Source organism: Sphaeramia orbicularis, chromosome 6, assembly GCF_902148855.1.
Source record: "Sphaeramia orbicularis chromosome 6, fSphaOr1.1, whole genome shotgun sequence".
NCBI classification, from domain to species: domain Eukaryota; kingdom Metazoa; phylum Chordata; class Actinopteri; order Kurtiformes; family Apogonidae; genus Sphaeramia; species Sphaeramia orbicularis.
The window spans coordinates 47,273,197-47,531,593 of NC_043962.1; the positions used below are offsets into that span (position 1 = coordinate 47,273,197).

The window sequence follows — 258,397 nt, forward strand, 5'->3', positions numbered from 1 at the left end:
CCTTGCTCTGCAGTGTTATTATTTATTTTGAAATATTCATTAATAAGGTCTTGTAATTGGACACAGAAGTTATTATCATTGAGGATACTTGTGTTCATCCTCCATCCTTTGAACCTTTCCTGATGTGACCCCAGCTGTAAGACCAAATCTATGGGAGCATGATCGGTTATTGCTATTGTACCAATATTACAACTATCAACACTTTCAATGATCGAGTGTGAAATCAGAAAATAGTCTATACGACTGTAAACAGAGTGTCTACTTGAGAAGAAGGTATAATCCCGAGCAGATGGATTCAACAGCCTCCACACGTCTAGAAGACCATTGTCATTACATAGTACTTTGATAGCATCCTGGGCTTTGCTGGCCTTAGGGACCGATTTCCCTGACTTATCCAAAAATACATCCAGTACCTGATTAAAGTCTCCAGCCAAAATGATAGGGTAGTCACCAAAATCTAAAAAGATTCTCTTTAACTGTAGAAAAAAGTCAGGGTCTTCTGCATTAGGTGCGTATATTTCCAATAATCATGGTTTGTCCATTTAAATTTACTAAAAGAATAATTATACGCCCCTCTTCATCTTTAAATTCCTTCTCCACTTGAATTCTAAGATGTTTAGAAAATATAATAGACACTCCCCTCTTCTTTTGTATAAAAGTATTGTGATGGGCTTGGCCGATCCACCTATCTTTGATTCTTACAGTATCCTTCTCTAATAGATGTGTTTCCTGAAGCATGATCACATCTGATTTCTTTTGTTTTAAATACTGAAGTACTTTTCGTCTTTTAGTGTAGGAGCCAAGGCCATTAACGTTCCAGGAAGATATTTTAACTATGGTGTCCATAACACAGTAGTAGTTAAGACTAACAGGATTAAGTCCGTTTAACTCTTGCTGTAATAAAGCAGTAGTGCCCACCAAAAAGTAAAAGACATGACTGGCTAGAAAACCCCACAAGAACAACAACTACAAAACTATGAACCCTTTTCATAAAGAACAAAACCTTAGTCCTAATGACAAGCATAGAGGTCTTCCAAGTGAGACGTCGCGACCAATAATCAATTTATCAAATAGAATATAAAAGCTTTCCACCAAAGGATATTGAACAGAATAGTATGGTAAATAAGTGACAGAGCTGGGCTTCTAAACATTACAAATAGAAGAAGTGATAATCAAAACTGATGGGATATTAAGAAGAAAATAACATATATAAGTCACCCATAATATCAAACAGTCTGAAAACAGATCAGATTAAATGTCCTTAATAGTGAACTTAATAGTTCACATATTGATCTTATTACCGTAGTTCGGTGTAGATTGTCCGTTCATTCGCCTTCCTTCTGGCCTTGGTAGTTGTCCACCCTCCTCTTTGCCGCAGCGGCATCCTCAAACCGGAGCCGTTCACGGCCGACCGTGACCCAGAACACTGCTGGATACTGCAGAGTGTACTTCAGTCCTTTTGCCCTGCACATACGTGGACCTCGGTGAATTTATTCCTCTTGTCCTGTACCTCCTTGGTGAAGTCCGGAAAAAAGTCCACTTTGTTCCCGTTCCAGTTAAACGTTCCCAGGTCTCTAGCTCTGAGTCGGATTTTCTCCCGGTCCGAGAAGCGCAGGAATCTTACCAGGATGTGTCGGGGTCCAAACGGAATAAGTTGTCGGTTTCCTTTAGTGCAGTCGGGATTCTGTGGGCTCTCTCAATGACAATTTGGTTTATATCCTCATCGTTTGGAAGTAAACTCCGTAGTATGTCCTTCACACACTCCGTCACGCTTTTCTCTTTGTCTATGCGTTCCGGTACGCCTTGATCCTCAGGATTTGTTCCTTCTGCTGTAGTTTTCTTATATGGTATCCGAGCTTCAAGTTGAGCGACTTTATTCTTCAGCTCTGATGTGACTTGGGAGAGCTGCACAGTCCCACTTCCAGTTGTGACTACTCGGTTTTCAGTTTCACCAATCCTGTTGCCAAGATTGGCAACATCAGTTTTTAATGAGTCCAGATTCTTTTAATTGTAGTCACATCTGTTCCGACCACTTGTATTTATCCTGTAGTTCACGCTTCATGTTGCGAATTTCGTTTATGACAGACGAGTCTGTTTCACCAGGTTTCGCCATGCGGTGCTAGCTTGAACAGCGTTAGCCTCGTTATCACGAGCTGCGACGACAACATCTTGGTCGATTTAGGGCTCGAGGTGCTCTTTAAACCCGTGGAGTTTTTTGCCTCTGTTCATTTTTACTAATTAAGCAGCGCAGATATAACAAAAGTTAAGACCCTTGGCGGAAATTAAACAGTTTCATTGGCCAACAACGTCTCTGCCTCTTCAGCACGCATCCATTCCTCGCCGCATCGCCACCGGAAGTCATACATGCTTTCTTGAAAAATGTTTATACCACCTGATATTATCAAACTCATTCAATACAACTGGGTCACATGACGCGTGCCCGTTTCTGTTCCTCAGCATATTGTCAATATGGACTTTAACAGAATAGTTGTTATACAGCATGACTCTCTACAGTCTGTGTAATGTCTTTAATGTTCGTGTGAGAGAACGTTCCTGCTGATCGTACAATAAAGTGCAGAGAAAGTCAGCAGGTGAGGCAGGCAGTACTCTGCCTCACCTCAAGGGGGGCGGACGTGAACTGACAGGTGCTTTGTAGCTGCATTGGCTTCAACAGAAGCAATTAAAAGTCGGCGCCATGCTAAAGCTAGTAGGTCAAGAACAGCGTTTTTTATGCTCTGCCTTCTCAAGGACGTCTTTCTTCTTTGACCATAAGCTCTGTTGAGGCGAAGAGACTCTTAGAACTAAGAGTAAAATTAAGGGAAAACTTTTACAACCAAGTCCTAGAGCTTTTCGTGGAGAAGGATCGGCGCATGGACTTCATCTATAAGTAAAGGTAAGGCCACAATGGTTTAAGTTTGTTTTTTTTTAAAAATAAGATGGGATTAAGTAGAAACAATTCAAGTATTTACTAACTACATTTTGGCCTAAAAATAATTTTTTGTTATCATTCTGATAGACAACCTGAAGGTGAGTCCTGCTCGGTCTGCAGGCAGATGGAGAAGTGGCGTTTAAAAAACTGTCCAGTGTAATTATATAGACAGAGCAGTAACCTGGAAACACCAGAATTCCAATGTAGAAAAAAGTGTCCATAGTACAATGACCTGCAGGTGTGTGTGTGGGTGGGTGGCGGGGGTGTGTAAGCGAGAGACCCTCTCCCCCCATAATGTCAAAACGCGGAGTTCAACTTGTTTTGCTAACGCTAACAAGTCGTCATGACGTCCTTTGAGTCGCTATTGCCTTCTGACAAGGATCATATATTCCAAAATTCAATCCACTTTGTTGTCCATAGGTTTGAACAGACTGGGCCAATGATCAGACTCAGTGGATCTGAAGTGTCATTTACACACATCTTCTTCTACTTAATGGAGTCACCTGGTAAGGGACTAGATCACTTTTGCTATAGATAGGATGAATTGAATTTAACATCATTTCAGTACCTGACATTAAATAGATGAATGAATGTTTATTAATGTTGTTGTTGGTGTCACATCAGCCTCCAGACGTTAGTCTGGTTTTGTCTGTTTTGTTTGTCATTTCCTGTCTATTTTGTTAAGTCCTCCTCATGTGTCATGTCTGGTGTCTTTGCTTCCTGTTCCCCCATTACTCCCACCTGTGTGATTACCTTTCCCTGCCCTGATTGGCTACACCTGTGTCTCGTTTTCTCCTCCCCCTCTTGTGTATTTAAGCCCTGTGTTTTCCCTTTGTCCCTGTGCCAGTTTTGTATTCCTGTTTGTCTGTTTTTTTTGACCAGTATTGCCTTTTTGCCTCCTGCCTTTTGCCCAAAACCCTTGTCTGTTCCTCTGCCTCCAACTGATTCCTCGTGTGTTTTACCTTCTGTCTGATTACTGGTACGTGAGCCTGCCTGTTCCTTATGTCCTGTTGACTGTCCGTTGCTTTCCTTCCTTTCCCCGCCCTGATTTACTACACCTGTGTCTCGTTTTCTCCTCCCCTCTTGTGTATTTAAGCCCTGTGTTTCCCTTTGTCCTGTGCCAGTAGTTAATAATGCTATAATAATGCTTTATTTGTAGTATTTAATTACAACACAGGACAGGGGGGCATGTTCAGACCCCACATGGTCGGACCCGACCCGGATGCCCAAAGTATTCTGTACGGACCTGAAGCAAGAGAGAGCAGATATGATTGTGTGTAACACAAAACTATTGCGTTAACGCAAAGTTTTGTATTCCTTCCATGTCCCTTCCCGGGCTCCATATTATTTAGATGAAATGAGCAGTTAAAATATTTGGTCTACCTTTCCTTACTGAAGGTGAGTCCAACTCTGTCTGCAGCAGATGGAAAAGTGCCCGTTAAAACTGTCCAGTGTAATATATACACAGAGCGGGAAACTGGAAACACAAGAATTCCAATGGAGAAAAAAGTGTCCATAAATGCAATGACGTGCAGCCCTGTGTATGTTTTGGGAGGGGGGGCTCAAGAACCCACCCCCCCCAATAATGTCTGGTTTATCTTCCGAGAAGATTCTTTGTGAATGTACTATTCAAGTAATGTGTTGCAAGCGAAAGTTTAATCTGATCTGGTGATCATTTCAAGTCATTTGACATTGACCACAGTGAGTTTTTCAAAGTGCGGCAATTAAACACGGTTTTACTGATAATTAGAATTTGAAAGGGTCATACTAAAGTGGGAATTTTACCACGGTTTTATCATTTTACCGATAATGTCAGGTGTGTCATAACATTTTTCCAATTCATCACTCTGATCAGAGCAATTCACTTTCACTGTTAAAAATCACCACACGTAATAAGTTATGTGCAGTCTTGTTGATTGAGGCAGGAAACATCTTCTGAACTCTAGGATCCTTAGCATGCATTGTGATAACTGATATGAGTGTGGAACTGAAAACATTTTGCTACTTGCAAACCTCAGTCACCATAGTCCGATGGACATGTGATCTGTGACGGATTGTCAGTGTCAGTGTTGGTGAAGCAGGCTAGTATTATGATAATCTAGACATTCATATGTATCTATAAGTACTTAACCATTTAATAGCTTTTATAGAAATTCGTCTTAAATGTCCATTATTGTTAGTGACGGCTTTCTTGTGCCTACTGCAGTAAGAGTGATCATGTTATCAAATTTTAACAGTATTCTGAATAAAGTATCTTCATTAGAGGCATAACACTACATTCTTCATATCTGTTTTACTATTTGCATATTCTGGGATAGTTGTTAGTAGTTATTGTGGGATTGTACATCTAATGAGTTGTCAATACATGCTCTTAATTTGTCACTGTTAGAACTATGAAATGGCTGTGTATATGTGTGATTATATAATTGACAGTAACTTTCTTCCCTTGTTATCAAGGATGGCGGCCGTACGAGTCAAATACAGAGATGGTCATAAGTACATTTGTTATGAGGGGCAACTGACTTTCAAATGCTTTTGAAGTGTGGTGAGTGAAAAATGTCATTATACACAGATATGAGATGCTTTTTCCTGCATACATGTTTATCATGGGTTTCATATGTTTGTATTTTTTTTTTTTTTAATGGGGTCATTTCAAATTTACATGGTTGCAATACAACTTGTGCTGATGTTCTACATGGAGATTATAGATAAAGTTTGCTTCTAACTCCTGTCCAGTTGGGCTTTCAAATGGAAAGAATGATGGATATCTGTCATCTACCACCCACCAATTACATGCAATTTATAATTCAAGTTTAAATTTATTTAATTTAAACTGTGTTTAAATTGTGCTTTCGAAGTTAGCCCCCATGGTATCCTCTGAATGTGCCGCTGGTTAATGCTGAAATTTTGGCCGATTTCCAAACAATTTGATTTGTTGAAAACATCACACATGTAGGTATGATACTGGATGCTTTGGCATTTTAAAAAAATTTTGGTTTTGCTACCCAAATCCAAATTCTGCGTAATGTTTCCAACAGACAGTCTCCTGACAGAACCGTAAATGATGCCGGACTTCTGTGGTGCTTATGGCTGTTCTAACGAGTGGAACATAAACACAAGATCTGGTGGAATCACCTTTCACAGGTAAGGTGTACGTGAGGAATAAATTTGAGTGAGAAGGTTGGTAGTGACATAAATCAAGACAGGACTGATAGAAAACCTCTGCTCCGCGTCTGGGCTCTACCAGCTCAATTTACGTCATCTCTTAATTTGTCACTGTTAGAACTATGAAATTTACCTTATCTCTGTAGCGCCGCATCATGTAATAACAGTGCAGTATGTAATAATCTTTCTCCCCATTTTGTAGTAAAATCCTTGGAACTGGTTGGAACTCAAACACAACAGTATTAGTGTAGACAGCTGGTACAGGGACTTTCTGGACCTCCTTCTATGGAACAAGCTTCACTTTTTTCTAACTCTCCCAGAAAATATAAACACCAGGGCCATGGGCCGCTGTCAAATCTTGTTTGCTTAAAAAATGTATGTTAATTTGATGGTCCTGTTCTTTTTTGTGTAACAAATTGTATTAATATAATGCTCTGTAACCCCCATCCCAGCCTTGTCTGTATGTGTATTATTTCTGTCTGTCAGAAATTATTATTATTAAAAAAAAAAAAAAAAACCGGATTTTGTAATAAACTTTGCCGCGTTTTGTAATAACTTCAGAAATGTAAGTGCACCCATAAGTTCTTGTCAGTAATACTTAATTAGTGCAGCTTTTGTTTCTAGTTTACATTCCCCATTATAATGAATACACAGTTACATTTGATTTAGGTTTGACGAATGGAACATTTGAGAAGGTTTTTTTTTTTTTTTTTTAATGAATTGTATTTAAGCTGGAATGGCTAATGTTGTTCTGCTAGTATGATGGTTTTTCCAATTAAGGCATTAATTCCCTCTGCCAAGGAGGTTATGTTTTTGCCGCCGTTGGTTGGTTTGTCTGTCTGTTCGTGTGCAAGATAACTCAACAAGTTATGGACAGATTTGGATGAAAATTTCAGGAACAAGGAACAAATGATTAAATTTTGGTGGTGATCGGGGGGGCACTGATCTGCCTTGGCAGAGGTTTGTGCTCTCCAAGTGCTTTTTTAGTTTTGATGGTTTTTCGATGGTTAATTACATAATGCGCCAGTTTATTACGTTTTCTTTTTTTTAAAAAAAAAAAAGTGCTACACTCGCATTTTGCAATAACTGTTATTAAGTTATTACAAAAAGCAGCAAATTTTACTACAAAATATGTTCAAGAATTTTATTACAAAATGCTGTGATATTACATAATGTAATAACTTTTCACCTCATTATTACATATTGCACTGTTATTACATAATGTGGAGCTACAATCCCACAGCTGCTTACAAGTGAGACAAAACTGAGGTTAAAATGCAATGTTATTTATCTATAAACTGCCTCTTGGTTTAAAAAAAACAAAAAACAGACCTTAGATTGCAGTCATTGATCTGTTGAATACAGCATTTAATAGATGACAATTAATGATAGATATTAGATGTATTAAATATGAAGGCCTATGGATTATAGACTAACCCTTTATGTGAATGGTGAATATTCTCTTTTTTGTAGACAATTTTTTTTTACATCTCTGGATACTTTTCTCACATTTCTAAGGTTTTCCAAAGACAGTTGTTTGAAAAGATAGGTAGAAAGGTATAAGTGCCATTTGGCTAAATGACCGATGTCTATGATTCATATATCTTTGTAAGTACTGTATTTGATAACTACTTAAAGGTGCCATATGTAGGATTGTGACCAAAACTGGTACTGCAATCACATTCAAAGTACTGTAGAGCGTGGTATCCTCTCTGCCTCCCCCCATGCTAGGGGTTGCCAAATCCAGCATGAGCTACTAGCGTTTCCACTAATCCTTGCCACCACACCATAAATTTCATACAAAAAAAAATCATCACCAGCCTTAGTCTACATAAGTATAGACCTGATCAAAATCTTAGACCAGTTGAAAAATAGCTAGAATTTACCTTTTGCACATTTGGATCTTAATGAGGTTTTAAGTAGAGCTACAATATACAAAAGCAAGAAGGGGGAGTGAGACAAAAAGCACTTTGAAAAAGTAATTTATTGAAAACAACAAGTAAACTGAAATAGGCTGTTTATCAGCTGATCAAAAGTTTAAGACCGCAGGCTATAAAAGCCAAAATCTGCTCAAAATTCTCATTTTCTGTCAGGCATTGACACGGTCATGCCCTCCTGATGGCTAAAGCTAAGAAGCTTTCTCTTCTTGAACGTGGTTAGATCGTCGAGCTGCATAAGCAAGGCCTCTCGCAGCGTGCCATTGCTGCTGAGGTTGGACGCAGTAAGACAGTCATTCTAAATTTTTTGACAGATCCTGAGCATTATGGAACAAAAAAGTCAAGTGGTAGACCCAAAAAAATTACACCTGCGCTGAGCCGGAGGATCCGATTGACTGTCCGTCAAGACACAGGGTGGTCCTCGACCCAAATTAAGGCCCTTACTGGTGCCGACTGCAGCGCAATAACCATCAGACGGCATCTGCGGGAAAAGGGTTTCAAAAACAAAAAATGAATTCAAAGACCTCGTCTCCTACAACGCCACAAAACTGCCCGTTTAGACTTTGCCAGGGAGCATCAAACATGGGACATTGAAAGGTGGAAAAAAAGTTTTATTCTCTGATGAGAAGAAATTTAACCTTGACGGTCCAGATGGCTTCCAACGTTACTGGCATGACAAGGAGATCCCACCTGAGATGTTTTCTACCCGGCACAGTGGAGGGGGTCCATCATGATCTGGGATGCTTTGTCATTCAGTGGAACACTGGAGCTTCAGGTAGTGCAGGGTCGTCAAACGGCGGCTGGTTACGTGCAGATGTTGCAGCGGGCATCCCTCATGACTGAGGGCCCTCGTCTGTGTGGTAACAGCTGGGTTTTTCAACAGGACAACGCTGCAGTTCACAATGCTCGCTTGACGAAGGACTTCTTCAGGGAGAATAACATCACTCTTTTGGACCATCCTGCATGTTCCCCTGATTTAAATCCCATAGAGAACATTTGGGGATGGATGGCAAGGGAAGTTTATAAAAATGGCCATCAGTTCCAGGCAGTTGATGCCCTTCGTGAAGCCATCTTCACCACTTGGAGTAATGTTCCCACCAGCCTCCTGGAAACACTCGCATCAAGCATGCCCAAACGAATTTTTGAAGTGATTAACAAGAACGGTGGAGCTACTCATTACTGAGTCCTACTGAGAAATTTTTTTGTTCTGGTTTGGAGAGTTTTTTTTGTAATTTTTTGAGCGATGGTCTTAAACTTTGATCAGCTGATAAACAGCCCATTTCAGTTTACTTGTGTTTCAATAAACTACTTTTTCAAAGTGCTTTTTGTCTCACTCCCCCTTCTTGCTTTTGTATATTGTAGCTCTACTTAAAACCTCAATAAGATTCCAATGTGCAAAAGGTAAATCTAGCTATTTTTCAACTGGTCTTAAGATTTTGATTAGGTCTGTATAAATATATAGGCCAGACAAACATCCTGCCCACTCAATGAAAGTTTGCGAAGATTCAGGAGATAGGGAAAAGGTAAATGAGCTTAGGTTTCACTTTTACTTCCGCGAAGTACAAGCGGCACGGACCCCCCCCCCCCCCCCCCCCCCCCCCTTTTTTTTGGGATTACACACCGCTACATGAAGAGTCACTTCCACAGAAAACGCTGAACTACAAGGAGCTACCATGGCAAGCGACAAGTCCTACACCGGTACCGGTCTCTTCACACAGTCCTGACCGGCAGTCTCTTCACCAGGGCCAGGAGAAGAGACTGCAACCCGGCCCCAGGAGACACAACCACCAGTCTGGGACCGGGTGAAGAGACCACGGCCCCGGCTCTCAGTGGTTCTTACCGGGTGTTCAGACTAGCCAGCATTGGTCTTCAAATTCTTCTCCGCTTTCATCTGTCTCCATGTTTCAAAAGCATCTCCTATACATGTCCTTGTTTTGTTTCTCACTTTGTCATGACTTATTTGGGAATAATAAGAGGCCTTTTAGGTTTATTAACATCAGACATTTATGATCAGAAATTATCCAGCTGCAGCTCAGTGGGAACTGGCAACCTGGATGCTGAAAGACTACTGACTCTGTGTTTGGAAGACAGATGATGGGTGGAGCATCAGACCAAAACACACAATGACAATATAAATATCATTTCGGGGCTGACACTTAGCTTTTCAAATGCAAATACTGTGGGCTGGACTACTACTGTCAGTAATATCAGTATTTGAAACGAACAAGATTCCTATGCCTGGTGACAGTCAAGGCCATTTTATAATTACTTAGAATATAATTCCTACATACTCCACCTTTAATGCCACAAGTTTCTAACCTTTTTTCTGTCTACATGTTTAGGAATAAAGTCCAGTACACTTCTGGATGCTTCATACTTTTCTTAAATTTTGTATTATGTTTTTTTAATTTTAGCAGCACCATCAAGGACCACAAAAGCCTAGAGGAAGCTGAAGAGAGCCTGCCGGTGGATTTACCCCAGCATTTCCATGAGGCTGACCCTTAGACTAAATTTGGAATTATGTACATGTAATAATTGTCAAACACATGAGAGCATCAAGGCCCTGGTCAGATTCAAACCTCCATCACAGTTGCTTTCTGCCACTCATTTTAGACCCACTCAAATCCACACCATCCATTTAAACCCACTGTATTTGTTGAATATATGTCTTTGACATGAAGACACTCATGCCCCAGGTGCCCGCAGTGGGACTGAGGGATGAGATAAAGCATGTGAGCCGGAAGTGAGGAGTTATAAAGGTCACTCAATATTTTCCTCCCTTTTTCCATTAGCACCACAGTTCTGCTTTTGGTGATTCTCCCACTGCTCTTAAGGGCCAGACTTATTGAAGCTCTGGTTAGAGTGGAGAGTCTGGAGCAGGAGAAGAACAGCATGATGAGTGTGGATGCTCCTCTGGAGGATCTGAGGGAGAGAACCTCATATATGAAGAGCTGAAGGACAGACTGGAATGCTCCTCAGGTCAAATGGAAATACTGATTTGAATGTTTCATATAGGTGCTTAATGTTTACACTCAGACTCCTCCTTCCTTATTATTTAAAGGGGTTTTACTAATTAGTTTATGCTAACTTCATTTCAGATCTTTGGTTACACCTCTTGGCGTAAAACCACCACAAGTGCAGCAGAGAGTTCACCCTCACACTACACCTTCATGGTCTGAAGGCACAGTCCTCTCCATCTTCCTCTGCTCCATCCCCAAACATTACTACAGTATTGTTCGTGTTGCCTACTTGTTAAATACATGAACTACTTTAGTCCTATAGATTAGGTTTTGTTACAGACAGTAAAAATTAAAGCTCATATCAAATCATCACATCACATTATGCATTCTGATGCATTTTGAGGTTTCATATATTCCATTATTTATTTATTTTTTATAAAGGTTATGAAAGCAGAAGAGCAGGGGATTGGCCAGGTCCAATTAGGACAAACTCCCAATGTGTCAGTGGTGACGCGTGTTATCCAGGAAGAGATTGACACAGAGGATGTGTTTTTGCTCAGGGAACATATTGAAGCAACACGATTTGGCATTGATAACCACCATTCACACCTACTGAGCTTAGTATCTATGTTTCTCAAAATTAGGCTGCACCACTTTGACTATAACAATGACTTCAGGAATCATCTTATTGAACGACTTCAATGATGAATTGAAGGAAGTTACATCAAATTACACATTTAAAGGTCAATCAAAACAAAAATGTTAAGAAAATATGACAAAAGTATTAGTTAAAATATGTTACAGTATGATCAATTTGACGTATAACACTGGCATGAAATGGACAGTTTATTTTTGATGAGTCGCATTTTTTTTTTTTTTTTTTTTTGTGCAGGCTTTGTCAGAATTTATTTTGATATGTATAAGGCAGAGGCGATTTCCCATAGACTGTAAGGGAAGCTTGGCTTCCCCTAAAATTACGAAAATTAAATGGTTAAATATCTACGGTTGTGTTGACATTTCATTGACTACAAATGTGTCAGAACACGTTCATCTCAAAGACGAGTTTGTTCAGAATCAGATTTATCACAAATCATCAGACTCGATGTTCACTTCTCATACATTTCTGTTGCACTGTTTTCTCATGCGATTTCTGGTCAATGCATTTGCCCGTAGATGCTCGGTGTCCGTGCACTTCAATGGGACTTCATGGAACAGTTTTTGTCATTGCCTCAAAACTGGATGGTAATTGGATAAATGCCACGATGTTGTTCCACCCCTGGATGCTCGGCATCTCTGGGGGTGAATGGAGCTGTGGGCGGAGCTCAGCTGGGCTGGACGCCGGGCTTCCACGTGCTGATTGGAGGATCAGTCGAAAAAAGGCTGAATCCTGTTGATTGAGAGCTATTTTGAGATCTACTCTTTCACTTGACAGAGTTCAGTTTAATATCGTCACGCATTCTGCTGTGAATGGAGAGAAACCACTACGAAATTACTTGTTCATTTCTTGCACTGTAAATACACTCATTGTACTTCTTTGTTTTAATTTAACATAATTTCAATGTTTTCTTGTTTAGTTGGTACGATAAGGTCACTGACCATTTTCTTGAAAAGGAATGGAGGGCCGAATTTATGTTTAAATAACTTGACTTTTTTATTTATTTATTTATTTTTTTTTATGTAAGCCAACAATGAGCTTCCCCTTTCTGAAAGATGAGCAGCCGCCACTGGTGTAAGGGTTGTTAGGCTTATAGGAGCTGACATGGGAATGTATGGTCAGTAAAATATAGGGTAAGGGGGAGGGAGTAAATAAGTTGAACTTCATCGTGCTCCTTTTCTAATATATATTTTTTTAATATTGATTTTTCTTGTACTGGTTTTAAATGTTGATATTTGAAATAAACAATCAAAGCTGTGCAGAAGGGTTCTCTGTTTTCAGGGGTTTTAGTTTCCATAGGCCTGATTAATGAAAGGCAGCTCTTGTAAATATTCTTGTAAATTTGTAAATATTTTTCTAGGGGGATTCTTTATGTTCTTGCACTTATCTCAAATATTTCAGTTATAATAATAATAATGATCTATATTTATTCTTTACAGTTCAGTCATATATTAACAAAGAAGAAGATGAAAAACAAGTCAACATATATGATTAGGATCATAAACAAGGACATATTTTACATTCATGTAAATCAAAGTTATGCTTTTCCATACATATGGTCAAATATATCTCCAGCTCCGTGCATTATGCTTTCAATTGTTCTCTCTCACATATCTGTTGTGTTTGTTACTGTCAAACCCCGTTTTTGCATTGCACTTTGGAGGCAAAGTAGAACATACAGTCTTCAAACTGTAAAGGTAGCAGCTTGGTATAGTACGAACATGATAAATACAACAAAGCACAAACAGAACCATTATAGACATGCTCAGAAACTGCCTAAACCTTTCATTTTTCACTGTTTGGCATTCCTAAATACAACATAATCAACCTATTAAACAAATGGCAATGTAACCGACAGTGGACATGATTCTTCAGTCCTGTCTCTACACAGATACAAGTCAGTGATGATGTGGGTTTTAAAGTGAGTAACAGGAGACAGTTTCTATCTCTGGAGCAAGACATGCAGCAGTGATGCATAAGTTTTCAGTAAAAGTTAACTCCGCATCACTTATCTAAATTTTCCATTTAAAAAGTTTTATTTAGCAGATAACATGACAAAACATCAGTGGTCAGGAAAGACTTACCTTAAATATGACTGGTGGTTAAGTCATAAACAATGAAAGGATACAGACTTAAAAACAAATACAGTTAACAGTCATTTTTCTGTTGTTAGCTCAGTATTAACTGATCAAGAGCAAACTGACATCATAAATCATCCATATAGAAATGGGGCATTTCACTCACTGCACTGAATTTATTTGAAAAGACCAATCTTCTGGTAAGGCTGGCGTAGTTGCTTTTATATTCATGGGAACGAGACTGTTAACTATCATAAGGTACTGCTTTGTACGGCCATGTGCACACACCAGCAGCAGAGAGACACATAGGACTTGAACTGTTTTACAATCAAGCTAAGAAAGGCACTACTGTCAGGCAAAATAAAATGATAGTAGGCACTTAAATGTCTCGGCTCAGTTCTTTTCAATGAGTGCCTATTTTAGGGGGGCCTGTCCCTTAATAGGCCAAAAAAGCTCACATTTACATTCATTAATTTTGGAGAAAACTTGATCATTGTTCATCCTTAATCATTAATATTATACATCATAGGTTTAGGATGATATTAGATTCTCATCTGCTGAAATGGCTGATAGTAGTGAGATTGGATCAGTGGAACTTGTACATAGATCATGCTTGGATTATCATAGATTCTTGTTATATATACTGTTATGAAAAATCTTTGCCTTTTCTAAGAAATTTAAAAACTAGATTAAATTCAATAGCCTAACAGTTCTTTGTCAAGAATGGATGTCAGCTGCTTCCTGGGGTGGAGCCCCCCAAAGGTCAGATCCTAGAATCGCCCCTGGCACAAACACTATGAACTACTTATGGTGTGTACTTTTGGAGTAATCATACTCCAAAATCCCTTCCAGGCTATGAACCAACAGGATCCTGAGGTGAGCAGGAATGCAGACCTCAGTGTGTCTGACAATATTGAACCAGAAAAATACATCTATTTGGTTATCCCTTCATTTTTAATCACTATTTTTCTTTCTCTACAGGAAGGAAAATATCACCTGAAAAAGGGGCATTTACTCTGCGCTGAGTTCCTGACTGGAGAGGCTGATGATGAAGAGGAAGATGATGAAGAGCATAGGGATGTGGAGGATGAAGAAGATTAATAAAGGACATTCTGTGGACATTTAAGAGACATATACCTGAATGTGGAAATTTGTATATTACCTTGTTACATTAGTTTTTTAATGTATCTCAATTTGGAAAGAATAAATAAAATTGTCTAACAAGAACTGTAGTAGAAAAGATTTAATCTGATGCAATCATTATTTTATTCTTTTGTTTGTGTGTTTTTATTGTACATTTCACAATTTAAACATATACACATGAATATGTACATGAACACAACTGTTATCATAAGACTTAAACTATAACCCATGATACTGTGTTTTTAAACTGTCTCATAATACCAATTTACAGAGTGAATGTTTATTCAGACATAGAAGAGTAAAATGACAGTCAATTCAACAGTAAATGATACAGATTAAAATAAGAAATGGGGTGAACTAGTTGAACCAGTTGATGTTTCTATGTGGGGCCTCTTTAAAATCTGTGTAATCATGTGTTAATAATAAAGTTGGTAATTATTCAATTTCCATGTTATGAAATATTTAAAACAATATATGCAGAATATGGCATTAGGTTTTTTGCCTCCATGAGATGTCCTTAGAATATTTTTTTAGATTTACGATGATCTTGCTATCACAATATCAATATTTTTTCTATGCATTTGTCTTATCTACAAAAATGTCAAGTAAGTGACTCAGCTGAACTGAAACTTAACCTTACTTTAATCCCAGTTCTAATCGTCAGTTTATACTTTAGGCCTTAGTAGACATGAAACTAACTCATCTAAAGTCATCCCCACGAAACCTGCTTTCATTTAGGTTCTATGATGTGATGACGTGCCAGCACATGCTTTCATCATTCTCACCTCAACACACAGCTTCAGCAGTTTCCACTGTACTGTACAATCAGCGCCCCCTTATGTCAATGTGGGGAAGTGAATACATTTCCCAGAAACACTTTCAATGTGAGGCAGGACTGTAGGATTTCTGCTCATTTTGTGCTTTTTAGCGGCCTATGCTGATTTTTGTGTTTTAAGCAGCATGATATGACTCTGTGAGGTTTGTCTAATTAATTGAAATATATAAATATCACACAAAATAAAACTTATTGTATGTCTTAAGGTTTGTCTCATTGACAAAATAAATAAAGGAGCTGTAGATACAGTCACATATAGAGATGTCTAATGAAATAATTGGTGCATTTTATTTAATTAGACTGGGGTCAGAAAGCTTTACGATATAAAGAGACATTTTTGACTTGAAACAGAAGGAAGAAATTTGTCTGGAGCCGTGAAAGAACATATTTAAACCCATCTATGAGGTGGCTGCCATGTGGTAGACTGTGATTAATTTGTTGTTTAACTTTGCATTTACTTAACAATAATGCAATGTTTGGTGCATTTATGAAATTATGCAACTACATTAAAGAAAACATGCAAGAACTTTGCTATTGTTATTTGGGTGCACCATTTCCAAAACAAAATTACAGTGTGTAATGGAGAAAAAGCCCAATTTTCAATAATAATAGTAATAATGGATTGGAGTTTATGTTTATAGGCTTATTTTGAAACAGACAAACTACGAACACATGGAAAATAAGTATTGACGTCTTTTTGAATAAGTCTTGTTGAATTTTTCAAAAAAAAAAACAAAAAAAAAGGAATAGAGTGTGACAAACTTTAGTTGATATAATGACAAAAACTATTTTGTCATTTTATCAACCAAAGTACATGTAAATTTTTGAAGATGGACAATGTTAGACTAGATTTAGGTCTTCAGCAATGTTAAAAATATTGAGTCAGTCAATTCATCTCAAAATGTTCCATATATATATATATATATATACATATATATATATATATATATATATATATATATATATATATATATATATATATATATATATATATATATACACATACACACACATATATATACATATATATATGCGCGCATACACACATATACTACCACACATACACACAAATATTGCCTCTTATACACACATATATCACATATCATGCATATAAATATATATGAAATGTGTAAAGTCATTAGTGTGTGTATGTGCGTGTTTAGTGTGCGTGTGTGCTTTCACTGGTGTGTGTGCGCCCTTTCACATGTATGTGTGTGCGATTACAGGAGTGTATATGTGTGAGGTTTCTCAGTTGTGTATGTGAGAGGTGTGTAAAGTAGTATGCGTGCATTCGCCCGTGGGTATGTGCGTGTACTTTCAGTAGTGTGTGTGCGTTTAGTGACATGTGAGTGTGCTTTCACTGGTGTGTGTGTGTGTGTGTGTGTGCAATCTCAGGAGTGTATATCTGTGAGGTTTCTCATTTGTGTCTGTAAGAGGCGTTTATAGTAGTATGTGCACATGCATTTGTGAATTTTGTCCTACACGGCCCCTCATAGTTCACACACTCTGGAACACACGATATTGAGAAAAAACAAACTAACATTTATAAGTAAATGTAAGAATAGAATTCACTTAACTCATCATACAACAAAGCTACAATAATAGAACAGACTTTCTTCTAGAGTGTGTTACCATTCTGTGAGCAGAGCCACGACACAGCCTTCAGAGGCAAAAGCTCCCAGTTGTCCTTAGCATCCACCTGAAAACCATGAAGCCAGATCAGAGCCAGGATGGTGGCCCACATTTCATTGCTCACCTGATTAAACAGAAGAAAGACTAAATATACATTATGGGAAACATTACTTTGGACCACAAAACCCTACAATGGGAGAGGCCATCCCAACATCATTCAGTACAAATAAAATATTGTTGTATTAAAATCTGAGTTTCCTGGCATCATATTTAAGTTTATGTTACTATCGTGCCTGAAATGGGGTAAAAGACTAATTTCAATGATGAATAAAATTAATTTTTCCAATAAGTACCTCATGAATCCTGTATATTTGGTATTAGTACTTCATATATTATTAGCTCAAACACAGTGAACTACTTTTACTGTGTAGTTTTGGAGTAATTATGCGTCCAGATATACTAAATTCACAAGTTACTCATTGAAAATATTTATTTTATTCATCATTGAATTTAGTTTTTAACACTTTTTCAGATAAGAACACACTTTTGTGGCCTGAAAGGAGTATGATTTCAAAGAATGATCACTCCAAAACTACACAGTAAAAGTAGTTCATAGTGTTTTGTGCTAATAGTATATGAAGAACTAATACCCAAAACACCAGATTCGTGAAATACTTGTGAAGGAACAAGATTTTATTTCATGTTAAAAATAACCTTAAAACCATTTTAGTCAACTTACTTCACCGTAATTATCAGATGAATAGCGCACATGTAAAATACTGGGGGCTGGCTGGACCACAATGATAAAAGCACCTGAACGCAACACAGTGTAATTTCGAATTCACCAGTGAAAGGATCATCTTCCTGACTGCAGGTGACGGCAGAGTAAGTTTATGTGCTTGCAATTGAACGTGAACCTGGTTTCAGACCTTATAAGTGAATTGTAATTTGGCGCTGTTTGTATTTTTGTTCAGTGCATCAAGTTAACTTTTGCTTTTAAACGGGTCCATCTTGACCTTTAACCTCCATCATTTGGTTCTGTCACCACACATATCGAAGTTTGTGCTAACTACAGCTAAGTTGTATGTTCTCTAAAACACCTCATTATTAAAGTATTTATAAATAATCGTGATGATCTAAGGTAAGTGGCATTAGTTTGTTAGATGGGGAGGTTTCTTTTTCTTTAGTTAGCTTCACCCTCTGGAGTAACAGTATGTAGTTAGCTTTAGCTGTATCACATTTATTGCTCCTGCTAACAGCTAACGGCCAGGTGCTTCAACCAGTCATGCAGATATGCTCAGTGTCATGATGTGGATGATGTCCAAACTGATTTCTCCATTGTGGAGAACAGTTGAGGTGGATGGAGACGACATTTACCCCAAAGGAACAGGTAAATGCATCATTACTACCTGACAATGCTCGCTTAGTACCATAGTATGAAACATTTGCTAAATAAATACTTTGAGAGAAAAACACAAATGAATTTGATGCCATATGCTTTATCTACATTTCCTTCTTTGGTGAGGCATGGGGGAAATTCGCCACCTGCAAGGGAGTATTGTGACTCAGGTGTACTTTGACCATGGCATATTAGATGATACAATCTACTTCACCAATGAAGACGTGTTGGGAGGAGTCCCACTGAAGGAAGGAGATGTGGTCAACTGCACTGCAGTTTGTGATCGAGCTCAAGGAGGGTGGAAGGCGTTACGGGTGAGAAAATTAAGCACTGGGCCTTATTTACATCTCAACTTTCTCTCACTTCTTTTTTGAAACAGTGGACTCAGTGGAGCTGCCACATCAGATTGAACAGATGCTTATAACTTCAGAAAACTTCAAATGATATGCATAAACCTGATGAGTGCCACCTGTGCCATCTGCTGTGTCCAACAGAATGTCAGCTTTCAGAGTTTTCTCACCCAAAATTGCTTTAAAGTAATGAAATATGCAATCATTCTTTAAAAAAAACAAAACAACTTATCAGAATGTCAGCAGACTAATTAACCTAAATGCAATTGCTACAGCCTGGACCATGCTTAAACTGTGTTGATACCTGGAAAAAAACATTTCAAAAGGCAAAAAAACATAAAATCTCAAACCTCAATAGCATTTAACAACTAATCTGTTAGTATGAGTGGTTTTGTATGAGGCACAGTACTACATATACTGCATGATGAGTGAATCAGATGAATAAGACATGCATGTTCACTTTATTTTGTCGTATAATTCTTTATATTAGGTCGAGAAAAGTGCAGACGCTTGGGAGAATGGAGGAAAATCCTCAACAGAAGCGGACTCATTGCAGCTTCGGCCTCTAATTGGCACAATTACAGCATTTGATAGAGATGGAGGCTACATTAACAGCAACACCTATTTCTCATGCCACAGTCTTTTGGAAGGTATCAGTAGTCACTGCATTTAACATACTAAAAATATGTGCCACTCACCTTCATGAGATTTTCCGTAAATATAATCAGTTTATTATATTGACAGTGGTCATTGAGTTCCAAAACCCAAGAGCAGTTTTGAGTGATTTATCAGCCACCTATATTTTCACATTTAATGTTTTGTCAAGTTTCATGCTGAGAATAGATTGGGAAACTTTCACCACCAAAATTTTGTAGTTTCTTTAAAGGGCTGGCCTTTGGCTTGTTTTGTGTATTTTCTCCTTTAACTCTTAGGTTATGAGCCAATGAAAGGAGACTGGGTCCAGGCAGAATATTTTATCAATCCATGCAACTATGCCACCCAAGCTAAATCTGTGGCTCCCTTACGCTATTGTCGCTTAGACCAGGTAATTCAAATTATTAAGCACTCAAGAAATATTTTAGCTTTGTGCAAGTTAATATCTCCTGCTCTAGCTGATCAATACCGTGAATGTGTTTGTACATCTAATGACCTGTTTCATTTTTCGCTCCTTGTTTTGAATGACCATCTCTCTCTAGGTGCATGTGACAAGTTTGAATGGTAACATGGGAGTGGTGGATGACAGTGTTTTCTTCAGCCTGGACTCTGTCCTTCTGCCTGCTAACTATCAACCTTTGCAAGGCCACTTGGTTAATGTGGTAATGGTAGAGAGTAGTCAGTCTTTTTACAGCTGGCGGGCTCTGTGCATGGCGCCCTGCCATCAGAGGTATTTCACACAGTTTTTGGTCTGTTTTCGATGTGTGTGACTCACAGGCAAGTGACACAATGGTTTGTGATATTATTCTTGATACAGTGTGAACTTTGCTGATAAGCCTCATCCAGAAGCTGAACTCAAGTGCATTTTGGAAAACAAAGGAGGGCTGGATGTAACCGACTATGGCTGTTTTGGGGACTTAATGATTGGGGAGAAAAGAGAGCTGGTGCTCTGGATTCAGTGAGTAACCACAAACAAAATGCTTACATTTTAATCGTATAAGTAAAATGAAGTATTGTTTTTTTGTCTACACACAAATTTCAATAACGTATATGGTCTCTATAAATAATTGTCACTAAAGAGACAGAATATACTGTCTGATTCTCATCCTTTTTTTGAAATAGAAACAAAGGTTTAAAGACCCACACGCTGAAGTGCTGTGAATTTGCTGGCTGGGACTTGAAGGAACAATTCACCGTGGTTAATGTCAAAGGGTCAAAACCACTGTCGCTAAATCAAGAGGTTTTGCAGGAAAACTGCTCAGTGTCTGAGGCTGCTATTGGGTCATGTGCAAAAGAAGAAGATGATGAAATGCTGAAGGAGGCTACCCACTTCCATGGTGTAAGAAGAGAAGAAAGCAAGTTGGATATTCCTCCAGGAGAGAGATTGTCCGTTGCTGTTGCCTGCCAATCAAAGTAAGTTGTTCTGTGCATTCATACAGTGGCAGTAGTTGAATGAAATGTTTTGTATTTACCTAGCACTGAAATAAAACAAGCTGTTTATTGCTGTGGTAAGAAGAATCTCTCTAATGTTATTAGTAGGGTGTCTTAACAGCTCTTTTTGATGGAAAATTGCTCAGGTGCCTAGGAAGTTGCTCTGAGCTGCTGCTGTTGCACTTTTCCTCGTTCACCATTGGGAGGCGCCTTGAGGTCACAGTAAGAAGCAAAGTGGAGGAGCTGCTGAAGCCCTCTTTTCCTTATAGTCCACTTGATGCCCAACCATTCCCACCAGTGTCTGCTTATGATCACGTAATCACTGTCCCTGCACCAAGAGATGCACCAAGGTATCACAATAAATACAGTTACCTCACAAAGAGTACTGATCTTGTGAAGATCTTCATGTTGTTTTTGCCTGTATACCTATATTTTGTTTGTCTTATGTTCATCACATACCCTGTATGCTTTTGTAATATTTGTTTAGGTTTAATTTGATTTTATTCACATAGTGAACTAGTGCTTATCTTCTAATAATCAGTTTCCACAACAAATATCTGATGTACAAAGCTATTATTATTATTGGTTCTAGTCGGGCACTAATGTATTATTGATGTTGTTGTAAAGCTTGCACTGTAGAAGATTTGTTTCAGTATCATAGTTTAATTCATTTGGTTTTACCACTGGAAAAAATTTGGGTCACTTCGTGTTACTTGGTCTTGAGATCTGCTTTCCTATATAGGCTTACTAAGCGGAAGCTGCCAAACTTTCTCCCGAACTACCCTGTGCCACAGGGTCTTAGAAACTGTGTAGAAATGCATAGAGATGTGCTGGTGGTTCAGCCCTGTCTAGGAGAGGTAAGAGTATTTGATTCTGTAAAGTAATTTAATGAAAGCTGCAAAAATAAGATTGATTTGAGCTTCTTGTACAATATGGCTTCATAAAAGCCAGCAAATTAAAAAATATTTTAATAAATGAGTCAGTTTTTACTCTTAAACTTCTGCTATATTCTTTCATGATTAACAAATAAATTTTAATGTAGCTTTCGTCAAAACAGAAATAAACCTTTGGGCCTCTTTATTTCTTTAGCAAGATGATATGAAATGTAAAGAAGAGAAAACATCCTTTATTTTGCAGTTATAGTGTCACATACTTGACTCCAGGGAATGCTATTTATGTTTTCAGTCCTTCATTTTTTTCCTGTCGTCGGGAGAAAAATTGGTTTTGCCTACAGGGCCTGGTGTAATGTTACACTTTTCTTCTTTTTACGGGCTCTTGATTAGGTGCTGTCGCCGTCTAACTTGCATTCGCGTTTTTCCACCCTTCTGTGGCTTGAGGAGTTGCATGCAGAGCAGGAGGTGAAAGAATTCACAATCTATGGAGCCAGTCTCAGAAAAGGAGCCACCTACCTGCACTTAGAGGTTCTAGGTTTGGCTGAACACAGACCCAGTCTTTATATAGGTGAGGAAATCTGAGTTTTTTTTACTGTCTCACCGGCCGATAGGCCATGAGCTGTTGTGAGGGTACTGTGTCTGACGTCATCTTCGTTAGCAATTTCTTCAGACATCTTCTCCAACGAAACCACTGGTTGGATTCATTTCAAATTTTATATGTGGCTTCCTTGGAATAATGTCTACAAAGTTTGTTTACAGTTTTGAGAAATTTTGATTTTTGAATTTCTCACTAGTTCTTAAAATATTTTAAAAAAGTCTTTTACTTATAATGGTCCATATTTTAATGGCTTAAAACATGGAGGTGGTTAGAGATATCAGTTTAGTTACTATTGAGCACTGATAGGAAGTCATATATGGACTTTCATTAAATTTGTTGAGTTCTCCTCCAGTGAAACTACCACCCACTTCTATTGGGAGATTGATCTCCTGCATCAAGACCACAAGACTCTAACATAGCGACAGAACCTAACAGCCTCACACATTCAGATTATTGATTTTTGATGGAACCTGCCGGTGAGCTACAGGACCACTGGTCCTATTTTTCTTAAACATTATGAGTTTGTGTGATGAACTTTTCTTTTCCATTTTCCCAGGTGACAGAGTAGTGTTAAAGAAACCACAGAGTGATGGTGTGGTAGTGAAGTACATTAGTTATGTCACAGAGGTACCAAAATTTCATAATCCAAAGCATCATGTGCAAGACTAAAAGAAAAATTTAAAAACATGTAATATTGATCAATAATGAATAGTCATTATATTGTGAATCCTTCCTTCTGTTTTCAGATCAATAATGAGGATGTGAGTCTTAAAGTACACTCAGAATTCCAGCGCAGCTACCTTGGAGAGCCACTAGATGTTGAGTTTTCTTACAACAGGTGAGGAAAAGGGCATCTTAATACATCCTCGATTCATGACATTTTAATCATTTGCATTTTAGCCGTGACATGAGAATATTACTGATTGTGTCATCAGATTGACCGCACGGCACTGTCACTTTGCGCTTGAACAGGCTAAGCAGTTTAGAGACGGTAAGTGAATGTTTTATTGAGATCATATTAAGTCCTCTCCCCAAACATTCATTCACTTTAATAGGAAGCCAACAGACTGTAATGGAGCTGACAATGAAAAGAGTGAAATGTTGAAATTCTTGACGGAGCCAGTTTATTAATTGGACACAAATGAACATTTTCTCCAAATGGGCTCCTGGGGGTGCCATTCTCTATCTAATCTCAATTTTTATTAATTTTTTTTTTCACTCTGATAAATTGAAATAGCATCTCTTTCTGCTTTGATTAATAATCATGCACTTTGAATAATTTTGGAAACTGTAAAGCCATGTTAACATGTTTAAAGTGTCCTGGTCTGTGAGACAAACATAATTCCTCTTTATTGTGTCACTCTGAAATTAAAAGATTTAGAGATGCAATGTAATATATCTTAGATAATTTGCTGAGATGAATTAGTGCTGCTTGGGTAATGTTTTTAAGATGCATGATAATACCTTGCATATATTCTGTACAATAGGTTTACACACACACATATGTATATATATGTGTATATATATATGTACAGTACAGGCCAAAAGTTTGGACACACCTTCTCATTCTTCGCATTTTCTTTATTTTCATGACTATTTACATTGTAGATTCTCACTGAAGGCATCAAAACTATGAATGAACACATGTGGAATTATGTACTTAACAAAAAAGTGTGAAATAACTGAAAACATCTCTTATATTCTAGTTTCTTCAAAGTAGCCACCCTTTGCTCTGATGACTGCCTTGCACACCCTTGGCATTCTCTTAATGAGCATCAAGAGGTAGTCACCTGAAATGGTTTTCACTTCATAGCTGTGCCTTGTCAGGGTTACTTAGTGGAATTTCTTGCCTTATTGATGGGGTTGGGACCATCAGTTGTGTTGTGCAGAAGTCAGGTTGATGCACAGCTGACAGCCCTATTGGACAACTGTTAGAATACATATTATGGCGAGAACCAATCAGCTAAGTAAAGACAAACGAGTGGCCATCATTACTTTAAGAAATGAAGGTCAGTCAGTCTAGAAAATTTCAAAAACTTTGAATGTGTCCCCAAGTGCAGTCGCAAAAACCATCAAGCGCTCCAACGAAACTGGCTTACATGAGGACCGCCCCAGGAAAGGAAGACCAAGAGTCACCTCTGATGCTGAAGATAAGTTCATCTGAGTCACCAGCCTCAGAAATCGCAAATTAACAGCAGCTCAGATTAGAGACCAGATGAATACCACACAGAGCTCGAGCAGCAGACACATCTCTACAACAACTGTTAAGAGGAGACTGCGTGAATCAGGCCTTCATGGTCAAATAGCTGCTAGGAAACCACTGCTCAGGAGAGGCAACAAACAGAAGAGATTTATTTGGGCCAAGAAACCCAAGGAATGGACATTAGACCAGTGGAAATCTGTGCTTTGGTCTGATGAGTCCAAATTTGAGATCTTTGGATCCAACCGCCGTGTCTTTGTGCGACGCAGAAAAGGTGAACGGATGGATGCTACATGCCTGGTTCCCACCGTGAAGCATGGAGGGGGAGGTGTGATGGTGTGGGGGTGCTTTGCTGGTGACGCTGTTGGGGATTTATTCAAGATTGAAGGCAACCTGAATCAGCATGGCTACCACAGCATCCTGAAGTGACATGCCATTCCATCCGGTTTGCGTTTAGTTGGACCATCATTTATGTTTCAACAGGACAATGACCCCAAACACACCTCCAGGCTGTGTGAGGGATATTTGACCAAGAAGGAGAGTGATGGAGTGCTGCGCCAGATGACCTGGCCTCCAGTCACCAGACCTGAACCCAGTCGAGATGGTTTGGGGTGAGCTGGACCGCAGAGTGAAGGCAAAAGGGCCAACAAGTGCTAAGCATCTCTGGGAACTTCTTCAAGACTGTTAGGAAACCATTTCAGGTGACTACCTCTTGAAGCTCATCAAGAGAATGCCAAGAGTGTGCAAAACAGTCATCAGAGCTAAGGGTGGCTACTTTGAAGAAACTAGAATATAAGAGATGTTTTCAGTTATTTCACACTTTTTTGTTAAGTACATAATTCCACATGTGTTCATTCATAGTTTTGATGCCTTCAGTGAGAATCTACAATGTAAATAGTCATGAAAATAAAGAAAATGCAAAGAATGAGAAGGTGTGTCCAAACTTTTGGCCTGTACTGTATACATATATATATATATATATATATATATATATACAGTCGTCCTCAAAATTATTCATACCCCTGCCATTTTTTATAACTTTTTGTTTTTGTGATGAAATGAATGAGTTTTGTCAAGTTTGTTTGTGACTTATATGTGATACACAAGTGAGGAAATAAGAACAAATGATACTTGGAGAAATACTTTATTTCAGGAGTATTTTATTTGAGGATTTCTAAAGAACGCCATGTTCAAAATTATTCATACCCTAGGTTTATTAAGTCCAAAGTCTTTTCTTAATAGTCAATAGAGTAGCCTTTTTTCTTGATAATGGTTCCTGTAAGTGTCCATAAGTTCTCTTCTGTCTCCTGTGGGGTTTTGGTCCACTCTTCCTGGACCAAAGCCTCCAGCTGGGTCCGGTTGGATGGTCTCCTACCCATCACTCTGGTCTTTAGCTCCCTCCACAGATCCTCTAAATGATTTAGGTTAGGACTTTGACTGGGTCATGTCCTTGAACCACTACTGCACTACCTTGGTGGTATGCTTGGGGTCAGTGTCCTGCTTGGGACATCCAATCAGGACCAGTCTAGAGTTTCTCAGCACTTTCACACTGTCATCCAGGACGTTGATATAATTATGTTAAATTCATGATGCATTGTAACTTCATGAGGTTTCCAGTGCCACTAGCAGAGAAGCATCCTAGCATTATAGGTTATAACCATAGTATTATGTTGCCACCAAAATAACCGAGGTATGAAGGTATCACAGACAACCATCCAGCCAGTATTGCACAAAGGAGTTCTCCATGGATGCAGACACAGGAAGATGGCATGACTCAGGATGAAACATCAGGAGGCTCATCTGGCATTTCCTAGAGCTCTTCTTAACCAAGATCCAAGCTTTTGGTCATCAATCCAGTGATTTGATGAAACAAAGATGGAGATGTTTGGCCACATGGATGTTGACTGCATCTGAAGGAAGCAAGGAGAAGAACGCAAGCTGAACACAGCCCCAACCATCAAGCATGGTGGTGGCAACATAATGCTATGGGGTTGCTTTTCTGCTAGTGGCACCGAGAACCTCATCAAGATACAGGGCATCATGAAAAAGGAGGATTATATCAACATCCTGGATGACAATGTGGAAGTGTCTGCTGAGAAACTCTAGATTGGTCCTGACTGGACGTCCCAGCAGGGCACTGACCCTAAGCATACCATCAGGGTAGTGCAGTAGTGGTTCAAGGACATGACCCAGTCAAAGCTCTGACCTAAATCATACAGAGAATCTGTGGAGGGAGCCAAAGGCTAGCGTGATGGGTAGGAAACCATCCAACCGGACCCTGCTAGAGGCTTTGGTCCAGGAAGAGTGGACCAAAACCCCACAGGAGACAGAAGAGAACTTATGGACACTTACAGGAACCATTATCAAGAAAAAAGGCTACTCTATTGACTATTAAGAAAAGACTTTGGACTTAATAAACCTAGGGTATGAATAATTTTGAACATGGCGTTTTTTAGAAATCCTCTATTAAAATACTCCTGAAATAAAGTATTTCTCCAAGTATCATTTGTTCTTATTTCCTCACTTGTGTATCACATATAAGTCACAAACAAACTTGACAAAACTCATTCATTTCATCACAAAAACAAAAAGTTACAAAAAATGGCAGGGGTATGAATAAGTTTGAGGACGACTGTGTGTGTGTGTGTATATATATATATATATATATATATATATATATATATATATATATATATATATATATATATATATATATACACAAACTATAAACAAAAAGTTAGGATATTTTTAATTCTGGGGCTATTTTTCCAGTTGGGATTCTTGCACAGCACTTTTTTTTCTTTTTTGTGTGTGACTTGAATTGAAACACGTTTTTTTAATGACCAGACATAGTTTTATTTACAAATGGCAAAAATGACAAAAAAAAAAAGAAATATCCTTAACTTTTTGTTTGTAGTGTATTTATGTATTTATAAATCTTACACTGGAAAGTGCAGCGTGCCCTGGGGCGGTTTGCAGCCGAGTGTGAAGCGAGCGGGATGAGGATCAGCACCTCCAAATCCGAGGCCATGGTTCTCGACCGGAAAAAGGTGCTTTGCCCTCTCCGGATCGGTGGGGAGTCTTTGCCCCAAGTGGAGGAGTTTAAGTATCTTGGGGTCTTGTTCACGAGTGAGGGAAAGATGGAGCGTGAGATTGACAGACGGATCGGTGCAGCGTCTGCAGTGATGCAGTCATCGTACCGGTCGGTTGTGGTGAAGAAGGAGATGAGCCGAGAGGCAAAGCTCTCGATTTACCGGTCAGTCTATGTTCCTACCCTCACCTATGGTCATGAGCTTTGGGTCATGACCGAAAGGACAAGATCCTGGATACAAGCGGTCGAAATGAGTTTCCTCCGCAGGGTGGCTGGGCGCACCCTTAGGGATAGGGTGAGGAGCTCAGCCACCAGGGAGGAGCTCGGAGTAGAGTCGCTGCTCCTCTGCGTCGAGAGGGGCCAGCTGAGGTGGCTCAGGCATCTGTTTCGAATGCCTCCTGGACGCCTCCCTGGGGAGGTGTTCTGGGCATGTCCCACCGGGAGGAGACCTCGGGGAAGACCCAGGACACGTTGGAGAGACTATGTCTCTCGGCTGGCCTGGGAGCGCCTCGGGGTCCCCCCGGAAGAGCTGGAGGAGGTGTCTGGGGAGAGGGAAGTCTGGGCATCCCTGCTTAGACTGTTACCCCCGCGACCCGGCCCCGGATAAGCGGTGGATAATGGATGGATGGATGGACACTGGAAAGTCAGGAAACTGAATGTATTAAGTACACACAGTGTTTTGAAGTGGAACTCGAGACTTGGAGATGAACATTCCTTTTGAACAAAACCCATTTCTCAATGTGAAAAGCATAGAATTTCATATTTTAGAAAATGCAACCATCTAGTACTTCTGACGTATTCTTCTTTTTTAGTGACCCAAATTTGATAGTTTCACTACTTTTATTGTAGAGGTATTTTGTAGATATGTCATTTTCATTCTGTTTTTGCAGTTCTCTTTCCATCAAGAGTTATTGTTCAGGCCCCGCAGTGGACAGGAGAGTGGATAGATGAATCAGAACCAAACAAAAAGACTGAGGCGAACGAGGTGAAATAACAAAAGAAAAATGGGCAAGGGTGGTATTACATGTAATGTTTCATTTTGTGTGATTGCATTTTAATTCCAGGCTCCAGCCGTGGAAAGTGGAAACATGTCGAACATTTCAATTGACATGAAGTCCAAGTCCACACAGACTAAAGGTATTCATGTATTTTGATATTTGATACAAACAGGAATGACCATATTATTTAACATTAAACAAATCAGTGATAAATATGTAATTACTCATAGATGGGAGAATGCCGTCCAAACCGCTGCCCAGCAAAGGACACTTCTTTAACCCCTATCTCAACCCCTCTCAGAAAGAGGCAGTGAAAAGAATCTTAGTGGGAGAGTGTCGGCCCACCCCTTATGTATTGTTTGGACCCCCAGGCACTGGAAAGACCATCACCCTTATTGAGGCCATACTACAGGTGTACATACACACAAAACGCTACAGTAATGAAGGTCTCAAGCAACCTATGTAGAAGAAACCCCTAAAATAATACAGCTCTCATTCCTAGATTTTTGTCTTTTTTGTGTCATGTACTGATGTAATGTGTTTAACTGTTCAAAGTGGCATTAATTATGAATATTATTTTAACCCATAAAAACCCATGCATCCTCTGGCAACCAAAAGAATCAACTGATGTAAATTGTTTGATACCTGTTGATCCACTAATCCTATAAATACATGTAAATAATTGGTGTAAAATGCAGCTTTTCATCTTCTCATAGTCATCAGATATGAGCCATTTTGACATTCAGTGGCTCCGTAGTTACCATGGAAACAGTCATCTTCTATAACATTGATTCACCAGTAAAACCCATGGAGTTTAATAAATGACAGTAAATGGAAACACCTGTTTTTTTACATTCAGTTATTGATAGATTTTTGAAAGTCCCTTTTTCTTCAGTTTTCTCTCTTTTTTTATGTAATAACCCTTAACTTTTAACTAATTCTGAGCTTTTTATGAAAATCTACATGATCAATGAATTAAATATAGGACAATTCATGATTTTCACTGAAAAAAACACAAAATACAGAGGATAATATTGTAATAAATGACAAATCACTGAAGAAAGTTAAATATAGAGGAAAAATTCATTTGGGAACTGACACAAAAGTAGCACTGGGTCTTTATGGGTTAATGTTTCTGTGGAAATTTTTTCACATTTTATAGTACTCTTTTACTAGCTGATCCATTTGATACTGTAGTGTGGAAAAGGAAAATTAATGACTGAAAGCAATTGGTATGCAAATGTGTTGATGCTGAAACCTCTTCTACCTTTCTGCCAGTCAAGTTTCTTGGGCGAATAACTACATGAAATTTGTGCCCCTCCCAGGTGTACCATTTTCTGCCCAGTAGTCGGATACTTGTTTGCACTCCATCCAACAGCGCTGCTGACCTCATCTGCATCCGTCTACATCACAGTGGTTTCTTGGGTGCAGCAAGTTTGGCTCGTGTCAATGCATCCTGTAGGCATGAAGAGGTATTACAAAGTATCAGGGGAAGGAAATTCACTGTGTATTTTATTTCCATCTCCTATAATATGATCAAAGGGATAATATGCATGCTTCTGTGTATAGTAAGGTCTGTACAGCTGCTAGTAGCACAAAGCTGGGAGTCTCCGTCACTGATTCTTTTAAATAATAGATAATGTTGTGGTAATATGCAGCGTGCATCTACAGAACATTTAATGTCATGCCTTGATTTCAAAGAGTACATTCACGCTATCAGCATACTGTTCATTTCCTGTTATAGCTCAGATCTATGTATTTTTGACTTAAGTTATTTTTAAAGGTGGCTATAATAGATTCTGTTGTGAATAGATTAGTCTTGAATGGAGTTGAATGCATAAAAGCAGTGGTGTCTGCATGATAGATTTCATTGTTACATTAATGTGTGTTGTATTTCTCTGCTGCAGCTTTTTAAGGTTGAGGTTATTTGAAGCACATTGTGGTATTTGAATTTCTTCAGTGCACAGTTGTGTTTAATGTCAATCTAGAGTGACCAAAAAGCTGCATGAATTCTCATCTATTTAGTGAGATTGCAGATCCTGAAATGGTTCCAAATTTGCTCTTGTTCAGTGTGACCTTAGTCTAAAAAGTCAGATAAGAATTCATGGGACTCCTACATCTCTTTAAATGGAAATTCAGGACAGCTTTGGACTGGAAGTAGTTACTCACATGCTATGAAGTAGGTCTAATGTAGTAAGTATATACAATATGCGTAAATTAATGCAGCAATAAAATTAATCAAAGCATCATACACCGATCAACCATAACATTATGACCACTGACAGGCAAAGTGTTATTAATTTTGAATATGTCATTACAATGAGACCTGTCCTGTGGGTGGGATATATTGGACAGTAAATTAACATTTTGAGTTGACGTATTAGAAACTACAAAATGGGCAAGAGTAGGGATCTGAACAACTTTAACAAAGAAGAAATTATGATGGCCAAATCACTGGGTCAGAGCATCTCCAGAGCTTGATGGGCATTCCCAGTATGAAGTGGTTAGTATCTATCAAAAGTGGCCTAAAGAACAAGAACTGGATCTCAACCAATTGAGCATTCACAAGAGCAGAACAGTATTATCACCTGTCTAATATTGTGTACATCCCCCTTTGTCCACAAAAACATGCATTCCACAGACCTGCAGCTGTGGAGATACTCTGACCCAGTCATCACTGTTACAAGATGGTCCATGGCAAAGTCACTCAGTTCCTTTCATTCCTCATTTTGCTTCTTCCAACACAACAGCTTTAATGACTAAATGTTCATTTGCCACCTAGTCTACCCACCCAGTGAAAGGTGCCATTGTATTAATACCACTTCTCCAATCAGTGGTTGGAATGTTATGGCTGATTGGTGTATATAGTAGTAAAACTATTGAGTGGTGTAGTGGTTAGCACTTCTACCTCACAACTGGGTCATTCGATTGCCTGTCGGTCTGGAGCCTCTTTGTGAGGCTTGGGTTTCCTGAAGGTCTTCTGGTCGATTTATGAACAGCAAAATAAAAAAAAAATCTGATCTGAGTCCGAATTGAACACTAAGGATGACAATATGAACATGGTATAAGTTGGAAATGGTGCAGATGAGAATTGAAAAGCGCAGATTCCATACAGTGGGTGCTCTTGATGATCTACTGAACTCAACAAATGTGTCATATATGAGAGAAAAGCTCAGATTGGGATGCATTTGCTTGGACTGACTATAGCTTATGGGTAACAGGCCTGATGTGATCTGTGATTCACTGACTGATTTTTGCCCTGCCTCCCAAAGGTGAAGCAAGGGGTTTTGTTTTTGGTTCGGTTTCTTTGTTAACTATCTAGCAGCAAAACTGTTGGTTGAAATCATACCAAATTTGGTTTATAGATTGCCAGTGACCTAGAATAGATGTGATTACATTTTGGGGAAAATAGGTAAAAGTTCAAATTTTTGATGAATTTTTTTGCATCTTTTTTTCTCCCATTTACTTATAATGGGCAAAATTTCACATGTCTGTAGCAGCAAAACTATTGGTTGAATTCATACCAAACTGGATTTATAGATTGCTAGTGACTTTGGATAGATGTGATTACATTTTGGAGAAAATAGGTAAAAGTTCAAATTTTTTATGAATTTTTTTTTAATTTTTTTTTTTTCTCCCATTTATTTATGATGTGCGAAATTTCACATATTTGTAGCAGCAAAACTATTTGTTGAATTCATACCAAATTGGATTTATAGATTGCCAGTGACCCAGAATAGATGTGATTACATTTTGGGAAAAGTAGCTAAAAGTTCAAATTTTTTATGAATTTTTCTACATCTTTTTTTTCTCCCATTTACTTATAATGGGTGAAATTTCACATATTTATAAAAAAACATCAGTTTTGTTTCAATTTACTTCAAACTTGGCACATGTATAGAGGCAATTGATATGCTGACATCACCACACGCATAGACATGATGACATCAGCTGGATCGATGCCAAAATAATCTACAATACATGTGAGGGGTGGGGTTTGTTGTGCCTGGCACCACTTGTTTTTTCTGTCTTTCTTAGTCCATCCCAGAAGTGTTGAGACCCTACTCGAGTGCAGGAGAAGATGTTCGTCATGCTGCGTTTCACAGGATTGTAGTCAGCACCTGTGCCAGTGCTAGCATGTTCAACAAAATAGGACTACAGTAAGGCTTAGCTGCAGGCTGAATAGAGCCCTGCATTTTAAATAAACTTTTCCTAATACTTGAGGCTGAGTTTGCTAACTGTGAACTGATTCTTTCTCAGAGTGGGCCATTTTTCCCATCTTTTCCTGGATGAAGCTGGGCAGGCCACAGAACCGGAGTCCCTGATCCCGATAAGTCTTATGTCAGAGAAAGATGGACAGGTCAGGGCCAGTATCACGTTCTGTTGAGTGCTTTAGAGGTAGTTATGTCTGTTATAGTGATTAATAATTACTTGGTGAAATTTGTTTTATTAATGATATTTAACCCCGGCTACTTAGATTGTGTTGGCTGGAGATCCCTGTCAGTTGGGTCCAGTAGTGAAATCAAAGCTGGCAGCTGCCTTTGGTCTGGGTGTTTCCCTGTTGGAGAGGCTGATGGCCAACCCACTGTACTCTAGACACGACTGGGGATACAACCCTAAACTGGTGAGTGTAAAGCATACAACATCAGTTTTTAGGTACTACCGAGATACATTTACACATCAATATAGGTTTTGAATTTGGTAAAAATAAGTGCTTTATTGTATTGATAGGGATACTGTTCATGCAAATAAATTTTTAAGCACAATTTTTATGAGTAACTACATGGGCTGTTTGCAGAATGATCACAAAGCTGTTCTTTTGTGTCCGTAGGTGACCAAACTGTTATACAACTACCGTTCTCACGAAGCCTTGATTGCGCTGTCGTCCAAGCTCTTCTACCATGGTGAACTGTGTGTGAAAGCACCCAGGGCTGTTGTGGACTCCCTGTGTCAATGGAAAACCCTGCCTAAAAAAGGCTTCCCACTTCTTTTTCATGGAGTCAGGGTGAGGAGTCATAAAACTAACAAAGATTTCATTTGATTGTCAGATTTTAGTCAATATTTTTTGTTAAGTCTTTGAAGTCCCATAATTTACCTTTAGAAATATTTTTGGGACTACTGTGATAATTGTCATAATTTTGACGTAATTGTGAAAACTTTCGGGTTTTCTTGTGTGTAAATGTGAAGCAAAAATCTGTTTGATTTACAAATTGAATAAAGTAATAAGCTGCATAGAAATCCATAACAACAAAACTCAGATGTTCTCAAGAGCAAGTAACATGTAGATTAAGAACATCTGATGTTGAAAGACAATTTATAAAAACTAAATGAGTAGCAAACGATCATGCTGAAAAGCTGTTGAATGTATATTGAAAGTCACAAGTAGCCTAATAATTATTTCCGAAGATATAGAGCGAGGCCTCTAGAATCTAGCATTCTAATGCCGCATTTCCACTATGTGGTACTGGCTCGACTCGACTCGACTCAGCCTTTTTGCGTGTCCATTACAAAAAAGGACCTGGAATCTGGCACCTGGTACTAGTTTTTTGGTATCACCTCCGCCAAGGTTCCAAGACTGGGGAACAGATATTAAAACGTGACGTTTAAACACTGCAGCCCACTGACTGGTCAGAGAGTTGTCTCTGTGGCCCGCCATTCTACACAAAAAAGATGCAGAAGTTTACTGTAAATATAGCGGTAGGTTAAAACACATGATGACAGCCCACAAAACTACACCATGGTTGGTCGAGGAGATTCAATCTTTGGTGGCCGACGTAAAAATTCAGCATGAGCTTGATGTGACAACACACAAGTGAGTTTATCAGCAACTTTCTCAACAGACGACATGGAAGTAACGCGCCAAATCGCTATGACGTCCAGGTACTCTAAAGTCAGTAGAATCGTGTAATGGAAACGGTCTCCAGGAATAGGACCTAGTGTCAAGTCGAGCTGGTTCCATGTAGTGGAAACGCAGCATAATAATGTTTAAGCAAAACAATGTACAAGAAACCAACAGTTGAGCTCTTGTTGGGTTTTTTGCAAATCTGTGGTCATTGTTTTGCCAATATTACATCAAGTTACAAGTATATTCAGCACAAATGTTCTCATATTTGCTCGTCCCTAGGGCACAGAAATGAGGGAAGGAAACAACCCATCATGGTTCAACCCAGTGGAAGCAGTGCAGGTCATGCTCTACTGCTGCCAGCTGGCAAAGAAGCTTTACAACCCTGTGGATACCTCTGACATTGGCATTATTACCCCCTACAGGAAACAAGTAAGACTGCATGGTTTATTTGTGAAATGTTTTTTGTGCTTTTCTTAATGGACTTTTGATATACAGTGCTGAGAATCTTCATGCAGTAAATTACCTTGTTTGTTGCATATAAACAAAGACATGACACAGGCATGTGTCTCTCAAAAATGACAATGTATATTTCCAGACTTAGACAGTAGAACCCGACCGATTAATCGGCCGGCCAATTAATCGGTCCAATTATAGCATTTCACCAATTAATCAACATCGGCCAATATGTAGCTGATGTTGCCGATATATGAACTTTTTTTGCTGTGCGAAGATTCTGTCGCTCGCTCCTCTTGTGTGTGTGTTTGTGTGCTGTCTGGAGAATACTTGCTGCCCCCCCCCCCAGTGAAACTCACAGATCGCTACCGCACTCTGACGAGGATGGACCACTTAACCCCCCACCCCCACCCCCCACCCCCAGTCCTATGAAGTACTCACTCCCCCCACACACACCCCCATATCTGTGCACTTCCTGTCTACCTCACAGTTTCATTCTGCCAGCAGGCCTGGGTGTTTATAGTGTAGGGGAGACTGGGGACAGTTGTAACACGGGTCAGTTGTAACACTTGCAATTGCTCCAATCAGGAGAAACTTAGGACTCACCTAATTCACTCTGCACATGCTCAGTTTAGTCCTTAGTCCACATGGGAAGTTGTAGTACCATGATGCAGACACATCAAAATTTGTGAGTGAAAACATAATTGTGTGGTAAGAAATATTTTTTGCTCTAATTATTTTTTTGATTGCATAGTTTGCATTTGAAAGTTGTGTAAATTATATTTGAGATAAACAAAGATTTATGCAACTGTTTCTCCACCTGTCCACAATTATCTAATATAAGATGATTATATCCTGTGTAGATCAGTGTTCTTATTTCATATATTGGCCAATATATTGGTTATCGGCCAATATCGGATATCTGCCGATATATTGGATATCAGCTTTTTTTAGCCCCCAATATCTGCATCGGCCCCAAAAATCCCAAATCGGTCGGGCACTATTAGACAGCCACTGTAAAAGGTATGGTAATGATTCAGTTTTTTTTTTTTTTCAAATATCAAAAAAACAAAAACAAGAAAAAAAAGTTTTAAAATGGTAAATAAAAAAAAATGTTGAAGTCCCATGTCAGTTCCTTGAAGTAACTTAACAACTCTTACACATATTAAAATAAATTTGAACCAATCCCACAGAACGCAAAAATATTATACTTATCAAAAATAAACTCTGTGCATTTTATAGCCGTATTATGCATATAGATAGACTTCACTTTAAACATAAGCAGGCAAAAGAAATTCCAGATCCAAAAGGACACTCCAAAATATGGAAATAAATCAGCCAAAAAAGAAAACAAGTATCACACAAATGTACAACAATTTCCCTGTGACTTTTCAACAACACTCAATGCCTGAAAAGGAATAGGAAGAAGTAAAGCCCACATTGTCCCACCCCAATTCCACATGACCTGTCTAATTGGCCAATGTATACAGTCCATAACAAAGAAAAAAGTCAGTCACTAAATTACAAAAAAGATAACAAATGATTATGTACCATCAACAACCATTACTGTTGTAATATTCAATCCCAAAGGAGCAACAATGCTTTGTAAAGTGTGTTATTCATGCCACAACTAAACATGGGCCATGGATATTTTGAATTAACCTCCTAAGACCCATCTCTGTTTTTTGTCAATGTTTGTGGACAAGAATTCCCCAGCTTTATCTTAAAAATAAAGATAAAAAAGCCACTGTAAAGGACATTCAGAGAAAAAAAAAAAGAAAATGTATCTGAAAAAATGCATCAGTGTTTTCAGTCTAGACAATTTTTTCATAAAAAATCTGAACCTTGTATTCTCTTGGGTCTCAGGAGGATAATAAAATGGTCTCTTGTTCTTAAAAATAATTTTGTTTACTGAACTACTGTTCTGTTTAAGACAATATTTTCCCTTGTTCTGGGTAGTAGAGGTGATTATACTCTGATAATTCCTGGTTGCTCTGTGTCATTTAATGTGGAAATAAGATGGGGATGCATAGGTTAGATGCATAATTGGGCTCACTGGACAATTACAACCAATTTAGTTAATGCTCATAACATTCTAGATTAATGCAAAAGCACTGCGCAAGAGTTATTTTCTGGATGTGCAGCTTATGTTTTTAGCCAGTGAACCATATTTAGGACAGCAGAATTTATGTACAGCAGATTAAAAACCTGTGAATATCATTATTACAAAGTTTATCATTGTTTAGCTCTGTCTGTCATAATCCACTTTAAGTAACTATGATACTGTTCACTCCTGAATGAAGTAGACATTTACATTTGCTGTATAAAGACAGGATATTAAGCAGCAGCCACTTCTAAGCTGTGATAATAATTTTTACTTTACCATAACACTCCATAAATGTTACTCCAAAGTCAGTTTATAGTTGATGTAAGGAACTTGCTGTAAGTACCTGTTGACAGTTTGATTTTATAATTTACTTTGTAACACAAGTGATGGTAAAATGCCTGGTGTCATTCTTAAGTTTGGAACTCTTCTGTATGAGTTGTGCATGTATGTTGCATTCATTGTGATAAATTCAAAGGGGTTGGACCAGAATCTTGGCTTTAAAATGACTTTTATAGTAAGTATAAATTAACTCTTTAAGTGCCAGACAGTTAAGGGGCTAATATGCCTTAAAAGTGCCACAGAATTTGGCCGTTTTTCAGTATTTCGCATCGTTTTTATAATATTTGAAGAATCCTGCAGGAAACCGCTCGGTAACATCCGACCGATTGCTGATTAGATCCAAAACGCACCGGACGCAGCCGATTCATTATTGATCGTAATTTGCATAATTTATAATAATAATAATAATAATAATAATAATCTTTATTTATATAGCACTTTTCATACATTAAAAACTGTAGCACAAAGTGCTTTACATATCAGTTTAAAAATCAGTACCGCCCCCCACCCACTCACCCGCGCACACACACATATACATGCAAACCCACATATACATGCAAACCCACAAGCTCACACATACTTAAGAAGACTGACTGAGCACGGGTAGACCAGAACAAAAATGTACAAGTAAAAGTAAAACATCAATTTAGGAGGCGCTGTCTCAGGGAGCCATCCGCACCAGGAGGCAGCCGCCGACCCCGGCAACCAGGCACCAGCAACACAGCCCCGCATCCCAACTAGTGGGAGAGGGCCAACTGGGACCCCCACCCACCAAAAAGGAGCGGACCCCAGTGAGAGAAGGTGCCACAGCCCCCGGAGTCCACAGCCGCCCCCCGGCATGGAGGGCTCCCTCTGATGAAACACCGGAGAATAAGAAACATTAAAAAGATATAAAAATATTATTCGGTCTCGTGACCTCAAATTCCCGTCTGCTTGGTCTCAAAAGGGGGACACAGAAAGAACGTCATCGAAATGTGAGAAAGAAATGGGGGTGGATGGTTTGTTTGTACACAAATGTGGCGTGTTCTCCAAAGCCGATCTGATCGGCCCGTGGCACTTTACAGGTTGTTTTCGTAAAGCCGATTTAATCGGCCCATGGCACTGAAAGTGTTAATCTTTACCGGACTTTATTTTCCCATTTTCCAGTGTGAGAAGATTCGTTTGCTGCTGGGTAAGGTGGGCCTCTCTGACATTAAAGTGGGCTCTGTGGAAGAGTTCCAAGGACAGGAGTTCCTGGTCATTATCTTGTCTACAGTAAGTGAAAACAGAATACAGGTAATGTAAGCCGCAAACATCAGAATGCACTTTGAAATAAATGCTGTCTGATGTTTGTTCCTTCTTGAATAATTTACAAACTTGCCTGTTATGGGTCAAACCAGACTTACTTTTGTATTCATTAAAAATAGTTCATATTTAGGCTAAGAGTACAGCACATATACATATAAAGCCGTAACAGTATGGAGCAAACTCCCCACTGAACTGAAGGAACCACAAATTTGATAGATTTTGCCACCAAGACAAAAACATGGGTTTTAAGAAACCAAGACTGCCAGCGTTGACTCTTCCCTTCAGTTGCATTCTACACCCTGACTTCTTTTTAAGTGTGTTGTTTTTCTTTTTAATTCTCTTGTATGGTTTCCCTTTTTAATTTCCTTCTTGCCTGCCACGGGGACTACAGATGGAAATTAGTGAGAATGTTATAATCTGGTCCAGAGCATCTCTGCTCTGTTTTCTGTACATGGTTCCTGCCACATAAGCTAAACTTAAAGGTGTGGGAGACTTTCGTCACCAATTTTTCATCAAATCTGTAAAACCCCAGACTTATCCAAGGTATCATGAGTCCGCAAGTCTTTCTGTGATTACTCACCTGAATCTCTTTTCTCACGGTGAACAATTTTGTAGTGTACTCTACCTTAAACAAACCATGTGTTTACAAACAGAGCCGGGAGTTAACTCGGGCATCTTCAGAATTTTGTCACGACGGGCATTGTGGGAAACGGAGGTTCGCACAGCCGCCTGGCAGCGGAAACGGCTGGAGGGAAGCAGCGCTCCCGCCGTTTCCACGGCATGTTTGTTGCAGCTGCCGCTGCCAGGCGGAGCTCCGCTTCCCTCCAGCAGTTTCCACGTCATGTTTATTGCAGTCATATGATATCATACGGTTGCACAGCTGCTGCCAGGCGGCTGCGTGAACCTCCGTTTCCCACAGTGCACGTCGCGACAGAATTCCGAAGATGCCCGAGTTGCCTACCGGCTCTGTTTGTAAACACATGGTTTGTTTTTGGTGGATGGCACTTCAAATTGGTCACCGTGAGGGAAGAGATTCAGGTGAGTAATCACAGAGAGACTTATGGATTTGTGATACTTAGGCTATGACTGCGACTTTACAGATTTGATGAGAAATTGGTGACGAAAGTCTCCCACAGCTTTAACTCCATTCAAGAATGCTGACAAGAGTCTGCAAATGTTTTATTTTTTTTTTATATTATCTAATCTTGATCAATGTGGTTTTTAACCCTCAGCCAAGGGGTATTGTGATCATTTTGTCTGTCTGTCTGTCCGCCCGCTTACCTGTTCAACAACATCATCTCATTATCTGAAGAATGCATTGAGATATCTGCACCAAATTTATACTGTAGTTGCATCTTAGCATAGAGCAGAAGCCTATTGAAAATGGGTGACCTTGACCTACTTTTTCAAGGTCAAATGGCCTTGTGCCTTTTTACAGTTATAATATGTGAGTACATTCAAATATAAGTAAGTAAGTAAGTAAATTTTATTTATAGAGCACTTTTCACAGACAGAGTCACAAAGTGCTTTATCAATTCAAATCAGAATCAAATTAAGTTTACAGAGACCCAACAGAATCCTTCAGGAGCAAACACTTGTGATTGGTGACAGTGGCAAGGAAAAACTTCCCTTTAGCGGGCAGAAACCTCGAGCAGACCCAGACTCCTGAAGGATGGCTGTCTGCCTTGACCAGTTGGGGTTAAAGAGAGAGAGAGAGAGAGAGAGTAAAGGAGGAGAAAAGAGAGAGCGATAGAGATATAGAGAGACTGGGGGGGGGGGGGGGGGGGTGACACATGGAGTACGTTATGATGAATACATAGAATGTAATCAGTTTGTGGTGGCCCTGGGTCAGGTGGGAGACTAAAAAGCCTAATAAAAAAAATATAAATAAAAAATATAAATAAGTATGTTATAAATATTACACAAAGACAATCTAATCTAAATTATAGGACAGTCACTTTCAACAGAATCTTACACTATATTTGGCCAAGGGGTATTAAAAGTGCACAGCATCTTCTGTTTAATTTTTGTTCTTGTTTTTTTTTTTTTTTTTCACTCCTCATGCATTACATTTAGAATGACGCAATATGTCTAAGTTCTCATCTCAGCTGTAGTGAGTCAGTGTAAAGTGACACAATATATGGTAATATTGTTTCTTTTACCTGAATCCGAAAAACTAAAGTGTTAAGATAGCGCTCAATAATACTGCTTATGCTGATTGTTCTTGTACATTATAGGTGCGTTCAAATGAATCGGTGGATAATAATGACTTGCAAAGTGTTCTCGGCTTTCTGGCCAATCCCAAGCGCTTCAACGTGGCAATCACTCGTCCCAAAGCCCTGCTTTTAATAGTTGGAAACCCCCACATTCTCATCAAGGTAAGCAACGACACAAAGCAAAGAAACGCAAAAATGCAGCATATTTTCAAAAAAGCTATGTATGTTTATACTAGTGTGACACATTGAATTAACTGCATGTCTTTCCCTTCTAGGACGCATGTTTCAGGGCACTACTGCAGTATTGTTTCATCAATGGGGGATATCTGGGCTGTGACCCCCCTCCCTCCCTCAGAGACTCTCAAAGGCATGTTTAATAGACATCATGTCATGTTTAAGGAAATTACTGTTCATCCAAATCCAAAAGTAGTATTGTATTTGTCTCACCAGTGTGAAATCATGTAATCTTTATCAATTGTACTAAAAACAGTGAAAGAACAAAATGCAGTATATGTACAGTATGTGAATAGTCATGGTTGTTGGAAACATCCTGTTCAATACAATTTAAAATTATGTTTAGTGTGTTTTTTTTTTTTTTTTTTATCTGACTGGATAGAATCCCCTCAAAATGTGTTCCCCTGAATGTACTTGTTTTTATTTATTTTTATTTTTTTTTGTTTCTTACAATTTTTGTTTAAAGTAGGTCTTGCTATTAACGTCTCTGTAATTTTACAGAATCGCAGAAGAACAGAAGTGCTAAGGAACGAAGACGTGCATAAGTGGACATCGGCGTGACGCACAGTGTACCTCAACTTCGCCAAACTATATTATAATTTAGTATTTTCATATTTCTTCACATGTTTTTTGTGGGGGGTTTATGATGTGAGCTGTAGTCAGTCACTGTTAATTGAAGTGATTTGAAAAGATAAATTTGTTTCTGTGAGTTCTATATGTAGGCCCCATTCAGGAGTAGAAATAAAGTCAACACTTGGTACTGCATGAATATTTTTGTCCTGTGTTTATTAAGTGTGTGTGCTTGATCGTACAGAAGATTTCCGTTTAAACTGTCACAGAGCCTGGGTAGATTATTAGAAATTGCGTCATAGCAGTTCTAGTTCCAAGGCTGCACAATAATGTGTGTTGTATTAATGTAGTTTTAGAATGCAAAACTAACCTACGCTTTACGGACAAGATGAGCGGTAATAAATGAGCCTTATATTTAGGTTCCTGTTGAGAACTCAAAATCAAAAGGGAACAGTTTAACTCTTCCGGTACATGCAGTGTGTTACCCTGGTTAAGTGTACTTGGTTGGCCTGCAGTTGTCTGCACACCTCGGCGTGGCAGCGTCTCCCCATAAGGCCCGGAGACTGGATGTGACAATTGAGTGCTACTGACAGTCTGCACAGGGACTGTCAGTCCTTCTGGAGCCCAGCAGGATGGAGGTGGGGGGTGTGGGAGGGGGGGTGTTATAGGGAGAAAAGAGCAAAAGCAAATGGGGCTCAAGTCTCTTAAGTCAATGAGTGTCTCATATGCAGGGAGGAGACAGCCTTTATCTGAGTGCACTGTGCTACAAGGGAGCCCATCTCAGTCAGCCCCCCCCCCCCCCCCCCCCACATACACACCCCTGTCTTTGATGTAAGTCTCAGGTGTTTTTTTTCACTCTACTAATGGAGACTACTGTAAGGCAAACATTGTCTCAAAAAGACTTTATAGACGATATTCCTCTGCTTTTAAGCCCCATCTATAGCATTTAAAATTCATTTGTCCCTTGCTGAAGAATACATCAGTTGACATGTTTTAGAGGTAGTCTGTTGGTTTGTACTCAGTGACTACAAATACCTATGCAAGATTTGGTGTTTTACATTTACGTAGAAGATTTTATCTGTAAACCAGACACTGCCTGAAATTGAACTGTACCATAAATAATGAAAATATGTTTTACTCAGTTTTGGTTCTTACTTTACCCATATTTTGTATTACTAATTACCATGAAGATGTATTTCTTGGTCAGGTCTAGTGCAAGAGATGATTTGTTGTAAATATGTCTGCTCTGACAGCAGTTAAGCTGAAGGCCTGTGTCTTGTTTACTTTGTTTTGCTGCACTAATGGCATTTCGTGTTTTAAAAGGTCTTAAAATTAAATGTGTACAAATATGTACAGATACCCTGCATACTGATGACTAGTTCTTTCACCTATGCAGCAGTTCATAGATTTTTCTCCATTAGCATTACACGTTTCTGTCCAGTGGAAAGTAAATTAGGGTGTCGTCAAGCATGGGTTCCAAATGTTGATAAAATACTCTGACCGCATTAATCATAAAAATGCAGCTGTAAAGCTCAGCTACATGGTGTAAAACTGACACTTATATAAATATTTGGCAAAAAAAATGACATGGAAAAATACTGATTTGCATAGCCAGATGGCGTTTACTGGGATGATGTGCACTAGCAAAAATGCAAGTTGTAAAATCCAGTACCTGCTATCTTGAGGGGAAAAAAATGAAAACAGTTGTATCATGTAACATTAAGGATGCACAAATGTTTTAGCAGCCACATTGTGGTTGTTTTAGTAGCTCTCAGACAGGTGTCCATTCAGCTAATACCATCACATTCACATTAACTGAGGCAGGGCCATGCAACACATTGCCAAGACAGACACGCTGTCTACAGGGCAGCCATTAGGCCCAACAACAGACCCCTGCTGGGTTCCTGGCAGGGGGAGCATGTTAAATGTGTGGACCTATTGTTCTCCCAAATTGGTCTGTGACTCTAATTGCCCAGTTAGTCCCCTCTTAGGGTCTGCACTCGTCTACCCGAATGAGAACCCGCCTCCACTCATCAGATCAGGCTGTAAAAGTTGGCTTAGAAGGGGCTGGTGGGAGACGGGGGCTGCTCTAGAGTCGGGCCAATCAGAACGGGTTTCGCATTGGCATGTCTGAAAGCACAGCGGCCATGACAGGCCTGCTTGGATAGAGACCTGGGCCTGTATTCCTAAAGATTCTGAGAATCCTCTCACAGAGCTCCTAACTTAACCTAAAATTTCTTGCAAGGAGTCTTAGCTCAGGAGTGATTCCAGAACACTCTCAGAGAAATCTGAGCAAGGAATGGACAGACATTCCTATCTTAGTGAGGAGATGTGGTTGACCCTGTTGCTAGGTATGAGCCATCATTTCAAAAGCTGTGATTGGTTGATCCTAAAAGCTAGAAAAAAAATATACTTTTGGACAATAATGGACAAGAGATGGACCCTCAAATTGATAAACCTAATCATAGAATCTAATCTCATGAAGACTGTATAATTGTAAATAATATTTCACATAAAATAAAATATCTGTTAAATGAATAGTAAGCTATACTTTAAAATTATCTTACAAAATGTGTGAAAAAACTCAGGCCCACTGGCACAGTATTCACATAGTGATAGTTTGATTTGTTTGCTCATATTAATTGGCATGCTGGTAATTTTTGCACTTTCAACTTGCAACATTTCACCTCAATTTGGTATTAACGAGGGTAAACTGGCTCAGCTTTCATCAGTGTCTGTGATTGCTGACTGGCCTCAGGAGGCTGATGACCCTGCAGATGGAAGGTTGTGACAGACACAAGTCATCACTGCTGCATTGTTCCATTTTCCCTGTTGCCAAACCTCAGTGTTGAGATGACTTTGATTTCAGGTGGTATTGCATTGTGGCATTGGGTTGTAGAAGTAAGTGCATCTCTAATGAGATCGACCACAAGCATGATTCCTGCACGATCCACAATGTAAAAAAAATCTGTAATTTAACAGAATTTTCGCTGTTTATTTTACAGATTTTTCCTGTATTTTTAAGATACAGGAAAATATCAATGAAATGATAAAAATAGACTATGATTTTACTTGTCAAATGTAAAATAACACGAAAAAAGTAACTGTGAATAACCATAAAATTTCCATTTTTTTAAAGAAATTTTTTCTTTTTTCACAGAAAAATACAGTTAAAATACATTTTCAAATGTATCATAATTTCACAAATATTTCTTTTCTATTTATGAGATTAAACTGTTAAGTTAAAGTTTAATACTGTAAAAAAAAAAATGAAACAAGATAAAATTACTGACAATTAACCATAAAAGAAGTATTTGTTCTGTAAGTTTAACAAGACTTGTTTGTAAATTGACAAATATCTTGTGTAATTACGGGAGATTTCACAACAAAAATGTTGAATAAATGTATTTTTGTAAATGTATAACATGTATAAGCACTGATAAACTGTCCAAATACAGTTTTTATCAGTGGATTGCACAACTTAGTCTCATTGAAAATTATTTATATATATATATATATATATATATATATATATATATATATATATATATGTATGTAATTTGATTGTTTTAATACATGTAAATATTCTTTATTAAACATTAAATAGTTAAAAAAAATATGCAAAATCTCATGTAAAGTTAGGGCAAAAAACTGTATTTTAATAATGGAAAATTACTGTATTTTTATGAGATGGTTATTTCCCGTTATTTAACAGTATTTTTTCAGCACCCCAGGTGCCGGAATAATACCATTTTTTAACTTTTTTTTTTTTTTTTACAGTGCAATCTGTAGTGTTTAATTAATTCACTGTCATCCAGTGTTTGGAGATTATCCCTCCTGCCTCTTCCATCGGCCATTTTGTCCTCTGCTTAGGGAACTCCTAAGCCCTTTAAAAGTCTTCTTCCCTGCTCTTAACAGATCTCACCTTAGGAGCTCTCTTAAGGGCTAGGATTTTTTTAGGAATAGCTTTTATCTTTACTAGGATCTACTCTTAATTTTTAGGGGAAATTCTAAGAAAACATCATGATTCTAAGAATTTCCCTAGAATTTGGCCACCAGGAGCAACTCTTTACACTAAGAATCTTTAGGAATACAGGCCCTGATTCATGAGGGAAAGTCTCAAAAGGCCCATAGGGACAGGACCCAGATAAAGATCACAGGTCTGGAGGCAGACGACATCCAAACAAATATGCTGTAATGTGCTTCTATTGTTGGATGAAGAGGCCTACATATGAGACACAAACAGTAAAATTAACACTCGTGTCTGTAGCTCTTGGTCTGCATCTTTGGATAAGATCTCTCCAGGGTGGATATTTGCATGTTATGACTTAGTGCGTGTCTGCTTTACAAACAAAATTTGCCTGTGCTCCTGTCATTTGTCATATTGATGTTCTAATGACACAAATTGGTTTAAAAATATACATGTTGTTTTACATATTTGACAGTTTAAATGTTCTTGCTCTTCGTGCATGGCCTGTATCTGCAATACACAAAAGGCACGCTGATTTTCAGACTTAACATATGTGGAGTTTTGTAGTGAATGTGCCATTTAGCTCATAATGCTGAGTTTTCTTTACTGCTACTGCATCAAACGGATAAGTAAAAGGTTTTGCTTGACAGTATTTGGTCTGTATATCTGACTTTTGTGTCTGTTGTAGGCAGATCAAAGCCAGGTGAGGCAGAAGAGACGCTGCTTTGCTAATGAGAACTGGAGGCTCTGCCGATGAAACCCTCCAATTAGGAAGCGGGGACACATGAAAGAGACTAGCAATATGAAGGAGACTGCCAGTCTGTCTACAAACAAACAACAAAAATGAATTTCTAAGTGAACCATTAGAGACTACAGTTTGTGACCTTCAGCATATTTTGCCTCCCCTTCAGTTTTGGGACTTTATTTTATTTGTATCACTCTAGGCAGATTTAATGGGAGTGTACAAAGCAAAATATGCCATCGGCCTTTTCAGTTAACTAATTAACTGTACTACACAGATCAAAAGAGATCCAAGTTGTGTTCTTTACTATTAAATATAATACATGGAAAATTTAAGGCTTTTGCATGTTAAATGTAAGCGTTATTTTTTAACTCTTGCACTACGAGACCAGCTGAAGTAGATTAAACCTCATGTGAATGTGAAAGCTGGGCTATAATTGCGTATTGTCCCCCTCCTCACACACACCACCCATATGCTTAATGCCCCCTCTGTCTGCAGTCGTCACAAAACAAGTCGTTGTCTCCAAACACATCGTCTCTGCGTCTTTGATAGGTAGTTGATAACAGACTTACAGGCTGATGGGGCTGGCTGACCTAGCTGTATATAAACCCCCAGCAGCAGCAGCTAAGCCAGTCAAGGTCTGCACAGATTTCTGACAACAACCACCATCAGCATCTACCTCTTGGACATCTCTGGATTGTTAGTATGCCGTTGCTGTTCGCTGTAGCTCTCCTGGCCTTGGCTTGCCCCTTAATGGCATTTGATATGGGTCAGTCAACCCGCTGCGTAGCGATCCCTAACCAGATGAAGGTGTGCAAAGATGTTGGATATTCAGAGATGCGCCTGCCAAATTTTTTGGGTCACAGTAACCTGGAAGGCGAGGTGGTGCCACGCTCAGAGGACTGGAGGCCCCTGTTGCAGACCGGCTGCCATCCCCAGGCACAGGCTTTCCTCTGCTCCCTTATTGCTCCAGTCTGTCTTGACACGTATGTACATTTACTGGTAACTCTTTGACATTGCCCTGCACTTTCAGTGTATTTAATTTTCAGTGTATAACATTCAGTCTTCTCTCCCTTCAGTTTTATTCAGCCCTGCCGTAGCTTGTGTGTGGCGGTGCGAGACAGCTGTGCCCCGGTGCTTGCCTGCCAGGGACATCCTTGGCCTGAAGCACTTAACTGTGACCGCTTTTCTGCTGAGGACGACATGTGCCTGTCTCCCCATCCCAAATTCAGCCACTTTGCCAAAGGTATGCATGGACTGCATATTAATAACCTGAACAGTAATTTACTTGAACCTAATTGCTGTGTGACATGGCTGCCAAATATATCAGTGTGCTTTCTCTTTAGTCTGCTAGTATTTATTATGTAGGCACTACTGAAATACTAAATTGCTGCATTTTTCTTTTACAGACCTGCCTAAGCCTGTCTGCCAAAATTGTCCTTCTGTGGAAGAGACTCCTGCCATGAAAACAGTCTTAGATGCGTTTTGCCAGGACGACTTTGGTAAGTGTCAGGAGGCTGAAAAGTAGTGAATCTTTGTGTAAATATGTGCAAGTGAGTTTAAAGTTCACAGGCCAAAATCATTCATGTCTTCTTTTTCTCTCTCCACAGCTGTTACAGCTAAAATTCATAGGCGCCGCATTCTCAGAGGAGAGCCAGAATTTGGACTGGAGGGTCGGGTTGAGTTTATCCACCAGGGACCTTTGCTTCCTTATGACACTCAGCATCTTCTCCAGCAGTGGCTCCTCATCAACCTTCAGTGTGCCAGTACACTTGTGCATCCTGGACGGTCGCAGCTTTACGTGCTGACTGGCGCTGTGCAGCCCGACGGTACCCTGGGTCTCAATCGTGTCTTCCCTTGGCACAAAAGGGATACAAACATTGCAGTGGCCACACGCAAGTGGAAGTATCACAGATGTTAAATGGACAGATATTTATTGTAAAAATGAGCTTTAAATCTGTGTTTGAATGATAGAATGCAGCTTGTATGTGATTCTACATTTAAGACACAGGATTTAATGGAAAATCAAGCAGGATTTTGAGATGGAGAGGGTCTTGGGTTTGGGTATCAGCAAAAATTTGTAAAGTACTTTACACTGAAATAAATATGATACTAAAGAACTCTGATACCAAAACCCTGTGCTGTCTCAGCAGCTCGCTGTCCTGCTCTATCCCTGCTCTCACAGCACACAGTAATGGAATGCACTCAAACTTGTGTACAATATTAAAATAAGTAAATTTACTGTATATTATATTTTCTTTAAAGAATATCGATGTACTGTATTTATGACATCTTTATAAATGCGTGTATATGGAAAAAGCTGAATAAAATATGTTTTCTGGAAAATATATCTAATGTGTATTGGTTATTTAACTAACCTTTCTGTAGTACTACTAATTAGACTAATTTACATTTGTGTAGTATTGTGGTGTTTTCTTTCAAAAGATAGTTAGGGTTGTATTTTGTTCCATTAGACATGACTCATTTCACCACAAGGGGGCAGAGTAATGGAAAAGAACACTTTCATTGTTGAGAACCATTATCAAGCACTGAAGCCTTTTAAAATGTTCTAAAAACATTTTTTAAACTTCCCACAAACATAAAAACTTGAACAGACTTTTGCAAAGCCTTAACAAGCGCTCTGATCCTTAATAAGGAAAGTAGCCCGCCGTCAAACTCTTCCAAATGATTCATGACTGTAATAACAATGGACAGTCTTGTGGTATTGACCGTTCTAAGTAGAGCTAATGAGAAGATAAATTACTCACTTTACATCTGAATAGCCTTGTTTTCACCATCAGGCTTAACGGACCTAGGATGGGTTGTTAAACCATGGGTTGATTCAATACTTTTTTGTGTGAATATTCATTTTCTTGTTGTGTGTCGAACAGAGGATCATCTGTCTTGCGGTTTAAAATAAATGCTGTAATTTTCAATAGTTGATAGCTGCCCTAACAAGCACCATTTATCTCCCATGCATGAATATGTTTAATGGTGTATTGTTTTCCTTTGTGCATAGATGAGAAAAATGCAGAAAGTGAAGTCACCATTTATTGGCTCTGAACCACTTACAGTATAATTACATTGTATGAGTTGTTTCAAACTAAAGCTGTATTTGGACAGTTGGAGTATGTGTGTGCGTATGTGTGTGTTTCCGTTTCCGATGACAAATTACTTAACCTAATTTACATTGTTAAATACTTTTTTCTGCCTGGGTTAGTTTTGCCTGCTCTTCAATGAGCGGGAAAGTAAGTCAAGCATGCAACACGCAAAGGAGGGAATCATCGTTTTATCGTCTCTTCAAACCGATTTGTTTTCGTCAGCAAACGTCATTATTGAATAAATTAACCATCCAGGAATAACTCTAGAGAAAGAAGATCTGAGCTACTCATCTTGGACTCCATCACAAGACGGGAACCATGGAAAACGGTAAAATAACAAGACATAAAATCAAAGATAACATTGTGGGTGATTTGAGTGACTTTGATCTCATGTTTCTTTCTTTTTGTTCACAGCTTGGTTTGCTGTCATCGCACTGATGTACCTGAAGTATTCTGTGATGGCTGATGCTGCTCCAATCTGTTCTTACGGGCAGGCTACATGTCATGTTCCTTCCCTAGCAGATCTCTTTGACAGGGTCATACAGCAGTCTTCAAGAATGCATGGGATCTCTACTGATCTGCACTCTGAGTTTGTGAGTTCTCTTTTTTTTCTATGGTTGACATTCATCATCCATCATGTATCTTTTTCCTGTCATTTATCATCAGGCACTCTTCTTATCTTGATTCTTTTTAAAGCTATTATATGTATCTATACATATATGCAGGATCACTACCTTCCCAGCAAGAACTTTATAGGAAAGCAGAGATGTCATACATACGCAATTCTAACCCCAGACGACAAAGAGAAGGCACAGAGACTAGGGGTGAGTATCTGTGGATGTGTATTCATGATAAAAATTCACTGTGTCTTTCACAGAAGTTAGCCATACAATTTATTACCTCCGCCAAGGAATGGTAGAGGTTATGTTTTCATCGGGGTTTGTCTATTTGTTTGTTTGTTTATTTGTCTGTTAGCAAGATAACTCAAAAAGTTATGAATGGATTTAGATGGAACAAATGATTAAATTTTGGTGGTGATCGGGGGGGGGGGGGGGGGTGACGACACACTGATCTGCCTTGGCGAAGGTCTGCGCTCTCAGAGTCCTTTTCTACTTTATTATGTATCCTTCCCACAGCCATCAGACTTTAAAACAGTTCTCAGTAAATCCCCCCCTTGACACCATGTGCATGTGCAACCACAATGTAAATATGTAAATAATATTAAATTCTAATTCCATATTAATGTAAAGATTTCTATAAATACCAAATTTCTTATTTTTCTTTTTATATTTCATTTCTTCACTCATTTGTGGTTTTTCTACCTGTCTTTTTCTTTGCACTTGCTTGTTGTATGTTGCTGCTGTTAACTATTAAATTTCCCCACAGTGGGATTTATCTTATCTTATCTCATCTTATCTCATCTTATCTCATCTCATGGCTGCTGGTATGAAGTTGGATTTTACAGTATTTTAAAGCTTTTCTCATGTGCAGCGAGAACAGCTGACAGAGGTGATCCTGAGGCTCCTGATGGCTTGGGGTGACCCACTTTCACAACTCCACTGGAGCATGTCACAGGACCAGAATCAAGATTTCAACCAATATAGATCCAATAAAGCACTGGAGATTAGTGACATTGTACGAGAGCTGAAAGATGGAGTGATAAAAGTGGCCGAGAGGGTAAGAGCGGTTTTATGGTTTATGAGCTTGTGGGTGTATTGTGTCATCAGGTCTTATGGTATGCAGACTGGACAGAAATTAAAAATTTGAAAATAACTGACTTTTTTTTATTCTATTCTCATTGTCATTCAGAATATTTATTTGCAGAAAATGACAACTACTCAAAATAAAAAATGCCAAGAGTTTATTTTCACCATTTAAAAAAAAAAAAAAGTGGCAACAGTGCTGTGATGGCAAGGTGAGGCAGTGGGGGCAATGGCATCAACACTGATGGCATCATATTTAGATAAATTGTACTTCAAATCTCCGTTGGTTATTTTCATTTGTTTATTTACTTATTTATTTTTATTACCCCCCCCCCCCCCGTTTTCCTCCTTTTTTCTGTCTCTCTCCTTTTCCTTTCTCTTCTTCTCATTTAGTTTCAGTTACCTAATGGTTATCTTTGGTCATATCCCTGTTTTTGTTTGTTTTGAGAAACCCACATCACAACATTCACACTACATACACATCTTACACACTTCACCACACACAAAACATGTACACAGCCAAGACAGGACATTGATTCATGCTACCTAGTCAGTCAGGCATTTTTTTCTTTTGTACATTACATGCCATATATCTTAACCCCCAACCCCCTTCTTCCCCCACATTGTGAAGATTTTATGTACATTTAAATACTGTATATTATTGTACATAAGTTTCCTTGTCACTTGATGTCGCTTCAATAAAGGTTATGGGAAAAAATAAATACATTAAAAAAAATTTTAAATGCAGTGTTTTCATACCTAAAATACTGCAAACAAAACAAATCCATATTCATTTGTAAGCAACGCAATGCTAATTTGGCTGTTTGTTGGCTTTGTTTGACAGATTGTGATCACTCTTGTTCCTTTTGATCACATTTCGGAGATTTTCAGTGAAATGATCTCTTCATTTTTTTAATACTGTATTACAGATAAGCATGTCTGCCTCAATTATCTGCACATTTTTCACAAAATGAGCTGCACATTTGTTATTTATTTTATACACAGTGAAATGATGTTTCTGTTTTTCTCTGTCTTCCACAGATGAAGCGACTTGGATTGAATGGTAACTTTGTAAGCTACATCTCTCCAGAGAATGTGGATCCATTTTCTGCCATTTCCTTCTATAAACGAGGAGAACTCAACTCAGTGGACCACCAGGACCTGCTCTACTGCTTCCGCAGAGATTCCCACAAAGTCAAAACTTATCTCCGCATCCTGAAATGCAGCACATTCCCTACACTGGACTGTTAACAGTACCAGCAAAGTTAGTTGTATTAAAGTATGGCATCTTGAAAAAAATGTGGACGTTTTCTTGTAATTCTTACAATAGTATTGTTCAAAATAAGCTTGCTTTTGGACCTTACGCATAAAAAAAAAAAAATAAAAACAAGTTGAACCTGCATCAGCTTTTGGAGTCTTATTGCAGTGTGTTGTGTTGTTTCTACATTCATAGTAATGACTTAAACTGGCCAAAGAAAGGCCCACACAGTATTTTTCTGGATTTTTGTTTTTTTTATTTGTTTTTTGTGTGTTTGTTGATTTGTTTGTTATGTTTTGTTTGATTGCTGTTGTTCATTTTGTCATATCATTTACTGTGTATTAATTTTGTGTTGCCTTAAAGGATGAATGTATGTATTTATTTACTTTTCTGGTATGTCGATATGGGTATGTATGTGTACAGTATGTGAAGATGATAAGTGAGGTTAACCATTTACAAAAAAAATCCAAGGGATTTGATTTTTCATATATTATGCTGATTGGAAGCTAAAGGATAGACTGTTGTGTGGAGAAGGGGTGGGATTTAAATAAGTTCTACTTCCTCCCACTCCTTTTCATTTGTGCGAATGAAGTCATACTTTGTTTTCACTTAGCACCATTAAAAACGCACAGGTCAGAATTATATGTATATTTGGAGAGATATTAAATTAATTGGTTTGGGGTTACCTTCATATTAAAGAGGGAAGCATTGGTCATTAGAGAATGAATTGTGGACAAATTGTGATCAACTTAACACGTTTATTCAGTGCATTAAATACGGGTACTCAGAAATTGAAAGTGTCATCATTCAATATCGGATGTGTCCACCTCTGGCTTCCAAACAAGCAGTGCAGCGATGACGGTATGGAACTAAGTCTCGTGATCCTGTCCTGATGGATCCGATCACTCAGACGACTGATTGTACACTGATGACGGTGCAGACGGCAAACGACTTCACCACTGCTCAGCATGCCAATGACACATTCTCTCTGTTGTATAATAAGTTGTGGCATTTTGAGCTCGTAAAAACATTTCAATGTTTTCTTTGCTGCCTTTATATAGGCCATTGACCACACCTAAAGTTACCAGTCAAACGTGACTCTGTACAAGAGATTCGACTCAATGTCCGACATTGGGATTTGTGCAGACGCCGACGTCACACACGTCGGGAATGAAAAAACTACAGCTGTTTAATTCATCTTGTGAGCAACATGTACAAAATAAGCACCTAAGCAAATCATGTTCTGGAAATTTCACCACATATTTGGACCATGCATTTTTAATGGCGCTAAGTACATATGTTTTTTTCATGTTTTCTGTTTTAGCTGTTTTATTTCTAAGTACTAAGTAGGATTACTTTTGTTTTGTTGCATATTTGAAATAAACTGAACTGAACTGAACTGGATGAACTTTGATTATGAGATGCATTAATTGTGGCATCAGTTATGCTTCACAGTGCTTATGTAATGCTGCAATAATTGTCCAGAGAGAGATGAACCTGATGACTCCAGGCATTTTCCTCTCTTTATATAGATCAATAGATAGATGACTTATCTAGATAACTTATATATCCCTACCCCCTTCCCATTACACATAGCTCTAATGAATTTGTTTAAATAAAGAACAGAACAGCGCAAAACAATACAGCCATATATCTGTCTTTAAACACTGACATTACTGGATTAAACTGCTTTTCCTCATCCTTATATTTATTTTAAAAAGATGTTCCTTTAAAGGGATTTTTTTTTTTGACTTTGCTGTAATTCATCTGTTAAATTATTCCATAATTTAACCCCGTGCTTGAAACATACATCTTTTAAAGAGTTGTTCTGACACAATACATTTGTAAATTCATTTCCCTCTTAGATTATATCCCCCTTCTCTTTCTGAGAACAATTTCTGTATTTTATTTCGATTTGTATCTTGCTTTAAATATTAGTCATACTGTTTAAAAGTGAATCAAATCTAGAAATGTTAGAGTTTGTAATACAATTTTTTAAAATAAAATTCGTATGGTGTCTGTATCCTGCAATATTTACCAGTCTAATGGCCTTTTTCTGCATTTTATGCCCTTTTCCAAACTGATGGTTGTTTATAAAATGAGATTCTACTCACTGTATCAGTTAGGGTTAAAAAAAAAAAAAAACTTGTTCCAGCTGAATTATATTAACCACTGTAGTAATTATAATGGAATGCTCTTACCTGTCTGCTTAGTTAAATCAGGGTGGAGACTTTTTGGGGTGACAGACCTTTTATAGAATTTATTTGTGTAATAGTGGTGTTAATCTAGGGGGCATAGAAACACTAAATCTAAGCAATACAGAATTCAGGATCCATTGTAATACTTTATTTACAAGTGATAAAGAAAAAAATATATTTACAAAATATTCCAAAAGACTGTTGACTTACAAAATGACTTAAAAACTTCTAGTGTAAAGCTTACCAAAAGATAAAAACATAAAATATGATATAAAAAGGCAGTAAGTGAAGTGACTCATTTGCCCCTTAGCTGATTGCAATTATAAGGGAGTCTTTCCTGGAAAGACTTGTCAGTGTACTAACCATAAAATTGCTTACTGAAGCCAGTGAAATGCAATGACATGATTGACCAAGCAACCTATTAAACTATTACATTTATGATGCAACAAAACAGCTACGTGCACTGAAAGAGACATTACTATGGTCAGTGTTAGGCTTTACAGGCACACAGTTGTATTCATCCACGTTGGTGACAGCCTCTCAGTGCTACAGAGGTGTTTGTGGATGTAGGATGGTAACTGGTTTGCTTTGTGATGAAAGTTCTCATGTGTCCCTGTTGCTTTTCTCTGATGCTGATCTGGTAAATTTTGCATCAGTGTAATTCTGTGATGGTTCTTCCTCTTCCTGAGCAAGACCTCGGGCCATGAGCTCATCCATTGGAGAGCGACTGTTGTGAATCTCCTTTTCCTTACAGTTCCTCCATTTCATCCTCCGATTCTGGAACCAGATCTTCACCTATAGCAACAGGAGAGTGGAGAGGAATTTCACTCCAATATTCATCTGACTGATGCCACTACCTGTTTTTGCATTCATACTTTGAATCTACACAGTACAAACAGTTCACTGCTTGAGTCTGGTAGTGCTTTCGCCATTAAAGAAAAAAAAAAAAAAATCCCAACAATTTTGTACCATTATAGTGATGGGATATTCCATGAAAATCTTTTTTTCCCATTCACAGATTTACTTTTGTCTTTTTCTGCAACAAGTGGCTTAAAGTGGATAGAGATCAATGGATCAAACATTCATTGTCATTGTAATTGAAACACAGTTCTGTTGAAGCCAATTAGCTGAATTTATGCATATTTGATATTTTACACTTAATAAAAAACATTTTACAATAAATATTAAATGCTGTGCTAAATTAGAGCATAATTTGAAAGTAGGTTTGGGGGATTTTCCTAATTCCAGAAATATACAGGATGCAACAAGTCATTTTTATCTGTATAGGTTCAGAGATTAGTTGGTAAAATACCTGTGACTCCTTGAGGCTGAGATCAGCTGCCAGTTTGTTTCTGTCAGTCTTGCTGATGTACTTCTGTCTACGAAAAGTTCTCTCCAGTTCTTTTCGCTGTTCTTCAGAAAATACGGCTCTTCGTAGTATCCCTCTGCGTGATTTCGGGCTTACATCACCTGGCCACATTTGAAGATTTGCTCCCTCTAAAAGATAAATAAAATACATATTAGTCTCAGTTTATTGTCCATGCCTTTTAGCATCTACAATAGTGTATGTGTCATTTATCTTTATTTTCAGACTGTTGCTCTGTGGCTTGGTCCATCTATTTTTCATGATGTTATGATTTAAGGTGTATAATCCCTTTGTTTCCTCAATGACAACTCACACTTTACCAACCATATTACATTTTCCAGCTTTTACATCTGAGATTATGCGTTTTTTCACACTCACTTTATCACTGACTTTGATTTCTTTTCTTTGTCCAATTTAACAAACTTGGGGTGACTAAAGAGAATAGAAAGCCATTTCAACTGAGAAAAAAGAGGATTTGGTGAACTGTGAGGAGCAATCCCACGCTGCTTCACTCACAGGTGCACGCACAACAAAAGTCAAGTGGGACAATTTATCCAGCCCATTCAATGTTGCCTTTTTAATCTGTACGACAAATCTGCACATAGACCACCTCTAGGGAGCACATAACAGGTTTGGACATGCTTTTCACTTCCCTATTGCGACTCAATGGTTTTCACTTAAATAGCTGATTACCGGGTCATCCCTGGGCAACGTGTGCGTCTACCCGAGTGGGCAAGCTATAGAACCCTGAGGAACACAAACAATAATGCAGTTCAATGGAAATGCCATTAGTCGATGGCTCAGTGGCCCAACACTAAATCTTTTCACTTGCAGGTATGAAGCCAGTTTGTATGTGAAGATGAGCTCGAATAAGTCTATAAAAGTCACTTTCATTGAATGCTTTATGTCCTAGTCAAGAGGATTCCAGTGGGCAGGAATGAGAGTTGAGGGACAGGAGAAAGGAGGGGGGTCGGCAAACCAAGCTCTTTAGCCACACAATGGCCGGGGGATGTTCCTTGTCCAGCCCTCTTCTTCACAGAGATGGGTGAGGTTTTTGTGCTTAGTGGAGTTCATTGCTGCAGTGAAAAATTGCAGCGAGGTCGCGTGTGGATGGTGGAGTGAAAGTGCCAATTGGTCACGGCCAGGCATGGCATTGTTGTGTTGCCAGGCACTGTGGGAAAGTATCAACCTACTAAGAGGACTTTTGCGACCTGTAGGATGAGGGTTTTATAATTTGGGCAACTTTCCACCACTCTTGACAGGCATCATAGGAGTTATCACCTAACAACTTCCAGTGGCCGCAGGGCAATGCTGAAATAAGATAAGGGCTGATCTTAATTATCACAACAATATAATGGGCTTTTCTAGACAAGTACCATGTGATATGCATGGGAACATTTGTGTTGAATGAATAATTTCAGATCTGTATAAACTATTTAGAATTTTCCTGGATCAAATATGATGCAGCTTCCAAATTAAGCCAAAAAAAAAAAAAAACTGTTGGGACTCAGAACCAAACTTATTGTTCTTAATGTTCTTAATGTTGTGTGGAAGTGCTGAGCTTTTACACAATTGGTCTTACTCAGCATCAAGAATCCACACCTGGTAATTATAATCTTAATATGACAGAAGACAAGATGTTTATTAGCTCTGCATATTTGCACTACTAAAAGTGTGTATTTGTGAGTACAAAATAGGGGGCCCTGGGGGCTCTTAAAAGCCTTGAAACCCACCCCTCTTCCCTGTCCGAAACAGCCGTGAATGGTTATGAATAGAGCTGTGCAGAGTTGAGCGGAGAATTAGCTCTTTGGCATTGCATCAGTAATTAGCTGTGGAGAGCATGGGAGACCCTATTGCTAATGCTTAGAGAGTAGCTGAGGCATTGCTGATGAGGCATAAAACACTCACTGGAGAAGACAGGAGGGGGGCTGGACCCACCGCAGAAGGCCAGCAGATACTGTGGGCTTCGCAGGAAAACACTACTCAGCACACCTGCAAAGGGAGGAGGACAGTCAGATAGAATCATGTGGTGTCCAGGTGTGGCAGGTATGATCCATGAAGGACTATATCTGGATCTTATCTGAAGCCAAACACAGACCTACCTTCACATTTGTTCTAGAGTAGTTTCTTTTTCTGTTTATGTAATTACAGCAACACCAAGCTAAGAAATAAACCCCAAGTGGGTTTTTTTTTTGTTTGTTTTGTTTTCTAGATATTTTATCTGCTATAAAAAGAAAAACAGATTTAAATTTAGCTGTTAAAAGTAAATGCTACTGTAATAACTGCGCTGTAATAATAGAGATGCTACAATAGGTTTCTGGTTTGAAACTTTTAATACAAGTTGAATGCAATGTTTAATTTTCTATTTAAGAACCATTGCAGTCATTGTATACCATTATACATCACAAGATTAAATATTAAATGTTAATGAAGTATTAAATGTTAATTCAAACCTTTCCTTTAAGCTATAAATAAGATAATAAGACATAAAATTATTTTTTTCAGATCAATATCAAAATCATTTAAATATATTTATGTACAGGAAAAGCACTCAGAGAGCGCAGACCTCCGCCAAGATAGATCTGTCCCCCCCGATCACCACCAAAATTTAATCATTTCTTCCTTGTGCCAGTATCAACATTTCCTGAAAATGTCATGAAAATCCATCAGTAACTTTGTGAGTTATCCTGCTAACAAACAAACAAACAAACAAACAAACAAACACACAAACACACAAAGCAAAGCGATCACAGTACCTCCTGGCGGAGGTAATGTTTATATATATACAGTATACATATATATATATATATATATATATATATATATATATATATATATATATATATATATATATATATATATATATATATGTGTGTGTGTGTGTGTGTGTGTGTGTATATATATATATATATGTGTGTGTGTGTGTGTGTGTGTGTGTGTGTGTGTGTGTGTATGTATATACATATATATGTATGTGTGTGTGTGTGTGTGTGTATATATATATATTTAGTTAAAGTTATGTAGTTATGTACTTACAGTTATATTATATAGTTAAACTACCTGCTTAGGGACTGCTGATGAAAATGGCATAATTACAGCTGCAATTGTTGTAGATGTTCATTAATATACACTGTCCCAAATAAATACATAAATAAATAAATAAATAAATAAATAAATAAATAAATAAATAAATAAATAAATAAATATTTATCCCTGTACTGTAGAGTGTTACGTAGGGGAATGCACATGGAAATCACAATGGCTAAAAGTTGTTAAACTTCTGTGGTAGTTTGCAGGTAAATAGAAGGACTACTGTGACTAAATTTTTTGTCCTTCTGATGAAACATATCATTTATCAGCACATTCAGGATATGAGCAAATTAATCCACAAAAAGCAGCCAGGGTAAAAGGGTTAAGAGAATTATGAATTATGTTGCAAAACAAGAAAGTGGCATTTCATTTTACCCTAAGAGTAACTTTCTGGTTTCATAATTGAGATATAGTTGGCAAAATGTTTTGAAATAGTTGACAAACTGCATTTGAAATACTGCGTTTTCAAATGACTGAGAAAAAAAAAAAAAACCTACCTGAATGTGGCAGGACTTGTCCTCCCAGTGCCTTCACCTGCTGGGGACCATGGGCCTGGCTTTGGAAGACTCTGTGTTGAGGACTCCAGGTTCTCCTTGGACGTTCACATGCCACTCGTCTCAGACGTCCACTTGCCAGTCCATCTGGACGGGTTGGAGCCGTATGTGACTGCAGAAGATTGTCAATAAGAAAACTCTTCCCTGAGCTGCCAAAGCCGGGTAAAGCAGGAGGAGAACCAGCCATGTTCCTCTTCATGCAGCTCTGAACTGAGACCATCGTGCTCACACAGTGACCCGAACACTTGAGCTCCCTCTTCACCAGTCACAGCTCAGTGACACTAAATTCTCCTTTAATCCCTTCTTGAGTGACCAGGCCAACTTCATTAAACTCTGAGGAAAACAAAAATTCCCTGCTCTTCTTCTTTTGGGCCTGCACTTTGCTACAGGGCTGTTTCGTGATTGGCTGAGAAGCTCTAATGTGCTTCTCAATTCAGATAAGGCTGGGGTCCTTTCTGGAGTGGCAGAAGGTGGGTCTGGCTCATTCATTATGTCAACTAGCCTATTAAATGATAGACACCAGAGACAATGAACTGCTGGCCAAAGTTTAACATGCACCAAACAGTCTTCTGCAGTAGTAAATAGTTTTCTCTTTTCTCCAGCCTCCCTCAGAGTTCCATTGTGCTTCATAGAAAACCCTCAGGAGTTCATTTGCAATGTGCATTTTTCTTTTATTCTAAAAGCATTGGTTAGTAAGGGTAGTTTTGGTTGGAAAAAAATATTTTTAAAAAGTCATGATAAAGTCTCCTGAAAGAGTAATACAATAAAATACGTACAGGAACATTAAAGTATTTTTGATAAAATTGCTTTGCAATTTATAACAAACTCCCCATTTTTTTATTTAGAAGGTTTGTGAAAGGTTTGTAATTACTACCAAAACAAAAAAAAGTGAATTTGTTCGCACACTATCATTAAGATCATTAAAATATATAAAACAAAGATAGTCATTACTTAGCTGAGAGTTTTATTATAGTGAGTAGATCAAGTCTTTGTTTATCATCTATCACTATCTTTATTAATGTCACACTTACAAAATGTACAGACATAGATATGGACAAAATTCACTAAATATATGAAGAACAACCTCTCCATCGCAGTACTTTTTCAGCATTTTGTAACTACTGGTTTGGACAGCAGTAAGTTCAGTTATCTTTAAATTGACACTGAAGAGCATCTACAGAGGCTGCACACCCAAAAACTTCTATATAACTCCTAAATTGTCATGTATTCTGTGACATTCCTCAGTGCAGTGACATATTTGAGGTCTGCAACTGTAAATTAAAACCAGTCACATAAACCTATACATGCAATGATGTGGTAGTATAAACATGTCCAATGAGAGGCTTGTGTCACCTTTCACACCACAACTAATGATCCTCAGCATCATAATAGAAGACCAACAAGAGAGGTGACAGACCCAGAGTTTAGGCACAGTAAACAGGCATATCCAAAGTGGCTGGCGCTGTGTGGGGGGCGGCAGGGAGCTCCAGTCTGCGCGTGTAGATACCTCATGCTGAGCATGGAAATTGGCCCAGACAGCTTGGTCTATTGTGTGATGGCCAGGGAGCCAAAGGTTGCTTGTAATCAAATTTGAGGTTTTATTCCTTAGGCTGGTGGAGAAGGCATAGCGCTCTGTCACATGATGAGTGTTAGCAAGTCCGTGTGCACTGTCTACTTTTGTGTTGTGAACATATGTTAACATGTTTACATAGACCAGTGGTTGTGACAGTTCCCCAGACTTTATGTTTGGTGGAGAATTATTTGTTGTTGTGTTTTTTGGCCGAAACAAGAACAAACCCTAAACAGTTTTCAAGTCCATTATGAGCTGTATTTTATATAAAAGGGAATGAGATGAGGTTGTGAATGAGATATGTTTTATATGGTAACAGAAAAGCTGTATTTAAACATGTTTATAGTTGCATGTTCTGTAAAATCTGCCTCTCAGCACCAAAGAGGAACCTGTTACTAACAATTTTTTTTTAAGTATATTGAAACTAAATTCATTCCTTGACATTATATGTAAAGTCTTACAAGCCCATATTTCTCTGTGTTTGCTGACATTTTATGTGGGATCAGTCTCACTTGACTGTGAGCATTTTAAAAGGCATCGCTAAAAGTGTATCATCATTAAGATTCACCATTTCGTAATTAGCCAGATTCCAATAGAGCTCTCCAGGAGAGGGAGGTATAATTAGGCTATTCTTAAACGGTAGGTCTTAGAAACACCCTGAAGCAAGTTCATGTGAATTTATTTGATGTCCACCTCTTTTTGAAATGGAGGGAAAAAAACAGGGGTCCCTTCTTTCAAAATCCTCACAATGGCCCTGTTGAAAGCTAGCACTCTGTAGACCAGCTGAGATCCCTTTTCTTTCCTTTTTAACCCCACTAAAGCTCCTAAAAAGATACCGGCCCATTGCACACGCAATTGATATTCCACCACTCGAACTTAATATCATGAATGGAGGGCCAGGCTCTATGAATCAAGAAGACAATGCGCTTAGCTTAGCAGCAAACTGGCACTTTTTGTGCTGTGTCTGTGTCCCAGAGGAGGAAGTTTCTAATGTGAGACTCACAATTGTGTGTCTATATAGTTCTAATGAGCTTCTGTATGCTGAGTGAATGGCTATGGCCCATTCACTGTGAGGGCCCAATGAGCCAGCTCATTGCACACATTCACAATAGGCTCCAGAGGGAATGGGAGTGGCTGTGTGAAGGAGCCCCACAGCACGGACAGTCTATAAAAGATCAACATACATATAACCCTGGTACAAATGACACTATGTCTACATTAGGCTTTAGGTTTAGGCATTAGGTTAATACATTAGAGGAGATTTAGTTGGTAGTAGGTGTGGCATCTCAAATTTCTTACCTTTGAATTGTGTTTGCCCAGTTCCATAAATGTTAATATTTTGTTTATATCTCCTGGTGCCAGCTGTATTTTTATTTTATTTTTTTTACAATGTAATGTAAGGAGGGCTCAAGTGTGTGTTGAAACCAGGAACTGAATTATGCATGGTGATACTGCCTTTGCATCTCGCTTATTTCTGACAGTTAGGAAACAAATCTGAACATTTTCCATAGAGTTAATTCCGTCAAAGTGTAACTGATGTAACACAGGCTGTAGTCTGGGGGTCTGGGGCGTGTGTGAGTTTAGCAGTTAGAGAATACTTAATTATTCCTGCGTAGCACTGTTGGTAGTAGTTGTTTTTATTGTAAAAAGAGAGAAAGAATAAAAATGCAACAAATATGTGGAAATATACAGTAGTTATTAAGATGTGTATAGTCAGGTCACATTGAATGATATTAATGTGTGTACATTATATTTAGGTCAGTGTCTAAGATCTTGTGACAAAAGATGGAAAACAAGTGGTGTTTGGTGTTCTGATGGGTGTAGTGAAGAAGCTGTTTCAACAAGTGGTTTAGGTTGGCATGGACCTATAGCGCCTTCCAGAGGAACAAACCTGAAAGACGCTTGGTGTTAGTGGTGACTGTTATTTTAGCTGCTGGGTTAAAGGTTGGCTTTGCATGAAGTGAGTTGAATGCAGGATGGCCAAGATGATCTGCTCAAGGTTCCTCTTGAGAGATAGTGAAAGATGATGGGAGGATGGTCTCTATGACGGCTTTATAGATGTAAACATGTATTTTTTAGCTTATCAGTTACCTGAGAGTACAGTCTTTCTTGGGCCTTTTTGAGTATTTTGTTGCATTTGCTGTGTAAGTGCTAGTGATGATTGAGCCATCCTGCTAAGATCTACAGCACAGGTGTCAAACATGTGGCCCGGGGGCCAAATCCGGCCCGCCAAAGGATCCAGTCCGGCCCGCGGGATGAATTTGGGAAATGCAAAAATTACACTGAAGTTATTAATAATCAGTATAAAAAATCATTTTAATTCAGGTTTCACATACAGACACATAGAGTTCAATTAGATTTCAAGTGGGTCAGACCAGTAAAATATTATCATTTTAACCTATAAATAATGACAACCCCAAATGTTCTCTTGGGTTTTTTTGGTGTAAAAAAAGTAAAATTACATGAAAATGTTTACATTACCAAACTATACTTTTACAAAAAATGTGCATAACCTGAACAAATATGAACAAACGGAAATGTCTTGAGAAAAGTAGATGCAATTTTATCAATATTCTGCCTGTTACTAAATGTTTTGTGCGATCGTAATGCACATGTGTAAATGATAAACTGATAAACCAAGGCAGAATATTGCTAAAATTGCACTTGTCTTTCTTAAGACAATTCAAGTTGTTCGTGTTATTCAGATTTTTAAGGTACCTTTGTAAATGTAAACCTGATCACAATATAATTGTCACTGTTATTATTTTACTGGTCCGGCCCACTTGAGATCAAACTGGACTGAATGTGGCCCCTGAACTAAAATGAATTTGACACCCATAATCTACAGAGATCTAGAATAATAATAATGGATTAGATTTATATAGTGCTTTTCTATGAATGCATACTCAAAGTGCTTACAGAGGATCCATTATTCATTCGTTCTCACATTCTCCCTCTGGTGGTGGTAAACTACATCTGTAGCCACAGCTGCCCTGGGGCAGACTGACAGAGGGTGGCTGCCAATCCGCGCCTACGGCTCCTCTGACCACCACCAAACATTCATACACCAGTGTGAGTAGCAGCACTGGACACAACAGCACATGGACAGAGCGGGATTCGAACCACCAACCATTCGGCAGCACTGGACACAACAGCACATGGACAGAGCGGGATTCGAACCACCAACCATTCGGTTATTGGACGACCCGCTCTACCATCTGAGCCATGACATGTGTCCATTGTTTCTAAGTATTAAGTAAGAGGTTGTTGTTGCTGCCCAGTGTATAGTCTGGTTGACGTCTTGGCAGTTCTAAGTTTCGTATTTATTGGTTTTCTGGAAGTAAACCTAGTTTTTGTTTTTTATTTTTCACATCACATTGGAGATTTATGGGTGTAAATTGTTATATTTAACATACTGTAGCTCGAAGAAATTTAATTGGAAGCGCCATTTTTAATTTCCAACTCTAACCTCCATTGAAAACCTGTGGAATGTGATCAAGAGGTAGATGAATGGTTGTGGACCATCTAACAAAATCAAACTGCTTACATTTTTGTACCAGGAATGGGATAAATTACCCATCAGTAATGTGAAAGACTGATAGAGAACATGACATGTAGCATGACAGTTGTGATTAAAAATCAGGGTTATTCTGCCAAGTATTGATTTTTGATCTCCTCCTGTATTAAAGCATTAGTATTTACTGTTTTAAGAGGAATAGGAATGTCTTTGCATTGCATTATTCAAGGGCTTGTCTAGTTACATTTTCTGTCAATAAACAATCTAAATTATCAAATCTGTTTATATATATATTCTTTATATAACCATGTGAGATCCTCATTGATACTAGAGAGACATGACAGAGAAAACAGGATAGATGTAGTTACAACAAATCTAGACAAACAACTTTCATACAATACAAATGAATAAATCCAGTATCTTAATATATATATTATATGACAAAGATAATTAACAAATGAGTTCAAGAATGATTTCAGTGTAAATTGCGATGCATCCACATTGACCAAGAGTATTATTTTCCCAGACCTTTAAAACAGAATTAAACAGCCGTCACCACCATTTATAGGATGATCTAAGAATGTTGTTTTTGGGTTTTACACCTGGACGTGTTTGTAGAAAACCAAATTTGAGGTAGATCAAGAAAGGATTTATTCATAAATTCCAGCCAAAGTCAAAATCTGCAGACATACAAGAAAGGATGATTTCTACCGCTGCAAATAAAAGATAAAGCGCAGTGGTAAATGGTATCTGATGTCTTTAGGTACTTTGGAATTCGGACGATATATTTTCACTAGTTTCTTTGTTGTAGAATAATGTGACTGTTACTCAAACACATCTATAAATAGTAAAACCATGGGCCTCTTTGTTTGTCTGTGTTTCCATATATACCATCTGTGGTTGTACTTAGTTATGCTGCCTCTCTTAAAAAGCGTGGGGTGAATTTTACACATCTTTGTTTTGGTTTTTTTTAATCACAAGTGTTCTACTGTCGGGGGAATACTGAAGTATTTACCCCGACAGTGGTGTAGCTCAACACTCCTCCCATTCATTGCAACTCACTACTATGCCCACTAGATGGCAGTATGAGAATGTAAACTGTCTGTGGCTTATGCGATTTTAATGTACTGAATTTTTTTTATACTCTATTTAAATACATTAACATTTATGACTTTTTTAATACCTTTGACCTCTCTCAAAAAATACATATTAGACACTGAGTATTTTTTCCAAATTTTCATGAGGAGAAGCATTTAAGCCCCTTCAATCAAAATAAAGTTGAAACACTGCCTGTGTACAGGGACTACTCTAGAATCATAATTTTACTTGTTTTATTGTGAAAGCTTATCACTTATCAGTAAACTAATGACTTATATCTATGACTGATGCTATTCTTTTCATGATGTCTAAATGTAATATTAAACAGTGTGTGGATGTATATTTATCGTGTTATTCAACATGTAATCGATCATTGCAGCGTAAGGTTTAAATGCTCTTATTATGTTTCAAATTGTAAAGATGGCCAAGGTCAATTTAACATTGAATTATGCGTTAAATGAATCTCCAGGGACCCTATGGCAACAACAAGCTCACTTTATTCAAATCCTGGCACAGCAATTGAAAGTCATTCCATTTTGTCTATGGCATTAGTATGTCTATATAGTGCAGTTATGGCCAAAGTGAATAAGCCCCTGAGAGCTATTGTAATGCATCTCCCATCTGGTTCTTTTAGAGATGGACCAAAGGGCTTTCCACTGTTCCACTGTCCTTGCCCTGAGAGGCTCACTTTGTGTGTGGGTGCACTGCAGGAGTAGGGATGTGTATGGGCATTGTTTGCATTTATTACTTTTTATTCTTGGCTGCTTGAATGCTTTAATGACTCTTATTTTCCTGATGGCACTTTAGGAAATGACAACTTGTGGGCAATACAAAGTAATTACATTTCCTCTGTCTGGACCCAGAAGAAATCTCATATTATTAATAATGAATAGAGGGTTGGAGGCCCTCTCATAAAACAGATGTGACACTCTGTGGCATTGCATGGAGAGGCTTTGCTTGCCTTTGTTTTATTGACAACAGCCACCTATTAGCTGCACACTATGAATCCATGAACAAGCTATCTGAATTGGAGACAGATATTGCAAGGGCTTATTTGTCAAAACAGATCTGTTTGCATAAATCACAATTAAAACAAAACATGTCATTGGCATTAGTGAAAACTACTGAACGGGAGACAGAGTGATTTGACAAATATGTTGGTGTTAATCTGGGGTCCTTAGGAGGGAGCTGAGCACCACACAGGATTTGGATCTGTCCCCAGAATCCTATCTGCTGGCCTCCACTTGTCATCCTGCTTCAGCAGACCAGCACCGCCAACAAAAGACTCTCCCAGCAATTCATGGATTGGCTGGAGTTTGCTATGGACTTGGGATCGCCTCTGAATAAGCCTTTATGAAATACTGTCCATCTGGCAAGGAATTTATTAGGATTCGAGGAAAATATAACTATTTATCATCCTTGGGAGAAAAAAAAAAATCTGCGCTAGCATGGCATGGCCACAGATAAAACAGCTATGTTTCAAAGTGGTAATTGGTCCCATGGATGAAGAGGAGAATGAATAACCAACAATTCAAAGCACAGAGCATCTGTGCTTAAAACTTTTACATGTCTGAGTCACATAGGCAGTCAAGCACTCCATTTCCTGTTGTCTACCAAAGACACAAACACTAATTTTACAGGATGACTTCACTAATTTCAGAAATGGAAATGCACAGGTCACATCTCTGCAGAAGATGGCAAATTTAATCAGCCTCAAAAAGCATGGATATGCCTATTACTGTGCCTAATTCATGGCACGTTGGTTACCTTTAGTCTTTAAACTTTTCATTGTTGACCTCCATTCTTCACATGGGAGCTTGGAGACAGAGAGGTCAGATGGCAGAATATGTCTGCTTCTAAACAAATGAGCGGTTTTGCAGCACCTCTTATGAGCCACCTGACATCTCTTCTCAGGCACTTTCACACCAATTAAACTTAAATTCAACTGATTCAAGACTCAGGGTTGCTAAATGACCTTGACAACTTACAGTATGTGACCTCCTAGCATGTAAATGTGATCCAACCAAAGAGGTTTGAATGTTTAGGGACTCTCTGCCTGTCAGCTGAAGCTTTGATAGATGAGTGCTGGAACACAGGCAAACAACAAATCCAGATATCATATACTTTTGGACCATCTTACATATGTAGAGCTTAATGCTAAATATGTAGTTTGAGAAAGACAAAGCGTAAGGGAAAGCTCACCAGTTAATATTTATCATCTTTTGGTGTCTTAGACTTTAGTAACCAGTTAGTAGACAGATCAGAAGCTCTCTCTTTTGTTTCCTGGTCAATTCACTTTTTTAAGTTGATAAATTTTATCAGTTAATAAGATAGTAAGCCTGTTAAATATTGCAATGCCTGTTACAATTTTTTGTAATAATGCAGCTACAAAAAGATTGATTTAACAGTTCTGCATTTCAATACTCAGAGTAGCAATCTAGATCATATTAGAGAATAGTTTATTGTTTTTTTTTTTTTCAGGAATTTTATTAAAGTGGTTTCCTTCTCTTACGATGAAGTGTTTGAGCATTGTGAATTTTTTCAACAGCAATGATAACTGGCTGATTACTGAAACCAGCAGTAGGTCAGGAGATTCAGCTGTCAGCATACACAGAATGAATTTAAAGAAGGTTATATAAGGGCTGATTGTGTTCCAATCAAATCCTAAGAGACTGTACTGCTACATCAATCATGAAATTTTGTTGGAGCTCTAAGATATAACTACCTCTGTGGTTGTACAGAAGCAAATCATGCACCGTGTTGGAGCCACTTTAGAGGTTACGATCACATTGCGAGCCTTTGCGCTGAGTTCAGATGTTCACATATCTTATTAAATGGCAAATATCAGAAGAACAACCACATCAGTTAGCAGCATTCATTTATAAACTGATGTGCAAAAGAAGCCAGTAAATTCATGAGCAGATAACAATGAGGAGGAAAGTGAGACATTTCTTAACAGTGACACCCACCCATGGAGCTTTGGAACAAATGTCCACTACCGTGATGTAAAAGTTGCCCAATTTCTGATTTAAAGCATGTAATCACTGACCTGAGCCTGATTTAGAAGCAACTGTGGAAGTAGCCTCAATAAGACGTGAAAAAATATTTGTTCTGTTGATGAAAACTACAACTGGGTATTTTTACCTGCATCCTTTACTTACTTTGTAGAGTTGAAAACAAAAAAATCAACTATTCATGTATTTGTTTTTTCATCCAATCAGTTCCAGCAGTGAAACAACGACGGGGGGACTTGAGTGACATGACTTTAACTTAAGTCAGACTTAGGTTGCAATTGTAGGACTTGAGACTTTCTTGACAAACACTGATGGAAGCCTCCACTTAACATAGACTTGCTAATGAGTTGACAAGTCATCCTCAGAAACATAATGAGAGGCCACATTTGATCTTTGAAACATGACTGATTGATTGATTTCTAACTCAGTATGCGTCAAACTAGCAGATAAAGAATGAGAAATTCAGGAGTCCTGTTAGAAATACACTATCTATGCTATCATTAATACTAAAAGCCTCTTTATATCAGTATTTTGTGGCATTAAAACAACTTGAATGATGGATTACATTTTTGTGTTTTGATGTAATAGTAATGACAAAATGTATCCTTCTATTACCTGTAATTACATGAAGTAGAGTGCAAAGCCTTAAAATTAATACTGAAATACTAACCTCCTATAAAAGTTGTCAATTACATTCCACAATTTTGAGTAATGAAAATACTTTAACCCAGTGGTTCCCAACCTTTTCTGGCTTGTGACCCCATTTTAACATCATAAATTTCAGGCGACCCCAGACATTCAAAACAGACACATTTTATTTGGCTAAAATTAATTTGTTTTTGATCATATAATAGTTTGCTACACTATGTTGCAAATAAACACTAATTTTAGAGGACATTTAGACTATATAATGTACATTTTTTATTAGTAAGTTTCAATTTTTTATTTATTTATTCATTTATTTATTTTTAATAAATTATTAGAAATTTCAGGTGACCCCAGATATTCAAAATGGAGACATTTTATTTGGCTAAAATGAATTTGTTTTTGATCATGTAATAGTTTGCTGTACTATGTTGCAAATGAATGTTAATTTTAGGCAACATTTAGGCTATATAATGTAAATTTTTATTAGGAAGTTTTAATTTTTTAAATGTTTTCTTTATAAATTATTTGAAATTTCAGGCGACCCCAGACATTCAAAACAGACATTTGCTTTGGGCTAAAATTCATTTGTTTTTGATCGTGTAATAGTTTGCTATAATATGTTGCAAATAAACATTAATTTTAGGCAACATTTAGGCTATATAATGTACATTTTTATTAGTAAGTTTAAATTTTTTATCAATTACTAGAAATTTCAGGTGACCCCATTTGAATTCCAGGCGACCCCACGTTGGGTCCCGACCCCGAGGTTGAAAAGCACTGCTTTAACCTGCTATTCTGTTAATTTTAGTTTTAACCCATAAAGACCCAGTGTTACTTTTGTGTCAGTTCAGAAATTTTTTTTTTTTCTCTAACCTTCCTTAAGCAATTCATCACCATTTTGTAATACTGTCTTCTGTATTTTGTGGTGTTTTTTTTTTTTTTTCAGTGAAAATCTGGTATTTTCCTACATTTAAGTTACTGATCATGTAGATGTCCATAAAATCTCAGAGTACAGGTGATGGTTATCATATCAAAAACAGAGAAAATTTAAAAAAAAAAAAAAAAGTGTCCATCCATTGTCAATGATCCAACTCCATAGGTTTTACTGGTCAGTCAATGCTATAGAAGATGACGGTGTTTCCATGTTCACTACAGAGCCTCTGAACCTACAAATGGGTCATATCTGATGACCATGAAAAGATGACAACCTACATTTTACACCAATTATTTACATGTATTGATAGGTTTAGTGGATCAACAGATATTAAACATTTTACGTTAGTAGTTGGTTTTGGTCACCAGTGGCTGTTTGGGTCTTTATGGGTTAATGTAGCTAATGTTTGTCTGAAAACATTACTTCTATTTTCACTTTTGGAGTTGTTTATACCTATAGCTCTATACTCTCCCTTGCCATTGGTTTTTTTTTTTGGAAGGCCTTAACTGTGCATGTAGAACAGATCATCAAAAGTTGTTAAGACCTTACTTGTCACTTGCTTGACCTGAGCACTGACTGACTTGACTTGTCTCGTTTGGCTTTTAGCAGCATCTCGGCTTGACTTGCTTCATTTTCACCACAGGACTTGCTTCAGACTTAAAGGTTACGACTTGAATCTTACTTCACTTGTTGCTTGCACATGTGTGACTTATTCTCCCTACTGCTGTGAAATAATAACCTCCAAAGAGCAACTTGTGTTCTCTATTTTCACATGTCAGATTTAGAGTTGGCTTACATACTTTTTTTTGTATAATAATAAGTGTAATTCTACTTTTCTGGAGTGATATTTTGTTGTTGCAGGAGAAAACCAGTTACAGTGGCAATGACTTGCGCACCAGTTCAAGCCAAATGGAATGGATCAGCAGTATCTGATTAATTGGCTGCACCAGTGGTTTCCCTTTTAGTCATAACTCATGATGTCTGCACTCTGTTTTTATAAATTATTGTGGCTTCCAGCTTTGGCTAAATATAGCTTTAAATATAATTGGCTGGTGAAAAAAAAAATGTTTTTGTGGATACTGTTTCCCTCTAATTTTTGCAAAGGTTGAAGGATGCATAGTAATTTGGTAGTAATAAGGGATTATAGCTCTTATTTAGCAGTCATATTAAAAAAAATATTGTATCTTATAAATGAAAATGATAACGATAAACTTTATTTCGAACATAAGGAATAAAATACAAAGGTGAACAAAAGGCAAAGAGAAGCCACTCAATTAAACAGAACACTCCAGAATATCCTCATAAGACCCAGGAAGGTACAAGTTTTGGCTTTTTTCCATTAAATAATTGCAGTTTTTTGAAACAGCACAATGCAACAATGTTTTCAGATGAATTTTTACATTTTTTTTATGGACTGTCCTTTGCCTTGGATTGCTTTTTGTTTTGTTTTTTGGCATTAAAGCTGTGAAACTCTTATTCCCTACAGAGAACAAAAATGCATTGCTGGGTCTCAGGAGGATATGGAAGGTATGGAAGTAAATCTGTCTCACCAGATTTTGAATTATAAAATCCATTGAATTTCTTGCGCTGAGTTTTTTTGTACTGAAATTAAGTATCTGGATTTTTTTGTCTCTGAATTCAACTATGTTCATAGATTTTGAATTTAAAAAATTCAGACAGAAAATTCTGATGCAAAAAATTCTGAAGCAAAAAATTCAGACGCAAAAATTCCGGATAAGCTTATCTAGGATAAGCAATGATTCTATCTCAAGTCTAACCGACAGCCAGCCAATCGAGTTACGTTAGGTTGGTCATGTGACACTATTGCAGGAAGACGGTCAGCGCGGATGTGTGATCTGAATTTTTCGCATCTGAATTTTTTGCATCTGAATTTTTTGCATCTGATTTTTTTGCATCTAAATTTTTTGTATCTGAATTTTTTCTTTATTCTAAATTTATGAATATAGTTGAATTCCGAGACCAAAAAATTCAGATACTTAATTTCAGTGGAAAAAAAAATTCAGATACTTAATTTCAGTGGGAAAAAAAATCAGTTACTTAATTTCAGTGCAAAAACAAAAAAACAAAACAAACAAAAAAAACAAAAACAAAAATCAGAAACTTAATTTCACTACAAAAAAATTTTGATACTTAATTTCAGTGCAAAAAAATTCAGATACTTAATTTCAATGTAAAATAAATCTGATACTTAATTTCAGTGGGAAAAAAAATTCAGATACTTAATTTCAGTGCAAAAAAATTTAGATACTTAATTTCAGTGCAAAAAATTTTAGATACTTAATTTCACTGCAAAAATAATTCAGATACTTAATTTCAATAGGAAAAAAAATTCAGATACTTAATTTCACTGCAAAAAAATTCAGATACTTACTTTTCACTACAAAAAAATTTAGATACTTAATGTCAGTGGGAAAAAATTCAGATACTTAATTTCACTGCAAAAAAATGTAGATACTTAATTTCAGTGCAAAAAATCTAGATACTTAATTTCATTGCAAAAAAAAATTCAGATACTTAATTTCACTGCAAAAAAATCCAGATACTTTATTTTCACTGCAAAAAAAATTAGATACTTAATTTCAGTAGGAAAAAAATTCAGATACTTAATTTCACTGCAAAAAAAATTTAGATACTTAACTTCAGTGCAAAATAATTTAGATACTTAATTTCACTGCAAAAAAAAAAAAAAAAAAAATCAGATACTTAATTTCAGTAGGAAAAAAATTCAGATACTTAATTTCACTGCTAAAAAATTCAGATACTTAATTTTCACTGCAAAAAAATTTAGATACTTAATTTCACTGCAAAAAAAATTCAGATACTTAATTGCAGTAGGAAAAAAATTCAGATACTTAATTTCACTGCAAAAAAACAAAAACAAAAAACAAAAAATTTACTGCTTGAAATTCAATAGCTTTTATAATTCAAAATCTGATGAGACAGATTTACTTCCATAAAGGCAACACACAAAAAAAGACTCCTTCATTGTGGCTCCTCAACAACACTTTATGTCCGAAATGGAGTAGGAAAAAAGCCGAGTTTATATTATCCTACCCTAGTTTTACATGATTAATATATACAAGTCCATAAAAAAAGAACAAGTCAGAATACATTATTCAAGAATGCTGCATGCAATCGACTGCAAATGTACACTAGTCTCCATAAAGAACATTAAGACTACTTCACGGTACCACAACCATGTGCGTAAAAAGCCAATACGCTCCAGACACTTGTGGACTACTTGGCACAAGGCGTGGTTGCAATCCTCATTTTGGCTTCCTTCAGTTTCTCATTTGAAACCACAAGGGGGCTTCATTGTCCCTGTTTCTTCTTCTTCTTCCCTCCCTCCCTCTCTTTCTCTTGCTCCTTGACAGGTTTTCCTCCCCTCCTCTCTCTCTCTCTCTCTCTCTCTCTCTCTCTCTCTCTCTCTCTCTCTCTCTCTCTCCTCCGCTCCACGCCTCCTCCAGTGGCCGCAGCTCTCCTCCTCCTCCTCGCCGCTGTAGGAGCGTTTGTTGAGCTGTGGAGGCTTTGTACATCCTGTTTCCCCACCTGTGCCACGGACGGCGCTGATGGAGCACACCCTGCGATACATGGAATAATTGGTCTTGTATCAGCCTATTTTTTTTTTCTTGTCAACAGGATTTGCTTTTTTTTTTTTTTTTTTTTCTTCCTTTTTTTTTTTTTTTCTTTGGCATTATCTGGCATCTAAAGTTGTGATGATGCCTCCGCTCTGCGTTTGGGATTTGTATTAACCGTCCGTGCGAGGGTGATATCATTCGCATGTGATTGAAGAATACTGGCTCTTGGAAGTGGACAAAACATGGACTAATTTTTATACATTCACCATGGGATTATTACAGCTATTTCTGGTTCTCGGCATATTTTGCGCCTCCCCAGGTAGGACACAGGGTTGTTCACTGATAATCATCCCCTACAATATGTCCTAATATATTAAATCCATATTATTTACATGCTTTCCAAGATAATGGAGCGTCTTTGTAAACATAAGATCCACTCATTACACAGTTTTTCCATATACAGTAACCTCCCATCGCTTCCCCTGACACCAGTGGGGTTTTATAGCATCACAGGTGTCTCCTCCCTGTTAATAATGTTGACTATAATGTTTTTGTGTTTGCAAATTAGTTGTAGGTTTTGGGGTCGACCCTGCCCTGCGCATCAACGTGTTTGATGAACTAACACTTGGACAAAGCTTGGATGGAGTTACTCAAGTCCAGGGTTTCCACAGCGAGTCGAGAGCTTTCCATTTCCAAGGTACAGTATACATCACTCACGTATGTTCGTCCTTTAATGACAAGATAAAATCCAAAATGGGAAGCAGAGGTGTTCTGAGTACTTGTGTTGAAAATGTCAAACACAAACAACAGTGTATGGGTATCAGGATGCAGCACTAATCTTCAGATCAGCATGTCCACTGAGATGTCTGCTGCTGAAATGTGAGATTATCTGATAAAACGCAGCCCATATGCCTTCGATTCTGTCCATACCCCAACTAAGTAAGAGATACTGTTGCTTTTCAGTTTTCCTCTGTTTGGGGGCCTCACACTGCCACCTGCTTCAACAATAGTCTATGTTAGGAGCACATGAAAAAGTGGAGTGAGGAGGGGGAGGTAGAGAGATGGGCGGATCATGCAAAGAATCATAGAAAGACTCAACATAATCAGATTAGGCAGGGACAAAATCCCTCATTCATTGAGAAATACAATGTGAATCTGGAGGGTGAGTGTTCTGCGGATTGATGATCAGTTTCCATACTCCAAATGTGAACGAGTGCAAGGATAAGTCAGATGTTTATGTTGTCAGATTTAGAGTTAATATGTTTATAAAATGGCTCTATAGAAAATGAGATTGTCAAAGCTGCATTCGTGCTTGACTCTTATGAAGACGGTTGTTCCACTGTTACATCTTAGTCATTTGACGTCAGACGCTCATTAATATCCAGATAAGACCATTAACAGTCCCATCACAGGGATGGAGATGTCTATCATAACCCAGCCAAAAGTAGCAACAGAGGAAATTGCTTTTGGCTCCCGGATCGGTTGCAAAACCAAAGTCGTACCAGTGCTCATATCTTCACAGGAAGGATCTCAACACCTCTCACATAATTTACCAAAGTGACAGTGTTGTTTTGGGACAGAGAAACACCACAGTCATTTGTCGGCATTTCTCATCTCCCTCCTCTTTGCCGATATCGTCTAATCTCCCTGCACTGCTGCTGAAACAGCAGCACTTCTGCATGGAGCAGCAACTCCAGCATCTCTGTGAAGGCAGGGCATTTGATGTCCTCTGTGTAGACAACACTCAGAAGTGTTCTTCCCAGGCAGGTAGTGAGAGGGAGGGAGAGCGTCTAGATGGAAGAGAAAAAAATGACAGACAGAATGAGAGAAACAAAGACAGTTACAGAGAGACGCTCCCACAGCCTTTGTCATGAAATGATAAACGCGGCTGTTCAGTGACTGGCACCTCTCTTTCATTACTGGCTCTAATTCTTTGCATTACCTTTACTATGTACATTCATTTACCAGGGCGGAGAGGGCTGTGTGTTATTTATGGCAAAGCTTTCCTCCATCCTTCATTTGGGATGTCTCTGTTAAGTCAGTGATGTTGGATGAGGGGATGCAGGGAGAGGTGTACAAAGCACAATAGACCTGGGCTTCAGCTTATTTATGATCGGAAATAGACAAGGAGAGGCACGTACAGTAGAGATGGAGAAGGGAGAGAGAAAGGAGGCGAGATAGAATGAGGGAGAGAGAGAAAGCAGGAGCAGAACTGTCTGCCAGCTGTTTGATAGACTGTGCTGATTCCACATGTATGGATGCTTGGCTGGCTGGGACCAGCGGACAGGCCCACGGTGACATTCCGACGCTCATTAGATAGCAGGCAGAACATATCCATGGCTGTCCCCTCTGCTGCCTGCCTGCCTGCCCGAAGGGAAGGCTGTTATCTCTGAATGCTGGGTGGAAGCAGGAGGAAGACTAGCTGCTGAGAGAAGAGAAGGAGCAGTGTAATTCACAGCATATGAACAAGTCGATATACGTGCATGTGTGCAGATAAGACGCTGTTTGCTATGTCTTCGCATCCATATTGCATACGTATATTTATATGCAAGACTATGCTTTTTTGTCTCAGAGCAGAGTGGTGGGATTGCTCATTAGCGTCAGTCTGTTCATGCTTTTGAAGGTAGCTGTCAGTGCTACGTTGTAGGGCATTATAGAGGAGCTGGACCTTAGGGACAAACATAATAGAGAAGGAGAAAAGCCCCCAGGATGTGCTCCTCTTATGTCCTGGTGTCAGGTGATATACCAAGCTGTCGTCACGTTATTAACACCCCCACCAGAAGTTTTAATATCTAGACAACAAGATATATGTGTCTGACTCAATATCAAGGGGCCACACACGCAGAAGCATTCCCTCCCCCCAAACACACACACACACACACACACACACACACACACACACACACACACACACACACACACTGTTTCCCTCTCTAGATACAAGCGTATGGACTGAACTCATTCAAAGCACAAACAACACAGTTGCTAGTAGCATCCTCTCAGCTGCAGCACAAGACTCTGTAATTGTATCTGTGTGTGTTCGTGTTTGAATCCCATCTGTCTCAGGAGCATGTTCTTTCTCAGACTGTTTGAACACTGCCAGCAAGGTGTTCCTCTGTATGTTGTGGTGATTATGTTCCAGACTGCAGTGACACTCATGTGTAACAGGATGGAAGAATCTCATTTATTATACAGTGGTGCACTGTGGGTTTTCTTGTGCATGTGTGTGAAGGAGGAAGACAGGAAGAGGTACTGTGGATGAATGTGAATTTGTAATCTTGCATCATTTTGCGCGTTACAGATATACTAGAAGTCAGTGTGTAATTCCAATCTAGGGGCTACACTTGCCAGCTGTTAATAACTACACTGGAGAGCTGCACTATAGTGATGCAATGTGCAGCAGGGCAGCACAGTCATTGAATAGAAAGGCAGAGACTGAAACTTTGATAAAGGCAAGAAGCCATACTAAGGTTGGACAGAAAAATGAAAAAGTATCTGCACAAATCAATAAGGCAATTCACACTGAGAAAAGAATGTTAAGTTCATCAATCTTACCAAACCTCTGTTGTACGCTCTGTTTTTTCTGTTAAGTGCTTTCAGCATCAGTGCTTGCTGTGTTTAATATATTCTGCAACTAGTAGAATAGCAACTAAAGCAGAAAATTCCTACATGTAATGTGATAAAATTTGCAATTCAAGTGGTCTGAGGAAATAAAGATTCTACCCAAGTCTCTGGACTCTGTTTTTAGGATGTAGAAAATCTCCCCTATGACATTAGACCTTGGCTAACTGTAGGTGTTTTCAGACAGGTAGGGGGTTAAATACAGGATTGACTCTCCATGGATCAAAATGGAAGCTTGGAAAAGTGGGTTTGTCAAATTATCTTTTGTTTATATTAAGTCTTTTGATTTGGCCCGAGAGGAGGAATATGCAGAAGGTCTTTTATTATTCTTTCCCCATGATATTGGCTCCTGAAGCTGTAATTATGCCTTTTATCAAAGCCTTACACACACACACACACACACACACACACACACACACACATATATATATATATGTGTGTGTAATATATATATATATATATATATATATATATATATATATATATATATATATATATATATATATATATACACGTATTATATATATATATATTCAAACATTCATTTGGACTTGTGAAATTATGTTATGCTCTTCCCAAAAATATACTGGTTAAAAAATATATGCTTCAAAAATAAAGTATTCAGGTTGTATTTACAACAGATATCTTACAAAAATGACATTTTCACCAAATCTAGGAACAATACATTTGGGGAAGTATGACAAATACCTAGATAAACTTGTCTTACCTGGTTTAACTCACTTGAACAAATCTTGCTTTAATTAGGTCTTGATAATCCAGTCCAAATATATATTTAATCCCTTATCCTCCCACTTATATGTTTAGTGTTTTCTTACTTTGCCTAAATACTACTTCCATATTTCCCAAACTGTTGACTGACATTCCCAGCTCCCTATGGGCAGAATCTGTTTTGCTTCCTGCCTTTTCAGGCGAGCCTGATCCCACGTTCCAGGAGCGCTGGTGACCACGGAGGCAGAGATATTTCTATCCCCCAGGGCAGTTATACAGTTGGGTGGCTGGAAGGCTGTCATTAGCTTTGTGTATGTGTGAATGTCAGACAGGCGGTCACTGAGGAGGCGATTTGAGAATTGGGGAGAAATTGCTGTCCAAAGCAGTCCTGGAGGTGCCCTTGGCTCAGTTTAGTATTTGTTCCAGGAGAGCGGAGACACAGTGGGGGGAGACGGTCTGCCGAATGCAAATTGACTGAGCGCAGTGGAATATTCAGGAGCTGTAACGACCAGCTTTTGGGGGTTGGTGTGTGTGTGTGCCCTTATCTTTGTGTTTGCTCATGTTTCTGCATACCTCGATGGTCATCTCACTCTCTCTGCACTACCTCAGCGTTTGTTTGAGGCTGTAGGTTAGCCAAAGTGTCTCTGATACAGTGTCTGTGTGAAGTTTTGTTTGTCTACATCTGTTTGTGTGTGCGCATCTGTTCACAGATATATGTGTGTGTTGACAGTAATGAAGGGTTTGGAGTTAGCAGCCGGTGGGGAGTTTATCATTACTCTAATCCCTCTGGAGAGATATTCTTTTGCCTAACCCTCCCACACATATCATTGTCCACACTCAGACCGGCAGATAAAATGTGTTTTTTGAAATACGCTGTGTCATTTTTCAAATAGAAAACACTGTGCAATAACAAAATAGTAGGCATTTATTTGGTTTGCATGGTATTTTGTTCCGTCCTGTTCTTACCTTTCTCTGACACCTTTTAACTTCATGCATTCAGTAAATCTCATGGTTTGCTCACTCTTTACTTGTTGAGAGATCTTTTTCTTACAAAACGTTGGTGAAGAGCTGTTGCAAAATGTGGGAGGTGTTATTTTATTCTGGCAGTCCACTGGAGACCAAAGAATTAAAGTTCTCATTATTCACATACAAAAGTGGCTATGATCTTCTTATCTGATATGGGTAGAACTGTTTTTAGTCACAATTCCCTCAGGGAAATTGTTAAATTAGAAGGCAAACATTTCAGGAAGAGAAACAAGCTGTATGTTTCATGGTGTCAGACAGTCCAGAATATGGGATTTTTACTGGAAAAGAGGCTAATGCATCCGCCTCATTCCAGTATGAAAGCAGACTTTCTGTAAATACAGGTAAAAGTGAACAGTGTGTGAGAAGGGGATTGTGGCAAAGCAGGGTATATCTGGACTTTCAAGCTGTGCTGCAGAGCACATGGTCTAAATACTAAATGTGTGAGCAGGCGATTGGTGCAGTGTTGGAAATACACTTTCATGAGAATGTAGTGTCCAGTGTTTGGGTTCAGTGTTGTGTTGAAGTCAGACAAAATAAGACCACGTTAGAAAGTTTGAGAAGAGAAGCAAATCTGAGGGATGGAAATTTTGGTATTACCATTAAATCACACCTAGGAGATAAGATTATGCTGTAGCCCAAAGCTGCGTTTCCTAGGGATGCAATAGAGCCTGAGGCTTTTGGAGATCTCTGGTGAGTTGTTAAAACTCTTCTCAGAAACACAGTTTTCTTACAGTCTGGTTGTCCTCACAGGCTGTAAACATCTAGGAAAGATGACAAGAGCAGTATCACTGAGCTGAAAAATGTGCTGATTGGAATTTTATGCACCATATCATCATTTTCAAGCTATTTTGTGTCAGTATCTCACAGCAGAGTGGTCGTTAGGAGCAGGTGGCTGCCCCATTCAGGCTCCTGCCAATAGATAATCGACCAAAGGCCCCCTCAGCAGGGCCACATTGATTTGGCAGAAGGTAAAGCTCGCCTTCTCATCCCAGCATGGACTCATCTACTTCTCTTATAGGTTTGTTTTCAGGAATACAGAGATGTTTTTAAAGTATGAGATTTAAACTTCTTTTGAATGGCTGTTTAAGTGTATATTAACACAGGCATTTCTACTTCTTTTTGTCCAAGTGAGAAGATCCCTCCATCCTTCATCCTTAAAGTGTAGAGAATAGTGATGAGAGTGGTCCACTCATTGATCAAAGGCTCATGGCTGCCAAGCTGTAGAGCAGCTCAGTGGTAGAGGATTCTCGGTCTCCACCATCCCCCTGCCTCATCAACCTTCTCTCAGTGCGGACCCCGCCCTGACACCTGCTCCCACTGCGCTCATTTTGCTCATGATTGAGATGTCAGGGTAGTCTCTGCTAAACACACACACTGCCTTTGCAATAAGTCATAAGCATTGACAATTCTGTTGTCTTGAGCTGATTTTTGCTTTGATAGTGGAAAACAATTGCGTCACATGGGGTAGCAATTCTCCTTTATTCAATGAAAGAAAAGCCAGTTCCATTTAGACTGTCGTATTTTAGACATTTGGATCAAAACATGAAACAGATTATTATCAGTAATTTTCTAGATTATGTTCAACACTAGTTGCATGGATTTTGTTATTAAATGGGATCAGATTATTGCTAGGCAGAACTACTGTCCTGTAGTCATTGGACCATCTGTCCCACCTTAGCCAATGACACTGGCAATGCAAAATGTATGAACCCACGCCCTGCACATTTCCTCTGGAGACCTATAAATCTAGTGTGCATTTTTGTTTGGACAGGAATGACAAAAATATGTCCCTGATAGCCTTAAAAGCTCGCATCAGGAAAAAGGCTAAAGCTAACCTTTTATGTGCACATTGCACGCTATTCATTTTATCTCCCACCATTGCTCATGTAACCGATGAACACACTATATACACCAGCCTTCATCATGACATTTCTTGCTGTTTCAGATTGCATTGTGTTAATTGGCTACTCCCACCAGCTGGAAGTAATGTTAATACACTGAGGAAAACCTCCACGCTAGCTTCCTGGAGCGCTTAAGTGTGCCAGGGCATCTTACATGCATCCCATAGCTGGAAGTGAACTCTTTGATGTGATTGCTTCTGAGAAACGTCATCATTTATTGATGCTTCCATTAAAGTAGCATAGACGTCTGTGTAGAATTGGAGAGGAGGAACGGGGCACACTGGTGGGAACAGGAGCTTGCAAGCTAACTACACAGAAAATGCCCTACCATCTACACCAGCACCATTACCCTTTCTTTTACTTCTTTTCACAATCCTCAGCTTCATAAGTCTAAACCTTTGTTGAGCCAACAATCTAGCATGGTCCATTAATTAAACTGAATAATAGCTGATGCACACTGCCATGGATTTGATGTATTTGGTTACATTAAGCTATGATGTAGTACAGACAGTAAATGGACAACTGAAGTTTTGTGTTGTATGTCCTGGTGACACATTAAAAGAAGCTTCAATTTAATGCATCAGTTTGACAAACATCATCATTATTTTATGAAGTTTTGAGGCCATTGTTGTCATTGTTAATAAAAAAAAAAGTCAAACCAAACAGTAACCAAAGTAGTGGCCTATTGCATCTGTCTGTTTACAATCTAAAGTCCCACACCTAATACAATTGTGTGACTTTTATTTGTTTTATCTTCTGGTTGTGTTTAAATGCTATTCATCCTATCATTGTGTATCTGTTTTATTAGATTTAGTGTACATATATTTATTCTTATTTTTACAAGTTTTAGAATATCTTGTATTTTTATGTACAACTTTGTACAGCACTTTGCATTGTTTTAAATGTGCTGTATAAATAAGCTTAACCTTGACCTAATGGCTTACAATCTAAAATAGGAGGCAGACAACAGATGTATTTTAACAGCTTCAGCTTTTCGTTGAAATGGCTATTGTATGCTTTTCTTAACATTACATTTACTATAAGTTAATGTATTTAGTAGGTCTGCCGCTCATCTTTCATTTATGACATTAAACTCTGGAGAGTCCATGTGAATTCATAAAACATTTAAAGTATGGCTTGTGCAATCCCAACAGAACATCTGAATGTATATTTAAATGTCAGTATTTAATTTTATCACTCTATAATTGTCAAGTTAAAGGTTTTGAAATTGAAGAAGTAAATAAGAATTGTGATTCTGCACAAAGTGCTTGTAAATTTGCATAAATAGATTAAAAAAAAAAAAATGTTGTTGCATTGATGATTCCATGACAATTCGCTGCTCCGACTCATGTCCATATATATATTTTACTAATAACGTAAATGCATAGGTAGAGTTTATGAGGAATCTTGCATAGATAACATTATTAATGTCATTAATCTTATTTTTGTTTTCTAGGGTCCTCCAGGGAAGTGAAGGCTCCTACTGAAGTCTCAGCACAAATGGTCCAGAAGCTGAGAGGAAAGAATGAATTCACTGTGCTGGTGACGCTCAAACAGGATCACCTCAACTCTGGAGTCATTCTCTCCATTCACCATTCTGAGCAAAGGTAGGATCACTTTATGCCTCTCATCATAATATGTCTAAATTGTGTTCAAGTATTTCTATTTTAAGCTATAAATGAATATTTATGTGTAGATCTACAGTATAGAAAGTAGGTGGAACTTTGTATTTTTACTAATTTATAATGTAAATCATATATGAATGTTTGAATCAAAGCTTTTGAAAATAATGTCACTAAATAAATGTAGAAATAGAGCAAATAAAGAATATATATTTCTTCAGTCATATATGGCATATAATTTTACCAAAAAACAGTATTTTTAATCAAGTGTTGTCTTCAGTTTATGTTGCCAGAAAAAAATCAACCACAACAATGAAAAAAAAATCACAGTTAATTTCTTTGGCCCATATCGCACAGCTCTAGTAGAACTTAATATGAGGTGTATATGTTGGCATTGAGAGACAAAGCCTATAATAATATCAATAAGAGTACAGCACAGTAATATCACTAAACTGTGCAAATGATAATTAAAACCGTTTTCTAAATTTAGAGACCATTTTTTCTGTTTTGTGTCGTCACTGCCATCTGTAATGTTTTCAATGAAATCTGTATTTGTATTTAATGAGCATTTAGATGTTTTACACACCAGTCTAGTAAGCAAAGCAAATCACTCTGTATGCCAACATATTTTTCACAGTCCATCAGTGATCCAAACATTGAGTCTGCAATCGTGGATCGAAAACTGATGAGACTCTAGCTGCAGTTAGCATGCTAATGTTTTCCATTAGTTTGTGGTAGCTGAGCCATTGGATGATCAGAACAGCAATCTGAATTTCCCATAATGCGTTGATTGAACAGTTTGTACATTAAAGTGAGTCCTGACAAGAGAGTTCACAGGGATGTTAATGACTTTTTCCACCACTGATTAGCTTTCCCGGCCATTCATATGCAACAAAACATCACTGCATGGTTTTATTTGAAAGCATGGAAAGGAATAATTCAGCGTCAGAAGTGATCGCTGCTGCATTTATTGGAGAGGGGATGAATGTGCATGCATGGCTGGGGAAGTGTAAATCTATTAGATGTGGTTGCCAGATAAATCAATTCCATCGCTACACTTGCACGAGCGTCTATTTTTCTTTCGAATAATGTTTCAAGCAAATGACTAGTTTAAGTAAGTCTGGCTTTTAAAGTCAAAGGTTAAGAGTGTGTATCGGCACCTCTTTCCATTAGTGTCACTATGCTGGGTGAATCTCAGTGGTGTGGAGAAGAGGATTCCACTAGAATACTAATACTCCAGAGTCAAACCCTGACATGTGGGTCATTGTTGTGTGTTGCTGATGTTGCACTTAACAGCCATATAGTGCCATTATGCTTGACTACTGATGTGATTAAGTTCTGAAGAGTGTTGCTAATGTGGGATGAGATGCGAGTGCACAGCTTGGAAATGAATGACATGTTTATCTTTATCGAGGCTAAGACAGTCAGGTGAAACATGCAGGTTTTGTACAAACAGAGATTGGAAATTAACAACACTGTGATCCAAGATGATATTCTGTACAATACACAGAATGCAAATTTGTGTGACTAGAAATGGGTTGCTGGTGTTATGTTCTGCAGGTACCTGGAGCTGGAGAGCAGTGGCCAGCGCAGTGAGGTGCGTCTTCACTATCGTACCAAAGGCCAGCAGCCTCATACCGAGGTGTTCCCTTATAGCCTGGCTGATGACCAGTGGCACAAAGTTTCTATTGCTGTCAGTGCCTCTCATGTCATACTACATGTCGACTGCAACAGGTAAGAACCACAGAACAGACACCAATGGATGCATTTATGTCCAGTTCTTTAACTTGTATTTTCAATTTGTGCTTCAAAAACCATAGGGTAAACAGTGAAAATGAAAAATAAACTTGAAATGTTACTAGACAGTTTTATATTGGAACAGGTGAAAAAGTTAGCATATCGATAAAAGGGGTATGGAAACAAATTTAGCAATTAACTGCATGTGCGGACCAATGAGAAGAGCTCAATGTTCACTGAACTACAACCAGAAACAAACAGAAATGCCTTATTAGATGCTAAATGTCAGTGAAGTAACATTATGTGTGATGAATTATATAAAGAAATTGTTAAACAAAGGCTTTGGAAGAGAGAAAGGCTATATGATCCAGACCTGCAGTTCAGTTCAACAGCTGTCAACCAGTCTCAGGTTGACAGAATCATCCTTCAAACAACACCTCAATCTGCAGCTCAAGTTTGAAACTGTGATGATAAAAGAAGTCTTAATACTCAGATAGAAATAGTGGGTGGAAATGTGCATACATGTTTATTTTTTGTAGACTTTCAGAATGTTTTGTGGAAATTTCCAATACATTTGAAAAGAAACCTATCTAATGATGCACTATGTAGACAAAAGTATTGGGACATGTTGGATTCAGGTGTGTCATTGCCAATAGGGCTGGGCTACAAAGCAATAATGACAAAAGTTCATAATATAATTTTATATTGCAATAATTATCTTTGCATAAAAATTTTGTCTGGAAGATTCATTTTATTCACACAGTCATCTAAAATGCTAGCCAAATGCCTCAGAGATTCTTTTTATTTATTAAAATACATCTTAATTTGACATTTATTATGATAAATATTGACAACAGAGGACATTACCTTTTTTGTCATGATAATATTTCAGATCAGTTGGAATAGAAGTCCTAGATGTGTTCCAATATTTTTTTCCCATTTAGTGTATATATATATTACACACGTTGGAAGTATTTGTATGGAGTAGGACACCTGTTTCATCTGTAAAACTAAAAAATAGAGAATTTTGACTATTGTCCCCAAAACACCTGTAGATGATCCACATTAGATACTTAATTCTAGTTACTGTCTTAAATTCAATGTGTCCCTTGAGGTGAGGTACTGGAGTCACTCTGAGGGGATATAAAATTGTCTCATTATGTTCCTCCTTTTAATGATTATTTTTTGCTGTTGCATGGCATATCTTTTCAAGTGCAAATGTCATCTATAAGTTTCAACAGAAAACATTTGCCTCTATATTAAATAAGAACATACTGATTAATTATTGTTGTGGAGCAGCCCCTTAGTAAATATATATACAGTTGTGGAATGTGAACATATGCTGTGCACAGAAAGGTTAGAATCATGCAAGACTATGAAGTATTAAATATTGGCAACAGAACAGCAGGTACTAGGTTCAGTTTCTGTTAGAGGAGCTTCCTGCCTCACTGAACACAATGCGCTGTCTGGGTTAGCAGGAAACTGCTGAGGGATCAAGTCCTTCTCATTTTCTTTTAGGATTTGGCACCTGTGAGGTGAGGCTAAGATAGTACAGGGAAGGAAGGTTCAGCATGAACCTTTGTGTACATTACATGCATGTGAAGATCCTCCCTGCCAGGTTAAAAGAAGCAGATGGTGACACCGTGTTGGAGAAAGCATTTGGCAGCAGGACAAGGCACAGAGTGCAGTAGAGAACGGGTATTATAGAAGGTTTAAAGAGGAAATGAAAATTATAATTACATACCTAAACAGGTATTTTGCAATTTTATGTTTTTGACACATTATTATTATCATCGTTTATTTCCTTTATTTTGCAGGATCTATGAGAGAGTTGTGGAAGCTCCATATATGGACATACCTGAGGATGCCTCATTCTGGCTTGGTCAAAGAAACGCTGCCCATGGCTTCTTCAAGGTTAGGAGTGATGTATAAACTCCTTTTTAATGACTGTCCTGCTCAGTCTGTAATTTTCAAAGTGATGAATAATTTTCAGGAAAGAACAAGTAATACATCTCAGTCTCTTCCTGTTTTTCTCTGCCACATTTAATCTTGGTTTACACTGTCTCGTTTCCTCTTTGTTTAGTTTTATTTATTACAGCACTGGATTTAATTGCATGCATTTCTCAAGGCTTACTGTTTTAATTTGAGGCTTGCTCTGCCTACCATAGGAATTGACATTTTTTTGTCACTGTTTGTTCCCTTTTTCCTTAGTTTGCAGCTAAGCCCAGTGCAATTATCTCAGCAAAGCCCACAATGCTGATTTTGGAGAAAATCATTAAATAGCCTCCGGACTATGCTCATTAAGCTTAGTCTATAGTATTGTTTATCAGTCAGACAGACTTATATCTTAGACAAGACCACACTCCAAAATTTCCCACCTGGAGAGTCATGTTGAGGGCATAATGTCAGCTTACAACAGCTTTAATTATACAGTCAGTCTATAGGGGAATGCCTGCGTGTTTGATGGTGTGGTAATCACTGTGCATGTGTGAACCTTCATACGCGTACGTGTCCATCAATACATGACATGTTTGGTACTGACTCTTGAATTTCCTCCGTGTTAATTGGTAGATGAAAGAAGCCTTGGAGGTCAGCCACTAATCTTGTCACACGGCAGCATCTCTCCTTGCCTCTCTCTGAAGTCTTGATTAGTTGCTAGGAAGTCACATCGCCTTTAAAAACATGCTCCATTAGTGCACATGCACCCACAATCAGGAATAGTGAGTATCTGTTGTGGCTGTCAGCTGTTGACAAGAAAATCACAAACAGTAATAGTAGAGATTTGTAGAGAATGACAGTATCTGGACCTCGGCTTCACAATTCAATTAATATCGTCTTTTCCATCACCGACCTTGTAAAATGGTCGCATCTGTTGTAACTTCGAGATTATCTACATGGAAATTGAGATTTATCAGTGAAATGACATTTGCAGATGATTTGTATGCTAATGTGACAAATTTGTTCACATCCTATCCTAAAAAGCTGGAAGGAATTTCCTGTTAATTCAAGTAATCTCAAATACAAGACAGTCAGAGATGTTGACACATGCAAATTATGCTTCACTTCATAGTTATTCTGGAAATATTTTTAGCTTGATGGAATGGACTGTCTTGTAGTTGTTTGCATTTTGTTGAAACTGAGTATAACTGAATCTGAAGTAAACTGAACTCCAGTTTTACCACTCTGATTTTCGGTACAGATGGGGCCACCGATGATGTCCCACTCGCTGCAGTAAACACAGTGTCGCTGACACAGAGTGAATGAATTATTAGGAAGGATGTAAAATGTCTTTCTTTCACTTGCCAGAAGGTGCAAACCAAAGTCTGGAGATGATGTTAAAACAAGCCGAGGCAGTAATAATCACAGCCCAGATAAAGTACACAAGCATGATGGGGAAATTTATATGATGGCTGCAAATAAAGGCAGAGTTTTGATGCTTTCATTACAAGTTTGATAGACACAACTCCTATCTGCTTCCATTTCAGCACATTGCCATGAAAAATCAGCAAATCATTTCCACAGGATTTTAAATTTATGGCCGGTAAATTGAAGTGGCAAGACAATTTAAAAAACAATTTATCCTAAGTTGCACCACTCCACTTCTGTAAGGGAAATAAATGCACTCAAGGAATGAAATGGTCCAGGTTACCATGGCAACGGGGTATCCATGTGTATATGTGTGTGTGTGTGTGTGTGTGTGTGTGTGTATGTGTTTTGACTTCGGCCACAGGATGAAATGCGATCAATTGGGACTTATGGGGAAAATTGAAACTGTATCTCTTATTTATGCTCATCAGATGGTAATGCAGGCAAAAAATAGAGATTCCATCAACTAACAAAACTCCCACATCACATGAGATGATCCATCTCAGCGACAACATAGGAGATGTATTATCTCATAACTAACTTGTCTGCCTCTCACTCCCCAGATTGGTAAATGAATTTCCTCTCACTCCCAGATTTACAGCTATTGTCTTGTGTTCAGTTTTATAATTGCAGTAGTTACTGTGGTTTGTTGTTGTTTTGGTTTTATACCAGGGCTCTGTGTTCTTTCATGTGGAAAATGTACTATGAGCACACTTAAACACCACCACCCCTTGGAGTCTTTAACCACTTATAACACATTAACATGCTCCATCTCCTTTTTATTGCCTGATTACTGTCTTGAAGCTTTTATTATGCTTGTTTAAAAACTTTGTATGTGAATATGCAGGGAGTGATGCAGGACGTGGAGATTCTGGTGATGCCACAGGGTTACATCTCACAGTGTCCAGATCTGAACAGAAGTGAGTGCTGTCTCTTACCTCTGAATACAAAACAGAAGCATTTAACCCATAAAGACCCAAACATCCATCACCGACCAAAAGCATCTAATCTAAACGGTTTATTACCTGTTGATCCATTAATCCCATCAATACATGTAAATAACGGGTGTAAAATGCAGTTTGTCATCTTTTCATGCTCATCAGATATGACCCATTTGGATGTTTAGAGGCTCTGTAGTGAATGTGGAAACACTGTCATCCTCTAAAACATTGATTCACCAGTAAAACCAATGGAGTTGGATAAATGACAGCTGATGGAGACATTTATTTTATGTTCAGTTAATGATATATGTGACTGAAAAAGTCACTTTTTCCTGCCGTTTTCGCTGTTTTTGAAATAATAACTGTCAACTTAAATCTGAGCTTTTATGAACATCTACAGGATCAGTGAATTAAATATAGGAAAATACCGGATTTATACTGATAAAATACAAAATATAGAGGATATTATTATAAACAAATGGTGATAAATCACTTAAGAAAGGTTAGATATAGAGAAAATGTCATTTGGGAACTGACATAAAAATAGCGCTGGGTCTTTATGGGTTAATTAAATGGTTAATTTAAAATTACTTACAGCTCCTATTTTGGTACATGCAAGATTGCACTGATTTTTTTTTTAAACTTAAATCCATGAAATACTCTCTTCTTACATTTGAGCAACCTCAATTAAACTTTGGGTGATAGTATTTTTTTGTAAACAGTCAGTCAGCAGAACAGATGAGTCTCGCTGTCTGTCCTCCTCTCTCTGGACAGCGTTTTTTGCTCTGATTATGGCTAAGCAGATGTTCTTGAATCAATAAAATAAAATAGTCTTTTTGCTGCAAGTCTGTCTTTGGAGAAAAGTACAGACATTTATTGTCAGCTACATTTATCGATGTGTTCCTTTGGATTTCAGGACAATACATTTTTGTTGTTAATACTCTGTTTTCTTTGCCTGTTTCTGGCTGCCAGAGGGGATAGGTGGTAATTTCCATGCCTCTGGTGTATGTAACCCAGCTTCTGCTGAATTATTTGTATTTTTTTGGATGGATAAGACTTAAACCCCTCATGCTGACTAATGCTATTTCATAAAGAAAACACAGAAAATACCAAAAATAGAAATATTTGTAAATGTATTTAAGTACAGTGTTTGAATATAGTCTCTAGTGCAAGTAACATCTGAAATGGACTTATTATCAGGACTCCTGATCACACTTGCACAACAGTAGAGGTGACACTGTGTCTGCAAACATGAGACAAGCCAGGCTCCTCTGGCCTTTTTAGGTTGTCACCAGGAACCAATAGTCTATTTCAGCTCAAAAACTACAGCCAAATTAACCCTTTATAGGGCACTCATAGAAAGACCCTGAATTTCAAAATTTCAACTTTAGTGCATTATTGGAGGACATACCAAGTATGTATTAGTTTTGTGAAATTTTTTTATCGTTATGTAGAAAATCAATGTCAGTGAAGTTACCATATTTGGTTCCTTACCCGCAAGTGGCAAAAAAATAAGTATATAAAAATAAAAAAATCCAAGAAGTATATGTAGAAAATGTAAGAAAAACACATGTGATGTGAAAGGAACATGTATTTTAGAACATTAGAAATCACTTTTAGAACATTAGACCAACATAAGTGCTGATCCAGACAGCTGTCAACATCCACATTCTCCCTTTGAACATCATTCCTTACATTAGTACCATTACTTCATGGTACCTAACAAAGCAGGTACACTCACTGTTCATGCAGAGGTGGACCTTACAGACCCTGTAGACCACATTGGACCTGAGATTGTTGACTCACTGTCCTCACTATAACTGTTGCTGTCACTGTCTTGTAGTGTATTTGGAAAATACCAAAAATAGTCTCTGGCTCAATAAAGGGTTAAAGAAAAGAGTTAAAGTTTTCAGAGTAGCACATCCTCATATTTTACAGGACTTTCCTTTGACTACAGGAGCTACTGTCTATATGAAAACACCCTCTATGCATCCTCATGAAAGTGCAAGGCTTTAATGTCAAAATATTGCACTAGTTGGTGAAGTAAATAAAAAATGGATTCATTTATTCATGTAAATACAGTTGTTAAAGTCTGTTTTTAAATTAATGCTGTAAATGTTACTTTAACGGCTGCAACAAATAGTAGAGTTGACAGTCAATTTATTTGTTAGTAAACTCAGAAATAGAATTTAATGTCTGATTTTTCTCACAAATTGATTGCAGTTGCTGTTGTTCATACTTATATTTTTGTATGTGTTGTTTCAAGCACACAGATTTTTTCGTTGCCAAGAAAAACATACTCTTATACCATGGTTTAAAATTATTTCCACACAGATTATATGTACCCACAGATCCAAAAGTTGCTGGAGGATGCTGCAGTTTACAGTAGATCAGTCATTTTTTTTGGCAGAAAAGACACCTCGTAACATGGTTCATAAACAGAATGTGAAATAAGAAATTGGGAGAGAATGCTGATTATGTGCCCATTAGAGCAGTGGAGCTAAGACAGAACTTTAAGTGGCTGAATTAAAGGATTATTATTGCATATACTCAACTATTTGATGGGAATCTTGTATTATTTGATCTCAATTCAACATTCCTAATTTTAATTTTTCTAAGATTTAAAAATGAAACGCAATATGACTAGATACTATTATGCATTTTATTTTTCTAACCATTTTTGCCTGTTATTTGTAACAGTATAAAAGTATTATCACATTCGGTTTACATTCTATCTCTTATTTCAGCATGCCCAACCTGCAATGATTTCCATGGGCTTGTGCAGAAAATCATGGAGCTGCAAGACATCCTCGCTAAAACATCCAGCAAGGTAATGTATATATAATGTTCCTTAATTTGACATTTAGTTCTCAATTTGCACGTTATCTTAAATAAAATCAGCAATTTCCATTTAAAGTGACCAGTTACTGCAGTAAATTGTGCTGTGGCGTAAAATGTCGACTTGTAAATGTGCCTTTGTCATTGAAATTCATTATATCGCAGTCAGGGATGCATTAACGTTGGATGCTGATATTGTTCAAGTCTTTTATGCTCTGTGTGTTGAAAAGATGTTAATGGTGTCTAATGACTTACTTTTGTGATGCTATTGGTTTGCTTCTGAAGCTGTGCTTTCTACATGTGAATATAGACATGCTGAGGCAGACTCTCATCTTCTCTCTCCTTCTTGCCTTTGTACTTTTGGGGGGGATGGCGTGAGCAGCTGTCCAGGGCGGAGGAGAAGATGAATGGGCTCGATGGCTGCTATTGTGAGAGAACCTGCAGCGTCAAGGGGGTCGTCTACAGGGAAGACGAGGGCTGGACAGATGGCTGCAGGAACTGCACATGCACGGTGGGGCTTGAAAAACGGGTGTTCTGCTGCATGCGTGTCTATATTTGTGTACACTCGAGTGTGTATGTGAGTCTACACATGTTTGAGTAATAAAGTGCAAGAGAGGGCATTCAATTTTAATTAAGTCTATGTCTGTGTGTGTGGGGTGGGAACATACCGAATTGGGAATTATTTGCTTGTCATACTGTATGTGTTTGTGTGGTTGTACATAGAGTGTTTATAGACGTGGGAGATAAAATAGATATATGTGTGTGTCTGTGTGTAGGCTTGTGTCTGTGCGCGAATGTTAGATTGATGTTACAGAGGGGAAGGGAGAACATGCATTTTTCATCATGTCTGCAACACTGTGCATGTGTGAGCAGCACATTTGCAGCAAGAGTTTTTTTTTTTTTTTTTTTTTTTTAATGTGTGTGCACTCACATGGGGCTGTGTGTGTGTGTGTGTGTGTGTGTTTGTGTGTCTACATTTGCACACTCTTCATTGTTCCCATTGTAGGTCGTGGCTTTTGTTTTGTTTCCCTGTTCATCAAGTGTGTGTGAGGGTGGGGGTATGCGTGGGTGCGTGTCAGGGAGGGGTAGAGGTGCAGGGTGCAAGGCCCTGCTGTCGACACTATCATTATTTTTTGTTGTTTTGCAACAGAGGAGGGTTGCCCCATTTACCCCCAGAAAATATACTGTATTGAAAACCCCCGCCATCAACAACAGTGCTTAGTGCTTGATTGTCTCAAAGGTCTACTTTCCACTTCATGAGTGTGAATAATTGCCAAAAAGAAAATTAGAAGCGATTGGAGATCTGGTCTTGTACCACATTAGCAAACAGATTTCACCCCTGTCAGTCTTCCCAGATCTGGAACAAAAAAATACTCATTCATGCTACCAAATCCTTCCAACCAGCCAATGACATTCTTCCGCGCTTCACTAACCAACATGCAAAAAATAGGAAATCACATATCTCTCAGTGCACCGCACCTAATTGCTCTTGACAGATGATAATTATCATCTGGGATTTGTTCTGCCCACTCATCCAATGAAATCACTTCATTCAACGGGAACGGTGTGTTGCCATTCCTGGGCTGCAATTAAAGAATTAGATGGGATATGTTCCTTACCTTATGTGTGGCAATTAGCTGCGACCTTTAAAATTCAAAGGTCACGCATTAAGATGTTATCAATTATGTGGATCAGGTTGAGAGATGTTGCTGTCACAGAGCTTTCATCTGAGGAAGCAATGTTAATTACGCACAGCCCCACAGAGAAGGAGATAGCATTTCGATGATTGCCTTACAGGTTGTTGTGGAAATCTGGAATCTTTATGAGTAGATTTACAATAAAGGCCACCTGTTATTTCAAAAAGTAAACATACCCTACTATTCTGCTGGTGCCTCATTAAAATAGTATTACAAATGCGGAAAACGTACAGGAAAACACCTTCATTTATTAACAGCTGTGGGAGTAATTATTAGACCACCTGTGTTTTTTTTTGTTTGTTTTTTTGTGAGAATGGATATAAATGCCCTTCAAGATCGATCATTTTGTGTGGAATTCATCAAAGTGGTTTTCATTATTCTATTTATCGAGAGCAGGTATGATTCATGACAGTACATTCCATAAATTATGGATACAAACATGAAATTTTGAGATGGTAAAATGTCCACAAGATGACCAGAAATATTTCTGAATCACCATTTTGATGTTCATCAGCTATGTTTGTAAGAATAAGACAATTCAAAGTGGTTTATAACTAAGAGAAGAGAATGCAAAGCTGTCTCTAGGAGAAACTCCACATTGTAAAACCATTTTAACACCATGTCACAGTAGTCTAATGATTATTTCCAGAGCGTATGTAATCAGTGGATTTCTTGCAGAGGCACCGTAAATTAGCCTCTTTTTTTAAAATAGAGTTTAGTGAACTTTGATGGAATGGATGTGGCGATTAACCTTGGCACACTGTTACCTCTCATTGTAGCTAGCATGCATAATGAGTTGCTTTGCCTGTTGTTGCCAACCACAAGCAGCCTCTGATGGGTTTTGGCAGCCATCAGAAGCACATTTCTAAACAATTGCTAGATAGAAAAGGACAGTAAATACTTCACATTGATGTTAGCTCTTCCAAACTGCAAAATAATCAATGGAAATGCAATGGATTACTAAAACTGTAGCTAGAAGTCCCAATATTTGATCCACTCAATTTAGAATGTGTTCTCATCGTGTTTTCACCTACACGAAAGCTGGTGTTAACTTGGTACAAGGTCATCTCTGACTCACTGTTTCTCTTTGGATATCTCTGTATTTCCAAACGTTTGAGTGTATGTGGCTTGAATGATATTAAATTAATGCTTAATCATATCAAGCGCAAAATCTTCAGTCAGATATTAGAGGGATGAAGTTGGTGTGCAGGCATGTTGGTATCTTGGCAGTTTTGGTACTTAAATTTAAGAAGCACTGATGATCAGACTGCTTTATTTCATATCCATATATTATCCCACAATGTCAGAGTGCATCTGTTGCAGAACCCACAACATTAATGACCATCAGATCCTGAGCTGTGTCTAAATATGCACAAGCTCTCATGGGCTTTGGAGGTACAATGAAACACATCCAGCTGCAACACAAAGCATCAGCACTAATGTTTCAGCAGATATATTCAGAGACATAACATAATTTGGAGAGTCAGACATTTATCAAACACATTTTAGATCTGCATAAATTATATTAATTGAAGCCTATTTGGTGCACATTTGGTGTTGTAGCTACAAAATACTATAATAGCATGAAACTTGTGATTTTTATGTGCGTGTCTTTACTAATTAAAGACAGGCAACCTGAGGATTTTTGCCATTTTTATTATGGACCAATTGATGTGCTTAAATGAGAAAAACACACCTGAAGCACTAAAAACTCTGACTCAGGTATGAGACTTTATGGGCATGCCAGGGCCAGCAAGTCACTAGCCTAAAAACCTTTGTGAATACGTGCATGAAACTGAACAGATTTTGATGCATAGCTGGGTACAATCCATTTTTTGAAGATCCAGTTCATTGTTTCATCTTACTTTTTTAACACCTCAATTTTGATGTAATATAAATATCACTGCTGGCTTATTTAATTCAGCATCTATTACGTAATAGTAGTTCCTCTTCAAACAGTGTGTTGTGTTTCTCTTTCCAACAGAATGGCACAGTGCAATGTGAGGCTATCTCCTGCCCTCCCCCTCAATGCCCGGCGGGCACAGCGCCTGCCTACGTAAAGGGTGCCTGCTGTAAGGAGTGCCAACGTGAGTGGAGTACCCTTAACCTCTTCACCCTCCCACACTCATACAATCATGGACACAATTGCTCAGAAGTACGCACGCACAACAAGCACAACAACTTCCACCACCAACAGATTTAGAGCACGCATCACGCCTCCACAAGGTCTGCCTGACAATTGACCAGGGCTCTGCTGTGTTGCTAAGCTACCTCCTAACATGCCTCTTGAGATGGGTCCATCCTCTTGCATATACATGGACCAATCAATTATTCACTAGCTGACTTCAAAACACAGATGGCCACAAGTCACACGGACGCAAGCCAGTAAATCTGGGTTTGCTGCATGTGATGTAAAGTAGTTCCTGTTCATGGCGGACATGTCGAAGCTGTGAGAAGGGACGATGAAAGAAAAGTTAAATAAAGTGATGCTGCTTCTCATTGGTGATGTGTCTTCTTAAATGTTCATTTTTCAAATTTTGAGCTCTGATACATTCTTGCTGGTTAAATAATTCTATTTCATCAGATATCTGCATAGAGGGTCTGTTTTTCCCCCTTTTTCAAAGGACTCTGAGTTCAGCAGTGAACTCTTATTAGCCCCTTCATAGCAACATTCTGCATCTCATATTCTCTCAATTCCCCTCTCAATAAAAATGGATTTCAGAGGATATTAGCTTTTGTCACCCCGGCATTCTTCTGATAATAGCACAAATTAAAGTTCCCTTTAAAGACCAGTAAGAAGTGCCTGTCAATGTATGGAACCAAAAAAGGACATGCAATATTTAAAGGATTATTTGATTTTGTTCAAAATGACTTCACTCTGGCCTTCAAATTGCAGCTGTTGGTCTCCTACTTCCTTCACAAAGCAAATAATAGATTAGACTTAACTCTTTATCAGCAGGAAACCATTAGTGTTGGACTCTAATCAGCTTGCACTGGCATCATTATGACTGACCCAAGAATCAGGGCTGCAACACAGGGGTTTAATGCATGACTCCGAATCTGCTGCGGTGTTACACAAATATAAACACGTAGCAGGTAATCCCCTTAAACTCAACACCCTCGTGTTCACTTATCTCACCGAGGTAGACAAACACTCAGCTAATTACGCATGCTCCGGCTTTGGAGAGAAGAGTGCCGCAAGTTTTCCCACTACAAAGACATGATTCGCTCTCCAAATTAAAGCCTTATCTTGCAGCACAAGGCCTTGCAGGGAGGAGTTCTGAGTCTGTTTTTTGATGGTCTGTCAAACAGAACGTCAAATAGCTGTTTCAGAAGTCCTTCACTTTCATGATACACCACTTCGTGACAGGCTCTGACCTGTGGTGTCAATCATCTCTGTTCGTAGTATCAGTCTGAATCAGTATGACCCCAACTGCTCATCAAACATGGGCTTTCTGCCCATGTGATTATTTATTCAGCCCCTCCCTACAGTTCTATGAAAGTGGTTCCCCTTGTGTTGCATTGAGGTCTGCTTACTCTTGTCAATTATTTCATCATGTTTCCCAGGAGCGATACTTAATTGGGGCTGACATGCTTGATTTGGTTTGACTCAATTTACCTAAGGGCTTCAAAAACAAAGCAAAAAGCAAAACAATATCTAGCACAAGGGTAGATTGTATCATATCACCTGGGGGCTATGAGTAGAATTGGAGGTGGGTGGGGGTAATGAAAGTGTTAAATGATTTATGCCATGATAAACTATTAACACATAAATTTACCAGTCATAAAGCCATAAAACACAAATTGACTGTAATCCTGAAGACACTGCTGAATTGTGGTTTCTTGTATGTTTATTTTTTTATGTTCATGTACTTCTTTGCTGATGATTTCCTTGTGTTTTCTCCCAGCCGTCTGCCTGTTTGGTGGTAGAGAGCTTGTGGAGGGGGATCAGAAGGCTGTACGTGACTCCTCTGGCAGGTGCCTGCTGTTTGAATGCAGGGTAAGTTATGTGAACACAGGTGTAGAAAAAAATATTTACAACTACACTAAATTCAAAATGCTATTAAGCTCCTCCTTAGAAAAAGACACCGTCATAACTGATATAGCTCAGCACTTAACATACCAGCTCGGTAAACACTAATTGTGGTTGCTATTTTGTCCCAGAGGCTAAATCAAGCTGCACTGAGCCACAATGTGCAATCGTCAACTTAAGCTGCTTCTCATTGATCTGGTGTCCTTTCTGATCTAAAGAAAATTGGCCAAATCCTGCTAATGGAATTTATATGCGGGGGCCATAACAGTCCAACTGTCAATCAGGATGCTACGGTCATTCTACGGTACCAATCATCAGATACCAAAGTGGTCCCAAATCATATTAATTTTGCAATTATTCAGAGCATTTGCCTTTGTTTGCCTGGAACACCAGATGTGTGGGTCGCACACTTTTGGGAGTAATTCACTTGATGGCATTATGCTAGACAGGCCAAATCAATCACAGAAAAGTGATTTGAAGTTTTTAATTACCAAACTCTATCATATCAGCAAGCTTCTCCCTGAGTCCTGTAAAGCTCCATTAGAGTCTGCAGTTTTAGACAGCTGTCTGGCTTGTTTCTCCACACCTGGCCCATCTGTAGTCCCAGTTAACTGACTGGCAGTCCCAGGCAGATCAAAGAAATGGGGACGGGGAATGCTGTCAGTCAGCCCACTGCTGCAGACTCCTGCAGGCTTCCCCTGACAGCTGCTTGTCACGCCTCTGATCTTCTGTCTGCCTGCTGGCTACAGGGGAGCAAGTTTTTGGGTTGGTGGGTGGCAAGAAGAAGACTATGAAGCTTGTTTGGAAAGTTTCTGGTGGATTGTTCTGAGAAGTTTATCTCAGAATTTCTTACCGACAATGCATGAATTATAACTGGTTGTTATAAACACTAAACATATGCACAAGCAATGGTCAAGATCTTATGTAAAGTATTTGCTCACTCTAAATAGAAAAGCACAGTTTTTTTCATTCAACTGCGTCTGGTGTTAATGACTCTAAATTAGCACCAGTCAGAGGTACATGAATAAGATCATTAAAAAAGAGATCATTAAAAAAACCTGCCAAAGGCATGCTGGGAATAGGAACCCTCTAATCAGGTTTTAGACGGACTAAACACACATACAGGAATAATGTGGAAGATTGATTCACTGTTTGTACAATAAAGATGCATCATGAATCACGATGTAAATCACTGAGGATGGCTGGAAGAGGGGAGAGGGAGGCTTTTCCCTTCTAGAAGTAGTTTTGAAGAAAAAAAAACAATACTATTGACCAATGAGTAATTGGTTTGTAATGAACAGGCACTGAGCAGGGAGAGTGGCAGAGTGACAAGGGAAACAGAATAGATAAATAATTACCTTCATAATTACCTCCAAGGCCTTAGCGAATGTATTCAGTGAAAAGTCCACCCACAGAGTAGTTCATGGGGATTTTGTCTATGTACTTTTCAGGACAGGACCATGCATCGAGTAGTCCCCAGTGAGCCTTGTCCAGAACTCAACTGTCCAGAGTCGGAGCAGATCACCCTGAGTGACAGGTGCTGCAAGGTCTGCAGAGGTATGGTGGAAGCATTCCCTAGCCATTAAAATTGAACTGTCATAGATTTACTAACAGTACCCATTTGCTTGGACACCTACTGTATGCATACGGTAGATAGCTAGACAGAGAAAAGAACTTAATATTTGCAAGAAGATGACTGCAGTTGTATTCAGAAAGCCTTGATATGTTTATTTCTAGCAGGTTGGCTGTGTAGTATTGAGGATCTGCACAAATGGATTATAATATACAGCATTATGTTTTTATTAGTATGTAAAACCATGAAAATAAGAATTGCTTTGTTGGGAGTCTATCATCTGCAGAAGGACTTGTTTATGTTTTTCATTGTCCGCCACATTTCTACTGTAGCCCAGAACACTGAGCCTGTTTACACGGCCATAAAAGTCCAACATCTGGGAGTAAGAATTGTAATAATCAGATCTAACGCATTTGCATGCACTTAAGAAATGCAATAATTAAAAAACCCTGGTTTAGATGCTCCAGTCCATTATCGGATTTCTTTTGGAGTACATACGTACGTTGTAATGGTAAACTTAAACTTCTTGTTTTTGTCTTCCACTCACGTTTGACTACTTGTAACTTCTGTTCTCTTTAGTTTTAATTGTGTTTACACATGTGCAAGTGTAAAAGAATGAAATAAATCATATTAACCTGTAGTCTGAGTTCTCCGTAAGTACCGTACTATATATATCAGTGTCTTTCTCTCTCTCTTTTTCTCTCTGTCAAATGTTACTCAGTACGCATGAGATATCCTCAGGTCATATGGCTGCAGGCGCCAATGTTAATACCAATATGTCGGGACTGCAGGACTTAATGCGGTGTTCCTGTTTTTGACTTCATTTCCCGTCATGCAGCGTGGTACTGCGCTTCCGTGATTGTAAGGCAATTGTATTCCAAAATAACTAATATCTCCAAAAATATTGGTCCTATCAACTTGCCGAGATATTTAATGTGGAGATGTGACTATTCCTCAACTGTAGGTGCCAAATTGTCCAGGTAAAAACATCTGTATTTGTCAGAATCGTGCCGATACACACATACACAAAGATGCTCTGAGACCTTCCAGTATTATGATACAAAATACCTGGAACAAGCACATTTCAATTTGTAAGTTGATTTTTCAGGCTGCAGACAAGAAGTAAAGCAGTGTCGGCCTGTAACGTAATTAATCAGTCTAAAAAGAACATCTATGAAATGTTAACTCTATAAATGAGCTAAAAGTTGCAAATGAAGTATAAAGTAGTCGAGGATAAATGATAGAAAATTGATAACACATTTTGCAGAACCTCGACTGTAGCCACATGCTCAGAGAAAAAGGTGTGATGCTATGACATAACCTTTCCACTGGCTCTGCATGCCTCCATCAGTACTCTCCTCTTCTCTCCTCCGGGTCTCCACCTTTTCCTCTTCTTGCCTCTTTCAGGTCATGACTTCTGCTCGGAGGGCCACGGATGTGTGGAGCACTCCGACTGTGTGAACCTCGAGGCGGGAGACTGCTGTGTTTGTAAAGATGGCTTCCGCCCACTGCGAGACGATAATGCCTACTGTGAAGGTACTGGATGATTCTGAATAACAAACCTTGACATTTGACTCAGGTTTATTCACCCTTCACAGGCAGATGTATGAGTGTTTGAGGGAATGTACCTAAGAGAGGGGCTTTAATTTAAATTTACTTTTAAGATTTTACGGTTCATGCTCCTCTCAGTAAATCATCCCCTCTGCTTTTACATAACCCATATTTGTGATAATTGATAATCCTCAGACATTTATATCGTCAACACAAAAGAATTACCAAGACAAACATTTAAATTAGACAGTGATGACCTCATAGAAATCACTCCCTCATTTGTTCTTTCTCTCCTTCTTATTGCTATAAAATAAACACTAAAGATTTGACTCAGTGAGCTGTAAACTGACAGCTGCAGAGTCATGCAAGGTAATATTCATATCTATAAATTGCACTGCATTGCATTCTGGGAGCATTAGCAGAAAGTGCCTGGGATACCATGTCTTTCATTCTACTGTTGAATTTTTTAAGGCGCTATACACCGGACAAATTTGCACACTAAGAATTCAGACACTAAAATAAAACAGCTAACCATAAATATAGCAAATACAGAGTGACACGCATCATTCTTTCTTTACATATTCTCATACCTCATTCCAGCTTTAAAATAAGTGTTATATTTTATTTATACCAGTTGTCTGGTTTCTGCTATTTCTGCTGGGTGCCACCTCAAAGTGGTTGCAGATGTCACGGCTGATTTTCCACCTTTTAGAAGAAAGTTTTCCATTCTGCACCAATACAAAAACAACCTGCACAGATTTGCCTCCGGCATGTGTTGAAAAATGCACAATAGGTTCAAGTTATTATTGAACTTAAAGCAAAGTTTTTCAGCTATATTATGCTTTAATTTTAAGTGGTTTGGTTCACAAGAACTTGACACCTTAAATTATTTTCTCTAAAAATGACACCAAAGAAACTTCATTGCCAGTTTAGAGCCATGATGCATCATCATATTTTGGCAGCTTCTGCCACTTAGTCATTATGAGTGAATCTCAAACAAAAAAACAATTAAAATGGAAAAGCATACACAATAAATTGCAAAATGATGTAGAGTTTTGCTAAATACCCATGAAAACACTTGGTTGAATCCATGCTTTTATCGTATAATCCTTTTGTGATGGCAGACTGTAATCCTCTCATTATTTGTGTCCACAGCACATAATAATTGCTTTTCAGAATGCATTTTGAGAGACTTATAGTTGTCTTTTCACTCAGTTGATTGTTTTCTGATATGAAAACATGCTAAGGGTCTTTATGGTTCTATGTACTTAGTGTTATTATGCCAGAGCAGCATGTAAATGTGTATCATGTGATCAGTTCGTACCACTTGGCCATTTTGCTCTTTAACCCATGAAGACCCAGCACTACTTTTGTGGCAGTTCCCAAGTAATTTATTCCCTAGATTTAACATATCTTAAGTGATTTATCACTATTTATTATATTATCCTCTGTGTTTTGTGTTTCTTCAGTGAAAATCATGTATTTTCCCATATTTAATTTACTGATCTTGTAGATGTTCATGAAACCTCAGATTAAAGTTGAGGATTATTATATCAAAAACAGAGAAAACTGAAGAAAAACTGAGTTTTTCAGCAATTATATCAATAGCTAAATGTAAAAAAAAGTGTATCCATCAGCTGTCATTTATCAAATTACTTGGGTTTTACTGGTGAACCAATGATGTAGACGATGACTGTGTTTACACATTGTTTAAGGAGCCGCAGAACATCCAAATGGGTCATATCTGATTACCATGAAAAGATGACAAACTGCATTTTACACCAATTTTTTTTACATGGATTGATAGGTTTATTAGTCAAGAGGTTATTAATAATTTTAGATCAGTAGATGGTTTTGGTCAATGGTAGCTGTTTGGGTCTTTATAGGTTAAAGTTAAACATACTGTATTTCATTATATTAGCACAGCTAGTATAAAATAAGCTGCGTTTTTCTTGCTTTCCTTTTTAATGTCACATGTCAGGATACTTCAGCTAGATTTCTCATCTCACATCTTGTCTGATTTTTACCAGCCACATTTAAAAAAAAAACAAAAAACGATGACATGATCCTTCGCAATGTGAGCCTGCAGTAAAATAAGTAATAAACATCATGTCGTAAATGATACCACTGCACATATCTGGTATTAATGAGCAAACATGGCTTCAAAGTTCTTCAGACACTTCAGTACATGACCTTGACAGCTGCCCTGCCAATTTACAGCCTCTTGATCTTCTCTTTTCATTGTGTGTATGCAGTTTTTAGAGCATCTGTTTGTGAGCACATGCGCTCTTGGCCTATTTATTTATCTGCAGTCCACACACTCTGTAATATATTTTGCTGTCATCCTCATCAAGATGGGGCGGAAACGTCAAACAACAAACTGCAGAGTCTGTGATACTGTAACCTGGGTGAAATATGACAGAACTTCATACCTTCTGTAGCTCTCCTGTTAACAACAGAATAGGAGGTGAATCTGCATAATTTGAACAAGAACCTGTCTTAAATCCATGCTCATTGATTCAGTGAGATGTAGGTTGTGATTCAAGGGTAAAGTCATCTTCATTCACTGTAATATTTTGAATCAGCTTGAGGTGGAAAGTATGTTAAGTTTTCTCACTGTCGATTCACACCCCCTCTGCCTCTAAACTGAGAATAAACCAAAAGATGTCAAGGTCACATAAACAGCCGTTAACAAACCTACTAAATAAACCAAAGATAGAAAAACTAATAAAAAGCTTGACTGTCCATACTTGAAGTTAAGGGTGTATGGCAGTGTTTTTCAACCTTGGGGTCAGGACCCCAGTTGAGGTCACATGGAATTCATATGGGGTCGTCTGAAATATCTAGTAATTGATAAAAAAAATGTAAACAAATTACTAATAAAAAATATTTTTAATGATTCAATATATATTTCATTATAATTAAAACACCACACATTTTTTAAAAATGAAAATCAAGTTCAAATAAAATATAGGCTATAACATCTAAGAGGGCATATCTTGATTGACCCGATCATGTAACTGCATGCGTTACCACGCTTCAACCTGCCCGGACACAGTCGAAACTGGACCAAACAGAGAATAGAAAGATTTCTTCATCTTCATCTTCATCTTCATCTTCATTCATCATTCTTCATCACCTGGCCCTGCTAAGACATCTCTAAGAGAAAAATATCTCCATTTTGAATGTCTGGGGTCACCAGAAATTTGTGATATTAAAATGGGGTCACGAGCCAAAAAAGGCTGGGAGCCACTGGTGTATGATGATTTTAGTTGAGGGTAAAATTTCATACAATTAATGTGACTTTATATTATATATCCATCCATCCATTATCTTCCACTTTATCCGGGGCCGGATCGCGGGGGTAACAGTCTAAGCAGTATATAGTATAAAAATATTTGAATAATAATTATACACAAAATACAAATAATACATGATGAAAAATAACGTGCAGATGCAGATGCAATAAGACAATATAGATGTAAAAGATGCAACAAGACTGCACAAAAGATTGGCTTTAAAATGTACTTTATGGTCAGAATAAGTCAAAATAAACATAAAAAGTAAATATAAGATTAACCCATAAAGACCCAGTGCTACATTTGTGTCCTTTCCCAGATTATTTTTCTCCATATTTAACCTTTCTTAAATGATTTATCACCACTCATTAAAATATTATCCTCTGTATTTATTTTTCAGTAAAAATCAGGTATTGTCCTATATTTAATTCACTGATCATGTTGACGTTCATAAAAGCTCAGATTAAAGTTGAGAGTTATTGTATCAGAAACAGATGAAACCTATGGAAAAAGTGACTTTTTCATCAAAGATATCAATAACAAAATGTAAAAACAAGTGGGTCCATCTGCTGTCAATGATCCAACTCCAGTTGTTTTACTGGTGAATCAAATGATGTAGAAGATGAGTGTTTCCACGGTAACTACAGAACCTCTAAACGTCCAAATGGGTCATATCTGATGACCATGAAAAGATGATAAACTGTATTTTTACACCACTTATTTACAAGGTTTAGTGGTTCAGAAATTATCATACATTTTACATCCGTAGATGGTTTTGGTTGCCAGTGTTTGTTTGGGTCTTTATGGGTAAAACAACAAAACAATTCAACATTTTCTTTAAAGCATAGTACTGAAAAACACTTCTATGGTACTGTCCAAAAAAGTTGGGAAACAGATTTCATAAACTCGTATTTTACTCAAAACAGCATATGGAAAGCATTGATAGTATATCATATTCGGGTTTGGAGTGGATCCTGAAGTGGCCATATTTGGAGCTGCAGGAGTATGAGAGGTTAGTCAAGGGGTCAGGGGTGAACTAATGTTAGTTTACTGAATCTGTAAAACTGTAAACTTTATCAAACATTTACATGACAAAATCATCTGTCAGCGATTTTACACTTAAAGACACTTCTGGCTTCAGATTGGAGCTGAGGTCCATTTTACATGCAGAAATACTGCTATAAATTATTTAGTTAAGATTTGAAAAGTGCTTACCTAAAAACTCCCGGTGCCCGTCAGTCTATCGGTAACATTAATCATTTATAAAATATGGCCCTATGTAAATACTAAAATACTGCACATCCTGTAATTCAATCCCTATGTGTGTTAGAGGAAAAAAAGGAGGGTTCATGCATCAACCTTTTTTTATTTTTTGTTCGATTTATTTTTTATGTATCTGCTCCAAAATGTAATAGGCTTGTTCTTGACTAAGGCTCTAGCCTCCAAGAAAGTTTCAAGAAAATTGGCACTGTAGGTTTTTGTATGTGTGTGTGTGATCCTTCTGACAGACAGACAGACGAACAAAAGGTAATGAAAACATTCCAGACCTCCTTGGCAGAACAATAACCACAAAACCTTGTTGTCTTTTTTTTCTATGCTTGTATGCGTTTTTCTATGTGTAACATCCACGCTCTGCAAACACATTCAGCAGTTCATTTTATATAAATAAGGACAGAAAACTCCATTCCATTACCTGTGTGGAACTAGGTACAAACACACAGACTCATGCCTCCAACATCAACACTTCAGACCCACACTATTCATCTGAAGAACAGTCTGACTTGCTATGAAATTGGATGGCGGTGATTGTAGTGAGTGTTTGCATCAGAAACCGCGAAGAAAAACCTGAAATTGACTCAATTTGCTGATGGAGTTCTCTCAAAGGCAATTGATTTTTTGTGTGTGTATGTCTCTGTAGCTCAGTTGCCATATGACAATACAAGAGCTATCTTTCCTAAAAAAAAAAAAAAAAAAAAAGTAATAATAATAATGATCTTGTCAATACATGAGAAAAGGTTTGTGCTCATGTAACAGAAACACAATTTTGTAGTTGCATGGAAGTGTAAATGATTAAATATGAAGTTCAACACAGAAGTAATCGTGTGTATTGAACACAGCAGGGAGGTCATAAAACAGAAAAACATAGAGGCATGCGCTCTGCACTCTTACGTAGGTTTTCAAGCACTTTGTTGTCCTTTTAAATGTAAAATCACAAAAAGCAGCGACAGAGACTAGCTCTTTAAAACATTCCTAGGCCAGAGATGAGCTCAAAATAGCCGATGAGATCATTTCTGTGTAAATTTTTCATAGCAGCGCAGTTGGGAAAACTCAGGGGGATACTAGCCTGAGCTTTGTGTAAGTCCGTGTGAGCGTTTGTGTGCAGGTGCATGTGATATGTGTGTATTTCAGTAGAAAAGGAGTCCCTCTCATCGCAGCACAGTCTGGCTGAAGGCCTATTTTGCTACATGCATTCATGTGTTTGGGACAGAATTAGACAGAGGGGTGAGCAGTGAAGAGGTGACAGACTGTGTGATTGTCTCTAAATTGAACGATCAGTATAGTTCAACATGTTGAGATAATACCATTATTCATCGCGGTATTGTAGAGGACTGCAGGCAGAGAGACGTCTACCATTGTTGTCTCGTCTTGAAATGCCCTACTTTAGAAATTCTCTGTACAGACCCCCCCCCCCCACCCCAAAAAAAAAAGAAAGAAAAAAACAGGGCTGTCTGGGTGGTTTTTTTTTTGTAGCATCCATAAGGGAGATGTGAAATACAAAATGATATTCTGCAAAACCCCCAAAATGGAAAGAGACAAAGTATGCAACAGGATTTTATTTTCATCTATAACATAATACAGGTTCAGGGCCTTGAAAGCTCTTCCTTTTCCTCATAATATATTATTTTTCTTGATGAATCTCGTCATGCAAATAGTTTTGGATTACTTAATGAAGATTGAGTTACATGCCTCTATGATTCTCTACTTCCATCCCATCCAGAAGAGGTAAAGGGTATATAAAAGTGAATGACCCACACATGAGAGCATATTTTCCTAGATCTCCTTCCTGCTGAAAAAAGATGTACAAAATTAAATCAAATCAAATCAAATTTACAAAACGTATCACATTTTACAGTTACATGCTAACACATTTCATGCTGTCAATGAAGGCACAAATAATCACAGTCTCACGTAAGATTAGATGATTAGATTAGATTTTATTGATTCCACAAGCGGGGAATTCAAAAGTCAAGGCCGCAAAAGAATAAAATACAGGAAAAAGTGTGCATGCATTGTATTGATCTTCTGTTCATTTCCCAAAAAAATCATGTATGAGTTGTATTCTGATGCGAATGACAAGACTGACAAGACTTCCAAAATTTATTAAAACAAAAAAGGCTCATTTACATCATGTCAGATGGTAGAAAAAGCTATATACTCATAAGATCTGTAAGCTCTCTTTTTTCTTACTGCAGAGAGGTCATATAACACACGTACACAGTGAAGGTGCATTAAATATCAACAAAGAAAATCAGAAATTTGCAACTTCACGCAAATAAACTTATAGACATTAATTCCTATTAGCGATCATGTTTTGGCTCTTACATGCATAAAGAAACTGCAAAAAACTATATAAAATAATAATAATGATAATAATAGTAATAAAACCCATACAGACTATATACATATTCATAACAGAGTGGAAGTGTAAAAATCTCACATGATGACCACAGAGCGTTAGTTAAATAACTAAACAACACATATGCTGATTATATATGTATATGCAACAATCAGAATGGGCATTTATATTAGGCCAAATATCTTATTTTATTTTAAGAATTTGAAATACCAGAGGCTCTAAAGTAGGACTGGGCAATAACACAATGTCAAAATGCGATTCTGATTAAGAAGAAATTAATATAAAACTCACAAAGTATCAAATGTATGAGGATGCATTCAGGACACCTCATAAACTGAAATCTCCATCACCTTCTGTTCTGACAATTATTGCCATAGCCTGTGGACTGTAACGTCAGCCATTGGTTACCAGACTACTGTTTTCAAGCCATTGGTTTGTGATTTGGCCATTGTTATGTTGGATTTCTGGCGCCAAAATTGACCATATTTAGACAAAAGTGGCAAAGGTGCAGGAGCGAATGGTTATGGGTGAGCTTATGGTAAATGCTAACTTACTGACTCAGTAAAATGGTAAATTTCATCAAGTGGTGTCTAATAATTTAGTTTTATAATCTTGTTAGTGCACTCATGAGGCACAATGACAGTGCAGCTGTATGTCATGAAAAATGTGTCAGGAATAAACAGAAACTATCAAAGTGCATACAGACCTGTCATTCAATGCTCAGCTCAGCAGACATTAAAGCTATCTATTCCACTACTGATCTTAAAAACTTAAAGAAGGACTGGATCGCTTATTAGAGGGTCTATATAAAACAAATGAGATCAGAATGACTCCTGGAAAATATTATTGATTTTGTATTTTTTGACAGTTTTATATAAGTCTATGGGGGCCAGGGCTTTTTGGGCCAAATGTTGCATCCAAGTTAACCTTGGAAATTCATAATTCTACATTTAAATTGCCACACACACACACACACACACACACACACACACACACACACACACACACACACAAAAACTATGGATTTTTTTGAATTATTATTTTGCTGCATTAGACTACATAGTATGACATCTGTAATCACATAAGATTATGGAAATGCTTCCCCATATTAATATTCAGAGGTTTAGCTGATAAAGCCTCCCTCTGTAGCTTCTAGGCATTATCAAGATACTCTGGCAGCATCATCAAATTATTTATCAACATTATAAATATTAATATTGACCAATTTACTCTTTTACTGCACTGCCGAGACATACTTTATAGAAGCAGCAAAGTTCAATTTAAACAATAAAAAACTTCTTAACACTTGAAGCCAAATGCCAACTGTGTAATGTGTACATTTAACCTGCAGTGATCCAGTTCAATGCAAAACCATTTAACATGCGTAACATTAGTACAAGAAGAACCATACATTTTAGGTTTTAAGGACTGAAGTCGAGGCTGCTTGAACACAGGAAAATGTCACATTTGCTCACCCATAAGCCATATCTCAGTATGTGTGTGCTCGTGTGCAATGTGTACCTCAGACCAATCTGATTGCTGCTGCTGTCCACTGAATGTCAGCAGGCTAATTGGCACTGACTGAAGAGCATGGCCTGCTTGAAAACCCAATCACTGCCGGGATGAGCCCCGAGCCTCTGAGCTTCGCACCTGCTAAGGCCCCAATCCTCTCAAACATAGATGAATCACACACGTACACAACCAGGCAAACATATACACATTCCAACTGGATGTGTTTACACACACCTCACCTCTGACCCAGCTGAAATGTCACCCAAAACAGACAATCCACCATCATCTAGACAGACACTCAGTGTAAATAACAGTACTTCAGCACTGCTCAACCTGGGTCCTTCAAATGCCACATGGAGGAAGTTGCCTTTCTGCTGCTTTTCCAGATGGACTCACCCTTGATTCTCTGGCTGCTTTGTGTTCAGGAGAAGTTTTACTGATTTAAATAAAAGACAAGTGATGCTACTGCAGCATATCGGTCAGTTTCAATCACTGCTCTGTGTTTTGCCCCCCATTATACAGGCGGCAAGGGGAGCACTGTGCATGTTCAGATGCCTGTGGAAAGGACAAAGTCTATTCTCTCAGCACGTTCTGAAATTTTTTGGCTGAACTTTTTAAAAAATATTTAAAATAAATTATAATTCGGATGAGTCAGCACCGACAACATCAGAATTCAGTAGTTGAATTCAAGGGATAATGTCATTTCAAGGAGGTCAAACCTGCAGGATGAGTCCTTATTTACTGGGAACAAGGTGTTTTAGAAAGGTTTAACAGTGTGGAGTTATTTTTTTATTTTGTGCAATTAGTTGTGATTAACCATCTCTGTCACGTGATGGAGTTTCCACAGCCTGTAATCAGAGTCTGTAGGAGGCTGAGAGGCAATTGTGGATTTTTTGCCTGGTGATAAAAAAAGTTATTTAATTCTGTTTAATTTAATGCAAGATTATCAATTAAACTTCTCATCAGTTAGTTGAAAAAATAGCAATTATGCAGTTAAACATCTATGCCCAACATATTTGGATTTTTTGACAGACTGGTGATGGTGATTGTCTTGCATTCCAATCCAAAAGCTCACACATAAGTTTATCAAATCTTAGCCTCAGTGTTTGATTTTATAGAGCTCTGATAGCTGTTTGTGCCTCCTGTAACTTACTGTTTAGACATCTGGCCCACTGGCTACACTCGGTCACAGAGTAACAAGTGATGGATGATGATGCTCCATCGACATACTGTACGTGTGGTGGAAAATCTTTACAGATTAATGGGAGCTGTGATGGAGAGTAAAGGCCCATTCAGACTCACCATACATAAACAATCAGCTTCATTTAAATCATGGCAAATCTAAGTGTGCTAAGTGCATGTTTAATGGGACACACACACACATACAGAATGTGTGTGTGGAGATTAGCAATGAAAAGCTAAATACACTGCCTCTGAAATACCACAGGCATGCACACACACACACACACACACACACACACACACGCACGCACACACACACACACACACACACACACACACACACACACACACACACACACACACACCTCCAGAGTATTGAGAGCTTTTTCTCATTTGACGTTCATTGTTCTAAGTCAGGTAGCAAGCTTCTAAGTGTTTACAGTGATTGATCACAATGTGAGTGTCTGGTATTTAGACAATGACTGTGCTCTCAGAATGCAGATTTCTACTCTTATTGCTTCCTAATGGGAATCTTTCCACTCACTCATCTTAATTGGCTCTTGCCTAAATTGGCAGTGACATTTTGCATGTGTGCTTAGGTCTATTTCACTTCTTTATTCAGAAATAATTGCCTAATTTGATAAGCTGAAATTATATTTAAGAAAGGAGTTTTAAAACAATTCTTTAGAAAAATCTCTTAAACTGTATATCTGTAGTGTAATTGTGCATAATGGCTGAAAAAAAACTGCTCTGTGCCATTTCAAAGAAACCATTTAATCTGTTTTTTTCTCATTGTCATTCTTTTAAAATGAAAAATTGTCATTCTTTTAAAATGAAAATGAAAGTAATGATTGTCCTCGAAGATTACATCTATAAAGGCACAAAGTGATTAAAAAAACACCACCAACAAACAACTCAATTATTTACCACTTAAAGTAATTTTCTTCTGAATGAAATGAATTGTTTTCTGAGTAATTCTGCTTCTTGAGAAACTTTTTTCAGACACGTCTAGCATTACAGCTTGTAGCATCATAACAGAGCCCTAAATATATTTCAAAAAGTAAACCAAAATAAACCTATAATACAATTAGACATTACTGAAAATGCTACTTGAAGATACTGGTTTTAATTATGCTAGCTTAGAAGACAAAGTTTACAGAAATATTGTTGTTACAGTTATAGCTAAACTTCAACTGTTGTCTGTGCGTGATGTCACTTAAATATGCACTATGGTTTATTATTTTGTTTTATGTGTGAGTGGTTAAAAAACAACAACCAATAAACACATTTATTTAAAAAACAAACAAAAAAACATGCACTATGGAAAGAAGCATTTTATGTGCTAATACTAGCAAATTAAATATAAGAAAATATCATATTTTCACTTAAAATGCAAAATACAGAGGATAATACTGTAGTAAATGGTGATAAATCACATAAGAAAGGTTAAAAATAGAGAAAAAAATCATTTGGGGACTGCCACAAAAGCAGCACATAGCCTTTATGGGTTAAACACACCTAGTAGTACAAGAGATAGTGTCGACTGATGAGGAGATCGAATTCTTTCTTGGTCTCCTCCATAAATAAACAGTAACAGAATGCTTTCCTTCTACATCATATGTTAATTAGAGCCATGTGTAGCACAGCCTATAGTGCGACCAGCTGCTAACGCTACACAACAGAGTGTATTTGCTCCAAACCCATTCACGAAAAGACTAAGAATATGCACTTTCTTTTTAGCATTTTTTCTGAATTTCACTTTAAATCCTTATGACGCTTTGTGAACATTATGGCTGTTGTTATCATAGATACAGTATCCAGGCAGCTAATGTTAGTAGACATCCAGCTCCCAGCACTAATAGAGTCCAACACAAACTTCAGTGAAGCATTGAATCATTTGCAAATCTTACATAACGAACCTTTAATGTAAATAATCACATGATTTGTTAGTGGAGTTATGATCAGAGATTCTTTGAGGACAATTTTTGATGTTGGAATGATAGACACAGTTTAGCATTGTGCTGATTATTGGTTTATGTGTTGAAGTTTATCTTGCTGTACTGGCAACCTGGACCCGTTCTGCTGTTTTGAGGAGTTTTAAAATGTTTTTACTGTTTTATTTTTGCTGTGTGTCTGGTGTGACTGCAGTTTGTTGCAAAGAACACGATAGAGACTTTCATATAGCGACTGTTTCTGGAAAGTCATATAGATCCAATAACTGATAAAATAAGTGAATAGGAAAATATACTGCTTTATCTCTGTTGCAGCCACCTCTGTCACCAATCTGTGACCTCAAGTAATCAGACTTTTTACACATTTTTTAGTAATAGCCTATGTGGAATAAGCGGAATGAAAAAAAGATATTTATTCATAAGTACTTATTATTTGTAACCCCTCTGGTTTAATATGGAAACTGGCATTAAATGTTTTAAAAACAAATGCATATCAGTTCCAAAAATCGGTTATCAGTGTGACTAATAATGAGTGTTTGTATCAGCCCTTGAAAGACACATATGAGTGGATCCCTATTAGGAATCTCCAGAGTAGGTCTATTCAAAAATAAACAGCAATAGAAAGTAATGCAATACAATCCTAAGACACTGACACTGACGGCTCTGCACTGCCCTAGTTTTCTAGGATTGCTTCATTTTTCGTCTACAAACAAAAACATAGGTTGTTGTGGTAAGAATGGTATCATAAGGATATATGACATAGTAGTTTTACCAGTGACTGAAATCTCTTTCAATCAAACCATCCACATATTTTAAAGACCAGCTAATGCTTGATCCAATGACACACCCCAAAACCAAAAGAGACAGCCTATAACATCCACTGACACTTTTCTTTGCCTGTGAGAAGCCTGGGCCCGTGGAGGAAATTATTTGCTGAGTGGGACACCGTTTAGCCCACAGGGACAGCTCTTTGTGTCTCTGCGCATCCCTGTGACTGTTATGTATCTGGCCATGAGGGAACTGGCTACCGAGGAATATTGTTTTGGCAAGCCTTGTCCCGATGCAATTTATTGAAAACCATCTGCTTGAGTATGTGAGCCGTTGAGGGATGGGATGGATGGATGAGAAAAAAAAGAGGAGGAAAGAGAGATAAAGAGAGAGGCGACTAGTGGAATGGCACAGATCCGCATGTCTTTGTGGGACATCCAAAGGCAATGGCAGTGTTATCTCCCTACTCCCAGACCTTGGTGTACTGCGGTATGAAACACAGATAGTGAGGATGCTTCCTATTAGAAAGTACATGCTTTGCAAGCGGAGAGGGATAAGCTGCTAGTCCCCACTTTCATACAGTATTCGTGGGGTATGACAGCAGTGGAAATATAGAAAAGTTGTAGATAGTTATGACTTATCTTGGTGACAGTTTATATCAGGGTACATGTGTATTTGAATAAACACACACATACAGTACATTAGGCTATCATGCACTGCCTACTTTGGACTGTACCAGAGTCTATAAAGACCCAAAGTCCAGTTCTGGGGTAGACAGTGTTACTCTACAGATTCTGCATCTCAGCATGTCTTATGATTTTATTCTGGACAACTATGATATGTTTCTGAGCTTTACCTACATACTCAAGGACGAACGACTATTTGGAGTCTTTTTTATATTAATACAGGGTGGGGAAGCAAAATTTACAATGAACATTTAGTTGTTTTTTCTCAGCAGGCACTACGTCAATTGTTTTGAAACCACACATGTATTGATGTCATAATCATACCTAACACTATTATCCATACCTTTTCAGAAACTTTTGCCCATATGAGTAATCAGGAAAGCAAATGTCAAAGAGTGTGTGATTTGCTGAATGCACTCGCCACACCAAAGGAGATTTCAAAAATAGTTGGAGTGTCCATAAAGACTGTTTATAATGTAAAGAAGAGAATAACTACGAGCAAAACTATTATGAGAAAGTCTGGAAGATACTATTAAAGAAGAATGGGAGAAGTTGTCACCCGAATATTTGAGGAACACTTACGCAAATTTCAGGAAGCGTGTGAAGGCAGTTATTGAGAAAGAAGGAGGACACATAGAATAAAAACATTTTCTATTATGTAAATTTTCTTGTGGCAAATAAATTCTCATGACTTTCGATAAACTAATTGGTCATACACTGTCTTTCATTCCCTGCCTCAAAATATTGTAAATTTTGCTTCCCCACCCTATATATATATATATATATATATATATATATATATATATATATATATATATATATATATATATATATATATATTTATATATATATATATTTAAAATTTTCTCCAGAATTTTGAGAAACGTGAATTCAAACTTTGCAGTTTTGGGACTACAATTACTGCTATTTGTCTGCAACCCCCAGTTTTTTCACTGCTGTGGCACGTATGTTACACTTTTTACAATAACTAGCACGTAGATGTAGTAGTTGTTATGCTGTTGTGTATTCATGCTAGCTGTATCGCATTTGTCCAGCAGACACCGCCAAAGCGTTCTGACCATAGCAACATGACAACATGATTGTAAGGTTATTATATTCCAAAATTACTAATATCTTCCAAATTATTCATCCTGTCAACTTGCTGTTTCTACTAGTCTCTTCCTTGACCAAAAATTCATAGGTATGCCAAACTGCAGCAGTCAGCTCTTTCTGTATTTTGTGTGAATCCCCAGACACACACATGCATGTATGCACACAGAGGCCACTTGGCTTTTGTAATATAGATTATGCATAATACCATAATACTGCATTTCTCATACAGTAAGTCAAAGTCACAGTATAATAGAGATGCAATGGCACAGCAGCCAAACTTCAGTTTCATGTTATTCACATTTTTTGAAAGGATGGTTTGTAGATATAAGTGTTGTTATAATGTAATTTTTTTTCCTTTTTTCACTCTAAAACCGAGAGAAAAATGTTATTATACACCTGCTCAGAGCATCTATGGAGTAGAATTACCATTAATTACAAACCTATGTCATTCCTTAGGAAGTGTCATGTTATGTCAACTTATTTTCTTAATCAGCTTTTGATTATGCATAAACCACATTTTTACTTACATTACAAACAGGGAGGATTAGTGTTAAGAGTCCATTTTTTATTCCTTTAAATTCAAAACAGGCAAATTCTGACCTAAGTGACCCCCCTAAAACAGACTGAACAGATGCTATCTGTTGTAAATACAAAAACAGGGAATTTGGCCCAGTGCTACTTACATGATCTTGGCTTTACTGCATAGTTATTATCAGCTGGGGTATGTTGTGTTTGTGGCCACACACAAAGAAAATATGTGCCACACATTGTGAAAAAAGCATGGTGTCTTTACTAGTTGAGCATGTGAGAAGTATGAGGATCCAAGTAGATGTGGTTGTTTTTCGTTTTCTTTACTGACCTTGAATATAGTTGAATAAATTACACAATGCACATCCCTAGAATATGTAGATAAATAGACTGAATTCTCTTTGCAATATTAAAGTTCTCCTCTGTGTTAAAGAAATAATGCTGGTTTACAGGGACTGTCTGACTACGGATAATAAAGACCCTCCTCTCTATGATTAATCAGCACTTTTTTCCCTAATCATGAAATGTGATCCAGGTATGAACATGATTAATTTACTTGTTATGGAGGAACGCACCATCCATTGTGGCGCACCAGCAGCGTGACCTCGAGCACTCAATTTAGCGATAAAAGCCGCTCCTGACTCTTAGCCAGCCTTTTTTGCTTGGCGCATCACGTGTGTCCATATGACAGGCCAATCAAGAAAATGGAGTGCGTTAATGGAGATGGAGATGGCCGCTCTGACCACGCAATCCTCCGCTGCCCCTCATCATCTCACCTCCTAACATATTGTTTTAGCTAACGTAACTGCTGTCACCAGGGGCAGGATGGATGGTGTCTTACAGTTAATAGGCTCTAAATCAAAGCCGCTGCCATAGACGTCCAATCGGAAACTGGCAAAGCTGTCACCTCAGACCTCCGTTCAAGGTTACCGTTGACTCTGAGGACAACAGAGAGGGAAATCGTTCTTTTACTGTCTGACTCCTCAGAGACATTTAATACCTTTCAATACTTTTCTCCTGCAGTTCTATTCCTCTGCCATCCAAATCTCTTTTCCGTCTGTCACTATCTTGGTCTTCACTTCCTATTAAAAACACCCCACACTTTTCACCACTTTAACTTCACACTGACTCTTCCTATTTCTACATCTTTCTGTCTTTAATCCACTTCCTTGCCCCCACCTTCCTCTGTCCTCCTCCTGCTGTATCACTCAGTTAGTATCTCCGTCATTCGCCCTCTCCCCATCTGTTTCATCTCCCCAATTTCTATCTAGCGCTACAGTACAGCTTGTCGTGACTCTGTCTTTGTCTCTAATCCAGTTCTCCTCTTTACCTGCCCCGCTGTTTGCCCTTCCCTCACTGCGAATCTCTGTTTCTCCCTCTGTCTCTCAAAGCCAGTCACAAGGTTTAATTAGCCTCCATTCATTTAGTGAAGGACACATGTACTTTCATCGGTGGTCTGTGATTGTCTTCCTTCTTCACTTATCTGTAAGTCTTTTCAATAGCTGGCGGCAGTTTGTATTGATGAAACTGTGAAAGAAAGACGACCAAAGAAATGTGAATGCCACAGTTGTAGGCAGGTGCTGAGCTCTTAGTTTGCAGGGTGGTGGGTGGTGCTCTACCCAAGGACACGCAAGCCGAATGAATGCCAATGCAAATCTATTGAAATTCAATTTCAAGTGCGCTTCGCAAAAGCATCTGGCACAGAACATATTCGGAGGTGAATGTCCTCTTGTGCTTGTACAGATACTGAATACAGTGAATGAATAATAAATTAGTAATGTCAAGGACTATGGAGCTTGTCTCTCAAAAAGGCCCTACGTTTGACCCATACTATCAACAGGAACAAGACCCTCAAGCTTATTACACGTCTGGGTTTGTTCGGGCTGACTTTTATTTGCATCGAATTGCATTTTGTTGCATCACATTATCAAGATTATTTTGTTTACCCTGGCAGTGTGGTGCATCTTCTGTCTGATGGTTGGGCTTGCAGTTTAGAACCCAGGAATAGCTGTTGCTAAGGCAACAGTTAATATGGATCCAAATATGGAATATGAGAGAATATGAGAGCAAGAGAGAAATACAAAGGACGATCTAATAAATCATAGTTTTAAAGATGCATGTACTGAGGTCTAATTATGAAGATGCTAAAAGCCTCCAAAACAAACTCTCAAAGACACAACCTCAGTATATTAATGGTTTGGCAAGTGGTCAAGCTAACATGTTAGCAAACAGTCGTCTACTTGCACATCCACTGGAGACAGACCAACAAGACACAGTCACAGCTTAGATATCTTCAGTGATTCAGATAGACCTGTTGTTTTGACAGTTCGTTCCCCAAAGTGAGAAATGATTGATTCACAGTAAATAAAAATGGAGGCATCATCTTCCTACATGTCTACCAAGTTATATTAATCAGAACAGAAAAGCCACACATTGCCACGTTTCTGGTGACATGGATTTTCTGTTATTATTGGGAAGAATGTAGCTGTGCCAGCTGTTTGTGATTGACAGCTCTCACACTCCATTTGTGCATCTACTACAACGCATGTCTACCAAAGGTGTCTCTATTTCTATTTCTAGTAAAAAAAAAACTGATGTATAGGATCAGTGTCCTCTGAGGTAAGGTGGCAGACTGCAACCAATGGAATACCCCTCCTTTTCTAAAGCTGCTTTTCCACAGCTGGTATCATCTCAGCATTTCTCGGCTTGACATGGATATTTAGGTTTTCCCGTGTATGAGAGCAGGGATCACTAGATACTATCACATACCACTTCTAGTATCACCTTCACCGAGGTTCCAAGTCGGGCAAAACAATACTAAACGTGAAATAAAGTTGTGCAGACCACAGATTGGTGAATCCAGAATCATCACTTTGATAATGCATATGTGTCTTATTACAAATGTAGTATTATTATTATTATTCATTATGTTGCAATGTGGGATGTTGATTCAAGCTTGTGGGAAATCTCCAAAAACAAAAACTCACCATAAACAACTATAGTTTGGCCAAAATTTTCTTCATATGACATCTCATTATGGTTATTAAAACTTGCTGTTTTAAATTTTCCCTTCCTCCACCGTTTCCTCGCTCATAGTTGCATAACTGCAGTCATGCTGAAGATGTCACAACGCTGTGATGAGTGTGTACTATACCTGCAGTGAAAAAGCAACATGCAGCCAGAATGAGCCAAGCCAGGATAAGTCTAGCTGATACAGGCTGAGGAGAAGTGTTAAGAGATTCTAGGACGACCATCACCTCAGTGTAAAACATGAAATTCCATCTCAAGAGCCAAATGTTGGTTATTCTATTCTGGGGTCCTGTAGAAACATGGCAGTGCTTCATAGTGCCCCCATGAAAGTGAAAAAAGGGCTTATTCTAAGCTACAGAAAACAGAGTAATTACAGGTACTGGTGATTAATAAAAACACTAATAAACACTAATAATTAAGACTACTACAAACATATATATGAATGCTATTTATTCCATTTCTGCTAATACAGAGGTGTCAAACTCATTTTAGTTGAGGGGCCACATACAGCCAAATTTGACCTGAAGTGGACCAGACTAGTAAAATACTAGCATAATAGCCTATAAATAATGAGAATTTTTTCTTTGTGTTTAAGTGCAAAAAACGTTTTGTTTTTTTTAAATCATGCAAGGTTTTACCTTTACAAATTGTGCTTTCACAAAAACGTGACTAACCTGAAAAACCTGAAATGTTTGAAGAAAATTAAGTGCAGTATTATTCCTCAATTTATCATTTATACATGTGCATTTTTTGTAGATTACAGTGGATTTACAAATGTACAAAACATTTAGTAACAGACATGATATCGTTGAAATTTGGAGTTTCTTACTAAAAATGAGTTTGACACACTTGACTATTAACATCTTCAGTGTCATTTTTTGCGCAGATTCATCCTGTGGGCTAGATTGGAACCTTTGGTGGTCTGGATTTGGCCCATGGGCTGTGTGTTTGACACCCATGTGCTAATAGATGCCTTTAAATATTATGCACTGGTCCTCTAAAAGTCTCTATATTATCTCTTTAATATAAACAGAGCTGAAAGTATACACTAAGACCTCGACCTCTATCTTTCACTGACTAATAGTTCTTTCCCACCAACTGTGCAGGAACCTGTAAGATCATTATGCAGGAAGAACTGACTAGGGCATACATTTCATCTGTTTCTAAGAGACACACAAAATAAGCCATAATGCACTGCAGATGTCAGTGTAATGGCGCTGTTTCCCTTTGAAAGTCAATCAAACAAAGTTTGATTTGCTTCATGAAATTAAATCAGCAGTTTCTACGTGTTATGTCACCTCATCCCTAATTAAAAATTAATGGAAACCAAAGTCAATTATGTGCTGCTCCCACATCTTTGATGAATTCAGGAGTCTTTTAAACGTCAACACAAAGTTTGCAGAATAAAACAAGACAATAACAGCTCGGTCAGCTCATTTGTATAATCAGTAGACAAATGAATATAACACTGACAAATATGATAAACAAGCTTCATATTTTTGACTATGAATTAGAATATTGTCAACAAATTACAAGTATATGATGCACATGCCTTACAATATATTTTATTAGCATTTTTAAATAATCTGTACGTAAACAGGTATATGGATGGTATATGGAAGATGAGGGGTACAAATAGAATTGTCCCAAATACCATTTGTGATTTCTTGGAATTAAGAGAGAGTAATTATAATTTAAGAGATCTTTATATTTATGAATGGACTTAAGTGAGGACAAATGTGAAGTCTAAATGGACTGGGATTGTGGGTGTGAAATTATGGAATGGACCTGATGATGCATTGAAGTTATCCACTCCTTTGGTGAAGTAAAAAAAAGTGCCTTAAGTTTAAAATTATTTAAGAATATTGAATTGAGATGGCAGATATGTTTTTTTTGTTGATTTTTTTCTGTTTATAGTGTGAATGCTTGATGCTATACACATTTAATGTAAGCAGTGTTATCAGGTGAAAAGGATGGGCAAAAAAATAAGCTTTTGCTTCTAGCCTATTCCTTTTTTTTTGGTTTTTATGTTTATTATAATTATTGTACTAAGTGCAATGACTGATGTACAAACCAAACCAAAAAATAAAAAAAATCATTCAAATATTCTGTGCTTTTAACAAATGAAAAATATAGTTTTCAAGCGTAATCAGTTGTCACTGTCACCAAAAATATCTTCAAGCCTACACCAAAAGTCATTCCAAACTTTGATGTCACAGAACGTGAACTCCCACTCCCTTCTCCATGAAACCAGGAGGCATTATACAAACACGTACCATTTTCACAGCTCTTTTACACTTTAGTGAGCATTTCTAAAAACCGTCCCCCTGCTACATTTACTCTAAGGTGATTAAAATTCTCCCAGAGAAACTGATAAAAACTTGAAATGTATAATGAGGTTGTTTAGTACTCATTTCCAAGGGCAAAGCTAGGGAACTTTTTGACTTAAATCAGTCTAGAATGTAGATTACTAATGAAGATATGTCAATAAGATATTAAAGGTTCATATATATCGCTAATATTTTGTCATATGATTTACAAAGCACACAAAGAATAATCCAAAATGATCGTTTTTACTTGGTTGCACATGACTTCCACATCTGACATCTCACTCGGCTTTGTTCTCGGTTTCCTCCATTCCTTCCTCTCTAACTTCTCTTCAGATATCGATGAGTGCGCTGAAGGGAAGCACTACTGCAGGGAGAATACCATGTGTGTTAACACTCCTGGCTCCTTCATGTGCATCTGCCATACGGGCTACATCAGGATCGATGACTACTCCTGCACAGGTGAGTTCCTCTGCAGCCTCTGTGACTGAAGTGGATACGCCTTTGAGTTTCTTATGGGTTAGTTAGCCTCATCATACGGAGAAACCATTTTGTGTAGACATTTTAAAAAAACTTTTAAAAGCTTATATTCATGTATGAATGTAAAAACAAGAAGATAAGATGTAAAAACACTCAGTATGTCTTTATTGCATATTACTGGAGGTTTTAAAGATGCACAATTCCTAGGTTATTGGCAGTTAAAAATCATTTCATTTGCATCTTTAGTCATACACCAGAGGATGATATTTGATTTTATGATGATAAATTTTGCCACCAAGAGACGCACAGAGAAAGATACGGTGAGACATTCAAATGAACAAAATACAGCTGCAGGTTTAGAGTGCAGTTTGAAGCACAAAAAAAGAAGCTGTGTAATAGAAAACCATGTTTTTAGACAGAGACTTGTTTATCATTTTAAGTGGTTTTATATAGTATTGATATTCCAAACTCTCAACAGCAGAGGGAAGTCACGTACCAGTACACACAACAGGACAACCAAAACCACCGACAAATCAATGCTATGGGTCCACAAACTGTAGCATGCACTAAATAAAATATAAAACTCAGTGTTTACACACATCTTTATTATGATATCATCAAATTCTTTTCTTCAAACTAAAACTCATAGCCGCTTATATTTTGACAGTTGGTTAAAATAACACTTTCTTATAATCGCCATGTGCTTTATCAGTGAATAGTTTACATTAAAGCTCTGTTAGCTTAGCTGTGTTTTCAGACGGTAAACGGCCACAGTAAAACTGCACATTATCATGGTTTTTTGTATGGTTTGTGTTGTCAATAGCTGCATGAAAGATCTGTTTGGAATCATCCAAACAAGGTCAGAACACAGTTTAGTCTAAAAAAAATCAACACAAAAAACAGCAAGGATACTAGCATCACATATTAACTTTATACCTTCATAAGCCTCAGAATCAAAGTCACCCGTGTAGAAGAAATGCTGCAATTTTAACATCCAACTCCATTCTTTTCATTTAGAGCTGTGTCTAATGATGAAAACAACAACAGTGCTTGTAGCTTTTTTCATTTTGTCACTTTCTTTGACTCAAAAGTTGTTTCCTAGTTGTTCTCATCCCATCTGGTCACTTTCTGATGTTTAGTCAAAGCCCTGTGGCGTTAGTTTTCCTCACCGTGGGAGCCAACAGAGTGACTCACTACTCCCTCTCATGGTCAAATAAATCCTCCGGCCCATTTGCTGTTAAAAATACTCGGTTCATATCGCTATAATCCAATTAGGGCTGGGCGATATGGAAAAAAATCCTATCACGATAATTTTTTTCATATCAGAATATATCTATATGTATCACGATATAAATCAAATCACTATTTTTGTCAAGCTTAAATTTTCTGTTACTCGTAAGTTAGTTGTGAAGACATCAGAAGGTTATTTTTGATTTAAATATGACTTATTTTCTGTCAGCGGTAGAACATGACAGATGTGCTGAAGAACAAACTGTTTCAGATAAATAAAGCTGGTATATATACAGTCTACTCTCGTTATACCGCCAACTTCCGTTTACGGCCAAATTGGCGGTATAGCGAAAATGGCGTTACAACGGGTTGCATCCATAATGTGCATGTCTTTACTATATGATGTCTATGCTGCCTCCGTTAACCCGTTCTAATTGCGTTTCTAAATAAATCTTGATTCTGTTATGTTGTAAGGGATCATTTAAAGTGGGGAAACATTTTAAGCATTATTACACTGTGTCGGGAAATGACACCCCATCATCTTGAGGCTTTGGCTTAATCCCACGTCCTCTTCCCGACATCCTGACCTACTGAGTGTTCTGCGATAAATGAACGGTGGCCGTTCCGTAGACCTACTCGTAGCTTGTCGCGATCAGTGTCTGGCGCGTTTGTTTCAGTGCATTGTTAAAATTTATGTGTACTCGATGGCAATCACGCTGGCGGTATAACGGTCGAGAAATTAATGGTATAAGTGTTGTTTGTGCATGGAACTGGGCTGGCGGATGGCGATAGGTGGAAATGGCGGTAGCTAATGGAATAATGCATTGGGGATTTTTGTGCAATGGTTTTGGTCGGCGGTGAGCGAAAATGGCGGTATAACGGCGGGCGGTTTAACGAGAGTAGACTGTATTTAAAACTAAACTAAAAGTCTGACCAGCAGGCAAAAGCTTTCAAGTTTTGAAAGAGAACACAAACAAAACAGACCATCTTCAACAAACAATGCCGGGGATATATACGAGGGGGTACATATCGTAACTGCTATAACTGGCGTAAACCAAAATGAAACTTAATATGCTTTGATCATCCGACTCCCGGCTTCTATGCTCTCTCTACTTTTCAGTAACCTGGTTGCCCGAGTTCTCGATCAAATTTTCTCCTGCAGGAAGACTCATTACCTCCTGCACGTTAGCGTGTGTGCTGCGGCTTCTCTTACACCTGTGCTGTGTGCGTCAACCTAACTCGACGTGGTTCTAGCATGATTGGTTCGGTGCGGCGCTGCTTTATTATGATTGGCTGTTCGTATGTCTGTCAAAGCACGGAAGAATGAATTCTATCGAAATGTATCGAGCATGTCTCATATTTCTATCGAGGAAAAGTTATATTGCGATATATATCGTTATTGTTTAATCACTCAGCCCTAAATCCAATACATTAGACTATTGTCAAAACTTCAGAACTCTTTTTCCACTCTACTGACAGTTTTAAGGTTATATTAGGATATTTGAAAGTAGAAATACTACATATAGCTCAATAGTCAACATGACCTGTGAAATGCTCTTCAGGTCTTGTCTTGTGGCCTTTATTTCAGTTTTTGATGAGTCATGTTCTAGAGTAAGTAGACACGTTTGTCCATTAATTTGTCACTCTATAATTATGTACAGTCTGTTTGTTTAATATTCATAGAGGTAAATGACAGTTGGTTTTGCTTCTGTTGGGTTTTTTGCCTGATTACCACCACCACATTAAAACAAAACACACTCTCATACTCACACCAATCAATACAAGTTTTACTACTTTATGATTCAGCACAAGTAACTCCAGAGAAGTGATGAGAAAACGTGTCAAATCAATTTTAGCTCACATTTTCTCTTTGTAGATTACACAGCACTCTCTCAATGCTATGTTAAAAATTTAAGATTTGCCTTTTTTTTTTTTTTTTTTTTTTTTTTTTTTTTTAATTTTTTTGGGTTAATGTCATCTCTGAAACACAAATGTATTCTGAGACTAGTGTGTTATTTGTTATTCCAAACATATCCTTGTCTGAGCTCTGTAAGCACAATTCCCATTATCAGTGTGAAAACTTATATCTTTTGAAAACTAAACTTTGAAAAGAAAAATAGATTAACTTCAGGCCTTTCTGGAAGTGTCAGTAAATCGCTGGACTCTGCCTTGTCTTTGTGTTTGTGTGTACAGTCTGCATCTGGTGTGTGAATGAACTCTTGTGTGTGTGTGTGTGTGTGTGTGTGTGTGTGATAAGGAGAAAGAAAGTCACTGCGAACCTGAGAAACACAGAGGCTGTGAGTGGAGGCGGCAGACCCATTTGTTCCTGATCAAAGTTGAAACCAAAGTCAATTTCAAAAGCAAACCAAATCAATGTAAAAAAAAAAAGAGTGCAAGGATGGTTCACAGGCTTTGTTCTCTGTCTGAGTTCTTGGTGTTTGTAGTAGCATCACTTATTAGTAAGAGCTTCCTCCCCCATAGTTTGTTTTACGGTCACTGACGATGAGATGGACAGAAAAACACCCCATCTGACACTATCCCAACTGATTAACTAGTTTGCAGATTAAAGTGGTAGTAGACACTAAAACATAGCGTTTATGGGTTTACTGTGATTTAACAGATAATTTTTGGTACTAATCTACATAAAAAGTGCTACATATGTTTTTAGAGTGTTCTTGAACCTTCTTGTTATTCTCATTCTCTCTTCTGTTTCCACCTGGATATGCACAACCCACACAAAAAGGGAAAAAAAAATCAGAACTAACCACACACACATACACACACCCACACACACCCTCACACACACACACACACACACACACACACACACACACACATATATATACACACACACTCACAGGCACGCACACAAACACACCTGTAAATAGCCCTTTATTTGCACCCATCTTTGTTTTACTTAATGTCTATGTCTTATGAATTCTCTTTTGCGTGTTTGTTTGTATATTTGTCTTTGTTACCCCTGTCACAGTATTTTGTTGAGCACTAAATAAAAAACTAGAAGCACTTGGAGAGCACAAACCTCCGCCAAGGCAGATCAGTGCCCCGGATTTGGATAAAAAAAATTCAGGAAATGTTGATACTGGCACAAGGAACAAATGACTAAATTTTGGTGGTGATCGGTGGGTGGTGGGGGGGCCACGGGGGCCCACTGATCTGCCTTGGCGGAGGTCTGTGCTCCCCAAGTGCAGATCAGTGGGCCCCCGTGCCCCCCCCCCCCTCCCGATCACCACCAAAATTTAATCATTTGTTCCCTGTGCCAGTATCAACATTTCCTGAAATTTTCATCTAAATCCGTCCTTAGCTTTTTGAGATATCTTGCACACAAACAGACAAACAGACAAACAAACCAACACCAACAAAAACATAACCTCCTTGGCGGAGGTAATAAATTAAACTAGAAAAGCACTCAGAGAGCGCAGACCTCCACCAAGGCAGATCAGTGGGCCCCCGTGGCCCCCCCACCCCCCCAACCCCAATCACCACCAAAATTTAATAATTTGTTCCTTGTGCCAGTATCAACATTTCCTGAAATTTTCATCCAAATCTGTCCAGAACTTTTTGAGTTATCTTGTACACGGACAGACAAACCAACGCCGACAAAAACATAACCTCCTTGGCGGAGGTAAAAAGGAGTATTCTTGAGCCTTTCCACCTTAACAATGACATTAAATAAACCATTCTGGATCACTCTACAACATGAAAATTCCATGTAGAAGCTTCAGGGACCAAAATCAAGGGTAGACAATTATACACCTTCCTTCTGCAGCTTGCCTCTCTTAGTCCAAATCAAATAGATCATTATAAATACACATTACAAATACACACTTTTCCAAATGTCTGTTTTGAGACAGTTGTTAGAGTAGTAGAATCACATTCAGGTCACATCTGACAGAATCTGATTGGTGATTTGTCATTTTTGAACCTCCTCTACCTGTTTAAATATACCTATGATTAGACCAAAACCCTGCATCACAGAGTAGATTATACGTATACAGCCTGAAAACACAAGGACTAGACACAAAAACCTCTGGTCCTCAGAGTGGGAGGATGTTACTCCATGTTTTTCCATTTTCTTCCTTAACTTCCCACTTGTCTTCACAACATAGAATATGACACTCCCAGTAATGATATCGCAGTTCCAAACCAATTTTTTTTTTTACTGGTGTGAATGAGCCGGCAGGTTCAAAATTAGGTTCAGGGACTGACACAGAACCCTGCTGGTTTGACAACCCTATCAGACCTCTTGAATTACAAAATGCATGAAAGATAATTATGGCATTTTTGCCCAGTAATGCTAAAAATGTATGAAGTATTGCAGCTTTATTGCCATCTAATCAAAAGTGGCCAGTTTCACTCCAGAGATTCAGCTAAACATCGTTCTTTTTCTAACACTGAACTGACAATAATGTATTGAAATCTATATAGGTGTGTATTAACCCATAAAGACCCAGAGCTATTTTTGTGGCAGTTCCCAAATTAATTTTTCTCTATTTCTACCTTTCTTAACTGATTTATCACTATTTCTTTTAATAATATCCTCTTTATTTTCCAATTTTTTTTGGTGTAAATCATGTATTTTCCTATATTTAATTCACAGATCATGTAGATGTTCATGAAAACTTAGAGCAAATTAAAAGTTAATTAAATCAATACAGAGAAAAATGTTGAAAAAGTTACTTTTTTAGCTAAAATATTGTTAACTTAATGTAAAACCAAGTGTCTCCATCCACTGTCATTGATCAAACTCCATGGGTTTTATTGATGAATCAATGTTGAAGAAAATGACAGTGTTTCTACATTCACTACTGAGCCTAAGAACGTCCAAATGGCTCGTATCTGATGACCATGAAAAGATGACAAACTGCATTTTTACACCAATTATTTACATGTATTGATAAGATTGGTGGATCAGCTTTTATTAAACAGTTTATATCTGTAGATGGTTTGTGTCACTGGTTAGTGTTTGGGTCTTTATGGGTTAAAAAGAGTCACAGAACACAGTTTACCGAGTTGCTCTTTTAGTCAAGGAACTTACATGGTCAAGAGAATGTCAGGGTTTCTGATGCCCATAATAATAATAATAATAATAATAATAATAATAATAATAATAATAATAATAATAATAATAATACATTTTATTTGGTAGCACCTTTCAAGTTTCCCAAGGTCACCTTACAGTGAGTAAAAGCATAAAATAACAGCATCAAACATTATTAAAACAAAACATCAACCTAAAAACAAGTGTAGTGCACAGTGACCAGTCAGAGTGAGTATGCCAGTTTGAACAGATGGGGTTTGAGTTTGGATTTGAATGTTGTGATGGAGTCTGACTGTCTTATGTGTGGGGGAGAGAATTCCATAGTGTGGATGCCGAGCTGAATGCTCGGGCACCCATGGTACTGAGGCGTGATGTAGGGATGGTTAGTCCAGTGGCAGCTGAGCGGAGGGTGTGGGAGGGGCTGTATTCTTGGAGGAGGTTGCAAAGGTAAGTGGGGGCTAGGTGGTGGAGAGCTTTGTGTGTGAGGAAGAGGTTGTTTTTTGTTTTTGTTTTTTTAATATTGGATGCCGTATTGAACCAGGAGCCAGTGAAGTTGGATGGGAATGGGGGTGATGTGGTCAGATGACTTGGTGCGGGTGATGATCCGGGCAGCTGAGTTCTGAATAAATTGCAGTCTGTTGATGAGTCTGGTGGGGAGTTCGGTGAGGAATGCATTGCAGTAGTCGATGCGGGAAGTGACAAATGAATGAACCAGGATTTTGGTGCTGGATTGGGACAGTAATGGGCGGAGTCTGGAGATGTTGCAGAAGTGGAAGAAGGCGGTCCGGGTGATGTTTTGAATGTGAGCTGCAAATGAGAGGGTGCTGTCCAGTGTGCTGTCCATGATAAAGGATGTGACAGCAAAAAGATTTGAATATAATATTCTAAATATTGAATAAACTGAAAATATATTAAGCAGATCATGCTAAAGTAGTACAAACTTTCAGACCCTCATATTATCTGCAGAGGTGTCTTGTGATTCTCTTTCCTGTGGTTGGCCCTGAACTGCTCGCATCACACACATCCACAGCTCCCCTTCTGACACTCAGACCCTCCTCTCAGCTGTTTGTTAAACTCAGAACACAGCTTAAGTTATTCTTTAAATCCTGACTGAACCATTTTGTGGAAATAAAATGGAAAAGAAAAAGAAAATTAGAATGGAAAACAAAATAAACATTAACATAAATGCCTCCTAGCTGTGTTTTTTTTTTTTTTTTTTCAGAAATTGAAAAGTTTTTCCAAGTATGTGACATAGCAAAAAAAAAAAAACCCCAAAAAACTGTTTGACTTCGATAAGGACGAACATAGCAGACATTAACATCTGTGCTAGACATTAGCAGTGAAGATTTACTGGACAGTTGAAATAATAATAATTAGAGGTTGCTGCTGAAAATGTCTGTCCTTGCAAAGACTTTGAAACGACAGTATCTGCTTGAATTAATGTGATTTTTATGGTGCCAAACGCAGGGCCACACATAGCGTCACTAGAGTCAGTAATCCTGTCATCCATTGTAAGAGTCCACCTTCTCAAGCAAGCAAATCTTATTTCCTACCGATGAATGGCAGATCTTTTATGTTTCTCTCTGGCTGTTTACAGCACGTGAAACATGATGAGAAGTAAACGGAGTTCCCTGTATGCGTCATCTCTGAAGAGGCAGCAATGTGCTGCATTTCTTCCATGTCTGTAATTAAAAAAACAATTTGCACCAATGCAAATGAACTCAGTGGTAGTGGAGTGAAGGGGCTGGTTGCTGCGCACCGATGGATTTAGGCCCACAGCCTTCCTGCAGAGTCATTGGAGATTGAATTAAAGCTGTAGAGACACAGTGACACAGTGTGCACCCTGTGAAAACTCATATTTCCTGCTCCATCTGGGCCCCCTGTAGAGCTTCTCTATTTCCCTGTCAATGAAAATAAGGGAATAATACGGTAAAGTTACGGATTTGTGTCTTCTTATGAACAGGCTACTGAAAAGGAAAACAAGTTACAATTGAGATTGAGGAATAGTTTTTGCAAAGAGGTAACGTGCATTCATCACTTTTTTGTTCTCCTGTGATTTATTTGGAGATCCTTGCTTACTCAGTCCTTTTCCATATTATCTTTTCAACAACGACTGTGCCTTGTGTGGTTTCGCTTCAGTTTTCTTTAATCTTCTCAGCTCTAGGCAAGTTTTATTGTTTTACTCATTTGTCTCTCTTGCACTGTGTACTCATTCCCCAGTTTCACTATCAAGATTAATACCTCCAAACCCAGTGGATTAAATTGTGTCACTATATTTTATGTAGTTTCCTATTAAAATGCCTTTAAGTCACTGTAGTGGAATATGCAGCTATGCATATCCTTATAAAAGTCAATTTGTGTGATTAAACCAGGGCTTATGCAGAGGTTTGATGTAATGACTTTTTCTCTGCTTCAGTCAAATTACCGTTGTAATCTCCCCTATGAGTTATTGGATATCAGCTCCCACACATCCGCCATCAGGGCACAGAGAGCTGGATACCGAACACTGTAATAACCCCCCATCTAACCTCTTTGGCAAAATTAGAAAGATGAATTATAGCCAAATTAGGTGTCAACAATAACATTCAGAGTCCTTAAATGGAAGAAAATAATGAATTCTAGAGTGCAAACAAGGGAACCATTCCTCATCCATGTTGAGGTTAGTCACCACTCTAGTCTTGGTGGTGGTAATTGACAGTGAAAACAGGAAGATGTTAAAGTTCTAGCTGCAGGAATCCACTGCTTATTAATAGCAACTGAACACCTGTTTCTGTTTAAAAAGAGTCCAAAGGGATTCCAGAAGAAATATTACAGCTTTGGATGGAAACATTAACCCACCCCCTTCAGTATGTATTGACATTGTACATTCCAATGATATATGTGCATCTTTATCATCCTCAATAGCTTTCACCAATTAACAGATTGCACACTCAGCAGAAACAATGTCCTGGTATTGATAGCCGTATTTCTGTATGCACTGCAGACTCAGATGTGAACTAGTCTTCCTAGTAAAGAGGATTACATTGACTGTAGTTCATTTCATGGCTCAGTGTTTATATGCTGAATGGTGGATTAAAGGACTGATCTGCAGATTTAAGCCTGGACCAAACAGCGTGGAGCCCTAGTTATATTTCTCACAGGCTTGTCAGGGGGTCAGGAAGCTCAGACAGAAGTCTGAATTTTATATCTCGACCACCAGCTGAGAGACAGGTCATGGGTCCAGGTCTCAGCTGGTGGCAGACAGGAACATGTGGGCTCGATGTACTTGTTTAAATGAAATATGTACAGCCAAATGTCGCGACACGGCACAGACTGTATCCAGTGGAGCCTTTTGTAAAAGAAACATCCCCAACTTTCTTTTGCCCCTTCCTTTGACTAGCACTTTATCCTTGATCTTGAAGGTCAAGCTTCCTCCCCTTTTTTCTGCTCTACTCTTCCTCTTTTCCCCAAAGTGCCTGAGGTGCTCCTCGCTCTGTGAGATTAGCAGTTAATCCATGAAAGGTAGCGGATTGGTTGTGCTCTCTCTTTGAATGTTATTAAAGAAGGCTGTCCTGAGGTGTGCGTGTGTGCTATGTGTTTGTGTACATGCGTGCACTTGTGGCTGAGGTGTGTATGCAGGGTGTGTGTGTCCTTGTTCTAATCCTGCGATAACCAGGCATGTGCCCCCAAGGTAGAGGAATGGTAGGAGGCATGGGTGGAGACGGCCAGAAAGGGACGGACAAGGTCCAGAGGTGGAGCAGGGGGTTTGTCAACAACAGAGATCAGAAAAGATGACTTTCAGTCTGAGGGCTCAAAATGGACTCGCAGAGGAGGGGGTCCGACAAACAGACATCTGCTACTTTTTCCAATATCTCTAAGATTCCTTCTTGAATCATGATGCGAAAGAGCTACATCGTGATGCTATTTTATTCTATATTGATGTTTATGTATCAGCATGTATAGAATTTCTTAGTCAATACGTCTACTGTTTATTTTACCAGTTGATTCTTCAACTGATTGACTGTTTCTTTAATAAATTGCCATAAAATGAGACAAAATCAGCTTGTAATTTATCTCATCCAAAGATGGCATGCTCAGACTGCCCTCTAAATTCATCCAGCTGTCCAAAACCCCGAACATGTTACGTCAATAGTAATTTGTGGGAAAGAAAAGCAGCGGATGCTACTTGACTTCATATGTATATGTATGTATATTTATGTGGTTTATATTGTGTACAATCAATATTGTATACACTTATATGACTTTGCATATTTATGTGATTTTATGCTGTCATATGTGTTTACTGCTCACTGATGTTGGGATAATATTCCAGTGTTGTATTATAATTGTAGAATTTGTATTATTATTATATCGCAGCTGGCACATGGTGCTGTTACCCAGGACAAAATTCCCTGTCGGGACAATTAAGTATACGGTGTTGTAAAAAGTATTTGCCCCCTTCCTGATTTTTCACAATTTTGCATATTTGTCACACTTAAATTGTCAGATGATCAAATGAATTATGATATTAGGCAATGATGACCTGAGTATATAAAAATGTAGTTTTTACATGATAATTTCATGTATTAATTGAAAAAAGATACGTAAACCTACCTGATCCTATGTGAAAAAGTAATGACCACCCGTTGATACGTCATAAATTAACTGTGAATAATTTTGGGGGGAATTTCATAGCCACATCCAGGTCCAATTACTGCCAGACCAGTTGAATCAAGAAATAACTGCATCACATTACATAAAACTAACACAGAATTTCAGAAAAAGAACTTCATACTAACAGTCAAACATGACGGTGGTAGTCTGAGGGTCTTTGGCTGCTTTGCTGCTTCAGGACCTGGATGACCTGAATTGATGGAATCACAAATTCTACTCTGTACCAGAACAACCTGAAGGAGAATGTCTGGCCTCAAGCTCAAGCACACTTGGTTTATGCAGCAGGACAATGATCTGAAACACACCGGCAAGTACATGTCTGAATGGTTTAAAAAAAAAAAAAAAAATGAAGCTTGTGGAGCAGCCGAGTCCAAATCCACACTTAAATCTGATTGAGATGCTGTAGCCTCACCTTAAACAGGCTGTTCATGCTCAAAAACCCTTCAATGTGACTGAATTAAAACAATTTTGTAAAGATGAGTGGGCCAAATTTCCTCCACAGTGATGTATAAGACTCAGCGTAAATGCTTGATTGCAGTTATTACTGCCAAGGGTGACACAACCATCTATTTAGTTTAGAGGGAAATTACTTTTTCACACAGGGCTAGGTATGTTTAGTTATATTTTTCCCTCAATAAATGAAATCATCATGAAAAAATATCCTTTTTTTGTTTACTCAGGTCATCTTTGTCTAATATTGTTGATTTAATGATCTAAAAGATTTCGGTGTGACAGATATGCAAAAATCTAAGAAATCAGGAATGGGATAATTTTTTTTTTTCCCAACACTGTATCTTATTTTAGAACTTCATATTTCAGATGCTGCAGCCTGAAAAGTAGTGACAATTAAATCGACCACTCATCCATTGTTACAGTGAAATCAGTGGATGTATAACATTTGAGTGAAAATAATTGAAATTAGTCTGTTATGGACACCTGTTACCCAACTGTAAACTTCAACCTCTCTGTGTTATTTTCAAATTAACACTGCTTATAATCTATTGTTATTAAAACGCTGCACAACACCCTTGATATAATAATTGACTGTAAAGAATTTATTTTGCATGCACTGCCAATTTAGCAGACCTGAATCACTGATGAAGTAAGAGATGATCCTTTCCCTATTCATACGTTCTCTAATATGGATGTAAAACTTGAAACTACAGTGTTTTGAGAGGAGCAAACTGAGGTCAGACCTCACTGATGCTGGTATTGTTTTGGCAGAAGGTGGAGAGAGTCAAGCAGGAGGTGAAACGGACAGCTACAGAGAGAGATCCCTGGTGACAAGCTGTACATAATTGATTGTTTATCTGTCTGCAGCCTGTGCAGCAGCAGTCTGCAAGGAAATACTCCTCTCCTGCTCACATGAAGTATTTAGTTTGCGATTAAATTCAGAAGCACTGACAGTGCAGTATTGTAGTAAACTTAAATTCCTAAATAACTGTAAGCACAAGAGAACAATACTGAATACCCATGTGGTGGAGATAAAACAAGCTGTGAACATGCCCACAGATACACGTTGCCGCAGTGGCTCTGCTGCCCCGTCTGCTCAGATTGACAACTGTTTCCACCTTGGCAGCGAGGCACGGATATAACCTTGGGAGTAAAAAAGCAAACTTCTGTTTCCTCTCTCCTGTCCTGTTATCACTGTTTTATATGCCAATGAGCAGACTTTAATTTTACCCTACAGCAGGTGAATGTTTGTGTGCCTGATGCAGTGTCGAACAGCGGACCAACCTAAGTGCCCTTCAATCCATCTCACACACACATGCACACATACATCATACTCTCCATAGAGAAACTCATCACAATGTCACTTTCAATTTGGATGAGTCCACGGTCTGTTCAGGAGTTATAATGGATTGGATGATGGCAGGGAAATGGATGATGCGGCTCAGGATTTCTGTAACAAGCATTCCGATTTCTGATCCTCTCACTCTTCAGGTGCCATCTTTGAGTCCTCAGACCTCCCTGTCTTCCACAATTGCATGCTTTTGAAAAACTCCTAGTTGTGAAAAACAGTATAAGTAGGTGTACACAGAAGTATTTCATGTGTGCAGCTGAGGAAAGCTTCTAAGGATTGCTAAATGTTTCAAAAAAAATGTGACTGCAGGGGGAAATGAATTTATTTTATTTTTGTATCCTCCAAAAATTCACTTAAATAACTGAAAGCAGTCCAAACTATCGCTCCCAGATTGGCAAGACTTCTTTTTCATGAATGTTTCCAGGAATGTTTTTGTATGAATACTTTTAGTAGTTATTGAAAACTCTGTCCTTATTAACACATATAATATTTTGTAAGTTTTCTCAGAAACTGCATAGGGAAAGAAATTCTCTCTAAAAGATAAAGCTTTCATGATTGGTTTCGTAGTGAATCCTTTTGGGCCATGACTGGATAAACAGTCATGAAATAAAGAAAAGAAGAATCGAGAAGGTTTAAACAAGTCCATAAAGTTCTGTGTTCTACAGCTGATGTAGTGCTCTGTAGGTGCTTATCAGAGAGCAATATTTATGTGAATCTCAAAATACGATAGATCAGTGTTCTTCTTTTTTGTGTCTCTGGGGGATAAGGATCTGCCTTTGTGTTCAGGGGCAGATGAAGGGCGTGCATTAAATCGCCTGTTCATGAGGGGAGGGAAAAGGCTTATAAAAGCTCTGCAGTTCTTTAGCAATTTAGTTTAGGTCTTAAGTCAGCGTTGCATGATATTTTCAAATAAATCTGTTTTGCAGTTGGAGTTTCTAGTTTTGCCATTAGGGATTTGAAGTAAAAACAAATACATCGTCTGATCAAACAGACCACAGGCTCCAGAGGATATGATGGTAAATAGGTTCAGAAAGTCAGTACAGTCTAACTGACTCAGGTTTATGGAGGGTGAATGATCTGCAGGTTCAAACACTTGATACACACCTGAGGACCGAGTGAGGATGTTAAGAGGGCAATTATTTGTTTGTGTGACATTCTGCATGTTGTTACTTTACATTAGATTTTAAGCAAGGTGTTCAGGTTTGGCTGCATTCAGATAAATGTATAATGTTTTGTGGCATCACAATCCGGTCTACTAAAATGAAGCTTCGTTGGCTTTTTTACAACCCCAGTTATGAAGAAAGTTCAGCTGCTGTGTAAATATAAATGGAATTCGATGATTTGTAAATGTCATACACTAATATTTCATTCACAACAGAACATAGAAAACATATCAAATGAATTATAACGTGCCTTTTCAAGAAAAAAAGGTAATTTTGAATATTTATATTTATTAATATGTAGGCTGTAATGTAAAAAGTAGAGTTACGCTTGAGTTATTTTATGTGTTATCCAGCCACCAAGAGCTGTTATACAATAGTAATAAACTAAAGACTCTAAACATATCACACAAGAGGAAATATGAACATTTTCTTTTCCATCCATATTGATTTTTTTTCTAAAGACAAATGATCCCTCTTTTTCACACTGCAGCTGTTGCAAACTGTGTCTTTTTCATGTGGTCTTACTGTGTTATTAGAGCTGCCTTGTGCATTTTTTTATGTTCGATTTATGTAGTGCAGGAGCTTATCATTGGAGCTTTTATTGTGTATTTTGACAGTCTGTTTCCTATACAGAGGCTCTCCACATTGAGGGAGACAGATTTGTTTGCCAGTTGGATACAGTACATCGTCATGGGCTGTAACCATTAGTTAAGCTTGTCAGTGGGATATTCATAACAAACCGTATCACTAACTCCCCAGTATCTGTGACAAGAACTGGGGAGTCCTGGTTCAAAGGGGACGTTTTGTTAATGCTTTTACATAAAAATTCCACAGTACTTAACAGCCAATTGTGCCAGTTTACAAGACTCAAACTAGAGACCAGTAGCTTATAAATGCAAAATACAGTGCATTTATAGGCACAAGTTGCCAACTCATGCCTGTATATGTGCAAATTAGGTGTTTATTTCCAGTAGTTAGAAAAACCAGATTTATCACTGCAACACTTCCATCCCTTAGATTGTGAAAACAAGAACAACAAATTACAGGGAAAAAAAATCTAACATCTGAAACCATTTTATGACAGATTATGATGAGATGGAGAAATACTGTGGCTCATTTTCCAGTCAGCTGTTGGTTACTGATGTTGTTTTCACACAGCTGTCGAAATATCAAGTCATTTAATCCGACACTGGGTCTTGTATTTTGTCTTGATGGAAATAAAACAAATTACCAATAGGCTCCCATCATTCCTCAAATTTACAATGAAATGATTTAATCAAGTATTATTTTCTTGTTAGTGTTAGTGATTTGCAAACGTAAAAATACTAATACTGGTTAAACTGGAAGTAGAATTGTATTGCATTTTTATCAGACAGTAAAAAGCGTATGTAACACTATGGAGACAGTAGGTTGATGCCTGTTGTTTTCTTGTTTTAGAGCATGATGAGTGTCTCAGTGGACTCCACAATTGCGATGAGAACGCCTTGTGCTTCAACATGGTTGGCGGGCACAGCTGCTCATGTAAACCGGGGTACACTGGGAACGGGACCGTCTGCAAGGGTAAGTATCACTGCCATGTTTAACTCTGATAAGCTCATGCTTTAACCCTTAAAGACCCAGTGCTACTTTTGTGTCAGTTCCCAAATTAAATTTTCTCCAACCTATCTAACCTTTCTTAAGGGATTTATCACCATTTATTATAATATTAGCCTTTGTATTTTGCATTTTATCAATATAAATCAGGTATTATGTTTAATTTACTGATCATGTAGATCAGGGGTGTCAAACTCATTTTAGTTCAAGGGCCACATTGAGCAAAATTTGATCTGAAGAGGGCCGAACCAGTAAAATAATAACATGATAATATATAAATAATGTCAACTCCAAACTTTTCTCTTTGTTTTACAGTGAAAAAAGTAAAATTACATTATGAAAATGTTTACATCTACAAGCTATCCTTTAATACAATGTGAATAACATGAACAAACTGAAAAAAAAAATGTAATTTTAACACTGTTATGCTTTAGTTTATCATTTCCACATGTACATTGTAACTTACAGATCACAGTGGATCTACAGATATACAAAATATTTAGAAACAGGTGGAATATTATTAAAATTGCACTTCTCTGAAGACATTTCAGGTTGTTCGTATTTGTTCAGGTTATTCAGAGTTTTTGTAAAATTATACTTTGTTTTAGTCTAAATACATGAAAACAGAGGGAAAAAAAGACAAAAACTGGAGTTCTGAGTATTTATAGGCTATTATGAGATTGAATTGGTCTGAATGTGGAACCTGAACTAAAATGATTGTTAATATCTTAGTGTAATTTTTGCATTTCACAAATTCATCCCAGGGGGTGAACTGGACCCTTTGGTGGGCCAGATTTGGCCCCTGGGCCGCATGTTTGACACCTGTGATGTAGATGTTCATAAAAAGTCAGATTAAAGTTGAGGGTTATTATAACAAAAACAGAGAGAAAAAGTGACTTTTTCAGGTAAGTCTATTATTAACTGAACATAAACCAAGCATTTCCATCCACTTTTGTTGATCAGTCTCCATGGGTTTTACTGGTGAATCAATGTTGTTGAAGATGGCAGTGTTTCCATGGTAACTATGGAGCCTCTGAACGTCTAAATGGATCATATCTGATGACCATGAAAAGATGACAAACCTTTATGCCAATTATTTTCATGTATTGGTAGAATTAGTGAATCGACAGGAATGGGCTCTATGCGCAGCCCCACTACTTCCTGAAATTAAAGTAGCTCCTTCATTTCCTGTCTTTCATTACTGGACTCACTGATTAATCCAGGTGTGCCTGCTACTTCTTCTTGTGACTACTGTGGTTAGGCACACCTGGAGTAATCACTGTGTCCAATAATGAAAGACAGGAAATGAAGGAGCCACTTAAATTTCAGGAAGTAGTGGGGCTGTGCATAGAGCCCGTTAAACAGTTTAGATCAGTAGATGCTTTTGGTCGGTCATGGATGTTTGGGTATTTATGGGTTAAATCTCTGGTACCATTTGGACTCTTCATATTACAAATGTATTTGTTTCTTTAATGTCTTGTTCATTTTAATGCCTAGTACCACTAAAGGTACATTTGTTTGGACAAATATAATGATAACAAAAATAGCTTATAAGAGTTTTATTTAAGAGCTGATATCTATCCAAAAACAGTGCTTTTAGGCATTCCATATTTTCTTTTGTGTCTGTTTTGGTCACATGATACACACAGGAGTTAGTACTTGATTGCATAACCATTGTTTTTGATGACTTTTGATGGTCTAATCATTTTTCCGTGACTGTATGTTTGATATTCAGTACAAAATTAAAATGCTGCTGCAAAAGGGACAGTCTATCCTTGATACGTACAGCAATTTTGTGTTTTGTGCATAGTCAGAATTTAGTCTGATATGTGAGGATTTTGAGTTACTTAGGGAATCTGACAGGAATTTAGGGTAGGTGAAGGATGGGGTAAGGGGGTGGGAGATTATAAATTAAACTTCATCTTGCTCCTTTTTGAATGTTTGACTTTCTTTTATATAATTCTTTTGTTCTTTGATTTTAATGCAATATTCAAAATAAATAAATAAATAAACAAACAAACAAAATTACTTGAGCACCACCTCTAGCAGATGTGAAACCTCTAGTGCTTTTACAAGACAGAGCTACTTCTTTTTCATCCCTCTGAGCATGCACAGTGTCATTTGTGTATCTCTTCCATTTATATCCATTGTATTCTGTCAACTCCAGTGACTTCTCTGTGTTTTGCGGACACATTAACTAAGCGCCTACCCATGGATAATGAACATTTTTGAATTAACCTTGGTGAGATGCATTAATCACCCAGCTAATATCGTGAGAGCCCGTAATGAATCACATCACCAAATTAGCTCTTATTCTGTATGCAAATACATATGCTGCTGCTGGTCTAATTACATAGTTAATGCTCGTTAATCTTGGAGAGTAATGGCTCTTTTCCTCTGGTCTACCCCTAGCTATGTGTGACGGATTGTGCCAAAATGGAGGAACCTGTGTCTCACCCAACAACTGCATTTGTCAGCAAGGATTTACTGGGAAAAGATGTGAGACAGGTAAGAGGTCAATTCTATTCCTCCTACTTTTCTTTGGCTGGTGTAGGACTATTGAGTGATCTTCAAGGAGGAGGTAAGGGGAAGGTAATACAAACTGAGGTGGTATTTTGCATTGTTTAGATCCAACAACAAAAGGACAAAAGGAAAAAGCAGAAGAGCTTACAGTGGGGAGGTACTTAAGATCAGAGTTGGTGCTTTAGTTATCTTGTCACATCTGGGCTCTTGTGTAAAAAGGCAGTGATTACTGTTACTGTGTGGCACCGTCTTTGCAAAGCAGCTGATCTGTAAATGCTGAGATGTTTTCATATTTATGCACTATGAACACTTTATTCATAGTGTGTGTTGCTCTTGTGCTTGTGTGAGCTTTTGTGTGTGTGTGTGTGGGTCTGTGCTCCATGGTGAGTAATGAGCTTGTATCTGTTCCAATGGCCTGATGGAGGATTTGAAGTGCAGTTGCAGCAGTATGGGAATTACCCCATATCACAGCCCATATTAATCAGCATGGCATTCCTACTCATAGGCTCTATGCCATATCAAATGACAACAGCAGAGCTTCCTGATGCATGGTAACTGATAGGGCATGATAGCTTAACCAAGTATTAAGTCAGCCTGTGTTTGTAGAAAAGGCTATAGCACTATTTGCTCTCATGCATGGAAATGTGTCAAACACTGTGTCGTGATAAAACTCTGGGATTTGGATTGTACTCTGACTGTTTTCCCTGCAGTGATGATGAATAAAAGTAGCCAAGAAACCTGCTTTTTCTGGCAGCTGAGTTAAAGTTACTAGAACACACTTAGGGCGAACAAAACCACCAGCGAATCAGCGTTATGTATCCACAGACTGTGTCACTGACTGAATAAAGTATAAAGCTAATTGTTTACACACTTGTGTAGTATACCACCATCAAGTTTTGTTCTTCAAACTAAAACTCATAGCTGCTTATTTTGAGTCGCTCAGAATAACACTGTGTCTTACTATCTTTACATGGCGTCAGCTGATAGTTTACATTAGAACTGTGTTAGCTCAGCTCTGTTTTTAAACCACTGTTTCTCAAACTGTCGTGCTTGCCGGGGGGGGGGGGGGGGGGGCATGAGATAACTCCTGGGTGTTTTTTTTTCTTCAGGTTAGAACATGTAACAGGTGGAAGTAATGTTTTAGCGTTGGACCGCCCTGGACTCATTTTAGGGACGAACAACAAACAAATCTACTGCCATGGTGATCTGTCACTAGACTAGATAAAGAGTTTAGGTTTGGAGAATGGACAAGGATTTGACTGGAAAAGAAAACTGTGGAGTGTTTCTGTTTTTACACAGTTTGTACTAGGGATGTAAACAATTAATTGACTAATCGATTAATTGTCGATAAGAATTTGCTCGATTAAATTATTGTTGGTTAATTGCCCTTGTCCACCTGTCCACACCTGTCCGAAGGCTGTCGGTTTGTCCGCGCTGCGATGCCGCAGCTGGTGTAGCCGGTCATTGAACTGGATCATGGCATTGATGAGTTAGAATGGCTTTAGGGACATGGTGGAGGGGAACACAGACCGGCCTGTCTGTTTGTGGGAGCGGTGCACCCCCGCCTAAATACACGTACAAATGTGTGGTTGGTATCGGAGCGTTTTCCCTGGAGGTTGGTCTAGGCCATGGTCAGTGAGACAGAAGTTGAAAACATTCTCCAGGCTCCTGATCTGGGCCACAGGTATGAAATGCATTTGCGAAGCTTCAGGAGGCGGGGAAAAAATAAATGAGCAAAAAGTTTCACTTTCACTACTGTGGGGGCATGGACTGCACCGCCCCGTAGCCCCATAGTGTTATAAGTAGGACGGAGTAGTGACGTACACACGCACGTGGTTACCAACCAACACACATACATCCCCCGGCTGTAATGCGCACGTGCGGCCGAGTAACCCTGCCTACCCCATCGACGAAACACATGCGCGTGCACCCCCACCCACCGGTGAAACGCATGCACATGCACCCCCCCATTACACACTGCCACATCAACAGATGAATTCCACAGGAAACACTGACTGTATCCAATGGGTCAATAAATCAATCATTAAGGAATATGACATGCTTTTATCATGAAGTATATAAACAATATTTAGCTTTAATTCTTACAGACCGTATTGAAAAAGAAATTCAGGTTCTCAGGAAAATCGCTGTTTATCAGTTAATCATTAATCGATCGATAAGGTCAATCAATTAATGATTAATGAATTAATTGATAATTTGCATCCCTAGTTTGTACATTTTGCACTTTAATGTTCTGAGATGTGCATTTAAACAGGCCCATTGCAGTCACTAATATTGTTAAAATGTTCATCTTTGTTACCAAAATTTGTTTGTTGTTCTTAAAAAAGGAACTTTGTTGCCATAGTTGTAAGATAATTGCACATTTCCTATTTTTATTTGGAAAAATATTGTCTCAGGGAGCAGTCTTGTTGAGTTTATTTGTATTGTTCAATCAAGTTATTTTTAATATGCTCAACAAATTATTAAAGGAAAAGCAAAAAGTACTCTTATGATATTGATCTTTCTTTCAGTTAAAGTTATAATTGCACCACTGTCATAGTGTTGTTGGGGTTGAGGGGGGCCTGGAGATTTTGCGTGCTCCAAAGGGGGCCAGAGAGAAAAAGATTGAGAACCACAGTTTTAAACCAAAAACAGCCACAGTGAAACCACAAATCACCTCCGTTTTCTGTAAGGTGAATTAAAGATCTGTTTGGAATTGAACAAACAAGGTCAGAACTGTCACAGTTTAGTCTAAACCATGGATCAACAAACAGCAGTGACAATAGCATCATATAATAATCACATAATACATTTTTACCTTTATAAGCCTTATGATCAAACTCATCCATGTAGAAAAACACTGCCATTTCAGCATCAAATTCCATTCTTTTCATTTATATCTGTGTACAGTGGTGAAAACAACACTGCTTATAGCTTTTATCACTTTGTCACTTTCTTTGACCCAAAGTTGTTTCTTTGTGGTTCTCATCCCATCTGGATACTTTGTTAGTTTTCCTCACCATGGGAGACAAGCAGAGTGACTCACTACTCCCTCTAGTGGTCACATAAATCCTGTTGATGTAGATAGGTACAGTTCATATCTCTACAATCCAGTACTCTGGCATCTTTGGCAGAATGTCAGAGCTGTTTTTTTCTCAACACTCTAATGATAATTTTAGGTTTTTTTTTAATATTTGAAAATAGAAATACTACACATAGTCCGTTTAAAGTTGCTGAATGTCGACTCTTTTGCAGCAGCTTTATCATAACCCATTCCAACCTTTCATGGAGTGTCCTTCAAGAGACAAGCGGCTGGGCTGATAGAAAGTCAAGTCGTGATAGTTCTCTCATTGTGTGAGCTTGTGTGTGAGTGAAGCAAACTGAGCCGCTCTGCTTGCTCATTGGTTCAGATATTGATTGCACATAAAGGACCTTTTTTTTTTACGAGGCGTCCTTTTTACTGCCCGCCTTAAAGTAAATGAATTTCCTCATGCTGCTGCTCTGAGATGCTGAGAAAGTAGTGTGTGTGTGTGTGTGTGTGTGTGTGTGTGTGTGTGTGTCTGAGAGCTATAGAGAATGTGTTAACAGACCTAACCATAATGACTTATCCTCCTCCCCATTTTGCAGTAGAAAAGGTGGTGAGGACCTCGTCTCTTAGTAAAGGCACAGTGATTCACACATTTCATTACCTTCGATAGTGTTTTAGATGGCTCCCCTTCCCTTCTGGTGAGTGCTGCGTATCTGAAAAAATGTTTTGGAATAATCCATCAAATCTTACACTTTGCACTTCATTCTTTTTCAAGGTGATTTTATTTTTCACAGGTTTTTTTTATTCACAGCATAGTACAAACAGTGAGATCTACCAAATGAATCTATTCTGTCAATAATCTTTCTTTGGTGTATATTATTAGATCAGAACAATCATATAAAGGTTGAGGTAGGTGTGTATATATATCTTCTGATAATACTGTAGGACATATAAGTTTACAAAAAAATATATATATTGAACTGTCTAACACCACTGGTTTGCCAACAAGACAGAAAGTGTGCTGTGTAAGACAATGACTATCTGCCTCCATTGTAATATCTGCAGTGTAGAAATGCACGCTGCTGTTGAATTTTAAGTATCATTTTCAGTGTCTTGAGTGACACAAACAAGACATTTTTACACCCTTTTTGTTGAAAAGGAAGACTCAAAGATGAATATTTTAAAAACTAGGCAAGTGAAACAAAGATACCACACGGAACATCTGTAAAAGAAAAAGTTTTATTGTAATTTGGCTGAACTAGAACCTTTTTAGATACTCTTTACCCCATAAGATGTGACTGACTGCCAGTAATTTCAGTGATAACAAAGAATTTCCTCATTAAATAGAGATGTCTTTGTACTTCTTAATTATACTGTAAGGGGATTTTCAGTCTTCCTTTCTGGCTTGTCTTCATCACTGAGACCAATTAGAATTCGGGGTTCAAGGATGCAAACATAAATAAGCATCAAAACTCTCACATGCTCCTCATGCCTCAGGCGACAAGATGTTTGTCACCACAGCTGCTGTTGCTGTGTGCGGGTCTGCCCTCCCCTTCCCACCACAGACTGCCTCACTCCTGATTTCATTCAGTTCTGTGACAGCTACCGTCCTCATGTGTTTTATTTTTTTGGTGGTTTTATTGTCCAGGATCTGCATTGGGGCCCCATGCTACAGGGCTATAGCCTGTGGCGCTGTTCAGAGACTGTTCATTCAATGTGAAAAGGGTGTGTGTGTGTGTGTGTGTGTGTGTGTGTGGGGGGGGGGGGGGGGTTCCTCATGACTGTCTCCTCAGAGTGTGACAGCAGCTCTCAGCAAGGGAAGTGTCTACTGCAGAAGCTCACAGAGATGTATGGAGGTTAATGTACTGTTGGATATGCTGGGAGGGGTGAAGAGGGAGGACAGTAGTTGGGGAGAAGAGATGGAGATGTATGAAGAGAGTGACAGATGCAAAATTCGAGGAGAAGAGAAACAGAGAGGTAACAGTTGGGGGGGGTGGAGGGGGTGAGAGGAGGTGAAGTGGAAAAGAAGATACAGAGATGTTGGGAAAAACTGACAGATGCAGCGACGGAATGGGAAATGTGAGTAGAGATGGGTGGTTAGAGGGTAGGGGTTACTGAGTTTTCACTGCATTTGGATGCAGAAAGAGGCTGGTGGAGTAGGTGCTGCAGGAGGAGGAGAAGCAGACCTCGATGGATGAACATGGAAAAGCTTTCACTAAGTCTGAGCTCCCCACCCCCAGAACCCTGTGAGCTTTTAGAGGCCTCCCCAGGGACTCAACCACTTCTGCTGCTGCAGCGGCAGACTGACGGCCTGTCATAAGACACCGAACAGGAGCTCTTCAAGGCAAATACTTGTACATGTGCAAACACACACACCTATAAGCATATGCATACACACATTTGTGGCTTGCAATTGTCAGCTTCAAACCCTAATTTCGATTGTTGACAATCATTGTGTTGTGATCTGAATATGTGTAATATGTTTGCATCTGACTCAGAGTAATTCTACGTGGATGATTGTGACAGCGTTGTGTGTGACTGTTTTTGTTATGGTATTTTCAGTGGCTGTGTGTGCACCCGCTTGCCTGTCATTACCATTCAGGGGGAATGGATGGGGAGGGACAGGGGACATGCAGTGCTGACAGACAGACTCCAGCTAGTGGAGAACCTTGACACATCATGAATTATGCAGGATACAGCTGCGGCAGGGCACATACACTTCAGTCATGGATATAAATGTACACAGAGCCGGCCATGTAATGTGTGCCCCTAACATGCCGCATAGTCAATATGGAAGCCCCAGGCTAGTACTATATGGGGTAAGTGACAAATGTGCAAATGGCAAAATATTACATTTATTTTTCAACCAAATGTGTGTTCATTTCTGGCTCTGCTTGAATGAACTAAAAACCATCTTTGTTGACATATTACAGTAGAGTGTTGAATTTGAGAATTTGTGTTTTGGGTGCTTTTGTGTATTTTGATATATAATTACTTAATTGTTTCTCACATACTCTGAAATGTACAGATTATATCAATGTTATCCAAAAAAAAAAAAGAATCAGCTCCTCCATGTGTTTCTTTGAGGTTAAATTACTTCTAAAAGTACAGTACATTTTCTTTAGTGGTTATCTAGTGTTTAATTTTGCTTCAGGAATATATTTCAGTATTAGCTGAATGTAAAGACTGTTCAAACATACAAACATAGGCCAAATGGGATTAATATAGTGATGAAATTATTGGTATATCAGATAAAACTACATCCATTTTATGGACAAATGCAGATGAAGAGCTAGTGATTTTTATTTATTCAGACTGATACACCGACAGTATGTTCATTTAAGTGCATTCATCAGTGAGATATGATCAGATATTATTGACTGGGTATTGTGTGTTGTGTGCACTTTTGCATAAAAAAATATGATCATGGACAGTTAATGCCAATTTTGTCACAAATTAAATGGATGGATCCATAAATCTATTGAAAATGTTAAAGATAACTTTTAATCCATAGACGTTTCCCTAATCTCTTTCTTAGCCTTAAGGGGTTTAATTTATGAACAGTTTTCATTTAAACATCTCATGTAAAAGACCAATTTTACCCATTAAGCCACATATTGTTTTTGACAAATGTATGAGGAAAAAAGGAATGAAACCAAATTAGCTAAATTAGAAACATGGTAAATAAATCATTATGCACTTTCATCTGATTTTTAAGATATGTGGACCGGAGGAAGTTGCTTATACTTATTCTGTGAGTATAAAAGTAACTCCGCTTTAAGGAAGGACATGTATAAAGAAGAGATATAACGAGAACTTTATGATAATCTTATCCTTAAGGTGGTTTAAGGTCATGGAGCCTGGGACTGTAAAGATTTTTTTAGCAGCTGAGAGTCTCTACATGAAATAATTGGACATAATATCTATGAACACTGGTTTCTGTTTTGGCCTCAGATGTGTGTTTATTGACTGAAATCCTGAACTGTTCCTATGAGGTGAATGAATGTGTAGGTAGCCTTGATATTTCCTTTATTTTCAGCTCATTATATTTTCTTTTCACGGTTGTAAAATGCCTCTAAGCCTATTAGGATGCTTGGCCGCCAGTTAAAATTTTCTGTCGCTGTGCTGTCACTTGTGTAACTAATGGGCATCTCTGCGGTCCTTCTCTGGCCTCTCATGGTTCCTCAAAGGACGCAGGAGGTTGCTCGAGGGAGAATAGCATTTGATCAGATTCAGAGGATGGACACCTCTCTCTTTCATCTTTTATTTCGTCTGCAGTCTTTCGTCCTCACAAGCACTTTTAATCAGGCGCGCAGAATCACACAGAGGCCAGTTTAGCTTCAACAAAGTTCTCTAGAAAGGAGAAAAAGATAAAAGATTTTTATGTCCGCTGTTAATGATGCAATTTAGATTTGTGACTCCTACACGCTCCTGGAGGGCTATGTTCAAGAGCACCATCAGGGAGCTCCACTGCATTACACCTACACTGTAAATTGATGTTTTATTGGTAGGAGAAACTCTCATTTTCTCAAGTCGTGATCATTTACCACTACCCTCCCTCTTACAAAATGATACTCATAAATAGACATGATATAAAGATGGGAACATTCCACTAATGTGAGTGGAACGCAATTTCCATCAGAGGGGTTGCATTTTTACATTCAGTGGGTTTTTGCAACATCTAGGAAGAGGAAGAAAAAAATAAAGAGAAAAACATTAAGGAAGGACAAAAGTGGAACCAAACAAGAAAGGAGAGGAGTATGATTCAGACCGAGGTGTAAAAATAGAAAAGGAAAGGCAGCAATGGAGGAGAAGAGCAGACAGGAGGATGAGATGACCAGTGAGTTCAGCAGGAAACTTTAAAGACAGTGAGTGAAGAAGTGTGGAGACCTGAAGTCACACTGGCATATTGACTAGGACAGAGAGCAGGACAGGGTCAAACAAACAATTTGTTCCCTCAGGCCTCATTTACATTGATGTCAAGCTCCAGGAGGCCTGTCAAAGATTTAAACAGAAAGAAAGACTGCAGACGGACAAAAAGCTCTGATGGACGAATAAACCGTCACATAAGCAGGATGATGAACTATACATATACAGGGGTTGGACAAAATAATGGAAACACCTTAAAAAATCAACAAAATATAATTTAATATGGTGTAGGTCCGCCTTTTGCGGCAATTACAGCCTCAATTCTCCGAGGTATTGATTCATACAACTTGTGAATTGTTTCCAAAGGAATTTTAAGCCATTCTTCAGTTAGAATACCCTCCAACTCTTTTAGAGACGATGGCGGTGGAAATCGACGTCTTAATTGAATCTCTAAAACTGACCATAAATGCTCAATAATGTTGAGGTCTGGGGACTGTGCCGGCCATACGAGATGCTCAACTTCATTAGAATGTTCCTCATGCCATTCTTTAACAATTCTAGCTGTATGGATTGGGGCATTATCATCTTGAGGTGAAGGTGTTTCCATTATTTTGTCCAACCCCTGTAGAAGCATGCACATATGCACAAGCAAAATATGAACAGACATGCAAACAGACCAGTCCAATTTACATTTCATTTGACTAAACAGTCTATTTCCTGATGTGGTGACTTCATGCACTGTCCACACTAATGCAGATATTTTGTGGATATTTTTCTCTATTTTTGAACCTTTCATCCGCATGTAAATTACATTATCAGTTGCAAAAACATTTAAAAAAAAAAAAAAAAGCTTTCCAAAGTAAAGTTTTAATAAATGCTGATTTGTGTCTATCCGTGTAGAAAGGGAAAATGGAGAGATTGAAAAATGAAGGTGTCGCACCACATTTTGCTTGTGTGGATTTTTGCTTTGTGTGATGAACCTTCCCCTGAAACATCAAATCCAGGCGTAGAAATCAGTGTAGGAGCTGCAGTAGATCCAAGTCAACACAGATATCTTTGAGAGACAGATGGGACAAATCCACAGCATTTAAAGCAGGGGTGTCAAACATACGGCAAAATTACACTGAAAGTATTAACAGTCAAGTGTGTAAAGTTCATTTTAGCCCAATTTAATTTCAAGTGGGCTGGACCAGTAAAGTAACAGTCAAATAACCAATAAATAATGTCAACTCCAAATTTCAAACTAAAAATGTAACAATATTATGCTTGTTACTAGATATTTTGTGTCCTTTGTAGATCCACTGTGATCTGAAAAGCATATGTATAAATGATAAGTTGAGGCACAATACTGTTAAAATTGCACCTATTTTTCCAAATAAATTTCAGTTTTTTCAGGTTATTCACATTTTTTGGAAAAAGGATTGTTTGTAAATGTAAACATTTTCATAATAGAACTGTTTTTTGCACTAAACAAAGAAAAAAATTATTATTTATAGGCTATTATGCTATTATTTTACTGTTCCAGCCTGGAGATCAAAATGGGCTGTATGTGGCCCCTCATCTGAAAAGAATTTGACACCCCTGATTTAAAGAATACTCTTCCACATCCCCAAAAGACACTTAAGGTAACTTATGTTTAGAACTGAACTTATCAGTGCTGCTTTGCCTTCATGACAGATTAAAGCTTGTGCATCTGCTACGTCCAGTATTATCCATGGTGTCCACAGTTTGACGTGTAAACTATGGTTTATCTGAGCATTTGGACCAGTTTTTAGTCATTTTTCCATTACTGTGTGGAGATATTTTGTAAAATGAAGGTCGTGTAGACATAATGTTTTTTGTAAATGGAGGAGGAAAATGTCTTTTTCAAAAAATATCTGTTTGTGTGGACAGGCCATTAAACAATGAAGGCTGCATGGTATTTAGTACACATGACAAAAACATTGCAGTCTGATCAGAGCTGAAATCTCCCATGTGTACCTCCCACCTAAAACTCAGTGCAGGTAGTGAATATTTAAAATCATATTAATTTTTTTGTCCCTTGACAGCTTCAATGATGCATCACTGGAGCTCTCCCTGAGTCCCTGTTTTGCTCCACAGTTTACCCGCAAGGCCTGGGGCCTGTGCCTGTTTAAGCTCAAGCGGCTTGTTTAAGCACAATGATTATGTATTCATTATTTATTTAGAGACGGCCTTACAAAGCACTCACTCCATCACCCATAATTAGTGTGTCTTAATTAGGCTCTGCTAATGGCCGGAGCTGTCGCTTAGCTGAGCGCAACCTGCTGCTTCTACCTAAATGACACGTCTCCCAGGGATCGTGTTCTGCTGTAGCTGCTGCAGTGCAGCGATCTGCGCTAAGCACTGGACACACACATTATACACTTTGAGGTCCAGCTGAAATCCAGAAGCACATTTTTCTTTGCTACTGCTTGCAGTACAGATCTGCTTTGTAAGTAATGTTTCAGTACATCCTGTACAAGGAAGCGTCTATATTCAAGAATAGTTGGCATCTTGATAATGCCTCTATGTATGAGGCAGTGTGAACACTGACAAAAACACTGACTCAGAGTCAGAAGGAAATAATGATGGAAAAATTACCTTACTCTACTGTGCTTTGATGCATCTATTTTATCTTTTTTTTTTTTTTTGGTGTCATGATTTAGAAACTTCCACTGAAAGAACAAAAAACAAAAACTCATTAAATGAAACTGTTGGCCCAGTAGACTGATTGGTGAGTCCCAGCTGAACCCGTGTCCCTGAACACTAGACAGTTACAGATAAGCAGCTCCATTTTAACCATTCACACCTTTTACACAATGAATTTCAGCTTCTACCATCTGGACAGAGGTTTGTAGTTCCAAAGTGTAAAACAAAACAGTACAAAAATAGTGACATTTCAACAACCATAGCTGAAATGAAGGGATCTGAATAATACTGCATAGATAATAGCCAATCATTAATTAATTTTCTGCACTTTACTGTTATTGTCATTTCCTCTATTTGGTGATTTTAATTGTTGGAGTGTTTGGTATTTAATTCTTATTTTATTACTCTATTATGTTTGTTTACCATTTGTGTTTGTGTTTTTATCAAATGTATGTCTAGAAGGATGCCATTTCTTACCTGCAGCCAGTTCTGTCTATTAGTACAAATAAAGTCATTTGAACCCAAACCTGATTATATTAAACCAAAGGGCAAGGACCTCAGCTCCTTGCAGAGGTATCTTAAAGTTTTAAGATATGTCTGATGGTTAGTAGAATCTGTTTCAAAAAGCCCTGGATCTCCTAGATCTCATTGAACCACTGTCTAAAAACACTATGTCATTTTTGTTTTTTTTCCCCAATACACATTCTGGTCTCATCCATTTTACAATACTGTAAAATGACTTTGTTATGCAATCCTTTATGATATTTACCATTTTACTCTGCCATTAAGCTAGCACATAGTATGCACTAACCCGTGACCACTTGGACTCCCATACTCCTGCACTTTTTGTCTAAATATGGTCACATTTAAGAACCAACACAGCAGCAGCTAAATCACAAACTAGTGTCTGCAAAAATGTTAGTTTAGAAATCAATGGGTGATGTCATGCTTCTTCCAGCCAGTCTATGTTAAACTAAAAACTAAAAGGAAAAAAAAAAAAGCTATGTTGCTTTGTGTTTTTAACATCTCAGCTGTCAATCAAATATTTGGATTCACCCTCCTGCTTACAAGCTTTGAGCCTGAAGGAACATTTGTAATTTGCCTCCAAACGTATTTTTCTTACAAGCAATAGTCAAACAATAAAGTCATTGTAAAAGGCCTAAGATTTTTCTTAAAAACAAACAAAACATGTTCTACAGTTGCATTCACTCAGAACAGGGGTCCCCAACTGGTGAATTCCTGTCCAAATGAGGACCACAACAGGCTTTCATCTGGACCAAAAAACAGGACACTATTTGTCTATTTCTTTTACTGTCATTAGAGACTTTTGAACCGGCACAGCGAGGCACTCTTAGTCCAACTATGGGGGTCCTAAACTATGCTGATTGCAAATTGCAGACCATTTGTGTGTCAGCTGAGCTTTAGAACCTCTGTGAAACAATCATAAAGTAACATTTTATTTCTTGGTTTGAAGACTTCCTATTGCTAATGGCACTCTCTCCTCATTCCCTCTCTTTCTCAGTTGTTTACCACAGTTCAAAGTGCAAAGGCTGAAACTTGATCAGTTTGTTTACCAGCAACAACCAAGAAATCTTTTGCATATTATGTATAATTTTTGACTCCAAACAATTATTTCAGATGAACTCCGGTGGGTGGAGGATTTTTAAAGCGATCCGTATCAGAGGCAGAGTTACTCCACTCCATGAACACTTACAGCTACTGATTGTATTGGCTGATGTCCAGTGTTGCATGATTACTCATCCACTCTCCCACTCAACTGCTTGCAGATATGGATTTATGTTTTACTGTGTGTTTCATCTTTAAGAGCCGAGTGTGTAACTCAATTTGCCTTGGGTTTCATGATTGATTTGGATTGCTCGTTCTCTTAATGAAGACTGAGGACCGGTGACAATCACTCAATTACACTTTACTGTAAATAAAAGAACATGGGTCCGAAATCCATTTCTTACCTTATCACTCTGTCAGTAAAAGCTTTGTACACATTGTTATTGACTTCACCCAGCTTTTCCTCTTTCATCATTGTAAATGTGAGCTGACATGACAAATTCAGCTCATTTTTAAAATCCACTTATTGTCAAATGGCATTTCACTCAGAAGCAGAGCAAAGGTTTAGTCAAGATTCAGAGACGTAGTTAATTCTTCGCAGAGCAAATCAGGATTATCAGGTAGTGCTCTATGGAAATGAAAATCAGTTTGAATTAGGATACTGCAGATATACTGACTCTCAGCTGAGTGATCCAGTTCAGCAGAACTGCTTCCCATCTGTCAATCAAAGAAAGGAAAAGACATGGGAAAGGAAGAGACGGTGGTGAAAAGATAGCAAAAAAAAAAAAAGTAGAGAACTCTACTTGTCCGGGATCAGAATAGGCAGCCAGGACAAAAGCAAAGGGCTGGCAGGGGCAGGAGCAGTGAAAAGGAGGGATGATGTGAAAACGGCTGCCAAGATTAAACTCTAAACTGTCTTTTTTTTTTTTTGCTGTTCAAATTGAGAGCAAACTACAGGAATCAAAAAAGGCGATGATGAGGGCAGGTCTGTTTTTGCCTCAGCTTGAGCCAGAGAAAGACAGGAAGGATGAACCTGTAGAAAGGTGAAGATGGAAAATGAGGAAGAAAAGGGAGGTGTTTCTGGCAGAGCAGCACAACAAGCCCAGGAGGGTGCAGAGGAAAACACCGTCCATTTCTTCCTCACTTTGTCCTCTGAGATCTGCCTTAATAGAGCCCTTGTTTCCCGGCTGCCACTCAGGATAACGAGGAGGATAACTGCGGTCCCTTATAGTCTTTCTTTTCTTTCTGCTTTTTCTTCCAACATTCACGTGTCCCTGCATTTTATATCTCATTTTCTACCTCCTCCTTTTTTTGTCCTCACTATCATCTCTTTGTGCCAGTAATTTGCCTTCTGCTTCCGTGTCTTTTGGTGGTAAGGTAACATAACCTGACCTCTCCAGGAGATAGAGGCAAAAAGACAGTTTTTATTTTCTTTGAGTAGTCTTTTTTTTTCAGCAGAACAGGGTAAAAACATGACATGGTCTAACAAGTGAAAACACAGTACCCATATTTATGACGGAACAAAAGAGTAGGCTTCACATTTCAGTAGAAACAGATGCAGCTGCACCCTTGTCTTATTGTCATTGCTGATAATTTAATTACAATCGTCTCCCATTATCATTTACACAAGACGATAAAAGAGAGGGTGAGACTTTGGCAAACATGCTGTATCCTTTTAATACCTCACATATTTAATTGAGCTGAATCCAAGGTATGACAACAGCGAGTTTCACTGTCCTGAAACACTGCCGCACTTTAAAAGTTGATATGACAGCAGCTGAAAGGCAACTTGTCGTAAGTGTAGCTGACAAGTTTGGCTTAGATAAAAGAGAAATGACAAATCTTTTGTTGGGAGTGTAACCCTCTGTTGTTATAGCCAGACAGTCGAGCTTTTAAAAACGCTTGAATGAAATTGGCTGAAAATAACCCATTTGCATATTTTTAGACTTCACCATCAGCCTATGTTATAAATAGTACCTGACTGCTGCTTGTACTTTGAACAATTTCATACAACCTTATTTGGGGGAAAACAGGATGATTTGGAGAAATTCAAGTTGATTTTTTTAATGTACTGGCAATAGACGTCATGCAGCTTTTAGCTTTAAAAGCTCCCTGTGCTTTTATTGCACTGCAACAAAGAGCATTGGATATCGCTCCTCGGGAGTGTGGAGAATTTCCATTAATTTTCAAAGATAGGCTAGTTGTGCTATTTACTGTAGACTCATGACTTTTTAACATGCGTCCTTTTAACCCAGAATTACTGTCCAAAGGGGAGAAAATGAGGAGTTCTGCTCCAAACAAACTGATGTATTTAGTGAAATGAGTGAAATATACCTTCAAGGTCTGTAGCACCAATGCATTCACCCTGGTAAGTGTGGAAAAACCAAGAAATAGAGGATCCTGTAGGATTTTCTGCAGACCTACATGTGACTCAGACAAATGCGGGTAATTTTTAAATAGATAAGGCTCTAATCTGAGGGACATTTGATCAACGGTTAATCTGCTGCAGAAATTCTATTAAAAGGCTGAGGGCTCATTAGCCAATAGATCTTAATCCCATTACTGGCCGGGCAGCGGGGGACCATGAGCCCGTCTGCCTGTCGCTCTATGGGGGATACTGTAGCAGGCAGTCACAGAGAAGGTCAGACACGGCACACTGCCATTTTCATAATGAGAGCAGAGCATCATGCATCATGCACAATCATAAAAAAAAAAAGAAGCATCATTGGCTATGCAGACACATTTAATCACAGTGCATGTCTGGGCCTAACATATTTAGCCCTACTGTGTAATAACAAGCTTTATTTCCCCTCTTGTGTGGGCCTGGTCCTTAGTTTAATTAAATGTTAGCTAAAATATCAGAGTGATCTTTCCGTCCTTGTGTACTACCTTCATTGTCGAGAACTGTATTGGATTTGTTCTCGGCGGACGAATGTTTGAGGGGCTGTTTGTGAAAATAAAAGGGTTGAATGTTGTAAACAGATAGAAGAGGGGTGAATAAGGGAAAGGAAACACAGATAAAGAGATGAATAGCGAATGATAGGGAGAAAGCAAAAACAAATAGAGAGGAGAAAGCCAGAGCATGTAATCTGAGTCTTGTATTAAAGAGAAGAGCTGAAGGAGGAGGCAGAGTCAAGGATATTTCTAAGTGGAGCTCTCTGGAAACAAACATCAGCCCCATGTATTGACAACCACCCACAGACTGAGCTAGCATGTGTGTCAAAATCCTTTATTAAGCTTTCTTTCACATCACCTCACAGACAATATGCACACGTTAGCACACAGATCCTAATTATTTGCAGCCATATGTTGTGGAATAAACAGCATGGGTTTTTTAGTGGCTTTCCAAAATGTTGGTGTTATGCCTCTAGCTTCTAAGAATAGGCTTGTTATGGTAGATTAATTTATTCCCTGCAATCTTTTATTGATACAATTGTCCTGTTCTGGCTATACAGCGATGCTAGATCAATAAAGCCCATGGACTAAATTCACTTAGATGCGAGACACGTTGTTTTATCAATTATGAATCAGTCAATGTTGAAAATGCCCCCTAGGCAAGAACGGAACACAATAGATCCACCCAATGTAAAGCACATATTTTAAAGTTAACATGAGTAGCCAATACTGATTATACACGGATGTCTTACTATCCCTCTCTTCTCTTCTCGTCTCCTCTCAGACATTGATGAGTGTGCGGATGGCTTTGTCGAGTGTGATAGTAAATCCACTTGTGTCAACTTGCCCGGCTGGTACCACTGCGAGTGCCGTGATGGATACCATGACAACGGCTTGTTTTCCGCCAACGGGGAATCGTGTGTTGGTGAGTGGGCTACCTTTTCTGTTTTCTTGTTTTTTCAAGTTTTATCTCTTCTTATCTTAGAATTGGAGGGGAGGGAAAGTCAAGAAATATTTCAAAAAGCTCATGTATATGGGTCAATGATGTGACGCTTATTTTTTGTGTCCATTTGGCTGAATTAAATTTGAAAGGACAGTCCATCTTTGAGGACTATTTGGAGTATATGGCTTTGAAACCTTTTGAGTACATATTTGATATGTAATGGCAGAAATATTAACCCATAAAGACCCAAACAGCCAAATCATTTACTGATCTAAAATGTTTAATACCTGTTGATCCACTAATCTTATCAAGACATGTCAATAATTGGTGTAAAATGCAGTTTGTCATCTTTTCGTGGTCATCAGATATGACCCATTTGGACGTTCAGAGGCTCCAATGGATGGAGACACTGGGTTTATGTTCAGCTAATGATATATTTTACTGAAAAAGTCACTTTTTCTTCAGTTTTCTTTGTTTTTGAGATAATAACCCTCAACTTTAATTTGTGCCTTAATTAACATTTACATGATCAGTGAATTAAATACAGGAAAGTACCTGATTTTCACTTAAAACGCAAAATACGGAGCACAACACTAGAATAAATGGTGAGAAATCACTTAAGAAAGGTTAAAAATAATTATTAAGTACAGTAAATTTGGTAAGTAAGTATATTAAGTAGCAGAAATTCACAGTAAAACATTCTATCAATTTGTTACTTCCTGAAATTTTAGAGTGGTATCAATATAAGTAAGTACACATGTATGCGGTAGGCCTATATTCTTTTAAAACACCTAACACTCACACTCCAGAGTGTTTTTGTAAGGAATGATATAAAATTTGTGTATGTGTGAACAAAAATGTCACCTATTATGTCATGTGTATGCTTTGGATTTTAGTTTAAAAAAATAGCTAGTTGAGATTGTAGTAACATTAACCCTTTCATGCATGAATTATGAGAACCTTAATCAAGATTTTTTTCCTGAGTGTTTTTATTCCTCTTTAGGCATGAAAAAAACAATGTGATTTAATTTTTTTTTGTTTTTTTTTATGAACCTATTTTTCATGGAGTTACAAAAATGTCCACTCAGCTGGACACCATGCGTTTAATTTTTGATGCAAAGAAACAAGCATTTACTGTCATACTGTGTGAAAACTATGAAATAAATGTTTTTTTTAATGTTGCTAATCTGATGTTTTCTCACATTTTAACATACTGTAATAGTAGTTATTACGCACTCAAATAATATGCAAAAAACAACAAAACACAACAACTTAAAAAAAAACAACAACCTGTTAATTACAGTCTAATAACAATTAGCAACTGATTTACACTCAAATATGTTGCTGCAGATCAGGTTTATCAAGAACAGGAATGTTACAGTAACGGTATGAATTGCAGTGTATTATGGGATGGTGCATAAGTATCCACTGTGTTGGTTGATGTGCAAGTAAAACAACAAAATCCATGAATATACAAGAGAACAGCTGTAGAATAACTGTCCACTGTAGCGACCACTATGCATGAAAGGGTTAAAGTCGTTCTATATAGTATTGATATTCTAAACTCTCATCAGCAGGGCCAAGTCATGTACCAGAACACACTTAGGCCTACCAAACCACCAACAAACACAGACTGTGTCACTCAATGAATAAAGTATCAAACTCATTGTTTACACACATTTGTATTAGGGTGTTCAATTTTCTTGTTCACACTAAAACTCATACCTGTTTATTTTAACCGATGGTCAAAATAACACTGAGTCTTGTAATCTTCACGTGTTGCATCAGCTGATAGTTTACATTATAGCTCGGTTAGCTTTGCTCTGTTTTTACACAGAAAACGACTACAGTAAAACCACAAATCACCTTCATTTTCTGTACAGTTTGTGTCAATAGCTGCACTAAAGAAATGTTTGAAATCATCTAAACAAGGTCGGAGTTGTCACAGCTCAGTAAAGATAAGAACATGCCACAATAACTTCATACTTTCATTAGCCTCTTTATCAAACTCACCCGTGTAGAAGAAACACTGTCATTTCAGCATCAAACTCCATTCTTTTCATTTAGAGCTGTGTCCAGTGGTTGTAGCTTTTATCACTTTGTCACTTTCTTTGACTCCAAAAGTTGTTTCTTAGTGGTTCTGATCTGGTCACTTTATGATGCTTTGGTCAAAGGCCCTGTGACGTTAGTTTTCTTCACCATGGGAGGCCAGCAGAGTGGCTCACTACTCCCTCTAGTGGTCACATAAATTCCCTGGCCCATTAGTATGAATAAATTCAGTTTATATCTCTACAGTCCACCACACTGGCATTTTTAGCTGAACTTCAGAATTCTTTACTCTAAACCAGGGGTGTCAAACATACAGCCTGCGGGCCAAAACTGGCCCACCAAGGGGTCCAATCTAGTCCGTGGGATGAATTTGTGAACTGCAAAAATTTCAAGATGGTAACAATCAATGATGTTAAAATCATTTTAGGTGAATTCAATCTAAAGTGAGTCAGACCAGCAAAATATTATCATCATAACCTATAAATAATGAAAACAGCATTTTTTCCCCTTTGGTTTAGTGTAAAAAAAATGCAGAGGTGGCAAAATTACTCATATTCTGTACTTAAGTAGAAGTACAGCTACTTGTGTGAAAAAATACTCTCATGAAAGTAGAAGTACTGATTCAACTCCTTTATTTAAGTAAAAGTAAAAAAGTACAACTTCCCTACTGTAATAAAGTGCAAAAGTAAAAAGTAAAAACACATTTTTTGCTTTGAATGAAACAATACTTATTTAACCAGACAATATCATAAAGTTTCTGTTTTCTAATTCAGTGAATGATACTGATCAGAGTCCTGCACCAGCAGGTAACCTCCAAAAACATGCAGGGATGGGTAAAAAAAAAAAAAAAAAAAAAAAAAAAAGAATTTTCACGGTATGGGCACAGGTAAAATTAAACGAAATGTGGGCGGGTACAAGGAAGTGAAAACATAGAAAAAGAAGATTCATTAATGAAAATAATTTGCAGGACATTTAATGATGATGATCATCTAATTTCACCGTGGTTGATCCACAGCCGGTTTGTTTTATTTTGAAGTGAGCTTCATTTCTGTTTATATCCGTCCAAAGATGACATTGAGCAGCACATATTAGAGATTTATTGATGGTGTGCATTTTACCCAAAAATAAAGCCCTTAAAAGTGAGTTACTGTGCAGACAATGTGTTTAATCACAGGTTGGGTTGTGGTACTCAGCTTTGCGGGTACGTGTGGAAAAGTTTGGAAAAAGTGGACCCATGCAGGACTCTGGTACTGACCCTGTGCTCCTTCTCTCCTCCACTGATTTCCCCTCTGAAGTGACGTATTTTACGTACTGTCACATCCGTAACGAGCCTATTCTGAGAATGTAAGGAGTATAAAGTACAGATATTTATGCAAAAATGTAGGGAGTAAAAGTAAAAAGTTGCCATAAAAATAAATACTCAAGTAAAGTACAGATACCTCAAAAATGTACTTAAGTACAGTAACAAAGTACTTATACTTCGTTACTTACCACCTCTGAAAAAACATAAAATTACACAAAAATGTTTACATCTACAGACTAGCCTTTTACAAAAAATGTGAATATCCTGAACAAATATGAACAACATAAAATGTCTTAAGAGAAGTATATGGAATCTTAATATTCCACCGGTTGCTAAATGTTTTGTGTATTTGTAGATCCACTGTGACCTGTAAGTTGTGATGCATATGTATAAATGATAAACTAAGGTGTAAGATTGTTAAAATTGCACGTATTTTTCTTAAGAAGTTTCAGGTTGTTCATATTTGTTCATGTTATGTTCAAGTACAGTTCATAGATGTAATCATTTTCATTACGAAATTGTACTTTTTTCACTCAAAAACTTTGGAGTCGACATTATTTATCAGGTCTTATCAATTTACTGGTCCGGCCCACTTTTTTTTTTTATCATATTAGGCTGTATGTGGCCCCTGAACTAAAATGATTTCGACACCCCAGCTCTAAACACTAATTTAATATTGTTTAGGTCATTTTCTTTTATGTTTTAAAGTATATGTACTACATATGGCCCCTTTAAAGAGGAAAATAACTTACTACTTTAATGGCTTTCGAAAATATCATTGCTTTCTCTTGCATAGTTTATCCCCCAACATGTTCATCAAATGTTTACAGACTCTTGGTCTCTTACAATCTGCTTCATCAATTTTTAAGATAAAGGGAGTTTTAATTCTGGCATGAGCTGCACTCTGTCTCTATATGTCCTGTCTCTGTTTTTACATGCCATGGTTACATAATACCTCTTGTTAAAACCTGTGAGTAATCTGCCAATTCTACTCACCTTTGTTTCATACTTTGTTGTGCTTATGTAAGCTGTGGATATGACTGGGTAGATAATGTCATCATCATTGTGTTTTCCTCCTAAATCAGTCAGCTTGCTTTCTTTGGCCTGTTTGTTTTCTGAAATTTTCACTCTGAATCAGCCTATGAAGAGGCATTTCAACTGTCAAAATGGAAACCCTCAATCTACTGTAACATCGAAGCCTCGCTTGTAACAATAGTGCTGGCACCGCTCTGCTTGTTGACCCCATCTTGGCTGTCAGCTTGAGTAGGAAGTGGCAGGAAGAAAAAAAAAAAAAAACACATTAAAGAGACAACACAAAAAAGCAGCACCTGTCTGTGTTTCAAAGCGAAGTTATAATTTGACCAAAAGTGGGTTTCTGGGTTGCATTACAATTGTGTACCATATGATTCCCCCAACATCTTAAAATGTTGTATTGGTACATTTTTCCGCATTATTTTTAGCTCTGACACTATTGTACAGAGAGCAGGTCTGTGTTCTAGTAAAACTAAGGTGGGGCTGCTCACTGATACATACTTAACTTTCAACCATTTTGTGACAAGACAGGCTCCTTGACTTTGCCACAGTGTCAATAATAGATGAATCTGGGCTGTAGTCAGAAGCAGACAAGCCAGCATATTTTTGGTACCTTCCCACTTCAAATCTGTATTTAATACTATAAAGCATGCAAACGATGACACATTTTAAGCAAGAAATCTGCCCAGGAAATCATTGTATACTGTTAAAAACGTGTGATACATAAAATATAAACAGTAAAGAAATTCAACAGACAAACAGATGTTGCTGTGATCAACTCATCTCCTACCATCAGAGAAAACTATCAATTATACATCTATAAATCTGTTAACTACTTCTGAGTACTGTTTTTTTTTATTGCAGAATAATATGCCAATAAGCCTTATTGTTGAAATAAAGAAAATCTGCATACAAACAAAAAAGATCAATTAAAAAGAGCTTCATGTTACTGAAAAAATATTGTCAGCCTTGTAATAAAAAAAAAAAAAAAAAGCCACATCCCCACAAGTATTGCCGACGCCGTTTCCTTTACTGAACATGTGTATGATGTTACTTCTTTTGTGCTCCCTGCAGATATTAATGAATGCAAGACAGGGAGGAACACCTGTGCAAACGACACCGTGTGCTTCAACCTGGAGGGAGGCTACGACTGTCGATGCCCCCACGGACACAACTGCACTGGCGACTGTATCCATGACAACAAGGTCAAGCACAGTGGCCAGATATGGGTGCTGGACAGCGATAGGTGCTCGGTGTGCTCCTGCCAGGTAAGACCGAGGAAGAGAACTGGTAGAAAAAAGCACAGAGACAGAGTGACCAGGGCAGTAAGGTGAGGGACTGGATAAAACAAGTGGAAAACTCATAGAGAGGCACAAAAAGAGCGAATGTACCCAGTGATTTGTAGTAGATTGTGGGGTAGCAAAGTCGTGTCTGGCCCTGTTCACACCTGGTATTAAAATGTATGCATCTCAAGTGATTACCTCTGATTGGATTTGACTTTATCACTCTATATACAGACAAGCTCATCTATTTCCTAAAAAATGAAGGGAATTTCCTGTTGTATAGGAACGAAGCAATAAGGCCCAATTCACCCCTTAGCCCTAACCCTTACCCCTACCCCTTGGTCCTTGCACTTGGCACTACCCCTTGAAACGGAGCTGCAAGGGTTAGGGGTTGAAACATTCCCCTATGAAATGGGACAACCCTTCCAGACCTGTTACGTCATCAGCGGTCATCGATGCTGCTATTAACAAATGCAACAACTTTGTTTCCAGAAGTATTCACCATGCACCTCTGTTGCATGGGCTTTGGTCATCTTTTTACAGCTATCAACTATAAACCACAGAAATACGATATATAACACATTGAAAAGGTCGATCAAATGATCAAGTTGTTTACAAAGAAAATACGTACATTTGTGTATTTCTTTCATCACACTGCTGCATTTTTTGCTGTGTTTACCTCCATCTTGCCAATGATTCAAAGAGAATTATGGGAAATTTCTCTTGCCCCTCCGTCCATAGTGTTGTCCTGAAAAATCTAGGTTTCGAGGGCTATACAGCCCTCCACCTTAGCCCTTCCCCTCTGTCTAATTGAGAATCGGGACAACACTACCCCTTCACGCGTACGCGCAAAACAGAGGGGTAGGGGTAAGGGGGAGGGCCAAGGGGTGAATAGGGATCCAGCCTAATACATCACTACTGCACTCAAGTATGTTTTGGAAACTTTGTACTTTACTGAGTATTTTTATTCTGTTTACTTTCACTTTTACGTCACTACATTTCCTAACTCAACTGCATACTTCTACTTTGATACATTTTAATGCACAGTATTGTCACTCGTTACAAAAAATTAACTAAAGGAAATTTGGTGTTTTCATCGCTGAGATTAACTGCAACAAAGTCAGGTAGCTGATTTGTCATTGGGCCTAAACGTGTAATGCTCAAGTACAAACAATGATCCACACTCAACCTGTTGGTGCTCTGTTGATGCAAGCAGCAGCGGTTAGCAGCAAACTCATAAGCGGCAGCAGCGATGTAAGACGCGATGGCCATCCATGACTGCTGTCATCATCGCTTCTTCTTTGGATTCCTTGTTTACAAAGTGTAATGTTGGCTCCATGTTTTGAGAAGCCAAATAAGCTTCATAGTTTTTCTTTTTTTTCCAAATTCTAACATTTATAATAACAGCAGTAACCTACTCCTGTTTAAGTTTTTGACACCTTGTTTTTGAAGTGTGTGATGTAGGCATCATTTTCAATGTTTTGACTCTTTTACTTTACCATGTTTTAAAATCTTGGATAAACTTTATAAAATTCCAAATTCTGTCTGCCTTTGGATGTTATTGATATTTATTGTACTTGTGCTTTCATTACCAGAGTACAGTTAATTGTAGATTACTTGATATACTTAAGAACAGTAAATGCTAGATACTAAAAGAATTTAACTTAAGTAGCATTTCAGTTACCGACTTGAACTTCTACCAAAGTAATTTTTTGGTAGGGTACTTGTACTTCTACTCAAGTGTAACTTCCCTGTACTTTATACAACGCTGTTACTGACTGCATAATGTGATGCTATGAAACACCTTAATGTCAATACGGCACCTTTGACGACTCCATTTGCTTTCATTGGCTCTCTTCACAACATGTGTTAAAAAGCTTCTGCCACATTATGCAGCTACATATTTTGTGTTTTGTCAGGTGGAGCATCAGGTATGAAGTCCTCCTACTTGTTTACAAGCGTACATCCTTGTAGATTTTTCAAAATTTTCAGCCATTTTTAAAACTTTCTTAAAAACTATTGCCACAGAGAGCCGAAGTTGCACACTTTCTGGTATATAAAAATATGAAAGGCAGTCAATGGTTTAAATTGTGCCACAATGAAGTTTGAGAATTTCAAATACTGTAGTCAAAAAATTCATGGTTTGCTGTAAATATAGTAAAGAAGCATCTAGTTTTGTGTGGATTGGATTCTGCAAGTGATACATGACAAGATAGCCACTGCCATGGAACATTTTACCTCATTGTTCAAGAGTGTGGTGAAAAGTATTAAAAGATGTAAAATCACTGCAGAGACAATTATGATGATGTCATCTCTGTAATGTTTGGGTGTGTCTTTGTATTTATATATTTTCATAGGCTGATACTTTAACATTTTTACATCTGTGATTTTCTTGACTTAGTTTTTTAAATTGACAGATCATATGTTTAAATATGAACCTAATTAAAATAAGATCAATTGTCAAATTAACTTGTTTCTTGCCCAAGACCGATAAACCTTTTTCCACAGGAGGGTGGGGGATGGGTGGATAGATGAGGTTTCATGGGGCACAACTGGAAGGGGTGGGACTTCAGCTCTGTAATGGTACAATACCAGTGGCGGCTGCTCGTCTTTCAGACAGGGGAAGCTCATTGTCGGCTTACATAAAAAATAAAAAAGAAAAAAAAAAAGAAAATGCTCAGTGACCTTATCGTACCAAGTAGGCGTCTTTCCCAGGGACTGGACCAGTGTCCTCTCAATATCCATCAGAGCTGGGCTGTTTAGATTGCCTTGGCCCAGTGTGTTGTGGGTGTAAGACTTCAGCCTTTTGAAACAACAAATGCTCCTTTCACTCCGACCTAGCCGACAGTTTGATTGATTTAACTATCCACAAAACGATATTAAACTCGAACAAGAAATGATTAAATTATGTAACTGAAACAAGAAAACGCTGAAATTATGTTAAATTGAAACAAGGAAGTACAATGAGTGTGTTTTATTTACAGTGCAAGAAATGAACGAGTAATTTCGTAGCAGTTTCTCTCTTGATTTCACAGCAGAATGTGCGACGGTATTAAACTGAACTGTGTCAGTGAAGGAGGAGATCTGAAACTAGCTGTCAATCAAATGGGATTCAGCCTTTCGACTGATCCTCCAATCAGCATGTGGGATTCTGGCGTCCGGCCCGGCCGAGCTCCGCCCACAGCTCCATTCACCCCCAGAGACGCCCGGCGTCCGGGGGCGGGACAACATCATGGCATTTATCCAATTACCATCCAGTTTTGACGCAATGAAAAAAACTGTTCCATTCAGTCCTATTGAAGCCCATAGACACCCGCAGTCTACGGACAAATGCACTGAGCAGAGATCGAATGTGAAAAGAGCGCAACGGGAATGGATGAGACGTGAACAACATCATGTCCGTTGGTTTGTGATAAAGCTGATTCTGAACGAACTCATTTTTGAGATGAACGTGTTCTAACACATTTGTAGTCAATAAAATGTCAACACAACCGAACATATTTAACCATTTAATTTTCGTAATTTTAGGGGAAGCCGGGCTTCCCTTGCAGTCTATGAGAAATCGCCACTGTACAATACACAGGGCAGGATGGCTGAGTACTCAGGCCTTCAATTCATCGGTGTCATCGGTTTTATAATTTAAAATCCTTCTGCATTAGCTTTATTTTGAAGCTGAGGTCCTTGGCCCTTGGTTCACACCTTGCATTAGAGCTAGTAGGATTTAGAATACTCAGGACGGATGTAAAGGACAGGCCTGAACTGGGCCTCTGTTAATGATGGTGATGGTCTCCTGATACTAAAACCCAGCTGTTTTAGTCTTTAATTTTGTCTCTTTTGCGTGCTTTATCTAAACAAACCTCATTTTGTAAAGCCTACACCCTTTGAAGCAATCAGTTAAAATACTAAAGTACAGTAGTTATGCAGAAAAATACACTTAATTCCTATCATTTAGAACAAATTACAAGTAACATAAAAACTAAGTAATTCTTCAGTTTTATGGATCCATGAGCCACATGAACCGATAGATGAGTTTAGAGCTGCACAATATATCGTTTGAGCATCGTCATCGCAATGTATGTACGCACAGTAGTTACATCGTAGGTCCTACAATGTAGGAGGCAAGTGAACTCAATGTGTTCTTATCTAAGTACAACCTGGGTACCTGACACACACTGCGCGCATTGATCCACCATTCACAATCGTTCTTAATCAGTTTGCCAAAGTAGACCACGCCCTTGCACATGGAGTGAGTCGCTGGTAATAACACTGAAAAATGAGAAACGAACAAGAGAAAATCACAGAAAATGAAGACTTGGTGCCAAAAAGAAAAGGAATGTCAGTTATCTGGAATTATTTCAGCTACAAGAAGGATGATATTGAAACCATATTCTGTGTTGACAATGCCTTGCACCTGTCGCCACAGTGAGAGGAAACACAACTAATTTGTTAAACCATTTGCGTTAGCACCACACAGCTATTATAGCCTTCTGAGTAGTTTTTCATATCACAATATCATATCGCAAGGCTAAAAAAAATTGCAGTGTCAGTTTTTTCCAATATCGTGCAGCCTTAGATGAGTTAGCGCTAATGGCTTCCCTTTAAAGTTCATAGAAAAATCTGCGGTACAGTGTGTGGTTAGCTCTTAGTGCAGTACATAACGAAACATTCAGCAACTTTATTCTTTAATTTAAGCTCTGCAGGTACAGTTTTTAATCAGACATCCCCTGTGTGCTCAAATTTAGGAAATGCAAAAGTAAAAAGCTCATTCAGTAGAAACTCTGCTACTAACCACTTTAAAACTTTTCCATTTATTTAGCCATTTTCGACTCATGTAAGAGCAAATGAGGAATTTTCACATTTGCTTGCTTGTCTTGCATTTTATTTCCAGCCACTGATCTACCTACCTTAGAGCAGTGCTGTCTACACTTACCGTTTGCAGATTAGCTTGGATAAGTCCAGTGAATGCAAAGGAATGAAGGAATTTCTTGAAGCGTGGCAAGACTCAAAAACTCCAAGGATAGTTGAGAGAATGATTTTGCATGTGTGAAAATGCATTCCTATGAGTTTAACTGTAATCTGATAAACATAAGGCTGCAGCATCTTGTTTTTAGTCAGGATAATAGTCAAATGAAAGAGGGTGAGTTGGTTCAATGAAGTCTGATGTGACAGTGTTTTTGACAGTGACAGTGAAGGCCTGTGTGATTTGCAATCCAAAAGTCCATCAGCTATATATAGCGATTTTTAGAATGACTCAGGCTTTTTTTTTTTTAGCTGCCTTGATTGATTTGTGACACTGAAGTGATAAAGCATCTGGGAACATTTGGTCCAGAAAACTCATTCCATTATCCCAAATAAATTTTTCCCCCATGATTATCAGGTCACGGACCGTCATACTTTGCATTTCAGCATTTCATTCAACCTAATGCTGAGTGTCTGGCAATAGTGGAAGGTGATTATAGTGGATTAGTGTCGGTAGTGAATGATCAAGCAGCAAATTATTCATTTGATTACAAAGGACCAGGGCAGAAATGGGTCCCTAATTAAATGAGTCATATTAATTGATTTGAGAGATTGAAGAGCTGCCTGTCAAAATTAGTTGTATTGAACGGTTGAGGGAACAGAGGAGTAAACATGTTATTGTTTTGGAGGTAGGCGGACACAGCTGGATATGAGATTGGACAGCTGAGAGTAACTGACAGGAGAAGCCAAGGTCAGACATCGCAGCAAAGGCAAAGAGTGACTTGTGTCCAGTTGGAGGTCGAGGAATATACAGACAGATTGTTCTTTTCATCTGCATCTGTCAACAGGGTGTTTAGAAAGTGATTTACAGAAACCCTTGGGTGTCCCTGTAGTTCCTGAGCACAGAAGTAGAGCAAAACATAAACCACAGCAGCAGAGAAAGAACTATTACTGCGGTTTGAGGCTCATTGGATTAGTTTTTTTCTCTTTTGATTTATTTTCTTAATACTGATTCTTAACAGTTTGCAGTATTTGTAGTTGTAATATTATCTACTGCTACTTTAAAACATTTATTTACTTACTTACAATACAATGTGTGATTATATTATATGTAATGTGTAATATTATAAGATCACTATTGGCACCACTGTTTCCTTCACACCCCACATTTTCTCTATTTCCTCCTTCAGCCCTTGATATTTCTCAAGCTTCTCATGTTCCATCTATCACTACCGCTGTCTTCTGATGTTTATCGTGTGTGTGTGTGTCAATCATTTATATTATATGGTGCTGTAACACTGCAAATTTCCCCATTGTGGGACTAATAACGGATCTTATCATTCAGTCTGTCCCACATATGCAGTGTTTGTAACAAATGCTAATTTGTGACACTTAAGAAAATTTAAATAGTAAATATGACCAAAACACATTCAATTTTAAATGTGACTTGAGTACAGGTTTACAGGATTTAGTGACTCTCTTGAAGGTTGTGAGGTTTGCAGCAGATTTCACATGATCAGGCTGTGACTGTTTTACTGAATGGGACTCTGCAGTTGCCACATAAAGCATCTGTGATATCTGCTGAAGCTTTGCTGTTCATTTGTGTTTATTTCTGTATTTGCAAAGAGGCTGTAGAACCAATGCATTTCAACATTTAAATCTTGGCTTTTTGTACTTAACCTATATGGACCCAGTGTGACAACTGTGTCAATTCCCAAATATTTTTTTTCTCTATATTTAACCATCCTTAAGCGATTTATCACCATTTATTGTAATATTATCTTCTGTATTTTGTGGTTTTTTCAGTGAAAATCTAGTATTTTCCAACATTTAATTCATTAATCATGCAGATGTTCAAAAAAGCGCAGATTAAAGTTAAAGGTTATTATATCAGAAACAGAGAATACTGATGAAAAAGTGACTTTTTCAACAAAATATCATTAACTGAGCATAAACCAAGTGTTTCCATCCACTGTCATTCATCCAACTCCATGGGTTTTACTGGTAAATCAATGCTGTAGAAAATGACGGTGTTTCCATGTTCACTATGGAGCCTCTGAACATCCAAATGGATCATATCTGATGACCATGAAAAGATGACAAACTGTATTTTACACCAGTTATTCACATGTATTAGTGGATCAACCGGGATTAAACAGCTTATATCAGTAGATGATTTTGGCAGATGGTGGATGTTTGGGTCTTTATGGGTTAAAACCAATAAAATGCACAAAATGTAATATATTATATTTGCTTGAAATATTTAAAATGTCTAACTGTTTAGACAAATTTTGGAAATATCCAGGAAATTTTGTAATTTCAAATGCAAAATTGACACAGATCAACTTTATTTATCCTCAAGTGGTAATTTATTAAAATAAAAATAAATAACAAACATCAGGTAAAATAAAAAAAAAGATAAATAAAAATTTTACAGTGAGAAAAATCATCACATCATTTAATATCAATAATTGTAAAGCTAAATATCTCATCATTATGTGTAACAAGTTTAAAGGCTGGCTTGTGATCCAGAATAAAAGTTAGAGAAACTGGAAGCTTTTTATGGTCAGAACATTTAGAAATATTTAGAAGATTAGAAACAACTAAAATGATAATGTGGTTGTTTAGTAAAATTACAACGAAACATTAAATCATTTTGTGTTTTATTTGACAAAAAGCAAAATAAACCCTAAAAAACAAAACATATAATAATCATGACATGAAATTAGACTGTAATTACTGTAGCCACTGATCTCCAAGGAGCGGGATAATATATAAAAATGCAAACATTATGATCAAACATTATCATGATAATTATCATTATTGTTATGTCATGTAGTCCTAATGCCACCACCTGTAACTGAATTCTGTCAATGATGGAGCGGCCACAAACTAGATTTAATTTAAATGCTACCACGGTGAGCTTGTACTGATTTTCACTCTCACATTTGGATCTGTCACATTGTTCCACCATGTGTCCACATTTTGATGGACTAAATACTTTTAGATTTATTTTGCCTCAGAGAATTATACCTTGAGATGGCAACGCCGAATAGGAATAGGAATGAAGTATACGACAGAGGTAATGAATCGAATTCAGCCCCACAGCTCTTCTCCAATGTGGAAAATGCCTTAAATCATTGAGACAACAAGAAAGTAGCAGTTCTTCAAAAGCCACAAATGAACAGGAACTCCAGAAGAACTGTTGTGCATCAGTATTCATAAAATATACTTCATTTCAGTGTCTCTTGCTGTCAGTACGAGTTCAGACTGAGTAAATACAAAATATAGCTTCAAAGCAGTTCCTGCATATGGGCTATGTGGACTTCATTACAATATTTATTATCAACATACATGATTAATGACTCCATAAAACAAATGGCCTTGTCTCTCCATGCATGTATATGTGTTCATGTATCTGTGTTCTGTGTTCTGGGCTTATGTGATCTGTGTTTGTTCCCCCCCATGCTCAGGCTGGCCAAGTGATGTGTCGCAGGATGGTGTGTGATTGCGACAACCCCAATGCTGACCTGTTCTGCTGCCCAGAATGCGATCCTCGACTGAGCAGCCAGTGTCTGCACCAGAACGGCCTGCTCACCTACGGCAGCGGCGACACATGGGTGGAGAACTGCCAGCAGTGCCAGTGCCTGGTGAGTTATGGATGAATAAATTAGACCCCTGCAGATTTATGAAATTTATATTGCTTCAGTTTAGTCAGTGCTTTTATTCAGAGTCATAACATACGCATGTGTTCCCGTGCCAGTGTGCCCACACAAGAAATCTAACAAATGTTCCAATCTCATGGAAATGCTTCTGAATCAGAGATGTGCTCTGTAAAGAAAGTCAAGGAGAAAAGTTTTGTAGCGGCAGAGAGTGATTAAGAGGTGAATAGAAAAGGTTGCAGGGAGGAAAAAATGAAGATTGCTTTTCATCTCGTGGCAGAAGAAAGGGAGTGAATGATTAGAATGATTTTTAAAGAATTCAAAGGACCAACTACACTGTTGTCTGCATTGATGGAATTACTTTTTATTGAAGGATACTTTCAAGGTTAAGAGAACAGAAGAAAATGTGTGGGCATTGAGAGTGGGAGGGTGTAGTGCGGTGTATTGTCTGTGTGTGTTTCTGCTTTGAAAAGGTTGTGCCAAGTGAATGCCTGCACTGATTGATGAGTATTCGCAGCACACATGTTTTTTTGTGCCTTTCGTGTCCTTTACATGCAGCCCCATCTCTCATACAAAGCAAAATAAGGCTGCTTTTGCCACACAAATCTTCCACGGTGAGACTTGAGCACTATTTTCTTTGTGTGGATGCCGTCTTCCATGTCAAGCTTCTCCAAGGTTTATGCAGTACTGCTGTTCAAACAACACGGAAGCATTTGCTAAGTGTTTCCCAATAAACCTGACACCAACAATAAATCGTCCTACCTGTGATCCTGCTCTCCACACATAGCCATATGCATACTAAATGCAAATGTCATGCTTTACATTCTGGCCCACTGTCTTGCCAAACCCACACTTTAACACATACCCACACCAGTGTCACTCCTTCTGTTCAATGACTCACAAATCATCACTGCGGATCTCAGGCAGGCTGTTTACAACTGTTATTTTCTTATTTTTCCTCTCTTTGTTGCTTTTAAAGATAAGCCTTACTTGTAACTAATATAAGTTGCCTTCAGTTGGACAGATTTATGGTCCAAGTAGCAGCAGCGATGCCATTTCCCCCTCCTCTTGCCATTGTAATGCTGTCCTGATGCCCAGACCTCAGGGTTGCTTTTTGGATTTCTTACAGCAAGCCATTATAGAAGAGCTTCAAAATCACTGCTCAGCTGAGAGGCAGCGAGGAAAGCACAGTCGGCTGAAAATGGGTTCGCTCGGCTTCACTCTCACTGAGGCTGTGCTCAATGTAGGCATTTATATATGTTGACATAAGCAGACACAAACACATCTGAGGACATAGCATGCCTGTCAGGCCAGCGGAGCACACATACACATTATACAAATACGTAAATACCCATATATTTACATATGTGTATACATTTGGACATATGTTTGAGAATCTATACACTCCTGTCACCAGAGCAAAACATACTCAAACACAGAAAGGTGTTTCTCAGACAGAAATGTAACGCACTTAATTAAAAATGCATAGTGATAAACCAAAGGCCCACCAACCATGTGGTATGAAGAGCAGCATTTGAAAGGGTAATGGAGAATGCTGCTGCGCGATACCGTACAGGGGCTCCAGTAGCGTGACAGGGACATGAAATGAACCTTGAATGGTGCTACACTTAGCAAAGCCATGGTTGTCCAGCCTCAGCAGGGGCCTTAAAATACACAGTGACAGCAGGCAGATGGGCAAAACATTCTCTCAAGACCAAGATGTGAATCCTCCTCAGCTGTCCATGCAATCATTTGAAATCAAGAATTGGCCTTTGTAGAACGTGCACACATGGGCCACATGTGATTCGCTATCTTGTTAAATCGACAGAAGATCAAAGAAGCATTGATTTCCTTAGCCATGGGTTGTACATTAGGCTGTGGTGCATACAAAAAGGCATTGCTCTTTCTGGCTAATTCTCAGGCAAAGATAAATGTCACTAGATTTAATCTCCAATGCTGCACTTTGTAACTTGCAGACGCCTAACTGGCCTCATGCTTCTGTGTCAAGGCAAAGAGATTAAAAATGATACAGAAACTTTGACCAATAAATGCATCATGAAACCTTTGAAATATTAAAACAAAAATCAAAGACGAGCCTCAGTTTTAGTTTGATCAAGTGTTCACATTGTTCTTTGTGGAAGTCAAAGATAAGGTGCTTGTGTTGCAAATGTCTTCTCTCCTTTGTGATCATAGGCCACATCTGCATCAACAGACAAAGAAGACAGAGTCTCTTATCACAGCATGGGACAGATACCTGAGGCTACACCAAATCCCACCCTCTGGCAATGAGTGCCACTCAGGGGGATTTCCCACTCTAAATGTTTACACACAACATGGAGACAGGGAGTGGGCATTAGCACTGCTTGAGCCTGTGCTTTATTGCCAGTGTAATTTACTACAACATTTCTGAAATGCTGAGCCACACGATTTTCAGTGCTATTAAATATCCCCGGTGGGACTCTTGCATCAAGCATCTTGTAACTTGGCTTTTGTATCTTCTTGTGTGTTAAAACATATACAGTCTGCACTTAGACACTCGTATTTCATTTACAAATAAGGGGTGAGGTAGAAAAGATGACAGTGTAAGCAGAAATGGGTTAGGCTGGAGTGATAGAACACAGGTAGCATGTGTAAAGTTGGCCAAAATATCTGACCTGTTTTCTCAGGCCAACAAAAAGTGGCAGCAGAAGAAATCCAATAAGGCTTTCTCTGCTGAAAGTTTGCTGTGAGATTAATATGGGAACAACAATAAGCGAGCGGGAATAGAACAAGTCAATTAAGAAGCTGGAGCATTTACCTCTACAGTGTAAAAAAATGCTGACTGTGTTGGAAGATTGCTCTGCTCATCTATATTTTTTAGGCACCTTAACAACATTTTTTTTTTTTCATCAGTGAAGATGGTCCCTCTAGCATGCAAATGCACAGCATCAGGAGAAATATGTGTATTTGCATGAATAACTTGTTTAGGTGTGGAAAATGCAATAGCACTCATGCAAAGATTATTTTCAAACTTTCTCTCTTTTTCATTATTTCTGACTCTCCATCTCAAATCCTGTTTCTCCGCCTTCACAGCAGGGGCAGGTGGACTGCTGGCCTCTGCCGTGCCCGCCCGTGGACTGTGAGTTTACCGTGGTGCCTGAGGGCGAGTGCTGTCCCCGCTGTGTCACCGACCCCTGCCAGGCCGACACCATCCGCAACGACATCACCAAGACGTGCACAGACGAGCACAACATCTCACGCTTCAGTGGCTCCTCCTGGATTAAACATGGCACCGAGTGCACTCTGTGCCAGTGCAAGGTAAGGAGCCAGCGCTGCCTGCAGCCTTGAAACAGCAAATTACAGTTCGCCTAGTTCAGCAGCAGGCAAGACACCAGAGAAAAATGGTTTGGAAATTGAGAACCCTTTGTGTATTTTGATGAAAAGGATACATTATGGTCTAGACTGTGCATTGTGATGGCAATTTGTGCATCTTTAACACATTGTGGTTGTGTTTATCTCACATAGTGGGAAATCTGTCCAGATGTGTTAATGTAGCTGTCTGTGTCTCATCTGATCTGCTAACCTGTGAATACAAACCTTTTTAACATGTGAAAAAAAGAGCACATTTCACTGCTTATCAGTATTGGTGTTTTTTTTTTTTTTTTGCAGCTTTTACCAGAAAAAGTGCTAAAATACTAAGCAAAATTTGTTTCATGAACCAAAATGTGCAGGGTATTGTGGTTGCCTTGAGAAAATTCATGCAATCAGAGCTGCTGCTTTTCTGTTGAAAACCACAAGAGAGAGCAGAGATAAAAAGAAGATGTGATGTTCTATTTGAGAATCATTAATTTTTTTTCTAAATTTGGGATTATTAGTGATTAAAAAAGTCCCATTTCATATTAATTATAGTTAACAAGAATAGTACTGATCTTCAATCTCTCTTATTAAATAAAAATGAACCGAAAGCTTGGACAAAGACGAGCCTGCACTGAGAAAACATCTGTCAGCCCCTCATCTCATGTCCCCTGACTCTGCTTCAGCAGGAAATCACAGTCTGCTCTCGCCTTTGCATTGTCTTCAACAAGCAGATACGCTTGCACACACGGTACTTACACTGAACGTATAGCGCATCAGATATTCTGGCTGGAAAACTCACATAATGGGGCACCAGTAAATCAAGTGGAGAAACTGCACTCCAGAAGTTTTGTTTTCAAAGTTGTGGCACACAACATTAAACTGAAAAAGTAAACTGTGCAGGCAAATATCTTCTTCATTACCAGTTGCGAGCGTAAATTGTTTGTCTGAGATTTAGAACTAATCCGCCACGACCGCCTCCCTTGCTTTATCTTCTAGGAAGAAATGTTTTCTCCCAACTCAACTAACAATGTCCAAATCTCACAGAAATGATAGCGACCATTCTTGATAGACAAAGTGATAAATATTCAAAGTCTTTATCCAATTCTTTCCAAAACATGCCAAATGTATTCATGATTTACACTGAATTCAAAACAATCAACAACGATTTGGTCAGTTTAGTATTAACTCATACAATAACCAAGTCCATGCAAATCCTCAGTTCTGCAAAGAGCGTATCAGTCTCTATGTTGAAAGAATAATATCTCCATTTGTGACCATTCGCATTTGTATTCTCAGTCAAATATCACTGCTTTGGATCAGTTGGTGCGAAAATGACACCCACAAGAATTCTAAATGCCAAACAGAGTCTGTATGCTGCAGCAGGAACACCTGAAAATACTATTTGCCACAGAGCCTCAAAAATAGTTTGCCCAGAGTTGAAGTGTGACAATAATGTAATAATACTGTTCCTTTTCCTTTCTCTCATTTGCAGAATGGACACATCTGTTGCTCAGTGGACCCCATGTGCCTTTAGTCCTGGCAGATCTGAAGGCACCTGTACAGTGTTCTCCATGTAAAAAAAAAAAAAAAAAAAAAAAAAAAAGATAATGCCACTCTTTTGTCTCTTCACTCTCCTCCTTTCAGACATGGGTCAAATCGTGTTTGCACTGTCGGGATTATTTTGTTGTAGCCTGATGAACCAGATGAGTGGGGTTACTAATCAGGATCATTCATGTAATGTCACAGTTACAGTCGAACATACTGTACTTATTCTGATTATTTACTGTTTCTGTCTTCTACATGGTAAACCCCACACATCTGCTCTGGTATCCCCCTTGCACGAAAGATTGTTTTGCAAATACTCTATGACCCATATCTGCCTCCTCAAATCTTTATACCAAATGCAAACCTGTGTCATACCAAACACAAACAGATGATGGACTACAGTTTCCTCAAAAAACCCACTCTTTGTTCTCTCTCCAGTTAGAGTGACCCTTTAAGGATCACCGTTTCCCTACTCCAAATCATCGCTACATCAATCTGTAAGATATTATTACTATTACTGGCATGACTGTGCTTGATGTCCATTTCTGCTGATTTCTAAATTCTAAATGAAACCCTAGATAGAGTAAAGACAGTTAGCATAAGGTTCCGTTGCCACATTTATGAGTCGTCTATATTATGTGGTGCTTTGTAGCATTTTGTTCCATTTCTCTTTTTGTAATTTTTTTTCACAAGCTTGTTATTGTGTAATAGTGAAATAAAGTATTTCCATTTACATTTAACTCATGTCTCTTCTTTTATTCTGAGCGATCCTTGAATATATCCATCTTTAACCCATAAAAACCCAGTGCTACATTTGTGGCAGTTCCCAAGTGAATTTTTGTCAAAATATAACCTTTCTTAAATGATTTATCGCCATTTATTATAATATTATCCTCTGTATTTTGCTTTTTTTCAGTATAAATCATGTATTTTCCTGTGTTTAATTTACTGATCATGTACATACTCATAAAAGTGCAGATAAAGTTGAGGATTTCTGTATCAGAAACAGAGAAAACTGAAAAAAAACTGACTTTTTCAACAAACATATCAATAACTGAACATATAAACAAGTGTCTCCATCCACTGTCATTGATCCAACTCCACGGGTTTTACTGGTGAATCAATGTTGTAGAAGATGATGGTGTTTCCACGTTCACTACGGAGCCTCTGAACGTCCAAATGGGCCATATCTGATGACCATGGAAAGGTGACAAACTGCATTTTACACCAATTATTTACATGTATTGATAGGATTAGTGGTTTAAAAGTTATCAAACATTTTATACCAGTAGATGATTGTGGTCACTGGTGGCTGTTTGGGTCTTTATGGGTTAAAGGAGAAGCATCAGTTAAAGGTAGTAATCTCTGGATGTCCACTGGATCACTGGTGACCCCTCTAAGCATGAGCATAAGCATATACCCCCTCCACACACACACACACACACACACACAATATTCATTAAGTCATAAACATATTACTTGTGCCAATACAGGCATGCTATATACCAGGGGTGTCAAACTCATTTTAGTTCAGGGGCCACATTCAGCCCAATTTGATCTCAAGTGGGCCGAACCAGTAAAATAATAACAGTGAAAAAAGGAAAATTCTATTATGATCAGGTTTACATCTACAAAGTTACCTTAAAAATCTGAATAACATGAACAACTTGAATTGTATTAAGAGAAACAAGTGCAGTTTTAGCAATATTCTGCCTCGGTTTATCAGTTTATCATTTATACATGTGCATTACGATCACACTAAACATTTAGTGACAGGCAGAATATTGGTAAAATTGCAGCTACTTTTCTTAAGACATTTAAGACGTTTGTTCATATTTGTTCAGGTTATTCACATTTTTTGTAAAAGTATAGTTTGGTAATGTAAACATTTTCATGTAATTTTACTTTTTTACACCAAAAAAACAAAGAGAACATTTGGGGCTGTCATTATTTATAGGTCATAATGATAATATTTTACTGGTCTGACCCACTTGAAATCTAATTGGACTCTATGTGTCTGTATGTGAAACCTGAATTAAAATGATTTTGACACCATTGATTGTTAATACCTTCAGTGTCATTTTTGCATTTCACAAAGTCATCCCATGGGCCGGACTGGACCCACTGGCGGGCCAGATTTGACCCCCGGGCCATATGTTTGACACCTGTGCTATATACCATTAGGTTTAGATTATCCATATTTTTGCTATTTAGGTATTTTTATGGAAACTGTGAGCACTAGAGAACAGTGCATCATAAAGTCAAGACATGCGTTGAGGATTATTCATGTTCCTTTAGTCCAGGAGGAATCAACTGTGATTTAAAGTCTGGATAGAGCACAAGGAAATCCCTGTGTACAGGTCTGCAGCATCATCATGTTTAACCCATAAAGACCCAAACAACAACTGGCAACCAAAATCATCTGCCAGTATAAACTGTTTAATACCTGTTGATCTACTACTCCTATTAATGCATGTAAGTAATTGGTGTAAAATACAATTTGTCACCTTTTCATGGTCCGTGGAAACATAGTTATCTTCTACAACAATGATTCACCAGTTGGATCAATGACAGTGGATGGACACACTTGGTTTATGTTCGGTTAATGATAGATTTTCTTGAAAAAGTTTTCTCTGTTTCTGACATGACAATTAACTTTCATCTGAGCTTTTATGAACATCTACATGATCAGAGAAAATACGGGAAAATACCAGATTTTCATTAAAGAAACACAAAATACAGAGGGTAATATTATAAGAAATGGTGATAAATTAATTAAGAAAGATTAAATAGAGAGAAAAATTCGTTTGGGAACTGCTGGAAAAGTAACACTGGGTCTTTATGGGTTAAGTTGCATTAAGACAACTCTAATAAAAATGAAGAAAGCTATAATGCAATGCCATTTCAACAAAAACATTTTGAGTGGAACTCTGTACTCTGGAGAGTTTAATCTGATGCTTCATGTGTGGCTTTAGTTTTTTTTTGTTTGTTTTTTTTTTTTTTAAATCACAGTTAGCACTATAATTATGCTTTTTCCATCAGATTTACTCTAATGCTGATTCTCGAGGCCAACTTCACTCTGCATCTGCATTTAACTTTAAAACATACTAATAACATTTTACCTGTGATCTTCAGGAGATGCTCTTTTATATGTACCATGGAAAATAAGTAAATTTGTTTTATTTAGACATAATTTAAACTAGTCATGGCAGCACAATCGTAGTAAAGATCAAACATCTTCAGACTTAGGAAGGATAAACTAAGTATCCATACAAATAATTGGCTTACAATGCTTATAACAACTGTAACTTCATCAAAGTATGTTTCTGATGTATAGTGAATATTTGCCAAATCTCCTAGGGTTAGGGGTTTTGCTTCCCAGATGTAAAACACTAATTTCTGTGTACAATAATATAAAGTGTAAAAGTAAAATTAAACTTACACTCGATAGATCCCAATTCTATTAGGTCCTTTTTGTTGAATGGGCGTCTATATAATTGTATTTGAAAGCAAACCAATAACTATTCCAGCTGCAGTGCACAGATTTCTCCTCTCTTCACTTTGTCCTCTGCCTCTAGAGATGGTAGTAATACTTGTATCGCAGAAGAGCACTTAAAGCTTCTAATATAATTATCTATCAGTTCACAGCCACAGACAAATGAGTTCAGCCTGGAGATGGCTTTATTTCCCTGTGGAGCAGTCTCTCTCCTACCAACTGATTCTGTCTCTACCTTGCAGCTGCTTACATTAACAAACACACATCGTAATAGGGCCCATTTATATTCTAACACACTTTCTTCTCACTCGAGCTCTTCCCAGCATCTCTATGCCCGAAAACTTTTTACCTCAGGTTATCATGACTCCCTGCTCATCCCTGAGTTGAAGAATAGGGCAGGGGACAGTGGGCAGTTCGCAGCGGCTGCTCATAGGTTGGCAAGGGCACCATCTGGCCTGCTTTGGTCCAGTGGCTTCTAGCTGGTGGTGGCATGAAGCCAGTGGGCACCTGAGTAGTGGTGGCACAGCAGGGCAGACTGGTCCTCCAGCTGGCTCCTAAATGTCCAATTTTCCATGGCAGTGTTGAGCCCCCTGCAACAGATGCCTGGACCCACAGGGATCCCACTTCATTGTCTGTCCTATATTCACAGTTAATGACCACACATATCACTGTGATTGTGGCTGGTGAAGCAAGCAGAGAAAAGTCAGTTTTACTTTAGTAAAGGGTTTAAAATGACTTGCATGAGTATGCAATGTTTCTGCCATATGGCAGTTTTTTCATTACATTTTCAGGGATCTTCCATTCTTCAAGTGGCTCTAATTGGTCTGCAAAACTCCCTCTGCTGTTAAAATAATCTCTGTGGAGAGAGATTTTTTTGTCAATGGGAGAAAAGGAACATGTAATTACTCAAAAGTATTAAATGTTTTGACAGTGCAATTACTTTGTTTTGATTAAGTAGGCTAAGAAGCAAGATATGGGAATGTGCAGTTTAGGGCATTTATTTATAAAATGTATTTTCCATATTATCACAGTAGTGCAGTGCACATTTCACCATTGTTTTTGCTTATTTCTCACAACATATAGCATTATATGCAGAATTAACTTAATAAAGAAATAATGCCTCTGCCAACACAGAGAACCACTACGTTGCCAGATTCAAATGGAACTGCCTGCAATAAAACAAATACCCAGACAAGGAAAAGCTTTACAGCTCCATAACGCCTATACCGTCATGGTCTAGATTTAACTGTAAATGAAGCTGAAATAGTCAGGATAATATCAGGATATCCTATTCTGCTATTTCTGGTACTGAATTTATTGAATACTAACATTAGAATGAGTCTGTAAACAGATGTTGCATTCACTGAAGCCACAGAGGGATGGGCAGAATAGGCTGTTTAACAAAAATAAAATGCACCTCCTTCTTTGAACTATAGACGCAGGCTGATATATGCAGATAAAATGGGTTTGATAGATGCAGGATTGTCTGAACAAAACAATAAGAATGTAAAACACAGAAAAGGACTTAAATATTCAGCGTACGGTTACCTTCAGGGCAGTCTATAGCATATTTTGATTTGGGTTTTCAGAATTTTCAGCACGTCTATTTGGAACATGAATCAGTTTCCATATATTCTTGTAAACAGCTTCATTTACCTAGGATTTATCAGTTCACTTTTTCTTCAGGGCCACTGTGTTGAGCTCTTGAGGCACCTGTTATTGGTTTTCTATAACATAGTAAAACTGGATTGACTGTAACTGGATTCACTCATCTGGATAAATACAATACAGTAGTGCAGTAGTAAGTATTATAATATACATTCACTGCTTAGGTCTTAAATCAGGAACAATTAAGATAAACACATGCAGTTCCCCTCCCTACAGAGGGACAGTAAGGCAGATATCATTATCACAAACCCTGTCAGGGGACTTTGTCATCCAAGTTGTTGGAAGCGTTGAAAAATATATCCCAAGCCACATGTTCTTCTGAGAAACCTGCAGATAGAATTAGTGATGAATCCTTTCTCCCCTGCGACCACTGGGGACAGAAACCATCTCTAGCTGAGTAAAAAGGACTAAGGGGAAACCCGTTAAGATGGCTGGAACTGACTGCACTGATAAATTTCACAGGGTCTCCCAGAGTCACGGAGCTGTCAGCGCAGAATGATGGGCCATGCCAGGACATGATGCACTGATCTAATTGGAGGATAGCTCAAAGACATTGGACAAGGTCCCTGTTGATCTGTAGCTATGGCTTGGCTCCTCCTGGGGTTTTCTGGTTTATATTTAGCTGTAGATACAACAATAGTGCCATATTTTTCTAAAATTAGTCTTGTGTCTTCTCAGATTGGGGTGTAAACGTATAGGGACAAGAGTAGAGCAAAGAGTAAATGGAAGCTCAAAGGTTGAAGGACAACAAAAGAAAAGACACTTGTTAATATTTGGATGAACAAAGAACGCAATCAATCGTGACAGCTACAACCAAAACCACATTGAGAAACTAGTCAATACACTAGTAACACAACATGGGCACCTGGCTCCAACACCACAAACATTTTTGAAGCTCTGGTTTTGACATGTTCTCTCAATTACTGCATGGTTCTCCAAAAATCAATATCTCATTTCTCAGCCCAATGGTAGATTTGGAAGAGGCTTCAGTCAAACAGCTAATACTTTCTGGCAATGAGATACTGTATATTCTCTTAGACAAACAACAAAGAACAGTAAGACCTCAGGTACAGTCATTGTATGGCTACTTGTTTTTTTTTTTTTTTTTAAACCAATAAAAACATCAAACTAAATGCTCTCTTATTATGAATTATTTAGAGCCAACAGTGAGGCAAGGTTCAGTGCTGTGGATGCAATTACACTTCACAGTATATTGTGCTGCTGCTGATGGACTGCTGCAGGGATCAAAAGCGTGGTAGGTCACAGGTTTATTTAACTTCTGCTTCACCCACAATCCTTCAGAGCTCAGGCTCCTTTTTTTTTTTTTTACCTTTAAACAAGTAGGTTCATACCTAAAAATGAACAAATGTCAACTCACTTTGCTTTTTGATTCTTCAGAAGTTGCATCAAGGTTCCTCCTGTTCGGTTTTATTTATTTATTTAACAGCTCATGACCTCTGGGATCAAGATGTGACCCCATGGAATGGTCTCAAACACAGCTGTAAACAAAGCCTCTCTGTAATCTCTAATGAATTTTCTCCTCAGATGCTTTTTTTTTTAATCCAATCTCTTATTCCCTTGCATGGATACATGTTCTGTAAATAAGTACTGCCACAAAACAAAACACCTAACAAATTCACATTGCTTCCTGTCGTCATAAATCAAACAGCAGACGGGATCCAAGCAGGACTCATGCTAATCCGAGGTGGGTGTCATGTGTATGCACGCTACATATTCAAGTGTCCTTGTGAAGATAGTATCATTATTTTTCATATCGCCCATATTAATTGGGTCAGCAGCTGCAGTAGCTTGACCTGTGCTGTTGCTTGGCAACTATTTCCCAAGCATATAGAAAATGTAAACTAGAACTTTTCTCACTGGGATTACATAATGAGATCAGCAACCTTGTTAAAAATATTCTGAAAATTGAATCAAAGTGGCCAAAACAAAGCGGCGTATGTAAGAAATGATTAATTTATTGGTAACACAAAATTAAACAGAAGTACAGTACAATAAGCAAACACCAAAAGGACTCACCTTCCACTCAAAAAAACACAAGGAAATACAGGAAAAGATTCAGTGTCAGTTTTGCAAAATAACACATTTAAAAAATAACATGGACACAAAGGAAAACCTGCTTCTTTCCACGACACAGTTATTAGACCCTCTTCAAGTCAAAAGAGGTTCTGCCCTTTGGTGAAACACTAATATCTACTGTGGTTACAGGCCTGTAATGTATAAACGCATAATTACAGAACCAAGAGCTGCAAACCAATTATGCTAAATAAACTGACCTCTTCACAGAATGGCCTTTGTCAAAAACAAGTGTAGCAGGAAACACCTACACACTTCACAAGCTTACACACACACACACACACACACACACACACCCACACACACACACACACACACACACTAAAACACAAACATGCACACTAAAGTATGAAATATCCATCATAGACAAATGGACACACACATACATACAGGAATCTGGAGTGTATCATGGAAGTAATTACAGAAAATGACAGTTTATTTGTAACCAGTTAATACATAAATAAAATGCTTGCATGGATTGGATTGACAACCAAGAACTTGCATTTTGTAAAAATAAAATTGGAGAATAATTACTTCTGTCTCTCTGACATTAAACCTTCAGACACATCATATCCTGCTTCCCACTGATTTTCTGACCCACAGAGCTGTAGCAGGAGGTCTGATTGATCTTTATATTAAAGCAATTATGAAAATATGTTAAAGCAGCCGAGAAAAAAACAAACAAACATCTTAACCATGTGATGGATTATAAAAGACAGACATATGTAAATATAAGGAATAAAAGTCTTAAATAATGCTTTTGTTCAGTCAACTTTACATTTACATTTTAAATGCAGTTTTTAATATGGTATAAAATATAGTATGGTGGCACAGTTGAGATTATACTTATGCTTTGAATGTTCTCTTTATTTACTGAAAAAGTATTAATTTGAAATTAATCTTTAACAGAATTATGTTATGATATGGGTGCAGCTCATTTTTGGGTAATAACAATACATTACATACAGTGTATCATAAAGATAGTTTAAGTCTGGCTAAAATAAATACATACTTCCCTTTAAATAGGCATTTTTTTCTTCTTCAGCAATATTCTTCAAAACACTATTATTTGGTGTCGGTCACAAATAGTACTTTATATTTCAGTTGAACATGACAAAAATGTATTAAAAAATATGGTTGTTTATAGAGTAAAAATTGAGTTAGTATAGTAGTTGCATATGGAAAATAATTGGAAGAGAAAAATGTATTCTACATGTACAGACACTTTGACCAAAGCAAACCAAAACTACAGTGGTATTTTACACAAGAAAACATGCAGAGGGGCAGTGGACATGTTGAAAGCCAGTGTAAAATAAAATACTGCAGGTTTGAAGTAAGACATAAAACTAGACAAGTAAGTTAAGGATCTTTTTTACAGTGGGATCATGTTTCAAATAAATGAATTTTCCATGCATTTTAGATGACCGCAAAACTGCATTTATTAAAACTTTTAAGGTTTATCTAGACATAAAGAAGCCCTGAGCTTTGAAGCAAAAGCCTCCCCTGCACTTCAATGGCATGTTTATGCCAAGGGCAAAACCACCTTTCTGACTTTGTTGGTATGCAGTCCAGGTGCACCCACCACATAAGCAATCATGAGGTCGCTCGTTGGTTTGCTATTTGATCTCTGTTGATTGCATTTATTATCTCTCCAGCTAATATCAAGTGAGGGAATATGAATAGGTCATCAACATACATTGATGTTCATAATCATGTCATTTCACCAAGAGTGATAGAGGGAAAAAAATCCAGAGAGATGTCAGAGAGGAATAAATTAAAGTCAGAGGATATAGCGAGGTAACGTTTGTCCATGAGACATCAAACGTATATTAAGACATTTATAAAGCAGAACATAACAAGGACATCTTCCATTTTGTTGCCTATAGTAGTATAGACTGTCTGTTTCTGAACATGTGAAATATCAAGGCACTACTGTAGTTGTAACACTAGTGTGATACAATAAATTCCACCTGACGGCAGTGTCATCAGGTGAATGTAGAACTACTCCTTCAGTATAGGCACCATAATAGTTCACCATGACAAAATCGAGTTATGAAAGTGAAAAATCTGAGCGAGCACCATGTCAATTAAGAGTTTGCATTCCGTGTTAGCTGTTAGTACTGATGCAACTTTAGATGCTTTTAAAAAGACTGTCGTAAAAAATAGATTTAAACACATAGAGCTGCAGTAGCCATGAAGACTGGCTCTGTGATTATGTGTCATCACTGTCCTCTTCATGAATCTCATCTTGCAGTGTCCCTCTGGTGTTACAGCTTGATGTTATCAGAAGAAAAACCACTAATTCAAGATCCTGACAAGGTTTGTATGAGGTGTACAGGGCTCTCATCTTCAGCCTGTCTGCAGATACTACACTTAAAAAAGTTTGTAAGGTCACGGAGAAAGTTTATGGACATCAAAAGAGACTGCTGGTTCGTCCTGCACTGCACTGTCAATCACGATGCTTGGATGTGTCTCTTGAGTTTCCATGGAGATGGGTGAAGTTGAGTTGGTAGATGGTGTTGCTCCGCAGTGAGGCCCGTCCACTGAGAGCAGCATAGGTGTTCCTGACCGTTTCAGACTGTCACTCATGGTCACATGCATCTCCTCCGGCGTCACGCCCATCTCCTTGCTGTACTCTGACGGAGACTTCCTCTTTATCCTCTCATAAGTCTTGTCTGGATTTTCCGTGAATGTCTCGCTGTCCTGAAACCGCCCGAACAACCAGATGAAAAACCCGAAGAGGACAAACGCCGCCAAACTCGGGATAAACGCCAGGCACTTGACATCCAGGCTGGCTCCGACAAAGCGGCTGTGGAGGAACATGTCCTGCTTCACGTAGGTAAAATTAGTGTTGGGATCGATGTTGGTGGAGCGCCACTCGTAGGTGAGCGTACTGTGGTTGAAGTACTGGAGTGTCTCTGGCTCCTCCACTGTGTAGATCTTCTCACCGGGCCCGACATATTGACCATATTCATAGGGCTTGTAGAATATCTGGTTCTTCCACATGTTAAGATCCAAAATCAGCACAAGGAAGATGATACCGTAGTTGAACCACTTACCTGTAATGAGACATGGGACTTCCATTAGATTAAAAATGAGACTATCTCCAAAATCAAGATATAAACATGCACGCACTGTACAGATAGTTTAACAGACAAGTTGATTGATGTACAAGGCGAGCCTATTCCAAACAAGATTTAGGAGGGCAGAGCGAGACAGACAAATATGCTGGCTGCCACGTTCATTTATCAGGAATTCCTCTCCCTTTGCATAGCTGACGCATTGAGACAGATAGATCCATTTGCAGGTGCTACTTCCTCTACAGTATCGTCTAACGAGATCACTACATTACCACGAGACAGCCATCTCCCCTGGTTGACTGATAGCACGCAGATGTCTCCCCGGGTATACGTGACACCGGTCCCTTCCTCTCCCAAAGATATGCTGTTAATAAGCTTTTAGTTAAACCAATCACACCGTGCCGGAGCCATTTCCATAATGCTTAATGGATATGCAATGCATTAGGGTTAACAACCTTTTCGCGAATCACTGAGCGATTGAACAGCTTAACATTTAGCGCAGGAACATGCCTTCTCTTGATGGTTGTGAGTCTCTGTGAGCACGGTGCGGAACAAAATGTAGAAACCAGGAGGATGGTTTTAAATGGGAAATATATTCAACAACATTAAGACACCGAGATGTGAAAGATGATGAGATATGCTTCTCGCACAACGGGGGAAAAAAATGTGGGGAATAGGAAGCACAGATCCAGCAGGGGAAGCACCTGTGTGCCACATCAGCTACGCATGTATTATAAATGGTTTCTGTTGTTCAACCATCAAACTCCTACCCACATAGAGGAAATTGGAAAACTGGAGCAGCGAGAGCATGTATGATATTCACAGTACAACACAGAAATAGGCCAAAGTAATGTCTCCCTCCTGGATATTTTGGTATCTCTCTCCCTCTCTGCTACTTAATCAATTTATGAGCATGGCTGGTTTAGTTTACTGTTAATAACCGTATGGGGAAGATCCAGTTACTCCTCCTGAAACACTGAATGACCCTGTATTTTTATTGTCTGTGTAGGTGCCAGTACCTGTGATATGAATGTGATATTCCTCTTTAAAGATGCGCTTGCAGACAGGAAGCTTGACCTTTACATGTGTGGTTGACATGCCTGGTAAATTCATATCCAGGTCGCCCATGAAGTGAGGGAACTCCCAGTCCTGAGAAGCACACACACATACATACAAACAAACAAACAAACACACAAACATAATCATAAGTGTGAGGTCTGTCTGTCATTTTCTCAGCAGCAATTGTAACATTAGCTGGAATAAAGCAAACATATTTGTGTAAACGCACTGACATGACAAATGTCAACAATGCGTCATGTTTTATTGGATGCTGAACACTTCACTGAACTTTCTCATATTAGCTGATATTAAGTCTCAGTGGATTCTCTGGTAGACTGACTGCAGGTCAAACATGGTGCAGGGCAGCTGTAGGAAGACTACACAGTGTGTTTACAGGTTTGTGGAGTGTGGTAATGCGCACTGGGATTTCAACATGTCAAAACACATCAACAGGCATCACAAACTGACATTTAGAAGCTGCCTATGTCCTGTGGTGTCATTTAACTCCATTTTGCTCATATGTTGTCATATCCAGCTTTGTAACTTTCAGTAAAAAAAACAGTCCCTGCCCTTATGTGTATGTCTGATACATGATGTGCATAACATACATATGGTATATATAATGAACCTTATGTTAGAGTTAGTAGAAAATACAGTGTCTTTCTCGTTGGAGCTAGAGCTAGAACTTTGGGAGTAATTATTACACTACCTGTGATTTTTCTGCAGATATTAAATATAACAGCTCCTCAACATGAATAATTTATCAACTTTAATGATTTTCAAACAAAATTATTAGAATAATTTATAATAAGCATGATAAAATCTGATAGTAATAAAATTAACAAATTAGCTTATGTCTAAAAATATTGAAATAGTTCGTGTGCACTGCTAATTAATTAGTCGATTAGTCAAAACTGTAAGCATGGCCGACTAATTTTTATTTTGGGTGGAGATTCAGATTTGATGCTTAAGGCACAGATTCTGGATGAGTGCTGCATATATTAAGTATTGGGGAGGGAGGGGAAGGACGGTTGCCGGTTCAAGTCCCACCCCGGACAAGTCTCGCTCTGAGTCCTCTCTACACATTAACTGCATGTATATTGGTTCTATTTGGGCATGTGGGTGTATTTGGGCCTATGTGTGTACAAAAAACAACAGACTGAAAAAATGGAATTTCGGCAATGAAGGACTGATAAAAGCATTTCTTTTCTTGTTATAATTATTTTAATTTGGGTGGAGTGTGTGTTAACCCATGAAGACCCAAATATCCAATGTCAACCAAAAACATCTACTGACATAAACTGTTGATCCATTAATCCTATCAAAACATGTAAATAATTGGTGTAAAATACAGTTATTCATCATTTCATGGTCATCAGATATGACCCATTTGAATGTTCAGAGGCTCCGTAGTGAACATGGAAACACTGTCATCTTCTACAACATTGATTCACCAGTAAAACCCATTAAGTTTTCTCAATAACAGTGGATATGTTCAGTTCATGATGTATTTTACTGAAAAAGTCACTTTTTCTTCAGTTTTCTCTGTTTCTGGTATAATAACCTTTGAATTTAATCTGAGCTGTGATGAACATCTACATGATCAGAAAATTAAATATAGGAAAATAGATGATTCTCACTGGAAAAAATGCAAAATTCAGAGGATAATATAATAAATTGTGATAAGTCACTTAGGAAAGGTTAGAGAGAAAAAAAATCATTTGGGAACTGATAAAAAAATCACACTGGGTCCTTATGGGTTAATGGTGATGTCACAACTAATCGACTTAAAATGGATTGACATTTGACTGGAAAATAGTGATTAAAACAGCCATATATTGTACAAATTTTTCAACAAAACATTATTATGTACATCAGACTAATTTATAAAGGTTGTCCAAATTAATGTACAACTCAAATAATTAAACAGAATTATATAATAATACAGTTACTGAGTGTTGTAACTGTATGTTATAACTGTGTGTTGTATTTCATGCTGCCTCTTGGTCAGTACTCCCTTGAAAAAGAGGTTCTTAATCTCAATGGGATTTTTTTCTCCTGGTTAAATAAAAGTTAAATAAAAAATAATGAAAAGAAGATGGGCATTTTGGTTCTTCATGAAGGATCAGTACAATGATAAACACTGAGAGAGTCACTGCTGAATGACGTGGAATCAGTAAAACATTTGATCATTACAACATCCAGAGGAAAACACAGTCTGACTCATGAGATCAGCAACGGAAAGTGCATTTCAGATCCATGTCATAGTCTAATAATAATAATTTCCAAAGCTATATATAAGATGAAATTCAAGTAATGGTAAGGTAAATCTAGTTGTTTCATATCATAAAGTATATTACATTACAGAGAATGGTAAACATATAAAGTTACAGAAATTAATACACTAAAATCAGAGTAAAAGGAAAGTTATAAACTGATTTAAAATGGTCTCCTCCCTCTAATGAGCTGTCCTAACAACTTACAGATCAGCTTTTGTCTTCTCTATTACTGAAATAATAAAAGACACACATAATATCATATTTTACAGATTAGCTTCATTTCCCTTAGGTTCCCATTATTTGCACAAAGTGCCTTACTGCATAAAATTACTACATGTCTGAATTCTCTACATTCTCATGTGATCCAAAATCTCCCATGCCAATATCTACGAATGGCATAACAGCTTGGTGATAGCCCCCCTGGATATTAATTAAGTCCTCTAGAACACTTCCGTAGCCACAGTATCAGTTACTACAGCACTAACAGGCATGGCATTTAAGCTTTGCACCTACCCTTCAACAAAATAATGAGAAAAGAAAAGTAAACAGGCAGTGTGGATGAGCATATCATCGATGTATGCAAATGCAAGAATACACATATAAATGTGACATAGTCTGAGATTTATCACAGAAAAAGCAGACAAATATACAATTATACAAGAATAATGAAAAAGGTAAAACCCAGCTCAGCGCAAAATTCAGACAGGTCATTAATTGGGGCATTAATTAGACTGAGAACAACACTACTCATATTTTCTCATGGAGATAAGAGATTAACTGCAGCAACCTGTGTACAAAGATGAGGCAAATGAAGGTGTTGCGAGGGCTGTGGTGGAATTTTTATTTACCAGCTCTGGTTGATGGTGGTGGCGGCGGCCACCAGCACATGGACCGTGTAACGGTGCAGTCTAACTCAGGTCATAAATAACAGTTGTAAATGTGCTTGCTGTACACTGTGCAGAAAATGAGAAGGACCCATCGTAAACAAATCCATGCGAGTAGGGAATGATATACCATGCACTTACAGGGAGGGAGCCACATGTCCAGACCAGCTCTGGGAGTCAAACGGAGTTGTCAAAATAGGCAGTGTGCACTTCATGTCACATCAGGTCTGTGTTACAAATGGGAGGTGATGCGGTCAAGAAGAGTAAATCGGCCTCAGAAAGACACCATCACTGCTGCAGCAAAGTGCTTGTTTGCAAAGTGCGAGTGGAATTGTTTCTAAATATGTGCATAATCACAATTATTGAGTAAATGAATGAGAAAAATACTGCATTGTGAAGTAATTACTGGCCCAAGCAGCTAGAGGCTCTTTAAAATAATGAATTGTTTCAATAAATAAGTGAAGAAATAATGTTGGTGGTACACTTAGTCTTATAAGCATTACTATGGGAATTAGAATGGTGTTTGAGCCAGTGTCTGTAGAGTGGTGTATTTGTAACACAAAAAGATTTTCTCCCGTGCAGTTTGAGGGTCTTGGTAATTAGTATAATCAACAGAGTAGAAACATACATCGAGAGGGTACCAAATATTAGTTCAGCAGCATGTCCGCTAATGCCCACCAACAAGGCCTGGTGAAATATGTTCATTAAGCGTTTGGCAGTGCAATACTGAATTAGGCCTGCAGTCAAAGCACATACATGACTAGCCTGCGGTTTTGGCTTCTGGCAAGTGATGAGAAGTAAAAAAAAGTCTCCTCCCATTCTCTCTATCTCCTCAGTACACAGTTATGTGTTTTTTGCCCAGACAAACACATTTGCATATTCATGAGCTACTGACACAGACTTTATTGATGTATATTCTCCTTTGGGAGGAAGGACATTGGGTGGGAAAAACTAGGGGAGGGGGGAGAGTGAGAAAAACTGCAATCTTGTGAGTCATCATTAAAGAAAATAAACTAAACTCACAGGGGAGTAGGGAGGAGTGGGTGAGTTCAGGATTGGGGTCTGCGAAAGAGGGACAGAGAAACTGCAGGACAGATGTAAAGAAGTAAACAACAGTTTGTGTGGGTATGTACATATAAATGTGTGTGTGAGTATGAATATTTGTATGTGTGTGTGTGTGTGTGTGCATTTGTGGTTATGCCAACAGAGAGTCATCAAACACCCCTCTTGCTGCTTAGTGCTGCAGTGTCCCATTGATGAATAGAGAGGGAGGGGAGGAAGGGATCTGGCAAGATGGGTAATAGAATAAGCCAAGAGGCGTCCCAGTTCCCTTATTTTAATTGGCCACAGGGGAGTGGTCTACCTGCATGACAATGAGAAGGTCGAAGACCAAGATGAAGGAAGCCAGGAAGGCCCTGGAGACCTCATCGCTGGGCAGGAATCCTCGGTTTAAGTTGTCCCAGCTGATCCAGTCGGTACTGATGACCAGAACCACCACCGACGTCAGAGAGATGAGCACTGTCCTGCAGGGCAGAAGAAGGAAAGATAAATGATGCACACAGGGAAACTATGCAACTCTGAAAAGAACCCTTCAATATATTTTGAAATGCTCAAATTGGATGAGGTGCACAGTTTAATGTTGTGGTTCTGGACAGCTACGCTTACTCACCCATGTCAAAAATAACAAAAGATAAAGAAAGCACAATTTAGTTTGTATTTTTTTCCAACAATGTATTGAGCAACAATCGTACCTGAATTTGAAAAATGGAAATAGATAAAGCCTCCAGGAAGATTAATGTGCATAGAGCATATCAGTGCCTGTGTGTTTGTGGATGCAGAGACAATGCAATTCAAGACCTTACTGCATCCATATTTCCATGTATTAACATTTTTAACATGGGCCAAAGTTACAGTTTTTCTGTGTTCTTTCACGCTGTCTGAATTTTGTTTATGTCACAGTGCTATAATTTTGTATTGGCTGGAAAATTTCTTAGTAATCGTAATGAAAACACACCGACAATACTAGTATTTGTCTCAACATTTTGTTCATTCTCACACTATACCTTGGCTGGTTACATTGCAGACTGTGAATGCCAATGCTAGGATTTTTTCTTCTGCATGGCTGACTTTTGGCAGCATCATTTATAATTTGCCACAACCCTTCAGCATATATTGACAAGATATACCCACCACCACATTTATCAATCATATTTCAGCCTCTGAATTTCATACAATAGCTCGTCAAATCCAGCATTGATTGTGACAGTGCAAGTCGAGGCATCCATCAATAAAATGACGAGCTGCAGAAAAAGTCACACATCCACACATCTGCTTGAATTCTAATTGCAGGTGAATCAATTTTGCGAAAGGAAATGTTATAAACACCACATCTAAAGAGTCTTTTAAGTTTGAGGGGTCTCCATCTTGAGCTCCATGTGTACATATCAAACAGATGTCAAACTGTTTCAGTTGTATCCTCTTATTCACGTGTCCTTCACATTTCTCTGTGGCCCTAAAATGAACCACTAGAGAGGCGATCGCATGTCGTATTTGACTGACAGCCCTGAAGCACTTTGGTGAATGAACACCACTGGGAGTGTGCATTGGCGGTGCAATACATCTAAACAGGGAATGGTTCTACTTGGCTGTCTGGTAATGGGCATATCAGACATGGTTTGCAGCATTTATTTAGCAGTTATTTAAGGGTCACAGCTTGTGGTACGAGAAGCAAAAGGCAGCACTATGGTTTACCCTGCGACCTTGCTGTGTCCATTGATTTTTACCCTGTTCTTCTAATTAAAGGTGCTGACACTGAGTGAGGGGAGATTAACACGGCTATTGACTGCATGTAACTTGCAATGAGCTGACGACACCATGCAACACATATACATTCATGCACAAACACACATTCACACTGCCTCATAAGAATATATAATGCTTTTAGCAAACATGGAAAGAGCATTAGATATTCTGCACTGCAGCTTTATCATGCACATGCAAACAAAAATACACAAGACCTCTCAGACAGTTTATCTCATGTTAAGCCCAAATAAAATAGCTCAGACATTTTACCAGAAGAGAACAATCCTGTTGTTGCCCTTTTTCCAGAACCTTCTGGCTGCTTTGCCCCAGTCTGGATAGTGCTGATCTTGCAACATCATATCTGTCACCTGCAGAGAAATTAAGTGCATATAAAAATTACATGATACGTGTGAATATTATATGCAGAGGAGGCTATGATAAAACAGCAGTGAGGAATTCATTTCACCACGCTGTGATTCACAGTTACAGTCTAATTATGTACTTGTAAATACAGTAGCACAGGTTACAAGTGCAAAATACTTCTATTAGATGTGCATAAAAGAGTTAAATTTGAGTATTTCTTAATAGATATTTAAATTAAATCTGTGATTACCTATTAGAAAGTGTTACCTTGATTAAATTATAATTGTTTTTCTTTAATGCTGCTTGTATTAGTAATAATATTTTCTTGTATCCATGTTATAAAGTAGTCACTACTTATTTATAGACAGAGGCAGGGTTGTGTCAGAAGCATGTTTTACTTGAATATAAAAATTCTCACTAGTCTTTGTGTGGAGCTGCTGCAGAAGCAAGGTCAATTTGTCAATAAAGTGCCTCACTGCAGATACTGTAGCTTGTGTTGAGAAAAAAAAAAAGAATTTGAATCGGGCGATCTATAAGATGTTTCTGGCATTGCAGCATTGCACAAACAGACGCTTCCTGTCTCCTCCCGTGCTCAAAACACACTGTAAATCTGCTGTGCCGAGGAGACACAGAGGTCATCTTTAAAGTGCCTTGTTGAATTAATCGAATGTAAAAAAAAAAAAAAAAAAAAAGCCTTGTGGGTAATTTCTGGATCAGCACTTTGCCTTAGCCTAACTTTCTCTCTCTCTGTCTCCCTGATTCACCTTTCGCTCTCTGCTTCCCTCGTCTCCCTTCTGACCAGACTTCTACATTTCCCCTTCACCTCTGTTTCTTCTTCTTCCTCCTCCACCACCCCATCCCCCCATTCTCCTCCTTCCTTGTCTTTCCTTCTACCCTCTCTCTTTCTCTGCAGTATGTGCTGTAGAATACTAATGTGACCGGTGAGCGAGCTTGTCAAGTTGTCTCAGCTGTGTGCATGCCGGTGTCAGAGCCCCACTCCTCCCACCACAGGTAGTCCACTCCCGCCGGAGCTCTCCTCCTCCCTTTATGTTGACAAATGAACAGAGGTAGGTTTCTCCTCCAATATACCCTGTCCCTTCTGCACATCCCTTGTTTCCTCTGACCCTCCTTAGATCACAGCTGCATCATACTCTAAGGATTTGAAAGCGGATTGAACTGGATCATTTCAAGGGCTGAAGGTGTGCTTTGTATAATAGTTGAGAGAATACACCTGACCTAGAAATCATCTGAGTGTGTCTGAGGAATGGTGATGGCTATTCTTGATTATAAAATCACCGTTAGGATTTTAACACACTTGTGAAATTCAGTCTTGTATTGTGTAAAGGTGATAACACATTTCTAGGTCTGCATGATTGATTCTTTCATTGCAGAGGTGCTCAACCTTCATAAGCTACAAAACACCAAATGTGCAGTTGCAGTGTTCGGATATTTCGTTTCATTACAAGGTTGGCACAAAATATTTTACATCTCAGTCGTCAGCTTTCTCTCCTGAGCTAGGCAAATAAAATCTCCTATATAAAATGTTCCCTTTCTAAAGAAGAGTACATTTTTCATTGTATTCCAACCAAAAGAATCAGCATAAATGGAGGGTATTTAACTAAAAATCCCCCATGTCCTTGTAGACAGGACAGTAAAACAAATATTAACCTAATTTTTAATTTAACATTAACAACACTAAGACAACAAATAAAGTGTGTCCCTTCTAGAGCTGCTTTAAACCTACAGGCCACCATTGCTTTAGTGCTACTTGTTTAAGATACAGTATAACAACTGACTTCCTTTGTTAAAGTGACACGAGCCAAAATCAGGCAAAAAACAGTGTAATTTCATAACACACACCTTCCTTCAGCAACTCTCAGCTCTTGGTACAAATAAAAATACTTAATATGAAGACAGATGAACCTGACGTGCCGTTATGGAAAAGCGGAGTCCCTTTTTGAAGCTTTGGTGTTGAGACACAGAGAACAGCAGTAGAACTATAAATCATATATTTAACCCCGTCTGTCTGAAAACACCCATGAAGCCACAATCCTGAATCACAGAATAGTTTTTCTACAGCCTGAAAATACAAAGAAAAGAGTTCATGCTGTGTTATTATGTCTTCTTAGAGTACTTGAATTATTGCTCTCCCACCCACCCATCAACCCCATGGATCATAGAGGTGTGATGATGGACACTTGGGCAGTTGGGGATCTCCACCACTCTTGATCTTCTGCTGTGCAAAACAGGGTTTAGAAGCTGCAGCCAGCCCATTCTTTAATGTTACCCATCCAGGACTTTGTTTGCCTCTTCTTCGCTTCCCATCTACTGTCCCCTGTAAGATGGAGGGATGCCATGTGATGTGACCATACCAAGTCAGTTTGCGGTGATTTGTTGTTGTGAATAGTGGCTCTTCTTCTGCAGCGTGGGTGGCAACTAGCTGTCTTAAATATTCCGCTGTCCAGTGTTATCTGTATATATGTATCCACCTCCTGAAGCACTTGTTTTCAAAGGACTGTAACCTCCTGTCACTGAGCTGTGAGTGTCCAGCTCTCACATCCACAGTGTAGTGTGAAGAGTACCAATGGTTTGTACCCTCTGACCTTCACAGGGAAGCTGATGGAGTTGCTTTTCCAGACACTGGCAAGTCAACATGACTGCTGTTGCAACACCAGTTCTTGTTTTTATTTCTTCTGTGGAGCTGCCATTTTCACTCATAAAAGACCTGAGGTACTTGACATCCTTCACTTCATCCAATGCTTGCCCTTCCATTCTGATGTTGGTTGGAGTTAGATTACTGGTGCTTTTGACAAAAATTACTCTCTTCAACACATCCATGCTGTATGCTCTCTCACTTCCTTCTACAGTCTCGTAGCTAGTTCCTAGTATTCAGTTGTGCCATTTCCTATTAGGACAATATCACTAGTGAAATGGAGGTTGGAGATGGGTCTTCCTCTGATGGTTATGGGGTTGTGGTATCTTACACGATTTTTTCCAAAAAGATGTTGAAAAATGCAAAGGAAAAGAGGCAGCCTATACAGACACTAAAAATTGTTTTAAAAGGCTATCCAATATGGTTGTTTATTTTGAGTCTGTATAAAGTGCTTGGATGACCTGTATGAGATTATTATCAAAGTTGCAGCTTCTGAGAACCTGCCATAAACCTTCATCCCAAACACAATCAAAGACCCTCTTAAAGTCAATGAAGTTATGGAGGTCGGACTGGTGCTGAAGGCGCTTTTTAGTCTTATGTTGAAGATCTGTTCAATGGTGCTCATTTTTGGTCTGAATACTTCCTCTTGTTTCCTCTGCCTTGTTTAGGATGATCTGCGGCATTACTTTGCTAGCATCACAGATAAGGCTGATTGCTCTCTAGTTTTGGCAATGTCTTGGGTTTCCTTTCTTGGGGATGGGGATAATCAAGAATTGAGTCCACTTTTGGGGCCACTGCCTAGTTTCCCATAGTTATCCTTTAGCAGATGTGTGTGAGTGCCTATATCATACCTTGTCCTCCATGTTTTAGAAGCTCTCCTGGGATATTATCAACACCTAGTGATTTACTAGTTTTTAAACCCCTTACATGTCCTCTACTTCAGCTTGAAGTATTGGTGGGTCACCACCTTCACTACTGGTCATTGTTGCATTAGCTTGAATGTTAGGGTCTGGTGTCAGTGCAAAGTTGTATAGCTCCAGACAGTATTCAGTCCATCGTTTGATAACTGCTGTTTTCTTGTCCTTGACTATTGTTGCTGTAGGTTGCTGTGTTGTAGTCAGTGTCTTTAATGTGGTTGTAGGCTGCTTTGACATTTCCCTTTGGCATCCCTGGCTGGATGCTTTCACACTGTTCTGTGACCCACTTTAGCTTCCTTCATCATCTTCCTAATTTTTTTGGTTTTCAATTGTATACTGTTTTGCTGCCTCTGGGACATCCTTATTCTTTTTTAAAGTCCTCCTCTGGTCACAACGGTCTAGGATGTCTTCAGAGACCCGTGGTTTCTTTTTCTCCTGTCTTTCCTGGGCACTTCAGTTGCTACTTCTATCAATGGTTCCTCCATGCTGTCTTTCAGTGTGGCGATATCTTGTAGCAGGTCAAGTGTTGTGAACTTGCCCCTATATTTGCCTCAAATATTCATTCAAACATATCAACATATCAACATATCATGATCACTTCTAGTGTCTGCGACGGGAAATGCCCAGGTTTGGGCCTTGTTGATGCTTGACTTGAACCTTTGTGGGGTGAGTATGTAGTGGATTTGGTTGTGTATCTTCCTGTTCCGTGTTGCCACGTTGTTCTATGGGAAATTTGTGTGGAAACAACATGTTGTCTAAGGTGAGCTTATGGCTTCTAGCGAACTCCTAAAGTCTTAATCAGTCCTCTGTTGTTTGTTTGTTTCCCCAAGTCTAAACTGTCCTTTAAAGCCTTCCTAGTGCTCATATGCATCTGCACATATTTTGGCATTCCAGTCTCTTTGTATGACAAGCAAATCATTCTTGCATGTTTCCTTGGTGTTCTCTAGTTTCTTGAAGAACATTTCCACTGCATTATCATCATAGTCCATTGGACCATACACTTGAATAATGATGATGTTCATGGGGTGTGCATTAATGCTGATGCTTATGAGTCTATCGGATGTAGGTGTGCAGCTGATGAGTGACTTCAGTTTATTTTTATGACAATGAAACCTACTCCCTATTCCCTACTCCTTAATGAAGCCTACTCCCTATTGGTTCCTGAAATCTTTGCTGTATCTTACCGCCTTCTTCTGTAGTGGTTTTACCTACTCCACCTGACCTCAGCCAACCCAAGGATGTCCCACCTGTATCTGTCTAGTTCAGGGGTGGTCAACCCTGGTCCTGGAGAGCCACTATCCTGCATGTTTTAGATGTATCCCTCTTCCAACACACCTGATTCAAATGATAAGCCTATCATCAAGCTCTGCAGAAGCCTGATAATGACCATCAGGTGTGCTGGAAGAGGGAAACATCTAAAACATGCAGGATAGTGGCTCTCCAGGACCAGGGTTGGCCACCCCTGGTCTAGTTCAAGGGTCAGCTCGTTTACCTTCCCACAGACACACAGTGTGCATATGTTCCAAGTCCCAATAATTTTGTCCTTCTTTGAGAGACTGATTAGTAGTGTTGTAGTCTTGCTCCAGTATTACTTATAATCCCCCACCCTGGGGCAAGACAGTGGGTAGCGTGGTTGTTATTGATGTTGTTCCAGGCCTCAACCGATCTGGTATGTAAGTAGCTGGCTGTTCATCCATCATGAAACTTAATTAGGCAAAACTAGGTGGTGCCTATCTCCTCTCCAAACTCTTGCCAGGGGGTCCGCGACCCCTGGCTACCTCAGTTTAACCTGCTGGTCAAAGTAGTTTACCGTGGTGCAGCCATGGATACTCTGCTACTTGGAGCCATACACAAGGGCTGGGTGTCAGTGAGGTCAGTGAGATGAGTCGCAGAAGCAACACAGCTATAAATGTCTCACCCTCAAAAGGTACAAGCTCTCCTTTACACACCACATACATCACAAATTATAATATGCTGAAAGGAAATTATGATTTTTTTTTAACCTAATGATGATAAATGCAAAGAAATGATAAATAGTAATACCTGATCCATCTACAAATATGTTAAAAAAAAGGTTTTCTAGAGTATGTTGTCATTGTTAATATTGAAAGACTTCACCTTCAACCAAGCAAGTTGTTGAGATGTTTTTTAAAAAAATTATATGCGTCCTTTTTTCATTCGTCTTTTGAGTTTATTTTCTTCCCATTTTCAGTTAAAATACTTAAAAAATAGTTCAGCGTTTTATTGTTTTACTTCATAATATTATTATATATTCTGATTCTGAACAAATATTTTCTGTTTAGTTTTATTCAGCCTCTAGACTTTTGAAATTTTTCTTCTGTCACATCTTTTATGAATAATTTAACACCAGAAATAACAAGATTGCTTCAATTTTCAGTTTGGAAAAAAAAAAAAAAATCACCCTTTAAACTGGAAATGAAATATTGAATCATCATTCATCATCATGATTACAGATATCAACTACTATGAAAATGTTCATTTTATAAGTATGGCTATCTTAGGAAAATATAGTTTGTAATTAAGTCCCTAACTCAATAGTTTCATGACTTATTGTCAGACAGATAGGCTACATAGTTAGTGTAGCAATAAGACTTTGCATTGTTTGTAATGTAAATGTAGATGTCCTTTTGACTGCTGCAAAATCCATCCTAGTTTTCAGAAAACAAAAGAATGGAATCTCACCATCCAAGCAGTGACAAAGTCTCCCATCCATGTCCCGACTGCAGCAATCTTCATAAAACTCTCATTTCTGATACCCATGTATTCTGTCACCATGTGAGGCCTGTAAGAAAAACCAAAACAAAGAGTGAAGTAGTAACAGTATGTTATGGGGATACAAAAGGTAGCCAGTAAAGGAAGGAGGCAAGAACACAATCAAAATAATCCAACAGAGAGTCAGTGGAGGGTGAAAAAGAAAATGGTCACTGCTGGTAAGTGTCATGATGCAAGCTGTCAGAGCCAATCAATATCAATCTGATCCTGTGAAAACACTGAAAGATGACTCTACCTTCCATAAAGCCCTGAGGATTGTAAACAATTTACACCAACACATTGGAATTTATGCACTATCACCACATTCATTTGGTACTGTACTGTTTGGCAAATGACTCATTTGTTTGGCAAATTTGTTTCATGTCGAGTTGATTTCACATCAACACTGCCATCCCAATGAGATCCCTCCCGTTAATGTGTTGGATCTGAGTAAACTCAGTTAACATCAGCTGCAGAAATACAGAAGTGATTCTCAGACTAGGCCACGACACACAGTTAGAGAAACAATCTCACATGCAGTAGTATCTGATAAGAAATGACATGCTTTCTTTGGAGTCCTAGTTACGCCTTCATCTCAGTACAGTAAGTGAAGATGAGAAGCTTTTGTTCAGCCCCACAAAACCTACCCCACCCACTCAACACACACACACCACATCATTCCATTTTCTCCAGGTAATAGCACAGGGAGGGAAGAAAAGTGGGTCAGTCGCCTCCTATATGGGACTTGTGTTGGGGAGAGAGCGGCAGAACAGAGGGGAGCAAGGAGGCCTCTTTGATCTCCTGGCAGCGAGTGTCTTAGAGGGCGAGTGGAGCAGGTGGGCGCTCATCACCTCCCCCCTCCAACCTCCACTAACCCCCCACAGGTCACACTCATGAATATAATAGATGGCGATGGATAGGGCTCTGGCTGTGCTTTCAAGGGGTCCCATTTGAAGTCAATGGCTCCATTTGTCTTTGTTTTTGCTGGTCATTTTCTGGCCTCCAGGAAACAACAATAAAAATGCTTTCTATTGCCCACATGGCTCTGGAAAATCTCGCCTACAACCTCGCTAGTGTACAGTTCATTCATACATATATGCTTCCCTTGATGGTTCGCTTTCATTTTAATGCTTTTACTGATTGCATTACTAGTCTCACTTAGCATAGTGTTTCATTTGAAAATGAGTCGGTCAGACAAGTCTAAACAATTTGTAGAAAAGCAGTGCAGGGTAATCCTTTCAAGATATTACCTAACACAGCGTCTTTAATTGGTGTTCATTTTTAATTAATGCTAATTGCCCAGGCCTTTTCATATTATGTATGAGTCCAGAACTGCAAAGCATAACAAATGCTCATAGGCAACCCGGAACAATCATGATTAATTGTGGCAAGTCAGTGACCCAAAATGGCACCAGTTTACTGCAATTGTGCGAGATATACCCATCCCTGGAAGGAAACATAAATCATATGTCATCAATGGAGCATGCATTTAACAGATTTGACAGCATTTTATTGACGAAATGTGGAGTACCAGAAGTGACGTATTGCCTCGCTCAGGCCCGCAAATAAAACGGCCTTGATTGGAATGGCGATTTATATCTGCATTAAGTCAGTTAGACATTCAGTGGCTTGGCACTGCTCCAGTTACCAAGGAGATCCCATTGGGAGTCATTTACCCGCAGCAAAATTCTAATCGATACTTCTGGAAATGCTGTCTGGCACTACATACTAGGCTTTAAATCTAAAAAAAACTACCCCGCTGCCAACCCCTGCCCTTCTCACATATTTAATTGAGCAAATGTTACCCCTGTACTGAAAGAGGTTTTTTCTATTTTTTTTTTTGCAGCGTACCTATGATGAGTTTGGGGACTCTTGCACTCCATGATCAGAAGCAGAACTCTCTGACTTATTCATGCTGACTGAAAATTTAATGGCCTTTAGAGTCGGATGACCTAATGAGAGAATTCAGTGTAGTGGAACATCAGTACAGTAGCACCATGAATAATCAGCTCCAAAATGGCTCCCGTGGCTTAATCGCACAGCCAGTGGCAGTGTCAGTGCCAGCACGGCCGGCTCAGCCAGCTTTGACCCTCTGTGGAATGTTATCAGGTTTCCCACACTTATTCATACTTATTCAGTCATAATAGTCAAGGACATTTTAATGGCTTTCAAAGACTTGTTCCATCATATGCAAGAAATTAAAATTTTGTGGCAAGTGTACAAAGTTATTGAGTTTGGATGTAACCCCTGTTTGACATTTAGCTATAAAAAGGGCTGTTGAAACTGTTGCACTAAAATGACCATCTGGAAAATCAGTGCCTTGTATAACATCTTCTGTGTTACGTAAGCATTGTGAAATTTTCTGACTGCTGATTACCAAAGTTTTAAAAAAGCAGTGAGAATGGCAAAAATCAGGGAAACTTTCCCTCTGCAACTCATGTCTCTTGGTCTAAACCAAAAGACTAAACATGAAAAATGAACCCAACATCATTTCTGTCCACCGTAGAAAAGTGACACTGCCTTTCCAAGTTTCTACATCAAACCACAGAGTAGAACAGTAGAGTCATGGCTAAAGCTGAGCAGTGATCATCTGTCAGTCATATAATTAACCTCCCTAACTGCTTAAAAACCACTGTGATTAACCAAAGTCTCCATCTTGAGGTAGACTTTCCATGTCCCACAGAAGTAAGCAGAACTTCTGTTTTCTCTCCTGGATTACAAAGAGTCTAATCTTACAATATGTTTGTATCAGTCTCAAAATTTTCATCTATCAGCTTTTCGAAGCTGCTTATTTTGACAGCTGGTCAGAATAACACTGTTTTATAATCTTCACTTGCTGTGTCTGCTGATATTTTACATTATAGCATCTATTAACTTAGCTCTGTTTTAAAACAGAAAACAATCATAGCAAAACCACAAATCACCTTTATTTTCACCATGGGAGACCGACAGAGTGACTCACCACTCCCTCTAGTAGTCACATAAATCCCCTGGTCTGTCAGCGTAAATAAATTTAGTTAACCTCGACAATCCAACACATTGGCATCTTTGGCAGAATTTCAAGATCTTGAGTTAAAAGTAGTTACTGATGTTTTTGTTTACATGTGTGAAGATGTGTCCGACGCCATGGTAACTAAGTTTCAGTGTATATAGCAAAGTTTCCACTGTACAGTAAACTGCAATTCCCCTCATTGCAAGTAACTATATTAAACCTAAATGTGTTTGTATAACTTTTTGTAAAAGGAGCCCTTTGGCTCTAATTTTGTATTTATGTTGGGTATATTTTGTCTTCTTGAAGCTAAACATAAAACTGCAATGTCGTGGAAGTCTGTTCACAGACCAAGCCCCCGAATCTGGGTTGAGGGGCTACTGCAGTGCCTTGCCCTAGAGAAACGTACATTTGTCACTAAAGGGAAATGTAACACTTTTGTAAAGATTTGGGGCTAATTAATGGAGTTTCTGGAGGGGGACGTTTCCATAACACCTTTGTAGTCTACTGTTTTTTTGTTTTTGTTTTTTTTTGGGGGGGGGGTTTAAAAATCACTGACCATATTATGAAACACGGGTGCACTCTATGTGGGGTACAAACAGTGTCCACCTGTGCATGTACATGCCTGCTATATATTTGTTACTCTTTTTCTTTCTTTATAAACCATGATGACAAACAGTCAGTTACCAAACCAGCAAAATATACCACTAATACCCGCATATTATGAATTTCTTCAAGTGCCCTTTTGTACTTACTGAGGTGCCTATAGTTATGTTCTGTTTCATGTCTTTGTATTATAACTGAAAAAGACAATTAAAAACATTTGTCAAAAAAAAAAAAACAATGGTGGGGTAACATAACTGAACATAAATACTTCATCTTCAACTTCAACCATGCTCTAATCTGCAATACATTTATAAATATAAAAAGAAAAAGTTGCATGTCACTGATTTTTAATGCCCATGGGATCCCTGATAGTTAAGGTTACAAACCAGCGCGCTGAAGGCTTTCAATGCTCTGAGTCATTACAACAAACAACCTGATTTCTATAACTATTTAAAGTCACCCCTTCGACGTAAATGACTTCATACAGGGTTTTATAAACTTGTTTTCTCTGTTAGACAGCCAGTGATTTAGTCACCACAGCAACTGAGTGACCTCTTCTGCCCTGTAAAGGCTGGGCTCATTCAGAACATTAAATTGCGACCTTGGCTTGTTCCACATTGAAATGCATTGCTTGTCTCCTCCTTGCACACTACAGTACCTAGTGTTGTATTTACAGTATACAACACTGAGCAGCGGTAGTTACTAGGGAGCATAAAGCTGTCAATACACACTCTATTCACTATCACTTTACCATCTCCCAAGGCAACTTAAAGCCTCAATCTCAATTCATCATTCAGCACAGAATCAGCCCACGTATTGTATTAAACTGGCTAGAGATTGAGTTATTTAGTTCTTATTATTTCCCTGGCTCAGGGGTAAGAGTGAATACCATTGGGCAATATCCCAGACAGCAAAGTATTAGGCTCTCCATTCCCTCTATCACTTTTCCATTAACACAGCAATGTCCAAAACCAATGTATCTTGAGTCGATCAATGATAAATTTTACTCTAATTCTAATTTTCAATCACTAACAAAAAACAAAAGTGTCTTGATTTGCAACTACAGAGATGACTAAGTGGGCACAAACATGATAAATTAACAGGATTTGTAGGAGATAATAACTACAATTTGAGGTAATCAGACACCTGCATCCTATAAACAGAGAGATGAAGAGGCTTCTCTTAGACATTTTCCACCAAAATAGTTTTTGTTTTTGAACTTGTTCTGTTCAGGAACTTTTGTTCCATCTGGGGAACCAGCCCGTATTTCAAAAGGTTCAAAAGGACCTATTCAAGTCGAGCATGCCTTACAATCACAAAGAATCATATTGAACTGTAACATCACTCATTGTTTCTGAAATAGTGTTGGGAAGCCAGGAGTTCATGTTTTGGCCATCACCATGTTGGCTTTTTGAAGTGGCCATATTTGGACAAAAGAGGTGGAATGATGGGAGCGTGAGAGGTCTGAGGTGAACTAATGCTAACCTAGCTTATTGAATCTGTAAAATACTCAAGTTTATCAAGCACTGAAAAACAAAGTCATTTTACAGTGTTGTTAGCGGAACCCATTAACCACAACTACAGTAGAACTGACTGTCAGGAAAATGTGGCCGCAGACAAGCAAACTGTCAATCAAAGCCTGACACAGCAAAAATCAAAACTTCTATTTGACCTGAGATCTGATTAATGGAGGAAAAATTTAAAGATCAACCCTAAAATGAGTTATTTGAGGTTCCAAATAAAATGGATGAGACTGGAATGAGTCCTGGGAAAGTAGTATTTTTACAGAAGATTATGTGTTTCTATGGGACCCAGGGATTCATGAAGCCAACCCCTGTGGCAACTTTATTACATTCGATTAGATATATTAGATTAGATATTTCAGTGGTGGCTCTGTTTGGTACTGAAGATCTCGCCCCTTGATCTCATTGCACAAAGGACCAAAATATGCAAAGATACACTGCCTGGCTAAAAAAAAAAGATCCTACTCATAATATTTTACTGGATCGCCGTCCAGACCTGTATTAACTTCGCCAAGATCTTGCAGTCATGAAAAGTCTTCATCCCTCCCAAAGATCCTCAGTAGGCTTCAGGTCTGCACTCTGTGGTGGCCAATCTGTGGGTGAAACTGATCTCATTCTGCCTGAACCACTCTTTCACAAGCTGTATGAACGAATGAATCCTGGCATAGTCCAATCTTTGTGCCCTTGAGCAAACTGACAGTTGTTTAAATATTTCAGTCTTTGTAATCCTTACATTTTTCTGTTGGTCTATTACTTGTTCTTGTGTTCAAGAGAAACCACCTCTTTCTTGTGTTATTTTCCAGCTTTTTTTAAACTCAATAGATGGTAAATTGCCACCAAACACTAGGTTTATTCAGGAGTTACTCTTTTTTTCCCCAGTGCTTTCTCATGCTTCTACATTATTGCTGTTGTCAACTCCATCCTCTCTTTCCAAACTGTAGAGTGACACACCCACAATGGTTTGCACTTCAGGTCAAGAGGAAAGCTGCTATTTTTTGCTTACAGCTGTGAAACAATTTTCCAGGTCCCGTCCAATGTATTTTTGGTTGAAATGCTCAATATTAGATTCACAAACTCAAACAGTACTGGCTCCATGTTGGTGGATAAAGGACATCTGCGATATGCTTAAATATGATCATGCAAATCTGCACCATTATGCATATGCAGTACACATTAACAAGTGCTAGGAGAAAACAATTAAAGTGTTTTTGCTTGTTTGGCCAAAAATACTTGTTTTTTATCTGAGTGTGATATTTACAAAGGTCACGACATGCTTTATAAATTGCTGTCATTAAAAAGAAATACCACAGATCAGCAGGCAGTTACAGGAACAAGAGATCTTGACCTGCGAATACAAAGAACCTGAAATATTATTAGAGATATGGATAATGTAAAACATAAAGATGTGATGTCATGACTGAATGGCTTTTACAAATATCAACAAACTAATAGTACAATCTTTTGTTTTGCTACTCCTCAGTGTTTCGTATGCAGATGAACAGAAAAAACAAAACATACAGCCCATATATTTCCAGTGGACACAGCTATCTCAACCATGATGTTTATTGTTTACAACTGCCGCAGTTTCTCTTTATGTGACAATGACATATGAAGAGGGCTTCGACCGCAGCTGCCGCCAACACTCCACCCCTTTGTTCCAGAAACCAGCAGAATAATGCTATCAGGGAGGAAATGAAAAGCCTTGTCTTCTAGTACCATGCAGCATGTTTCGGAGATATTCTTAGAAAAAAAAAAAACATTACTTTGGTGTTACCTTAGCTAAATGCAATATGTAATAAACCTTTATTTAGATACATGTAGGAGTGTGAAAGTCAGCAGGTGAGGGGGGGTGTAAGTATGAGAGTAGAATGAAAACTGAGATAAATGAAGTTACACTGTGAGCCATTTACCTTGCAACATATAGCAACAGGTTTCATTAAAGTCTTAACAGGAAATCTGTATTTGATAACTTATACCTGGTATTGTTGCTCAAAATATAACAAAAACTGTCTAGTAAAACTGTATATTCACATATGGAAATCTCTAATGATTATTAAACTGGAACTGTGAATAAGTAGTTATTGTAAAATACCCCAAACCATGCTTATCAAATAATATGTTGCTGGGTTTGACCAATAAATACTGCATAATCCAAATCAAGGGGCAAAGGCTTCGGCTCCAAAATGAACCTCTGTCTACCGCAGGCTTACATTGAACTCCTCTCCAAAAACACTAAATTAATCATTTTCTTCCTGAAGTCATTCTGATCTTATGTCTTTTCTAATAAGTATTCTGGTCCATCTTTAAATGTTTCCTCCATTGAAGTGATACTAAACCCAAAAACATGTTTTTTGAACTACAGAACAGCTGCTGAACAGAATTATATGACTCAGCTGTAATAAAAGTATTGATGATGTTGATGATACAAATTATAATAGAAAAATATGTAAACATTTTCATTTTGTAGGTGAAAACAGCTCAAACTACCACTTCCTGTTTGAAAGTCTTCTTGAGCGCTCACACCCGCTCACATCTGTTTTATGGAAGACTTTTAATATTGTGTTAGCATGTCCCTATATCATGAAATCTGAGCATGTCACTAGCTGGGTCTCCATTACAGTTTTCCGCAAACTAAAAGTGATATTTCTACAATTTCAACAAAGTACAATTGTAGGTGTTACCATTGAAGAGTGTTTGGCTTCTGATGCGTGATGCTAGTAAAGTCCTGTCTCGCAACATGTCGTAATTCTCGTAAAATACTAGATTTTTCTCACAAGACGCTCATTCAAGGAAGATAGACGCACTGCGTTTCATGCTAAACCTCCATGGTGTTGCCACTGTAGTGTTGGTTGCATCTACTGCTATTGGAGGGACTGTCTTAAACAAAAGAAGAAGGGAACATATAATCGTCTCAAGGCAAAGTCCTTATTTATGGCAGTGGCCATGCATCTTGAATTTCTGGGAGAGAACTGTACATCAGGTAATTCACCAACGAGTTGTGGATCCAGAATTTCCGAATGACTCGGGCAACGTTTTATGAGCTGTGCAATGTTATTGAACCTCTCATGGCACCAGACTTGTCATACAGTTCCTACACAAAAGCGAGTGGGAATTGTCCTATACAAACTAGCCACCTGTTCTGAGTACAGGGTCATAGGTGAGATGTTTGGGGTGAGAAAAACCACTGCGCACAGATGTGTGAAAATGCCAAAATATGTTTTCCGTTGCAGTTTTGCACTATACTTCTATATCGAAACATCTCAAAAACCACCTCATGAGAGAGTAAAAACTTTTTTGCGATCTTTAGTCGCTTTTCCATTGACCCTCAAATTGCGCGGATATAACATGCGTATAAGAATTAGCCTAATGGAAAAATTAGAATTTTGCCAAAACTCTTGTTTTTCGATTGAAAGTTTTTGCTGGCAAGAGGTGGTTTTTCAGGCGTAGCGCAAATGGTATATCACTGTGTCTTGTAATACTTTGTAAAATCTCCTTCAATTAAATAAAAGTTAAAAAGAAAAAAAGAAAAAGAAAGACCTTTTTCTGCAAATAGTCACATGAATTAAAAAAAAATAAATAAATAAAGGATGCTGATGGACATTACAACAAGCAAAGACACATGGCGTGGTATGTATGGACACACCAGGAAACTAATCATTTTTTAATTTAGTACGGGATAGAGGGGTAAAATATAATAATAATGAATATATCTGCAAATCATCATGATATTTACATTCGTCGCCATGTTTATGGCATGACTTCTTGTGTCATCTCACAATAAATAAACAAATCATCGCATTTGTGATTTAATGGAAAAACTGACATTATGCACATCTGTTTTTCAACATTAGTAAATATCGGTAAAATTTTGCGCATATGTCCAATGGAAAAGCAACTTTTGACAGTTTTTGCAACATTGTAGTGTTTCCTTTACCAGTTTTCTACTGCACAATTTACATTTTGCACATTTCTGAGGGTGATAGAAACCCATCTGTCTCAAATCATAGATGTTCATTCCAGCCATCCTTCAGTCAAACATTGCCAAAACCTCGCTCATTTTCCAACAGGTCAAACTGAAGAAGTTACATCACTGAATTCAGAAATACTTGACTCACAGGAAGGCTGCAACTGTGCCTCTTAAAACCATGGCTTCGATCATTTAATTTATTTGTCGGTTTGAATCTGAAATAACATATGAAACCACACCACAGCGTCACAACAACACAGGCTGCAGAACTGCTCTTTTGTCAGGGAACTTTGATAGATTGAAGAGCACTTCGGGGCTTCAGTGCCCGTGGGAAAGAATTGTATGACAGCAAGAAAAAGTGGCAAAAAGAATCTGAATATAGCACACACAAAAATAGACATTGATTTTTAGGTGGGCCATTATTACATGGAAAGCCAGTACTAAAACAAATATTAACCCCTTCAGAGCCTCATACGGGTCTACATAAATGTCCTTTGATTCTCTGTTTTATGGATGTCCTTAAACTACTCCTGTCTGACATCCACATCTGGACATAAAGACACTGATCTGATCTTGGTCTTATCCTTTTTCTGACATTGGAGCCATTTGCAGAATCATGCAGTAAATGGAGTTAGAATCTGAAATGGGGGGTAAAGCTACTCTTTAATAAGATCTCAGGTTGAATAAAAGATGTTGATGTTTGCCGTGTCAGGCTTTGACAGACTGGTGTGATTGACAGCTCACTCGCTTGTAGAGCTGGATTTAATAAAACCTATTTCTTGACAGACAGCTTTACTATAGTTGTAGTTAATAAGTAACACTGAGACTGTAATTTTTCCATGCAATTCTTGACAAACTTCACCACTTTATTATAATCAGTGAGCATGCATTTAGCATTAGCTCACCCTTGACCTCTTGAAGACAGCTTTGACCCTGACCCCAATCACACTCCCCCATTTGGTCACTTATGGTCCTAATATGGTAAGAGCCAACTTACAAACTACTGGCCTCTAAACATTAGTTAATAAAAAAAAAAAATAAATAAAAAAAATCAACAGGATGCATTCATTGGACCTCCTCTGGCCCTTTTTCATCTCTGTGCATTTTCAACCTGTCAAAATGACATCCAGACAACAATGACAGAAAAGTAATGAACTCCTCACACATGTTTGGAGACATAACCTAAAATTTGCATCTGACTAACAGCTAAACTCTGTACCTCCATTCATTATACTTTTACATTATTTTCCAAATATATTATATTTTGCATCAAATAATAAGAGAAAAGGAAGGCCAGTGTCTCAAATGAAATTTTACAGAATTTGCTAAAAAGGAAGTTCTAAAAGAAATACTTATTAAAAATACATTTATGCTCATTATCCTGCATGCAAAATAAAACATAATTTCACCAGAAATGCACTGATCCAACACAGGTAAGTCAAGGCAGACGACCATAATCCAGGAGATGGGGTCTGCTCGAGGTTTCTGCCTGTTAAAAGGATGCTTTTCCTCACCACTGTCACCAAGTGTTTACTCCTACCTGGAGGATTCTGTTGGGTTTCTGTAAATTGTCTTAAGAGTCTGGTTTCAACCAGCTCATTATGTAAAGTGTCATGACATAACTTTTGTTATGATTTGGCGCTATATAAATAAAATGTGACTGATTGATTGACTGATTGATTGATTGAGTGATTGGCATGTTGTTTTACTAAGATACCCATAGTATTATATCACAGTATAAATATATATATATATATATATATATATATATATATATATATATATATATACATACAGGGTGGGGAAGCAAAATTTACAATGAACATTTAGTTGTTTTTTCTCAGCAGGCACTACGTCAATTGTTTTGAAACCAAACATATATTGATGTCATAATCATACCTAACACTATTATCCAAACCTTTTCAGAAACTTTTGCCCATATGAGTAATCAGGAAAGCAAACGTCAAAGAGTGTGTGATTTGCTGAGTGCACTCGTCACACCAAAGGAGATTTCAAAAATAGTTGGAGTGTCCATAAAGACTGTTTATAATGTAAAGAAGAGAATGACTATGAGCAAAACTATTACGAGAAAGTCTGGAAGATACTATTAAAGAAGAATGGGAGAAGTTGTCACCCGAATATTTGAGAAACACTTGCGGCAAGTTTCAGGAAGCGTGTGAAGGCAGTTATTGAGAAAGAAGGAGGACACAGAATAAAAACATTTTCTATTATGTAAATTTTCTTGTGGCAAATAAATTCTCATGACTTTCGATAAACTAATTGGTCATACACTGTCTTTCATTCCCTGCCTCAAAATATTGTACATTTTGCTTCCCCACCCTGTACAGGGGGAGTCAGAAAAAAACGCTCTTTCCATTTAAAGAAATTGTACTGCTAAAACGGAAACACTGATTTTCCTTTTGACCATACAGTCATATTGATGTGGTTATTGAGCATGTCTGGTGATGTAGTCATAGATTTATTGCATTGCATAAGAGAGAGAAGGTCCATTGTTTATTGGGCACTGAAATACCTGCCAACACAATCCCCCACGATCTACAATCCACGATCCCCGGACTTGACCCCCCTTGATTTTTTCTTGTGGGGGTATCTTAAAAACCGTGTGTATCAGACTGTTCCACAAACTCTTCAGGAACTCCGAAATCGCATCACGGCTGAAATCCAAGCCCTACGACGAACACGAATGGCGAGAAGAGCTGTGTTAGAGATGCGACAACGAGCACAGATTTGCATCAATCTGAATGGTAGCCAGGTTGAAGGTCGTGCCGGACGACTTCGTTGAGACAAAACATTTTGATGGTGAGTAAACATGCTGTAATGGTTGACAATTTCAATTTCATTCACGGTGGCATAAACTGTGTTGGCAGATATTTCGGTGCACAATAAACAATGGACATTCCCTCTGTTATGCTATGCCATAAATCAATGATTCAATCGCCAGACATGCTCAATGACCACATCAATATGACTGTATGATCAAAAGAAAAATAAGCATTTCCATTTCAGTGGTACAATTTCTTTAAATGAAAAGAGCGTTTTTTCTGACTCACCCTGTATATACATATATCACAGTATTAAAAGTCTATTGACATTTACAGCAGAAAACTAAGCCCTTCAATGCAACTTACTGTGCATGTATTTTGTTAACACATGCGCATTTGTTTGTTTCCCACAATCACTGGCTTTCTTTCACTATAGTGCTGCTTTGTGTTACTTAAAGGAGCCGTATGTAGGATTATGGCCAAAACTGGTACTGCAATCACATTCAAAATACTGTGGAGCACAGGTGTCAAACTCCGGTCATTGAGGGCCAGTATCCTGCATGTTTTAGATATTTCCCTCTTCCAGCCACACCTGGTTCTATTAATGATCAACTCATCATCATGCTCTGCAGAAGCCTGATAACGATGTAATGGCTTCCAGGTGTGATGGAAGAGGGAAACATCTAAAACATGCAGGATACCGGCCCTCGAGAATCTGAGTTTGACACCCCTGCCGTAGAGTGTGGTATCCTCTCCTCCTCCGCCCAGGCTAGGGGTTGCCAGATCCAGCATGAGCGTCTACTACTAGCGTTTCCACTAATCCTTGCCACCACACCATAAATTTCATACAAAAAAATCATCACCAGACTTATTCTACATAAGTCTAATATATAATAGGCCAGGACAAACATCCTGCCCACTCAAATGAAAGTTTGCGAAGATTCAGGAGATAGGGAAAAGGTAAATGAGCCTTAAGTTTCACTTTTACTTCCGTACAAGCGGCACGGATCGCTACCCCCCCCCCCCCCCCCCCCCCCAACCGAACCACGGATGCTGGACTACTAACCCCCCCCCTTTTGGATTACACACCGCTACATGAAGAGGTCACTTAACCAGAAAACACTGAACTACAAGGAGCTACCATGGCAAGTGACAAGTCCTACACCGGTACCTGGTCTCTTCACCAGTCCAGGACCGGCAGTCTCTTCACCAGGGCCAGGAGAAGAGACTGCAGCCCGGCCCCGGGAGAACACACCGCCAGTCTGGGACCGGGTGAAGAGACCGCGGCCCCGGCTCTCAGTGGTTCTTACCGGGTGGTCAGACTAGCCGACATCGGTCTTCAAATTCTTCTCCGCTTTCATCCGTCTCCATGTTTCAAAAGCATCTCCTATACATATCCTTGTTTTGTTTCTCACTTTGTCACAATGTATTTGGGAATAATAAGATGCCTTTTAGGTTTATTAATGTCAGACATTTATGATCAGAAATGTTCCAGCTGCAGCTCAGTGGGAACTGGCAACCCGGATGCAGAAAGGCTACTGACTCTTCAAATGCAAATATTCTGGCTGGACTACTACTGTCAGTGATATCAGTATTTGAAATGAACATGATTCCTTAATGTCTGGTGACAGTCAAGGCCATTTTATAATTACTTAGAACATAATTCCTACATACTGTACCTTTAAAAATAAATCTGTGGTCATAAAAAAGAAAACAACAAGCCTGACATTTGCTTATAAATAACAGAATGATCCCAGTCTCTTCCATATAGCAACACATCAAAATCAAAAATCAGAACTGATTAAGTACAATCAGTGCATCCCTAAAAATCTAATTCTGGTTTAATATCAATAATATTAATATTATTTGCATCATACCAACAAAATCAGAAGCTCTGTGTTATCACTATTAGACCTATCACCCATGTTAATAATGTATGTGTTACTTTATAAGAGAAACACAATCCTGCCTATGAATCAGTGCTTTTAACCATGTCATAAACAGAAGAAAACCTGACCATTTCCTTTCAAGACTTTGTTATGAAGACTGTACAATTTCTAAGTAAAAGGAGTAGAGTCTGACTGTGTTTTGGTGGTTTACTCTGAATTATCTGTGAGTATAACCATCTCCCTCTGTATCAAAAAAATAACAGTAACAGTTTGTAAATAATAGATTTGAGGCTTCTCAGTCCTCAGATCATAGACCCTGTTGTTAGAGATTCACGGCCGTTGTATAGGCATCAGCAAGTCCCATGTGTGATCGCATGCAAAAGGAGAAATCTATGCATCGCAAAATACTATTTATTCAGCCTTTTAATTCCACTTGTCCATGGTATTACCACAGCTTAGTGCTAGATGAACAAACAGACAGATGAGAGGGACGGGTATGCACACAGCACAAAGGACCATGTTAAACAAAGAGAAAGACCCTCATATGACAGATTCTAATCCCATTCAGGGTATCACTGTGGTCTAATACATCTATCCATCCATTGTCAAAGACACCCATGAAAATGCAACCGTCTCTTTATCCTTTGCAACCATCTTCCATTACTCGGCTGGCCCCCTTTCTCACCTCATTCATCTTTTTTTCTCTACTGGGTAACAGACAAAGAAAGTAAAAAAAGTCCTTTCACAGCTTACTGTCCCACTACATCTCCCAATTAGAACCCAGCATACTCCTTCCCCACATCTACCTTCACATACTTTACCACCCACTTTCTCTAAATTAGTCATGATTAATGTGTACGCTACGCATTGGGCCGTCTTAATTAAATAACACCATCTAATTAGGGGCTGATTTCAGTTGGTAATGGCACCGTAAGATGGTGGAATGGGATTGTGTGGCGTGACAGAACATTCATGAAACCCATCAAACTCCCTGGGCGGTCACACTTCCCTGGTTTCATACAAACAGCCCCCCAACCCCCCACCCTTAATCTGACAGTTACATTAAAATGCAAATAGCCCAGATGTGAGGGTTTGGTAACAAGTGGATTACAGCTCCCAGGGAACCACACCGGACACCTCACCCGCCACCCCCCGATATGATATAAGTCAGGTAACAGGTTGGTAACTGTTGACCCAGAAGAAGCTGTTTAAATATTGGCTAACATGTGGTAGACATGTAAGATTACACAGTCTGGAAATCTCTTTGTGCTCAGAGATAATGGCCTTGATGAATCCATTTTACACGACTAATCATGAATAAATACTCGCCATTCAAAAAGATATACAGTCTAGAAGCCCTGTCAGTGATTGTTTACGGATTGTTGTTTATCTTTTTCCATTGTGGATGTATCACTAGTTTTAATTAAATCAAGCTCAAGACCAACTGAAAGGTCACAGAAAATTTAAGCATATTAATGAGCAGAGGGCATGGGCTGCATGCGGCATCAGGTCAGGGAGACAGCAGGGTGACAGACGCTACCCCCCCCCCCCCCCCCCCCCCACACACACACACACACACACACACACACAAACACACATGCACACTTCGCCACACAAAGCTCAGTCTCTCTCTCCCACAAGCGTGTACATCCAACACACATGAACGTAATGACAGCTAACTTGCGCAGGATGTGAGACATGAACAATATGTGGCGTGTGTGTGGGATGCTCTATACCCACCAGAAGAGAAACCCCTGCAGTGCACCATCATGGCTAGATGTCAAAGCCTGCTAACCCATGCCAAAATACCTACCCTTTAAAAAACCTCTGTAGTAATAATACCTCACAGCGGCTTGTTCACTCAGTGCAAATGAAAGGGAAAAACACCATTCATTCCCACTGAGGGGCAGCTGCTACCACAAAGGGATATTGTACTTTTCCTTTGTGCACAGGCAAAAAGAAAACTACAACAGCCTCGCTGCAGGGTAAGGGAATGGCAGGAGGAGTGGGGGGCGATGCAAATAGGGTTTGGACATAGATCAAAAGACTTAAGTTTCACTGCATCATCAGGCACTTTCTGTACCTCCCCTGCAACCCCCCCTCCCCCTCCCCCTCCCCCCCAAACCAGTCTCTCCTCTAGCCTCCATCACCTTTTCACTCATTCTGCTGCATTCAGACCATCCAGCCTCAGAGCCCATCTTCAGAGGGGCATCCTGGCAGAGTGTGAACATTGCTCTTACATGTCAGTCTTGAACAGAGATGTGAACCCTAATGGTTTTTGGCAGGACCCAGGCCCTCAGTGGACACACTGCTGGAGCAGAAAGGAAAACAAGCAGGAGAGAGGGACAGAGAAGAGGACAAGTGCAGGAAACAAGCAGGTGTCTTGGCGGAGTCACGTTCACTTGCTTTACAACAGCGCCATCTGTCTTCCCGTAGGGAGCTTTACAGTGTTGAAGTACTGATGTCACAGAACAGCACATAGGCAAACAATTATGGTTGGGTTAGTGTTGTGTTAGTCAGCGTCATTGTTTAATTGGCTGTTATGATTGCTACTCTTCATATGTGCAGAAATTAAGCTGCTAATATGAATACAGAATGCATGTTTAGTTGTTAGTCAGATGCAAATTTAAGGTTATTGTCTCCAAAGATGTGTGAGGAGCTCATTACTTTTCTGTAATTGTTATCTGGATGTCATCTTGACAGGTTGAAAATGCACAGAGATTAAAAAGGGCCTCTTTAGTTTGATGTTTAGAGGCTAAAATGAGCGGCGGTAAAAAGGAATCCTCTTTGTGACAGATGCACTCGGCGCGCCTGCAAATGTAACTTTTCCCTGAGCAAGCAACATTCATCGTCTCAGCAGACCTGCCCCTCTGCTCAGCCATTCGCTTCTGTTTCTCGGACAACCAGAGAGAACAGACAAGATGGATGCCGGTGTCACCGCTCAGGCCAGAGTGACAGATGGGCTGATTATACAAACTCATCCCTCTGGTCGTAGAAAAATACAACACCTTGCCTGCTAGCTAATGGCCTTCATCTGCCTGCACCTTATGGACAGTTGATGCTTGTTGGTAATACTGAAAAACAGCAATATTTAGACAGATCCCATTACAGCCCTGGACTCTCCCCCGACAGGTTGTACCTGAATAGACACCTGCCATGCTTTCCTTTTTTCCCCCCAAACAGCCCAAGCAAACAAAGTAGTAAATCACCTCAAACTGACCTCGTGTCTGGCTGGCTGGCTTCAAGGGCATGTTTTCCTTCCTCTAGACGGACACATTGCAAATACATAAACGGATTCCTGTCAACAGCTTGATGTGTGGGTGTCAAGCTCCGCTGTGCACAGTGGGTACTCGGTAGGTAAACCAGACCAGGAGGAGGGAAACCAGGACACAATCACAGACTCATGGCTAAAACATGAGAGCTGCCAACAAAAAGTCAAGCTCATGAGAGAATAAGTGTGGGTGTTCAAGGTGATTCTTCAGGATTAACTACCCTCCAACCTGCCTGCCCTACCTGTGATTTAATGTGTGGGTTGATTAATCAGTCCGGTATCGAGTCTCTGTTCAGGCGAGGCATTTAGATCAATCACACCAGCCAAAGGGGAGCGTACAGTGGCTCTAACAAATGGAGGCAGAGAATGAGGAAAAAGGAGGAGAGTGAGATAGATCAAATGGCTTACTCCATGCTCCCAGCCATCAGCAGGAAAAGGTTGTAGATGTGTGAGAAGATGAAGAGGAAGAGGATTGTGCTGAAGAACATGGTCATCCAGGAGCCATGATCCTCGCGGAACATTTTCAGCCGCAGGTATCGACCTAAAGGGAGCATGACAAGGACACTGCTGTCAGTGGTGGTGAAAACAGCATGTCAACCTTCCAACATGTATGGCCATGAAATGGAGATGAAAGTAAATAAATTAGTCACATAGATCAATAGTGTCCTACTCCGTCAAACACATGCCCTTTAGGCAAAGAAATTAAGATTAAACACCACTTTCAGGTGTCACTTAAAAGCCCTGGGGTAATTGTCTTTTCCTCAATGATTTCAGTCTGCATTTTGTCATTTATCTCAACAGAAAAAAAAATGCTCATTTTGTTCATATTTCATGCATGTCGTCACTATATTGATGCCCACTTGTATTTCATGAAGCGAGTTCTGCATGATTAGAGAAATTATTCAAACATTTGTGACCTGTGGTGTTGTTTTATACAGTCCTAGCTCAGAATCAAATTATGGAGATATCTTTCTGGCAGAGCATGAGATTGATTCAGATATGCCGCATTCTGCACAGAATACCTAATCACATGAGCTTGTCCTCCGGTGGCAGCGTTCAGCAGAACTTACAAAGACAACAAAGGGTATTATGTGACTTGACGTCCCATGAAAAACTACAGTTGAAGCATTTAGCTTTTCTGTGATTCATTACTATTTACTGAATGAAGACAGACATTTCATTTCATTCTTACCTTTTTTTTTTCTGGTCAGATTGAGATATGAATTGCTGGGAGATCTAAAGAACAATGTGTGCTGCAGTCAAGCATGTAAAATGTAATTGCACAACAGCATCTTTGATCATTAGTCCACTTCATCAGAGCACTTTATATATTTTGTCTGTCTGTAAAGGACAACCATCATTCAGATCTGGGTCAAATCATTTCTGTAAATAAAAAAAAAAAATCTAAATGAAAACCTCACACAGACTGAGGCATCTGAGAAGTATTTGAGAGCCAATTTAGGATGATTTTGACACAATATGAACAGTCCTCATGTGGTGAAGCACTACCATCGAGTCCTCCAAGGTTACTCAACTGGCAGTTAATTAACAAATATGCTTCCAATAAGCTTGGCTATATAAGTCTATTTCCCTACTTCCATATTGCTCACACACACACACACACACACACACACACACACACACACACACACACACACACACACACACACACACTATTCTCCTCCTCTGTTTTAGCCCAGCAAGCTGTGATCTGGTGCCAGAAGTGGCCATCTTCCCAGGAACAACTCTTTGTTTTTCTCTCCTGCAGCTCAGTCAGCGTCCCTTTGAGTTACAGCTCCTCAGAGAGCTCATTGTGTTTGTGTCCGCATACACATACACACAAATACACACAGCCAGAAAGACAGCAAAGCAGAATGCTCCATTTATTTTCCCATTACAGCCTGGCTGGTTTACTCTCCAATAGTTTTACATGCTGTTCAATCTCAGCTTGCTCGTTTAACTTTTTTTCGTGCTGAACACATGAACAGCAAGATGCTTGAGATTCTTGTGGAGATGTAGATGTTTGCCAAGAAATACAGCTGTGATAAATAAATCTCCTGTTTTAGGTTTATGTAAAGTAAATAAGAAATTGTTTGACTTCCAAGTACACAGCATCTACAATGTTTAAGCTTTGATTATTTACTTCATGTGGAGGTTATTGAGGTGGACAAATCCTAAATATCTCCTTGATAAAAACAGTCAATCTCCAGATTCCTGGACAGAGAGCATAGTTGCTTTGTGTGAGGCCACACCATACGTCTTGCTCTGTGATATTTCAGGGCTCATCACAGTTGCATAATTGAATTGACTTGCATGGGTGAACTTAATTGCCTCCAGTGCCAATGAGCCCTGGCTTAGATGTAGGTGCACAGTGTGTATCGGCAGATCTGACTTTTAAGCAGCAAGCTGCAACAGCAAAAGCAGCGTCCCTCTCAAAGCCTAAATGGGCAAGATTTAACCTGGGGGTGATTGAAGACTATTGAGCCAAGGCACCTCCCTACCTTAGAGGACCCTGATAAGCAGTGATTCATTGCATTGTCCATTACAAGGATGAGTCCAGCAGATAGCAGACAATGACACCACCACATGAACAAGGAAACCACAAACAATCACAATATAAAATAAAAGGTATCTTTTCCTATCACTCAACTACACCTCACATTGGAGATATGCTTAAAATATGACTTAAAAGATGCACCATTTTACTGAATACTCACTCACAGGAGATGCAAATTGTTTTTACAAGGTTAAAGTATTTGTTTTGTTTTAAGATCATGTCAATCTTTCTTCACATTGTTCTTACATGTAAATTCAACATGTAGCTATGTCTCCATCTAGTGGTAAGACACTGATATTGACTATGTGTTACAGCTTTAACAATTATCCTAAAATGTCTATGATTTTCTATGGAAAGCTGATATACTAGCCCATCAGTTTAACCATTTAATATTCTTCTTGGAACTTTATGTAGGATAGGTTGTGTAGGTTGTCTTTCAACATCAAATGTTCTTCAAATACATATTACTTGTTATTGGAAAAAAAGGGGGTTTTGTTCCTCATAAGAAACCCTGGATGGCTTTATGAATCACATTTATGACATAGGATAACCTTTTACTTTTTTGTCATATTGGTGTAATACTTATTTCCAAAGCTGTATATTTCATACAGTGATGTGTCTGTTCCGACATTGGATTAAGATCCGCCCCGCGATACCTGCAGACAAGCAGACAGCTTTAAATGCATCTGTTCACATGTGGTGTTAGATCGCATCAGTAGATATGTCCTGAGACATCACTTCTTTCCTGCTAACTGTAAGATTTCAGCAGTCTTTAAAGTTTATCAGGAGCCACACTTAGCTACATTGATGTAATACACTTGGGTATTAATAATTTCTACAGAATCTATGGGATAAAATCAACAGTATTTATGGGATATGACCAAATTAAAGCACAACAATAATACATCATCAGCTCATGTCAGTATCCTTTCTTGTTGCTTACACTTTTTGAGAGCAAGTCTTTTGTTATCCTCAGTGATAACTACAAAATCTTTAGATTTATGCATTGCACCTGAAATATAGTACACCTCTAATAACAAATCAAAGAATGGTTAAAACAAGGAAAATTTCAAGATAATTTGTAAAGTAATAAAAGAGTTCATAGAATTCACCCTATATAACCTAAAAATGTACAATTTAAACCTGCGCAAAGATCTGCATATCAAACTCACAAATCCTTTGCTTAAACCTATTTCAGTACCTGCTGTTTTATTATAACTTTGCATCTCAAACTGATATAATCATTAAACTGACTAAATATATATCTAAATCTACATGTAGTCCACCTTCATGGGCAATTATATAAAGAGATATAGAGATTCTCCAGCACTGTGAATCAAAACTAGAGAGGTTTGCTATGACGGAGAATGCCAACTTTGCTATTACAGCAATAGAAGATCAATTTAACATTTTTGTCTTTTTTTTCCTACTCTCTTCCTTTTTGACTTGGCACAGAGCATCTGTCAGTGCATTCACCTGTTTTTGGGGAACATAGGGATTGTGGTGAACCCAGCAACTACTTTATTCACAGTGTTACAACACCTGTAATTTAACATAATACATAGAGAACAGCATGTAAAACTGCACAAGAAACATAATGACAATGCAGATCATTCCTGTGTAACTGTAAGACAGAACAAGTAGAGGATTTTAGCGAAAGCCCATTAAGTTTGCTGCTACGACCTGCCAACAGTCCTGACACCTCCTGTATGTGGGGTTACTGCCACTGTGTGTTCACAAAAGAGAGGACATAACCTTAACCCTCAGGTGTGGGAGGTTATGGATGACCTGTGTCCATGATCTCCCCATCCCCCTGAAGCTTTACTCCTATCCAGCTGGGGGACGCTACAGTCCACTGCTACTAACTTTACTAATGGATGAAGACCCATGTTTGATTTTTAATGACATGTCAGAGGTACAGAACCACATGTGCTGTTAGTTTCATTTATGTAAAATATTTGTGTACATAAAATACGAAAACCGCTGTTTCATTGTCCATCTCATAGAAGACACGTTCTTGGTTAGATTAAGCTTGTTTGGGACAAAATACTGTAGAACTGATGCACTGAAATACAATGAGATTCCTTAAATCTTTTAGTTCTGCATCATAGAGATTAACAGATCCAAATCCCTCCCTATGTTTTTTTCTGTATCCTTTTGGTCCATCTTTGCTCATCAAGGACTAGATCTTTACTGGAGGCCTCATTTGAATCAAATCACGACTAATACCACCTTTTGGTGTTTTTTATGTTCTTTTTTTTTTCCAGTATCTAAAGTCATCCATAAATTGTCTATATAAATGCATATTTTCCCTAGTGAAGCTGATACACAAAAAACATGAAATATGCAGTGTTCATACTGTCAACCATGAAAAATAAGTCACATTAAATTTTAATGTTATAGAATCCTTTTGGGATTGCAAAGAGGAAACATGCACAAATTCCCAATTTTAAAGTCAAGGACATTTTACATTTTCTTTTCTTTTTTTAATTTTGAAAAATAAATTCTTAAGTGAAATACATTTTTTTCATGTTTATAACAGTGAAAATTATATTCATTTCTTATCCAGATACAAAGGTCACCATAAGTCCACATTTTAAAGCATTTTAATATTGTAGGTTCTATCTTTGTCTTTTAAAGTGGTGCATCTTCTGCATAGTACTCATCATATGGGAGGCCACAACTCAATCAATGCACCCTAAATATTGATATGATAACACTGCCTCTTCTGTCTGTTTAATGATTGATTTGTCCTTAAAACATGCTTATGAATTTCTGAAGGCATATGTGAACTGTGGAAAGTCCATTTCCTCATGGAAAAAAATGTAGCAAAGGCAGAGCGTTGCTCACATGAACTCAGATAGTAACTCACATATTAAGGATTTGATTAAGCACAACTTTGTGGACTTTCTGAAAACTGCAGATGCTCTTAAAATATTAATATGATGGAAATGCTAGACAGACAATGTCAGCTGACTCGGCAGTCCTACAGTGCCTCCCAGGTCATGTTTAGTTTAGTTTAGGTTAATTTCTTTCCACATTACATACAATAAGATTCTAAAATTAAAAGAAAAAGTACATTGTGTAGGACATGTTAGAAGCCAAAAATGTTAAACATCTCCCCTTAAAAAAATTTAAACACATAAAGAATCATAAAAATCACAGAAACTAATCCAAACACCTTTTACCTTTTTTTTTGGTAAATAATGATAATGTAAATGTTGATTGAAGTAGGGGACATAGATTGTTCCATAAAGATGGCCCTAAATTCTCATTAATTCTGATCCTCATTATTCTCATACTGATTAACAGAGGTCTGGCAATACGGAAGTGGCACATACTGTACGTGTTCAGACCACTAGAGAATGCAGACAAATCTGCCCCAAACCACCTCTGAATGGATCTTAAGTGCCGTCCACATATGATTGGATTTGCCAAAATTGATTTTAATGTAAGATGGGAACAGGGTCATAAGCGAGACATTGGTCTGGTTTCAACCAACTCAGAATTTTTTCATGTTAAAACGACAAAATAATTCAAAAACCCTAACTGCGGTAATGCTTTCAATTGGAGGGATGGAAAGGCAAGGAAAAAGGAAAAAAAAAAAAACAGGACACATGGTCTTATTTCAGTTTAAGACAAAAATCACTAAAAACCCTTTAACTTGAAATAAATAGCAGAAACCTCATGGATCTCTTTTGCAGGACCTAAACCCCACAGTCTCCTTTCCACCATGATAATGAGATCATATGCAATAATTCTGGGAAACCCGCAAGCTATAAAGTCAGGAGATTTACAATGTTAATCCACTCAAAGGACACAGAGGAGCCATGGAGCCAGACAAGTGAAACACAAACAGTAAAAATCGAGCATCGAGCACGTGCACGGGCACAGTGCAAGGATTACATATCAGACGTTGAACAATAGTTTTGTTTAATCCTCTGCTACATCACACACATATCAGTCACAGGTGGGGCAACACACCGACGGATCCCGACAGATGAGAAGCACACAGCTGCTGGAGGACGACTGAAGACAAGCTGAGATGTGAGCGCTGACTCCATTCATCATGATAGAGTTTTACAAAGTCAACCACTCTGACATATCTAAAGGGGGTGAGTCTGATCTTAACTGAAAATCGTTCTTCTCCACATTTTAGTCAGAAACCTACACATTTAATAGATTTATATTAGACTGAAAGAATGGCATTAGATAAACTAAGATGAAACTCATTAATATATTATATTTGTTAAAGTAATTTTAACTCTGAGATTAGCTAATAGCTGATTAACATCAAATTAGAATATAATATTTGCAGTTTTCCCTTGTATTAATACAGTGTAGATGAACAGTAAATGTCTTCAACATGTTTAACATCATTATCAGTCTTTAACCTGCATAAACAGGCTAGCGAACAGCACAGACAGGTCATCAAGGGTGAAAATTTTCATGTAAAGATCTGCTCAGCTGAACAAAAAGAAACTACTGCGTTATCTCTGATTAAGTGCAAACATATGCTGACATCACAGAGACAATAGATCAACAGCTGTCAGGTTTCATTGTTCGTAACACACATTGGTTAGTGTTCACTTCCTGGACACAGTGTCAATGCTTGGAGACCACAGAGGCACACTGGCTAGGGTTTGATGTATAGCAAAGACAGACGGCCTTCTGATTGAAAGGCTTATTTCACTTCTAGTAATTACAGCCAGTGTTTCATTTATCCCCATGATAAGTGAATTTACTATTTGTAACATTTTTTTGGTTTTATTTGTAACAGAAACCATGCATACACAGTCATGCATGTGTAAATCCTTTGCATAGTCAATAATGGTTTAGAACTGGAACTGATGGACTAGTGATTTGAGCTTATACTTCAGTGGTGAGCTGTGGGAGTTTGTGAACCCAAGAGAGTTGAGAAGTCATTGTCTCTTTATTGTAGACTGCACTAAAATTCCTAATGAAGCTGCATGAAAGTAAAAAAAGAAAACAAAAAAAATACAAAAACAGAACCTACTAAAAATGTTGTTGTTGCATTTTAAAATGCCACACAAAGTACCCAATGTATTTAAAGCCGGAATAATTAAGAGTATACCAGTTGACAGATGCCACTTTTTTTTACACAGTATTCAGTACAAATAGCATTTTATTTTGTAGAAAATAACTAGCATGCTCCACCCAGTATTTCTGTATTGGTATGTTTAGTTGAGGTTTCATGTCATATCAGTCCTTAATCACTTATAGTATGTAATGCCTTCTGTAGCATCTGAGAAAATAACCGGAAACACAAATTCATTGATCTCAGATTGTGCTGGAAAGAATCATTTTTGCCTGTGAAAATTTACAAGGATTTGAAAAAACAGCGATTTGGCCATCATCATGTTGGCTTTTTAGAGCTGGAAGTGATCATATTTGGACAAAAGGAGATGGAACATGAGCTAGAGTGGTCAGAGGTGAACAAATGCTAAGTGCTATCTTATTGACACACTTTGACATCTGACACATCAAATGTCAAAGCTTCTATTTGACTTAAAATCAGATTAACAGAGGAAAACTTTAAAGATTGACCAAATCCCATATTAAAGGGTTGAAATTAAATGGGGGAAATTTTTTTAATGAGTAAAATTAAATGAAGTAATTAAATAATTGATTACTTTTAGTTTGATGTCCAGTGGGAGTCCAATGGGAGTCTATAGCATTTTCAAACCCAGTGGCTATCAGTGGTATTGCACCTTTAAGATACTTCTGCATTAGCATCATTTTGGAGCTGAGGTCCTTGCCCCTTAGCGTTGTCCAGTCCCAGGGGTTGTAACAACTCATAGAAAGTGTAGGATAAAATGTTTTGCATCTCAGCCCATACTAGGGCCTAAATATCTTTCAGGCTGCATTAGTTTGAACTGAATGAGTCAAATCTTCCGTTGACATCTGTTTTACTTTGTACAAATAAGACTACGGCAACAAAACTGATTCTTTTTTCCCGCAGAGCTGCTTCTGGAGTTCCTGAACCAGTCAACGGTATTCTGCAGTCAGTTTGAAAATGTCCAGTGGTACTGCTACATCCTGCTGCTACTCTACATTTTTGCCCTCCCCGTGGGCATCCTGGGAAACATAGCCGCGCTAATTAACTACAACTGCTTCAAGAAGAGCTCAAGCGCTAGCAATGTTTTCCTGTTAAACCTGGCCCTGTGTGACTCGGCCTGGATTCTCACCCTCCCCTTCACTCTCTACTTCACCCTCCAGAGGCCGTATCTGAGAGACGCACAGATGTTCTGCCAGTTCAGGAAAGTCTCTTTCAGCATCAACATATACGGCAGCATACTCTTCCTTACACTCATCAGTTTTGACCGCTTTGTTGGGACGGTGTACCCCATCAGCTCCCTCCGGTGGTGGGATGCAGGTAAAGCCAAAATATGCTCAGTATGCGCATGGATTTTGATAGTCCTGAGTGCAGTTCCTGACCTGTTTGTAACTTTTGCTGTTCAGCGGCAAGAAAATACTACTGTGTGTATGGACCACATTCAGGGACCTTTGGTCTACGTCCGAACAATTGCAATTATCAGAACAATGGCGGGCTTCATGTTACCGTTCCTCATTATGTTGGCTTTTTACATCATGACAGTTCGTGTTCTGAGACGTCTACCAGGGCACAGAAGGCGCAGAGGGGCCCAGCGGTCAGGAGGGAAACCGATGCGACTCATCACCGCTGCCCTGCTCGTCTTCGTGGTCGCCTTTGGGCCATACCATATTATGATCATCACACTGGTGGTGATGAGGACCCATGACCTGATCACACCGACTAACACCAGTGTCCTCTATGCCTTCTATGAGTTCTTTGAGGCCATGTGCAGTGTAAGCAGCTGCCTGGACCCAGTGCTGTATATTATAGCCAGTGAGCAGTTCCAGAGGAGGCTGCTGGCCTTGAAAAGAGAACAGTACAGGCGGCTGTGCTGCAGAGCCAGCAGAAGGGTTGGGGTAATTGTGTGATTCAATGGATGCAATACATTACTTTTTTGGCCTGTTAAATGAAATTGCCTTGGCTGTCTCAGAGTGCCAGCAGAAGATGTGGATGGGACCTTATGCTTGTAAATAAGATTGGTATGAGACTAGAAAGGAAAGTGAAGCTAGATTTCTACAGGTTAAACCAAATCACGGCAGGTTCTCTTTTACAAAGAAACATCCATATAGTAGCGGACTGATAAACTAGTTGAATTCAGTCCAGTTGTGCCATGGGGGACATAATAAAGGAAAAAGTTGCACTACAGTCAGTGACAAGAAACATGTAGTTTTTGATCTTGCATGAAATACTCCATCATTTACACATGATGTTTCTCAATTTAAAAGGAAATTTTACATGTCAAAAAAGTCCCACTGTTGAAGAATCAGATTGTGAAAACACCTATATTCCTAGATGTTTACTATATTTGCCATAAATGGTGGCACAATGCAGATAGGATCAAAAAAGTATTTGTCTCTCACCAGTGACTGCTGTTCATATATTTTCCAAAGTTAGGTCCAATGGGGCACAATCTAGTGGGCACGACTTCACATCTTTATATAAAGATGGACACTCATCTAAATGCGAAGCCAGAACACCTCGTCCTTGTAATTATGTGGGACTTCCTCCAGTAAATTTTTCCCAAAGGTGATTTTGGTCTTTTTAAGTAGATTTCATGACCCTGATTTATCTTTACATTTTCATCTTTCTGATCAGTGTGGCTTTAATACATTATAAAAACAGCTGTAATGATCTGTTGTAGTCTTGAATCAATCAAACACATGGCTGTAGAACAGATAAATAGGTCAGGCAGATGCAACTTCTCAGCGTCTTTACTATGTAGACTCTAAATTCATCCATGAACAAGACTGCAGACTGCAGAATTCTGGCTTCATCTCTGCACAGCAGGAGGAATTGGTGTTGCAGTGTCCATCTATGTACCTGTAAAGCCGCACATAGTTCCCTACATACTAGCAGATATTAAACACCTGCATATTAAACTAGTTTTCCTTCACTCTGACAGATGCATCTGGTTGCTTCCTGTTTAAACTCAAGGTCAAATCCATGAAAGACCAACCGCAATATGGACATGATGACTGACAGCACAAGGATATTTGCCGCTGATGCTCAACAGTCATTTGAAACTACAGTTGCATCAGTATTACACAAACTGGACAAATAGTATCCAGACAAAGCATAACCTGCATTTAGAGATAAGGGCGTACAGTTTACCTTCATTTACATTTCATTAACTGATAGTAATTTTGTTCTTTGTACCTTGGAAACTGAGGATAAACTGACATTTGCATTTGGTCTGAAGATTCCAAGCTACACTTCAATGTTTCAGTTTTACTAAACTCACTGACCTGTGTATATAGAGTGTTAACAAATTAAAAAGAGAAACAAAATACACATAAAAATACATAGCAAAGAGTCCTACACCCTACTTTTATAAAGGAATGATGAGTTGATGATGGGTTTGAGGAGTTCACAAGTTCACATTTAATTTGAGCCCATATGGGAGTTTTGTTTTACCCTCCCAGTGAACCACAATGAATATCAGTAAAGCACACGTCATAATTCTAATGTTAGGATGCACATATTTGGATCTATATGCTGAAAAGCAACATCTGTTATAATCTTATCATCACAGACCTGCAAAGCACCCGCAAACACAACCTGTTCAAATATTTTGACTGCTGTGTAGCACACTGAACACTAGACATGGAAAAATTGATAGAAATAAAATAGTAAACACTGGGGATGAAAATATCAAAACATGGCTCATGTTTGGTCACACAGGAAATGATACCATCATATCCTTATTGACTCCGGAGCTACAGATAGCATCTTTCCATCAAAGTCTTTCCATCATTGTCACTACTGTTAGTACTAATGCCATCAATTCATGCCCATTCTGTGCAAATGTGCATGTGATCTTTTATCCCTTATGAGGGTTTAGAAGACAGCTCCATTGTGATTATATTGACCAACAACCATTCCCTCCTTTAGGGATCCTGATGAAACAAAGCCCAGAGTGTGCAGAGCCTGAGCTATCTTTTCCTGGATATTATCCCGTACACACTCATATCCCCATTCATCATGCTTTTACAGGGCTGCAGTACCACTGGGGGATTGGGAATGGCCACGACTATGGCCACTAGCATCCCCAGGGCTAAACTCCTCTGTAACTAAGTGTCTGGATAATAAATCAGAGGTGGGAAGTGACAACATAACTCCCTCTGCGGGGAGACTGCAGCAAGAAGAGAGGTGGTGGCTACTGGGCCACTGTACCACTGTGTCTGTGTCTGTTAGATCATGTTCTCTTTTTATTTATGGCTTGGCTCCAGTCCAAAGGAGTGGTACATTTTAGGTAAATAAGTAATTTCCTTTTGGCTGGTTTCCTTTGTTTGCCAGCTCTCGTCATTATTGCTCTGTCTTTGTCTACCTGTCTGCTGTGCTGTGCAAACACCTCTGTGCTTTATCTTTTATTGCAAGTACTTGGGTATGGACATCTATCCATGAATAAAGCACAGTAATAAAATATGTGATGGTGGCGCAAAATGGAAACAAATACTATTTATGTAAGAGAAAAAAACTAAAGGTTTTTTTATGTATGGAAAAAGTGTTAATTTTGTTCTGTATTTATGTAAATCCTTCAGACTTACTGATGAACTGAAATAATTAACCACATGAGGGTTTTGAATGACCATGAAATATAATGAAATACATCAACATCCAAACAGATGCAGCACTGCGTAGTTAGAGTGCACATTAAATCCAGACTGCAGGGGTATAGCACTGCACAGCAGAGGAGCAATCATACATTATTTACAGAGCATGGAGGTAACCTCTAAGGCCAACCAATGGGGGCAGACCTGGTCTGGAGGAGACTATAAACATATAGCTCTACATGGTACATGGTCAATTTGCCAAGGGATGAGAAGTAAGTGGCACAGAATTTTGCAGAAACCTGCAGATCGGCCTACAGATCAGACCAGTTAAAACCATATATCAGGCACTGGATTGATGGGAAAATTCTCTACAGGCATCATAATAGGGTTACTAGTTTATGGAAACGGAGAGAGTCAAAAAATATATATTAATGCGATGCTGGAACAATTATTCTAATAAGTGATTAGTTTTTGGCAAAGAATCCTTAACTGGAATTTCTTTGCTTTTCATCTTTGTGTATGTTTTCTATACATTTTGCTGAGTTACAGTTTGATGTCTTCAAATGTAATTTCAGGACATCACCTTGGGTTTCATTTGGAAGTAGGAAGTTGTAGTTGGCTAAATTCTAGATAGATACTGACAATCTGGCCCATACTCAAAGTCAATATATATGTTACTTTCTATGTGTTTAATTGATTTTGTTGGTATTTATCCCCCCTTTTCATGCCCCCAAAATCTTTTTTACATATATATATAAACTAGTGTGTTGACCTGTGGGGATCCACAGGTGGTAGTTTTTATGCTGTTGTGTATTCATGCACGCTGTACCGTATTTGTCCAGCAGTCATTGCCAAAGTGTTCTGGGTATAGCAATGTGATTGTAAGGCTATTGTATTCCAGGATTACTAATATCTCCCAAAATATTGGTCCTATCAACTTGCCATTTTCACTAGTCTGTTCCTTGACCAGAAATATATTAGTATGCCAAACTGCAGTAGTCAGCTCTTTCCACATTTCGTGTGAATCATCAAACACACATACACACATGCACATAGAGGCCACTTGGCTTTTATAATATAGATATAGATTAACTTTTTTTTTTTTTTAATTGTTAAAGTCTTTCACCCCTTCATTACTTGATCTCTAAATGAGCACAAATTCCATCATATACATTTATTTAAAACCTTTTAATACAGATAAAGGTCAGCTTCTGCCATTGGTGAAATTACATCTGATACTGTTTGCCAAAATCAATATTAGCCAGTATCAGCAAATATTTATGCAACTTTATTTCCTTAGATTAGGATCTTTCCTGGGATAATTCTAACATTTCAGTATTGACAACAACTGGCAGTAAATGAAAAAACATAAGAAGTGGACTATTTTGTTCAACTAAACACCAAATAAGGTTAATAACTGTAATAAATAATTGATTCTAGGTACAGTGATAAAAGTTTAGCATGTTTACATTATAAAGTTCAAGGTTACTTTATTTATACCTGTGGGTAGATTTGTTTTGCAGAAAAAAATTATTGCATTTGGCTTTCCAATACAAAACACAGATTGAACCTGACAGGCAGGTACTTGATTGAGTGTCAAGACAAAAAAGTGCTCAGTGTTCCGCCATTCACCAATATAGCAGCAAGGATAAGCGAAAAGACAAGATAAAATAAATAACATCAAGACAAATAAAAACAAAACACAATAAAATTCCTAAGGGAAATAAAAACAGTCTCTGAGATAAAAACTAGGATAAGAACATAATTTTTTTTTTAAATTTAAAAGTCACACTAATAAATAGAACTAAGAAATAGGATAAATAAATAAAATTACATTAAATAGAATAAAATAAAGTACAATGTCACTTCTTACTGAGCTCAGTGACGGCGACAGGAACAAAACTGTTTTTATAATGCTTTGTCCTGCACCTTGGGACTAAATAATAACAATAAAATCCTTTTCACATCACCTTCATATATATCCTAAATGAATTTATTTCTAAATAACAGCTTTTCAATTTGTTTTTGAAAGCTGATCTTGCTACAAATCAAATGGAGTTCAATAAAGGTAGATTGTTTTAGGTTATACCCATTTAACACGTTCATTTTGCATAATGGGGAAACATATAAATGCATGTCTGGTGTTATGATGTCTATCATTTGTGTGTATTAAGTCTGTTTTCTTGAGACACAATTTATTCTAAAAAAAAAAAAAAAATTAGACTCCATGGCAGTCTCTCCTCTACCCTCATCCATGGCAGGCTGGCATTCATCCTTTCCACTTTGCTCCTCATTGAGCAGCTCTGAACGACGTGGATCTCGCTAATCTCCTGTTTTGAAGCACTAGACCGAACTATAGGACAGTAATTAAGGCAAAGTAAAACTAAGTAACAAACTAATATATTGGTGAATCCCTGTCCATTTGTTAAATCTTGAGGTCACTTTCTCCTTCTAGGTCCAAACCTGTTCATTCTGTATTCAATCTGCTGCAGTTCAGTGTCCGTGAAACACATTCAGATGTCATTTACCACTTTACATGTGATGAGGAAGAGCAAAGGAAGTGGACGAAGCTGATGAGTGTAGATAAAAAGAATTTTGCTGCTAGCTAATGTTAAAGTAATGCTAAAGTTTCCATCTGTCAAAACAGATTTTTATATACTTGGGGAGGGTTAAATAAAAAAAGATTTATGTCAATACACAGCTGAGTGTGACGTGATGCACTGATGTAAATCGTACAAGGAGCTTAAACAGTATTTAAGATCTTGATCTACTGCAGTTAAAATACAGACTATGGCAAACTGCACTAACAACTGTTAATTATTTATTATTAATGATTTTAGCCACTTCTGAATGCTGACTGTTGCCTCATTTAGGAAAGATGAGCTAGAATTTGACTGCTTGGATCTAAAAATGGGTTTTATGTTACTATGACGTCAGACTTAACAATGGGATTATTTTACTGTGACGACAGCCATCTTCTCCAAACTAAACCCTCAATCACACACAAAAGCAGATGAAAGTACAATCATCCATCTATTGATTATTTCAGTATCAGTCAGTCTGATTATTTCATTATTGCTTGGGGGATTGTTAATTCTGTAAAATTTCAGAAAATAAGTGAAAATGCGCATCACTTTTCTAAAGCCAAAAATGACATCTATATATTTTTTCTTATCTAACAATCCAGTCTAGATCAATTGACATATCTGAGTCTCTAAAATTAGAAAATGTTTAGTATTTTTGCTTGATGACAGACTTAAAAGATTTGTGGTTGAGAAAAAAAAAATCTGATGATCACTTGAAAGATTTGTTTCAGCACTAGCGTGGATAGATACAGATATTTACTCACCACCAACAGCAAAACATTAGGCACGAACATGTTATGCAAACACACCGACACATGGACAATGAATTACCCCCCAGCGACACACACACACACACACACACACCCACACACACAAAGCTCCTATCCTGCCACCCACACATCCACTCCTCCACACACTCACTCCACTCTGACCTGCAGCCACACAACGCTGTACATAAGCCATGTCAGCCTTCGCGTGACACCATAATAACATATGACAGAACCCAGATGGCATCCTGCAGGCTACGATCATCAAGATCAGGAAAACGGGGACGAGAACTCCAACAACTGAGCGACCAATCACATGCCTCACACTCTCATAAGCGAAATAGCCAGTGGCGTTAGCTGCTCTCCCTCCTTCAGAAAGAAACATGTTCCATATTAATGTCACCTTTCCTTGTGCTGTTCACACTTTTCTGGAGCCTCAGCTGACTCATGCAGGTGTAAATTAACAGTCACTGTTTGATTGAATGTGCCAGTAATAACATGCAAAGTAGTGTCTAATCCCTTTAGGATGAACCTCATCCCTCCAAATTACCCCTTAATTTACCTTAGCATTTACAAAGCCTTCAAGAGAGATAGTTGAACCCATTCTGCTAAATTTAGGACTGAGGGAGCAGGAGAAATAAATGAGAAACACTTTCACCTTTTCCCATAATGAAGACATTAATGGAAACAACAGTGAGATAATCATTTAGAGCAGTTGCTCAGTATATACAGCCTGAGAGCTGCTCCAACACTGCAGAACTAAAAACAAGGCATTTGTTCTATTACATAACTCAACACAAAATCTATTTTTTTCATTATCTGATTTGTTAGATCAGTAGTAGAAGCAAAAATGTTTATCTTGGACAACAAAGAGAAGTAGAAAGGTGCCCCAAGAGACCACGTTCACGCCAAGTCCTGTGATTAAACCAAACTTCAATTCAAAGTCCAGGTTGTGTCCCTTTTCCTGGATCTGGTCCAAAATTAGAGGGATTCATCTTTTGCCCATGCTCCACCCTTCCACCAAGTTTCATGAAAGTCAATGAAGTTTTTGTGCAGTCCAGCTCACAGTCTAACAAACAAGTGTAATTGTAAAATGTAATAATTAAAGCAAAAAATATTATTTGCTGATGATTTCTGAAGACTGTAAGCAAAGTTTTTAAGAGCTATGATTGAAGAGTATTTCACATCTTTGTTTGCCACAGATGACAGATGAGATCTAAAGTCTTTAAACAGATGTGATTGTCCAGCATCTCTTACTGCCTTAGTTTGAGAGAGCATTAGACCTCACATCAAACAACCTTATAGGGCTGCACGATATTGTAAAAAAGTGACATTGCGATTTTTTTTAAGCCTGCGATATATATTGCGATATGAAAAAATACTCAGGAACATATAATAGGTGTGTGGTGCCGACATAAATGGCCAAACTATTAGTTGTGTTTCCTCTCGTTGTGGCAACAGGTGCAAGGCACTATCGACACAGAACACATGATTCAGTATCATCCTTCTTGTAGCCAAAATAATTCAAGATAATAATGATGGATTAGATGTCTATAGCGCTTTTCAAGACACCCAAAGCACTTTACATTATTGATCCATATTCATTCACTTTCACATTCACACTCTGGTGGTGGCAAACCAGCTGTCCTGGGGTAGGCTGATGGAAGCATGGCGGCCAATTTGCGCCAAACGGCCCCTCCAACCACCACCAAACATTCATACACATTCATAAACTGGTGTGAATGACACTGGAGGCAAGGTGGGCGAAGTGTCTACCCAAGGACACACGGACTGTCTAGGACAGAGTGTGATTTGAACTGCCAACCCTTTGGTTACTGAACGACCTGCTCTACCTCCTGAGCCATTGCCGCCCCAAGATAATTGACTTTGCTTTTCTTTTTGCCACCAAGTCTTCATTTTTGGTGATTTACTCTTGTCCATTGCTCATTTTTCAATGTTGTCACTCCATGTGAAGGGGCGTGGTCTGCTTCGGTGAAGTGATTAAAAATGACTGTGATTGGTGGATGGCTGCGCGCAGTGTGTGTCAAGTACCCTTGAGGTCATTTGCCTCCTACATTGCAGGACCTGCGATGTGACTATTGCGCACACGTATATCACGATGACGATGCTCAAACGATATATTGTGCAGCTCTACAACCTTACTAAATGATTAAAATAAAGCTAGCCACTCTTAGATGATATCTTTCTGATAAAATGATTTATTTGATATAGACAGATACATATACATACATAAACTGAGCAATCTCATGTAATTATCATAGTGTTTGTGGTGAATGCTAATATGAGATACTTGTCCCTAGAAGGGCTTTTACAGAATCAAAAGTAGTATATGAAGCCTGACCTGAGTACAGTTTGACAGAAATACAACAATCTATTGTAATACTTATTCAAACTAATTACAGTAATGTCATAGTCTACTATAATTACATTTTCTGCAAAAACTCAAAAGATGTTCTAATGTTATGCAAAATCTTTGTCCTTAACTAGCCCAAAGGAGCTGCTGTGAAACAATATAAAAAGATGTTTAAATATAATATATGCCAGAACACAAATAAACTAAAGTATGACCTAAGATTTAATACAAATACACTATGACAGCCAGTCTCCCTCTGAATGACCAGAAGTCAGTGTCTACTGCTCACTCGATTAGAGAGCACAGATAGCCTTGAGTGGCCAAACGGAGGAGAATAGGTTGTATCTTAGACATCAGATGCAGTCTCAGATCACATCTTCTGTCACAAGCTATTCATCATCTGGAGTTTTTGTTTTCTCTGGCATAGGCGAACCATAACGACAGTCTGCAACTTGCACTCTGAGGAGCAAAATGAGAAAGAAATGTGAGCAAAAGAGCATCAAGACTGACAACAAATTGTAGTGCTGGGAGGCAGGACTGGATTAAAGTGCATTTGTGACTGTGATCATCCTATTGTGGCAAATATGGGGGAAAGAAAACATAAAAAAAGGAAAGAAGAGAAGGAGGTGTAAAATGCTCTGATTTTCTAGGCCATCATAAATGATAAATGATGCAGAGAAGGTGCTAACCTACAAAAGCATCGTGTACTTCCAGGTTTGTGACAAATAGATGTTAAATTTGGCAAACAACATGAGCTTAAAATGACAGCAGTTATGCAAGGTTTTACATCTGTAAAGGGGCTTATAATAACGCCTGTTTGAAATGTGACAACAGAAAACACTTTCAGCAGTTTAGTCTCTTACTGTGATTGCAAAGTGCTTTTTCAGGTACTCAAACTCTACATAAACTGTGCAAGTTCAGTTTCTACCCACAAATGTTCCCACCGCCTGCCCACATACTACAGACTGAAGGACAGACTGGAGAAGACAACAAAATGTCCACAGGGTAAGCCATGTGGGCATGTGTGACAGATCTATAATACATGATAGATTTACAGTGGGCCTGGTTCTGTAGCACAGCTCCTCCACCCCACCTGGGTTGGGATTATATAACTGTTTTAGTGAAACGCTGTGCAGGACACCTCCCGCCTCTCTCCTCCACTCCCTATCACAGATTCTCTTCACCTCTCCTTTCTTTCATGCACATTTCAGTATGAACTCACTCACACATGTATAAACACACATTTACAACTGCTTCAACAAAATACCTGCACTCTTTCACAAACACACAGTGAAGCAGAAACAGTCTGTTCTGAGGTTTGTTGAAGTGCATTAGATGTACCTGGCTGCAGGATGAGATGCACTGTACTTGTCCTCTCTCTTCCTGTGCTCTTTCTGTCTTTTATAACCTCGAACAAACACTACTGTAAGAAACCTGATCTAAATACACTGGCCATTATTGTAAAACCTCACTGAGAGCGGGCGGCTAAAGATCAGATTTTATAATGAAGCATTGTGAATCACACCAGTGACATAATGGTGGTGGATGCAGACCTGTGAGGTCAGACATTAATGTCACACTGAAAATGATGCATCCTGATCTGATTTAAGGTCAGTTCAAGCTAATTTACACACTGGTCCATTACCATGCAGTTACCGATGGTATTATTTATGCAGGTTTTCGTTTCACTGTGATGTTTTCCTCCATGTCAATACAAAACAATGTCCATAACAGAACTCTGGAGTGTGTTTATGATTTAATGTCATTTTCATAATTGTATTAGCAGCCTTATTGTAACAAGAATTGTGACACAACATTTGAAGGCAGCTTTTCAAAACCTGAATGAACCTAACCAAATCTGCATATCCAGTTATGCAGGCAGTAAAAATGGCCTGCGTTCCTCCTGAGGGTACATAAACAGCTCAGGGAATATCAGTAAGGGTACTTGTCTTGACAAAAATTCCTCCATCTGGATAAACCTCGATGTCACTGTAGTCATTATCACTTCCTCAGTAAATTACCCTAATACCATTAAAACCAATTATTGGTCCAAATACAGAAATTTTAGACTACGAAAATTAAACACACAGAATAAACTGATGCCCATAAAGTTGTAATAGTTTTGTTTTCAGACACATTCCTCTTTTTATACATCATTAATCACCTTTGACCAGATGCAATGATTACATCCTGAGTCCCAGTTGTACTTTATCAAGAATGAATCACAGTCACAATCATTTCATGAGAAGAGGTAAAATATTTTTATTCCAACTTTATGAGCAACAGTGTATGAACAACTGATACCATTATGAAAATATAATTACTATTCAAGTGAATATAACTTATGAATAAATGTGATTGATCTAGTAACAACCCAACTGACAAACCTGGTTGTGTCATCATTTTTTGATATGAAATTAAAATAAATGTACCATTTGTGAGACTGCAAAAGAAACTGTAACTCATCTGTTCATCTTTTCAGTATACATTTTTGGAAAGATGTTGAGGATTATGTTTTATGTAAAACGAAACATGCAAAAGTATTATAACTTAATTTGGATGTAACAATAAAAGTAACTTTTAAGAAACTTACAAATTGAAATTTCAGATGCAACTGCTGATTTTATATTATTCTTCATTGAAATTTAACATTATTTTGAAAGTTAATTACGTCACAAATATGAAATACAAGTCGGTAATAAAAATGTTTAATTTATTTTTTTCTGTCTCAGCCACATATTTTTCCAGGAAACTGAAGAGGTGCTATTCAGTCTGCCCTGCATAGTTCACAGTTCCCTTTGTACTGAACATTTTTATTCCCTATAGTTTGGACTTAAAATGGCTGAAAACCCAATGTATCCTTGAATTGGATACTGTTTTAAATGATCATTAAATTCTCCATTTTCAGTCACAATCTAAGTATGTCAATTTTGCCTGCATGGTGACTCATGTAAATTTGTGGCATGAAATTACTTGGATAAAGAAAGTTTTTTGAGAAATAATTGGATTGCTTTAAACAGATATAACAGAACTGATCATATGTAAGTTTATCAAATTAACTCATTTGACTTAGTATCTAATGACTATGATACCATAAAAATGCAGCTATCCAGAGGTATAAACACTTGGTCACAAATTCCAGGAAAGGAAACACTAAATTTAATGAAAGGATTGCAACTTGAGAAGTTAGAACAGCTGGTATTATCAGATCCACTAACTGCTCAACATGAAAACCACAGAACACAGAGCCATTTTCCCTCCCCTCTCTCTGTGAGGATTCTGTATTTGGACAAAGTATCATGTCATCTTGCACTTCTGGCTGTCTATTTATGCTACCAGCCTCACTCTCCCTCTATGCCCTTCAATTATAGTCATTAATGGTTTATCCCAAGAAGATAAGCCAGGGTGGCCAATAATATCCGGGCTTAAGTGAGTTGTGAAGTGAGAAGGAAATGAAATGTGTGAGTTGAATAGAAAGTACTCTGAACTGCTGCACAATTTAAACAAATGGAGGGTTGATGAGATTGGAGTCACAGCCTCATGAGAAGAGAGTGAATGCTGGCAGGAGAGCGACAAGAGAGGAGAGATGAAATTGTTAGAGTGGGTGAGGTAAATGGCAAGTGGGTGACATGGAAGAGGAAATGCATCAAGGAGGTGTTAGAAGTGTTAGAGGTGTTAGAGGCCGAGGAGGTGAGCAGCATGAGTAATGGCTACAATATGTTGCACACAGAGGGGATGGATGCCTCTTCTTTGGCTTATGACATGTGTGCAGTAGAATGATTACAGGTGGTTGTGAAGGTTTATGTGGGTCGCAACATAAAATATGTATCATTCCATATAGAGTTAGATTCGAGAAGCCCTTTAGATTTAGGGAAATCGTTCATGGAGATTTGAGAGGTCTGAAAATGGTAGCTGGTAGACAAGTCACTCTTATAAACACCATACGAAGGAGCATCATGGGGGTTCAAGTGAAGGTCAGTAATGTTAGAAAGCCTCGGCGAGAATCTATTCCAAGTTGCAATGAAACACCCAAACTTTAAATATTACATGAATGTACATTTTATTTATTTTTTTCTATAAATTTTCTCCCTAGCCTTTTTTGTGGAAGTTAGATACACTGTATTTTTCATGTCTGTGCCCTTTCTCTAAATCAAAGAACCCTGACTATTTTATTATTCAAGTACTTTTCTACTCTTCAATGTGTTGTACAGAGAGGCCATAAAATGAAGACAGAACTATACCAAAAAAAAAAAAAAAAAAAAAAGCTAAAATATTTTGGCTCACAACATCTAAAGCCCCTGTCATATTCATGCAAAATGAGAGATATTCAATATTTAAAGGAGTTCTATGTAGTATTGATATCCCAACCTCTCAACAACTGGGGGAAGTCATGTACCAGGACACACTTAGGACTACCAAAATCACTAATGAATTAATGCCATGTATCCAAAGACTGGATCGCTCACTGAATAAAGTAAAAAGCTCATTATTTACACACATCTGTATTATGGTATCATCTAGTTTTCCTCTTAAAACTAAAACTCATAGTCGCTTATATTGACAGGTGGTTAAAGTAACACTGTGTCTTATAATTCTGAAGTGCTGCGACGGCTGATAGTTTACATTATAGCTCTGTTTTTAGACAGAAAACAGTCACAGTCAAACACAAATCACCACCATTTTCTGTTCGGTTTGTGTTGTCAATAGCTGCACTAAAGATCTGTTTGGAATCGTCCAAACAAGGTCAGAACTGTCACACTTTAGTCTGAACTGTGGATCAACAAACAGCAACTTAGCAAAGATAATAACATCGCATAGTAACTTTATACATTCATAAACCTCATAATCAAACTGACCTGTGTAGAAAAAATGTTGCCATTTCAGCATCAAAGCTGTGTCCAGTGGTGAAAACAACAAAAGTGCTTCTAGCTTTTAACACTAGTCACTTTTCCATTGCCCCTAAAATTGCACAAATATAACTTACACATAAAAATTTACCTAATGAGAAAACGTCAATTTCACCAAAACTCTTGTTTTTTGATTAAAAGTTTTTGAGCTGGCAAGAGGTGGTTTTTCGGCATAGCGCAATTGATATATCACGCAAAACTGCAATGGAAAGACCTTTTTCTGCAACTAGAGTCACGTTAACAAAAAAAAATGAATGTTGACGGACGTTACAACAAGCAAAGAAGAAGAATTTAAAAGAAACATGGTGTAGAATGTGTGGACACACCAGGAAACTGAATAATTTTTTTTTAAATTTAGTACGGGATAGAGGGGTAATATATAATAATAATGAATATATCTGTAAATCAACACGATATTTATATTCGTCGCCATATGTATACAATGACTTCTCGTGTAATCTCGCGATACTTAATAAACAAATCACCACATTTGTGATTTAATGGAAAAACATAAAATACGCACTTCTGTTTTTTCGACATTTAGTAAATATCGGTAAAGTTTTGCACAGATGTCCAATGGAAAAGACACTAATGTGTCACTTTCTTTGACTCTAAAAGTTGTTTCTTAGTGGTTCTTATCTCATCTTGTTAGCTACTTCCTGACCCTTTGGTCAAAGGCGTTAGTTTCCCTCACCATGGGAGGCCTGCAGAATGACTAACAACTCCTTCTAGTGGTCACACAAATTTACCGGTCAGTCAGTGTGAATAAATTCAGTTCGTTTCTCTACAATCCAACACATTTGCATCTTTTGCTGAACTTCAGAGCTCTTTATTCTAAACACTCTGATGATAATTTCAGCTTTTTTTTTTTTTTATTTAAAAGTAGAAATACTACATGTAGCCCCTTTAATGGCAGTGCTGATTTTATATTATTTACATGAAAGTTTGAAGTATGTCACAAATGCACTGATCTACTAAAAAAAAAAAAAAAAAAAATCACATACTGTTTGACCCAGATCTGATGAAAAAATAGAGTGCACAGGACTACAGACACAAAGATGGAAGCTGAGTATGAAGACATGACAATTGTTTGTAATCAAATTATCATATCAATTATCATATGATAGCAGAGTGGGGTATGAGTAGAAGGAGCTTTTTAATGGGCCAAAACAAAAACAGGAAGTTGTCTTCCCACAGCAGAGCCATTACTATGCACATTCCACTGCATTATTGTGCGCATGACTTACCAAAGAGCTGGCGGTGGAATATAAACTTCCCGGCTAACAGGCCAACAATGATGGCCAGAATCCAGCAGATTACTTTGAGGATGTTCCATCCAAGGCCTGGGTACTTGTTGAACAAGAATGAGAAGCAGTTGCCAACCACGATCATATGCGCCTCTGTCTGACTGTGAGAAACCGGGTCCTCGGCGAAGATGAGGAAGTTAAAGAAGGTGACGAGGTAGGCCACGATGAGACGCGACCAGGGGTGCTGGAAATAGTAGCGAAAACAGGTATCTATTTCCATCCTGCTGAGCCCCCCCCCCCCAGCCACAATACACCTGGGAGTCAGGAAACAGAAAAGAAAGAGAGGGAAAGAAGGTGAGAAGGAAAGGGAATCACAACTTTAACTCTGAAATAATTCAAGATCTAACAGGAACATCAACAGGAAAAAACAAAATACAAACAAAATGGAAAGCGATGAAGAGAGCTTCTTTCAGTCAGATTATATCTAGATCTAACAAGATCTAACAGGAACATCAACAGGAAAAAACAAAGTACAAACAAAATGGAAAGCGATGAAGAGAGCTTCTTTCAGTCAGATTATATTACACTCAAATCAGCAGGGGAGATTAGAGTGAAAATATATCTCAGACTGGGATTAGTGGTGGGAATATCACTGAGGTTTGGTAAGGATTGGGATTACGCTTAATTCACACAGATAGTTCACAAAAGTGTCAACAATACAACACACCTAAAATAAAGAGGCAGCCTTTTCCATCAGCACTACGATTATCATACTAACATGACCAAGATACTTATATGACCATAAGACAAAGCATCAGCAATTTGAAAACAAGATGATAAAAGTCTGGAGTTAAACAAGAAGCTGCCTTCTGCATCAGCAAAGCATTAAAAGTTAAAGGCTTTAGTGCTGTACCTGGATGAGGTAGAATCCTGAAGTGTTTAGATATAAAGCCTCTCAGCCTGTCAGCTCTGTGGGTCCCTCAAAGAAAGCACTGAGTTGACGCTTTGCTCGGAAATACCTGCCAAGCAGCGCCTGAGTAACTTCCCGACAGTCCGCCCCATAATCTAACTATAATTCACCCATGGAAGGACTTGACCTCCCCCTCTTTAGTCCCCTTTGACTGGATGTACCACACCAGGTCCCCACTTTGACACAGTTCCTTAAAATAGTCCACAGAGGGAATTTAGAGTGATGTAATGGGTTCAGAAATAGAGCTGCCAAAGTGGAACACCCATGTGGCTATTAAATTTCACTGGCATCATGTTTGTCTTGTCATTATAAGCCACCTTGGTGATGCTAAGCTTGTGATTCTACAGAGGTACAATCCATGCAGTATTCAGTTTGTTTTGTGCATTTGACCAGTTTGAACAGTTAATGAGTGGTAATCCTCTGTTCTCTGTGTCAGGGGACTTCCACCCAATTTAAGTGTATGCCTTTTGACTTCAGAGTCCCCACTGTGCATGGACAGGGACTCTGCCACAGCCCCTAGAAGTTACTCACTAGAGCAGAAGAATATGCACCACAAATAAAAAGGATGCAAACAGTCTGGAATATAGCACAGGAATATAGCATAATGTCTTGACTGCAGTGGGGATTCATTTGCGTAAGTGTTTTATCTACATCACAGGTGTCAAACATGCGGCCCGGGGGCCAAAACCGGCCCGCCAAAGGTTCCAATCCGGCCCGCGGGATGAATTTGCAAAGTGCAAGTTAGGGCATCAAACTCAAAAATAATATCATAATAACCTATAAATAATGACAACACCAATTTTTTTCTCTTTGATTTAGTGCAAAAAACATTAAATTTTGAAAATACATTGAGAAACTATCCTTTAACAATAAAATATGAATAACCTGAACAAATATGAACAACCTGAAATGTCTAAAGAAAATTAAGTGCAATTTTAACCCATAAAGACCCAGAGCTACTTTTGTGTCAGTTCCCAAATGATTTTTTCTCTCTATTTAACCTATATTAAATAATTTATCACTATTTACTGTAACATTATCCTCTGTATTTTGCATTTTTTCAGTCGAAATGAGGTATTTTCCATTATTTAATTTGTTGTTCATGAAAATGTTCATAAAAGCTTAGATTAAACTTGAGATTTCTTACATCAAAAACAAGAAAAACTGAAGAAAAAGTGACTTTTTCAGTCAAATCTATCATTAACTGAACATAAATCGTGTGTCCGTCCACTGTCATTTATCCAATTCCATCGGTTTTACTGGTGAATCAATATGTTGTAGAAGATGACTGTGTTTCTACGTTCACTACGGAGCCTCTGAACGTCCAAATGGGTCATATCTGATGACCATGAAAAGACGACGAACTGCATTTTACATCAGTTATTTACATGGATTGATAGGATTAGTGGATCAACGGGTATTAAACAGTTTAGATCAGTAGATGGTTTTGGTCAATGGTGGGTCTTTGGGTCTTTATGGGTTAACAATATTTTGCCTGTAACTAAATGTTTTGTCCCTTTGTAGATCTGATCTGTAATACACATGTATAAATGATAAGTGGAGGCATAATATTGATAAAATTGTATTTATATTTCTTAACAAATTTCATTTTTCAGGTTATTCACATCCTTTTTGTTTGGATAGTTTGTAAATGTAAATACTGGCATAACTGAATGTTATTTTTCGCACTACAACAATTTGCAGTTGTCGTTATTTATTGGCTGTCATACTATTATTTTACTGGTCCGGCCCACTGTAGATTAAATTAGGCTGAATGTGGCCCCCGGAAGAAAATGAGTTTGACACCCCTGATCTACATCATCTTCCTCCTAGGACGTCCTCTTGGCTTTTCTAGGGAAGGGTCACCACAAAAACCCACATTCAGGACTGGTCTATCTGTCAGTGCAACAGCACATATACTAAATGGCTTTGCTCTTAATGCCAGTTATGGCTATTTCTGAATAGGCTGCAGTGATAAGAGCATAAGTCGTGGATCAAACATGCTGTCTAATGTCAGGGATGACGCCAAATGTCCCAGAGCGGACGTATCTCAACCAGCCTGACTGGAATTAGTCGATTACACAACTTCAGTGTCGGTGCATCCAGGGAGATGTGGGACGGGACGGAATTGGCCAAAGTCCTGCCTGCATGCACCTCGGCATTGTGCAAGTGTGGTAAACCATGAAACACGCACCTGCCCCACGCCGTTCTCTTCTCAGTCGACAGCCAGGACGAGAAGCCCCGCTCGCGCAGGGCTCTCCAGCCGCATCAAACCGACAGCGGCTCTCTGACCATCCCAAAGACGAGGTGATGCGGGAGGGTAGTGGGAGGATTACCCATGCGACCTGTTGTCAGTGTACGACAGAGGCTCAGGCACCCCCAAATCCTCTGCCATTGTCCTGGACCGTCCATGCGCCGGGCGGGCTCGTGCGGCCGGGCGGTGCTTCGTCAGCGGGATCCCGGCGGGTGGTGCAGTTCCTGGGCTGTCGACGGGACACGGCTGCTTCTGAGTGGATGGAGATAGCTGGGTCCACACACAACGCATAGCATCACGTTGAGATCACACCATGGATCACACCGACTACAAGTCACACCTATTGCGCATGTGTAACTTCCGCTGGTGCCTTTCAAAATAAAATGTGATAAGCGGGAGTTCATGGTCTTGAAATATTCTATAGATAGTAAATTTACATAATACGAATTTAATAAACACAGTACATTTTATATTACCGTTGATTCTACAGATGTAAGCAGTTAATGCTGCTCCTTTTTATTTACTTCATTATTATTATTATTATTATTATTATTATTATTATTATTATTATTATTATTATTATTGTGCACATTTATATTATGTCAAAGACTTCTTTAATCATTAATCATTTAAATGAAATCCAGAACGTATGAATGTACAATTATTTACATCTATTTTACGTACTGATATGTATTTGTTAAATAGACTGTTGCTTCATTTCTTACCATGTGTAGCCCGATTATTTTTAGCAAAGTAGTTTAGCAAAGCAAATAAATACTGATGATCTAGTCCCTCATTACAAAATACTTCAAAAGCAATTTCATTGATCATGCCAAAAAACACTTTATGCTTAGGGTGAAATAGCTTCATTGTTATTACCATAATATACAATCCACTTCACGTTATGCCTTTTTAGTTAAGGAAATAGCTATATTGATTTTTTTTTTTTTTGGCTTAGACTGTTAAATGGACTTTTGGAGGAGTTAAGAGGGGTTGGAGGATGAATATATGATACTGACTCAACTTGAGATTTCAGTTTCTAGCTCTGCCTTTCAGATAGAACAGTTAGGTGCTTTTAATTTGAAAATAACACATTGTTTCCTGTAAGACTGTGGTTATTTCCGGAGTCTTGATTCAGAGATGAGATTCCCTCTGGTGACAGGATGATTTTAGTGCGATAAAATCTATTCATTCATTCATTTATTTATTTATTTACATGCTGGGGAAGGGAGGGCTAGAGAACAGGGACAGGAAGCCCGGTGGCATCCAGATGTTGCAGGATTTTACGCCAAATAGGATCTGCTGTCATAGCGGAAATCTTCCTGTTATGACATCAAAATGAAAAAAATAAAAAAATAAAAATAAATACAAGGACGTGGTGTAATCCAGCCACAGTTAGAAGGCTGTTCATAAAGACTCAACCTTATGTTTTCATCATTGCTTTAAGTTATAATGATACGCTAAAAGTGCCATTATAATGAAAATTTTACACAGATAGGTTAATGCAACAGTAGGTCTACCTGATAATTTAGGAATGCTTCAACAACACTGAAAACCATAAAACTCACTATTAGTCTGTTAAAATATTTAGAAAAGCGCCTACTGAACATCATGGGGCACATTAAATTGTGGTCACATTCTTCTGGATTTTTATGCATTGATTTCTGCTGTTTCTGTGTTTATGGTGAAAATGTAGTCATTTATGCAAAAATCCTGCACAAAGTGACTCAAAATGTAATGCCATATAATCATTTAGTCGTTCTGAATTATGTTCATATTTCTATTTTTTGGTGGATATGTTTTTCTTGTTTGTTTTCTTGTTTTTTCTTGTTTACACAAACAAAAAACTCTTTAAAGGCTTGTTTGTGTTGTTTGTTTGGGAAAGTAGTCTCTGTAAACTTACATGTAAATACTTCATTTTTAAATATTTTATGTGTTTCAACAGCATTTTTTGTTGTTACATCACACATCCTTGTAATTTGGGAGAATTCAAGAAATGTTAGACTCAATACCTATGAAAGTAGACATAAGCAAGTTAATATTTATCAAATCAGAGTAAAAAAGCAACATCCTGTGAAACAGAGCGCAACCCCTCCAACAAGTAGTATTAATTTCAGTTGTAAGGTTACTTGTATCATGGTAAGAAATCAATGAACCACTCAGTAATGTGATAATAACTATCTGAAAACCTAACTAAATCAAAAATGTTATGATGTAATTGTGACCAATACTATCATAAAATAGTGTGACAATGTTGCATATTTTTTAGACTAGTCTCCTCCTTTAAAAGTCATTTCATTTAAACTGAATATGGTTATTTATTTAATACTACAATTTATTCTTTTAACGTTTTAATATTCTAAGGTCTCATTTTGTGTGTGTGGTGTGGGAGTGGGGGGGTGGGGGGGATTTTTGTAAAGCACTCAGTACCCATATTTTGAAATGTTTGCATGAATGAATTGTGTTATATTTGTATTATGTAATCGTTATTTGGATAATGTGATTTTTTTTTTTCTCGGGAATATGAAGTATGTAATCCCATCACCGCTCAAGCTTTTACTGTGTTTTCCCACGCTTTCGTACAAATTCTACTACATTTTCAGGACATGATGATAATATTGGGTAATAAAATCAACCTTGCTCCTAGCAGTAATAATTGCAGTTCAATAACAGATGTAATATTCCTGTTATTCTTACTGGATGACTTTTAATATTTGGCTCTGTCATGTGACAGATGTTGATGACGTCAGTAGAGGGGCGGGGCCTATCGGTGTAGTCCACTTCCTGCTTCTTTGCCCTGGTTTCGCCTGATCAGCTGCATCCACCCTTTATCCGACGAAATACACAATGTCACATCAAACGGGCATTCAAGGTAGATGCATTTCTCGTGTTGGTTGTGTTTGTTCTTGTGTGTTTTTCTCTACGGGTGTGTTATTTCTCGGCGAGCTTTAAGAACCTGCTACAAATTCATTGTAACGAGGAGATAGCGTTAAGTTAGCTAGCCACTCCTAGCTAGCTTTGAGCTGCCGTGATGTGTGTCCTGTTGAGGCAATTTTAGGATTGTACAATATAATCCCCGAGTCTTTAGCCGCTTTACGAGTCATCTAAATCACGAGAACTGCGTATTTTCCACAGTATTTTACATCCCAGCCGTCACTGTTTAGCTGAAAGACTTCAATGTTTATTCAGCCTTCTGAATGGATGGGCGACGCCTTCATTTAAGCAAACTGCTGGCCCGGCAGTCTGGTCCGTTTACCCTTAAATATGAGAACTACCTGTGTATTGTTATACAGATGGACTTCAGCAGGGCGTGATCTTCCTCCGTATGTGGTAACAATACCCCAGAATTGTTTAGAACCTGCATCCCCAGATTTAACCAATGTGCAAACATTCAGGGTAGCTAATGAGAGACAGGGAAATGATAAACTGAAAATATCCTCATGTTTTGACTGATTTGGAAGCAAGTTATTTATATATGACTGAACTATATTACACTTAGTCAATCCCTATACAGCATACTGTGCTGTCCTTGGCATATTTACGTTATCTGTTTATTTATTTTTCATCATTAGAGCTATACTGAAGTAAACCTGTGTAAACCCGAGTAAACCTGAGCAGACGAATCACTCAAATATTATGTAAATGTAAATATATCATTAGACTATCCATTCACCTATCGATACATCTGTTTAAAGTAAGTTGCTCTTAACATTTTCTTAATAACTTTTCCTTACCAAAGAATAGAGAGAAACCCCTGAATCACAGCAGGAAAAATGTGTGTAAATGCATTTATTTATTGGACCAAGGTTTCAGGTCAAAGGTGGTCAGCCCTCTGTCATGTTTAAACTCTTCAAGAGTTCCAAGCAAGTTGTTGTATATGTGCTTTTTCTTGTCTGTCATAAAGAAAAACCATTAGATGTAAATTCATGTGTAACACATTCAATACTTTTTAGTCTTGCATGTTGTTCCTTTTATGGACTAAAGAGTTGTATCAGTTGTTTACATTGACTTGGTAGAAATAGTCTGTGTCATAGTATAATAACTTATAAGCTACTCTGTGTTGCCAAATCAAAATAGAGCTGTGTATGATTTGTGAAACAGCTGGCACTGTTGGTTTAGACAGGTTATCATAATTAATGAAGCTTTAAGGGGCAAACTTATTTCACAGCCAAAAATGGTCCTGTTAGCAGGAGTCTGATGTTACTGTTTATCTGTTTGTAATGTCAGGAGTCTGACCCCTTTTCTATGATTTCTTAGCGGGGAATGATGTAAAGGATATCTTTGCCAATGCCAAGAGTGGAGATCAAATTCGACTCATAAAGGTCGTGATTGAGGATGGTAAGCATTTTTTGCAAAAAAAAAAAAAAATATCTGCCAAGAAAACTCTTAAGCTAAGCTTGTGCTGCATTCTCTGCTAAAATTGTTGTTTGACACATCTGCTCTCCAGAGGAGCTGACTCTGGGCACCACCAGGAAAGCGTCAAAGCAGTGGGACCAGGAGTATGACTCTTTAGTGCTGCCTCTTCTAGACGACGATGTGCCCTGTTATATTCTGTACCGGCTGGACTCCACTAACAACCAGGGCTATGAGTGGATCTTCCTGGCCTGGTCACCGGACCACTCTGCTGTAAGAAAACCCAACCCAGGCTTTAATGAATAGCTTTCCGTACTTCATGGCATTTTCCTCCCCTGCCCCGAGTATCAGATGGGTGGAGTTTACCACATCAAGCCTACAGTTGTATATTTGCTAAAAACTGGCATGACACATGAAACATGGCCAACAGTGTATCCATTATTTTCTACCACGCCTCTTGAAATCTAAATATAGGTAGTTTGTGCTGGTGTTTTGCCTAAACCTCTTATCCCTGGCTTAAAAATCACCCTGTTAGATGAAGTAGACTTTTCTGTGGGTTGATTGTGTGATATGCAAATGTGTGTTTTGCATTTGCTGTTTCTTTGATAGTGTCACTGCTATTTGGTTCTGCTGAAACTTAATGAGCCACTTATTTTTTAGTGTTACTGAAGTTCAAAACAACCATGACATATAGACACACATATACACAAATGCTGTTTCTTTAGCAGCTGAGAGAGGAATGTTGTAAGGGGAGGCTAGTGCCAGGTTCTAGTACCATGTCGAGTATTTGTGTGACTCTAAATGCATGATGAACACAAATTCACTTTCTCCAGAACATAACTTCTGCTCAACATTCTTACCCTTTGCTTCAGCTCTTCAGGTTGAGGCTTGTCTGGATAGTTTCATAACCAGTGCTTTCTTGAGCACATTGGTAAAGATGTCTGGTTTTGTCTTGTTTTATTTTCTTTGTGTCCTTCTAGATAAAGCAAAGTGTAATTTTTGAATATATCTGCAAAAAAACGGACATTGCATTTATATTTTTAAAATGAAAACCTCTCACTTTGACTCTTTTACAAATAAGGAAATAGTGAGGCAACAAATTTCCAAATATTTCCTTTTTCAAACTTTCTGCTCCTTTTCATCATTTTAAACAGGTGCGACATAAAATGTTATATGCTGCTACTAGAGCCACACTGAAGAAAGAGTTTGGAGGTGGACACATTAAGGAGGAGCTTTTTGGCACAACAAAGGTATGTTGCTCCGATCATGGAACACTTGAAGTCTTTTTATGCAGTTCTATGACAAGTTTAGTTTTTATGGGATGGGACAAATAAGAAGTGGATTTGTATGTAGGTAGATGAGTTTGCCATGAAGTATTTGATTATGTTATTCTTTGACTTGCAGGACGATCTGAGTTTCAGTGGATACAAGAAACATCTGACCTCGCAGAGTGCTCCCCTGCCTCTCACTGCTGCAGAGGAGGAACTGAGGCAGATTAAACTAAGTGAGGTATGTGGACATCTACTGGTTTAGATTTTGTCTCTTCAGTTTCATTTCAAGACCATCTTAAAAGAAACTGTTCTCTGCAGTGCATGTGTACAGATATCCCTGCATGTTGACAAGCTGTGGGCCTTGAGTCACTTCTGAAGTGGGTGTGGATTAGATTTGTTCTCTGTTTCAGTTCTGAAAAGGGATGACACTATCATCCGGGCACTTGAGGCTTTTAAAAGGGGGCTGGAAAATAATAGCTTACATCAGCTCACAGCAGGATTTCTCCTAATCACATCTCCTGCGTCTGAGATGTAAAACCCAATAGAAACAATGTGGCGTATCAATGAAGGCTAGTGATGCATCCTTCCAAACAGCACAAGGTCAGCAGCAGTGCAAGTGCACAAATGCTTGCCCGGCAGTATCAAAACAGAGTAAAGATGCTGATGCATTAGAACAGCAGGATGTTAGCGGAGATGAATCTATTAGGCTTGTATCCATAAAAACCCATGGCTGTGTAAAATGTCTTGCTTACCGTCGTAAAACCCCATTCAGCATGAGGTGTAAGGGATTTCAGAGGAGCTTTTTATGAGTCTTCAGATCTCATGTTTCCACGTTTGGAGCTTCATGCAAATGTAGTTTCCATGCTTGGCAGGGAAACTAAACAGCACATGTGAGTTGTATCAATCTGCTGGTTGCAGTGATAAGATAAGAAAATACTGTCGCGTGACAGGCACTGGTTGAGTTTATGATATCAGCAGTGTTTATTCTACATATTTGATACACTTTGCAGATTCAGAGTCATTTCATCAAACATACAATATTAAAACATAAAAAAAAAAAAAAAAAACAAGTTAGCATTTAAAGTTTGGACTTGAGATTCAATGTGACTTTCTACAGATGAACACAAATGAACTCTGCGTCTGTTTTGGAACCAACCTGTTCTAACTGCTTCACTTCCAGGCTGCCACATAAACAAGAACTGTCTGTCTTACCATATAAGGAAGTACTTTGAGTAGTGCAGTCCTCTCTACAGTCTGGTCAATTAAAAGCAGCAGGCCAAATGGGAAGTGAGGTTTGAGCTTGTCCCACTTGACCAGCTGTTGAAGGAAGATAATATACCATTAATCTGTACCGCCTGAATGAAAAAGAAGCTTTGAAATATTTATCATTGCAATGCCTTGGAGACTGCCTCCCTTTTACTAAGCAGATGGATAAAAAGACCCGCAATCCTTTTTGGTATGCGAGGTAGCTACATCAGAGGCTCAATCATGTTTGCACGGCATTTCATTTTGTGGGAACAGCGTTCTAAAAATAGATGCAATCCATCAGTGTAATCCCCCCAGCCTTTCCAGTTTTCTGTGTGATTTCGTGGAGGCGCCTTGTCACTTTCGATACAAGCACCTCATCTGTAATCATCAAGCTCTGACATTCAGGCCGCTTGTTGCATTTGTAAACCTTTTAGTTCCTGATGCCTAGAATGAAGGTTATTTATTCTATTCCAGTTTTCATCACAAGTCATTAGTGCCATTGAACTGTGAGCTCTTTGACTATATATTTGGTCTCCTGTTTGATCGTTTCTGAGGACCAGAGCAGAATTAAAGAGCAAATTTAGTTTTTTTTTTCCAGAACGTATGGTTACTTCTATATATATATATGATGTCACAGTCAGGGCGCGATTTGTTGGGGGGAATGGTGGGGATCAACCCCCCCCCTCTGGTTTTTACATCCCTACTTCTGCTGATTGAATTTCATCCTCGGGGGGACAGCCCAGTCAATGATTAAAAACCAATTGAAATAACAGGCAGGTTGTGACTCACTTTTCTTACACCTATAGCCTACATTGCTGGCACTAACTTTCACCTGAACTGAACTGTCAGCAGTCTTGGAATTTGCGAATGTCCCCATGCACATAAATACATTGTATACCTTACCTATCTCTCTTTGTATATATCAGTGTCTCTCTCTCTTTGTGTCTCTGTCTTTCTCAAATGTTTCTCAGTATGCGCAAGGTATGCACAGCAGGCCGTACTGACGTAGATGTGCAGGCGCTAATGTACATGTTCAACACATGAAGTCCGACATCAGAGCAAACTGTTTACTTAATCTAATTAGCTGAAATATTTTGACATGTTGTGAAATATTAATCGATCAGGTTTTATGTTACGTTTTACAGTCTGATTGAGTTGCCTGTTCCCCTTAAACCCTCTACCATGTTTGCATGATCAGCCCTTATCCGTGGTCCTGAAACTTAATTCCGCCATCTCTCACATCACAGGTGTGGCCATCGCAGAAAATTAAATGTTTCATGTATTTTTAATTTGCATTAAAGATGAATGATCAACTGTTCGACATGTAATAGGGCCTATCGTTAACTTAAAAAAGAATTAGGCCTGTTGATTGCTTGCTTTTTCGCAATTAAAAAGAAAACAAACTAAACGAAACATCCCCCCCTCTGTTTTTTTGACAAATCACACCCTGGTCATGATATTAGTACGTTAGGGTCATAGTTAGATATTGATGTGTGTGTTCTTGTTGACAGAATCTTATGACCACGATAACTCAAGAAGATCAGAGAAATGAGTGTTTGAATGGAATTATCTGGTGTATGATAACTGTGAAATCGAAATAATTCTTTTCATTTAAGAACAGGGAGAATTGATCAAAATGGCTTAAATATATCTCTATATATGTCTTCATATGTCCTTCAGACCAGACTCTCTATAAACATCCTCCATGGCTTGAAAGGTTTTCATATCAACTTTACCTCATATATGATAATAAATTGCATCATATGTTTTTGTTGTATTTTTCTAGCAAGAGAATAAAAAAGGCATGATGTGCTTAAGTCACTGTTATTCTTTATAGAATGACTAAAATCCTTGAAGTTGTTTGTGTGTAACTGTACCTATTGATGAGGAGTTAACCTACTGAAAAGTACCTTTAATATCAAGCATGTTTTACTGTAAAAACAGACTAATTATGTAACGGTTCCACTGCTCATTAAATAAGGGAATACTCAAGTGTCTCCTGTTTGGTTGTTGCTTTCAGGTGCAAACAGACATCGGGGTGGATACCAAACACCAGACCCTGCAGGGAGTGGCCTTCCCCATTCACAAAGCTGCTGTGGCAGCACTTGAACGCTTTAGGGACAAGAAAATCAATTATGTACAATTGGTGAGTCCTTAAGATCAGATCATTAGCAAAATTCTGACCTTTGGTCTGTAATGAATCAGATCAGTCTCCATTTTTCATCATAAATGGTTTGGAGAGATAAAGGTGCTTTTTGTGTCGAGTTGTTTACTGACAAACAACAATGAGTGACTCATTTTGTCCAAAAAGCCTTTGTGCTGATTCTTTTCATTGAAATTCAAAGGGTGTGTGTCACAAGATCAGATCAGTGCATTGTACAATTGAATACTTGTAGCACAGTCGCAGCCTTGTCTCTAATCCCTTTTTGTTTAACATGAAAGCTTTTAAACCAAGCAAAAATATTTTAAGGCCTGATGACTTGTGATGCACAGAAGTTACTTTTTTTGTCTGACACCCCTGCTAAGGAGGGAGCATTCCTAAGTATTCACTCGTTCCTTATTAATTTTCCTAATCAGTCTGAATTCAAAGCAGAGACTTGCTGGTCACAAACACACACCATTAACTTTGAGTCTTAACTTTTGCATTTTCTTTTGTCAACAGCATATAGACTTTCAACAGGAGCTCATTCTATTGCAAAGTACTGAGCCAACTGAGGTGAAAGACCTGCCAATGAGAATCCCTAAGGACTGTGCACGTTACCACTTCTTCCTCTACAAACATTCCCATGAAGGCGACTACCTAGAGTCTACAGGTGAAGAAATGCACAAGTGATTTATAATAGTTGACATATTCCTATTGTTTCTGCACTGCTATGTTTTATTATGTTGCTCAAAGTGAATTTTCTTCTTTTTTCTTTTTCTTTGTGTTCTCTGCAGTCTTCATTTATTCTATGCCCGGCTACAAGTGTAGCATCCGAGAGAGGATGCTGTATTCCAGCTGCAAAAGTCCCTTGATTGACATGGTGGAAAACAATCTCCACATTGAAATTGAGAAAAAGGTAAGAAGCAGTTCACAGTGGTAAACAGTTAATTGTCTGCATAAAATGTCAAGAAAATTTGAAGTTTCAAAAAGTTGCAAGGCAAATTGCTTATGTGTCCATAAACTGGTTCAGAGAACAGTGGTGGTGTAGGCCACATTATATCAAGGACTAATATGGGTGCTATTTGAATTGGTCTTTTTTTGCTTCAGATGGTCCCTAAGTGAAATGACTTTAAGTATCCTAGTATCAGCGGTGACAAGAGCTGTCCAAATTCCCTAAAGGCTAGGGAAAGAGTTTCAATGCCCCTTTAGTATCTCATTTATCTGAATATCTCTGAAGACGCCATAAACAACTGGTCAGTCACTTGAGTTATGATTCAGGAAGTTTTTTGTTGTTTGTTTTTTGAATTTTTGCATTTTCCAAAAACATTTTCTAATGCAACACTTCCAAATGCCAAATAATTCTGTTTATGGAAACACATTTATTGTGTTTAAAAGCATAAAAAGGATTAAGTCTGTACAGGAACGATAAAAGTTAAAATTCAGAAAAACGCTATGGCGTAAATGAGTTTGATTCATTAAAAGGATAAATGTCAGATTCCCATTCAGATTTAGATTCTTTGTCATTTAAACATTACATCATAGATGTATTGCAAAACAAAATGATGATGCATTGGTGGCTGTGAGAAAACACACAGATAAAATACTTGTAGACAGAACAAAATAGTCAGTATAAAAATATAGAAATTTTCATAGATAAATAATGTGCCATAATAAAATCTGTAATAAAAACTATACTAGTTTGATGTTAAAATATATTGTACTGAATTTGGCACAAGTATTGTACAGGCTTCAGGTCAAAGTTCACAGGTAGAGCCAATACAAAGACAAATCTGCTCAGTCAGGTCTGTGTGGATGTTTAGATGTTGAAATTTGATGGTTTGACTGGGCTTTTTTTTCTGTTTTCCAGTTGGAGATTGACAATGGGGATGACCTGACTGCTGACTTCCTGTATGAGGAGGTGCATCCCAAGCAGCATGCACACAAGCAGGCCTTCGCCAAGCCTAAAGGCCCTGCCGGAAAGAGGGGCTGCCGCCGCATCACCCGGCCGCCCGCAGAGGGAGAGGAGGAATATTAAACAGACCTCAGCATCCGACCACCACCTCCACCCCGAGCACGTTCCACAGTGGAACAATCCTGTGAAGGGGGAAATCATATTTGACACGCTTGTTTAAAAGGATAAGATAACAACCTCAAATTCCCGCAAAGTTCACACGAAAACCCAGCTATGCACGCCAAGGACAACTGAGCAACGACACACTTCACAATTTCCATTTGTAGCTTGCCAAATGGAAGAGTATTTATGTATGTTAGTACATTAAAAACTTACAATTTATGATGATTCGGAGTGGCCCAAAAAAGCTTGAGGTTTGTAGTCTGTTTCCACCTGTTTAAGACTTAAACACAATAAGGCAACTAATGTGAACTTGCGCCAATATGATACAACTCCCCCATTTTAAGTTCACATGCTCGAATTCCTAACTTGCATTCCTTAAGTCTGTGTCAATTAATGTTTCAATGTCTGATGTTTTGAACATTTGTCTCCCACTGTTTGCACAACTGAGGTGCTCCAAAGCAGAAAAGATATAACTACCCCACTTGTGTCTATTGATTCATTTTAACAGTGCATTTTATATTGGAAATCAACTTCTTTTTGATATAACTGTGGTTTACATGAAAAATCATCTGCTGAGAAACTTATTTTTCTATGCAAGTGCTGTAAATGTACATACTGTAGCTATGTGATGCTCTTATGATTAAGAAACAGGTGTGTTCTGGTGAATGTCAGTGTCGATGAGGGGTCACAGTGGAAAGAATAGGTGCTTCCAGAAATATTACATCGATCCATCTCCGATTTCACCAAGAGGAAGCTACGAAAACCTCGCTGGCTCCCATGAAATATGGAAGGCCAAGCAGCCAGATAAGAAAGGGAGTATTTTAAGTACCTTGATCGAAATGTTGCCACATCCACTTGTCTACTGATTAACATTAGGCAAACTAAGCTCACCTAATGATTAAAGGGAAACCCCTTTATATTCATACAGTTTCATTATAATAGAAAAATGTTTGGGCTTATTTGTTTTCTTACCAATCGTTCTTTTAAAAAGATGAATAAAATATTTAAATCATCTGTTGATTTTCATGGTTTTTATTCTCATAAATAAGAAAAAAAAGTCTATTCAGGGTTTTAAGCAACATGTGGCCTAACTTCAGAAAAGGCTTAATTGTAAAACAAGCTATAGGAATAATTTACAATAAAATGAAACAGTTTATTTCAGAAAAAGACTAAAATATTTTTCAGACGGGTCCAAAACTCTGCGACACTTGGTTCAATCCTCAGCCTGAAAATCTGCTCCAATGCTTTTGATGACATCTTTAAGCTCTGACACCACCTGTGAAAACAGAAGTCAGGATTAATTTACTGAAAGACATTGTCTACAAATGTTCTGTATTTTAACATTTGTATACAGAGAATTTTGGTCTGTCAAATCCACAAATAGCTAAATGTTATCTAAGGCTGCGACAAACCTCAGCGTGTACTTAAATTAGACTGCTGATTTATTAAACAACAAACCCCTGCCGTTTTTATGTCCAGAGTTGTATACTACAGACAGTCATACTGTCAACAATTCATTTGCATGACATTCATTTCTATGCAAAACTCCTTGTCTCTGATTTTTAAGACCAGAAAGCAGCCTCTGTTGTGTTACTGATACCAGGGTTCCTTTGGGGTCTTAAAAAGTCTTAAAAGTCTTGAATTTATAAATCTGCATTTAATACCTTAAAAGGTATTACATTTGATACGGTAGGTCTTAAGTTATGTTGACATTAACTAGTTCACTATATTGTGCAGGAAATGTCCAAGTTGCAAAGAAAATAATGTTAGTCTACTCAGTTCCACCTGTTCCAATCGGACAATTTATATTGAAATTAGAAACCAATTATCACGAACTTTGCAGCCCCCGGTGAGAAATGACTTGGAATGGTGGGAATCAAGGTGTTGGAGTAAATAAATACACTTTTCTAAATTTTGGGAGTCATGAATTTTGCCAGTATGACCACGAAATAGGCTGTGAAATGGGCATTAAATTGTGTTCTAATCTGAAAATCACATTTTTTTTTGGTGTTCAATTTTCTTGCTGGAGGGAATGCAGATCACTTGAGGCAGATGAAGCACATACGAGTATATTCTGGTCCTGTCCTGGTATTGTTGACTTTTGGGGAAATATGATCAAATAGATGTATTCAGTTTTTGGTGTTCATTTTGATATGTCACTTGGTACCATGTATTTTAGCAGTCCCACAGAGGAATTATGTAAAAGTAACACATATCTGTTTAGAATACTGCTTGCCGCAGGCAAAAAAGCCATCACCAAATATTGGCTGAAAAAAGATCCTCCCTTAGTCTCCTTGGTGGTAAAAACTGTCAATCATATCCCTTTAATGGAAATGATTACCTACAATCTCCGCCTACAACAACACAAGAGTGTAAAGTATTGGAAAAAATGGGACTTTTTCATTCAATCTGTGGACAGCAAACAGTATGTAAATGTCTGAATGTACCTGTGACCATTTCTCTGTTTTGTACCTTTTACTAAAACAAATAACAAATAATAAAATTCTGTTCTAATCTTACAAAGTCTGTAGGAACCCTGTGATACAAAAGAAGAAGAATTCAGAGATGCAGCTGCTGGGTAATTCTTTTAATAATCTATATCGTGACTCAACAAAGGCTACCTGCTCAAGGTTACATAGTAAACAGTGCAGATGTCAACACAGAGGATTGAACTATACGTCTGAATATTAATACTGTCTTTCCTCACTGTACCTGTGTAATGACTGGTCGTCTATTTTTCCTGTCATGGAGGCAGCTACAAGCCAAGGAGTATATAGTCTCGACCTGGCCCATCTCCCAGTCTCTCATCTTTTTGTCCAGAAAGTCCTCCAGAGTCAGCTCCTCATCTTCATCGTCTATATCATGCCTCAGATCCATCTGAGACAGAAAAGGAATATTATTCTTCAGACTCTTAGAGCATGAGTTGAGAAAAGTCCTCACCAGTTTTCTAGTTAGTTTTACTGCTTTTATCAGTTTGAAGCACCTTGTTTTAGGGCGTTCCTCTGAATGTGTCTAACTGTGTGGAGAAATTGCTTTTTGTTATTACCATCTGAACGCTGTTGAAATCGCTCAACAGATGAACAGCACAGAAGAAACTCGAATTCAGATCCTTTTCAACCTCTGTCTAATGTCTACTAACTGATAATGTTCCCTTACTAATTAAATTCTAAGTCTTTTAATGAGCCGTAATCATAAGCTGCAGCTTGATAAATCCCCCAGTAAAAGCTTCTTTTGTGCTGCTTACCAAGAACTGGGGCTCACGCTTTTCATCAGCTGGCGGGAGTCCAGACAATATTTCTAACAACACCTGTAGATGGCAGAGAGACGGGGTTAATCACAATCCTTTATGAGCCCACTATGTGCCAGGTAGCCTCAAAGACACCATAGTGTTCCCACAGCTGCCGTAATAAAAAAAAAAAAAAAAAAAAAAGCCCACATAATCTATGTATAATGTACTTTATGGAAGGTCAAGCAGTTTTATTCAAGGCTGATCCCATAAATCATTCAACTGATGTCATACAATGAATATGCTTTACATTTACAGATACTAATATAGTGCAGCTGTCCCTGTGAACTGATTCTGTGTTTTTAGAATGAAAGGTGATACACAAAACAGAGGTCTATTTTCACAAATGTGAAGAAATGTATACTGTAATGTTTGTGTGGGTCAGTATTTTCGGGGAACCTTACACTAAAGTAAATTGCTGAGTTATATTCTGTATGTGACATTATGTTTGCATCTTCTCTGTCTCATCATTATATCCCTCCTCTGTGAGTCTGTGTGTATCTGTAGGTTGTGTACCACTCCGAAGCTGAAGATGTCAGATTTAGGTGTGATCTCGCCTCTCAGTGCCTCAGGTGCCATGTACGCACTGGTGCCTACGATCCTCCCCGTCATCATCGTGGTCGATGAGTGTTTAGCCGATGCTCTGGTCAAGCCAAAATCTGAGATCTTTGCTGCAAAGTTTTCATCTAACAGGATATTTGCACTAAAAGGAAGAAAAGATTCTGAGTTAGACATTAATGATTCCAGCCTATATGAATAATAAGGACATTCTTTACATTTTTTTTTTGTTTTTATTGAAGCATAAGAGACACAACATCGTCCAGTCACATTAATCTGTTACATATTCCTCACAGTGTACATATTTAAAAACACATTCTCCATCAAACAAGGTACAGTGAGGATAATACATTTCTGGTTGTCTCTGTCCCACTTTCTTCGGAAT

The 258,397-nt window shown here is 38.3% G+C and overlaps 9 protein-coding genes across 12 annotated transcripts in view; 6 read left to right on the forward strand and 3 right to left on the reverse strand.

Annotated features, from left to right (window-relative positions):
• The window catches only part of LOC115420391 (RNA helicase Mov10l1-like), a 40,022-nt gene extending 29,486 nt beyond the window's left edge, over nt 1-10,536 (forward strand). The window contains 1 exon segment of the mRNA XM_030135627.1: nt 10,446-10,536. Coding sequence (XP_029991487.1) covers nt 10,446-10,536 — 91 coding nt within the window.
• An 8,325-nt stretch (nt 10,537-18,861) lies between these two features.
• Nucleotides 18,862-42,572, forward strand: mov10l1 (Mov10 like RNA helicase 1). The gene is made up of 25 exons (XM_030135629.1): nt 18,862-19,047; nt 19,574-19,733; nt 20,016-20,128; nt 20,280-20,467; nt 20,555-20,695; nt 20,860-21,150; nt 21,315-21,518; nt 21,911-22,025; nt 22,452-22,629; nt 23,216-23,286; nt 23,406-23,497; nt 23,595-23,650; nt 28,841-28,935; nt 29,015-29,087; nt 29,179-29,360; nt 30,274-30,420; nt 32,987-33,108; nt 33,209-33,308; nt 33,426-33,572; nt 33,780-33,953; nt 35,073-35,222; nt 38,839-38,946; nt 41,217-41,357; nt 41,471-41,562; nt 42,515-42,572. Exons 1-25 carry the CDS (start codon nt 18,862-18,864, stop codon nt 42,570-42,572), a joined length of 3,384 nt encoding a protein of 1,127 aa, XP_029991489.1.
• Nucleotides 42,573-47,416: 4,844 nt separating this feature from the next.
• Nucleotides 47,417-48,632, forward strand: szl (sizzled). The gene is made up of 4 exons (XM_030137561.1): nt 47,417-47,697; nt 47,791-47,957; nt 48,121-48,213; nt 48,322-48,632. The coding sequence occupies exons 1-4, from the start codon at nt 47,417-47,419 to the stop codon at nt 48,630-48,632; spliced, it is 852 nt and encodes a 283-aa protein (XP_029993421.1).
• A 1,463-nt stretch (nt 48,633-50,095) lies between these two features.
• LOC115421175 (prolactin-like) lies at nt 50,096-52,915 on the forward strand. The gene is made up of 5 exons (XM_030136922.1): nt 50,096-50,140; nt 50,227-50,405; nt 50,538-50,636; nt 51,304-51,489; nt 52,557-52,915. The coding sequence occupies exons 1-5, from the start codon at nt 50,131-50,133 to the stop codon at nt 52,764-52,766; spliced, it is 684 nt and encodes a 227-aa protein (XP_029992782.1). The 5' UTR covers nt 50,096-50,130; the 3' UTR covers nt 52,767-52,915.
• Nucleotides 52,916-55,286: 2,371 nt separating this feature from the next.
• dbx2 (developing brain homeobox 2) lies at nt 55,287-60,201 on the reverse strand. The gene is made up of 4 exons (XM_030135630.1): nt 59,925-60,201; nt 58,246-58,329; nt 56,284-56,468; nt 55,287-55,766 (listed from the first exon to the last, which is right to left on the reverse strand). The coding sequence occupies exons 1-4, from the start codon at nt 60,199-60,201 to the stop codon at nt 55,575-55,577; spliced, it is 738 nt and encodes a 245-aa protein (XP_029991490.1). The 3' UTR covers nt 55,287-55,574.
• A 14,038-nt stretch (nt 60,202-74,239) lies between these two features.
• Nucleotides 74,240-175,394, forward strand: nell2a (neural EGFL like 2a). 2 transcript variants are annotated; one of them, XM_030136834.1, is made up of 20 exons: nt 74,240-74,680; nt 74,930-75,058; nt 83,095-83,245; nt 84,821-84,994; nt 86,815-86,911; nt 89,211-89,283; nt 92,052-92,134; nt 92,525-92,653; nt 95,824-95,926; nt 97,748-97,839; nt 99,324-99,429; nt 100,853-100,981; nt 121,367-121,492; nt 136,857-136,979; nt 139,425-139,520; nt 155,327-155,467; nt 160,944-161,137; nt 169,585-169,761; nt 172,846-173,070; nt 174,602-175,394. In XM_030136834.1, the coding sequence occupies exons 1-20, from the start codon at nt 74,629-74,631 to the stop codon at nt 174,641-174,643; spliced, it is 2,442 nt and encodes an 813-aa protein (XP_029992694.1). In that variant the 5' UTR covers nt 74,240-74,628; the 3' UTR covers nt 174,644-175,394. The 2 variants fall into 2 exon arrangements, with proteins under 2 accessions (XP_029992694.1, XP_029992695.1); XM_030136835.1 differs by lacking the exons at nt 74,240-74,680; nt 74,930-75,058 and adding an exon at nt 78,976-79,232.
• Nucleotides 175,395-182,680: 7,286 nt separating this feature from the next.
• Nucleotides 182,681-243,133, reverse strand: tmem117 (transmembrane protein 117). 2 transcript variants are annotated; one of them, XM_030136172.1, is made up of 8 exons: nt 243,020-243,133; nt 239,856-240,169; nt 216,158-216,290; nt 198,653-198,752; nt 192,287-192,384; nt 190,578-190,737; nt 186,012-186,141; nt 182,681-184,971 (listed from the first exon to the last, which is right to left on the reverse strand). In XM_030136172.1, exons 2-8 carry the CDS (start codon nt 240,133-240,135, stop codon nt 184,304-184,306), a joined length of 1,569 nt encoding a protein of 522 aa, XP_029992032.1. In that variant the 5' UTR covers nt 240,136-240,169; nt 243,020-243,133; the 3' UTR covers nt 182,681-184,303. The 2 variants fall into 2 exon arrangements, with proteins under 2 accessions (XP_029992032.1, XP_029992033.1); XM_030136173.1 differs by lacking the exon at nt 243,020-243,133 and adding an exon at nt 240,769-241,199.
• Nucleotides 243,134-245,819: 2,686 nt separating this feature from the next.
• Nucleotides 245,820-255,180, forward strand: twf1a (twinfilin actin-binding protein 1a). Its single transcript, XM_030136176.1, has 9 exons — nt 245,820-245,951; nt 247,337-247,417; nt 247,527-247,705; nt 248,587-248,682; nt 248,837-248,941; nt 251,972-252,097; nt 252,614-252,764; nt 252,889-253,010; nt 253,962-255,180. Exons 1-9 carry the CDS (start codon nt 245,927-245,929, stop codon nt 254,127-254,129), a joined length of 1,053 nt encoding a protein of 350 aa, XP_029992036.1. The 5' UTR covers nt 245,820-245,926; the 3' UTR covers nt 254,130-255,180.
• Nucleotides 255,181-255,209: 29 nt separating this feature from the next.
• The window catches only part of irak4 (interleukin-1 receptor-associated kinase 4), a 6,475-nt gene continuing 3,287 nt past the window's right edge, over nt 255,210-258,397 (reverse strand). Inside the window, exons 8-11 of one of the 2 annotated variants that reach the window (XM_030136175.1) lie at nt 257,971-258,157; nt 257,413-257,475; nt 256,881-257,045; nt 255,210-255,444 (exon numbers count right to left, since the gene is read on the reverse strand). In XM_030136175.1, the coding sequence (XP_029992035.1) occupies nt 255,382-255,444; nt 256,881-257,045; nt 257,413-257,475; nt 257,971-258,157 (478 nt within the window). In that variant the 3' untranslated portion in view covers nt 255,210-255,381. The remainder of the gene's footprint in view (nt 255,445-256,880; nt 257,046-257,412; nt 257,476-257,970; nt 258,158-258,397) is intronic. The other variant, XM_030136174.1, reaches the window with a different exon arrangement.

What these genes read in the sequence shown, in the direction of transcription:
- mov10l1 (XM_030135629.1), top strand. Translation starts at nt 18,862, where the DNA reads ATGGGGGAAATTCGCCACCTGCAAGGGAGTATTGTGACTCAGGTGTAC. An exon ending in ATGGCGCCCTGCCATCAGAG is followed by an intron (nt 20,468 to 20,554) that starts GTATTTCACACA and finishes TTCTTGATACAG; the next exon opens with TGTGAACTTTGCTGATAAGC. An exon ending in GAGCTGGTGCTCTGGATTCA is followed by an intron (nt 20,696 to 20,859) that starts GTGAGTAACCAC and finishes TTTTTGAAATAG; the next exon opens with AAACAAAGGTTTAAAGACCC.
- szl (XM_030137561.1), top strand. Translation starts at nt 47,417, where the DNA reads ATGCCGTTGCTGTTCGCTGTAGCTCTCCTGGCCTTGGCTTGCCCCTTA. An exon ending in GCTCCAGTCTGTCTTGACAC is followed by an intron (nt 47,698 to 47,790) that starts GTATGTACATTT and finishes CTCTCCCTTCAG; the next exon opens with TTTTATTCAGCCCTGCCGTA. An exon ending in GTTTTGCCAGGACGACTTTG is followed by an intron (nt 48,214 to 48,321) that starts GTAAGTGTCAGG and finishes CTCTCTCCACAG; the next exon opens with CTGTTACAGCTAAAATTCAT.
- LOC115421175 (XM_030136922.1), top strand. An exon ending in CTGATCTGCACTCTGAGTTT is followed by an intron (nt 50,406 to 50,537) that starts GTGAGTTCTCTT and finishes ACATATATGCAG; the next exon opens with GATCACTACCTTCCCAGCAA. An exon ending in AGAAGGCACAGAGACTAGGG is followed by an intron (nt 50,637 to 51,303) that starts GTGAGTATCTGT and finishes TCTCATGTGCAG; the next exon opens with CGAGAACAGCTGACAGAGGT.
- dbx2 (XM_030135630.1), bottom strand. Translation starts at nt 60,201, where the DNA reads ATGGTCTCAGTTCAGAGCTGCATGAAGAGGAACATGGCTGGTTCTCCT. An exon ending in ACAAGTCCTGCCACATTCAG is followed by an intron (nt 58,330 to 59,924) that starts GTAGGTTTTTTT and finishes CTCCCTTTGCAG; the next exon opens with GTGTGCTGAGTAGTGTTTTC. An exon ending in CCCCCCTCCTGTCTTCTCCA is followed by an intron (nt 56,469 to 58,245) that starts GTGAGTGTTTTA and finishes TTTATCTTTTAG; the next exon opens with AGGGAGCAAATCTTCAAATG.
- nell2a (XM_030136834.1), top strand. Translation starts at nt 74,629, where the DNA reads ATGGGATTATTACAGCTATTTCTGGTTCTCGGCATATTTTGCGCCTCC. An exon ending in CGATAATGCCTACTGTGAAG is followed by an intron (nt 100,982 to 121,366) that starts GTACTGGATGAT and finishes ACTTCTCTTCAG; the next exon opens with ATATCGATGAGTGCGCTGAA. An exon ending in CAACGGGGAATCGTGTGTTG is followed by an intron (nt 155,468 to 160,943) that starts GTGAGTGGGCTA and finishes TGCTCCCTGCAG; the next exon opens with ATATTAATGAATGCAAGACA.
- tmem117 (XM_030136172.1), bottom strand. Translation starts at nt 240,135, where the DNA reads ATGGAAATAGATACCTGTTTTCGCTACTATTTCCAGCACCCCTGGTCG. An exon ending in AACAGGATTGTTCTCTTCTG is followed by an intron (nt 190,738 to 192,286) that starts GTAAAATGTCTG and finishes TCTGCCCTGCAG; the next exon opens with GACAGTGCTCATCTCTCTGA. An exon ending in ACCTTCTCATTGTCATGCAG is followed by an intron (nt 186,142 to 190,577) that starts GTAGACCACTCC and finishes TGTGCTTCTCAG; the next exon opens with GACTGGGAGTTCCCTCACTT.
- twf1a (XM_030136176.1), top strand. Translation starts at nt 245,927, where the DNA reads ATGTCACATCAAACGGGCATTCAAG. An exon ending in ACATCAAACGGGCATTCAAG is followed by an intron (nt 245,952 to 247,336) that starts GTAGATGCATTT and finishes ATGATTTCTTAG; the next exon opens with CGGGGAATGATGTAAAGGAT. An exon ending in AAAGGTCGTGATTGAGGATG is followed by an intron (nt 247,418 to 247,526) that starts GTAAGCATTTTT and finishes TCTGCTCTCCAG; the next exon opens with AGGAGCTGACTCTGGGCACC.